This window comes from Perna viridis, chromosome 11 (genome assembly GCF_037379345.1).
Source record: "Perna viridis isolate PV_CMFRI_1.1 ecotype Kerala chromosome 11, ASM3737934v1, whole genome shotgun sequence".
Taxonomy (NCBI): domain Eukaryota; kingdom Metazoa; phylum Mollusca; class Bivalvia; order Mytilida; family Mytilidae; genus Perna; species Perna viridis.
In genome coordinates, this window is record NC_142455.1 from 27,047,134 (window position 1) to 27,313,935 (window position 266,802).

Genomic DNA, 266,802 nt, shown 5'->3' on the forward strand with positions numbered 1-266,802 from the left:
CTCAGTTTCCGCTATATAGATAATGTATTATCTTCAAACAATCCTAATTTTGGGGATTTGATACATCGCATCTACCCAAAAGAACTTGAGATAAAGGATACTACAGACACTGTGAAGTCAGCCTCGTATCTTGACCTACACTTAGAAATCGATGGTAAAGGAAAACTATTGACCAAACTTTACGACAAACGTGATGACTTTTCATTCAGAGTTGTCAACTTTCCATTCGTCTATGGCAACATCCCTTCAGCACCTGCATATGGAGTGTTCATATCACAACTCATTCATTATGCCAGAGCTTGCCGAAACTACGCAAACTTTTTGTATCGCGCTAGAACTCTAACAAATAGGCTTCTGGAACAGGGTTATGTTGTTACAAGATTGAAGTCATCACTACAGACGTTTTATGGTCGTCATCGTGAACTCATGGATCATTATGGTGTATCCATCTGCACCATGAAAACTGATTTATTCAATGGTTCATAGTTTTCCTTTCCTCGTTTGCCTACCCCGGACTTGACTTTTATGCAACTCAGCAGGTGTTTCTAGAAAAGCAGAGGACGCTTACCCTATCGGTGCACTTGGTCCTTGCTCCCAGTTTTTAGTGGAGTCCGAGTTGCTCATTTGCTTTTGTTACTTTGTATGTATGATTTTAGTTACTTTATGTTCTTTGTTGTGTATGTCTGTTTTCCATGTCTGGTCTTTGTCCTTGAATTGCTTTCTTTTGATTACCGCTATAACCTTGGTTCCCTTGATTACTCTTTCACCACTTTACATCAATCTTATGTAAGCATCAAAGTAACTCGGACTGATTTCATTCTGTTTCAAAGGAAAGCTTAAAAGTCTACGGTGAAATTGAATGTAATACAAACATATCACTGATTTAAAGAGCTATTTCCATTACCCTAGGTCTACCTCCTTAATTTGATTTTCGTATATGTAGTGGAGCAACTACTGCGATGCCATGGTCGACTACTAGCTCTTGATATTATACAACGAAGAGCAGATTAAGTACAGGTAAACACAATTCTCAATTTAATATCAATTCAACATTTGGTTCTGTGTTGTTTATGATTTTGTGAACCATATCTTTATAATTTTCAAAAATAAATGTTTGCAGTGTTGTAAGTCAATAAATAAATTAACTAAGAAAAAGAAGGTCTTTAAAATTAAAAATTATATTGATATACTGCCTTGAATGGGTGTCACGTTTTAAATTAATGTAATTCATTTCTCTTCTTAATTGACTTAAAAATATCAAATGGCATTAACATGAAAATGAATTTCTTTTCTTTTTCAAAGCTGTATTTGTATGTTCCTTGAGACCGTTTTACTGATAAAAAAAGAAAACCTGTGTTTATACTGTTTCATTACAAAATCAATCTTCTTTCCATTAAAACCGTCCAGTATTAATGTCTTTATTGTAGACGTGTTGTAAAAAAAAGTTGATTAAACTATAAGCAAGTGAGCTGTGCTTAATTTCGATAGTAACAGTGCTTTTCGGTTTTTTTTCTACCTGACATTTATTGCCAATATCGTCAATAACTTCCTATGTAAAACCATTTGGATTAATAATGGTTTGAGTATGTACATCGTTGATGTCAATTGAAAAATCGCTGTAAGATTTTATTAGGTAGCGCATGTCAATCAAAAGATAGGGATTTCACAATAAACAATATTTCTCCTCTTAAAACAGGCATGGCAGGGTAGGTTAAAAGTGGCAGTCTTTTTTTAAAAATCCTACAAATGATTCATGCATGTCAAAAACCCACTGGATTTGTTAATGTCTAATTCACAAGCATTTACAGACCACATAACCAGTTTTAGTTCGTCATTAGGCTGTTGATCTTTCGAGGTAAAACCATGTAGGTGGTGTGTGAAATTGCCATTGTGTAAAATATATTATTCATGAGTTGGTTTGATTGAGTTGATTTTGGTACGAGATAAATGTAGTTTTTTTCCCGAAATTCAGATATGAATACAGAAAGAACTGTCGTTATTTATACTTAAAATATAGCTTATGTAGACCGAAAAGCATCGTTTGTTATGTGGCTTTTTTACACCATACATGACTTCTGAAATAGACAATGGCCGAAATATTTTTATCGATTGGTACTGTTTACCGTGTGTAAAGAAATATTGTTAAAGCGCATGAAAGGAAATGCCCCAGTACTTAACGTATACCGATTTTTTTATGAATAATGAAGATAAAGTAATTATTACGAGAGTTTTACTTTTGCAGCTTACACATCATCAACCGTGGACTTCGATAAAGACTGTGATTCAGCAACATTTACTAAACACAGTATGTTGGTGATGGCAGTTTCACTGATGACGGCTTCATTGTTATTAGAGTAAATAAAATCCATCATAATGAATTGTGTATATCGTCTGAACATTTTCTTGAAAACAAACGATTTAATTATGTTAATCCTATCTCTTGTAGCTTGCTAATATATACTGAAGAAGTGTTTATTATGGATCGGTTTTAGCTTCAAAGATAAAGGCATGCCTAGCTTAAAATACATATGCCCAACTTCAATTAGGACAATGGATAGCCTTAATTTAATTTAACTATACACAGCCATAATTATTTCAGGCCAGGCATCATTTTAGTTGAGGCTTCGCATAACTTAGTACGCTAATTAATACCGCACCTTGGGTAATCCATTATCTTATTACAAGCATTGCTTTTAAGGCTATTTCAATTATTCTCGTAAAATATTTCTGTACGTTATGTCTTTTATCAATAAAAATCATATTGATTTGATCTGATTATTAGAAATGTATAATAAAAAGTGATAGAGAAGACCCTTATATGTAGCACCAAGAACATTTTTTGTTTTCTAACAGGAAGTAACAATATTGACAATATAAACGAGGTGTAACACATGAACAAAGCCATGCATGCAAGACCGAAGGAAAATGAATGAAGAACAAATCGCACAACAAAGAACATTTAAATACACAGAGAAACTAACAGCACAAACCCACTTAAATATTTAAGATTCACTGTATAACAGAACTTGGTGTGAAACATTGTTCTCATAAATTCAAAATGAAAAAATACACAAATAAATCGTTTTTTTTTTCTATAATTTTGTACTTGAGGTATAACTGAACATCGGTATGAGCACAAATTATAGAATAATAGATTGATCAAGAATAACGTGTTTGATTTTTTCCCGTATTTTTACCTTGTTTAACTCGCTTCCAAAAATATTCAAAAATATCAGTCAACAAATTGGAAGTGATTGTGACATCATCTTAGAATGAGAATGATGCCATGCATCAACAGTGTTTAGTTGCACTTTTACATGACAAGGTACTTTTTATTTTTTATTTTGATATTAAAGAGTAATCAAGGGAACCACTTTTATAGGGTAGTCAAAAGAATGTAATCCAGGGACAAAGACCAGACATGGAAAACAGACATACACAACAAAGAACATAAAGTAACTACAATCATACATATAAAGTAACAAAAGCAAATAAGAAACTCGGACTCCACTAAAACTGGGAGCATGGACCAGAGGTGCACCGGTAGAATAAGCGTCCTCTGCTTTTCTAGGAACGCCTGCCGAGTTGCCCATAAAAAGTCAAGTCCAGGGTAGACAAACGAGGAAAGGAAAACTATGACCCGTTGAATAAATCAGTTTCATGGTGCAGATGGATACACCATAACGATCCACAAAAATATCATTGGCACATCTCAAATTGTGCTCACACACTCGTTGAGATATTCCACATATTTTCAGTATCAAAATCAAATCTATATTTATCATGTAAAATAGAAATTTAAAGACATGATTGTGACATACTCTGTTGACTTCTACCTGAAAATTAGATACCAAGGCTAAAGAATCAATAGATTTTATTATCATGAATAAATTGAAACAAATCTGAATAAATGAAAAAAACAATAACACATATCAACAATTATAAGGAAAGAAATCAGTGAAAAAATAAATAACACAAAGAAGAAGAAACATTTCTTTTAATTTTTGATATATTTAAATATTTTCTTCACCTCTCACCTACTTAAAAAAATCTTCAAAGTTGCATGATTTTAATGACTTTTCTGTATGATTAAAATCACACAGATTAATTTATAATTCCTTACCACTACCTTTTAATTACCTCAAATAACTTGTATCAAAAATCTTTAAATTCAAAGAAATCATTAATTTATAATTCCTTACCACTACCTTTTAATTACCTCAAATAACTTGTATCAAAAATCTTTAAATTCAAAGAAATCATTTTGTTTACATGTATCTTTGGAATCATTTACAATTAAAATAATAAACTTCTTGGAAAGCTTCCTTTGTAAAACAAGTAAATAACATGCCATAGCTCAATTTTTGGGGGAGTTCATGGGGGGAGGAGGGTATTTATCCAATTTTAATAGTGCTTAACTAATTTTAAGCTTGCATTTAACAGTTTTTAACATCTTTCTTTTACAGATATTGCTTCCAAAGGTGGCCCTCATAACCCTCAATACCTCCCACAGACTATGGGTCTGAAATAAAAATTTACCATCAAAGTACATTAACATAAGCAAAACTAATTCCATTCATTACCAATTTAGCACTAAAAATGCATTCAACACAAACTTTTTTATAATACTGTAAATTAAGACTATTATGTGCATTTGTGACAAGAATTCTACAACTCATTGAGGTTATCAAGAAATATCACAACTACATTTGTCCATCAAAATAGAAGTTCCAAGAGAATTGTCATAGAAAAAAAACAACTGCTACAAAACAAAACAACATAAGCAATGAAACAAATCAGTTTGAAGAAAAATCAAAATAGTCTATTTCTGGTTTAGAAGTCTTCTTGTTGGTGTCTGGAAGATTCCATCTTGATGGTGGCTTGGCATCTGCCAAAACTGCTGTGCTCTGTTTAGCTGCTTTGGCTTTTTGGCTACAATATAAGAAGGTAAGTGTAAAAAGATTTTGAATATTCATTACTCGGGTATGATTTTCGTGACACCAACAAGTAATTCATGTAATTGGCAGTTGGTTATTCCAGAAGTAAATAAAATCCAATAAAAATTGGGAGTAACTCACAGTTCCATTCAGCATTTAGAATGTATCAACAATATGGCACTTTTTGATCTAGCACCTTTTCAGAATTCTCCATTGTCTACTTCCAATTAATCATTCAAAACTATGAAAGTTTTGATTTGGTTGACTGTCTAGGACAGAAATTAGAATTGAGTGTTCATCAGTAAATTAATAAAACTAGAAAAACTGAGCAAAGCTCGCATATTGATAACACCTGCTCCCCTCCCCAGAAACCATATAGAAAACCCAAATGGCCATTCAGATGAAAAATCAAAATAGGAGGTGCACAATCACATCATATGATAAAAAAATAGGTTAAAAAAATCATTAAATTCCATTCAACAGTTTTAAAAAATTGCAGATTAGGAGATGGACAATCTTCCCTGGTCAACAAATGGCAAAGTCCATTTCTATTGCAGCAGGAAACCTCAAAAAGCATTTAAATTGAAAAAAAATGGCATCATCTGACGAAAAATTAGTGAAAATTTTAACAATTTTCCTTTCAGCAGTTTTAGAGGGGTTGTAGATTCCACCAGGGGACTGACGGATGAAAGGATAAAACATGATTATTTACATAAGGTTTTATTGGGGAATAATAATAAATAGGTATAACCTAAATAAACACAGAGGAATTCTTACTGTGAAATAAACATTTAGTACAACACAAAGGAATTCTTACTGTGAAATAAACATACAGTACAAACAGAGGAATTCTTACTGTGAAATACTGATAGAAAATTTGTTTCCTTAATTTGGAAAAGAAATAACTAATGTTATTCTTTCTATTGACAATGTCACAATAGATGTTAGGTAACATCGTCATCTGAAATTGCTGATTTATTTTAGTATCTTTGCAGTAGCCTGAGATAAGGATTTTTCTGGCAGTAGGAATAAAGGAAAATTTATGAAGTTACCTATAATGAAGTCATTGCTTCTGTGTCTTATTTCAAAGCATAAATACCATACCTTAAAGTAGCCTCAGAGTGTACATGAGGAATAGGGACAGGGGGTTTAGGATGAAGTTCTCTTTGAACATAAGATGTGAGGCTCACTGATGGCAGCCAGCATTTATCCCTGCAAAACATTAAAAAAGACATTAGAAATAAAAAAAAAAATTCAAATAAAAAAATAACCTGATACATACAGAATAATCGTAGTATTGATGGTCAAGACATCGAAGATGAACTGTATGACAGAAATCCTAATAGAAGAAATGTGAAAATATGTGATAATTTCAGACCAGGCATCTGTATCTCAAAACTCAATTACCAGCAAGTATTTTAACACACGAGTTATCCAAAAACAATGTAAAAATGATGTTAGCATCCTTCCATGGAAAAAATCAATATTTATTTATCTTGGTATGAAAACTATCAATTTTAACATTTTTTTTTAGATTATTGCAATACATATCAGTACTAAGATTATAACCTAAACCTGAACATTTAAGACACAGAAAAAATAATTTAATTTGATTTTGTAGCAAGCTTTCCATGTTCCTAGCATGGAACATGTACTAAGATATCATTAATGCCGATTGGTCCACTCCACGATTTAAATAATCCCAAACAAAATAAAGGTTGGAATATGAATCAATTTTCAATATTTGGACTATCACCTGTTAAAAATTAAATTATAAAGAATATTTCTAATTTTTAACAGGTTATACACATTATAATATACCATATTAGTATTTTTTTTTAAATCTCAAGCATATGTTTAACGCTTGGTGATATAAACAACTTTTAGGAAAATACTTTAATATCTCTTTTTTAAGCCCTCTAACCTTACTGACTTTTTTATGAAAAAATGGCCTGAGATCCATGATATTAACTTTAGATGGCCTAAATGGGTTTAGTTTATAGAGATTTTTAACTAACCTATAAGCAGTTGCAACAACATTCTTTTTAGGTTCAAAGTCGTAACTTTGTGTTTCACAGCCATAAAACTCAGCAAGTTCATGTATAGCCCTACGTTGGTCACGATTTCCTGGGGAGAACGGGTATGATCTGTGCTGATGTTTAGACTGAAAAAAAAAATATGACAATGATACTCCATATCAATATAAACCAGTAGTCCAGAGCCATTTCCAGACTTAGTCTTTTTGACTGGAAATGATAGAAAATCGTAACTTTTATATAGACTTGTTGATTCATTCCATGACTCAACATAAAATGAATAGAGCAAATCCTCCTTTTCCAAGGAAGAAGTCCTAAAAATTTGTTATGGAATTAAGAATGATCAATGGTATTGGTTACATACCTGCTTAGCATTCTTTACAAGATCACTGAGTGCTTTCTCGACAGTGGATATAAAATGTGCATTCTGCCTGAAATATATTTGACACATTTTTAAATCAGTCATACCTCAAACCAGTCAAAAAAGACCCCTTGATTTAAACTGACTTTTTAAAGCAAGACATTTTATCAAGACCTTTCATATCAGTTTTAATGTATTCTATGTCTAAACCAAAAACCTCCTGAAACAGAGAAATTCTTTCGTTCACTTTGGTTTGGACAGGTTTCACAGTAGTTTGGGAATTACACACAATGACATTTCTAATAATAGATAAAAAAGATATTGGAAAGAAATTGAAAATTCAATCAAAACAGATTTTTTAATTTAATGACAAAATATCTGTTTAGGTGGAACTGATACAAGAAAAGCTAAAGAATTCTTTTAAATTTCTAATAATTTAAACATGTACAAACTGTAAGTATCATTAAATAACTTGACATTCAATTTGAAAAACAATTAGCACTAAAATAAGTAACTAATAGTGAGATAAGCAAATTAGTGTAAGTCAAATTTACTAACACAATCATTTTCAAATAACTGAATATGACAATGTCCGATAAGATTAGAATATATATCAACAAATCAATATAAATTATAGCTTTAATACAAAATAATACTTATATACTTACTTAGCATAATCTTTAAGGAAATCAGTGTATGTAGGATTTCCCAGCTTAGCACTCAGGTCAGGATTCCTGATCTCTAGAGCTAATGCCATTCTCCTGTTCCTCTCTTTAACAGCACACTCTGCATCACAGTCTAACCTACAAGATTAACCAGATCACTGTCAAGAAACCCACTGCATGTAAAAAACCTACCATATGCAATATGTTAAAACCATTATTTGTATAGTATCCATTTCAAAGCATTGTACACTCAACAGTTGGAGCAATTATGGACACATTATTCTGGCTACATTTTTTTTGCAGTCATATAAAAATACACTGCTATTTCATTTTTACTGTGCTTATTTCATTCTCCAAATTTCTTTGTCAATTTTACTTTCCACATTTGATTATTTTGTTGCTAAATGAATGTACATTTCAGGTTCCTGTTTATGATTTTTTCATATTATTATTCAAACATAAACACCAAAACAATGTATTTTTTCATCATACAGTAGATTCCGCTTAATTGCATAGCCTATTTGCCAGTAAAAATTATGCAAATAACCGGGCTATTCTTATAACCGAAATTACGATTTTACCGGAAGTGTGAGTTCAGGTAAGACGACGATACTGTGGATCAACCAGGGATATCACTGTTCAACATTTCTGATCTGGTATTTAATTGTTATAGACCTTCACATTGTATTGTTCTATTATCAATAAATAATAATATATATTGTGTTTATCTTGTCTGTTGACCTTCTTTACGTCGTGTGTATTTATTAGTAAAACCACATGTTTCTCATCTATAAATAGTCAAGTAATTTCCTGACCTTTCTATGAAAGAAAATCCCAAATTTCATATTTCAGACAGGATTCAGTATAATATTCATCAATGTTTGCAGTTTCTGGGCTTTTGAAATGGTGTGTGCGTTTTTATTCCTCTGTTCAATCACCATTGTACACTGATAGTTGTGTATTATACAAGTCATTGACCTCAATATATTCCTATGAAGTGTGGATACTATGGGGCACCTTAAGGTAGTTGAATTTCATTAGACATTGTACTGAAAACTGTTCAGCTTATTAAAGAAAATTAAATTTACATCGATAATCATTTGTAGTCGGAAGAATTTAAATAGGGACAAAAAATATCCCAAGCCGAACCCCAAGCCGCATCATAAGGTGATGTTTGGCATGTCGTCAGAAGTCATTGTTGACCTAGGTGCTTGTTTATTTTAATGCAATTAGAAATCATTTAAATTGTCTTTTATGTCCATTATGTTTTTAATCCATTATTAACACCTCCTGATTGATGATAACCTAGTTTTTACGACAATAAATATGATTGACATATTTATGACCCGAAGGCTTAAAATAGAATTTGGGAAACCCTGTCTTTACCTCGATGAGGCAAAATTCTCTATGCAATAAACCGAAATGCACCTGCAAGACCTATGCAAATAAGCGATTTTTTCCCTAATAGAATAATAGGAAATGGTTTTGAGCAGGAGAAAATTATGCTAATAACCGAAATATGCAATAAAGCGATATGCGATTAAGTGGAGTCGACTGTATTACTTTTTGTTGAAAGTTAATCTAAACACTATTGTATGTATAATACATACTGTCTTTTCTTCTTTTTGCCAAGCTGGGCCATATCAACAGATTGGCCAGACTGTAATGAGCCTGCTAAAGTCTGCATAGTCAATCTATAGAATAAAGAACATTGTTAAATAAATTGAGTACCAATCCATACAAAATTTACACTGCCAATAGAAGAGATAATTCAAGGTACAGAAAAACCTGCCAAACAAACAATTTATTTTTCAGTCTACACACAACATACCTACATGTAACAACAATCCTTTCCATATACAGATCTGTATTTTAGAAAGAGTAATCAAGGGAACCAAGGTTATAGCGGTAACCAAAAGAATGCAATCCAGGGACAAAGACCAGACATGGAAAACAGACATACACAACAAAGAACATAAAGTAACTAAAATCATACATACAAAGTAACAAAAGCAAATGAATAACTCGGACTCCACTAAAAACTGGGAGCATGGACCGGGTGCACCGGTAGGATAAGCGTCCTCTGCTTTTCTAGAAACACCCGCCGAGTTGCTCATAAAAAGTCAAGTCCAGGGTAGACGAACAAGGAAAGGAAAACTATGACCCATTGAATAAATCAGTTTTCATGGTGCAGATGGATACACCATAACGATCCATAAGTTCATGATGACGACCATAAAACATCTATTGATGACTTCAATCTTGTAGCAATATAACCATACATGCACATTCAGCTTCCACTTAAATCAACCAAACAAGAACAATAACTCTTGCAAAATGTCATTTTATCTTAAAAATACAACAACTAAATGACAAACTAACGTTTGTTATGTGGTCTGCAGTAGTTTCTGAATTAAAAAAGAGAATTTTGTAGGTTTAAGACATGAATGAACCACCTCATCTGAATTCTATAAAAACTGCTACATAAAAGAAAAAAAAATGAAAAAGTGTGACTGTCTCCACTTGTTAAAAATGTAAAAACATGTAACATAACATCCAATAGGAAATTTGGCTTAGCAGATTGAAATACAGAAATGCCCAGAAATACATTACAGTACTTTTGTATAAGGTTAGTAATAGTAACACATTTCCATGAAATATAGGAATATAAAAAAATCACCTTTGGTATTCAGCACTATCCTGAGGTATACCTGACAGACATTGTACTTTGGCCTCCTTACTGCCACATTTACACATCAATAATATCTAAAAAAACAATGTTCTAAATTAAACCTTGCTTTGTTTTGGTGGTATTTTTTTTTCAAGTTCTTATAGCTGCAGTGGTTTAAAAAAAAAACAACAACAAATTAGTGCTTTTCAACTAAAAGTAACTGTTCTGAAACCAAAAAAGCATGAATATCATTATAAAAATTCTATAGCTAGATTTAAGTGAAATTTGATATTTTATAGATAAATACTACATTTAACAATATCAATTATCATAAAAATATTTTATTTCCGAAGTATATCTCTCTACCTTTTTCTTTATGCACAGGCACATGCAAATACGTTATGGATACATGATTCTAATATCTAATGAAAAACTGTGAAGGTTAAAACATTTTCTAAGACAATGGATTATGGTTCTTTATACAAAGAAATTGTGTACCAAATAATATCATGTAATACTTTGGTCCTGATTATACAAGTATTAAACCCACTTTTTCAATGCCTTTTCATACATGACAATTAAATTAACTAACCTAAGAAATCTTCTAAAATTTAGGTTAAATTCATTTGGTAGATTAAGTAATTTTTTTTTAAGACAACACTATCAATACTTGCAACACCACAACATTTTCTAAATAAGCTAGTAAATTTTTAAAATATTTCATGAATATTCAGCTTACCATCAAAATAGCATTTCTCAACATAAACTCAAGCAACCTTTCCTATACTGTCATCCAGATAACTAACCAATTTAACTCCTAGCACTGATTGTAGTAAAATACCACATATAAAATTTGAAGAAATCTGCAAATAATTTTATTCCTGTAACATTGAATATTACCTCTGCCTTACATGGACTCTGAGGGCATGGCATTCCCGAATGACAAGGGGCTCCACATAGGTGATTGCAATCTTTCCTCTTAACTCTACATGGCTGTGTACACTTCTCCCCTTCCTTCTGGCAGTCACCCTGTCATAAAGTTAAATAGCATGAATGAAATAAAATTTTCCAGATCAAAAATGTTGCCATCTTTAAAGTATGTTTAACTTCAAAATCATATTAAAAAAGGGTGTGTTTCTTTTAACTATGCAAAATACCATAAGTTTGTGTAAGGTTTTGTTATAATCTAACAAATAATATTGGAGATACAGCACACTAAAACTGTGTTACAGACAGACAGACAGATAGACAAGAATATCACCTGGAAAAAGAATATAAATTGTAAAATTGATAAAAACAGATTTTCAGGACTAAAGAATTCAAACAGTAACAAGATTAAAATAAGGAGAAAATGCAAAAAAAAGCAAAGAAAAAATATCACTGTTTTTATAGAAATATTCTTTATTAGCAAAATATGCATAAGGCCAAACTAAATTAATTGTGCATTTCTATTTCATCTTCAAAAGATTGAGGCAGGTCGGTAGGTAAAACATTTTATGATTTTTATTGTATCAAAACAAAGAAATTGTCCCCCATATAAGATGTTTAAGGTATGCGTTGGAAACAGCGGTAGGGCCAGGAAACCAGAGACACACAATTAATTTATTTTGGCCTTAACACATTTTCATCCACTTAATCTGCTTTGATATCTAAAAGTACAATAAAAACCATTATGTATGACATTTCTTAATTAATATCAATACTTACTGCATGACAAGTTTTAGTACACTTGTGTTGTTGGCATGGTAATATCTTATTGCATGGCAACCCACATGAAACATTGGTTTGATGGCAGGGTATGTTCTTCCTTATCTGAAAACAAAACCCAACTTTATCAAAATGATTTTTAGCAGAGTTGATTACTGTTAGTTTTAATACTGAGAAAGACTACTATTTGAGGAACAAATACTGGGAAAGTACTTTAATTCAAGGATTCTTGAATTCCTCGTTTTGAGATTGTTGAGAGCAAAAATTTTAGTGGTTTGGCATACCTATAAAAACCACAAAAATTGGTACCCCATGAACAATAGTACTTTCACAGTAATATATCGAATGGTTATGGGGCACCAATGTTCACGGTTTTTGATGTCTTCAAAGTTAATTTTTTGGTTCTCAAGCCAACCAATGAGAATGGTAGGCATTACTTTTACATTTTTATTGCCCCAAAAAGAGATACAATTTAAAATTGTTCATTGCCAGACAAAATGATAAGGGAGGTGTGTGTCAATTCTATACTTCATAGATATATTAATAAAATAGGAAAAATGAAAAAAACAGTAAGACTGAAAATCAAAACATTATCTTACATTGGCCTAATATTTTATCAACAACTCGGTAACTTCTGCTTAATAGGGTAGACCTATGGTAAGGGACATAACTCTTGAAATCAGTGATATGTTTGTATCATATTAAAATTCACCAAAGCTTATCAAGCTTTCATTGGTAATAGAATGAAAGTTACTTTGATGCTTACATGAGATAGATGTCAAATGCTGAATACAAACGTTACAATGATTTGTGAGAGTTGTTGTCCCTGACCCTAGGTCTACCTCCTTAAATGGCTGACTAAGTTTACCTCATGCTTTCCCATACACTGTTTCTCTGTGAGTACTGCACAGGGTGGACAATCTTCTTCACTGTGACAATTGTGATACACTGAAAATAAAAACACAACAAATGTAAACATAAAGTTTGAATATTGTATACCCACTAAAATAATATAATTCTTGTTTTCATTGCAGACTTTTAATTTTTTTATGTTGAATGGTGTTACAGGTGTATAGAAGGACAGACAGTGGTGATAATTCATTCATACATGTAATTTGGTTGGTGAGCAGAAAATAGTGGACATATATATATCTGTTTTACTAACTTTTGGCTGTTTAAAAGCTGAATAGTCGCATAAAAAATGGCAACATACATGTATGTTTTAAATCAATTAAAACATATAGTAACTTACACATATGTTTGGGATCAATTCGGAAATATCTGAATTTAATCATGCATATTTGAAACTCCATTATACACATGTAGTACTTTTTTTTTCGATGTGAAATAATTATGCTTTGCATTAAAGAAAGCATACTGAAAACATAATTACACAAAATAATATTTTTCTTATGAGTTAATTCCTCAGTCCTAAACATGATCTTCATAATTTTATACAGTTAGTTCTAAACACATGAAAAACATATGCAATATAGTTGCTGAAAATAGAACATTTGTATAGTTTTATTATCCTGTAAACACCTTCAATATTTTACCCACACGATTTTCTTTACTATGTTTTCTTAGACTCACCTGGGTGATCACACTCGTGTCTCCTAACGCAAGTCTTTGAGCACAAAGGAGGTTTTGTACCACATGGTATAGGAGGTAACATGACCTCTGACTCACAATGACAGGTCAATTCATCATAACCTAAAACAATAAAAAAATCCATTGTACCAAGTATATAAAATGTTTGATTTAGAAATTCGTCAACAATCTATATATTGGCATCATATCCAACAGCCAAAATAGAGTATAGATTGTTCTAGAAAATGGGTCATCAAAAGCTATTATATAGGAGAAAACCTTGGTACTTTAGAGGTTGTTCAAGAAATAAAAAGAAATCATGCCATCAGAGTTCTTGCAGGTTAAGCTGGATTATAATTGTTTTCACTCACCAGTCATTAAACATGGCGGACAGTTGCCTCGGTGACAAGGTTCATCACATTTATGAAGACCACAACTCAGTTTCCTTCCACAAATCTGATTGCAAACGTGTTCTTCATTCTGCAAAACAAAAATATCAATTTTTTTATTGCTATACTGCACACTGGTATTTTTTCATGCAGTCTATTTTTCACACTTCCCAAAGCAATATACTTTAACAAATTTAATGCCATGATCATTCATTAAATTGTAGATATTCATGGCATCCTATTTTCATCTTACAGGATGTACAACTAAAATAGCGAAATAAAACTAGACATTGTTCCTAACAGGGGCAAAGTCTAGTCACAAATTTTCATCAATGCGCATGTCCTTTCACACAGAAAATAAATTGCCAAAAAAGTATGATAAGGTTGAATAAGACAGATTTAAAGCACAAGCTACAACAAAGAAATTAACAATCAACAATGGTAAATCTGTCTGTATTTGTCTAACTCAATTATCCCAAGATCAAGTTCTCTTCAGGCTTGATCATAGGTTCACAGATCTGGAGAAGTTAAAATCACTGGCAGATGTAGTCAGTTTGTTGATACCATTAAACAAGTTCTTTATAATTTTACCACAAGAACTTAAACAGTTACATGTTGTTTTTGTCCAAATCTTTGTCAATAAAAAATCTTTTTGGAGTTTTTGGGAGTCGATCCATCACCCATTCAAAAAAGTTAAACAAATTGGACCGCTTTTCTGTGTCTGATAAATGCTGAGATCATTAAGACGTATAAATTTACGATTGTCTTACTCCCTCTTCGATCAAATCGATCTTTGTCAACTTTGAAATCAACTCCTGATACTTTCTAAATTTTATTCAATGGAAAGTTATCCAATTTTATTCATATAAATAAAACAGAAGAAATCATTCAGCTTATTTGAGTCTTATTGATTTTGTGGACAGTGACAATTGCCAATTTGACAAATTCGAAATTTGTTTACACACGTTTCACTCTCCGACAAATTAACCTCCAGGAATTTACCAATCAAAACATTGTATTACAGTTAGAATAAACACATACACCAATCATATTGATCTATGACAAGTATAAGAGTAATTGGGAAATACAAAGCTGATTTTTAACATGGGTATTATGGAGAGATTCACAATTCCTAGAGCATAGTTTGAAACTACCACTAAACTGTAATGGTTAACACCTCTGTGGAACCTGTCAAATCTAGATGACAAAACTGATGATACCACACAGCTACTTGGAATAGATATTAATAATGATAATTTGAATCTTAAGACCAATAAAAAGTATCAGATAATTCAGATTTCACTGTACAGCATAAAGTTTTATCTCTCTTATACATACCACACAACAAAGTTGACCACATTTATGTCGACCACACGTTCTCTTCTTGTTACATCTTCTATCACAGGTAAAGGGATTTTCCTCTGAATACTGATGTACCTCCACACAAGGTACATCTCTATCTATTGCACCACAACGACAAGTAAGGGAAGTAACTCCATCACATGGACCACAAGCACCTTCATGACATTTCAGCTTACATTTGTGTACATTAATATCTAAAAAAAAAACAAAGTTTTGTTTTCATTATTGCTAAAACATGATGCAAGAAGTAGGAACTTCTGAAGCACCTGACATCATCCCTGTTTTTGTTTTTGGTGGGTGTGTGCTGCTCATAGCTGTGTGTATTTCAATTTTTAATGTTTGTATTTCTTGATTTTTATCCTTATCACTGGGTACATTATTAAACATGCTTTCCCCAATTGATTTACCCTCTCTGAGATCCCGAATTTTAATTCTCACTTCAGTATTTTCGATTTACCTTTCTTGCTTATGGTAATTCATTGTCAAATGTAAATAACACCTCACATTCTGATTTTTTTTGCTATTCTCACATTTCTTTTTTAAAATAAACCTAAACAACTCAAACATATTTCTATCACAGAAGTTACATCGAACAATTAGGACAAGTTACAAGGTACAAAGAAAGACAGACTGACAAGCAGTCTTAACAGTAAACTTTTTGATCAACAGGCCCAAATCATACAATATTTTGGCTAACTTTTATATACATATTTATAACTTGATTTTAAGTGGAATTTTTACAGTGCCACCAGCCTTTTTACCAGCCCTAGGCTTTGGACTACTGGCTTATCATAAAGACTGGATACGGTGATTTAATAAAAAGGTGTTGAATAACATGACTGATAAGTGGAACATTTTCTAAGAATATAAGCATCATATTTTTGTGTACCTTGAGGGCCACATCCTAAGGATTTGTTACAAATTTCATCACAGGTTGGAATGGGTTCAGTACAGCTCTTCCTCGTCACTGTAGACAGGTCAGAAAGTGGCATGGCACCACAGGGACAGTGTGTAACAACCTCAGGTAATGTTTCACAAGTCTTACAATCATCAGCATGACAGACTTTATCACATTGGTGATTACCACATTCCAAAGTTCTGGCAGAAAAAATAGAAAACACTTGATATTCTAGATACAAAATAGAATTATCCATACCAAATATAATCAGTAGTTTCTGAGAATAATGTCACTAAAGTTCTGGTTATGGACAGAATGATATAGGACGGAATGACGGACAGGGCTTAAACAGTATACCCCTCTTCTACAAAACGGGGGTATAAAAATACCCTCTGCTTTGCCTGGGCTTTACTTATGTCAGATTATCTACCCTTGCATGACACCAAGAATTATTTTCTGACAAAAAACTGATTTTGACACAAAGAGGCTCAAATACTTTTCAAAGTAATAATATACAAGTTTCAAGTAACAAAAAGTTTTGTTTTGTTTAACTTATTACACGCACACATGAAAACTAAATTTTCTGCATCCTTTCAAAAAATATCTTAGGCAGTTCTTCGCTTTATTTACAATGACTTTGATGTACAATACTTTTAACATCTTACTTTTTACATAAATCTCCACAGCAGTATGACTTAGTGAAGGATTCAGCACAGCCACATACAACTTCCTTCTTTTTGTGGGAACCATAACATTCTGAAATTAAAATAGGACCATGCAAAAAATAAACCGACTACAGAGGCACTACTGCATCTGCTTACTACACAAAAGTTTTTTACGTTTGATGAAAAGTTTTAAAGTTTCAAGGGACTGAGATTCATATGCTAACTATAACATAGAAGTTTCAAGTGACTGACAGTCTTCTAAACTGACACCTGCTGGCCAGCAATGGCTGGTAAAAATGCAAGTAAGCTCGCAGAATTTGGCTGACATGCCATTGATTGCTATTTAAGTTCATAATTTTTTTTAGCTTGGGCTTGTTGTTAGAAATTTGAAGACTGAACTGAGTATAAGTGTTTACTATGTACATGTACAAGAAAGTTTTGAGAGAATGAGATTCATATACATAATAAAATAAGAAAATTTCAATGGGCTAACTGCTTACTATATACAAAAAGGTTTTGAGGGACTGAGAATTATGTGTTAAAAAAAATGAAAAAGCTTCAAAGGGACTGACTTTTCTATGCTAAAAATAATCAAGACGTTTCCAGGGACTGAGATTGAAGCATTTTTGATAAACAGGGATTTCAGCACCTACTTAAACATACCTTTAACAATAATTTCTTCACAAGGTTGACATGACCCAGTGTGACATGTAGCTTTACAGAAGTGTTTCCCACAGTTTAAAGCTTTTCCACACACTCTCTCACATTTAACAATATCAGTGATACTACATTTCATCGATTTACTGAAAAAAAATATTAACATTTAAATACACAGTATGTGTAGATACAAATATCTTTTTTATGCCAAGCCACAGATGTTATATACATGTACTTTATGTACAGTGACAACTACTTCATATAGATACTTATATATTACATACTTATATCAGGTGTAGGTGAAACTTCTTGTATCATATCAAGAAACACTACAAGATCCCGATAATGGTGCATTAAATTGTCAAGACATGATACATGAAGCTGTTCCTACATTGAACTGTATCTAATAAGTTTATCTAAAATTTATCATTCAAGAAATTGCAAAACGATTACAAGTTCTATTGATTTATATCGAAACATACATAATTTTTTGACAAGAAATAGTCATGCGTCATTAGTGGGATGTCAAGTTTTATACACTGGAGTTGAATTTTCTGTATGATTCACTCTTAAGTTATGCAAAAGTAGTTCCAACTTAAGTACATCTTGAATAACATACAGTAAATAGGTGATTAGTTATTTTGTATTATGTTGGTTGTATCAAACAAGAAACAAGATAAATAATTAATCAAACCTATAAACAATATTTTTGTTTTATGCAGATTTTTACTAAATACCTGCATAGGATAAATTCTAAATAATTGGTATAAACAGATTGATGAAGGAAAAACTAGAAATTCTGCAATTGAGTGCATATAATAGATACCCCTTCAGTGTCTGACAATATGCAAACACAATATGATGTTGTCAAAAGGCAAAATTACACGGTTGTCAATAAAAAATACTTTGTCTTTAAATTCTTCAGGAGAGTGCAAGTTCTCTAGAAAAATACCTTTTGTATGAGACATATTTCTACTGGAAAGAAAATTCTCTAGGGGATTAAATTCTGAAGAAAAGTTAATTCTTGAGGGAAGTCAATTTTCTAAGAGAGTATATTTTTGAGGGAAGTTAACATTCTAGCTGAGTATATTTTTGAGGGAAGTCAATTTTCTAGGAGAGTATATTTTTGAGGGAAGCAAATTTACTAGGAAAGTAAATTCTCAAGGAGAGTTAATCATTTGAACAAAATAACAAACCTTTCCTTTCCACAAGCACATGTCCTGTTTACTACAGCATTACATGGTGGACAGGGTCCTGGGTGACACAATCTAAAATGGAAAATTTAAAACTTTCATAAAATAAAATCGACATTAACAAAGAACTTCTGAAGGTAATTATTACTTTATGGCATACTTTGAAAAACAAAATATCACTTAAAATGTTTCTTTCTTTCCAATAGTCAGAGTCTGTGGCCTGTAACTTTTGGACAGGACTCGCTAAAATTTGTTAAAATTTGAATATCTAAAGAGCTAAATTAAGTAAAATTTAAGTTCATGTATGGTTATCTTCTCTAATAAAATTGTTATGATTGCCGTCATCTTCTGAAATGAAATAATAAATCCAACAAAAAATAACAGATCCTCAAAGAATAGACTTGTTTAGAATATCAGAACTGTCTTGACCTTTTGAAACTCATTAACAACATGAACTACAAAATTGACCTAAGCTCTCTAAAGGATTGTCCTTGCTCACTATTCTGTAAGCCTGAACAAAACATTTTTAAATATCCTCAAAGAAGGAGATAACACCACTTCAGTCTGACACTGAATCCCACTATATAGCATAGTACATTAAGCTTCTGTCGAAATATTAATTGGTTGTGATCAGAAGTTGCAGAGAAAAATGTAATGAAAAGATGGTATGGATGGACAGACATCATTACCACTATATACAGATGGATGGAGACATCATTACCACTATAAACGGATGAATGGACAGCCATCATTACCACTATATACAGATGGATGGACAGACATCATTACCACTATATATGGATGGATGGAGACATCATTACCACTATATACAGATGGATGGACAGACATCATTACCACTATATACAGATGGATGGACAGACATCATTACCACTATATACAGATGGATGGACAGACATCATTACCACTATATACAGATGGATGGACAGACATCATTACCACTATATATGGATGGATGGAGACATCATTACCACTATATACAGATGGATGGACAGACATCATTACCACTATATACAGATGGATGGACAGACATCATTACCACTATATACAGATGGATGGACAGACATCATTACCACTATATACGGATGGATGGACAGACATCATTACCACTATATACGGATGGATGGACAGACATCATTACCACTATATACGGATGGATGGACAGACATCATTACCACTATATACGGATGGATGGACAGACATCATTACCACTATATACGGATGGATGGACAGACATCATTACCACTATATACAGATGGATGGAGACATCATTACCACTATATACAGATGGATGGACAGACATCATTACCACTATATACGGATGGATGGACAGACATCATTACCACTATATACGGATGGATGGACAGACATCATTACCACTATATACAGATGGATGGACAGACATCATTACCACTATATACAGATGGATGGACAGACATCATTACCACTATATATGGATGGATGGAGACATCATTACCACTATATACAGATGGATGGACAGACATCATTACCACTATATACAGATGGATGGACAGACATCATTACCACTATATACGGATGGATGGACAGACATCATTACCACTATATACGGATGGATGGACAGACATCATTACCACTATATACGGATGGATGGAGACATCATTACCACTATATACGGATGGATGGAGACATCATTACCACTATATACAGATGGATGGACAGACATCATTACCACTATATACGGATGGTCTGGATGGACAGACATCATTACCACTATATACAGATGGATGGACAGACATCATTACCACTATATATGGATGGATGGAGACATCATTACCACTATATACGGATGGATGGAGACATCATTACCACTATATACGGATGGATGGAGACATCATTACCACTATATACGGATGGATGGACAGACATCATTACCACTATATATGGATGGATGGAGACATCATTACCACTATATACAGATGGATGGACAGACATCATTACCACTATATACAGATGGATGGACAGACATCATTACCACTATATACAGATAGATGGAGACATCATTACCACTATATACGGATGGATGGAGACATCATTACCACTATATACAGATGGATGGACAGAATCATTACCACTATATACAGATGGATGGAGACATCATTACCACTATATACGGATGGATGGAGACATCATTACCACTATATATGGATGGATGGACAGACATCATTACCACTATACACAGATGGATGGACAGACATCATTACCACTATATATGGATGGATGGAGACATCATTACCACTATATACGGATGGATGGACAGACATCATTACCACTATATATGGATGGATGGAGACATCATTACCACTATATATAGATGGATGGACAGACATCATTACCACTATATACAGATGGATGGAGACATCATTACCACTATATACAGATGGATGGAGACATCATTACCACTATATACAGATGGATGGACAGACATCATTACCACTATATACGGATGGATGGACAGACATCATTACCACTATATACAGATGGATGGACAGACATCATTACCACTATATATACGGATGGATGGAGACATCATTACCACTATATACAGATGGATGGACAGACATCATTACCACTATATACAGATGGATGGACAGACATCATTACCACTATATACAGATGGATGGACAGACATCATTACCACTATATACAGATGGATGGACAGACATCATTACCACTATATACAGATGGATGGACAGACATCATTACCACTATATACGGATGGATGGAGACATCATTACCACTATATATGGATGGATGGAGACATCATTACCACTATATACGGATGGATGGACAGACATCATTACCACTATATACAGATGGATGGAGACATCATTACCACTATATACAGATGGATGGAGACATCATTACCACTATATATGGATGGATGGACAGACATCATTACCACTATACACAGATGGATGGACAGACATCATTACCACTATATATGGATGGATGGAGACATCATTACCACTATATACGGATGGATGGACAGACATCATTACCACTATATATGGATGGATGGAGACATCATTACCACTATATACAGATGGATGGACAGACATCATTACCACTATATACAGATGGATGGACAGACATCATTACCACTATATACAGATGGATGGACAGCCATCATTACCACTATATACAGATGGATGGACAGAATCATTACCACTATATACAGATGGATGGAGACATCATTACCACTATATACAGATGGATGGAGACATCATTACCACTATATACAGATGGATGGAGACATCATTACCACTATATACGGATGGATGGACAGACATCATTACCACTATATACAGATGGATGGACAGACATCATTACCACTATATACGGATGGATGGAGACATCATTACCACTATATACAGATGGATGGACAGCCATCATTACCACTATATACAGATGGATGGACAGACATCATTACCACTATATACGGATGGATGGACAGACATCATTACCACTATATACGGATGGATGGACAGACATCATTACCACTATATACAGATGGATGGACAGACATCATTACCACTATATATGGATGGATGGAGACATCATTACCACTATATACGGATGGATGGACAGACATCATTACCACTATATACAGATGGATGGACAGACATCATTACCACTATATATACGGATGGATGGAGACATCATTACCACTATATACAGATGGATGGAGACATCATTACCACTATATACAGATGGATGGACAGACATCATTACCACTATATATACGGATGGATGGAGACATCATTACCACTATGTACAGATGGATGGACAGACATCATTACCACTATATATGGGTGGATGGACAGACATCATTACCACTATATACAGATGGATGGACAGACATCATTACCACTATATATGGATGGATGGACAGACATCATTACCACTATATACAGATGGATGGACAGACATCATTACCACTACATACAGCCCCTTTCAAAGCAGGGGTATAATAAACAACATCAAAAGATCTAGAGTACAATAAAACTTACATATTACATGGATGGGTACAGTTGTCCCCCCTGTTTTTACTGCACACCTGCCCACAGCTATGAGGTGTTTCCATTCGATCATATTCTGGGTCTCGTACTTTATCTATGGATTAAAATAAATGCATAAATGTAAAAGTGGAAATTTCCCCTAAACTGATGTTTGGAAATTTCCACAAAAAAATACCACCACCTCCCCTATTTAAATAGTCTCAGAGAGCTGTGACTGTGAAATTTACCCCACCTCTCAGAAATGTCAGTCCCAGCTAATCCTGAATATAACATCCAGCAAACTTTGTTGATTTTCAATGCAATTAAACCTAGGGTAAAAGGGTTTTTATTCATGAACAATTGTGTATGGTACAATTGCCTTCAAAGTATATGTACATGACAAATCTACATGTATGCACTTCAATTAGAAAACTGTATAATGTTTCTACAAGCTACTCAGGTTTGAAAAAAAAGATTCAATGTTGAAAAAAATTATGGAATGTTTGGGGGTCTAAAAATTAAGAAAAACCACTATGGAAGTTCATTTTTTCTCTTTTTTTATTTGAACAGGATGATCACATACTGGTAATACTGATTAATATAAAAATATGAACTAAATGTACATGTACTTACTGCAAAAGCATAAATACTGATTGGGATATTTCTCAGTAACTTTCTGGCAGGCAGGGCACCTCCATCCAGTCCCCTCCCCTTCTACTACAGCTGCAGGGGATCTGGCCCACTTCTTAATACAGATCAGATGAAAAGCATGGAAACACCCAGGACAATTCCATACAGCATGGTGGCACTTAACTGTCTCACAGCATACCATGCACTCGTAAGTTCCTCGAGTGAACTGTTCAATTAACACACCTGTAAATATAAAGATGGAAAAACAGTGTTCTATGTCCCCTGACTGAAATTACATAACAAGTATACATGAGGAAATGAATTCCAAGGGAGAAAACTCTCACAATATTTTATTATCATTAATTTTTATACTTGGATTTTAATTTTAGGCACATATTTGATCAAAATTTGTTCAGAAACACCAGTGTGAAAATCCATACCTATATAGTATTTTTAAGTTCCTGTCATTTTGTGGCAGGGGGCGTCACTATAAAGCAAGTTCTGATAGGTTACTAAACAGAAAATTTTCAACTAACACATCCATTAAAACATAAAAGAAGTGTGTTACTTCAGTTCATTCATTAATAGCACCTGGTTTCTGTTTTAAAAAATCTTAAATTTGAGAAATTTTTCATATCCCACTTTGACACAAAACTGGACCTGAATCTAATGAGTTGAAATCAAACTCATTTTCAAAAATGTCAAAATCAGGGATTTGAAGAAGAATCTCAAATCTAAATAAATTAAAACAGACGAAAGGTCGTTGTTTAAAACTGATTGTAATTCTTTGTTGCTTAGACTGAAAAAAAAAATATAATGTATTTCATTGTAAATGCAACTATTTACTTAACACAAAAACATCATTACATTTACATGTTCTAATATTAATTTAAGGAAGAGTTTTAAGTTGTATTACAAATAATAGTAAAACAAATGAGAATATGATCAAAACCTGTAAAAAGATTATTGTAAAAATTACAATACTATCAAGAATTTCATAGCAGTAGTCAAACAGAATTCATTCTATAATACTACATGTATGGTAGTTACAAATACATCAGATATCAAAGTAAACAAGAAGATTACTTTCCTGAAGGCAGTGGTTGAAGATCAAACGAAATTTTCAAAATTGTTCCAACCATTTAATGCACCATATTAAATTTGCATATTAACATTTTGACCAAAAAAATTTAATTAATGCTAAATATTTAATTCTAATGCTGAACGATCCCTCATCAAATAGTAATAAGGAGGTTTTTTTTTATTTTTGCTAAGCCCAAGGTAATGAAAAAAATTTGTCTTAGTAGATCTTCTTAAAGGCCCTTTCCTGTTTCGACAAAACCAAATTTTGTGACAAAGCAGAGAAGAAAAACATTAAGATTATTATAAGACAATCTTGGAACTTTTACAAGTGTTCTCCATAGACCACTTTGGGAGGGTGCAGATGCCTTACCCTTTTGGTTGGTTTTACATGTATAAGCACCATGCCCTTTAAAAGCCTTTCCATAAATTTTCTTTTAATAAGGTGAAAGTAATATAAATGTGAAAGCTTGTATGATATCGTGCCTTCACAATTTGCCTCTAATGTACTACTAGAGTGTCCCTTTTTTACCTGAATTACACTGCAGGGAACACTATTGTATAAAAGATAACCTGATTATCTAAAACTATTAACGGAAAGGCATTTTACTTCTATTGATTTTCTAACTGATTCTTTCAATCTGTACAATTAATTTATGATCTGAAACCAACTGTTGTTATAATCTGTCTTAGAAGTGTTTAGTTTAATCATGCATACTTTATATGTAGATTTAAATCAAAATGAAAAAAAAAAAAAAAAAAACACTGAAAAGAGAAAATGGAATAAAAGTCTCAAACTTGAAGAAACAGAAAGTAAAACTCATTTCCAAAAAATCTACTTTCACTTTCATTACATGGGGCCAAATATATATTGTTAGTCCTCCCATTCAATACCTAGAAAAACTTGTAACGTTCCTACAAAATCAGTGTCCTAGAAAGCCCAATATAGCGGAGTGCAGTGTCCTCCTTCCTTTAGATGTTCCCCTTTGAACTTCAGAAGAACATAAAAAATATATAAACCAGGACTGATAATTTGTTTCCTAATAATGTACCACTGTTGATAGATCAATTTAACATGGAATCCCTACTTGAACCAAGAAAGTCAAATTATATTAACATCTAACCAATCCATATCTTATCAGTAATATATCAGTCAGTGCGTTCTTATGATTTTTGTTCAGCACACTGAAGTGCTCACTTTTACAAGAGTTTGCCCCTCTATTCTATTTTTGAATCATTGAAAGTCTTAATTCTTGACTTTTTCATTCAAGGTTCTTCTGTTTAAATGATAGTTTAAAGGATATTTTTAAGTACTGATTTCATGTTGTAACATGTCAAATATCAGAGAAAAGATTCTGAATTTGTGTTTCAGATTGTACTGTCTTTAAAGTGATTAGGGTAGGATTACAAAACCAACTCTTATCTCAAAAGTTAGCCTAGTTGATTTACAGAATGAATTACCAACATGCAAAATGGGTTCAAATTAGCAGTAATTAAATTAGAAGTCATTAGACTGGTTTACAAATTTTAAAGTTTCATTGATCTTGACAGGTTTAAAGAGAAGAGTACTTTCTAACCAAAATTGTCAGACTTAAGTCATTATATATGAACAACAAAGCTCTAAAAGTGAACTGAATAAATTAGGCTGAACAAAAAAACATGATGAGTGAAAAATCTTGTTTTCATAAATGCTTCAACTGAAGATAGACTGGTGCTTGTAGATATCTATATAAAAATATTTATAAACTTTCTTTCTCTGTTACTTATATAAGGCCAAAAAAAATATATGTGTATTTACTGTACCCTGATGAAAACAATAGGGTCAGTCTGGCTACCATAAACACACATATATTCTTTTTTTGCCTTATGACAGTCAAACAGTTCAAAAGCAGAAAATGCAAAAGAATACACAATGTTTTACCTCTCTGAGTTTCATCGACTTTCCCAGCCAAAACTCTTTCAATCTGCTTCTTACTAGCAAATTTTTTATCGTGAGGAAACTTGTATTTCTTGTCCGTTGCTGATGAATTTTTTTCTTTGTCTTTTGAAATTTCATTTTCATCAGTCCTATTCCGCTGTGGGTTGTTACGCTTCTCAAAACTTGCTCTACTTTCATTTTCTAAATGTCTAGGTGAGTTTGTTCTACCACTGCCACCAGTATTTCTTTTGTTATCCTGTCTTCTAATATCACGTTTAGAGTTTTCTCTGTAATTTTCATTAGCGTTTGAACTTGTTTTAGATCCATCATTTCTGTCATTAAAATTATCCAAGCTTCTGTGACTATCTCTAGGATTATCATACCCATGCTGTCTTGCCTGATATCTGCCACCACTAAAATTTTGATTCCTAGAATACTCTTGGTTTCCTTGACTTCTACCAGAAAACACTTGACCTCTAGCATTCCTTGAACTGAGCTCATTACTTTCTTCACTTTCATACCTTGAATTTCTTTCCATATTTCTGTTATCTCTTTCATTCCTGGAATTACTTTTTCCAGAATGAAATCCTGGTCTGTTTCTGTCAGAATTGTTTCTATTGTAAAATTCTCTTCCCTGATAATTCTGATAAGAATAACCTCTAGCCCTCCCCCTATTTCTATTTTCTGAATATTTCCTACTAGTAGGGTCTCTTTTGCTTTCTGGAACATCTTCTTTGCTGTCTATGGATTCTGCGTCATTTTGATCCTCTTTCATTTGGTTTCTGTAGCTTTGGTTACCTCTACCTCTTGACCCTTGACCTGGCTTTCCTCTGGATTGACCTCTACCTCTGTTACTTTGAGGTTGGTCTTCCCTGTAACCCTCATTTCGATTATAATTCTGTGGATCTACCACTGGACCTGGATAGTAGTATTCCTGAGGGTATCCACCCTGTTCAGGGTAATAACCAAATGAGTTGACTCCTCCTTGATAATAAAAATTTGGATCACCTTGATAAAAGTTTTGAGGGCCAGGATAAACTTGAGAATAGTGTTGGTAATAATATGGTGGATATTGTGAGAATTCAGCTTGATTTTCTTCTGTCATTCTGATTCTGAAATAGAAAATTCTGTCTAAGACATGAACATATTTCAATATCAAAACTTGTCTATTGCCTTCCTGTAAATCTGCACACTTCCAAGATCTCAAAAATGGTTTATTGAAGTGCAAAATTTGCAATTTATTGCTTTCTTAACTCTATATAATGAATAAATCATGTCATTTTTATTGGCATCTATGTCATTTTCATTGGCAATTTACACATCAAGATGTTATGCTTCTAATTCTGAACTCAACGCTCTGTTGAGAAAATTTCCATACACACAGTACAAGTAGATTGGGACCCATTATATATCCACCGAGTCAGGTGACAAGACCGTATTGGAAGAGAATAAATTCATTGTAAGTGATAGTGCAGGGAATTTGTGGTAGCGGTACTTTTTTTAAGGTACATGTTAAAAAATTGACTTTAAAGATTGAAAATTTACTTCTGAACTTCTGATTGACACTAAATTTGCCATAATTAATCTAAAGGGCTTGCTAACTATACCTATCAAAATATGCGTTTCTTCCTAGTGCAAGGAGCAATGACGAAATTATCTTAATATGCTTAATCTTCAGTACAGAATGTATTGCTCAAGACATGATCTAAGCCTGAGGATGTTTAAACATGAATGAAAATGTAGTACCTTTGAAGCGCACCTGCCACCAAGATAATTCTGATCTAAAAATAGAATAAAACTCATCTTTGCGTTTGTAACGTACTGCGTACACAAATCATTTTAAAAGCAACGAGATGACACTGATTTGTTTACCCTGGACACGTGAAATCCAGCAAAATCTAGATTTGGGGGACAGGATCTATCGACCTTTCATTTCTGGGGACTTATTTGTGTTATTTATTCACCGATGTCAAAAAGCACTGTCACAGTTCGCCTTATTCGTTCATTTGAGCACAGAAACATCAAGCATGTAGTTTTTCATGATGTAGATTTATCAGTCTCAGCACATGCTTTCAAAGAGCTTATTCAAAAAGGTGAGGACACTTCTATGAAAACATTTATATTACTTGCACATGTTTGTTATTTGTATTTGTTTCCTTCATCGATTTGGAATAAAATAATTAAGAGGGTTGTAGGGTCAGAGCCGGTAATTTGAACTTGTACATGTATAATAAGTATAGCTAAAAGCCAGAAAATAGAGAGAATTAAAGTGTATTTAGGTTACAGACCACCAATTCAACCAATGAGCATTTGGAACGTACGCAAAAATAGTCTTACGCAGAAACTACCCCTGTTCCTCATAGTGCTGTGAAAAAAGTTCTCATCTCATTTAAAAAATTTAAACAGTTTCTGAAAGAAAAAACATTTCTGTACATTTTATAGGTGCATTTTGCTTCGTGTGATGTGAAGCCTAATCTCCATAATGATTTCTAAATAAACCCCTATCTTGTGAAAACACTGGGATTTCCCATGCTATTTATAGACACTTCACTTCCGGTGACCAGTACTGCACTGCAAGTCTGCTAACCCCACATGCCATTCTGAGGATTGTGAGCTGACATATGTAGAATCATGCTGATATATAGTCCTCTGCAGGTTAAAGTTAAGGTAAAGTCCAGAGAAGCCATTGAATACTGTGAAATTAGCATAGAAGCCTATGGGAAGTGGAATTAGTGGTTTTTAGCCTTTATACTGGGACACAGTTCAGTTTTAAAGTTCCTTCATAATGCATTTATTACTACTTTCTCATAGGGTTAGTTACATAAATCTGTTATCTTAAATTCAAAGAGATCTTTTTTTTGTACTTTCACATGTTTTTACCAAAAAATGTCTAAGATATTAATATTTGTGTATATTGCCTATTTTAAAAATTCAAAGTGCCTTATCCTATGACATTCTAACCCATTGTAAATTTTTTTATTATTCCAATTTTCATGAATCATTGAATGACTTATTCATCCTTTACACCAATCGTTTTAACTTACATTAATTCGTTATTCAAAATTCCAAGAAATCCTCATTTTTTTTGTTGCATATTCCATGATTTCACCAACAAATGTCATTAACATTGACTTTTGTGTACATGCATGTTTCACAAATGTAAAAGTGCATTATGTAATGACTCATTCATCTTTTATTTCAATCAATCTAAAGTTTATGTATTCCTTATTCAAATTCCTGGATATCCCTTTTTTTGCTGTATTTTCCATGTTATTCTAAAGAATTGTCTATAAAACATTAATTTTTGTGTATATTGATTTCATTTTTTATGCATTTTTTTGCTGTATTTTCCATGTTATTCTAAAGAATTGTCTATAAAACATTAATTTTTGTGTATATTGATTTCATTTTTTATGCATTCTGGACATATTTCCTATCATTTTTATGTAAAATGCATTATGTAACCAGGAGTTTTTATTAAAAATTCCCAAAAATCTTCATTTTTGTTGTATTTTTCATAATTTTTACCAAAAAATAGCTAAAATAAATATATTTAATTTTATTTCTACTCTAAAAATTATTAAGTACAGCATTATGCAATATATCCATCATTTCAACCATACCTATTATGTTCTATTAATTGTTATTTCAAAATTTCCCAGAAATCACCAGTTTTCTGGGTTTTTTTTCATGGATCTCATAATGCTCTTTTCAGTATTTTGTTTTTGCTCAAAGTATGACTAACATTATTTCCTAACATTTCATTAATTATTATGTTCATACAATGAAAACTGAATTATTTATAAAAAAAAATTCAGAAATCCTTGATTTATATCTACAAATACGTCTTTTTTCTCTCTACATTTTTGTACTGATCCCTTTCTATTTCCAGTGTATATGCACTCAAAAGAAATATACTGATAATAGATCTTTCTATTTTAGATTTACATAAATCAATATATGGGGGTCTTTTAGACAGGATAAATATTTTATGGAAAAATGACAGTTTTTCACTCATAGCTAGTGAGCCTACTAAATTTTGCTTAAATTGATCGTGTAGTCTTTGTTTGATTCTTTTAATATAAAATTGAAGGTTATTAAGTTGTAAGTTGAGATGACAGAATTCTAATTTATGTAGTATATTTTTTTACATGGGACATCCACAAGTTGTTGTTTTTAACTTCTCTGAACATTTCGTAGACTAGTGTATCAGGGGAAATAAGGGTATGGTTTAAGAATTTAATCATATTCAATTGAACTTTCAGATGTAGAGATGTTCTGTTCAGTTCTGCTAAGCATGCAATGTTTGTAGTTTTACTATTTACTCCAAGGATTTCTTTCATGAATTTCAAATGTAAGTGTTCATATGGGTCAGAGTCACTGAAAGTTTTTCCAGTTTTTAATAAGAGGATAACAAAAGATTATTAAAAACAATTGTCACTCGCCTTTTAATCCTCTTGATGAACTGTTTCTAGATTTCAAAACTTCAATAATAAATGAGCTTGACATATTCAAAATATCTTTTTTTTATTAACTGTGATCTGTGTTGATGCTTAGAAAACTTAGGAACTGCTAAAGATACTTTATTCAAAAGATTCTTCTTCTATCTTCCTCGCCATGGAGTGGAAGCTGTGTGGTTTACAGGGAGGAAAAGACATACATTTGTAAGAGAGTTTGCATCTTATGTGCATTTCCATTAAAAATCTTTGAATCATGAAACCACGAAAATTTGTCCCCACGAAAACAGTTTCAAAGACAAAACCTTGAAATTTTATCCCTACGAAAATAAGCAGTACCTAACTTTATATAATTTTCCTTTATCCTCTTCTCAATCCCTTAAAAAATCCTAATACATGTTAAGAAAGAAGTACAGAAAATGCTGAAAAAATATTTTACGTAAATGAATTGAAAAACAACTTTTTATAAATATCTTGATGTTGATTAGACATACAATTTGTACGTATCAAGTATTGACGGCAATTTGTACGTATCAAGTATTGACGGCAATTTGTACGTATCAAGTATTGACGGCAATTTGTACGTATCAAGTATTGACGGCCATTTGTACGTATCAAGCATATTGACGGCATTTTGTACGTATCAAACATATTGACGGCAATTTCAATTGAATTGATGCAACATCAAGTTCATGATGCTGAAATGTAACATAAAACATTTTTTATAACTTGTCTTATACAGTAATGTCTGTTTAAAGCCCCAGTGACTACTTACATGTATCTGAACTTCTCTGTAGTGATCACATTTACATGACTGCAGTATTTTACACACATTTGTCAGAGGTCTGTGCAGCGTGAATTAAAAAAAAAAAAACAAAAAAAAACAATCATATGCACTAACATTCATCAACTTATGCAGAAAAACTATAAAAGACTTTATACAACTGACTTCAAACTGAAAAAAAGTGATATTTAAGTACATGTATGCAAAATTATGAAATAATGCAAAAGCTGCATGAGTGTTAGATAACCTATATATCCACTATATTTTATCATTTCTGTTGCTATGCTTTCGGATCATACAATAGTGACTAGTCTGAAGGACCATTAGATTGTATTCAGCACTGTCACCCCTGTGCTATCAGAAAATAATTTTAGTTTTAATGCATTATGGGCAGTGTGCTATAAAATTTTTGCTGTGCTATGCCAGTGTTAAAGAACTGCTTTTTTAAATTGATGGGGAAAACACTAGTCGTGTAGGTGAACCTTCATAAATTTGGTTAACTAGTGTAGAATCCAGGAAGTTATTTTTAATTTTATTACAGCTATGTGTATCATATTTTGTAATTTTTTGTTAAGACAAAACTTTTATGAAGTTGATACAGGAATTTGAAATATTCTTTTGATTTTTTAAAGAAATTTATGATATTTTTTTTTAATTAAGGATAAATCCACTTCATCATAGGGAATCTCTGAATGGTTACCAGTTATCAAAATCCAAGTGTGATGTCACATTTGAAAGAAAAATTGGTAACAAAAAAAAGCCATTACTGTATTAATTTTAATGATTAATTTAACATATTGTATAACAGAAAATATTGTTTGTGTAAAAAAACTAAAAATGTACACAAATTGTACATGTATATAGGCTTCATTTCCAACTAGGTGTTGTTGAGAATATTGTTTGTCTACCTTTATTTCATAAATTTTTGGTTATTTATAGTATACAGCATGTTAGATGATTAACTTTATTAATTTTAGGCTTAATAAATAATATCCCTGTTCCTTACTACAATACACAAAAACATATCAGATAAATAGGTTTGAAATTGATTTAAGTTTATTTTTGTCATTCTCGTTCAGGGCTTTGAATTAGTGGTGGTCCTAGGTCCATGACCTTCAATTTCTGACCTTGTACCTTTAAAATTTTATTTACATTGGTCCTTGACCTTCAACCATTATAATTGATAGGTTAATGTTGAATTTTGCTTCTCTTGAATCTTCTAGATTTTTTATTTGAAACTTGCAAAAGTCCAGGACCCTCCACACTTTAAAGTAGATCTGAATGATTAGAATATCCCTGCTAGTTTTTTTCTTTTTCTTCTTCAAACTCTAGTTTAATGCAAGACAGACATTTTCATGGTCTATTTAATTTTAATATTCTGAATATTAAAGAAAAACAAGACATCAACTGGTTCATACATGCATCTTATGCGAAGTTACAAATGTGTATAATTCATTCAAGCAAATTAACTTGATTTGAAACTTAATTGCTTTATTGTTGTTTATCTATCACTTTCAGACCTCACAACAAGATCTGGAATCCCACTTCCATTCAAGAAATATAGCTTTGGTAAGTAAGTACCATGAAAAATAGCAAATAGATATGTGCTGTGCTCCCTCTCTTTATGATGCTTTAGTAGTACATCATGTATATGCATATGTTCTGTAAGGAAAAATATTTAAGCTATATTTGCATTTTGACATGCTTTTTATATCAGCAGCCAAAATGTCACTCCATGACCATGGTTTAAAATTAGCATGGGCCCACTTGCCAATGGCAACTTAAATTTGGTGTGGGCTACTAAAATTTCAACTGTGATTGTAAAGAACTATACATATTGCTTACCTAAATTTAAGCTGTGGACTACCAAGCCAAACTTTAAGGTTAAAACCTTGCATGACTATGCATTTTCATTTACTTTATTCAGTTACAATCCTCTCAGGAACAGCAAATCTAGGGATCACTGAAAATCTTAATCATCTAAGTGTGTAGGGATAATGAGGGCACATAGAAAAAGAAACAGCATACATTTTTTGTTCTTCTAAATTCAGTCACTGACCTGCTTTTTATTACACAGGGATAGGCACAATCTCTGGTCATGCATCCTCTTAATTTAATAAGGATTAATACAAGTTGCTTGGGCCACACTTAGAATATTGTTTGTTACCCCTTACCCAATCATACCTCTTGACTTTGGGTACCAAAGGTAGGGAAATTATATTTTGCCCCCAAAAGTACATATGGTTCTGTAAAAACCATGATCAAAGGACTGAAAGGAGTGAAAAATGTTACTTTGAAAATGTTAAAAAATTCTTGTCAGAGAATGGCAATATGTAATTTGGGTTAAGGGTCAATTATTTTTGGTAGGTACGGTAAGGGGGAACAACTCTATATTGATTTAGGCCATGTTACAACTAGTAATAAAAAGAACAATTTCAAATAAAATAAGAATAAATTCGAAGAGAACAAAATGGAGGAAAAATAGTACAGAATTTTATGAAACTTTTTAGGAAAGATATGGATCATGTATAGAGATACATAAATGGCAGATAATTATAAAGGGATCCATGTAAGGGGATATTATTCAATTTAAGAGTTTTATTTATTTTTGTTTCGCCTTCTAAATTGTTGGCAAATTTCAATAAAACTAGGAAGGTCAAGCATTATAATTATTTTGAAAATATTTATAGTCTGATCCCTAGCAGGGGAGATCATCCAATTTATTTTATGCGTGCACATCTTATAAGCCAAAACTCAAACTTGTTAATCGATTTGAAATAATGGCATTTTTAAGACGATTTGGTATTCTTCAAGAATATGCATAAAAAAGAGAACTGGGATGCTGGTAAGGGGAGATAATCCAATGTGAGGATGCTGCATGTACTTGCTTTTTCTCTTTGGTGACTGTCCTTACAGCATTTCTAATTAGAATGGAATTGTGACGAACTATGCAATATGGCTAATCCTTTTGGATACATTTAGTCTACTGTAACTGTCAAATTCAATAGAAATAAGTTCAGGGAGGCTCAAATTCATCTTTCTTTTACCATAATCTAGCCATTTGAAAGGGTTTCTTCAGAACTGAGGACTAGGGACTCCTGAATTATATATATATACATGTATTCATCCTTAGGTTGCATTAGCTGTTTATCTGCGATTTGGTTGTTTTATCTACTCCTATAACTGCTAGATATTTTGCGATATCACATTGTGGTACAATGTGATATGATCTAGTGATATGAAAAATTTCTGTTTTCATTGGTTGTTGTGTGATAATGTGACACCTAGTCGATAAAATCTGATTGGTCCAAATTAACATTGTGATGTTTCTTATGTTATTAGTTCTCATAACAACTGGTGACGTCATAAATGGACAATCACTAAAATTTCTGCCATGACAGATGACGAATGTCAGTTAAATGGCCAAATATTCCAGAGGAATCAAAGAGAAAAGTTTTATAACTTGTGAAATTTTAATATTGCAAAATATCAACATGTGTTATTCAATTTCAACATCAGTATCATCATACTGATGTTGAAATAAGATAAATTGAGTTGACATTTTGTGATATTCAGCTTTCTCTCATTATGAAAGCTATAATTAGGCATAGGTAATGAATTATTTATCATAAACCTCATTAGATTAGATGACAATGAAATTTGAATTTTACTATAATTTTTTGAAATTTTAGAAGTTTTTTTTTTTTCATTTGAAAATCAAGTTAATATGTACATACTACTTTTTGCTCAAGTTATCACTCTTGCATGACAAAAATACTGTTACATATCACTTTTTATTGAATCCACTAATTGACCAAACCTTCAGCTATTTGAAACTTTCATTTGTTAAAATGATGTATAAAAACTGAAATTGATGAATTGGGTACATTTTTTGAGATATTGCCCCTTAATGAAGAAAACATCACTTTTATATTCTCAGTGTGTCATACAGATATGAACCATTTCACATTAAACTTTATTGTGAATGTATATATGTATATTTGTTTGTAATGATGATGATACATTTTGTACATATTTGTAGATACTTTGAAGATAAGCCATACAGCCCATGGAGCAAAGGTACAGTGGAAAAAATAAGATTACTCAATTATTAAGAGAGTGTCTGTGTCAGACCCAGGCAGAAGGTGACACAAGCAAATTTTGTTTTAAAAAAAATCATCCATTAATTTCTAAATAATGAGTGTTGGTTTGAAATTTACTGAAATAGAAAGAATGAAATAAAATACACAGAAAGCACTAGAATCTTTAAAATATTGGGAAATAATTTTTGTTCTGTTCATAATTTACAGGAAAATTATTGGGAATAATTCTTTGTTCTGTTTAGTACATTTGTTAGGAAACTTTGAACATATATTCTCAGTCATCCACTTGACTGTTCTTTCTGACTTCATAATGTCAAGTTAAACATTACGTTGGAACAAAAAATATATTGGGATTTAATTAACTGTGCGTTGCCTTTATAATAGGGTTTACATGGACAGTCTCTTGATAATTGTTTCAGTTTTTATTCTTTTTAAGTACATGTACAAGTCCTTCTTAGAATCATGCAGATGGTGATTATACTTTTTTTTTTTGTGTGTGTGTGTAAACTTTCTTCACATACATAGAGTCAGTGCATTCAGTATATCTCATTTGTGATTTGAGAACCAAAGAATAATGAACGAAGTTGGAAAAGTATAGAAAAATATGGATTGGTTAAATGTAATTACATGGAGTCAAAAATAAATTCGTTTGACATTTTTTTAGTAGAACCTAACTAAATTTTTAACTAATTTCATTCCATTGGAAACTGAAGATACACTTTTATTGGTCTTTTTATCATTTTTTTTCTGAGAGATTTTAGGTTGTTAAAGATGTCGACAAATTATTCTGACAACTTATCACCTTTTTTCTTAATTGGCTTGATTTTTAGGGAAAGCTTGGATAAAAACGTGGAAAAAAATCTTGAAGCGAGAAAAATTCATGATAATTTAATTCTACCCTTCCTTTCTCTTTAAACCCATGTAAAATGGATTTATTCCCAAATATTTTGCATCTGTAATGGAGACTTGTTTATGAAATCTAGAACGAGGGCCCTGCAAGTCCATGTTGAAATACTAGTATCAAAGAGCCCCAAATTATGCAGGTTCCTGGAAACTAGACACATGCTTGATTTAAACAACCTAAAAGTGCTGTCAGACAGACATTGTGCTTTTGCTCACTAGGGGCAGATCCAATATTTTAGGTTGGGGATGTAAACATATTAATTGGTTACTAACAGAGCCTTGAATGAAAATATTTTTGGGTAAAGTTTGTAGAAGATAAATAAATATTCCTTTTTCAAAGAGGGCACAAATATCTCATCCACTCTTCTGAATCTACCAATGGTTCCCCATTATGAAATCTATGTTTTATGCTTCCATGTACTATATGTTTAGTTTTTATTGTCTGTATACACAACTTTGTGTTGTTTTGACATAAATTAAAATTGTCAGAACAATTTTGGTTGTTGAATATGTCGAAAATTGGAAATGAAAGGTTTGATAAGAAATAAATTAGAACAGTGATAACTGAATTTTTGACTTATTTCAGTGATTTAAATCAACCCATAGCAGTGATAAGGCTACCATGCACCCTTTATTACATTGTAGATGAAATTGCCCCTTGTCAAATTAAAATGAATAAAATAAAATACCAAAGAATGTTAAGGAATGACTCAGTTTTGATTGCATTTGAAAATGGCCCAATCTCAGTCACTGCTATATAGCCTAGCTTTTTTAATTTTTGATACTCTATTTTTTCTGATTTTTCGACAATTGGCAGTTTCTTATTTTTGCAAGTGCAAAGTGAAATTTGTTTTTCTTTCATTGTTTCAGAGCAATGATCCAGTTATTGATATTGAAAATGACCACCTGATTCTAGAACATGACCAGACTTTACAAGAGGCTGGAGTCAGTAAGTAATTTTTCAGTATTTCTTAAAACTAAGCAGAGACTGTCAAAAAATTGTTACCTTTAACAAAATTTTCTGCTTGCCTTTCTTGTAAAATTGACTTTTGTTACCGGGTAAATAACATTGTGTAAATCTTCTGATGAAAAGATCTCCTGCCTCCACCCTATTGATTGCTGTACTATGAAGAAGTTAATTTAAATGACCAAACAGACCAAGTTTCGTTATTACATGTACATGTATAACTTGAAAAATAAATTCACTAAATAAAAACTGGTAGACACCTTCAGTAAGGTCTGGAGATTAATTATTCTGAATGTAAAGATATTAACAAAGTGTTTGTGCTGAAATGTAGATGTGATTGTGCATAACAAATTAAAGTTAGAGGCTTGCAAAAGAATTGGAAAGTATCATTCTTGGCTCTTGTTCAGTGGACAATTTCAGTATTTAACCAAGCCACACTGTGTATGTACCTTCCCATGCAAAACTTGTAGATCTCATTTGGCTGGTTTGATTTTAGGTATGTTCATTGTTGTATTTTTAGAACAAGTAAAAGAAAGATTGGTATCAAATTAATGGTGTAAAAATGTCACTGTTTTTAGAGTCATGCCCTTTAAAAAAAGTAAATCATGCAAAAATAAGACTTAAAAAGTTTACTATCATTTATTACAGAGTGTAAACTTAATGAAATTCAATGGTCATTTTCCTTTTGTGCCAGTTTACTTTTCAATTTTCATAGTTAAATTGTGTCAATTAATTAATAATCGTTTTGCACCAGAATACAGGTCAATTTATATTTGATATTGTTTTAGTGCTACATTAGAAGTGTGCTGGGGTTATCGTATCTTATTCACCATTTTATTTTTTTAATCTCTTTATAATTGGTTGGTCATCTCTTTGGAAAAGTATAATTATAAAGATTATAAGAAATATAAGACTTTATTTTAGTTCAATAATGTAAATACAGACCCTTCTCCTCTAGGTGTTCAAGTGAGTGAACATTTGCCGATTTCGAAGGAAGCACACAAAATACAAGTGGGATATAATGTCCATTCTTATATCCATGTATTTTTCCTCCATTTTCATTATTACTGAAGAAATAATTTTAGATGGCTTCTCTAAAATTTGATCTGTTGCTTTACTTTAACATGCAGATCTGAGTATTCGTCTTTCAAGTTTTTGAGCATTCATTTCATGTATGTGATCCAGTGTTCCATGCATTACACTTGAATATGTAGCATCTGTTAAAACATTCACAGTTCAGGATTTCACAGTAAAATGCCATCATGTTTCTCCTGCAAAATAGGATAGCATATATTTATGTCAATCATAACTCAGTTATATTTTAAGTCAATCTAAATGACTGCATTACAAAGTTACATCAGTAAACCAATGAATATGGCCTTCTTTTTTCAAACAGCTAAGAGACATGTTAGCGACACACGGATGAGCAATACTTTATCCATTGTAAAATAAAAGAACTACTGGTATTCATCCATTTACACATACGTGATTTCTCCTTTCTTTTATGTTAATTTTAAAACTTAAAGTTGAAAATTGAAATACAAATGATTACACGTTTTTTTTTAACAAAAGCCTTTTCTGAATTTAAGTCCATTGACAAGTACCACTAGTTTCCCTCTATTTGACTCAATCTTCCTAATATTGACATCTATTTCTCCCTATTGGATCAATTGGTCACTATATAGATAAATTTTTTATATATACATCGTTGGGAATTTTTAAGACCCTTCTGTAAGTTTACGTTATCTTCCCTGTATTAATTTGATCCAATGGAGCAGTGTAGCAAATAGAGTCGTCACATTCTGAGACGTTTGTATAAATTTGATTTGTTGTGACATGCATCATTAATTTGATCCTCTCTCCTACATAATAACATCTAAAATGAACTGTCCCGTACTACCATACATCGTGTACTAAGTTACAGCCCTAGATTAAACCTACACGGAGGAATGACCCGGCCAGCGAAAGCTATATTTTTTATAGCCTAGCTGGCCAAGTGGTCTAGGGCGCTGGACTTTGTGCAGGCGGTGTTGCCATAGATGTCACAAATTTGCATCGCAAATTTGAGAGTTCTAACATCGTTGGGGATTTTTCAGACCTTCCTATATATATATGTATGTATTTTTTATGTTTCTTATCTTTGATTTATTCATTTCTAACTCAGTTTCTTTATTTTATGATTGTTTTACTTTAGATTTTTATCTAATTGATTTTTAATTTTTCTTATTTGTATTTGGCGCTAAAGGTAGTCTTTATCTGACAAAAAAAACTGTGGAAAATTTTTGGGGGGCACAATTTAACTACTATTTTTTATCCAATTGGTGCAAACAGACGTTGTCCAATTCAACAAGTAGTTGGTATAATGAAATCACCTTGTCTGTCCATCCATCGTGTGTTTATCATGCTGTCAGTCTGAAGTTTGTCACCCAATAGATGGATTGAATTTAAAGGAGTTTGTTCAGAAAATATTATAAGCAGCCCCAAAAACTGTAGTGCTTCAAATAAACTTGAAAATTGCATAATTCACTTGTTGAATATGTGCCTTCGTTACAAACAAATTTTCATTGCTGTAAATGCTTGTTTATACCCTCCTGGTGACCAAATTATAACACAACAGCTTGTATATTCTGTATATTAGTATTCAGAGTATTTTAGCTTAAAATTTGTAAATAGAAAATTTCAAATAGTAAGTTGAAACTTCAGCAAAGTAGTAGGCCTGAAACTAGCATTAGTAAATTAACCCCTTTGGTGCGTGGCTTCATATAGATGGGGTATATATTGTAAGTATACATTTTGGTTGCTGCGCAATTTGTGGAACTTTGCCATTGTTCACTTATGATATAGAATGACAGATAAAAATCTTAGCAGTCATTAGATAGATTGATATCAAATGTGGCTTGTGACTTAATATAGACAGTGCAAGAGATGTAGGCAGTTCTGCTTGCTGTCAGATATCAATTTCCTATTTCCCAGAACTTTCCCATTTTTCACTGTATGGAATGAGTGGAGTTATTCCTATCAGGACAATAAGTGCAACTTAATGTTTTTATTTATTTTGACGCACTTATACAGACAGACCAGATTAAATTTAAATATGACACCTTGATAGTTTGAGAGTTATGTTATTTGATAAAGTAAAATATGCTTAAAATTTGAGATTGTTGTACAAGTTATATTTTGTACTTTAAACAATGTGCATGCGTCACTTATGTTTGTTTGTGTATTACGTTAACTTTACTATTTCAATTTTTATTGTCAAGTGACAATCCTTTTCTTTAGATTTTGATTTTTAGAAATTTAAAATTATGGTGACTGTCTTATTACAATCCATTCTGGCTACCATTGGATCAATTTTTATACCCCAGCCTACAAAGTTGCAATGAGTATTATATTTTTACCATGTCAATTTCTTGAATGTTTGTAAAACATTTTTACTAATAAATAAAATTTCATGAAAATTTGTACTAAGTAAGGACATACTGGATAGTGTACAAATTGATAGAAAATTATGATAAAATATTTTTTTAAATTAGAAATGATGTCTACTTCAGCTAGCATTTTGGCTAAAAATAATGTGCTACTAATAAATGAGTCAACACAGCATCTCAGAAATTACTCGACAGAATTTAATTAAACTTCACTGTAAATCACAGTATAACCTGTAGATGTCTATTTTGTCAGAAACAGTAAAAAGTTACAGTGAAAATGGTCTATACCAACCCTCAGAGCAACAGCTATAATGCAGTCACCCTGTCCGTCTTGTGGTTTTCCTGTTTTTGTGCTCAGGCAAAGGGCATATCATGTTCTCAAGGCACAGCTCTTTAAAAATGCGTAATGATTGCAGATATTTATTTGATAGTTGATGAATAACTACAGATCATGTTGGAATTATGTACCGGTTCGGTTAAATTTTACTAAGTGACGACTTAAAAAGATTTCTTGACTTTTGTTGGATGGAATGCTTAGATACTTTTGTTGTTTATTTCTATTGCATGTGGACTTGTACGATTGTACCATGTCTCCTTTTCCCCCTTTCCAGGTTCCTGGCTTATCTTCTTCCTGTTTACTGTACCAATTAAATCAGTGGGGGTATTCTGAGCACCACACAGCATGCAACATTCACTGATTTGATAACAATAAGTGAATTTTTATCTAACACATGAACAACTAGATAGTACCACATATCATTTTCTTCATTTGGGTCACTTAGTTCATATATGACATCAAATGATTGATTTTAAAGAGCCTGTCAGTTTTTAAATTGTTTAAAGTTTCTGTATTGGATATCAAAGTGTGAATAAGTTATCTGATTTACCTTTAATAAGCTTAGTAAATATGTTCACATAAGCAACTATTTTGCTGTATCTGTGTATAATGTTGTTTTGGGGCCAGCTACAGCATGCCCTGTGGTGTGAGGGTTTCCTTATTGTTCATTGAAGATCTATGGGTGGCCTTGAGTTGACATAGTTCATCCTGGTTTAGTTGTTGTCGCTTTGACATATTCGCCATATCCAGTTATCTTTTTGACGTATTCACCATATCCATTCTCCTTATAATGCAATGAAGTTAATTAAATAATTATTATGGTACTGTTACATCAACAATATCTGTTAGATTAGTACTGTCAACATGATCAATTAATGTGACAGTGATAGAAGGAACTTTCATAAGGTCAATAGCCATTTGATGAAGGCCATGTGTTGACAAAGAATTTGACCATCCAGCACATGAAATGGATTTTATATGCTGTAAGCAAATTAATTTTCATGGTTTACTATATTTTTGCTATTTTCATGATGGAAACAGTGTTTTAGGATTTTTCAGAAATTGAGGAAAAATCCATATAAAATCAACTTTCCCACAGTCAATGACTGCTTTCCTTACAAAACAAATCCTTACAGTATATGAAGTTTTCAACTTGCCAAGGGAAAGTGTAACTAAGTACCTAACTTTCCCTGACCCAAATTTCACTTCTCCCAGGTAATAGGAAATAGGCATCCTAGAACACTGGGAAAGAACATCGCAAGAAGTAATACCCTTGATACTGATTTTGGATGCTACATAACACTTATCATTTGTTGAAACAGTGATAATAGATAACCACAAAAGTTTAAATTAGCAAGTGTGAAAACTAATATGTTGACAGTAATAAATGTTAAATTACCCATCAATAACTTATCATCATTTATAGAGAGGGCATTTAACTTTTTTCCCAAATTATATTATACCGTGAGGTCTGACTGTTTGGTGGACTGCTAACAAATCATAATAAAAAAAAAGACTATTTTGTGGTTTGGGAATATTTTTAAAACAGTTAGTTTCAATAATGTAGATAAGGCAAAAAAAAAATATGTCTGTTTCCTGCTACCCTACCTACCCTATTTTTTGTGCCTACCCTCAACATTTAATAACCATTTTGGCTGAAGCAACATTAAAGTCTAGATTGTTTCCCACATTAAGTCAATGTAAAATGTTTTTGAAACATAAATAATTTTCCTTCCTACCTACTTTATTTTTTTTCTTGCAGGTAGCAGGGAACAAGACTATTATTTTTTTTGCCTAAGGAATATTTGTTATTGTGTGATTACAATGCTTCATCTTCCCATCCATAGAAATAAATGCATTTGTCTTTGGTAAATCATAAATAGCTTTAAATTATACCATGTCTCTTCTTTCCAGTTTTTCTCGCCTGAATATAGCTGAAATGCTGTGTTACCCGGCGTTAAACTCCAACAATCTATCAATCTTTCCAGTTTTTACAGTGTGTCATCTTTCCAAATATTTCCTAACTAAGATTTTTTTTCATTTTTCCTGATGATAAGGTCACCATACTTATGACAATGTTTCCTGATTATGAGGTCACCATACTTATGACACCATACTTATGACAATGTTTCCTGATTATGAGGTCACTATACTTATGACACCATACTTATGACAATGTTTCCTGATTATAAGGTCACCATACTTATGACAACGTTGTTGAACTTCTAGTAGCAAGTCTTGTTGTTCGTGTCAGGCTTACTAGTTTTGATAAGAAAATGTAGCAGTTTAATTGATGGTGCATTGTAAAATTCTGTTGCAGGTCCAAGGTGGAAACCCCCCTATTGTTGTTAATTTTGTTCAAAATGAGAAAATACAATGTAATAACATTGAATTCCTGAAACCTCCTTTTTCTAATCTCCTGAATTCTCCCCTGAAATTAATCTTTCATCATTTACTTTATCCTATTTTTATTGCAGAGGATGAAACAGAATTGTCATTTTTCAAGATGGAAGATTATAGAAAGTACCAAGCAAACCCCCATCTTGTCTGGTGAAGCCTTCACATCTGAATGATTAAGATGCCAGGAAAACACTTGATTTTTATTGATAGATTTCCATGAACAAGGGCTCATTGAAAGAGACAACCATTTGATACTTACTGATGGAGAATTTAGATAGAAATGTTGATTGAGGTTTATTGTTTACCACAATTTTTTTCACAATAGCCTGTATTGTCATGATTCTACTTTGGATGTATTCACTGGTATTCTTATTCATGTAATCTTTATTCATGTAATCTTTATTTATGTAATCTTTATTCATGTAATCTTTATTTATGTAATCTTATTTTAATCAATTCAGTTGTTCAGTAAAATCTGCCATAGCCACATCTTGTATTAAGCAATGATTTATCTTAAAAGATTATTTATTTCTTTATTGTGTAGTGAATTTTATGTAATATCTACCTGTATATAAATGTGACTATAATTTTCTCTTTCTAGGTCACTTGAGATAGGTTTGATTTGAAGCCCTCTCCTCATAAAACCAATTGCAAATCTTCGATTTCAAAAACATTAGAAATATCCAATTGACTTGAAGTAAAATAAAACTTCAGTATTGTGTGGGTGTTTGTTAGGCCTTGTATATCAACTCAGTTCAAATGGTGCCATCTGGTTTTTATATTTGATGCCATAATGGAAGATAATGCTGTAAAAAATATTTTTTTTGTCTGTTTATGCATTTAAGATAGTTACAATGCATCTGGAATTCAAGTATTTATTTTCACAAGCAAAAGAACAAAATTGCTGACATTGTTTATCTTTGGAATGAGGGACAATGCTGTATAAGGGGTTTGAATCCAGAGATTTTCTTTAAAGAGAGGTTCAGGCTATTTTTTGCTCATTTTTGTCCAAATTTTGCACAAAATCCAAAAAAAATTAAAACAAGAACGGGGATATTCAAACTTCTGGAGCCCTCCCCTGGATCTGCCACTGTGTGTTATAAGAAGTTTTTTGTGTTATTTTTATGCATTAAGACATTACAGCATTGTTAACTTGCCTTTTCTATGGTCAGTTTGATATTAAAATGTTACAGAAATTTTATTGGTTGTTATCAAACCGTACTCCATAGAATGTATCTGTACTGTACCCTTTGTTTAAAATGTTACAGAAATTTTATTGGTTGTTATCAAACCATACTCCATAGAATGTATCTGTACTGTACCCTTTGTAAACCAGACCCTTGAAAAATCTGCAAACCTTACAAAACCAGACATCTTCTATAGTTGCACCATACTGGTAAAATACAATGTTAACCTGTATAAACAAAATGCCTGCATATACAAAACTGTCCATGGAGGAGTTTGGAAGAGATAGCAATATTGAAAGTATAAATGAATGGAAATATGTCGACAAATCAAGTCAGGAACACAAAAAGGTCTACAGATGAAAAACAAAATCTACGAGAACTAAAATGTACTGGCAGAGAAACTACAGCATCTGTCAGATTGGTCAGTATTGACTCATACTGACAGAGAAACTACAGCAACTGTAAGATTGGTCAGGATTAACTAATACTGGCAGAGAAACTACAGCATCTGTCAGATTGGTCAGTATTAACTCATACTGGCTAAGAAACTACAGCATCTGTAAGATTGGTCAGTATTAACTCATATACAGCATCTGTCAGATTGGTCGGTATTTACTCATACTGGCAGAGAAACTACAGCATCTGTCAGATTGGCTAGTATTAACTCATACTGGCAGAGAAACTACAGCATCTGTCAGATTGGTCAGTATTAACTCATACTGGCAGAGAAACTACAGTATCTGTAAGACTGGTCAGTATTAACTCATACTTACATTCATTAACAATCTATTTATTTTAGAGTAATCAAGGAAACCAAGATTCTAGTGGAAATCAAAAGAAAGTTATCCAAAGACTATGTAAAACAAATACACACAACAAAGAACATATAAAATAACCAAAATAATACATACAAAGTAACAAATGTAAATTAGCAACTTGGACTCCACTAAAAACAGCCAATGTTAGTGGTATACAACAGGCTAGGTAACTCAACATAAGGTATTACTATTTTACAAACATTGAAACTTATCAATAACAGTAACACTGAGAGAGAGAGATTATCTTACAAACTGCTAAAAAACTTTAAAATCTTTACAAAAATATCAGTATTCAATATATATACATTTAACCAATATTAAGACTCATTGTTTTCTTTGAAGGGATTATCATGTCTTATAAATTAAGATTAAAAGTTGTTTGGATCCAGCATATTAGTTCTTGTCTTAAACATTTCACTTTTCAGGACTGTTCCTGTGAATGGATTTCAATATAGAATATATATTAATAAGGGTTTTGTTCCAAAATTTAATTTAATCTAAATGATGTTGTGCATATTTCTTTCTGTATATTTCCAATTCGATTTTGTTTCGTTAGAGCTTTTTTGTTCAAAATTTTGATTTTCTGAGTGTGATTTTTTATATGGGTAAATATTTTAAAGTGCTTTGAGTAATCACATCTTATAATGTGCTATACATACTGTAAACAATGAACAGAAATGATAAATTATAGTCAGAGACGTTTACAAAATCTTTAGTCACAAACTGATAATTCAGCATTACATTTCCAAGTAGTGGCAGATCCAGGGGTTTTGGCGACTTAAACCCCCTTTTGTTGAAAGTTCAAAGTTTGACCATAATAAGCAAATAATAGACTGGCACCCCCTTCCCTTTTTCTGGACCCCTTTTCAAAATCTCTGGATCCGCCCCAGCTAAGGGTGCATTTGTACATTCGGTTCCGCTCTCGTATAAAATGTAATTGCTTTTACGTTTAAATAAAAAGAAACGTCATTCGTTTATTTGCTTTTTAACTGATAAAAATTAGTACTTAATCATTTTGCATCGGTTCAGCAAAAAACTTAGCACTTTTAACCTCCGGAGTACTATATGGGATTCCCTATGTACTTTATCGTTTAGTTCGGGTGAATGAGAGCATAGTTTAAGTTTTAGAAATGTTATCAAATAAGTCATGTTGGCATTAATCTAAATACTGTCAATTTGAACAAAGAAACATATCGCGGTTCTTTCATCACACTCCGATTACCCGGTTTTAGATTAACGTACATGACCTGCAGATTTTATATTTGGGATTGGCTGGGATTTTTATGTAAAATAAAAATCTTATTCTGTGTGGTGAAATTTTATAACTGACATTGGTTGGGCTTTTTATGTAAAATAAAAATCTTACTTAATGTGGTGAAATTTTATAACTGACATTGGCTGGGCTTTCTGTGTAAAATGAAAACCTTACCTAGTGTGGATTAGTCGGTTTGGCTTTAGATGTAAAATCGAAACCTTTCACTCCGTTATGAAACTTTAATTGGCACTACAGTTCACCGTATGATACCTCAAAGTATATTTGTTTGACTGTTTAATTCGTCAGGTTTGGGTTTCATAAGAAAATCTCAAAATATTTCCGTAAATGAAATTTCAACCAATCAGATTGCTTGAAATTGGATATTTGAGGGAAAACTCAAGGATTCGAGGAAAATCAACTTGAATTTTTTTTTATAAAACCGGGCCCTGCGCTGTTAGGTTGTTACTTTTTTTGCGGTTGCACATTAAGTTATAATTATACAACTTTTTGCTACAATGAGCTGTCTTCTTTGTGCGAGATCTAGCTGTCCCAAAACTGAAATAAAGAAAAACTATTGGCGAAGCTTTCTGAAGGATACCCTCTCAGCCCACAAACCATACGTGGTCAAAATAACTCTTTTAAATCGGATTTTAATCAAACATGAAGTTGACATTCATCGAGTCTGAAATCAGATTCCACAATACTGTTAAATAGCACTATATCAGTTAAGTTGAAAAAGATAGCACTTTCCGTATATCCGTTACACGCTTCATTTCGTTCATTACAAAACTAAGACAACGTAGCTTCAAGGAAATAATTTGACTGTCTGTGTGGATATAAACTACACAAATCCCCCCCCCAAGAAAAAATGTTAACCAATCAAACGCACGATATGGGTGACGCTGACGATCAGCTGACAGTTCCCTTATTTGGTGTAATTGTCGTTTTCGTACTAAGGATATATACTCAATACTTTGTATTTGTAATATATGATCCTGACCAACTAAGGAATCTCTTAACGTCCTTAGCTATTATTTGTTCATGAAAATCATTTATGTACTTTAGTAAGCGAAACATTTTTATGTAATTATCACAGTAGCAACTTTTCTTTATTTACACATATAAATATCTGTCAAAATATTAAGTGGTTGTAGTTAGCAGGTACAGAGAAAACTATTACGAAAACTTTGTATTACAAACCATATGGAAAAACAATATTTTAAAAAACTCATGCGTCGTACCTTATCTGATGAAGACAGGAAACAAATACGATCCACGATACACACGAAGGCAAAAGAATAAAATACAATTGAATATGAAAACTGAAGATAAGGAAACAAATACAAAGTTCAAAGCATTTCTTTATACAAATCAGGGGAAAACACAAACCATGCGCAGCATTTGTAATATTAAGTAAAATTTGGTGCTTCGGTAGGGTAAAGATTTCCTGCTCAACCAAAATCAGTACCAGCTTAATTTACGCAAATATCACGAATCACAGAACAGGGCTGAATTTATTACTTCCCCTGTATATAGAGTATCGTGATGTGTGTGCAACTGTTAAAAGTAAAGTTACTTGCTAGGATCCCTTATCAATTTTGTACGCTCATCGCAGAATTTTGTTACCTAGATTAGAACATAAAACATACTAGAGTAGATGATAAGTCAACCCTCTGTGTCAACTCGCAGTTTAAAAAGTACTTTTTAAACATACACAGTGTGTTATAAAATAATTACTTGTTTGTGAATGGAAATTTAATGGTGTCAGTTACAATACTAACCTTCGTGTAAACCATGATAATTCCCACCACCATTTGAAACAATTAACAAATATATGTACATCTAACAATTATAAAGATATGCAATGAATGGCGGAGGGTACCACACGCATATGTGAAAATGATCTTGCATCTTATACTTAAAACTTTCAATGAAACAAAATTTGAGTAATGTTGCAAAAAACATTTTTCGGTCATTTCTCATCTCATCATCTAGAAACCACAGTACTACCAAAGTATCAAACACTATAACTGGAGAATTTACTCAAAATGGAATTGTTCTCAAAATCAAACTTTCGCATAACAGTACTATATATTTCTAAACTAATGTGCTTAGTTTGAAATCAACGTCCTTCAATTTATTCCACAGTTATCACATGAGGGCAGACGGACGGGCACACTATTGTCAATGAAAACGACGGATGTGACACTTAAACTCGCCACTACGCGTAATAGGGTTTAAAAAATGAATGATAAAAAGAAACTCCTCAAATCAAACCACCAAAACATTTACAAAGGGTGGTACATGCGTATATCACTTATACCAAAGAAAAACAATAAACCCAAAGAACATTGATGTTACATATAGAAAAGAAACAGATATGATGAAACGCAACAATTGCACCATCGTATAGCCTTTATGAAAATAGTAAATACTAACATAGGTCACCAAAAGGTCTTCAATAAATGTAAACACACCTTTAAGTTATAATCGCAAATCCTCCAACAACAAAGGTAATAAAATCCACGGTAACAGAACAATGACACTCTTCGAAATAAACTTAAAAGTCAAGTAATGACACCGAGACACATTAATGGCAAACATACCCTGACTGTGGACAGGGCCTGCGCGCGTATCTGTAATGGTACAAGGTCTCAATCATTCCCTTTTAATGTAAGGTCAAAAAATGACCTGAAGCAAAAAAAATTAATGAACACGCCATAAAATTCACTCAGTAATGTGTCCAATTAAAGAACGCTCCCAGTTGCTGAAATCTAGCGCATGGATAAGTTGGTTCTCGACTGACTACTACATTACACTTCATTTTCGTAGAATACAAGCGAGAACCAGTAAAGCACATGGAAATGTGTGGAAGCTTATTAAGGAAATACGAAGTTTATTTTTTTTCGAAAGTTTTCCTCCGTAATCACAATTTCGATATTTTAAAAAAGTAGAATTTCCGACTTTAAAAAATACTTTTGTGCCCCTGATATGCTTTCGTGTGAATGTTAGTATTAGTTGAACAGGATTAAATAAAATCGAAATATTGTTATGAATTGGAGTCTTTTTAGACGAAGGCTTCGATATAATTTTTGAAATTGAAACAACCAGCTAGTGCATGTCTGTATAATCCTCACAAAACAATTCTTATGTTATGGTATCCAGTGCTTTTTGCAAACTTTAAATTATGTTATTAAAATTAATTAAAAAGGAACAAAATATTTTAAAAAAAAATTAATATACTTTATAATATGTGCAAACGGAAACAAAAACGCAAAATTTTAAGTGTGTCGTTACGAGTTTCTTCGTGACTATGAATGTGAAAGCATTATCGGCATTTTTACGTAATTCCGAAAAAAGAGAAGATTATGCCCCAATTAAAAATCATTTTAATATATCAATAAGGAAACAGTTTGATTTTTGGAAAATCTTTAAGATAAGTTTAAATTCAATTCGTGCAATACGAAACACATCAATGTAAACAAATAAGTCGCATGCAGTAAATCAAAATCTCTGCTTTCATTACCATTTAATTTACGTGCGCCATTTATCTTCGCACCGAAAATACTAATTTCAAAAGCGCTTGTCAAACTGTTTCCAAATATGAGATATCGGAACAAAGTACCACAAAAGCTCTATAGTTCCGTTATCTAGAATTTTAACCGAGACACCCCATTACGTGCCAAGCTAGTTTTAACCCTTAGGAAAACATTGGTCTGCGCATAGGTCCAACGAATGGTATATAAAAGACCTGAATACGAACGAATCCCAAAAGGAGCGTGAAACTTACTCCCAGACGCACGAGATTAAAAGAAACTTACACTGGGAGCTACATTATTTCGTTTTCGATATTGATGTTTTAAAGAATGCACAAATTTCTGTTTGTTGTTAGTGTTGTAGTCTTTAGTTCACTCACAGCAGAATCACGGTAAGTTGAATAAAGCGATATTCTATGATTGAAGTATTTTATGCTTGTTTGTGTGCTTTTTTTTCTATCCTTTATCATTTATGTCTTGTTCTAATGCACTTATCCTAATCTTCATTTCGTATTTGTAATTTTATTTTACATGTTTACTTTGTGTAAGTAGTTCGTATGTGTTTCTTGTTTTCGTGTAAAAGCCATGTTCTTGGATTTTGATGTCTCTAAATTGTCTTATTTTTTACGCAATTGTATTTTTTGCAGATATCTACATGTGTTTTTTTTCTCTCAACTTGTTAGATTTTATTGACATCGCTTAAACTTTATTCTAAGTTATGTATTTTTTATGAGGAGCTGTAGTATTTGATTTGGTGTCTATTTGCACGTTGTCTGCGCATGTCTTTTTGTAATCTGAAGTCAAAACTGGATTGTGTTTATATTATTGTAAAACGGAATCACATAAGTTTTTATGCTTTTTTTTTCCTTTCAATTCGATACATTATAACAATGTTTTGACCCGCCATAAGCATTATTACAATTACCAGATTGAATCTCTTCGTGAACTAATAGCTCCATATCAATCTCTTATCTCTGCATTCAGATCATTAGAAATAAAATAATCTAACACAGAACGTTTTGCTCTTCAATAAAATAATAAGACATGAAAATTTAAGATAATGTTCCAAAGTATCTGAGAAACACCATTCTCCAAAATAAAAAAATCACAGCCTTTTGTCATAAGTCTCAGATACATCTGTTGTAAAACACAAAATAAAACACGTACAATAAAAACAAAGTGATTTGTGCATTATAAATAGAGATGTTTGTTGCGATTTTTTGTTAAATCCGAGAAAATGACTTCAAGACATTTTTTCTTCATGTTTCAGATCACGACGACAGAAAAGACAACGTAAGTATAAATGGAGGACGACAATCATTTCATTTTGTATTGCCATAACCATTCATGAATAGCCATGTCTGTTGAATTCAAACATTTTATCCGTACTAACTATGGAGTTTCGGAGGTTATTTTAAATAGGTCGTCGGTAAATTTCAGCGTGCACACGAAATGTAGCGAAAATATCGAAAGGCAATTATCGCTGAAATTTGTTAATTACAAGTTTCCTCAAGAATATCTGTGGCAAGGATATAAAATGTAAATATTTTTTTCATTGAAAATCCACGCTTCATCATGACTGATCAGTTCTCTCTTGTATTTTTAGTATCATTATCATCAAACATGTAGACGTTGTTTTATGAAGGAATAACATCTTGTTTGTTTTATGGACAGTGTTTTTTTACATTTCTTTTATTTAATTGTTCTGTGCATTTGCATTTGTCAGTTACACTTTGTAATGTAAGTGGAAACACTAAAATATTCATTTACTTAGACGTACAAAAACAGTTCAAAATTCTCGTGATTATTCTTAGCAGTGACTACGTCATAAAAAATGCACGTCCATATCATATCGGTATTATATTTCAGTTGACCCCTTCGGGGGCGGGGGAGGTGGTGACCCGTTTGGAGGTGGAGGAGGTGGTGATCCGTTTGGAGGTGGTGGTAACCCGGATCCCTACGCACAACAAGGTGAGAAATGCAACAACTGAATGTACAGTAGAATTTTCACCCCCACACAATCCAACAAGGCGACGCTGTAGCAACATTTTGATAATTTGAACTTTTTTATTTATAATAATTTTGTCATGCGTCCAGAGTAACTCTTACGTAAGCAAAAAAGTAATATTAAACATATTTTAGGTATGACGCACCCGGGAAATCTGAATGACCTTTTAAAATGTTATCTATTTCGATTTAAAATCATTTTTTAATTTTTTTTTTCAAGGTATACAAATTTTCCCGATATTTTCGATACTTTATCTAATTTTAACACGAAGTCAAATGACGAATAATTCAAATTGAATTCTTTAAAGGTTATTGGAGGATACGGGGGCAGGCCATCCCCCCCCTCGATTAGGTCGAAAAAAAAATATTTATATAGGAAATCACTGAGGCATGACAGAACCGGGGGCCCCTCTTAGTTCTGTCAAGAGGCCCCTCTTTTGAGAATCTTTGGGTCCCCGTCTGAATGTTTCCGAGTATGTCAATCAAATTGAGAATGGTCTTTGTAATTCTGTGTCATATTTTTATTTCCATTATCGCATTGCTATCCACTCTCTTTGTGTAAATGTACTTACAGCCTGTATGCTTTGGAACAGTTAATCACTTTCTTCATAGAGGTGGCAATGTCGAGTTCTCTCTTTGCCGATTCCGTCCACAGGAGATTAATCCAGAAAATAGTCAATAATTCTATTAAACTGACATTGTCCATGGATAGTTGAAATAGCATTTTGGTAGAATTGACAATTTTATGGATCAACCCCATGAACTCGTGTCCCTGTTATTCCGTCCAGCTGAACTTATTTTGACTGAATTGTGAAGTGCAGTTCACGATAATTCTTTGCTCGACTTTATCTACAAGTATCGCCTTTTTCGAGCGCTGTACCGCATTACATGAACATTGCTATAACGCGAATCAGGCACTTTTTTCTAAGAAGCATTTATGGCAATGTTATTTAATGGTTTTCAGCTCATTGCATTAAAGTTGTACTTAGCAACTAAGGTTTTTTTTTCAACGCATAATGATGTGGTACTTACTTCGGCGTATTTGAAAGTCTATATTACTTGATTAGTGTTGACCATTTGTAAAAAGGTCTTTTGTTTGCCCTGTACGAATATATACAGATAGTACTCTTAGCATGAAAGTCGGACAGAGTCATTCTGTAGTCATTCTGACATATGCAAAATTGCAAACACGTTGCATGTGTGTACTGACATCGTGATAGTTGAAAAAATCGAACATATTTCAGGAAGTCTTATGTTCATACGTCGTACGTGAACTAAGTGCAGTTATGACACCTGTCGTTTTGTTTAGCTAGGTTTTTACAACGAATCGGCGTGTGACATTGGTTTTACCACTTCTTTGTTGTATTAAAGATTAATGTTAAGAATCGGACCAATTTGGAACGACTTTTCTCGGAGTAAGAATATATTGGAAGACAATTTGTCTGTTTTGTGTATTTAACGTCAATGAGATAATTTGTTAGCAGTTTCAATTTTAAAATATGCCTTATATAAATTTATTTAATGTAGGTTTATTTAGGATTTATTACCATACTTCTTAGTTACGTAATGGGACTGCGATCTTCTCGGAATGTCTTCTTTTTTATCATGAGTGAAATTTGTCAACAATAAAGATCAATATAAAAGCGAATGAATAAAAATTAATCACATATTTGAAACGATGAACTTTTTTTTATCTTTTTTATCTTTGGTTCCTCGTTTGTTTGATAAAAAAAAATTAAACTCGACATACCTTGTGGGGAAAGATATAGCAGCTAGCAACTATAGTCGAATTCCAGAAACGACGCACGATTTTGATCATTCACTTCATTGCGTTTGATTAAAATGATATATACCAATCGAATAAACAAAGAAGTAAAGTTTCCATAGAGGAGAAATAAAAAGAAACCAGACATCTCAGTTAGATTTTTTTAAAAGAAAGCAAGTATCAAAGAGTTTTGAGGAAAATTGGGAAAGAGGCAATCGACTGGTGGACTGGCATGAAACTGTATGTTACTCGGTTTTCGTTAAAATTCTCAGAAAGATAGCGGTATGTGCTAGTGTGACTTCCGAAAATTTATATTTTCTCATTTTTTAAAGGTTTAATAGCAATATACTTGTATGTAAGTTCATACATTTATCAGTACGGTAATAAGTATCCAGTGTATGTTCTCTTTGTGCGATGTACCGATTTCAAATAAAGTTTTGCTATCGTATTCGTATTATATCATAGAGAACAAACATTTAATTTTAAGGGTTAAATTTGAAATGATAAGTCATTACCAGAGTTTACGGTAAAATATAGGATGAATGATTCGACAAATTAAGATGGCGGGTTGAGTGCTTGACATATTTGGTATTGGATGACTACACTGACGAATCCACAGAATCATCTAAAAGCGGAGACCAGGGGTCCAAATAAACACATTTATTGCCCGCAATTACACACAAAAATACGCTATTTTCATTTTTGCAAATTGATAGGGGGCCCGGACCCCTCTCCCCACCCCCGGACCCGCCCATGGACGATAATAACTAAATCGAGGACATGATAAATTAATGTGAAAAATAGGAAGTATAATATAGAAAATACAGTAAAATTGCAAATAGAAAATCTATGACAAAATTTCTAACCCTAATCCTCGTAAAATCAAATAGTTTCTTTTTAGACTATTTTCTCAAGCTGTGGAATCACCATGCAAACAAATAGAGGTCTTTTGATCTTACAATGTTTGCAGCATGCAGTTTTCAAAACTGTTTTCCATATAATTACGTAAAGTTGAATTTACTGCAAATGCTTTCACTCATTTTATATATAAGTCACTTTCAACTAACATTTATTAACATTATAGGTTAAATTTATTGGCGTCTTGATTAGATTGTATTCATAGCTTACAACAACTTAAAAGTAACTAACTTCAATTAAAAGTTGAAATATGGTGACATTAGATTAGCGTAAAACAACGTCCAAATAGATGTCAAAGTTGATGGGAACAAAATAAAACTGGAAAAACATGTGCCAAGATTTTCCGTATTGGTATTTTACGTTGTTTATGTACTACGAGCATATCTTTGATTAATTTATGAGGATAAATAAATACTTTCGTTTAAATTCGATAACTAAACAATGTAAAATTTACGTTGCTAAGAATATAGTATACACTTTTAGATAGCGAATGGAAACTGGGTTTATCATCAAAGTGAAAAACGTGAAGGTTTTAATCCAACATAGTACTTAGTGTAAATCCAAGATTTTTTGTCTCGTCTTAAAGAATGTGTATTTATCCGAAAATAGACTTTACATAGACTTAGATATGTGCTGGAGCCTGTTATTCTCAGAAGAAGGGATCATATATCACTGTCGACAGGTCCAAATTACGTGAAAAATGGAATTTTATTTGACGGAATAATTAAATTGTATATAAGTTTAATTTCAGGAACATCGAAATGTCATCCCCTCCAAGCACCAGCAAATGCTAAAGTAGAATGTCACCCTTTTAGCGACAGTAGTCCATTCTAGTAAGTATCTACAGTGTGACCGAATTAACCCTTGAAAACCACAAGGGTAATTTCAGAATTTTCTCACTTCATAATATTTAAAAATTGTAATTCATTGAAGAATTTCCTATACACCCCTGTAGTAAATACACTTTTATGATATCTTTTTCGTTTTTTCGAAAACTCTGTCAGTATGCTATGTCGAAACCAAATACTTTGTTTTTACATACATATATTAGTTCATGATGTAATGTACAAACGGAGTTGTCTAGTGGGATATACTTAATTGGATATCATGATGTGATATAGTATGATGCAAATTGAATGAATGAATATGCATATAGCTCAGTTTATTCGAAATATCTTCACTTTTTATTTTTTTGACAAAGACGTCGACTTGAACCGAGGTTCCTCGCGAACGTCGTCTCTGCAAGACTACAAGACATTGTCCCGGTTTTGCTGAGTTTTTGTCGCACGAATTAACACTTTTTTAACGCTACACTACATGCTCAAGTTTTGCAAATTACTATAAAACAAATCATAATTAAAACTGATTCGACTTCCTATGAATAATATATATACGGTACATTTACATTTTTATCGATTTCACCAGAGACAATATTTAATTCAGTTACAAGTCTATGATTTAAGTTTGAATTTTGAAACATACAATATATGATAATTCAAATCTTCCACAAAGACACTGTTATGTCAAAAATTTTACTTCTATTACAAACCTGAAAAATTACCCCCTTTTCAGTCACTGTATAGCAACTGCTGACGCCGGGTACCAGTTCCGAGATGGTGATAGGTCAAAACAGAAAGACTGTGATAGTCAAACTGGCAATTTTTTCGGTGGCAATCAGTTTGAACCAGTTTTTCGTAAGTTGCTAATGAAAACATAATGGCTCTACTAGGATGAAGGGACGAAGGAGAAAAAGGACAAATTGCATATATAAAATCCGGAAAAGCCTGAACTTGAGTTTGGATTTTAAAATTTGGCGGATTTTTCAAAACAAAATTTTAGGAAGACAATATTGTCTGAGTCGTTATATATTTAAATTTATATACCCATTAAACCACGAAACTAAGCTATGATGTAAGTTTCAAGTCCAAACGCAGGCAGGGGCATTATTAGTCATACTATAGGTTTATCATACTGCCTATTTTGATTCCTGTACTCAATTTATTGATAAAATATCATCCGCATGTGACTGAAAAAGTAAAAAAAAAATGGGTGGATCATCTGCCTGACTTTTGATTGCAGGTGATATGAGCATGTAAATTTTGTAATAATGTAATATTTAATTTTACGTACGTTTTTTTATCACAGCTATTTGTGATCCGCCATGTCAACATCATGGTGCATGTGTATTACCAGACACTTGTGCATGTACGGCCGGATGGAAAGGTGCAAAATGTGAAATAGGTATGAACTGTTTGGTTTCTAATAGTAATAATTCCTTAAAAAAGGTTTCAACACTGGGGGATATTTTTTGTTTTAACTGTCATCAAAGATATCTCCTGCACCTTCGATATACATGTAATACCTAAAGCAGTATTCTAATGGTACACTGTAGATTGATGTACTACACAAGATTTACGATACATATGATCTTGGATCAATCCTTTGAACCCTGGTTTGGTAATTAGGGCAAATTTAATTTTAGTCTACCAACTGAGCTACATGTAAAGTATTACTAAACTAGTCAAGCCTTATACATCTCTTTATTTCCACATGTTAACCTGTTTATGTGTCAGAAAAAAAACAATTGTTACATTTGTTATGTTTAAATATTCAAAGGATTTAAAAAAGCTATATTTACATGTACATGAACAATGTATATGTAACTTAGTGAATGTGATAACCAGTTACCTGTATTACAATTGCTAATTTAGAAGTACATTTTGTATTTCATAATATTTTTCATTTTGCTTCCATTAGAATAATGCTTGGAAATTTCAGACATAAATATACAGGAGATTTGCAACTAACATATTAACATGCAGCAGGGAACAAGATCTCATACTTACTTAATCAACAATAACAACTTGACTTTAATGGTCTTAACTATTAAAGTATGTGAATATTGAAATTTTAGTTTCCCATTCTGCGATATCTTATCTTCATGCTCATGCCACATTTTTCTTTCTACCAAAACAAACAAAAAAGAAGTATTAAAAAACAAGTTATCTACCTCTGATTTATTATGAAAATTAAATAATTCAAAATTAAATTCATAATTTTCACTATCACAACTTTTTTTTTCATTTGATAATTAAATAAAATATTCAGTTTCACATTTTTACATCTTCTGGGTGTCTGCTACACTTATTTCATATTATTTCATTCAAAGGGGAAAAAGTACATGTAATTCAATAAACAAGTGGAAAGGTCAGGGAATCTCATTCTCTGCTGCATGATAATTTTATCGTTAAACTGGTTAATTAATAAGTTTCTTATCTCTGTGTATTATATGTCACTGGAAATTCCAAGTTTTGAAGGAAAGGTCTTGTCTATTTTTTATTTTGAAACTGAATCCTAAATCTTATTTCCCCAAACAGCGGCAGCATTATGTGAAGACCCTGTGTCTCCACAAGGTGGCAGCATACAGTGCCACCAGGGAGCATCTGTAAAAGAATGTACAGTCACATGTCAGCCAGGGTTCAGATTTGAATACCAACCATCTGATAAATATACATGTGCAGCCGATGGAACATGGTCCCCCGCTAGGTCCACTATACCAAACTGTATTCCAGGTAAGGTGATCACGTAATTTTGTCCCTTTACATTTAAGTTGACAAGTTAATTCCTGACTTATGTCCATTACAATAGTGTTATTTTTGCTTCACACTGCAATTATTTTTGGCAAAATTCAAGATGACCAACAAAATATGTGTACTCATAGTCTTAGACTCTTATGTACATACAGTGTTTGTGTATGTACATGTACATTTATTAAATCGTTGTAATTCAGTTTTGTATTTTGTTTTATGAAGTGGGAGTTTAATTTACTAAATGGCATGTCTTGTGCACATTATTCTTTTTATTACAAAGGGGTGTATAAACTTGTTAATAGCAGTTTCTGGCCCTGTTATTTGATGATAATTTTAGCTGAAAAGACTTATTGGTATATTTTTGTGTTTAAAAGGTGTCTAACCGGAGACCAAAGAGATTTATAACTGTTACAACATTTAATTATCAAAATGGTGTCACAAAGTATCATTTCTATGTAACTGTCATTATTGTCTTATGAAAGGATCTTTGCAGGTGTTTTTTTTCTTCATCTGGACGTATGGGTTGCAATAGGCTTTCATGGTTTGAATATTTTGAATTATTGACGCATTTTGCCAAAATCTGCTGCAAGAAAATGAAATGAAATCAAGCTTTTTTTTTCTGGAATTTGGCAGAATTTACACATTTTGGCCATATTGTGCACTAAGGTTTCCACGCTATGTGTCATTAAACTGGGAAAGAGGTTTGTGACAAAGTAAGCACGCAAAATTATGCAATATGCAATATCTATACTGATTTGTCTACATGGTCTAAGTATATTTTCAGGGCCACATTTGATATGAACCTAACATACCTCTTTGTACTATACATTTGAATGGTAACATCTAATGACAGTTGTAACTTATAACAATTTTATTTCAGTTGGATCAATTTTGATACCAGGAAAAAATTCAAGTAATGATACTGATGTTTTGTTCTCTGCTTCAAGAAACAGCCTTACTTTAATCTGCTCTTATACTTTGCCTAAGCTTTTTATACTTTCAAGTTAAAAAAGATAAATAGTGACGGCAACTTATCTGTTCATTAGTCCACCTGTCTGTCACATTTTTGTTTTGTTTTGAGATGATATCTAGAGAACTGTGAGAATTTATTTTTATCAAACTTAAGTACAATGTTTTTGGATCATTATATACATGTACATATACCAGTATAGTTCAAGATTGATTATGGTGTATATATCGTTTACCATTCTTGGCCACCAATTTGATCTTCTCTAGATAAAGGTGGATTTTAGAACTAGCCTTATAACTTCAGTTTCTGAATTTTTTACTAATGCAAATGCAGTTTTGGGTGGCATAACTTTCTCGGCTTTTTTCATACACAACTTACTTTTTATTTTATTGCTTTTTTTACTTGCAAGACACCTTTTACCTCATATTTTTTCCTTCTCTTCAGTGTGTTTATTAAGAAATCTTCTTTTCTGTACCTTTCATCTTCTGGCTTTTACCAGGATCTGTGAAAGTTTCACTAGCTTTGCTTTAAATATATCTAAACTAAAAACAAATTATAATTCTATCACAATACATTGTATATGTAATGGCTATCCTGAAGTATATCTTGGGGATACATGATTGTTTCTTTTTGAAATATTTTTGTATTCAAATTTTATAGTAACGAAAGCATCAGAGAAGTAGTTTTATATACAGACAAATTTTGGAGTGTGTGGTCACTCTGCCTGTTTTGATTCAGAGGTTTTATATTCTGTTAACTTAATGCTTGCATGATGTGCATTCAAAATTTGCCTCTAACATGCTAGTGTCCATTTTTTACATGGATTTACCTACCCGTTTCCAAATCTGCATGAAACACTAGAAATAATTACTTGATTTTTTTATAAAGTTTATTGAGGCAACAAAGACACAACCTTAAAACTTCATAATTTAAGTAGTGTGTTTAGCTATTAAATCGAGCCCTAAATAGATAAGAACTTTTGAAGTACATTTTATGCACAGTATATAGCATTCTTCCTTGTTCTATTTATAGATCAGCCAACTAGGACCAGAGATGCTATGTGTGCCGCCTGGGGTCAGGATCATTACAGGACATTTGATGGAACTGTCTACTCATTCCAAGGGCAATGTGAATACCTCTTAGCTAAAGATGCAAAAAGTGGAACATTCCATGTTCATCTTATCAATGACAAAAAATGTGATCCTCACTCAGAATGTAAGCGTGAAATTGACGTCTACATTGGGCAAGATATTGTCAATTTCCGTGTTGTAGGTACCGGACCTGTGATTTATTATAATAAATTCCCACTCACAATTCCAACATCACGTGATGGCAACACTTTCACAAGACTTGGACGTTACTATGTTATGAAAAGCCCTCTAGGTTTCATGATTCGATGGGATGGCCGCCAATCAGTGTTCATGTCCGTGACAGGTGACCATAAAGGAGGGATCAAGGGTTTGTGTGGTACTTACAATGGGAACAAAGGAGATGATTTTACAACAGACACTGGTAAAGTTGTCACATCAGCCTCAAGTTTTGCATCTACTTGGAAGAAATCTGCCATCAATGCAGGTATTAATTTATGTACAATGTATTGAAGTGGATGAATATCCGTAATGACAGTGGTGTCAGAGTCACTGTAATCTTAAAATGTTCAATTAGTTGCTAGCAATTAAATCTACATTGTATATAAATATTTCCTCTAAAGAAGACAAAGAGGGAAATGAGCTTTGTATCATTATAAAAGAGAAGAAGATTATAAAATCAACCAAAGAAAGTTAATACTGAAAGAGCTATTGTTTTTGGGGTACCAATATTTGTGTGTGTTTTTATGACCCAGTATAGCTCAATATTGAGGAATCAAAATGAACTGCAATAATAATACATGTATATGAAAAGCCTGAGAACCAACTTTGAAATTGGCCATAAATTCAACATCCCAAGCTTGTCAAGCCAATGTTGTGCATGTATATTTTTGTCAAAATTGATGGTTACATGTAAAAATAAGAAATGCATTTAGAAAGATATTAAAAATATTGATGTTGAACATATACTTTAAAAGTCATTTCTTTAAAGACTTCATTTTCATGTATCTATTTCAGCTGTATGCCCTGACTCTCCACAGAAGACCTGCACTGGTGCTCAGGAAACAGATGCTAACAATGTGTGCAATAAAATTATGGACCCAACATTTAAACCTTGTCATGGTGTAAGTTAGCTTATTATAGGTTATTTACTTTGTATTGTTTTTATCGTTTTTATTGTACATTTATGTTTTTATCATTAGTGATTAGATATGGTAACCTTTTTCTATGTTTCATAAATGTTTTCTGGAAAATATAATTTACACTACGTAAAACATATCCAGTAGTATATCTGTATGCCTATTATAAGCTTATGGAACATCGAAAATAAATGTACCACCAGTAGATCTACCTTTGAAGGTACATTTAGTTTCCAAGACCATGGGTAACTTAAGCATCTGTTATTTAGTGCTTGGGGTAGTACAAAAGAAGTAGATATTTGTAATGTAAAACTTATTGGGAGAAGTTCATAACTCACAATGCCAAAAGGGCTTCTTGTAAAAGTTAGGAGTAAGTTTGTGAGATCATACACTTGTAAGCTCCTCAAAAACAGCTTTTCTTCCTTATAATTTCTAACTTGTAAAAATACTTGCAATTTTGAAGAGATTCAAATAAGAGGACTATATTATTACATCATAAAAATACATACAAAATAACTGTTAATCAAAGAATAAATTAAAACATTCAGCCACTCAAATTCAACGTAACAACCAATACTGAAATTATTCTGTTATACAGGTCTTGTTCAATAATTTCATCAAGAAAATATATTTGAAGTAATATTTTTTACCTCTAATATTTAGACCATTGATCCAACTCCATACAAGGAGGCATGCAAGTCTGATTGTTGTGGTGGAGATCTAGCCAAGTGTTCCTGTAGTGGACTTGAAGCCTATGGACGTGCTTGCTTAGATGCTGGCATTGTACTCAACTGGAGATCAAATCAACTTTGTCGTAAGTTTTCAAAAGTGTGATTTTCTTCTAAAACTTTTAAATGAGCATTTACCATTTAATTACTTTTGATTTAGCTTATATTTCAGCTGAGATCAAATTTGCTTGAACCCTAGTATGAATGCTGGATGACAAAATTTGTTACAAATAACTACAGTGAAATATAATTTCATGGAACCTCCTTTGGACTTTTTAATTGGTGTGGTTTAGACTGGTGTTTGGTTTACATCAAGGTTCAAAATACTTTGTAAACTGATTACATGTACTGTGAGAATACTTTAATTCATGGATACCAATTTTCATAGGTTACAGAAGAAACACAAGTTCATGGATTCTTAAATTCCTGGTTTTGAGGTTTTCAGGATACAAATCAATGGGAATCATCTTTTGGTTGGGAACCAAATTTTGTGGTTTGGTGTACCTACAAAAACCACAAAAATTTGTTCCCCACAAATAATACCCGGTAGTACTTTCGCAGTAAAAAGGACTTCAAACAGTGTCTGGTTTAGACAAGTTTTGTTATATTTTATTTGGCCATGCAGAGGTTTTATTCCTTTAATCAGTATGACAACTTTGATGTCTAAAAATAACAATGATATAGGTGAATATTCTGTTGTTGAAATTTACATATAATGAATATTTATTTAGTAAATTGTAGAACTCAAGTAAAAATTACCCCTTTTTTAGCTGTCAGCTGTCCAAACAACCTTGTCCATATGGAGTGTGGAAGTTCCTGTCAAAAGACCTGTACATCTGTTGGAACCACCTGCCAAGACACAAGCTGTGTTGATGGATGCTTCTGTCCACATGGTATGGTTCTCAATGCCGGTAAATGTATCATGGCTGACCAGTGTCCATGCACAAAACCAGATGGGACTGAATACCATGCTGGCCAGGTTATTCCTAAAGATTGTAACTCTTGGTAGGTTGAGAAAGCCAACAAACTATCTCTGGACAATTGAGACAAATAAAAAAAAATCTGTTTACAAAATTTCATTCCTTAGTATACCAATATCCTTCTATCCACACTTAGTATACAATGGTAACCTAAGAAAATATGGATGAATTTAAACAAATATTTTGTTTTCATGGAAGTAGGCTCCATTTCCATGTGTAATACTTAATAGGGCAGAGCACTAGCCTATAAATCCCAGGAAAAAGTTTTTAGTCATGGAAAATTGTATGCTCCACCATTAAAGAAATCTGGCATTTATTTGGGTCTTAAATTAGCTAAGAATGGTAAACAATCTCCTTTTATTAATGAATTTTTGTTTTCATGATTTCAAATTATTACAGTAAATGCACCTCTGGAGGTATTTGGCAATGTACACAGAAGAAATGTGAGGCGACCTGTTCAGCTACAGGAGACCCCCACTACATGACTTTCGACGGAAAACGCTACAATTTCATGGGTATTTGTACATATTATCTGATGAAGGATAGCAATTTCAACATTGCTGTAGAGAACATTAAATGTGGCCATGGACAGGCTTCATGTACTAAGTCTGTATCAGTCAGTCTTCCTGGTCATGTGATCAAACTTGACCACAATCACCAATTGTTCATCGACAATGTTGAAATTCACAAACTCCCATACCAGGGCAATGGCATCAAGATTTACATGGTTTCTTCACTTTTCATGAAGGTAAATTCAATTTATGTACTGTAGCAAATTATGTTGGTATTGAATTGCAAATTCTATAAAAATATGTAATGGAAGTAATGCTTTTTTCTTATATTTTTAAATGGTGTTCTGGTCAGTTACACCACAAATTAAATTTCTAATATTTTTTTTTTCAAACTCTGCTTCCATTGATCATGTTGATGTTCTACTAATTGTTAGGTCCTGAAATCTTTCTGATATTCAGTGCCATATGTTTGTCAGAGTTCATGGTGAGAGAAACGTTGACTTTTTGTAGGCTGAGCTGTCTAATGGTATAACTATTCTGTGGGATGGACGAACCAGGGCTTACATCACGGCACCTTCAGCATTCTTCAACAAGACACAAGGACTTTGTGGTACCTATGATAGCAACCAGAAGAATGATTTTAAGACATTAGAGGGTGACATTGAAACTGATGTCAACTCTTTTGGAAATAGAATGAAGGTGAATCCACAGTGTGCCGACATGAAACCCGGGGAGATAACTGATGCCTGTGAGGCTAATGCTCAGAGGAAACCACAGGCTCAACAGTATTGTGGTTACTTGCAGAAAGACTTCTTCAAAGGTATATAAAATTGAGTGGAAACATCAAACCAAATTATGTATCTGAGTAAGGCGACATCCCTTAGTGTGGGCCTTCTTTATTGCAAAGCAGAGACTGATCAATATTAAGTCAGTTTTTATCATCCTTTGGTCTGTTTTACAGATAATTTTATCACCCTTTCTTTTATCAGTTCTTAATATTGGTCATTAATGTGACTTTGTGTTGTTACATTACCTTTTATTTTCATTTTTAAGAATGGTCATCATTCTGTTACCATGGATTTTATTACTTTTGTAGTTGGTGCCCTTCAGAGCTTATACACTTGTTAAAGACCTTTTGATGTTCTCTGAAAGTAATAATTTTTTTTTTACAAAAGTTATACCCTAGTGCATTTGTTACATTTCACCTTATCTGGATTTTAGGTTATAAGCTGGTTTTGTTGTTGCGATCCATCATATCCCTTCTTTTTCCCTTCTGTCTATCTGTACTTTTACAGAAAAGAAAACATCAGGTCCTTCAATGGGTCCAAGGTACAAAAGGTCTTAATGATCCTTAGGTTTCCTATCATTCTGTACACGAAGCAGTTGTAGGCATTACATCAATAATGTTCCTTAGTAAAACTTACCACTGAAGTATTTTAAATTTCTGTGGATTTGACGTTTCTACAGTGATTCATAAAAAAAATGTATTTCCCCACTGCAGTTTTGGTATATAGATATTGTTGACACACCTATCTCATACTGTAATAACTCACAGGAACTTCATTTACTACTGAATTTGATAAAGAAAATGTCTGTTGATAGACTTTCAAATTCAAATGCTTTTTTTGAAGAGTTATTTCCCTTTGTTTATAAAGTTGGGGAACATTGGAATGCAGTTCAGCTCTCTTATGTGCTGTTAACATTTGAAATTATGTTACTCATCTATTTAAATGAAAACAAAAACTCGTGCTTAAATAATCCTGAAATTTTTTGTTTATTTTATTCTAGCTTGTCATAGTGTCGTAGATGTTTCGAATTTCCAAAAAGATTGTGAGTATGACATGTGTGCCTGCACAGAAAATCTTAGAGATTGTTTGTGTCCAATGATTGGAGAGTATGCAAAACAGTGTGCTGCTAATGGTATCAATGTCCTATGGCGTAACCACATCCCAGAATGCCGTAAGTGAATTACTGAATAAAGAGAGAGATGAAATTAAGGCATTTATAGTCTTACTGTAAAATATTGTAAAACCTGTCTAAACTGGCAGGAGTCTGTCTAGTTTGGTATTGAAAGTGATATCATTACTTCATATTGGTGAAAGATTTGTTCACACATCGAGGGATCTGTATCAATGGGGATATCTACTTTATGAGATGCTTTAGGAGATGAAACCCTTGTTATGTATTTTAACAATTTTATATTCTTTATTTTATAAGTATACTCCCACTCAATGAGTGGTTGGATGGGAAAAACTTTGTCTGTCCTTACATCATGCTATCCGTCTATCTGTTTAAATTTTACTGCAATTATCTCAGCTTCCAATGGATGGATTGATTTCCAATTTGGTATGTGGGTTTATATAGATGGGTTACCGGTATACATTGTAAGCAAATTCGGGTGATCTCCAAAATCAACTTTATGTTATGTTGGTATTACTCATTTTTCACTATATGGAATGATAGAAAAAAACTTTTGTCACTAAAATAATCAGGTCCTTTATGGATGGATTTAGTATATTGCTTTATATAGATAGGACATACATTGTTAGTGATTTATATAGATAGGACATACATTGTTGGTGATTTTGGGTGCTGTCCGATATCACAAGAAACTAGGCTTTATTTAAAGAAATTTCAACAGTTGCCAAGTTGAACAAGTACCAAATGTGCTGAAAAGTCTGTGAATTTTTTTCAGTCTGGCAATAGACTGATAGTTTTAATTTCAATTTTGCACAAAACGTGGTGATAATTAATGTATTAGTGAAACATCTAAATTTCTTTACATTATCATTGTTTTCTTGAATAGAAATTCCATGTAATGGTGGACAGGTATACCAGGTATGCCCTAATGAGTGTGTGCGCACCTGTAGTAACATTGCTCTTGACCCTGACTGTGTACAATCTAAGGAATGTGCTGAAGGATGTGGCTGCCCTGCTAACCAAACCCTCAATGATGAAGGGGAGTGTATCCCCATTAAGGAATGCCCATGTACTTTTGGAGGTAATGAGTACCCTGCTGGCTTCCTTACCAAGATGGAAGACAAAATCTGGTATGCTTTTATTTTCAATGACTGAAATCAAATTAAGTATTGTGATTTAATTTTAGTTATATTTTTTTAAGTCATAAAGAATAATAGGATGATTTATTGGAAAGTGTGAATAACCAAAATATGATCACAAGTGGCGAAGATTTAACAAGTGTGCTGAACTTGATAAGGGCAATAAAAATACCTGAAAAGTAAAACGACCGTACAACCAAGAAATTATTTTAATTTTGCCTTACAATCTCTATTTAACCATAAAAAAAGTTTTAGCTAAATAAAATTTCTGTTTTGTTTTAATAGCACTTGTAGAAATGCTCGTTGGGAGTGTACAGTCATTCCAACCATCAAGGCAGTAACAGTCGAGGTCAGTGGCAAGGGTAATACCACAGTCACTCCACCTCGTACCACAAAAAACCCATATTTGGACAACATCAAAGATATCTGTGATGAAAAGCTTTTCCAAGAGTACACTCCGTGCATGTCTGACTGTCCATTAACCTGCCAAAACATGCATGGTCCTGCTCCAAGTTGTCCAGCACCAACTGAATGCACAAAAGGATGTAAATGCAAAGACGGATATGTTTTAGAGGGTAAACAGTGTGTTCTGCAGTCAAAATGTCCTTGTTACCATGGCGGCCAAGCATATTTCGAAGGAGATAAAATTGACATGGACTGCAATCAATGGTAACCATTTATTTAAGGACATTTTTTATGTTCCTCCAAATATAAGTGTGGGGCATATTTTAAATCTTCGAATTTTCCATTTGAAAACACAGCAACTTGCATAATGTGTTTGAATTTAACGATTGTGTCTAGCTGGAGTGGAGGCATCACTTTGTCTTGTTCAAAGATAATCAGAAATTAAGTAGTTCAAATTTTACCTGTTTTTCTATCAAAATTAAATTTGGCTTCCAGTGAATTAAACTGATTTTCTCAGTAATGTTAAAAATAAAACAAAATTTTGCGTTGATTGTGCAAGGTGTCTGTGTAAAAACTTATTATTCCTTTACACATATTGAATCTTTCTCTGTAAGCAATTGATAATCATATTTGAATAATTCGAACAGTTTAATATTTAAATTTTAAGACTCTGATATTAAAGAGATTTCAATGTTGTACATATGTGATAGTTTGCTGTTCACTTTTCAAAATATCTCCTATTGTAAAATTGTTCCTGTGCACCAAAAACCTTAAGTTCATAAAACTTCCTTCCATTTAAATCACAGTGAACAGTGAACAACATCAAACAGTGCATTTTCTCAACAACTTCTGTTTTCTTTACTGGACAATGTTCTTTTGAAACATAAACTAAACTTGCAAATAAAGTGTTTATCTAGTAAGGGTATTATTACAAGTTATAAAATTATAAAGATTTGCAAGTATAATGTATTTTTACCCATTGAAAGGTTGGATATGTCTATCACAATCTATATAAGTTTTCCTGTGGATAAATATTTATTAAAGAAATAAAGCTTTAAAACACCAGCACAACAACATTTATCACATAAAACTTCATTTTTTAGCACATGTAAAGGCCAGAGATGGGACTGCACCAACAAGGAATGTCCTGCCATCTGTAGCGCTGTTGGAGACTCTCACTACCACACTTTCGATGGTAGAGAATACAAATTCCAGGGAAATTGTGATTATGTTCTTGCAAAATCTACTGATTCCAATTCAAAGAAGTTCCTTATCACAGAAAACAATGTACCATGTGGAACCAGTGGGGTGACTTGTACCAAGTCAATCAGCTTCAGCATTGGGGAACCAGGTCTGTTTTCATTAATGAGCATGGAAATGTACTGGTATAAAAAATTGACTGGCAGATTGGTTAAGAAATTGAAAAAAAAAAAAAACATATTTTTTAGATACACTAAATCTCTAATTAAAAGTTTGAATAGTAAGAAAGAAGGTACATATGTGATAAGTCATATATTTAGTTCATATTTTAAAAGAACAAGTCAAATTTGTCCCGTAATTAATACTTTAGGCCTGATAATTTTCTTGATTGTTTATTTTTGGAATCTCTTTTAAGTGAACGTTTTTGGGGTATAAATTTTCGTGGTTTTAAAATAGTGTTAATGTTGTATAGTGTAAAAAATCTTTTTCACAGGTACAATTTTTCATGGTTTTCTGTCTAACTTGAAAATATTGAAAAAAATACTCAACAAAAATTTATATGTTTACAGTATACAGTATTCATACTGTTTTCAGATTTAATGTCCAATGTCTCAGTATAACAAATTTATGGTCAAGCTTGTGAATAAGTTTAAAATGAAGTTAAGAATCTACTTGTATTGAGAAAAAAATATTCATGTTTTGGATTTTTCCCTTTAAAAAGTTCAATGAAATTTAAAAACTTTTTTTATCAAAACTTGCAGGAACAAAGGGATTTTACAGAATCCAACTGGTAAGAGGAAAACCAATTTCTATAGAGTCTGGTTCACCATTCAACGTTTCGGAAGTTGGTGAATCCATCATGGTGACCACACCAAGCGGAGTTACACTGGTTTGGGACAAAGGAACTAGAGTTTACATCAAACTGAGGACAGAGCACAAAGGAAAGGTATGGCTTTCCTTCTCCTTTATAATGTACATTGGTCTTATGATGGACATAGTATAGAATACTACTCTCTGTCTGTCTGTCTGTACATCCAGATATCGCACAATAACTCAACAATGCTCTGAGGGATATTGATAATTTTTTGGTAGAAGTCGGCATGCTATGGTTCATGTTCTCCTGTGACACAGTTGCTGTGATAGTTATCTCTCTTGTAAGAAAATGTCTTCAAATACCAAGATACTTTATGAAAAATAACTTTTAATCAAAAGATCTTAATTAATTCACAAAGGATCTCCCTTCCTAAAAAAAATCTTGCCTGTATACTGACAGTAGCATTAAGAAAACCAAATATTGTAGTGGGAAAGAATATACATGTAGTTTTTACAATATTGAAAGTGAATGTCGTATTATGAAATTCACATCATGGATCAATATTATCATATTATTTTAAAAGGTTGAAGGTTTGTGTGGAAACTTTGATGGTGACCAAAACAATGACTTCACCACTCCACAAGGAGGCCCACCTGCAATCAAGGCCGAGAAATTTGGTGACAGTTGGAAACTTCATGATTATTGTGGCCCACCAAACAATGTAACTGATACGTGTGAAAAGGCACCCCATAGGAAACCATGGGCACAAAGAAAATGTGGAATAATTTCATCAGACCTGTTTAAACCTTGCCATCGCCATGTGCCATACCAGAAATATTTGGAGCAGTGTGTTTTTGACGCCTGTGCTTGTGATCTTGGTGGTGATTGTGAGTGTTTGTGCACAGCTGTTGCTGCCTATGCCCATGAGTGTGCCCTTGCTGGAGTACCCATTCTATGGAGAACTGATGAGTTCTGTGGTATGTTAATACTGTACTACAGTCTTAAACTGTTTTGAACTTCAAACTTTTCATGTTTTCTAGGACTAACTTTTTGAGATTTTTTGAAAGTATTTAGACAGAAAAATATAACTAATCTTGGGTTTATTTATAGTATAATTAGTACAAGTTCATCTGAGAATCAAATAAAAGAAAAAAAACAAAGTGATGAATTTTTGTCAACTTTTTCTACTACATGTAAAATCTTGCCTATGAGAGTTGTATATTAGGTTCGAAAAGTAATGAAATAAATTAAAACACTTTAGCTGAATTATATTTGAAAGTAATTCCTGCCAGTTTTGTTTTCTGGACTCATTACACTATAAAGAAAATAACAAAAATATGAACTTCCAAACTTCTCCATGATACTTTGATAGGTAAATTGGTACTGATGAACAACTTTTAATAATCATTCTTAGATTCAGGCAAAAATAGGCATTACTATTCTTATCAGATTACAATGAAAATTTTTTTGCTGATTTTCATTTTTTTTTCAGCCATCCAATGTGAAACCTGTCAGAAGTACAATCCATGTATTTCTGTGTGTCCAAAGAAAACATGTGATAATAGACTTGTCTATGAACAAACCATCAAAGACTGCAAAGAAGAAATGTGCTTTGAAGGTAATGCAGTCAAACTAAGGTAGCTTGAACTCAAAGGGATAATGTGAAATGTGGTTGAATTATCTGGATTTCAAGAAATTGAAGTTAGAAAATTTCTAGATTTATTTCGTTGCCTGTCTTAGTTTGTCTTGATCATTAGAAATTGAACTTACTACCTACAGAGTTTTTTAGTTCTAGAATATTTTTCATTCTCTTTCAAAAGATAATGTTGATTTGTAAACCATAGAAATACTGTGTTTGTTTTTAAAAAAAAACTTCCAGAGTTCCAGTTTGTGGGTCAGTAATTTGCTTACATCTTCTTTGATGCTTCCATCATGAGGACTTAGGAACATTCTCAAACTTCAGTCAGTACTATTTATTAAAATCAAACTACCTAGTTAGTGATATACTATTTTATTCTTATATAAAATTTCAGGATGTGATCTCAAACCTTGCCCAGAAGGAATGGTCTATGATGGAACAATTCAGCCAATCAAATGTATACCAGAAGCTTTCTGTAACAACACCGCTTGTGTTATTAATGGAAGGAACTATCGTCAAAATGAGCCTATTCTTGATGAGACCATTTGTGATAAGACATGTGAAATCTGGTAAGTTTTTTTTATAGAGGACAAACATAATGGTAATCTATACAAATTTAACCTTTGACCTTAGAATCACTGAGAGTCTGATTTCAGAAGTGATTAGTTGCTATTTATATGGTGCTGATACATAGGTTTGACATATGGGACAACTCGACCCACAGACAAGTATATGTCAATAAACTTATGATGTGTGACATATCTTTCAAAGAGACCTCTCTCGCTTATAAGTTCATGATTACACCTGTCTCTTATTACTAAGCAGAATTTATGGTGCAATAGCAAGAATTACAAAAAGTAAAATAGCAAAAATGACAATAGTTTTATATAGGAACAATTACAACCTCATAGCAAAAATAACAATAACAAAATACCAACTAAAATATTGCAGATCTACTACAACAAAACAACTATAAAACCATATAAAAATAATGTTAATATATATTCCAATGTAATATTGCCTTAGGAACACGTCATCAACTACAAACCAACATAAAATCAAGACTTTTAATCAGATTTGATTTCCTTCCACTTTAAAGCTGAGTTCTGCTGTTTCAAATCTAGATTTTACTGTATGTTCACTTCTGATTTTGTGAGTTTCGGCTTTTTGGTTTGGTTTGTAAAATCATGTATGTTATATTTGTATCATGTCCAGACTGAGTAAGTAGAGTGTTGCTACAGGTATCCCTTGTATATTAGTCCTTGAAACACTTCACAGTTAAATTACCAATTTATCATGCTTAGAACTATTTCAACACTGCCTAAACATGTCACCAAAAACAATTATCATGTTTTCTTGTAAATAAGCAATTGAATTGAAATGAAAAGTTAGTTCTGGAATTGTAAATGAGAAGAAATAACTTCAGCAACATGACTTTTATATAAAGGCATTATGGTAAAAAATTGAATAAAGTTTGCCCAAAGCTGAACAATACTAATTATGATTTCATTTGCAGTTACTGTGACAATGGAAAAATTATGAGAAATGGTTACTGTAGTACAACACCACCTGTCAGCACATTGAGTCCAAAAGTCATAATGACATTTTCACCATCTCATAGTCAAGCTGGATCTACCATGTCTCCAAGCATTGGAATAACCCAGGAACCATTTAAAGGAAGTACCATGACTTTTACTGGTATTGGATCCACTTCTTCACCAGGCCAAGTCACAACAAAAGCACCAGGCAAACAGAATGGGGATAGCTCAACTCCTAGCCCTAGTCTTGGTACTACTCAGGCCCCAATTCGTACAAATACTACTAGTTTTACTGGTATTGGATCCACCTCTTCACCAGGCCAAGTCACAACAAAAGCACCTAGCAAACAGAATGGGGATAGCTCAACTCCTAGCCCTAGTCTTGGTACTACTCAGGCCCCAATTCGTACAAATACTACTAGTTTTACTGGTATTGGATCCACCTCTTCACCAGGCCAAGTCACAACAAAAGCACCTAGCAAACAGAATGGGGATAACTCAACTCCTAATCCTAGTTTGGGGCCAACTCAAGCACCTGTTCTAGGTAGTACTGGAAGTATTACTGGTGTAGCTTCTACTGATGTACCTGACTTAGGTACAACACAGTTCCCTCCGAAAGAAACTCAGGGTGGCTCAACTCAAGGTCCTAGTCTTGGCTCAACACAGGCTCCAGTTAAAGGCAGCACTGCAAGTATTACTGGTACTGGATCTACTGCTGTACCAGGCAAAGTCACAACAAAAACACCTCCTAAACAAAATGGAGAAGGCCCTACTACTACAAATGCACCTGATCTTCGTTCAACTTTAACCCCAGGTCATGTGACAGGAAGTATTACTGGTACTGGTTCAACTAATAGTCCAGGTGTGGTCACCACACAGGTTCCCCCTAAACACACACCACAAAATGGTGACGGACATACAGGTCCTCCAACATTCCCTCCTAAATGCTTGACAAATGGATGGACAGGCTGGATGAGTGCCTCCCATCCATCTCTAACCAACAGCGGTGACATTGAAACGATTTCTGAACTTCGAAAGAAATATGTATTTTGTGACAGTCATATGTTGACTGCAATTCAGTGTCGTGTTGTTGGCACATCAATTATGTCAGCTGACTCGGGTCAAAAAGTGACATGTGACTTGAAGGAGGGATTAAGTTGTTTCAAGACTCAACAAGAAAATGAACAAGATTGTTATGACTATGAAGTGCGATATGATTGCGATTGTGGTAAGTATATCTTTCTGTACCTGAAGCAGTTTGTCAAGCAACTCCTGGGTTTACTATTTTTCTTGATTTTTCCTGATGATGAACAGTTCCTTCTTTTTTTTTTTTTAATTTTTAATTTCCAGAGAAATGTTTGGTTAGTCCTCATTTGTCATTTTGAACTTTTTCACCCACAAAAAAAATCAGTGTTTTAATCATTTCAATGTATAATAAGTGTACCTTTTTATTTGCCTCTAATTTACAAAGTTGCTCACTGATAAAGTACCAGTTTGTTTAAATTGTTAAGAACCTTGAAAAAGTGTTGATAATGAACAAATCTGATCACGTTTTCCATTTGTAATTATAAGTATATAAGAAAATATTAATTTTATTACCGTACTTCAATTTTTTTTCAGGTCTTACAACACTTACTACAGAAATGACTCCAACACCTAGCCCAACAACTTCACCAACTCAGCATCCAGTGAAAACCCTTGGACAAATAACTGGTACTGGAACCCAGAAACCTCCCATTGGAAGGACCGAGAGTCCAACTCCAGGAACTGGAACCCAAAAACCTCCCGTTGGAAGTACTGAGAGTCCAACTCCAGGAACTGGTACCCAGAAACCTCCCATTGGAAGTACCGAGACTCCAACTCAAGGAACTGGAACCCAAAAGCCTCCAGTTGGAAGTACCAAGAGTCTTACTACAGGAACTGGAACCCAGAAACCTCCCATAGGAAGTACCGAGAGTCCAACTCCAGGAACTGGAACCCAAAAGCCTCCAGTTGGAAGTACTGAGAGTCCAACTCCAGGAACTTCTAAGGAACAGACAACACAAGGACCATACCTCACACACTCTGGAAGCCCACCACCCTATGTATGTGTAGATGGATGGAGCAAATGGATGAACATAGATAAACCAACTGTCAAGAATCCTTGGGAGATCATCAAAACAGGAGACATGGAATTGATGAGTGAATTAAGGTACCACCATAGTTTCTGTGCCAAACCAACAGCTATTAAATGTCGCACAGTAGATGATCATAAACCATACACTGAATCGTCTGATGATAAAGTGTCATGTGACCTGATTGATGGTCTTGTATGTTCCAATGCCAACCAGGGTGGAAGGACATGTTCTGATTACGAAGTCAGCGTCTACTGTGACTGCGGAGGTAAGTGGTCACTGTTTATTTTTTTAGATTCAGATTTCAGATATCATTGGGGGGATGCTCTTTTTTGACATTTTAGTTACTGAAACTGTTTCAGTGAAACACTAACATGTAATTGAATTTTATCATTGCAGAATCCACCCCTAAAGTACCCCCAGTGGGTTCTACACTAGCTCCAGAACCCTCAACAACCCCAATCCCTGGTGTTCCATATCAACCCACACCATCATGTATGTGGACCCAATGGATGAACAGCCACACCAAACTTATTGGCTCAAAGGGTGAATATGAAACCATTAGTAATCTTCGCATGAAATATGCATTCTGTGAGCATCCGGTTAAGATTGAATGTCGTGACATAGCAAGTAAAATGAGCTATGACAAAGTCAATCAACAAGGTGTGACATGTGACATCAACCGAGGTTTGACATGTGATGATATCAACCAAAATAGCGGAGCATGTTTAGACTATGAAGTAAGGGTTTATTGTGTAGATAATTGTCCCTCTGTTAGTCCAACACCAGGACCATTCATAACACCAACTGCAAGTCCAGGAACAGGTGAACATGTATCACCAACTGCCAGTCCAGTAAGCGGTGGTGCAAGCATACCAACTGCCAGTCCAGGAGCAAGTAAACAGGTATCACCAACTGCTTCTCCTCCAGCAGAATTGTGTGTTGAGGGATGGACAGATTGGATAAATGCACACAGTCCACTGGGCACAACTGGAGATGTAGAGCAACCAACTGATATACCTGGATATCCAGAGACATGTAACGAAGTAATTGCTGCTCAATGTATTGAGGCTAGCTCTGGTGATGATTATAAGAAGACAGGACAGAATGTAAACTGCAATGTAAAGGGCCTGACATGTATAAATGACAAGACACAGAACTGTATGGATTATAAAGCAAGATTCTATTGTTTGTGTAAGTTTACTTAAGTTTTAAGAGCCTCTGTTTGATTTCTATTTAGGCCTGGAGTAATTTTACAGTAAAATTTGAAGACTGGAATTCATGTATCATTTATGTGAAAATCATGTGTATAACTTTGCCTGTGTAAATGATTCACTGGTCAAATGCTATTATTCTTATTTATGTATATTATCAATACGTGGATCTTATATATCTATATGATTTTTTTATTAGGTAAGAAGCCAACAGCCAGACCTCCTACAGGTATTTATATAAAACCAACTGCCCATCCAACATCTGACCATCAGGGTATTCCATCATTACATGTCACACCATCTAGTGGCACCATTGTATGTGATCATGGTTGGACACAAGAAATGAACACTGACAATCCTAATGATGGGGGCAATGGTGATTATGAAACTATTCCTAACTTGAGGAAGAAATATGCATTCTGTGCAGAAGAAAACATTATCACTGCCAGATGCTACAAAGCAGGTACAAATATTACCCATGACCACACTGGAGAGACTGTTTCCTGTGATAGAACTGGATTGAAGTGCAATAATTGGGAACAGTTGAACCAGTCATCTGGGAAATGCTCTGACTATTCCATTAGATTCTACTGTAATTGTAAATTCAGTGAGTATGATTTAGTAAATGTTGATATACATAAAGCACACAGGCTTTTCCTGTTTATAGCTAATTTATTTAAATTGATTGTTTTATGTTTTTATATTATTGAATTCAATATGTGTCATTCACAATGCAGTTACATTCAAGGTTTTTGAAAAAGTCTTATTGTAAACAAACTTATGTTTGCTGATTTTGCCACCATAATATAACCATGAAAATAAAATGCTGTGAATAAGTGTCTTTATAATAATAAAACATCTTTATATAGTATTAGATGCGAAATTATATAGCTGCAAAATTGTATTGACATACTAAATTGTGAAGATAAGAATCTATAAAAAACAGATTGGTTTACAGTATTTTAATCATTTCTTCTATTTTCCTGCACCCAGATTAGTTGTATAAACTACATTCCTTATTTATACTTTTAAAATAATCTAGCTACATCAGCCCTTACTTCTCATCCTGTACCAACTAAACCAAGTAAGGATTTCAGTGGCCCAACCAAACCATCAACTGACTTCAGTGGCCCAACTAAACCAACAACCAACTTCAGGGTACCAACCAAAACAACTACACCAGTTGGTATGCATTTGAAGGCCACAACAGGAGAAATATCTGGGACAGGAAAGCCTATAACTGCTATTCCATTGGACTGTAAGTAGTCTTTGTACAGTAGGTGTATTAATTTTTAGGCATGTGCTGGTATTTGGCTATTTTCCTGATTGGCAATTAAATAAAAAAAATAGATATTATCCAAGAAATTTATTTTTATCATTATGAAATAGATATTATTTTCAAAACCTCAATAACAAATAGCAGTACCCACAAATCTGTGCATATAACAGAATCAGGGAAAATCAGCATCTTTACTGTAAAATGTCCATTTGTTCATGTTAGCAGAGCTGTAATCAGCATTATTACATTCTTGAGGGAAGGCATCACCAACTCTATACAGTTGGAGTACTAATATTCTAAGATAGAAAATATCAGGCAGTTAGAACAATAAAAAACCCACTAAAGTTGCCAATTAAAAAAATATAGTAGATCTTCGTATCATCATAACTCTAGCTATTCATTTCAAAAACTTGCTGTCTGGAGTGATCTAATTATCTTGCTGTCTGGAGTGATCTAATTATCTTACTATCTGAAGTGATCTAATTATCTTGCTGTCTGGAGTGATCTAATTATCTTGCTGTCTGCAGTGATCTGATTATCTTGCTGTCTGGAGTGATCTAATTATCTTGCTGTCTGCAGTGATCTAATTATCTTGCTGTCTGCAGTGATCTAATTATCTTGCTGTCTGCAGTGATCTAATTATCTTGCTGTGTGGAGTGATCTAATTATCTTGCTGTCTGGAGTGATCTAATTATCTTACTGTCTGAAGTGATCTAATTATCTTGCTGTCTGGAGTGATCTAATTATTTTGGTGTCTGGAGTGATCTAATTATCTTGACAATTGTAATTGTTTACTGTGTGAAAATTAATTATGGAGTGAAAGGAAGTTTTAGAAACTAAGAAAAAGGTCAAGTATTTTTGTTATTTCTTCAGGAAAATTGTGTCAGAAAACTTCTATTTGTAATCTTTTTTTTTAAAAATGCTTATTACAGACTGTAAGACAATGCTTGGAGTACAGGATGGATCCATTTTCAGTTATGATATGTTCTCTGCTAGCTCTTCTAAAGGATCTGACTCTGATGCTTTCAGGGCTCGCTTGAATGGACCAAGAGCTTGGGAGGCTAGGTAAGGACTAATGGATGATTTGATCCAAAAATTATTGACATAAATAGCAAAGAAGTACAGTTTCTGAGAACACATTTGGGTATGATTTATATATAAATAGAATGAGAATGGATATGCTAAATATATCAGAGATAATACTGGATGAAAAATGTCAGCTCAAGACCACCCATGGATCTTCCAAAAATGACAAGGAAACCCTCACGCCACCGAACAGGCTGCAGCTGGCCCCCAAAACAACATTATACTGTAATACACTGGTGTATAAATGTATGCATTTCAACAGCTTTTTGTTTGGCGACTTTTAGTTTAGGAGATTAATCATTGAAAAATTGTCAGGTTTTCTAGGCATTTGGCTCCCCATTTATGTTAAATTAGCTGACCTCCAAAATGTAGTGGCAAATAATCATGTGTTACTCTGATTAGAATCTTTGGTATATCTTCTGCTTTGATATAGTGATGATGGTGTCTGTCCAATCAAGGGTCCCATATTGTGGTATCCCATTTTAAGCCTATCAAACAACTACTTCCTGTTTAACGAAATCCTCCGTTTCTATCTTTGTCTCAGGTTTTCTTTTGTGTTGTACTGTCTGGTTTCACAGGGATAAAATTTTATGATGCTACGATTTTTTTGTTTGTTTTTGTTTTGTTGTTGATAGCTAAGGACAGATTTTAATCTTCTTAGAAAAGATTGTTTGAATTTGATACTTTTTTATTCAGATACACTGACAGTTCTTCTGAGTACATCCAGATTGACCTTGGTGAGCCGTTGTATACTGCTGGAATCCGTCTTCAGGGTAACCCAAATAAAGACATGTGGGTTACTAAGTACAAGGTTGCTACAAGCTTGGATGGTCAATCCTGGTCTGTCATCCAGGATAAGAATCTTGGTATCGATGCAGTCTTTGCTGGCAGCAGTGACAGGAATACAGCAGTAGACTCAATGTTTGATGGGTACAAAGGCGATAATGAAATCAGGGTCCATTTTATCAGAATAATACCTGTGGAATTCCATGGCGGAATTTCTTTGCGATTTGAAGTTCTATCCTGCAAATCACCTTCAAGTATGCATTTGAATTATACAAAGAAATATTTAAACTGTTTATCAAATAGAAATAATAATGCCTTGATCAGACAAACTTATAATCCTTATTTAGATTTTTTAACTGATTAATATTCATGTTATATGGCTATAGTTCACATAAAAACTTGATATGTAACATGGTGGGAAAAAATCCATTCAGCTGTCACAATATCCATTGCTTATCGGAATTTCCACAAAGCAGATAACCATAGCAAGGCTAGTGAGCTCACCGTATTTATAGAATAGTCAAAACTTAAGGTTAAGTTCATCATAACCTTCGAACCCTGTGTTCAAAAGACCACACACATATTTAGTAGCAATAAAGAAAGAACACATTGTTAAAATGAAAGGAAGCATTAGGACTATTTAGTTTTCCAACCATCCAAATGCTATTTTTTATGCTGATTCTTGACATTTTTAGAGTTGCAAATTACTACAACCACCACCCTTAGTCCTGAGCTCACCCCAGGTACTGGTATTCAGATGATACCAACAGCCCAGCCATTGTGCTATGAACCAATGGGAATCGAGAACAGCTTGCTGATCAAGGATTCACAACTGACAGGGTCTTCACACAGGGACAAAATGACCGGTGCACAATATGGACGTCTGCAGAATGAGTTTGGGTCATGGATTCCAAGGTTAGTAGTTAAGCTGTATGCTAATCATCAAGGGAGATAATCCTCTCTTTAGCAGAAGTAGATAATACTGTATATTATTGATTGTTATGGTGTGTTTTATATCTTGGATATATTTTGTTTTATTTTGATTCATTTTATATTTAATTGCATTTTTCCAAATATAAAAAAAAATATCTCAATAATCAATTATTTTGAAACACCATTCTGTGTGAGAATTTGGCAATGTGTGGCACATCATTTTTCTCAATTTTGTCTTTTTTTCCTCAAATATATTCAGTATATCTAAAAAACAACATAAAAGCTATTTGAATTTATTCTAAAGCATCTGTGACATAGATATTTTCAACTACTTATATTGAGAAAAAGAGTGGGAGATTTTTCCAGTAATTTTTCCATAGCACATTTCAACTAAGTTTGACCTACCAATATCTTAAAAAGGCAAACCTTACAAACACTTAATGCTTAATTTTGGAGGTTATGATCTATAATTACTTGGATAATGCAAAATAATCTCTGTGTTTATTTTTCTTCATGTGCCACATCTTATACACATTTTGCCTGATTAATCTTAGTTCTTAAAAAAAATTGCTTATTCATCTAAAATGACAATTTTTTGAAACTTATACTAGTTTTCCTATTTGTTGATGACTTTCTTTTAATGACATTAATATCAACATTGTAGCACCACTATTTCATAGTACTTCAACCATTGACTAAAGATTTATAGAAAAAGTATCCTTAAAAAAAATGTTATTGTCAGCAAGCTATAAGAAGGAGAATACAAAAGTATTAGAACAGTATCTTGCAAAAATTATTTCATTTATCAGAATCATTGAAAAAGTTTGTACTAAAGAGAAATGTTCTATAAATAAATAAAATCTTTTCAGCCCAACTGATATGAAACCCTGGATCATTGTTGACATGCTCCAGCCCAAACTTATATCTGGTATCCTAACTCAGGGAAGTGCAAAGGAAGAAAAGTGGATCACTAAGTTTCACCTTATGTACAGCATTGATGGACTTAACTACCAACCTTACAGTCCATTTGGACAACTGAAAGAATTTTCTGGAAATAACGATAAGAATTCAGTTGCTAAGCATATTCTTCCAAGGCCCCTAACAACACGGTTCTTGAAAATAGTACCAACTGAAGGTGGACCAAATGGCATGGGCCTTAGGTTCAACCTTTTGGGATGTTTCTACTTCATTCCACCATTGCATCATCACACAACCTCAATTGTTGGAACTAAAACTGTTTCCACGGTTTCACCTGGTACTGGTGTATTTGGAACACCAACAGCAGCACCAACTCCATTCCCAACAAAGGAACCTTGTAAGTGATAAGTTTTGTAAGCAATTTATTCCCTCTAATTTCCCAAGCAAAAAAAATGAAAAATTTATTTGTTACTAATTAATCTACTGTGAAAGTGGGTACCAATTTTTGTGGTTTAGGGGAAAATCTCTTGAATTCATGGATTTGACAACTCATACAAAGAATGGAAAATGCATTTTTGTTGGGAACCAATTCCGTGGTTAACCAGACCCACGAAATCCACGAAAATTGGTACCCCACGAACAATATTACTTTCACAGTAGTATAATTTAGTTTTTACATGAAGAATTTCCTTTTACCTACAAACCTTCCACATGAGACTGTGTCAAGGAGAGAAAATCTCCCACATGGGACTGTAAATGAGAGAAAATCTCCCACATGAGGCTGTATCAATGAGAGAAAATCTCCCACATTTGACTGTCAATGAGAGAAAATCTCCTACATGAACTGTTTCAAAGGTTAATAATTAATTGCCTAAATTGACCAAATTCTTCAGTTGGGAAGGGTTAAGTTATAGATAAGTTTCACTAATATGAGTTTAGGCTTTGCTTAAGAGGGATTGAATTATTTGTATTTAAACATTTGACTTAGTTGAAAATCCACCATTATTTTGTTATACACGTGCGTATTGCTAATGTCTTGACTAACAGGAATATACAAGACTTTCTATAACACATGCTGTGCTTCTGCATTTAAAGTTTAACAATCACTTCCTGACTGCATATGCCATTTCTGAATTTCGTCATTTCCTACAGAATGATTTAGGTCAAATCATATTCAGAGCATGTACATTAATAGGATGTTCAGAGGCGGGTCCATGTGTGGGTGTAATGGGCATATGCCCCGACTTTTCAAACAAAAAAAACAAAAATCTATTGTAATCTGCTAAATATTGTATTGAATATTGCAGTTTATCATATTTATTCATTAAACATATCATAATCTGGTTTCGTGTTATACTGATTCTCGTAAATAAACTTCCCCTTCATAAAATCTTGGATCCACTCCAGATGATGCTGTTGCTACATCTTTATTAGTCAGTTTCAAATACAATGCAATACAGATTCTGGACTATTGTAGAATAGGGTGAAGGAAAATCCGTTCTTTTCATAAAATCTGTTGAAAACTTGGAAAATGTAAAATGCCCTACATCTGTTCTAGCCTAAATTTTTAATGATTACAGTGTGTGTGATGAAAATGGGTATCGAAAGTTATATGGTTGTTGGCAAACCTCAGCTGACAGTCTCTTCATCCAAAGATAGCTTTACTGGAGCCAACCATGGAAGATTGAATCCTGAAGAAAAGAAACCAACTGCATGGATTCCATCGTAAGTATTCTGTAATTTTAAAAATTATTGCAAAATGTGACTGAAACTGTGCATTAAAAAATTAGGAACTTCAATAAGATACTGTTCTCTGGCTCATAATCTAAGAAAATTCTTGACCTCAGAATGAACAGTCACAAAAAAATTGAAACTTTTAATGATCAGAAAGTTTGGAATCCTTTTCTCATATTACTATTATGAGAAAAACCCTCTAGGAATTGTTGCCAAGGGCCACATTTGGTATTGATTGTAGTTTAACTATATAATGAAAATTGTCACAAATTCTGAAATTCCTAAACTTACCTCACACTTGATGATAACTATTTTAATGTGTTTTTTTTTTTTGTGTGTTTCCTGTGTCTTCTGAAAAAAAATCATGTGCTTTTCATTGTTTTTGTGGGTTTTTTTTGTTTGTAAAATTAGTAATTACACATTCAAAATATCACAAGGTAGTGAATACATGTAGATGTTAGATTCTATACATTGTACTCAATATTTTTAACATTTACAGCCCACAGGACAAGACACCTTATATTCAGGTCAACTTCTTGGAGCCCAAGACCATCACAGGTGTAATTGTCACAGGACATGGACAACTACCACAGTGGACAAAGACATTTACTGTCCTCACAAGTACAGATGGAAAGAACTTCAAACCCTACAATGACAAGGAAAATAGCACTGATGCTAAAATATTCCCTGGAAATAAGAACAATACTCAACCAGAAACATATCTGTTCAATCGTAAAATTGTGGCACAGTATGTTAGAATTTATCCAGGGGAATACACTGGTGCTCCAGCTATAAGGTTCAATCTTCTTGGCTGTAACCCACCCTTGCCAAGATCAACTCTTCCACCAACTTTGCCACCAGGTGTCACCACTGTCTCACCATCTGCTCCAAATTACATTAACCCAACTGCAAAACCTAAGCCAGGAGAATACATAGAACCACCAAAGGGTAAGAAATACTGTAAAATAGATCAATATTTGTGGTTATTTGTTTTCACGGATTCTGTCAGGTGACCATATTTGCAGGTAACAGTTACTGGGATTGTTTATTTTTGTGGTTTCTGTCAATTGACCATATTTGTGGGTTTCAATTTATGCAGTTGTGTATTATGACGTTTTATATTGTTAAAAACACTCATTTCCTGCATTTATTTGTTCATTGACAAAATTGTGAGAGTAAATACATTGCAAAAAAATTATATGTTAAAAGCAATGTGTATTAGAAAATCTTGAGGGTGTTATTTTTTGTCATTTTGTTCAAACAATTCACGTGAAATTGAATCTCATGAGGTCTCCAAAATCAGTAATCAGAAAAAAACAAATTCTTTGCAGGAAGGAAACTTTAGTTGTGAATGTAGAGAAAATAATCTGCAAGTAAACAAATTGTAGCTCAATTTAATAAAAATGGAATAATTAATGAACTAAAGAATGCATAACAATGTTCATTGATTGATTGAAAAAATAAAAATTGATTTCAAAGATTAAAAAGAGAAAAATTTATGAAGACTTTAACAATGTATTATATGAGGAATAGTTAGAAACAGTTGAAACTTATCATTTAAAATAACTGTATTTCACACTGTAATATTTGCAGAGTTGTTATGTTTTATCTATATTGCCAATTATGGTAATTGGGATCCTGTCTCATTATTTGCACTACTAAAAAAATGTTATAATTTCCAAACTTACAGTAATAGAAATAAATATCTTTCTTAAAAAGTTTTCAAAAAAAATAAAATTCAATTTATTGTTCATAATAAAAGAATATGGATAATGCAAAAAATTGCTCACACATGTACATCCTATAATTTGCAGTATCACATTGTACAGTTGTACCCAACTCTACCATTAAAGGAGTAAAATGTGTTTATTACAGTTTGTTTGTTGACGATGGGAGTAGAGAGTTCACTGATTGTTGATAATAGCCAGATTACTGCTTCTTCTCATGAATCCACATCAACACCACAAGCTGGTCGACTGTATGGAGAGGGTGCTTGGGTCCCTAAGTAAGTCACCGTTTGATGATATTGTTTTTGATGTTCAAGAAACTTGCTTATTGAACACGGAAAACTATCTTATCTAGACATACTCTGAAATCTCATTTAATTATTTCATGGCTTGTTTGGAAGCTTTGTACACCACACTCTTGTATTGACAGAACAGACTAAAATGGGTTCATTGTAATATTGGAAATTATAGCAGGAACTTTCATCAGTAATATTATTTTATTTTATGTTTTGCCTCTGTTTCCGACCTCCATTATGGTATTGTTAGATTTGCATTACAAATTGACAAGATAATGTGATATCAAAAATATGGTTCGTATTAGATATCTATCTGTGTTGCATATAAGTTGTATACTTTTTTTCACAGGAAAACTGATACCAAGCCTTGGATTCAAATTGATTTCCTTCAACCCAAACTGTTGTCTGGAGTCATTACCCAAGGTCATGGTCAGTCTCAAAACTGGGTTAAATCTTACCAAATCTTCACCAGCATTGATGGTAAAACCTTCATCCCATACAACAGACAACCTGGTGACACGACACCCAAGACTTTTAGTGGAAACACTGATAGTGGAACTCCTATTAGACATCTGTTCAACCGAAATATCACTGCTCAAGTCATCCGTCTTTACCCAGTCGAGTCAAACTTAGGCACTCCTGCATTGAGATGGAATGTGATTGGTTGTACTCCAGATATACCAAAGCCTCCAGAACAAAAGCAGGGCATACCAACAGCTCATCCAAGTGAAAAACAAGGCTCACCAGGACATGTGACTGGGTCTGCCACCAATGGACAGACTTCTGGCACAGGGCCACAAATAAGATCAACTGGTGTTCCTTCTACAGATGAAAATATAATACCAACACCACAACCATGTTAGTATTATCACAGGGTTCAAATTCTTAAAGTTTTACAAGTTTCTAACCCTGTAATGACATAAAAGAGATTGAGTGTGCACTAATTATAAATGTTACAAAATACCAATTTTTGGTTGCGTACATAGTTCGCCAAAAGCATTAAATGTCCATTAAAACTTTCATGCTATAAGGAAAGCCAAAAAACTACTAACAAAATAACTTTTTTTCAAAATGCGATTTTGTCACTGTCTACAGTACAACAGTGGAATCAGTATGTGAACACCTTCAACAGTGGAGTGACTGTGTTCACACCTTAAACAGTGGAGTCACTGTGTTCACACCTTCAGTGGAGGAGTCACTGTGTCAACACCTCCAGTGGAGGATTTAATGTGTTGAAACCTTTAGCAGTGGAACCACCATTCAAAAATGTGTCATTTGTTTTATCTTCTTAAATTACTTACTGAAGTCCAGTTTCATAAAAATCCTACTTTGAGGAATTTCTCAAATTGTTTTTACTAAGATTGCTTGAAATTGAAGATTTGAGAAAAATCCCAAGGATTTGAGTAAAAATCTCAGTGTGAGATTTTTTATGGAACTGAATAGTGAATGCATCTTAAAAAATTTAAAAGTATTTCAGTCGTATGGTGAAAAGGGCTTCATGTCACATTGATCTGATCTCATATGTTCTTGCAGTCTGTGAGATTCCAATGGGACTTTCAAACAAGTTTGTGGTAACAGACTCCCAGCTGACAGCCTCTAGTAAACTAAACCAGTTCTCTGGAGCTGAGAGAGGTCGTATCTTCATGGACAAGGATGGTAGTTTTACTGGAGGATGGATTCCAAGGTAATTTAATGTCTTTTTTCTAAAAACAATTCTAATCCAACCATTAATTTAAGAAAAAAAAGCAAACAAAAAAAAAAAAAAAACGTAAACACTGACCTGTATACCATGTCATACTTGACTGGGAAAAAAATGATTTACTTTAATCTGTGTTTTTAGCCAATGAATTAATGTTTATTTGAAAGAATATGTCCTTTGACCTTTGTAGCATTGAGAGTATCACTGTTACAGTATTATTGCGTAAGGTTTTCCATTTTGGCATAGTTATTGGTGCAAGGCTAGCCATATTGGATTAAGGCGAAGTCCAATATTTTTAACAGAGGACCAATAACTCAACCAACATGGAAAACCCAACACAATTACTTTTATTGACTAACTAGTCCAATACGCTAGGCCAATATGGATTTTAACCAGTCCAATATGATATATTGGACGGTAAAAGCCGTATTGGACAGCTAAATCCTGTATTGGACGGCTATATCCCATATTGGAACACTTTTGTATTTTGTATTGTATTAGCAGTTTTGATCATATTTAGGCCAATATTCGAACGTTAGTCAATAATTTATCTCAATCTGATGATATTTGTTAAATAAAGTTTTCATTTTTACATGCCAGTCATTTTGTCAGACATATTATGGTGGTATTCAGCTGTCAATTAGTCCATCTGTTTACACATCATGCTAAGACTCAAACTCTTTGAAGGATTTTGACAAAATGCAATTTTTTTCTTAATGTGAGTAACAGCAAGCTCCCTTTGATTTGTCTGTTTTTATATCAACCATGACAGAGTTATGGGACTTTAAACACAGTGAAAAGGTGACTGCTTTACTACAGGTCTTACTTCAGCTGTATAATTTTGCCAATAATGAAACAAATACTTTTTACACTACAGTGTTAACAACAAAAAACAGTGGATACAAGTTGATTTGATAACACCCCATGCTGTTACTGGTATCGTCACTCAAGGACAGACTGAGAAACCATTGTGGGTAACCAAGTATGCTGTTTACTACAGCACTGATGGTGAGAATTTCTTCCCTGTACCAAAATCACCTTTGGATAAAACAGCCAAGGAGTTCACAGGCAACACAAACCAGTTTACTCCAGTGAAGCACTTATTCCCACAAGTGAAGGGACGATATTTCAGGTATGATGGTATGGGGCAAATCATAATAAATTCCATAATAAATTATTTGTATTTAACCTGATTTTACAAAGAAAAATGGTGGTGCATGGCAGATGGGGAGCTGTTAAAATTGATCTATGCTGCAACCTGAAAAAAGCCTGTGATGGAATTTTCCAATTCAGATATGTTGAAGATTGGTACAGTTTGTTTTTGCTATAATTATTTTTTAGTCGTAGATTTATTAAGGAAAAAATGGAACTTGCAGGTGAATCTTGTTTGCCATCAATTTGACAGCCTCTTGTATTTTTTATATGCCTGTCAAAGAAGGGACATGTTATGGTATACTGTCCGTCCGTCGTCCACACTTCGGACAATAACTCAAAAATGCTTTCACCAACTTTAATGAAACTTTGGTGAATTGTTCATGTCTTCTAACATAAGCTTCCATTTGATTTTTATAAATTTCAGATTTTTCATTTCCGTTTTATGAATTTTTTTACTTAAAAAAAGGGGGATTTTCAAGTTTTCAGACAATAACTCAAAAACACTTTCACCAACTTTTATGAAACCTTGGTGAATTTTCATATCTATTGACATAAGTTCCCGTTCGATTTTTATAAATTTCAAATTTTTCGTTTCAGTGTTATTAATTTTTATACTTAAAAAAGGAAGATTTTCAAGTTTTCACACAATTATTGAAAAAACACTTTAACTAACTTTTATGAAACTTTGGTGAATTATTCATATCTATTGAAGTAAGCTCCCTTCCGATTTGTATAAATGTCAAATTTAACATTTCCGTGTTATGAAGATTCACTCCTTAAAAAAAGCCAGAAACGGCTAAGGAAAATTTATTTGTTGAAAAACTGTTTAAAACAGACCATTTGTTGTGATGATCGACTAATAAATATAAAAGGTACTTGTAACCTTGTCGGAAAAGTATGTTTTAAACAAGATAGAAATGTATGGGTGAAAAATCAAGACAACAAACTTAGTTAAACTTGAGGTAGCCTTGATAGTGCCAAATTTTTTGTGTGCAATTTTATTTACTTTTCTTTATTTTTTGGGGGGGAGGGTATTTGACAGGGTTCACAGTGTTTTAGTTGATCTTATAAATTCATTAAAAGCATAAAGACAAGATAAAAGGGCAACAGCCGTATCATGCGCTTTAAGCACAGCTCTTTATTCTGAATGTACCATAATGTCTTTGGATAGGTATATGGCAAACTTCTTAGTACATTTATTCTCCTCAAAAAGACATTTCTTTTGCTGAAATAGGAGAAATTATAATTCCAATTTTACTCAATATGGGTAAACGTAAGGTTATGTTTTCTGAGTAAGTAAGGATTGGCAAAAAAAAAAAAAAACGAACTGTGACCTTGATTTTTAAAACAAAAGAGACTTTTGTGGTATAGTTGAAACTGGTATTATACATGGTTTTATGTAAATGTATATTTTTTACAAAGAGACTAATTATTTTTAAAATAAGCTTATCTTAATTGTAAAAAAGTTTGAGGGCTGTTCCATTAAGATATGTGGATATGTGGTACCCAGGTTTCACGAGGGTAGCCATCCATAGAAGTTCTATTGATGTTATGTATTAAACTCTATATTTTGTCAAGAGACCTGAACACCCACCCATATACAAAGAATGCCTTTTCTGTCTCTCATGTGTTTTACTGGAACAGCCATTATGAGAAATGAGGGTATATCTTTAAATAAAATTTTACAGTTTGATAAGCAAGTATACTCCTTTAACTTGTTTTAATATACATACTGCATAAGCTGTCACCTATGTCAGAACAATTTTAAACTTACATTACACAACATGTAAAAGTATGATAAATATTACAGAATGCACTTGATAAATCATTTCCGTTCTACCACTTGAGATTAACTATCCTATATTCACCCTCTTTGATTAGTTATCCTATAATTATATGTTGACATCATTTTTTTTAACAGAATCTATCCACTAGAATGGCATACAGGCATTGGAATGAGATTCAATCTCCTTGGCTGTCAATCACCTATACCCCCACACCTCACAACTACACCAAAAATATATGTAACTGGTTCCAGGTCATCTGGTCCATCTTCTTGTATGTACTGGACACCATGGGTCAGTACGGCCACACCTGACAAGATAGGAGAATATGAAACAATCTACAATTTGAATCAACTGGTCCACTCCTGTCAGAAGGAAAATATGAAGAAAATTGAATGCAGAGACATGGACTCCCATGTATCACATGACCAAACTGGAGAAACTGGTGTTAAATGTGATCTTACTACTGTTGGTGGGCTCCTTTGTAAGAATGCTGACCAGCCAGACAACAGGTGCAAAGACTACGAGATCAGAGTATTCTGTGATGAATGTCCAACTACAGGTATAAACTTACACATGGTGTTTCAGTGATTAGGATTAGACTTTTGAGAAAGGGCCATATTAAATGAACTTCAAAATTTCAATTGGCCATTCTTTAACATTCTTTGTAAAAACATTTGAATTTAATGGGACCTTTTTAGCTGTAATGGGATAAATGGTTCATAACCTCTCTCGATCTTATCCCAATCACTGGTGTTTGGTAATGCTTTAAATGATGTTTACAAAGAATAAGCAAGGGAACCAAGGTTTTAGTGGTAATCAAAAGAATGTAATCCAGGGACAAAGACCAGACATGGAGACCCGACATACACAACAAAGAACATAAAGTAACTAAAAGCATACATACAAAGTAACAAAAGCAAATGAGCAACTTGGACTCCACTAGAAACTGGGAGCATGGACCAGGTGCACCGGTAGGGTAAGTGTCTGCTTTTCTAGAAACACCCGCCAAGATATATTATTTTGCCAATTTTCTGATGAAAATAGAAAAACAAATTTAAGGTATATATTTTTACAAAATACTGCATTGTATAGATTGAGTAACAGATCTAGAAATAATAAGAAATCATGTACTTCCTAATTTTAGTTTCTCCAACACCTGAAGTAACGAAGACAACACCTTCTCCAAAAGTAGGAACAACAGAATCACCAAGACCATGCCAAAACAAGACTTACTGGTCTCCATGGGTTGATAAACACAAACCAGACACAAGTGGCGGAGAATCTGAGTTCATGTCAGCCCATGAAATCACAGCTTTCTGTCCCTATGGTAAAATCAGCAATGTTGACTGTACCACACTTGATGGAACTGATTACACAGCCAACATGGAAATTGCTACATGTACAATTGATGAGGGATTTGTTTGTGATGGTGCAGCAAATGGTCCTTTCCCATGCAGTGATTACCGTATACGATATGAATGTGAAGAAGTCTGCCTAAGTAAGATATATTTATAGAATAACTGTTTAAAATTTGTTTTCTTGCCTTGAAGGGACCATTTGGAGTCTTTTGAACTAAAGTTATTCTTTTTAAAAAATGCTCATTGTAAGCATTTGGAATATAAATGTGTGGCATGGCTTTACTTTATTTTTGTTCAATGCAATGAAAATAATAAAATTACAAACTTAACTTTTCCACAGAACTATTTGTCTAGTAATTCAAGTAATGGAATGTGCTCATTACCATCTAAATGTTCTTTAATAATTGTTGTAGATACACTTGTCAACATCTTAACAATGAAAATGCAGACATAATCTGCATGGCATTTTGAATTAGAACTCTAAATACTTTTCATGTTATTTATGTATTAATAACACATTATCAAAGTCTGTATATTTTAGATTTAGAAATAATTATTGCAATAACATAAACTTTTAGTTTTGAAGTACATGTATGAGCATTACTGATGCAGAATTTTTCTCAATGTAGCAAAAATTTGAATAACATTTTTATCTAAAATTATAAAATTGCAAAGATTAATGCACAAAACAATTTCTTAATTTATGTAACAAATAACTAAACAAAGCAACAACAAAAAGCAACCAAAATTATATAATGAAATATAAGTGATAAAAAATTAGTAAACTATTTACCACTCTAACAAATCTTTAAGTTTTTGTTTAACATGTCAATAATAAAAAAAACTATTGTTGAAAGTAAACTGATAGTTCTATCTGTTTGATTCAGATGTGATGAGAAGTTAGTATGTGTATTTATTAGTGTTAACAGCACTGTGATGATTTTTTTTATTTGTTTCTTTTGCAGTAACTACACTTCCACCAACTACTACACCTTCACCTACTCCTAAAGTCACAGGTAAGGTCAAACATCATTACCTTCTATTAAGATCACAGGTAAGGTCAAACATCATCGCCTTCTCACAAGTTAACATGAAAAGTCAGACATTTACACGATTTTAAGTAAGGTCAGATACCATCACCTACTTACAAGGTCACAGATAAGCTCAGATACCATCACCTACTCACATTGTCATAGATAAGGCCTGATACCATCACCTACTCACAAGGTCACAGATAAGGTCAGATACCATCACCTATTCTCAAGGTCACATGTAAGGTCAGATACCATCACCTACTCACAAGGTCACAGAAAAGGTCATATAATATCACCCATTCATAAGGTTACAGATAAGGTAAGACACCATCGATATTCATGGTGTGGGTCACCATAGGTAAGTTCATAAAGGTTCACCCAAGTTTTGTTGGCTAACTGAAATCTGGTTTCTTCTGTTACTATTGTTTGATATTTCCATATGGTTTGTTGACGTTGTGTGTATATGAATGTATATTTATGAAGGTATTGAATTCAGAACTTACGAGCATGTTATACGTTTTCAGCTTGATGTGACTTTTAAAAGAAATGTCACTTTTCAAAATTTATACCGGATCTTTTCACCTTTCAGAGAGTCCTACACCAAAAACTTCTGTTCCTTCAAGCACTGAAGCACCAACACCTGGCACCACAGAAGCTCCACTTAAGGTGTGTACCACTAGTGGATGGGGACCTTGGATTAACAGGGACAAGCCTGGTTTTGGTGGAGGAGACCATGAGTTTCTTACACCAGAAGAACTTCAGCGATTCTGTTATGGCGGTAAAGTGACAACGATTGGATGTGCTGTCGACAGTGAAAATTACATTCCATATGAAAGTAGTGGGGAAATTGTTGGTTATTGTGACAAGGACCGTGGATTCATCTGTCGCAATGCAGATAACTTTCCAATTACATGCTCAGACTACAAGATCAGATATTTCTGTAATTGCTCCAACCCTACAGGTAATTATTAATTATGATAAATCCAGGTGGTCAACTAGGACAATCTTTACACTGATATAGGAATGTAAACTACATCAGATCACAAGATTTGAAAGGGACAAAGTCACATTGTGGTTTGTAAAACTATTCTTTGTTCAGTGGGAGATCTTGGGGATGGGGAGGTTGTGTGTTTAGACCCCTTTTTTGGTTTGAAGTTTGTTTTTTAATTTCAAATTTCATGCATTGTTCAGGGTATTTATTGAACAATAATAGCTTTTTTCTGTAACCTGATAAATGGATCTACTTATGTTGTTCAACAATATGTATCATTTAACTGATAGCTTTCTTTGTAGTCCTGTTCTGGGTTAAATAAAATCTAAAATTGAGAAATTATCATTTTCAATTGATCTGATACGTTGAAATTTTAATAAGGAAATTATGAATTACATGCTTCTAGGACATTAAATCTTTCAAGGATTGTTCCAAGAAAGGATAATTAGATTTCTATTATTATTCAAAGTTGAGGGATTTATACAGTATGCTTATCCCTTTTTTTTTGCCTTGGTTCCAGTTCCAACAACACCTGAAGTTCCTGTCACTGTAACAACTCAGAAGCCATCTCCTGGGAAGTTGACCTACCCTCGTTGTGCTTGGTCTGATTGGCTCAGCAGCACTGCACCAACTGCAGCTCCCACTAGTGGTGACATGGAAACAATTGAGAATTTGAAAAAGAGGTTTGGACTTTGTCCAAATATTGTGGATATCGAGTGCAGAGTTATAGACAATGGTTCAGGAACATCTGCAGCACAAGATTCAGTGACATGTGACATTCAGAATGGTTTAAGATGCTACAACAGGGACCAGCTTAGCTTCCAATGTCATGACTACGAAGTCAGGGTTAAATGCTGGGACAGCTCATGTAAATTTTTGACTTTAACGCAAACCTTATTCTTAGCTGAATTTCACTATTCCTTCTCTAACATTCTGTCTGACTCTTGTTTTCTGTTTAATTATAACCACCAAGATATCGGACACACTGTCATTATAGGGTATATAGGAATCAACCCTGCCTGTCTGTCCGTCCTTCCGTCCACATTTCATGTCAGGGCAGATACTCCTAAGTCGCTCAAGGGATTTTGATGAAATTTCATAGGAAGGTTAGGCATCATATGTAGATGTGCATGAAGGATTGTAATTACTGTGTGAGGACTCCCAAAGGGAGATAATCCTACTTAAGGTTTTATATATAAAGACCTTTGTCAATTTTTTAGGAGTAATTTTGATAAAATGTTATTTGCTAGATTACAAAAAATGTTTTAAAAAGTCCCTTTCATAGGGTAGACTATTTGTGGGATGGCTGTATAGAAATAAATAGGGAACTGTTGGGAAAAAATTTTTAATGACTTGTTTTAGTAAGAATATGAAAGCATGTCAGATATGTCTTGTTTTCGTTTACTTTTTTTTTTTTAAATTAAGGATCAATATTTTGTTGATCTAGAAATCTGGATTTTTACTTCATAATATGACCAACAATTAGACTTAATTATATTAAAATTAAGTTTTGTAAAAACTTTAAAGTATGTCCATCTAACAACCTTTCTGAAAAAAAATGAGAAAATTTGTATGGCAGACAAATTAAGTTGAACATTTATTGTATTTTTCAGGTAACCCAGGTACTGTGACAACAGGAGCTCCTGTAAAATCTGCATCAGGTAGTATGTGTATGATATGATTTTCATAATTTCATCCAGTAAACTATAAATAATTTCAATCCTGTTAACCCTCCAACATTAAGGGGAAGACTCCCACAAAATGAATAATTTATAATCTACCTCATAACAATATACAATTTATGGGAGGTTTTTGATTAAATTACTATTTTTTTTTCTGTGAAAGAGTAATCAAGGGAACCAAGGTTATAGCGGTAATCAAAATAATGTAATCCAGGGACAAAGACCAGATATGGAAAACAGACATACACAACAACGAACATAAAGTAACTAAAAATCATACATACAAAGTAACAAAAGCAAATGAGCAACTCGGCCTCCACTAAAAACTGGGAGCGCGGACCAGGTGCACCGGTATGATAAGCGTCATAAATACTAAACAATTAAATGTTTACATAAAAGGGTTTGCTTTTACGGAAAAATCTCCCACATGAGACAGTGAGAAAGAATCTGCCACGGATTGATAGGTATGACTTATAAGAGTGTATAAAATTCATTTTTTTCTGTCTCTGAAGAAATCACTTCAGTCACATGGTGCGATGCAAATTATTTTCTGGTATGCACCAAAGGCATTGAGGTTATTTCAAATAAGAAGAAAAATGATTACAGTCATTTCTTAAAATTTAATTTTGGTATAATAAAAAAAGTTTGATGTTACCTTTGAAATAAAATAATTTATTATGAGTGCTGTATGGCTCAATGATTTAATAAATACACAGCATCTGCTAAATTGAATGCAGATTATTTTTTTCATTACCTTATTTCGATCATGGATTCTGGATTCAGTATTTCTTATTAGTCAAAAAGTCATCGAATGTAAAAAAATGCAATGTTTAGATGTAAGTAGAACAGTGTTCCTCTGTTTGTCTGTCAGTCTGTCCACATTGCCCACTACAACAAATGCTTGCACTTACATGTTAAGCCCTCTTGGTGTTTGTCTGCTCATCTAATTAAATTGTAAATATAATATTTTTTTAATAGTTTTTTGGTAGACTGTTTATTTTGACTCAAGGTTTTTCTTTTTATTAATCGTTTTTTCCCCCCTCTTTTAGTCAAAAAGGATCATACTTATGTGTTTTATTGTACTAAATACATGTATGTACTTAAGTGCAGCCTTTTTTTTTACATATAAAAGGTCGTGACATTTCTAACATTTAAGAGGTGTTGTCATTTTTTTTTTGATTAAAGGGAACCCACACTTTTTAGTATTTAAAAGGTCTTTTCATTTGCTCACATTGAAGAGTTTGTGCTACTTTAGAGGTCCTTCTGATTTTATTAACATTTAAGAGTTCCTGTTGTTTTAATATTTCAAAGAAAAAGGTGTTAAGTAGAATTCATACTTCAGTTATACAATGTTATAGTATAGATAGTGAAATTGAGACAGTTGGCTTTAGTGTACAATGATTTATATACATGACTCATCGAAAAATTTTCCTTTTTTTTTAGGTACCCCTACCTCAACTGTGTCCCTGTTCTCAAAAACCACAACGTGTAAGTATAATTCGGTAAAAGCATTTGTTTTTGTGGGATTAAAATTTCAGATTTTGCTCTTAAAAACTGACTTGGTGTTTTGTCATTGTAAAAAGATTTTTCCTATTTTATTAATGTTTTGTTCGGGTTTTGATTTCACTGAAAATTTCCAATGAATATCTGTGAGGTACTGAATCAGGTAGGGTTAACTGAAGTTTCTTATTGTGTTCTTGGAAATAAATATGCATGAAAGTCTGATTTTACCCCAAAATTAACTGTAATTTAGATAATAAATAATATCTTTACCCCCAAATTTCGAGATTACACTCTGGCTTGTTTTTGAAGTTCTGTATTTTATTCACAAATTTAATTTGAATTTATTATACTATCATGGTTATGTGAGCTTTCACCATACAAACCATAATTAGGTTTGAATTATCAATTCGGTCAGGAGATAATATTTTACAGTATCTAAGGTTTAAAAGTATAACACTTTTTATTCAGTTGAATAACAGAACAATCTTCTTTTCACAGCCATCTGTGCCCCAGGAGAAATTCTGGAATCTTGTGCCTACAAATGTGGTGATCTTTGTGATAATATGGTACAGTTAGTAGACGCTTGCAAGGACAATTCAGAAACATGTGTTCCTCTCTGTCGACCACCTGTACAAAAGTGTGCTATTGGTGAGAAACTCAAGGATAAGATCACATGCGTTCAGCAGTCTATGTGCCCATGCAAGAAACAAGATGGCACTACAGCCCAGGTATGATAAAACAAACGTAGAAAGAAAAAAAGAAAAATGGGCTTTCACTCCAAAAAAGTAAGAAATTACTTATGTTTGATGGTATTCTTTTACATTTATATATATGGTCAGATTTAAATATAGTATTATCTGGCAAGTCTCATAACCCACACAATAAAGATGTGGGGTATATTGTTTTTGACCCAGTCCATCTGTCCATCTTTTTATAGGATATAGCCTTCATTTGTTGACCATTTGTTGAAAGATTTTCATCAAACTTTGGGGTTAGTAGCAATAGAATCTTCTTGGATGAGATTCATTTTCATAGAAATCAGTCAAGTGGGACTACTTTTATGGATAGTTCTTATCTTGCATGGACCAAGGGCTACTCCCTTACCCTACTGGTGCACCTGGTCCATGCTCCCGGTTTTGAGTGGAATCCAAGTTCATTGCTTTTGTTACTTTGTATGTATGATTTTAGTTACTTCATGTTCTTTGTTGTGTATATGTTTTCTGTGTCTGGTCTTTGTCCCTGGATTACATTCTTTTGATTACCACTATAACCTTGGTTCCCTTGATTACTCTCTCCCACCACTTGGCATATTTCATCGTGGGTGTGGTTCTTGTTATTTTGTTGTCCTGAGTTTGATGATCTTCTAAAATTGCTGCATGAAACATCACACAATTCATCTTTAGGTGGTTGTGGAATAACATTTGTAGTTTTACAATCATGACAACCAGATAGTTACCATAGTTAAATTATGTAGCACAGTGTCACACAAATTACTTAAATTTTGAAGCAGACATAAAAAAATTAACTCAAATATATTTGACCAAAATGAACCAATTTTTCAGCTCACTAATATAAACAATTCTCAATATTGCATAAACTCAACGAGTGGGTGATCAATTGGAATCATTTTTTTTGTCCATCTGTTTGAATTTGGTGTGTAGCTTAATATACATGTAGATATGTTGTAAGTGATTTTGGATGCTCTTTGATATCAACTTCCTGTTCCAGTGGTGGTATACAACTTCATGTTTAAAATTGCATGTTTGCTTATAGTGTCAAAAATGGTAGCAACAATTGTTACTCTCAATAATTTCTGAATTTATGGCATGTATAACAGATATCCTGTCTTATTTTACCTTATTTTATTGTTACCAAAAGAACATTAAAATTAAGATAGTAAGGTAATAAGAATCATGGGATCTATGACAAGTTTCATGGTGACTGCTATAGACCAGAAAATAATAAAGTACATTTTTCACTCAATTTCACCAAAACTTTGTTCCACAGAAATTAATTTGCTATGTGGTTTGTTTATTTCAGCCAAATGAAAAATGGACCAATCCTAAAGATGAGTGTTCAGTGTGTCAATGTTTTAACAATACTGTGACATGTATTAAAGATGAGACTTGCTCCACAATAGCACCAACACCATATACACGTAAGGGCCAGACTTTATAGAAAATTCTATTAATTTTTACATTGCTTTTCCTACCAGATAGTTTTTACTTCAGGCTATTATGAAGTACTAAAATTTCATAATGTTTAGTGGCAATTTTTTGGTCCAGTTACCTGTGAAGTTGTGTAGGTATTGACCTATCCTGATTTGCCATTATTTGTACAGATTTTCTCAAGAAATTATGCATAACAGATTGGAATAAAACACTCTATATGTTAAAGCATTGAAAAAAAAAAAGTTATAAATGTTTCTAGGCGGAGATAACCTATCATGTTATGGAATGTTAGAAATTCAATTTTAATTTTCCAATAAAATGTTGCACTTCCTTTGAAAATTTTAGTGCTTTTATAAAACGAAAGAATTGATCATTCTGTGAACAAAGAAATTTTTGAAAACCCTGGAAGTTGATAATGAAGAAATAAAACACTATTACTTTACACAAATTTTGAACATTTTGCCATCCCTCTTCTTTACCATTACATGGCAAGATATCACTTAATTTTCCATTAATGCCCTGTTTTTTGTCATTTCTGTTTAGCTGTTACTATAACTCATCCATGTAACTGGACCTATTGGATCAATGTTGACACACCACTCACAGGGGAAGGTGACATTGAAACCATTTCTAAAATCCGTACTACAAACATATTCTGCAACAATCCTGTCCAAATTGAGTGTAGAGATGTCAAGTCACAAGGTGACTACAAGGCAAGAGGTCAAGCTGTCACCTGTGACCTTAACACAGGATTGAAGTGTCTGAATTTCGAAAATGGTGGAAAGTGTGAGGATTATGAAGTCAGGTTCTTCTGTCCTTGTGCATGTAAGTAAAAGACTGTTGGGCTAGATAAATGTAATTCCTCTGTTTTAAGGTTTGGCTTTATCTTTTTGATGACCTATTTTTATCGCCATAATGAAATGAAAAAGCACCTTTCTCATTTGTTATATCTCCATACTTTACAAATGTGAGATATAATGTTATGACCATGTTTTTCCCTATTATAGTTAAATTCAATTCATATTGGTATGGCATGCTTAAAAGGGGGGTGTGGATTAGTATGCATCGCTGTGTAGAAACCTTGTTTATCTTAAAAAATTTAGTGTAAATATTTGGTACGGTACCTAAGAAAATTATTGGTATGATAGCAGCTATACCTGCTATAACCATGCCTCTAAACCATCATGATTTTTCATTTTTAATAATATGCATGTTCATCAGGAAGATTGATTATTTACATAGTTAACACTACTTTTTTGTTTGTTTGTACTTTTTATTTATAAAGTATTTCTTTAAAGTTTTTTTTTTTTTTTTTTACATTTTTTTTTCTATTTTTAGCCGCACCAACCACAACTACTACAACCACATTAGCTCCTCCCACAGATTTATATATCAATCCTACAGCTGCTCCATTCTGTGGATGGACTAAATGGTTAAATACAGACAATCCATTCATCATGAAGGAGGGTAAAATGTTTGAAGGGGATATTGAATCCATTTCCAATATTAGAAAGATGCACCCGTTGTGTGAGTACTACATGATGACCAATGTTGAGTGCCGTGATTCTGAGACCAAAGTTGTTGCATCAAAAACAGGGGAGGTTGTCACCTGTGATCGTATTAGAGGACTTAGATGCAAAAATGATCAGCAGAAAGATGGTAAATGCCTGGATTATGAAATACGTGTCTTCTGTGACTGTTATGGAATTCCACAGCTGCATCATCACACAACACCATCACCAACTCCAACACAGCTTGTTACAAAGCCTATCATTAATGCTTGTGGATGGACAACATGGCTGAATGGACATACTCCTGATGTTCATGGGGAAATGGAACGATTTACAGATCTAAGGAAATATTATAGATTCTGCGATGTTGAAGCAATAACAGGAATTGAATGTCGACAGGCTGGAACCAAGAAAACCATTCAACAGGCTGGTCAAATGGGAGTTGTATGTGATTTAGGGAAAGGTGGCTTACTATGTAGTAATACCAATCAGGCTTCAACTGGTGGAAAATGTTTTGATTATGAGATTAGAATTTTCTGTGAACCGAAGGAATTGGATTGCCATGCAACAACATTGGCACCACCTACTGACAAGTATGCAACTCCAACTCCTGCTCCTACAACAGACATTTTTGGAAATCCTATTCCCCACACTAAGGCACCAACACCAGGTGAATCCGGCACACCAACTGCCCAACCAACCACAGGTGAATCTGGTAAACCAACCGCTGAACCAACTAAGGGTGTATCTGGCAATCCAACTGCCCAACCAACCCCAGGTGAATCTGGTAAACCAACTGCTGAACCAACTAAGGGTGTATCTGGCAATCCAACTGCCCAACCAACCCCAGGTGAATCTGGTAAACCTACAGCCCAACCAACCCCAGGTGAATCTGGTAAACCAACTGCCCAACCAACCCCAGGTGAATCTGGTAAACCAACTGCTGAACCAACTAAGGGTGTATCTGGCAATCCAACAGCCCAGCCAACCCCAGGTGAATCTGGTAAACCAACTGCCCAACCAACCCCAGGTGAATCTGGTAAACCAACTGCTGAACCAACTAAGGGTGTATCTGGCAATCCAACTGCCCAACCAACCCCAGGTGAATCTGGTAAACCAACTGCTGAACCAACTAAGGGTGTATCTGGCAATCCAACTGCCCAACCAACCCCAGGTGAATCTGGTAAACCAACTGCCCAACCAACCCCAGGTGAATCTGGTAAACCAACTGCTGAACCAACTAAGGGTGTATCTGGCAATCCAACTGCCCAACCAACTCCAGGTGAATCTGGTAAACCAACTGCCCAACCAACCCCAGGTGAATCTGGTAAACCAACTGCCCAGCCAACCCCAGGTGAATCAGGTAAACCAACTGCTGAACCAACTAAGGGTGTATCTGGCAATCCAACTGCCCAACCAACCCCAGGTGAATCTGGTAAACCAACTGCTGAACCAACTAAGGGTGTATCTGGCAATCCAACTGCCCAACCAACCCCAGGTGAATCTGGTAAACCAACTGCTGAACCAACTAAGGGTGTATCTGGCAATCCAACTGCCCAACCAACTCCAGGTGAATCTGGTAAACCAACTGCCCAACCAACCCCAGGTGAATCTGGTAAACCAACTGCCCAGCCAACCCCAGGTGAATCAGGTAAACCAACTGCTGAACCAACTAAGGGTGTATCTGGCAATCCAACTGCCCAACCAACCCCAGGTGAATCTGGTAAACCAACTGCTGAACCAACTAAGGGTGTATCTGGCAATCCAACTGCCCAACCAACCCCAGGTGAATCTGGTAAACCTACAGCCCAACCAACCCCAGGTGAATCTGGTAAACCAACTGCTGAACCAACTAAGGGTGTATTTGGCAATCCAACTACTCAGCCTCCTTATGGTAAATATATGTCATACAAGAATAAAGAGTCATTAAACATTTCTTATTATATGGATAACTGAATGATTAAGCTCATGTAGAAGAAAGTCTTATATGCAAAAAGAACAGTTGCAACTGAATTTTACTTTGCTATTTGAAGTTCTATGAGTATATACATATGCACTAACAAATTTAGATTTATCTTCTCTTAATTGATACTCCAAATTCTTTACTATGAAAGAAAATTCACTTGAAAGTATTAATACTATCCCTAAGCTTATAATCTTTGTTTTTTTTTTAAAGAATGTACTGAGGGTATGACCATTGGAACACCGTTGCCAATGAAAAATGAGCAGATGACTGTTTCTTCAAGTTTAACCCCTACATCAGGCCCTGATCGATCCCATCTGACCCAAATGAGCCACAACAAGGAGACAGGAGGTTGGGTTGCTGGATCAAACAGTCCAAATGAATTCATTATGATCAACTTCAAGAAACAGATGCTGATTGATGGAATAACAACCAAAGGTCAAGCTGGTCAGCCATCTTGGATTACATCATTCAAAGTTTTCTCCTCAACGGATGGGAAAACATTTGAACCTTACAAGGAGAATGGAAAACAAAAGGTTTGATTCAAATCCATTAAATAAATTTTTTTTTCACCATTTTTGAATGGAAAACTTCTTAACTGACTTGTCAAGGATTTCTTCTAGGAATTTTACAGTTATTTTTATGCCCCATATTTTTAACGACTTAATTGTACCTTGCTTGGCATTTTGTGGATGACTACCTAATTGGCAATCATACCACATCTCCTATGATTATATTTTAAGTGCAGTAGATTGGTTTCAGTTGAGTTATCTGGTTGCACAAGAAATGGATTGTAATTATATTTGGTAGAGTATTTGTCTGTCAAAGTCGCTTCTTTTTCCTCCTTGTTTTCCTCTTTTGTTTCAATATCTCAGGGTTATTGAACTTAGAATACGAAGATGGAAAAAGGGGAGGGGAGAGGGATGGTGGAGCTTATCAATTGCTTTAGCTAAATTGCTTTATAACCTTAATGAAATAATTTTGTTTTAATGGAAACCTGGTCATGTGTCCTAAAATAAAACAATTCATTCTTAGGTATGGCATTATTAAATCCAAGTTATTTGAATTTCAGGTATTATCTGCCAATTTCGATAGTGAAACACCAGTTCACCAACAATTCCATAAGCCTATTTATGGACAGTATGTTAAGCTTGTACCTGTCACATGGAATGGTGCCATTGCTCTCAGATGGCAGTTGTATGGATGCACTGGTAAGATCATTTGGGAATTTATTTTGCGACAAAACTTTAAGACTCTTACTCAATGCAAACTAAAGATACCTCAAATTTCAAAAATTCTTTTAAAAACACATCTGTTCAATTGGATTTTTTTTTGTGTGTATGTGAAATAAGCTTTATTTGCAATCATGGCATTTCATATCAGTATAAATTTTGTTAATCATTCAATGCTTACCATATAAATATTTTTTTTAAGTGACATGTTAAAGATAAAAAAATAATTCGGATAGGTATTTTTCAAGTCATCATTTATGACATACACATTTTTTTTTTTCGTTTTTTTTCCCCTAGTACCAATTTGGTCCCATTGCTGCAATAAAATATTTCACTAATGTTCAAATTCTGTGAAACAATATGACACTCACAAAAGCACAAAAAAATGAGAAGGAAATGTAACACAGGGACAAGACCTCTTCAAATTAATGACAAAAGAAGAAAGTTCTTTTTACATATTATTGACAGAACTTTTTTGAATTTTCTGGTTGAAATAATAAATCCATGAAAACTACACTAATATCAAAAGTACAAACATTTTGGGAAGCCTTGACAGCACTTTCCACAAAATCACTGTTCTACGATACTCACAAAGTGGGAAAATCTCCAACTACAGTGATGAATCTAGGAGGAGGGTTTCAGTTGTTGGAACCCCCCTTTTCGTATGACAATTTGTTGATTTTTGCTAATAATTAAGGCAGACTGATTGCATGAACTCCCTTTTTTTTCCCGACTGAAATATTTCTTGATATGCTTCTGAAATATATCATCTTAGTCAATGTATGGCATGTTTATTCCCTGCTCAAGGCTTTCATGCTCCTGTGAAAGGATGACGTCTGCTTCTGTAAGTTGAGAGAATTAAACAATCATTCTGGCAGATAAAGACATCATGGACTTAGCCAGATTCTTATTTATCATTCTGGTTGTGACATCATGGAGATAATGTATTACTTAATGATAAATGATTCAGATTGTTACTTAATTTTAAAACAGATATTGACCATTAAGAATGAAATATTGTTGTTAATCTGCTGCACTGGAATGACCCTTTGACCTTAACTCCTTCATTGTTCAGATCTGGTAGGATCACTGTTCTGTGCTAAATAAATAACTACACAATACCACTTGTTTAATGACTTATGTTTGACCACTCTCTCATTATAGGATACAAAAAAAAAATGTCTTGATGGCTTTTATATTTGGTACTTTCTTATTTTTTATGGAAGGGAATTTTCAATTGCTTTTTTTTACAATTATTTTCTCGGAATCTTGGAATTTTTTCACTTATGAACTATGGGATAAGCATATAATGTACTGCTTTACAGTTGTTTATTATTTTCTCCAGCTTAGGAGGAGATTCAGTTTAGGGAAATAAGAAATTTATAGCTTTGTGCAAAACACATTTCTGATGTGTGTTTACATGTATTTCATTAAAGGAATACAGATTGTGCAAGAAACAACAGTATCACCAATCCCAGGTAAAACTGGTGTGCCAACTGCTTCACCTACTGGTGAAATTAACAAATCACCAACTCCCTCACCTACTGGTGAAATTAATATATCACCAACTGCCTCACCAACTGAAGGCATAAACAAATCACCAACTGCCTCACCAACTGGTGAAATTAATATATCACCAACTGCCTCACCAACTGAAGGAATTAACAAATCACCAACTGCCTCACCAACTACTGGAGTTGATGTAACACCAACTGCTTCACCAACAAGTGATGTCAATGGCAGTCCAACACCTTCAGCAACTGGTTTTGCAAGCCGCAAGACTACCTCTGGCACTTCACATGTGACTTGCACTGATGGCTGGTCGGACTGGATAAACAAAGACACTCCAGACACTGGTGATGGTGATCATGAAGTGATGACAGCTGTGGAGAAAATGGCTTTCTGCAAAGATGGTAAAATAATGGATGTAGAATGTGCCACCAAAGATGGAACCCCATATGACTCCACTGGTGAAATTGCCACATGTTACACTGACACTGGTTTCATTTGTAACAATATGGATAATGATTTCACAGGTGGATCATGCTCAGATTACAAGATCAGATACAAGTGCAAGTGTGCTGGTAAGACATTATTATTGATTTGTAGTACAGTCGAACCTTGATGTGTTGAACTCGGATTAGTTGAAATCTCGGATAACTCGAACTAATTACAAAGTCCCAGCAAAACTCCCCTTACTCCAATACAATTTTACCTTGGATGAATTGAAACCTCGGATAACTCCAGGTAATCAATCAGTCCCCTCGATAGGACTTCGAGGTTAATTAACCCTGATGTCTTAAAGTCAACTAATTAGTCGGAAAACTGATTGTTTTATTAGAAACCATGATCGATGTGAGTTTTAACAACAGTTAGCGTGGCTATTAAAATTAATTTGTTGACACTCTTTATGGTTTGCTTTGTTTATTTAATTAATTTAAAACTGCGCTCATTGTTAAAAGAAACGAATTTTATTGATAACATGTCGGAATTTACACTAACAGTGATATCGGATATTTTGATTTTGAAATTTTTTTTTTAAAATACAGATGAATTGTAATGGTATCTGACTATTTAATGTTACATCAAACAGACGATAGTAAAGAGTATTTCAACGACTACATTCGTTTCACTAGTGAATCTGAAATTTTATCGTAATATTGTAGAGCACATGGTTTGACAATACTCCTGATTGTGAATCAAATAAGGCAGCATGTTATGAACTATAGCATTTTTGATATAGAAAAAATAAAAAGGAAATTTCATTAAAACACCCCCTGCCATTCAATATTTTAAACATGTTATATATACAAAAAAAAATTTCTTCCGATATGAAACGCATGACATTACAAAGTACTGTGTAAAATGAAGCACATGTGAATGTACAAGCATAACAAATGATGTAACTACAGAAACAATCATGGACCAAACTACTTGTATTTCCGGTTTACTCTCGACCTTAGATTACTTGAACCTCGGATAACTCGAACATTTTTGCATGGTCCCGTCGACTTCGACTTATGGAGGTTTGACTGTATTTTAGGATGAGTATTTTTCTGATGCTGACTGGTAGGGTAATGTTTTTCAAAATCTAGACATTTAGTAGTGGTGGCTTTTATTTTCAAAGAATTTATCTGTGAAAATTGTAAAAAAAAAATGCTTGCAAGCTTTTATTATTACACTTTTTCTTGAATGTTGTGAGAATAGCAAATATTAATATCACAGCCCATAGAAATTTCCCTCCAATGGAAGAGTACATGAAAAATTGTAAATATTTAACATTATACAAAATTTATTCCCTGATACTTCTCCCAACATACTTACATACATATTGTTTTGTATTTTATACCTACAGCTTTGAGTGTGGAAGATGATAATGATCATCATGATCATGGTATTCATCTGTTCATCAGTTATTTTTTTCACACCTTTTTTGTTACTGTTTAAACTGAAACTACTTATTACAGTCTTGATATTTTGACAGAAGCTTTATATAGGCATGTCATATTGTTAGACTAACTTTCAGACTGAACTGACATCACATTCTTTTTCGACAACTTTTTTATAGTTTGACTTTGTTGTTTGTTTTTATGATTTCTATTGAAAGTTTTGTTTGTTTATTTCCATTCAGAACCAGCAACTACAGTTTCACCAATTCCTGGTGAGCACAAGTCTCCTACTGCATCTCCTACTGGTATCACACAGAGCACACCTACACCGGCACCAACTAGCTTTGGCCAGAGTTCACCAACTCCAGCACCAACAAAATGTGTCACCAGATGGTCAACCTGGATCAACCGTGACAGGCCTACCACCAACAATGGTGATTATGAGAATTTAACTCCAGATGAAATTAAGAAATTCTGTCCAGGTGGAACAATTAAAAAAGTTGAATGTCAAACTTCAAGTGGAATTCCATTCGAAAGTACTGGAGCCATTCAGCACTGTTCTGTTGAAAGAGGATTGATTTGTAACAATGCTGATAATTTCCCTGTAGGTTGTGATGATTATTCAATTAAATACTTCTGTGTTTGTAGTGGTAAGTACACTTAATAGTTCATGAATATCTTTGTTTTTCCATCATGGATAACAATAGTTCTATTTTATGGTAACATTGTTTTTTTTTTGTTTTTTTTTTAATATCAGTTTTCTTTTGGATTTACATCACTTCAATAAACCTATTTCTTATGTTAGAATTACAAGTAGCTATGAATCTGAAAACCAAACTTACAAACAATATATTAAAATTGTACTTTAATTGTTTTGTAGAAAGTCCAACAACTGCTGGGCACATTTCTCCAACCCTTTCTCCAACACTTGTCCCAGTTACACCAACCAATAACATACCAGGTAAACTAAAACTTTTCTATACTTGGGTTTTATCAGTCCTTGTCATATAAACTGCACAAAAGCTTATTTTTATGTTAACAATTTGTGCAGTCTACTTTTCAGTTTGTTTGGAGAAACAAGCTGTGATTTAATATGCAAAGTGTGTGAAAGAATGAAATATAACTCAGTTTATCTGCGACTTTAATGTTTTTCATTGTTCTTACTGCCTGATATTTTCTATATCAGGCTGCTACCGTGGTCCTTATAAATATTAGCAATATCCAATGACAGTTTTACATCAAATTGACTGTAATGTTACCTATAAACAGAAAATGTCAGTTTTGCACTTCTCCATAGAACATTACATTTCGTCTTATTTGGCTTACTGTGATATTTTCTGCCTAAATTTAAAAATTGCCATTATTCAATATAAAACTTACTGAACTGAATCCCTTTAATGTTTATGGTCTTCGAATTACCATTATAGGACTTAAGTTATATGTTATCAGGGTTTTATATAGTTGGGTATCTCTGTAAAATTATTGTATACTTACAGTGGACTGTAAGACGGCCCTAGGTATGGAAAATGAGGGCATAAGAGCTGAGATGATCTCAGCCTCCTCGTCAAGAAGCCCAAGTACAAGACCAGAGAACGCCCGTCTTAATGGACCAACAGCATGGGTTGCTGGTGTTGAAAACAAAAACCAGTATGTACAAGTAAACTTCCTGCAGCCAACATATGTGACTGGTGTTACAACACAAGGAAGACCAACTGTGCCATCTTATGTGACTTCATACTTTGTTATGTTCTCAAGCGATGGTGTCAACTGGAATACTTATATGGAGAATGGACAAAAGAAGGTAAATATAGTTATTATACCTACTGTCTTGTGAGAGTGATTTGTCTATCTGATGGTCCTTCCTTTAATCTATTTATCAGGCCACTACTTTTTTGTTTTTTGTTTTGCCAATACTTATCTTAGATTCTTTGTATTTGGACAGAAGATTTATATGCCATGTCATGCCATTCAGTCTGAATTATGTAGAGCAATTTACCAAGTATTTATAATTGCAAGTTTCTTCATATAAACTGAGAGTACCTAACACCAATTTTTTTTTTATTTCAGCAGTTTAATTGAAAATGAAAACTGATATTCCTTTATACATGTACCAACGTATTATCTAATTTCAGCAATTCAATGGAAACTTTGATTCCCTTACCGCAGTAACACATTACTTTACCTCCCCCATCAGAGCCCAATACATCAGAATCAACCCACAGACATTCTATACCAAGATGGCTATGAGGTTTGAAATCCAGGGATGTTTCGTACCATATCCAAGTAAGTTATGACAAAATATTGGGACAGAAATTGTGTTTTTTTACTTGTTTGTCTGTCTGAATGTGACATAAATTTTCAAAAAATATTTCTATGATACTTCTTAGATAAGAATTAAACATTGCAGTAGTAAAAAACAATTTTTAAGTTGGGTGGGAATGTCCAATACAGAAATATGTAAATGGACATTATCTTTTTAAATTTTAAACCAAAAAACTTACTTCCTTCAATTTTGGGATTAAGCTTCTGTGAAAGTTAACTGCATCATAATTGAGAAAAATCATTTCTCCAAATGTCAGATTTTGAAAATGCTTGTCTTAGAGTACTATTTATCTTTATAAAAAAACAGCTGCCAAGCCAACACCTTCACCAACTACTCCTCCAACACAGACCACGACGGTTTCCTTTGGCGTACCAACCAAGCCTCCTACTCCTCCCAAACATACCATTAATAGTAAGTATAAAAAACTTTTATTGAAGTGGGGCATAATCAATTTATCATGATAAGTTGCCCCATATCTGCTCCTTTAAAGAAACTTGTTGGTTGAAACCCAAAATTGAGCTATGTTAAGTAGAGAAATCTTGTAATCCTCTCGAGACTGAAGGAGAATCTATATTTATCACTATTTTGTTTAAAATCCATTTGATCTTGCTATACGATAATTTTCAATCTCACGCCAGTCGAGTGAGAATGGAAATTATCGCCAGTTTCTATGTCCTCGCATGACATACAAGCAACAGCATAGGAATATTTGACGACCCAAACAACCGTCTCTTTGTTAACTGCATATGAAATAATGGCTAATTTGTGGCAATATTGTCTAGTCTACAATGGAAAATGATTAAATACAGTAACTTACCCAATTAGAATGAATAAATCTCAAAATTATTCCACAAATATTAAACTCGACCATCATGTAGTTAACCGATTTTTTTTTCAAATAATGTGTTTCACAGCTGCATAACATATGTGACGTCATGTAGTATGTGCCAAAAAATAGTCCCGAAAGGAAATTTTGCAGCACTTATAAACTTACATATTAAACCTTACAATTCAGCAAAACAGCAATAAACAGATTATTTAATATTTTTTCAACTCACGGGAGTTTCTCATTCTCATCTCGTTGAAAAAGTATTAAATAATCTAATATTCTCTATGTGAGATGGTAAAGTTTAGATCGAGATTAAGGGGAGGTTTAGCAAGCTGTTAATTTTGAAGTTATTGTATGCATTTTTTCAATTTTTAACATACTTCACAGTATTTAGAAGAGTCGATAAACTGAAGTACTAAAGAGGAAAATATGTGAGAAATACCAAAAAAGTCAACCAATAAAGAATAAGTACATGTAACACAACACAAAGGAACTAAAAAGTACAAGTGAAAACTAACGCTTACCAGAAAATAACACATGTGCACCCACCAGATTAGTTGTAAGTTCAGAGATGCATGTTAATGCAGCTCATGCAAGTTTGGGGGATGGGGGATCACATTGAAAGTCCGTCTGTTTGTTCATATTTTTTCTAAACTAATGTAATGTCTTAAATGTCTTGTTAAATGTGTATTTACAGTCGAGGAATGTACACAGTGGGATCAATGGGTCAACTTGCATTCACCAGCACCAGGTGGTAATGGTGACAGAGAGCCAATTGATGAAGTCAAGAAACACTCCCCAATCTGTCAAAACCCAATGAAGATTGAATGTTTGACTGCAACCGGAGCTAAACCTGATGACTTAGGTCAAATAGTGACCTGTGACCTTTGGCATGGCTTAGAATGTGACAACATGAACCAGTTTAGCCCGAGTGGATGTGATGATTACAAAGTCAGACTGGCTTGTTTGAAACATACACCAGAGTGCAGTAAGTTTTTTTACTGTATTAGTTACTGTGGTGTTTGCCTGTATTGTTTCTCCATAATTTGTTCTGATTATTACTGCAAATTACTTGATACTGATTCTGACTCTGAATAGAAAAGTCTGTGTATAAGGATCAATGAATCATGCAGATAATCATGAGCAGATAATATGCATTATGGTTAAAATTGCAGAATGTTAAAGAATTTGGTGAAAATTCTGAAGCTGAAGAATTTAGCAATTTTTTATTAACTTATTATGGAATGGATGGTAACTTGACATAGGCATAGGTTTTATTTTTAGGTTTGCCATACGGTCAGTTTTGACCTCCAGCAAGACATCCAACAAGACATCCAACAACCTCCTGTTTGAGGACTCAACTTACATTTCTGACCATATTTTGACTATGTTATCATTGTTTTACTTTTACTACAAACTGGTCTTTATTATTTTACTGCATTCTTTGCTTTGAGTAAAATAAAGCAGCATGAATAGCTAGCCTGTGGTAAAACAATGATAAAAAGGAGTTTCTGGGAATTATTTCCTTATGTCTCTTTTTTGATTCAACTGTAGGGTCATTGACCCATGGGATCATCAGGATTCCAACATTATTCCTTTATTTTAATGAAAAGTGGGTATCAGATGACATCTTATTTTTTTTTTTTTTTTTTTGCAGTACCTCCAACACCTGTTATATCTACTCAAGGAGCTCACCATACAACTCGTAAGATCCCAGTGACACCAATAAAGAACATTGCCAAATGTTATGAGGAAATGAATACAGACAACTGCCCACCATCTTGTCCAACTGGTTTGTACTGTGATGGGCAAAAATGTGTACAGAAGTCTGAATGTACTTGTATGATTCATGGCCAGATTGTCATGGTAGGTATTTTAAGTACAGTGGTTGTATGACCATAATGCTTTTTACTCCTTTGAAAAACAGCTCTTCACTGGTATGCAAAACAAATTTTTTGTCGTGCCCTCTCTGGGACTTGAACTTGTACCGCTGTGACATCTACGGCAACACCGCCTGCATTTATATATATAAGGTGATATCTCTCTCTTTACCTAACCCTTTTGTACCTTCAAGATTTGTTTAATGATAATGAATTAGTTTTCTATAGGGTTGAAGGATGGGGGAACATGGGTGACTAATGGCTGCCAAGACTGTAGATTGAAGTTTATAACATTTATGAATAGTGTCCTTGATGTTATATTATAGTTGCCTCGTTCAGAGTAATGTATCTTTCTTTTTTTTGTAGCCCAATCATATTGTACCAGGACCACAGTGTTCAACCTGTCAATGTGTCAATGGAGAGAGTAAATGTATACCCAAATCTTGTCCACCATGTCAAAAGGTCAGTAATGTTAATCACATGACTTATCATGAATATCAGTTTTTTTATACATTACCATCGAATTGCAGTAAGAATATAACACTGCTGAGACTGTTAGAAATCATAGGTGTTCTAGAGCTTAAACATTAATCTGCCAGGTTACGAGAATACAATGTATTAAGTACTATTCTGGGTAAAAATCAGGCAATGGGTAGAATATCATAATTCTCAATTTGGTCTTTTTTGCCTCAGATATGTTCAATACATCTAGAAAGCAACTGAAAAGCTATTTAAATTTATCCTAAAGCATCTGTTTCATATAGATATTTTATGACTGCTTATATAAAGAAAAAGTGCTGGAAATTTTTTCTGCAATATTCCCATAATGCTTTTCAACAAATTTTTTTACCTATCAATATCTTAAATGCAAATTTTACAAACACTTTGATTATTTCTGGAGGTTATCAGGAATAAATACTTGTTTTATGCAATAAAATATCTACGTTTTTTTGGTTCATGTGCCACACCTTGAATTTTCTTGTGGTGTTTCTGATAATTATTTTTTCAAGTCAGGTAACAAAATAAATTTACACTAAGAGAACTACCTTAAGTGGAGTTCCAATTTTTCCAAACATATTAACTGATAAACAAAAACATAAATATACAAAACACAGATACAACCGAGAAACCCAACAAAGGGTGAGCTCAAGTGCTCTGGAAGGGTAGCTGTTCCTGCTTGTTGCAAGATGCCCACCATGATAATTTCTTTGAAAAGTGATACTAAAAAATAAGTACCTTCATTGTAACTGATTTTTATAACCCCACTCAACAAGATGGTGGTATATTGGAATCACCTTGTCCTTCATTCCATCCGTTGGAAATTTCATCAAAATTATCTTGACTCCAAATGGATGGATTGTTTCAAATTTGGTTTGTTGCTTAATATAGATGGAGCATATGTTGTAAGTGATTTATGTTGCTGGCTGATATCAACTTCCTGTACGAGTGGGGTATACATAACATGACAATGCGTGCAACTTAGTGTTCTTCATTATGAAAGTTATACATAAAACATTTCTTGATTGATTCTTACAATTAAAAATAATCTATAATTTTTTAGGATGAGTCCAAATATGTCAATGTTACTACCTGTGAATGTACATGTAAGACATGTGCAGACAACGAATTCCGTTGTGGCAATAATATGTGTATACCAAAACCACAGAGGTGTGATGGGGTCATTGACTGTAACACAGATGAAATTAATTGTCGTAAGTAAATTCTGCTCTATGTTTAAGTGATATGTTTGTATCATATTCAATTTCACCAAAGCTTTCGTTTGAAGCAGAATAAAATGAATCCAAGTTAATTAGATGCTTACATAAGATTAATTTTTAAGAGTTGTGTCCCTTACCCTAGGTCTACCTCCTTAAGTTGATAATTTTCCAGAGGAAGAATATTCTGCAGCATGTTTACTCCCCATTGTAATATTCTACAGGAAGTAATGTTTGTTTTTTGTTTCTCTGAAAAGGTAATAAAAATATATCATTACATTTTCAAGAATTGATATGACCAAATGTTTACCAATGAGGGAAGAAGCTATGTGTAATCCAATAAAATATGACGTTGTTGATTATGCATCACTATGTTGTTACATCACTGATGTTTTGATCAACAGGAATTTGCAGGACTTCCCATGACACACACTGTGCGTCTGCATTAAAAAAAAAGCAACCAGGTCCTAACTGCTTACACCATTTCCACAATATATCACTTCAAAAATATTTTTTGGTCAGTTTTGTTTCATAGCATGTTTTGCTATCACTCCATCCCCATAAATTGATTAATTGCAGAAATTTCATGAAATCTCTCTCATTGAGCTTTACATGAAACTGACATGAGTTAAACCATAATTTATGTGATATTCCCATGAATGCTTGGTTTATGTGAATTTTTATGTGAAATTTGACAAAGCTTTGCTCAATGCAGATACAAATAATATGAAACTACAGTGTTTTTGATGAATGATAACTCATGCAGGTTGACTGTAATTTTGTTGCAGTTCCAAGATGACTTCATTTACAATATAGTTACTATAAATTTCTTTGCAGCAACACGGCTACCTTTCACTCCACCAAACAAAGTAACTCCTTCTCCAACACCATCACCTACGACATTACCTCCAACCTATCGTAAGTGTAACCACCTACAACATTACCTCCAAGCTGTCGTAAGTCTAACCACCTGCAACATTGCCTCCAAGCTGTTGTAAGTCTAAATGTCTACAATGTTACCTCCAAGCTGTTGTAAGTCTAATTGCCTACAACGCTACCTCCAATCTGTCGTAAGTATAATGCCTACAACATAACCTCCAAGCTGTCATAAGTCTAACCACCTACAACGCTACCTCCAAACTGTCGTAAGTGTAAGCACCTACAACGTTACCTCCAAGCTATCGTAAGTATATAATTTAGTTTGATTTATAATATGTTTTCTGGTTTGTTGCCCTGAGATCCAAGGAATTAACTTTGAAAGACATCATTCTAGTTTCACCCTCAATTCAATAAAATCAGTGCGAAATATAGTTAGAATTTAAAGTACACAATATTTTTTTACAAAAGATTTTGCTAGAATGATGTAATCCTTTTGACTGCAATTATTTTGATAATTACATTTTATTTATATAGTTTTTAAAACATTTTTATATATGTAAAAGTTAAAGAATTTATTTCAGCCAAATTTTTCACATTTGCAACTAGTAGGCTCATTTTTTTTTCATTGCATGTATTAAGATTTAATTTTAAGGTTTGGAAAGTACATGTAATTTAATCAGTTAAAATATTTGAATTAAATGCTTTAGAAAATATTCCTTGCCAATATTGTTTGGACCACTCTTTAATTTTTTTCTCTGCTTTCTCATCCTTCTTTTTGGCATTGAGTGGTCGCATTAATAAAAGCTAACTGTGGATTGCATTTGTGCTAACCTCCTTTTAATTGTGGTGTTACACTTTACTTCTATTGGATAATTGATTGAATTCAAAATAACCTGAAGTTATTTGGAAATAGATATGCAGAGGTGGATAAATCTTCATTTTTCACATGTAATTACATTGTATTTTTAAATTTACAACTGAATATTTTAAATTTCCATGTTTTTCCTTTAAAAGATCATTTAGAAGATTCTGAAATACAAAAAAATGACTGCAAAATATTTTGATTCAACTTTATATGCTTATTAACTGACGGCATTTATGAAGTATCACTTTGCTACACCTTCTATAGATGTTTGGAAAATAAAATCAAGAATCTTGTCCAAAATAATTGACTTAAGAAGCTGTATAAACCTAGGAAATTTATGAGTATAAGATGAATGAAATTTTCTTTCAAAAGAAACTAAGATGTTTGTTTTTTATTTTCAAAAGGTTTTTTTTTATTTTGTTATGATACCATAAACATTCCAGCAAACATGACGATGTTTCAAAACTCGTTAGACCACGTCCATGTTTAAAAAAGTGATGAGAATATGACCAGCATTTTGTGCAACAGATAGGCTGCGTCTATTTAATAATATGAAGAAACTATTATTGTTTTACTATGGGCTGGCCATTTATGTGAAGTTTCTGTGATTTATTTCTTAATTCAAAATATCATCTAAACATAATAAGAATGAATTCTTTTTTGTAGGTCCTTGTGTTAATGGTTGGTCTCAGTGGGTCGACGAAAACAACCCTTCAACATATGCCCTTGGTGATAGAGAAAAATCTAGTTCTGAATACCAAAAGGCCACTGGTTTCTGTTACAAAGGCACAATAAAAAAGGTTGAATGTTGGGATACTGATATTGACGCCGCTCATTTTTCATCTGGGGCAACACTGAGGTGTAATCCAAGAGATGGCTTGATTTGTAGCAATGCTGACAACTTCCCTATACCATGTGATAACTACAAGATCAGATACCAGTGTGAATGTGGTATGTCCTTATTTTCTATTCACAAGTAGGGGAGCATTTATTTTCAGCTTATTAAACTGATTTTTTTAAGACTAGGTTGACAAGCTATTTCTTGTAACTCAGAACAATATTGGTAGACCAAGGGAGCAAGGAGAAATTTGTTCTTATATGTTATAAAATTAGACATTTAACAATACTTTTAGAAAAACTGCAATAAAATTTAGGGGCCAACTACCTTTTAAGAAAAGAAAAAAAACAATGGGCATTCAAATTAGGAAAATAAGTGATATAATTTATTTCTGTAAGTAATATATAGATTCTTTACTATTGAATTTAAAATAATTGATGGATTTAAAAGTCACCTCTGTTGATATTTAATGCTCCTGCATATGAAGTGTTTTTGTTGCAGAAATTTTCACTGCTTTTAAAGATATACCAGTCACATACATAACCATTTGCTAAAATTTGTGAACCCTTCATGAGACTGATACAAAATTAGAAATTTAGCACAGAAGGTTATAACTATTTTATAACTTGCATCTTTAATATATATTGAGTTTCAGTTTCTTAGTTTTTAACAAGATTTTTTTTAAGAAAAAACATATATTAGTTAGGGAATGTGTGGTGGGCAGCTGCCAAATATTGTCCATGCAATAACAGTGAAGTTTTAGGCAGGTTCTTTGGATATATTGTTTTATGAACAAAATGGAAGTCAAGTACTATTTTTACAAATATTGTTATCGTTGTTTCTGACTGACTGTTTTTCAAGTTTTAAATGCCCTATTAGATATAATATACTTTTGTGTTATAGGTCCAAAGACTCCACAATATGATAATACTACAACAACAACACCAGCACCTGTCTCCAATGTTACAGGTCACAGTGTTCCTGACAACTATACACGTTTCAGTAAGTAGCCCCTACACTACAGCCGCAATAAACTGTGCCATTCTTTTTGTCTTTTTCACAGTTTATAGTGTGGAGACAAATATCACCTCCAGTGTTAGGCAAATTCTGGCATTACTTCATTAGTTTACATCACTGTCCATATAATATTTTATATTATCAATAATATTACTGATGTGGGCAACCCCTTGATAAATAAAATGTCGAAATGCTTGATGAATTATCTTAATATGAAATATTTTTTAAGTAGCACCCCACCTGAGAATCATGCAAAATATAATTCATGGTTGGAAAGCCTACATATTATTTTTGATATTTTGTTTGACATGCCATAGTAAACAGAAATTGATATATGGTTTTTCATGTAACTTGTGCTCTTAGAAGATAAAAATTATATAGAATGTACTGTAGAATTCGTAATTAAGGAAGATAACTCTGTAAAAGACACTAAAATACAATAGAAACTGTTGGGTTTTCAATGTGGATTATCTCTTAAGAGCAGACAGATTGGAATAAATGATTATATATTTTATCATATAGACCTATAAAGCAACATAATAATAAAAATAAAAATATGTAGCCTTTTTTGGGGTGTATCACATCATACAGAATTTGTCTGTTTAAAGAACATAGTACTAAATGTTATAGTCCTGCATTTTTGAAGATAAATGTATTTAGTTTCAATTTGGATATTATTGTGATGTTGACATCATTACGTAAAATGCAACACTGCAAAAATCACCACAATCAGTTAAACTCACATTCTTGAATTTTTCAATAGAGAATGCATTTATATTTTTTTCACAATAGTTCAAAAATTGAAATCAAACTTTGGTGAAAATGACAAATTTGCAATTATTAATAATTAAAAATTAACAAATCTAATTAATAAGGCCTATAATCAGGTTTATTTCAAAACTCAGCCCCATTTCCATCATGTTGAGGGGAAAATACAAATTCATGCCAACTTGTTAGTATTAAGACATTTTAGCTTAGCACTATGATTGCTATGAATTATGATAAGATATGAAGTAGTTAAATAAAATTTTAAAACTTTGAAAGTAAGAAAATCAACAGCTTAAGAATAAAATTCTATTTTATGTTTGTATCTTCTTGGTTTTAATTTTATCAGACTTGCAAAGTGACATTTTCAAGTTTTTATCTCTGTTTTAATTTCAGCCCATAATCCTACACGTAAGTAACTGTTTACCATTAATGTAAATTTAGGCTTTGCTTGTAAGAAACAAAGCTTTATTGTTTTATACTTGTGCTAAAATAATAACTTAATTGACGGAGCACCACCATTTGTTATGGTTGACCAGATGGAATATGCACAACTTCCTAGGACTCCTGTTCCGTGCCTGTGTGTTTAAAGTTCAAATAGTCACGTCTGAAATATGTTCCTTTTCATTTATAGGACATTCCTGATGTTCCATTCATAGTAAGCACACTAACATTTTAATATTTTTAAGTAAAACAAATTAAATTCTTAAGGAGGTAGACCTATGTAAGGGACACAACTCTTTGGTGCAATTGAATATGATACAAACATATCACTGATTTCAAGAGTTATGTCCCTTACCCTATGTCTATGTCCTTAAATCAAACTGTATATTGGTGATGAAAATCAAACTACCTTACATGTACTCTATCTGGTTCAATTTTTATCTTATATAGCGTGTGTTGCTGGTTGGTCACCATATATCAATGAGAACCATCCAGATGCCCACAACCTAGGTGACAGGGAGAAGACAATTAGACAGTATAAAATGTCAAACCACTCGTTCTGTCGTCATGGAAAAGTCACCAAAGCTGAATGCTGGGATGTTGAAATTGATGCACCCCACTACTCATCAGGAGCTCAAATGACATGTACACCTGAGAACGGACTTGTCTGTAACAACGCTGACAACTTCCCCATACAATGTGACGACTATAAGATAAGATTCTATTGTGAATGTGGTAAGAAGACTTAACATATTAATGTGTGTATTCAGTAATAATTGCGTGCATCTTTTTTTGCAATTTTCATTGTTATTTAACTACTTTCAAGAGAATCCTTTGGGTATAAAGTGATTTGTTAGCCACACTGAAATGAAGAAATCCCCAGTTATGTATTCACACTTTTATGTGCTCCATACAATTTATGTTAAGTAAACAGATAAGAAGTTTTAAGAGATTTTGGCCCTTACATGAGAAAATAATATGCAGAAATGAATCCAGAAATTTTCAGGGAGTCCAACCAACCATGTCATAAAAATGGGGATAATAGGTCGAGACTATCATATTTGCTTATTTTTTGTCTAAATTATGCAAAATTTAACATAATTGTCAAACAAAACATCCCCATACCCCCATTCATATCTGCCAACTTATACAACTTTATCGTGTTTTCACCAACTATTCCTTAACCATTCAATGCATTTAGATAAAACTTAATATAAAATGTTGAATCTCATAAATGAATGTGCATAGAGGAAGGTTATTTGAAGAAATTTTCAAAGGGAGATAATCCAAAATTATTCTTTTCGTGAGAAGGAGAAGATTTCTTTCACTGATCAGTCATGGTTCTAAGTCAATAGGTTTTACAGAAAGGGCTGACAGACTTTAATCTTAACTTTATTTGAATTCATTTATATTGTAGAATCCTCAACAAAAGTTACAATAAAACCAACCCAGGGTACGGTAGAGAAAACTGCTACTGTGACTACAGCAGGTGAGATCAGTACACTTCTTCTATCTATAGATCAATACATTCTAGATGCTTGAACTGTATTTATATCATTGTTTTGGATGGAAAGAGGAAGCTTCAGATGTTTGGGATGGGGAGAGGGGTTTCAGATGTTTGGGATGGAGAGAAAGCTTCAGATGTTTAGGATGGGGAGAGGGAGCTTCAGGTGTTTGGGATGGGGAGAGATGGGAGATAGTTTTGCTGCTGTCTCTATTTACTGTGGGTACTCACATAAAAACTAAGTATTTTTAGCCAAAACTGTGGTTCTCTTTATGGGAATGATCAGAAATTTGATATGATTCTTCTGACAGCACCATGATTTGTTTAAGGGGAAAAGCTTTGTTCCTGTCAGGCTTTGGATTCTTACTTTTTTTTTTTTTTAATTTCTAGAGATTTTTGGGACATTCCTGTCTTACGCACTCAATTCTTATTAAAACTTGAGTTCTCAAAAGATTTTGAGGATTTTAAAAATAAGATTGATAGCAATATCCAAATGTTAAATTTTTAAGTTTTATAATTTGCATATTTACGTATAATAGAGAAAAAATATTCTGTTTACCAGTACATGTAATTAACTATCCTTTAACAATTATTTTGTGATTTAATTTGGGATATAATGTCTTTTCTGATTGGTTGACTATTTTCATTTATCATCTCTTAGACTAAACTTAACCATGTGATTGTGATGTCATATATAGTTGTTTGGTTATTTACTTGTTAATACTTGAATTAAAAGTTAAATTATAAGGAATCATAGTAAAATATTTCACAGTTACAAAAGTTATCACACAGAAATGATATACCACCACTCAAGAAGTCAAGGTTGTACTACAATTACCTAGGCTGTTCATCAATTCAAATATTCTTACAATAATTCAGCTCCCCATACAAGAACTACAGCCAGTCCAGGAACACATGTCTCTGGCCACACAACTGAGGCACCAGGTACAAAGATAACAAGAGGACCTTCGCCTGGATCTTTTGCAGCTCATACAACTAAAGCACCAAGTAAGTGCTATAGATTTAGTCATTTTCTTTTTAAACCTTTTTTAAAATTTTCAAATTTGCAATCTCAAATACAGTCGACTCCACTTAATCGCATATCACTTTATTGCATATTTCGGTTATTAGCATAATTTTCTCCTGCACAAAACCATTTCCTATTATTCTATTAGGGAAAAAATCGCTTATTTGCATAGGCCTTGGAGGTGCATTTTGGTTTATTGCATAGAGAATTTTGCCTCGTCCAGGTAAAGACAGGTTTTCCCAAATTCTATTTTAAGCCTTCGGGTCATAAATATGTCAATCATATTTATTGTTGTAAAAACTAGACATCAGTGAGGAGGTGTTAATAATGGATTAAAAAAATCATGGACATAAAAGACAATGTAAATGATTTCTAATTACATTAAAATAAACAAGCACCTAGGTGAACAATGACTTCTGACGACATGCCGAACATCACCTTATGATGCGGCTTGAGGTTCGGCTTGGGGTATTTTTTGTCCCTATTTATATTCTTCCGACTACAAATGATTATCAATGTAAATTTAATTTTCTTTAATGAGCTGAACAGTTTTGAGTGAGCTTGGGTTACTAGGCATAAATATTATACGAAAATTAAAAGTCATTCATTCAGTACAATGTCTAATGAAATTCAACTACCTTAAGGTGCCCCATACTATCCACACTTCATAGGAATATATCGAGGTCAATGACGCGTATAATACACAACTATCAGTGTACAATGAACAGAGGAATAAAAACACACAGACCATTTCAAAAGCCCACAAACTGCAAACATTGATGAATATTACACTGAATCCTGGCTGAAATATGAAATATGGGATTTGCTTTTGTAGAAAAGTCAGGAAATTACTTGACTATTTATAGATGAGAAACACGTGGTTTTACTTATAAATACACACAACGTAAAGAAGGTCAATAAACAAGACAAACACAATATATATTATTATTTATTGATAAAAGAACAATACAATGAGAAGGTCTATAACAATTAAATACCAGATCAGAAATGTTGAACAGTGATATCCCTGGTTGATCCACAGTATCGTCGTCTTACCTGAACTCACACTTCCGGTAAAATCGTAATTTCGGTTATAAGAATAGCCCGGTTATTTGCATAATTTTTACTGGCAAATGGGCTATGCAATTAAGTGGAATCCACTGTACTAATACATGTAATATGTATACACTGAATGTTTTTCTCCATTTGAAGGGAAACGTTTGGTCTGTTTTACACCATACTGAGTATTGCCAATAATACCTTTATTCTACCATAGCTCAGCAACCCTTTCAAAACTCTTTTTTTAATTTCAACAGAATGCGTCCAAGAATGGTCACCTTACATAAATGAGAACCATCCAGATGGTCATAATCTTGGAGATAAGGAGATAAATGCTGTAGAATACAAAATACGAAACCCCTCTTTCTGTCCTTATGGTATTATTACCAAAGCTGAATGCTGGGATATTGAAATTGATGCCCCACACTACTCATCAGGAGCTCAAATGGCATGCTCAGCAGAAAGAGGACTAATCTGTAACAATGCAGACAACTTCCCTATACAGTGTGATGACTACAAGATCAGATTCTTTTGCAGATGTGGTATGTACTCATTATGATTTGTCTGTCAGTCTGTTTGTCTTTCCATATTTCTTATAAGCTTAACTCCTTTCAAACTGCTGAAAAAAATTTATGAAATTTTATATGAAGGTTGGGCATAACCCCACAAAGGCAACTTCTCCTTAACCACTCATGGGATTTTAATGAGATTTATTGGTAAGATTTTGCATGAAGGGATATAATTACTTTGGAGGACTCCAAAGAAAGACAATTGAAGGTTGTTACATTTTACATTTAACTCCTTTTGAACTGGCACATTCCCTTTGCGAGTTTGTATTATATCAGATAAACAAAATGGCGATCCTATGACTTTAGATATGACATTCTGAGTTAGATAACATTCATATATGTTTTACAGCCCCAACAGGATTTACTATGAGTCCAACACCAGGAACAGGTACAAGACCAACAACAACTCTAGGTATGTAATATGTGTAATATGTATTACCATACTGATGATTGGGGGTTTTATGTTCTGGACTATCCTAGTGACCTCAAACACCCCACTTTTAGAGGATTATGTTTCCAGTAATGATATAAAACCAACAATTGTATGTTGCAGAACCCAGTCTTTAAGGATACTCGACCTTAAATTTTATCAGAGTATGTCCTAGTAGCAGCTGGACTCTGCCCTGCTCCAAGAACTCATGTCTATCTTGGAGTATTTCCCAACTCTGACTGTATTAGAGGGTGCTTTACTGTTCAGTGGAGAATTGTTACAGTCTGTAACTTAAAGTCAAACACTTATGTGTTCTCCTTAACACTCTATGGCATATATTAATTTGAGTAATTTAGTGACTACCTTCAATGTAGGTGAAAAACTCCAAAAATGAAGTTGAACTATAATTTAGCGAATAGATTATGACTATGAAAAGAACTGTACCAATCAGTCTCTTTTTCTTAACAGTGACATTAAAGGAGGGTTAAAATATAATTAAAATCTGTCCATTAAATTCTCTTCTTAATTTAATTCTTATATGACAGTGGAACTTAACAACAATTACCAATCAGAAGTATAAATCATTGAGACTGGTCAGTTGATTTTGTAGGAATTTTTGATCATATGTCCTTGACTATTTAGCAATCTTGTTTCATTTTGAATTTTCATATGGAGGAATAAGAGCACATTCTGTCAGTAGGAACTAGGTTTCAGTTTTATCTAATCACATGTATTTTACTCTTTTTAGCACCTAATACTAGGACAACAGCAAGTCCAACACCAGGAACCCAGTCAGTTGCTTCAACACCAGGTAATTATATATTACTGTTCTCAAGAAACATTATGGTGATTCCCAATTTCCTTTTAGAATATGAAAGTATGTCAGATAAGTGTTCTTTGTACAATTTTTTGAAATATTCTATACACCAGTTTTTAATAGTTTGCAAAAAGTTTAAATTCCCAATGAAATCTATATCAATGTTGCCTAGATTAAGGATAAATAATCTCTATATTAATGTTGCCTAGATTAAGGATAAATAATCTCTATATCAATGTTGCCTAGATTAAGGATAAATAATCTCTATATCAATGTTGCCTAGATTAAGGATAAATAATCTCAATATTAAGTTTGGTGACCTATATGCTTTTATATTAAAATTTTAAAGTATGACATCATTTAAGGTCATGCATCTTTGAGGAAAGTAAGGAAAAGCTTTAAAAAATATTAGGTATCATTTACATTAACTTACCAATATGATTTTAGCTCCATGTGATTTGTCCAAATGCCAGCCATTGGTCAAACCTCTTCTGAAAGAAGGTGAAGAATTGATGGTTGTCAAGACAACTGATGGCTGCTGTAATAAATACACTGTCATTTGTAAACCTGAGAAATGTATAACACAACCACCAACTTGTACATCACCTAAGGTCATCCAGCAGACAAACACTGGTGAATGTTGCCCACAATATAAGTGTGGTAAGTATATACATTTGTGTTTCAGTATGTCGATCTGTTGTTCTAGACCAGCAGGTATTCCTCAGATCTTCAAGTTCAAGTAGTCTTAGTGGTCAAAATTTGAGTTAATGAAGGATTCAATGAACATTTCAATTTATATAATCAGATCTTATTTAAAATTTTTCAGACAGTTTATGAATTAGATGTTGCTTCATTTTCATGAAACTAAGAATACATATTAATCTTTGTAGAGTAAAAGCTGATTCAGCATAATTTCGCTTTTAGTTTGTACATCAAAAAGTATATTATTTATTCTTTTTTTTTTCAGAGTGCCCAATACCTTGCCCCACAATGGCAACACCTGTCTGTAAGCCTGTAAGTATTAAAGATGTAAATTGGCTAAAGAGCTCCTGAGAGCTCATGCTACTTTGTTTATTTATGTATAGTATAACAATAATAGGAAAATCTAACTATACCCCTGTGGAGGGCTGTACTGTTTAACCAGGGTTCGTCATTCTGTTATTCCATCACTATTTATAAGTTTGTCACAATAATGAAAAATCAATTATTCAATCAAAATGAACAAATACAGTATCAGCCATTATTATTGATATTTCCTGGACATTTCAGGACTCTCACTACACAGTTATAGAAACAGAATGTAACTGCCAGGCATATGCTTGTGGTAAGTAACAACCAATTTTATATTATGGGAAAAAAACAGATGGAGAAACGCCACAAATGCACCATCATATACTTTTAATTATAATAGTAAATACTTACATAGATGTATTTTTAGTTCTCCTAGTGGTCTTTACGTCCAACCCAATTCATTGAGTTTGAAATATAGTACTAGTTTTTCACAGGATTTAATTTGAATATATATCTGATTTGGTTGTAAATTAAATTAAATTTATTCACTGTTTCATATTCTAAGAGATCTTCTATATAAATAACAGTTAGTGTTTTATTGAGACAACTTATTCAATAGAGTACCTTTTGACTAAGGGCTATTTCAGTAAATATCCATGGATGGGGTGGAACATTAATTAAATATTTCAATTTTGGTTGAGGATATTTTTGATATTTTACCAAATTTAATACATTGCAGAAAAAATGAACACTAAATCACTGCCATTTAGAGATTTATTAGAAATTGAACACATTTTTTTAAATCATTTCAGTGAGGAACATAATTAATGGTACTGTACCACCACCCATTATCATCAACCAAGTCTGTAAATACAACAAGAATGGACAGGAAATGGTGAAACAGGTACGTCTGTATGTCTGTCAATATTCATGTTTCTCCTGAAGGGAGAACATGATTACCGGTATACTGTCACCACTGATGTTCAGTGGTTCTATTTCCAACTATTGTTTAATGGATATTAATGAAACTTTAAAGGGAAGATAGGGATCATATTGTGATGTGTAGGGATATTTTCAAAGGAAGATAATCCATTTTGAGATTATTGGGGTATCACTGATAGCTGTCATAACCTTCCTTTCAGGTATCACATAAACAGATTTTACAAGAGTTGTGGTATTCTGTGCCTTGCTTTTAACCAGCAATAGTGAATATAGCATTTTTGGGGGATTTTAAAGTTTCCTGTATATGTAATTTCATTACATACAAATTATTAGTCCAGATAACCATGACATTCACAATATGAAGTCAATCAAGTAAAATAAAGCCTCTAAAGACAGCATAATTATGTACACCAACAACTTATTTGTAATCACTTAGATAACTCTATCCTTTGTATCATGTAATATAGCCTGGTGACATCTGGCAGGATGGACCATGTAAAGCTTGCCAGTGCTTGAAGGGTACAGATGGAAATGCAGTTACTTCATGCCAGACACAGACTTGTCCATCATGTAAATTGGTAGGTGCTTGTATACAAGAATGAAAAAAAGGAATGCAATTTTATTAAACTAAGTAGATTGGTAGATTTACTGAAAGAAAAAGGGGATACAAGCAATATTAAACATTATAGACAAAGAGGTCTATTTTATACTGTAAAACCTGAGGAAGACCTAGGGGAAGGGACATAACCTTGAAATCAATGATATGTTAGTATCATATTCAACTTCACCATAGCCTTTCAAGCTTTCCTTTGAAACAGAATGAAATCAGCCCAAGTTACTTTGATGCATACATGATATTGATATAAAATGGTTAATACAAATGTTCCAATGATTTTTAAGAGTTATGTACCTTACCCTAGGTCTACCTCCATTAACTTAACCCTTTTGGACTGGAATGCATTTAGTTTAGATAATTATATGGTTATTCCAGGTTCAAAACTGATATAAAGGGACTTTTGAAAGTTTTTGGTTTTAACACGATTTTAATTTATTCAGGGTCTGATTAAGGCTTTACTGAAATTTAAGGGACTTGTATACCACAAAGGAAACATAGAATGTGGAATACAAGGAACATCAAGTTGATTTGTATAAATATTTAATGATACGAGATATTTTTTCTGAGATTATGCCAAAGTTTTTGTTTAGTGAATCCGATTTGTTTTGGAATATGCATTAAAAAATAAAACTGAGAAATTTATATGAATGAATGACCACATACTTTTTAATATTGGATTTTTGCACTGGGGTACATGTACAGGGTTTTATACTTTAACAGAGTTGCCATAAAATAGCAATATTAAGACATGTATATCATTAAATTTGTAATATTTTTAGGGAGAAGTACTCCAAGATTTACCAGGAGAATGCTGTGGTAGATGTATGCCAAGTGGATGTGTTGTCAATGCAACTGTTTACAAGGTTTGTGCTTTGCCCTGTTTTATTTTTTGTGTTGTTTTTCTTTCTCCAATAAGTATAGAATGAATTTAAATTTAATAGGAAATAATAATTACCAAGATTGTATTTTTTTCTCTAACTAGCTCTTATTTTTTGCAGTTTCCAATAATGAAATGTTTCATTTTATGGACTTGACATTGGTAGATTTGTAATTTATTCTATAATATGGTGCAATCATTGCCTTTATGCTCTACTGGAAATTGAACAGTATTAAAGGAGTACAGAGAGAGGGATAGTTGATGTGGCTCTGACTAATGCTTCAAAATTTCTGATTTTGTTTAGCATAGATAGACTATTTTACATAATCAATTTTTCAAGATATTCTAACATATATTTATGTGTCCTAGATTTTAACTTACTTGGAAGTAAAAGTAAGGAAACCACAGATAAGAATGAGGAACAGGGTATCCATAATCACTACCCTACTCAAATATTTTACCATGTTTTATAAGAATGTTCCTAACTCTATTATAGGAAGGACAATCTATTCCAAGCAGTAAGAAGTGTTACTCTAGATCCTGTGGTTACATGTCAGAATCTCAAACATACTATATAATGGAGACCAGTACTATATGTATGCCTGACTTCAAACTGCCAACCTGTCCAGGCGTAAGTTTATGTTTTAAACATTTTTAGATAGGGACAAAATAGCCACATTCTAAAAAGTCAAGATGTTCATAGTTGACATCATTCTGATAATCACTGACATCACATTTTACATATTAATGTTGTCAGTGTACCTTGCTGATAATCGTTGACATGGCAGTGGATTTTACATATTAATGTTTGTCAATGTGCATTGCTTGTTTTGTATTATTAAAGACACATTTAGATTTAAAAAAAAAATTTTTAATTATACATGTAAACCTTTGACAGTCTCTCTGAGGGAGATCTGCTGCAGTCCACTTGATCAGAGGGATAACTACACAGGCAAAATAATGTCATGTGATTCTCACCTGAATTGAACAAATAAAATTAATGAGTGTTCATGTGAAATTCATATGAACTTTTCACACTAAGTTCATATTATGAGCATTTCATATGAAAATCTTATTAATGTCATGTGGGTTTGATGTGAATTTCATGTAAAGCTCAATATTTGCCAGAATTCAGGTGTTTTTTTTATAGGTTTCCCTCAATTAAAAAAAGGTAGACATAGCTTTGTACAAAATGTGTTTTGTGATTTTATTATTACGACCCCCCCACTTATTTACCTCCCCCCTCTTATTAGTACAGGGTTGCACTGCAACCACCTTGTCTGTCAATCAGTCTGTAACATATTTCTCAACTTCTGTTGGAGGGAATGCTTAGATAGTTGGTATATTCTTTTAAATGCAAAAAATTGAAAGAAATGGTTGACTGGGGTAGTCTTGGCACAATGTTGTGTGAAACATTTTGCTAGAACTTGTTTTAACCTTAATGCATTGTTATTTTATAGAATATAACTTTGATGGACTTGACAGGATGTTGTCCAAAATGTGTAGTCAAACCAACAGGTAAACAATTATTGTAATCACCTCTACATAGTAGTGATTGAGGAGGGTTTGAAATCTTACCTCAACTCTCAGCTTGTTTAGAAATATTTAGGTCAAAAGATTCCTCAACATGAAAAATATAATGATGGAATATTTAATTATTGTGGACACTTATTTTCACAATTAAGAATGTCAATCCAATTGCTGGCTATTTACTTTTCGGGACTAACACCTTCTCAATATTTATTCCATTATAAAGAGATTTACTTGCAGCTTATGATTTTATTTCTGAAAAAATTAGTGAAAATAAAGTGATCGAAATAAATTGGTTTACATAATGTATGAAAGATATAGAGTTGGCTTTTTTGGTGTAGCAATTTTTACATGACTGTCTTTTGGCAGATGTTTAATGGGACAGTGCTATCCAATTTCAGCCTTCCGTTATTTTATGGGACACTGCTATCCAATTTCAGCCATCTGTTGTTTTATGGGACACTGCTGTCCAATTTCAGCCATCTGTTGTTTTATGGGACACTGCTGTCCAATTTCAGCCTTCCTTACTTTCAAAGATGACTTGAAAACAATTTGAGGGATTTTCATAATGGTTTGACACAATATTTGCCTTCACTGAAGTCAACTCCATATTGTTTTCATTGTCTTTATATTCGAGTTGGAAGGTATTGGATGTCAAAACTATATACCGTAAACCTCAAATTGAGATTTTTCTCAAATTCTTGTTTTTTTTTCCATATCAATTTCAAGTGATTTGATTGGTGAAAATTTTAGTTTAGGAAGGATTTGAGGAAAATCATAAATTGAGATTCTTTATGAAACTGAGTGCAGATACTTTAAGGATAAAATAAAACTGAACTTTTAGGGCATTGATATTTTACATTTATAACTACACCAATAAATGGTACAATAAGATGAAAGTTAACTTCACTGTTTATATTACAGCACCATCCCAAGTATGTTCAACATGCCAACCTAGACTCATGTTCAGAAATAGTACTCGCAGTGTTGGATTCTTTAAAGTAACAACTGCTACTGGACTGTTATGTCAAAATAAGGAACCAGTTGATGATCTTATGGAATGTTCTGGCTCATGTTCATCCACTTCACGTTACACAGCGGTCATGCAAGGATTTGACAATAACTGCAATTGTTGCCAGCCGCAATCTACAGAGACAAAGAGAATCAGTCTTTCTTGTGAAGATGGCACAGTGATAAACAAGACATATACCATGCCAAAGTCGTGTGGTTGTAGTGCATGTGGTGCTTCTCAAGGAAGATGAACTGAAATAATGGCGGACTTTACTGGATAACTACTCTTGCTCTCGTTTAACGGACTTTGTTATATTTATTTATTTGTTTATATAGAGATTGTAAATCTTAATGTTTTAGCAATTAATAAACTCTGCATCCCAAATAGTTTTTCTCATTATTCCTTTTTAATCAAATTTGTGGATTTACAGAATCCCCTGTCTGTTTGTCTAAATATTTTGTAAACACAACTTCTTAACTCTTAACTGTTTTTTTTTCTTCTTTCAATGAAATATGTAGTATTTCATGCATTAATGTTGGTAGCTGAGGATAATTCCACTAAAGTATGGACAGAAAAGTTTAAATTTTCAGGCATTTCACAGGCAATAAGCATTTTCAAGCACTTAAATTGACCAGAACATTAAAAAAATACATTGTATAAAGAGTTTAGAATAATCATATACTATTATCTTGTGACACTTATACAACACACACTTTTGTCTTAAGTTACCTTGATATTTTGGGGTAATATGATATCTAACTAACTCTACCTTTTTACCAGACACAGGAGAGAAAATTAGGGACAAAGATGGTAAAATCAAGGGACACAAGCAAGAACATTTATAGACTAAGTCTTATAAAAAATTGTCAATGATTCAGTGGTTAGGTCATGAAAACAAAAACCATGGTTTAGCAATCAATAATAATAATACCCTGAAAATTATGAGTCAATAGGGAGAAATATTGTGGGAATAAGGTATGAAAAACTAGATGACAAATATGACACATAGGAGATGAAAAATAGGGACTACCAGTCACACAATATCAATTGTGTGAAAACAGACACTTTGGATAACATCAGAAAATAAGAAAATGATCAGTATTTCACTAAAAAATCATTGTGTGGCTTTAAACAGGCTTATACTTAAAAAAGTACTAAGAATTCAACAGCATTGTCAAGAATAAAAACCAAACCTGTTCATATTAAAAAGGATTCCAAAACCATCAAATCTGAAGAGCTCTTTCTCCTGTGATTATAGTGTTAGTTGCAGAAGGGTTAGTTTTCTTTCTCTCTCTCCTGAAAGCAGGTTATTTCCCAAATTAATAATGTAAGACATTTTTTTTCCCTGACGAGAAAAACAAAAAGAGCAGAATAAGCAAGCCACTAAAATAGAATAAAATATAGTGAGCCAACTCAATAAATTTTCGATCAATTTTTATGCATATATTTAAGTAATCCAGAAATAACGAAAAAAAATGACAGCTGCACAATGAGAGCTTGTCCTCACTTGGAACAATCATAATAAAATGTTGAAAGTTCGAAGCATTTTAACTATGAAACACCACATATGAACCTCCTCCCCCTTTTAAAAAGAAAAGTATAATAATACGGATATCCACTAAAAGATATGGGAACGTTGACATCATCATAACTAACAATATTTAAAAGTTTGAAGCAGTAAAAATGGAGCGTTCTCAAGATGTGATGCAACATATAAAAATTATACATTCATTCAAAACTTTATGATATGCAAAACTTGTTCGGGTATAATTAAAAAAAAATCTAAATTTCATGCAATTGTTTTTTCCTTATGAATCCGCACATGATAATCAAAGGCAGTTGGACCAGGATTTTTTTACCACAAAAATTATCATTAAATCATTTTGTTTCCATATTTGAGTTATTATGTTTGTTTAAACTGGGCATAGTATAAACAACATTAAATAGCAAGCAGACATGTCTGAGAACAAACACAATAACTCAAATATGCAAACAAAATGATTTAATGGTATTTTTGTGATAAAAACAAATCCTGGTCAAAGGGCCTGTAATGATAACATCAAATTAATTTATTTTCCGATGATGCATAACTCCTTCTCCTATGTAAAGAAATAAACGACCGTTTGGTTTTAAATGATATAATATTGTATCTGTTTTGAGAATTGTTAATGCTTTCAGTGTCTTCATTCAGTCAAATTTGAAAATGATAAAAAATATAATATATCTATAGAAAGCGTGTATATATATATGTGTGTGTGACATTCAGCATGACGAATTTGATCACCCAATGACTGATGTAGACCAGGAAACTCTATTTTAGCTACAGGTTATATTTGTACATTCCTATCAAATTCGAATCAGACCAGCTGATAATATTTACATATTATTGATGAACACGTGTTGCCGTGAACATTTTGTTTACATATGCAGAATGTCAATATCTGAACCCGTCACCGGGGCTTGTGAACCAGATGCCGATATTTTGGATCTAGAACCAGAAATTAAGGTAGGAAATTTTGGATCGGAGGAAATATCATGTAATAAGCATAGAAATTCCGCTTTTAATGAATTTTATCGTTTTAATTTAACCTACAAGTTGTAAAATCAATAAAATCAAGTGAAACTGTAACAGTTTGTACTTTATATAATAGAAATATAACACATGACTAGTTTTCTCATTATTATTTGCAAAGTTCCACATGTGTTACATTATTGATAAGACGTGAAAATTTGTTACTCGTGTTCGATCTTTGTTTTTACATGAAATAAATTTCAATGTCTGATAACAAAGATCAAACTATTTATTTATTGATAAAACAATACATAAGGAAGTTTTTTTGGTATACTTAAATCTGAAAAAATTTTCCATTTATTCAACCGAATGATACGCCCCCTTTTGAAACCAATTTAGTTGACTTCCGGTTGTACACCGTTCAATTGATAGTCATCTCGATAATTTGATATATATGTACATGTAATCTTCTTGTTAGCCTGGTACTTTTAACATTAAGAACTGTCAGTGTAAGATTTAAATTTTCTTCTTAAAAGGAACGAGGCATTGGAAACAAAATGCTACCTACTACATGTATTTAAATGGTAAAAACTAAGAGGCCCTGACAAAGGAGGACCATATTTGCCCCCCCCCCTATTTTACGGAAAAAAGTTTTGAAGTGAATGACATAAATGTAATATGCATTGTTAAGTTGATAGTTAATTTTTTAGATGGTTTTAAATTTTCACCATTTCACCAGTTTTCAGTTTTCTGATAGCAAAAATGTGCTAAAACAATGAAATTGGGAAAAGTGACGATTTTGTATGTATCAAACCGGAATTGACCAACTTCTACAACTTTTAAACTTTAAATCTCCGTATATTGAGTATAGCATAGTAAGAACTTCCTGGAAAAGCAATGGACGACATTTGTTTCATTTTAAGCACGCGAAGGTCGGCGTAAGTGAACCTAGAGACAAAACAAACTATACAGGGAATATATACAAAGAAACAGAACAGGAATTTAGAAAACGTAAAAGTTAGGCTGAAAATAAATGGAACAAGGAAAAATGTGAGGATTTTCGACAAACAGCGGAAGAAGAGAGAATTCTATAGAACAGTTCGAAAAAAAGAAAAAAAAATAGCCGTTCTAAGTGCAATAAACTTATTTTTGTTGGACATAAAAGTTTGACTCCTGGTGAAGTTTGTAATTTATTGAGACAATACTTCAGCCAGTTGTATACGGAACAAGCAAGTGAATATAGTGATGCAAAACACTTGTCAAGTACTGCTAAGACCTAACAGCTAATGCGACAGACTATTCTCTCTTGTCAGCCAATCGTTTTTTTTAATAATCTTTTCAAGGAGCGGATCCTGAGATTTAGAAAAAGGGTGTGAAGACTAATATTTGCTCGTTCTTACTCGAAATCAATAAAAATTTTCCATTCCCGGAACAACCCTCTCCTTTTGACCGTGATCAGTAATGATAAGTCTAGATATCGTACCTTCTTATTAAAATTTTCAAAATGACATAAGAAACCTAAAACTCTGTTCTAAGGGCTCGACATGTTGATAGGGCAAGCAGAGTTGAGATAAAAACAATTTGTAAGAAACATGTCTGTCACGTTGAATTAGGACAACTGGACTTAAGACAGCAGATTTTAAAACCGATGTCAGTTTGTTTAATTTTACAGCAACACTTTTTTTTTAAGTTAATATTTTATATCTTTTTCAGGATGAATTAGACCACCTGAACCAGTGTAGTTCTGAAATCAACAGGCTGGAAAATGAACTTGATGTAAGTTATATATAAGGTGCGCACTGGTTTCAACCCCCCCCTTGAGTTTAATTTTTTTAAATTAATTTTAGGAGGTAGACCTAGGGTAAGGGACACAACTCTTACAAATCATTGGAACGTTTGTATTAGCATTTTACATCAATCTCATGTTAACATCAAAGTAACTTGGACTGATTTCATTCTGTTCAAATGAAAGCTTGATAGGCTTTGGTGAAATTAAATGTGGTACAAACATATCACTGATTTCAAGAGTTATGCCCCTTATCCTAGGTCTTCCTCTTTTAGGCAAAATTTGGGCAAAAAGAGCAAATGCTTAACATCCTGGCAGTCTAATTTAAATTAGACCTTGTGTTATTTATTTTTTTTTTGTATTCGAACACAAATACAAATACAAAATTTTCTGCATTCAGATTTGCGCTTTTTAGAAAATCATACATTTTTCTCCCACTAAAAGCAACCAAATGAAGCCAAATCAAGAACAATAACTCTTGCAAAGTGCAAATTTCATGCTACAAACTATATAATTTTTATCTCAAAAGTGCAACAGCCAAATGAAAAACTAAGACTACCTACATGATCAGTTACTGTGTCTGAACAAGAAATAAAACTGAATTTGGTGGGTTTTTGACATGCATGAATCACCCTCTGTCTGATTTTTAGAAAGACTGCTACTTAATTATTTAAAGCTCTGGGCCTGCATATTTATTTTTCGAGATGAAAGTATTTAAGTGTTATTTTCTGTATGGACAGGGTAGTAGGTGAATCAAAAAAAAACAAAACATCCATGAAATTTTATTAAAATGTTATCTGAAATGCAGAAAAAAACGCATTCATATCTTCAGTAATTCGAGGTATTAATGAATTGCAATTTCACACTGAAATGAAGATAACTCACTTCTTGGACAAACGAATTGTCAATTCGTCTTTAACAGACCATAAAATATATGCCCACGTGCACATTGTCCAATTCATGTGCTTTTTTATGAGCATGATTTATTATTTTTCAATTTTGCCTGATTCTTACAGATTCTAGCACTTATAACGTATGTGTATTACATGAACAGTTATAACGTGTGTGTATTACACGAGTTTTTTTACTTTGAGTAGTTCGATTTTCCTTTTGACAGGGTGGACTTAAGGCTGATATTTTATTATTTGTGACGCTATAGGGTATATATAATTCTGTACTTCAGGCAGAACAGATAAGCCCAACTATTTATTAAACATTCAATAACTACACAATTTGATTACAAATAATACTTTTACACTAACACATACATATGATTGTTCTATACCGTTTTGATCACTTTTTATCTTTTAAATTATAGGAAGCAAGAGCTAAATATAGGCAGACGTTTCACGAGGCGTCTTCAAAAATGTCACAGGTTGCACAGAAACGACGGAAAAGCATTACCAAGGCGCGGGAATACTTTGAGTTGAAGACAGAACAGAAAATGGTAGGTAGTATTATCCTACTATAACAAGTGGTCTTGGGATAAAGCATTCGTGGTCCAGAAGAAACTCCGTTATTTGAGGCGAGCTGCAGCGAGGGTTTCCTCGTCATTCATTGAAGACCCATGGGTTGCCTTGAGCTGATATTTTTCATTCCAGTGGGGTTGTTGTTTCTTTGATGTATTCACCATTCTTACTGCTTTTTAAAATTTCAAAATTCACAATATGTTGTGAAATTTTTTTTTTCTCGATGATTCAAATTTCTAGACGAAGTCCCCTTTGTCCAATGTCATAATATCAGTAAGTTCCCAATAATTGAATTAGGTATATTAAGTACCAAGGAGAACCAAATTTTCAATAGATAATTTATTGCAAATAGTGTTTGTGGTATAAGAGAGATACGGTAACCCTTATGTAATTAATTTTCTCCCATTCTTATCCGGTGATTAGAAATGCACGTGACCACCGGTCGATGATAATTTTACCGCAATTTTACATTTGCAAGTTTTCTACAAATTTCATTGGAGAAACAGATTCTCCTCAAATGCTCTCGGGGATTACAAGATTTCTCCACTGTCGATAGTTACATTTTAGATTTAACCCACTCGCTGAAGTTGTGGGTTGAAATCTAAAATGAACTATCTCTAGTGGAGAAATCTTGTAATCCGTTCAAGATTGAAGGAGAATCTGTATGTGTAACTTACTTGATATATGATGAAACAAATATTGATAAACATAAATATGTATCAAGTTAAATACTTCCATAGGTACAAGGAGAAAGTCTGAAAGCGGCCAGACAATACCAATCAGCTATAGGAATATACAAAGCTGCCAAGGAAACCGTTGCTCTAGCAGAAGATCGCCTTGTAAATGGTGGAGAAACACAACTGTCATCTGCCTGGCAAGAGATGCTCAATCATGCAACCTCACGGGTATGAATGGTTAAAAAAGGCTTGCAGTTATAAGATAGTGTCGTTTCGTTCTGTGTGCCAAAAGACACAAATCTTTACACAGGAAACATTGAAACATATGTTTAGGAACACCATGTAAAACATGTGTAAACATATGTTTCTGACTAACAAATCAGTTCATGAAAAAAAAACAATTAAAGAAAATTGATATTAATTTGTTTCCAATAGGATTTCATATATGAAAATGATATGGTTTCAATATGCTTTACTTCATATCATATGATTTAATATATTTTTAAAAGCAAAAATATATATTTCTAAACATATGTTTCCGTATATTTTAAAACATATGAAAATATATGTTGCAATTTTCCCTGTATACATAAAGACACTTGACTGTTTTGGAAAATTTGAATGAAAATGTTTGCATTTCAAAATTTCAAAATGCTTTTATCACGGATTGAAACATTAAATATTTGTACTTAAAATGCTTTTGCAAAATTAAGACTAGATTCAAGCATTTGTTTCGTAAATGTTTAACGAATCCAAAGTATTTACGATTGTTTGTTTGACTTTTGGTGTATTTTTTTCTGTCAAAAAACGTGTGTTGTTACAAATGTACAAAGTGTGCTATAACGTTAAAAGAACAGAGCATGGATAGTTGTTAAGTTGAGGAAAATATAAAAAAATACTTGCATGGGAACACAATTTACTGTTTTTCTGTTAATTTCATTTTGACTAAGGGCTATACATGTTTGTTTATGTATTTTATATTAAACTCAATCTATTATCCCCGAAGCATTAATATTCATATTTTCGACTCCTATTAACAATATTTTTTTTTTACTTTTGGTGATCACAGCTAACACATTAATGGTACTATTAATTGTGATTAGTTAATTTTCGTTGTTGGTCAAAATTTCAATAGTTCGAAATCAAGGACTTTTTAAAGGAAATTAAAGTCTTTGTTTGTCCGATCATTAAGACATACACAAAAATCTCATGTGCAATAGTCTTACACAGCACATCAATTTTACAACCAAAGGAAGAGAAGATTTTTTTCCAGGGATAATCGCCATTATCTTGAAAGGTGTCTGTTTATTTGAATATGTGAAAAACATTGATCGGTCATTGCACAGTAAGTTTAAAATGAGTCATATCGCAAATACATATACTATAGCAAGTTGTACTCATTGTCCTTTTAAAACAAGAAACCCATACGTACCCTCATAAGTTTTTATAGAAGGAAGGAGCGGAAAGGATGAAATTTGAAATAAAAATGCAGGATTGAAATTTTCAAGAAATAAAAAGGCAAGAGAGGCTATAAATAAATTTTAAATGGCAGGATCTATCAATATCCTAATATTTATGTTTATATTCAGCAAAAAGGCAGGACCAATGTTTTCTCAAAAGATAGAAAATTTCATCCTAGCCCTCCCCTCCCCTCCCCCTTATCAAAAACAATCAGTGGCGTTGTAAGTACCCAGTTTCAAAATAAAATTTAAAACGATTTTCCAGGTAATGGACGCGGAGGTAGAAAAACGTAGGAGTGAAGAACAACACATGAAGATGACCAAGAGATGTGCACAGCTAGAACAAAGCCTTCATACACTAGAGAGGACGAAAAAGAGGGCTATCAACAATGCTAGGTAAGGTTCGGAGTGATGGTCCTTCTTAACTTATAATTTTGTAATAATTGAATTTGTTTAATGACCTAACTCATGGGTATACTGACAAAGTTTTAGCACTTGCCCTTTATTAGTTCCAATATTACTTTTTATTTTCTGTTCTTTTCAGACCATACTTTGAACTGAAGCATCAATTTGATTTGAGACTGCAGGTTTGTCATTTTCTTAATCTACTAGTCTACCGAAGGGCTTTGGGAATTCTTTAGTAGTTGACATTGTTTCTAAAACAAAAAGAAAAGAAAATGAAAACGGCAAACACTTCAAAAAGACAACAGTCCTAGAAACTACGAAGCCAAACAAAAACAGTCTATGGCCATTCAAGGAACAACAAGAAAGCACCCACATACAGAGTAAGTCTTCGACTGGTCACTTTAACGATAAAATACAATTTCAGGGAGTTGGGCATCATCATACTCATCATTTAATATATACAAAATCTCCCAAAAAGATTAACACATGCTATATGCTTCTGTATTCGGACGAGTGCAAAACATGTGGCGGAGTTGAAGTAGTTGAGGGACTGAGGGACTGAGGGACTGAGGCCAGTGAGGGACCCAAGTTCCCATCTTCCTTTACAGCAAATACATACAATACATTGCACACCTAAAATCTGTTCCAATTAGTGTAATGTAAAACTAGGGAACATAACAAACCAAACATAAAACAGTGAAAAAAACCCAAAGAAAACAGGACTACTACAAGTTACTGAAATGCAAGCCCCATACTTCAATTTAATTGTTTGAAAAAATTATGTCTTACTGTAAAGAAGATGACTATTAAATGTTTTACATACATTAGGAGGTACAAATGAAGTGGCATGAAAATAAAACTGACAAATAAGGGATCTCTAATAAAACGTATTGGTGTGCACCAGTACTGTATAATCAAAATGTATTTCCTCAAAACTATACTTGCTGTACATGGCTTTTTATCAAGTAAACCAGATACCATTAGGTATCACAAACATGCTTATCATTTTACTTATATAATTCTAGAATCCAAAATAACTCGTTAACCTGATTTGATATGTGTTAATTTTAAATTTATATTTGTGTTCAATTATGCCTACGTTCTCTATAGTTACCTATTGTTCATCAACTTCCTAATCTGTGTTCCAGGTCAGTATCATAAGCAACCATCGGATTGCTATAATTTATTTGGGAGAATTTTGTGGAATGAAAATGTTATCCGGGCTACCAGATTAATAGACTTCCGAGATTTAGAATACTTCTCTAACTGTATACCTCTATTTGTTTTTAAAAGCAACAGAAACAGAATGTGACAGATCTTCAGAGTGCAATTAGACAGGCTAAAGTAAAATATTCAAAATCATTACATAAATTGGAAGAGATATCCTTGGCAATTCATGAATCAAGACGTCAAAAACTCATGTTAATGTATCCAAGACAACCAGGTGTCGGGGCAGAATATGACAGCCTAAGTTTAAGTGTATCTGAATTAACACTAGGTTAGTAAAATAGAAAAATAAGGTAGTTAGGTTGGTAGGGTAGGTAAATGATATGGTTAGGAAAGATAAATTTTCATCAAAAATCCAGAAATGATATAATGTTTTAACTGCATCTAACGATAATACAAATTTTCGATTTTTAATTAACAAATAATTCCTAAATGCGGGGCTTTATACTTATTTCAACATGCGTAGGCGCTATATTTGTCATTAGCGTCGGCGAGGTGTAAAATCTTGACAAATATAGTGCCTACCCATGTTAAAATAAACATAAAGCCCGACATCCACGAATTATTTATTTTCTGACATTACAAAAAAGTCAGTCATTTTTATCAGTGAGGTCTTCTTAGGAAAACGAAATATTTGGCTCATCTATATCATTTTTTACAATAAAGTACAATTATTTCAACAATAATGTTTTACGTGTTTACATTTATAATTAAGAAATAACATTACTAATTAGAAAACGAAAATTGAATCGCATTTATAAATAAGCAAACCAACGGAATTGTGTAATGACGTCACATCATGTGACTTAGATATAGATCATTCTATAACTCTCGAAATACCGCTAGGTCTCTAAGGGTAGTCTAACAAAATATAAATCACGGTCGTCTATGGCAAGCCAAAGTGGACAAAAATGAGTATTTTCTAACATTAAAAAATGATTTTTTGATAGTACAAATTCATTTTCTCATATTACAAATTAGATTTCTAATATCACAAAACACTTTTTAGCTCACCTGGCCGTATGTGAGCTATTGCCATCACTTGGCGTCGTCGTCGTCGTAAACAATTTCTTCAAACATCTTCTCCTCTGAAACTACTGAATAGATTTGCATGAAACTTATCATGACTGTTCCTTAGAGTATCCTGCACAAAATGATTATTTGGATTTTTGATCGGTTAAAAAACATGACCGATGTTACTAAAATAGAACATAGGGGTCAGACAGCAGATTTTTGCATATATCTCCAAAGCCGTTAGGTTTAGCCAAATTTTGACTAGGTTAAAGTATTCAGCATGATGAGATCTATCTGTGGTCAAATTTTGGTGGAAGTCTGTAGACCGATGTTGGAGTTATTGCCCTTTTTGGACGATATTTGCTCTTTTTGATCTTATTACTTTCAAAGATCTTCTTCTCCAAAATTACTGTACAGAATTCAGTGAAACTTGGTATTTTTTGGGTATCCTTAACAAATGACCGTTTGGATTTTTGATCGGTTAAAAAAACATGGCTGCCATTACTAGAAATAGAACACAGTGGTCGTACAGCAGTTTTTTTGCATATATCTCCATAACCGTTAGGTTTGGCCAATATTTTTCAATTGCAGAAATATCCTTATTATGAGGCCTACAAAGTCTCCATGGGATTAAAGTTGTCAAACGACTCCATATAAGGGTTATTGGCCTTGAAAGGCAAAAAATTACGTTTTATGCAGTTTTCAGTCAATATCTTCAAAACTATAATAGATAGAATAAAACTTTCGATTGATGAAATGATCCTCATGATAAGTCCTACCAAAGGCTTCATTGAGTCAAAATTGTCTGAGAACTTCTTGTTAGAGTTATTGCCCTTGAAAGACAAAAATTTAACCAGGTGAGCGATTCAGACTCCTGGGAGCCGCTTGTTTAATATTAAAAAAATGATTGAATTTCTAATATTAAAAAACTACTTTTTAATATTAGAAATTGATTTTCTAACATTAGAAAATGGATTTGTAGTATTAAATTACGATTTTTTAATATTAGAAAATCATTTTGTAATATTAAAACACGTGACTGATTTTTCTATATAGCAAAGTGATTTTTTAATATTACAAATTCATTTTCTAATATTACATATTCAATTTGTAATATTACAAAATGTGCGATGTTTTATAATATTACTAAATCAGGGATTTGTAATATTAGAAAATGAATTTTTAATATTACAAAATGAATTTCTAATATTAAAGAATCTTTTCTAATATTAAAGAATCTTTTCTAATATTAAAAAAAAATCTTTTCTAATATTAAAAAATGATTTTGTAATATTAAAAATTCATTTTCTGATATTACAAAATACTGAATTTTGTCCACTTTGGCTTGCCATAGTCCTCTGATACACTTTTCATTCTTTGTGAATAACGTCTATGTTGATTTGCGAGCGTGTTCATGTCCTTCGATGCTTTGCTGAAATCAATGTGGCCGAAAACAGCCATTTTTCATTCGTCATACGACCAAATGGTATTTGTTGATATTTCTGTGTTTTCTTATGAAGTACGCTAAGAACGTAATAGAATAATGGAGTTTCTTAACAAGTATTATTGAATTTGTTCTTTTTGTAATAGACATATTTACGCTTATGGACGCAATTGACGAAATGACATTTTTTCCCGTAGTTTTCTAAATTCTCCTTTAACTTAAAGACCAATGACGTCTCAATTAAAAATTATATTGTTTCGTATTGACGTCAAAAGGTTTTTCGGAAAAAATCTGGGGTCATTCGGAGAGCAAAATGACTAGTGAGTAAACGATGAAAAGTGATCCGCACATAAGAATAATTGCGCAAGTGCGAGCAGGGTTTACCTATTCGGAGAGTTCCCTTGTTTACAAAGCAAAAGTGTCACACTATGTTGAATGTAAATATATAATAGCGAGCATTAAGTGAGATCAACGGCAAAAAACGTGTTTGTGAAAAAAGCAATCGGAATACGTAAGTGTTCGGTAATCTGCAGAAACAGCCTTAAAATTGAAAATCCGCAGCAATAAAATAAGAAGTTTATACTCATCAGGATTAATAGACAAAAATTTACCAGCGTTAATCTTTGTTTTTGAAAATAAACAGTCGTTTTCAATGTACTCCTTTATTTTTTTCTATTCCATGCAATATTCATGGAATAGTTCGGGAAAGGTTGCATGCAGTGACAAAAGTACTTAAAAATCTCTCTTCTCTGTTCCATTTGTTGTTCAATAACCTAACCGCCCTGGATAAATATAGCCCCGACTATATTATATAAATCGAAGCATAAATTTCCCAAGATAAGAAAAGCAATCATATTTGGAATTTCTGTAACAGTTGCGTCACTTCTTTACTTCGCAGGTTATGGCTAAAATACTCCCCCCATCCGAAAACTGTTATACTGCCGGATTTTATACACATTCTAAATTAGACTCGCTAGATTTTAAAAGGATATAGTTAAACTTGTCGTTAAGTAAAATTGGTTCATGAATGTTGCATCTCCCAGTGCTCGTTTCTATTGGCAATGTACATGCCTACACCATATTAGGTTTCAAGTTTGTGGCCGGAATCAATGTAAAAAGTAAACGGTTTCAGATGTAAAAATGAAACGGTTTCATATGTTTATTTGATAACAACTTAAACAATGCAAATTTAAATAGGCAGATTATTTTCAGATTCTGTTGGTAAGGACCCTGGAGAATGCAATGACGGTTCTTCAGACGAAGATGAAACTTTCGATGATGCAAAAGATGTATTAGATGATACACCTAGTGATAATTTTTGTTCGAACATTGAATGCAAAAATGACGGTGTAGATAAATTGACTGAATTGAATGACAGTTCAGAATTAAACAATGATGGATCAAAGGACAACTCAATTCCATGCAGTGACTCCGTTAACGAAGCGTGTTATTACAATGTATGCCCAGATGTTAAAAGTGCAGGGGAACACAACAGTAGCACGAATATATGTCAAGTCCAGAAAAATGATAAAAATGACTTGCATGCCGACGATTAAAATTGTAGGAATATATTTCTTTGTTTTTGTTTTTGTTTTTTTTTCTGCTAATTTGAGTACGACTACGGGCTATACAACATTTTATGTATTTTGTAGAAAACTCAATTTCATTCATCTTATTTTCCGTATAAACCTCAATTTTGTTTGCCGCCACAGCACATACATACAAATGTAAATGGCATTCAAGCAGCAAATACGATTTTCTTGTTGAATTTCAATACAAGATAAAAGTATGCGTTAATCACCATCGATCAAGTATTGTTAAAACACTTAACAAGCAACCCACTGTATTATTTACTTCATATTTCTCCCTTTTATTGATGAAGATGCCAGTGGTGAACCATCACCATGAAGTAGCTAAATTGTGGCTGTGAGAGAGTGTCACGTAGATACCTTAATTAGTATTCAATAATTGTCTATAAACTCCCTTGTAGAATATACAACACCCGGTTTTCACTGCTATGGATTATTTATTCCTTTCTGACAGATTTTCACCCCTATGGATTATTTATTCCTTTCTGACCTTTTTTCTGATTAAAGGTTTTTTTTCTCAATTACTAGGTAATAATAACATTTTTTTTTTCATAAAAAGGGAAATTTTCGGATTTCATATTTTCTTTCATTTTACCTATAATGGGCAAACTTTTTTAAATACCAAACTTTAGACAGGATTTTGTATATATTTTATTACATAGCATCTAAGCTTTCTAATGAGTCAAAGTGATGCATAATTAAACTTATTTAGGCGAAAGAATGACGGACTGAATTCTTGGCTCTCATTGATCAAAAAGGAAAACTTGAAAAGCTGGGAGTTATTTCTAGCCTGTCCTTTGTGGAAGAATAACTCAGAATTTTAACTTAACTCTTCCATTTTTTCCGTTTATCATACAGACTGCAGGGTCATATTATATGTATGCACATATTAACTACTGGAAATGTCAAGTGGGCAATTATATTAGATGTAAACAACCATATAGATTGAAAAAAGGTTTATAGAACACAGAATTAACCACAACCAAGTTTTTATATGAGATTAATACGGTCTCCAACCCTTTTTGGATTTTTTTGTTAGAAAAAATGAAACATCTGAAAGAGTAATCAGAAAAAAACTAAGATTCTAGCAGAAATGAAAAGAAGGTAATCCAAGGACAAAGACCAGACATGGAAAAAAGACACACACAACAAAGAACATAAAAAATAATACATACAAAGTAACAAAAGTAAATGAGCAACTAAAAGTATACTTTGAAACCGAATGGTTTAATATCGAATGTTTAATGAATAGTTAAGGACTTGTGTGTTCTTCCTGAGGTACAGAACTATATGTATTCTATAAATAACAAAATATCAGCCTCAAAAGAAAAATCGAACTACTCAAGTACAAACTCATGTAATACAAACTTGGACTCCACTGAACCTGAAAGCATGAGCCAGTATAACAGTATGAAAATCTGTTACTGCTACCTTCCGTGGCAGTGATCAATAAGCAGACATACGACTGGTACTTTTATTATTCAGCAATCACAATACAACTGCAACGTACAAACAATAAGAAGAGAGAAAGAGTCAGAAGACTCCCTTCTTGAGGGCGAACCCTCTTGAACTTAAATCTCTAAAGTTCTCTCTTTAATATGTTCCTTCTTAGTCCTTTTTCCTAATTTCCATATCTCCCTATATATATTGTCTATTATGTAAAACAACTATGTATTGGTCAAACCCCCTGTTCATGTCTATGTTATGATAGATTCATTATGTTTAGTTCCTCCCTTTTAATTTGTCATTTATTTATTTATTGATATTACCCTCTTAATTGTAAATGATCCTGTACAACTACCATTTTCCTCATGCACCTTTGTCATCTAAATGGTTGTTTATGTATATGGGTATGTCATGTGTACATGTAACACCTTTTTGATTTGTACAAGTATGTGGTTATAATTTGTTTCATTATCTGTTGTCCACATTGCAATTTCATTATGTATTGGGAGTTATTTTGTACCTGTTCTCATGTTTTGTATAGTTGTTTTACCCCTGATACATATTAATTTAATCAAAAGTTCACATGATAAAATATCAGTTATAAAGTCTCAAAATGTCCATACACTCTCTTCCCTTTCTCAAAGACTAACATTATTTAATCTAGAATGTCTAACCATTGTCCTATCACACCAGGTGTATCGGTAGGGTAAGCGTCCTCTGCTTTCTAGAAACACCCGTCGAGTTGCTCATGAAAAGCCAGGTCTTGGAAGACGAACGAGGAAAGGAAAACTATGACACGTTGAACAAATCAGTTTTCATGGCGCAGAAGGATACACCGTAACAATCTACGTGTTATGGTGAAGACCAAAAAACTTCCATAGTGTTGACTTTAATTTCGAAGCAACATAACACTGTTTTTTATAGCGTAATTGTAAGTCTTGCGCGATACAAAAAGTCTGCGGCAAGCTCTGGTATTAACGTATCAGTTGTGATGCGAGAGTCCATACGCAGATGCTGAAAGGATGATGCCATAGATGGAAGGAAAGTTTACAATGCAAAACGAAGAGTAATCGCGTTTGTCGTATAATCTGGTAATAATTTTCTTTTACCATCGATCTATAAGTGTAGGTCAAGATACGAGGCTGACTCCACAGTGTCGGTAGTATCCTTTATCTTAAGTTCTTTTGGGTAGATGCGATGTATCAAATCCCCGAAACTAGGATTGTTTAACGATAATACGTCATCTATAGAACAGAAACTAAGATTAAAGGATCTAGCTAAACGATGTTTCTAATTTTAGATCAGATCAGCCATAAAGTCTGCCTCATAGGAGTGAAGGAATATGTCAACAAGTAGAGGAACACAATTTGCTCCCATCGGAATGCCGACCGTTTGTTGAAAAACGCGACCATCACACTGGACAAATATGTTGTCGATAAATCTTGAAAACATCTTCGGTATATTTGGAAGATGATATGGATTTTTTTACAAAGGAATCTCTACCAAGAACTAAGTGTACCGTCTTTTTCGGAGTAACAAAGATGTGTCGTGTTTTCTATTCGGGATTTTAGCTCTGAGTATTGGGAATAAAAGTATAAAGAGTTGAAAAATCATAGCTTTTAATGCTGTTGTATTCTGATAATAATATTGAATTGAGGGTTTCCAGAAGATCTTTTTTCAGGATCGAGATTATATTAATACCACTACAGGAGTAACAAGTGTTGTGGTAGGACTGAACGGCTTTTAGTATAGAAGTTAAAAGCTTTGAAAGAGGTTCGGTAGTACAGTTTGCAGATACAGCTACTAGTATGTAGAGTTGTTTGTATGGACTCTAACTCGGAATCCTGAATCATGGTTGCAAAGGTAACCCACAGAACAATGTTTTACTATGGATCAAACATTACATTTATTGTACGAAATATTTTGATTCAGGGCTAAAAAAATTGAAGTAAATGTATAATTTTTAGAAAATGATTGATGTAAATGTATAATTTTTAGAAAATGATTGATGTAAATGTATAATTTTTAGAAAATGTGTAAAAAATATAAACAACTTTGGCATAGTTTTGATTGTTTATCTTGATAGATCCTTCGTCAGGTGCAGATATGTTAAATTGCATAAATTTCTTAGTTACTTTGTTTCATGCAAAATTTTTATTCAAAATTCAGTATTTACATCATTCCATCTCGTTTAACAATGTTTCACTTCTACCTACAACACTTTTACAACAAAAACCAACATTATTGGTGACATGTTTTATTTTGTATTTCGTATTTATGCTAAATTAGTTTTGTTATACATGTAACGCAACGTAGAAATGCGGGAAACTAGCGGCAGAGGTTAAAGCGAAAATAAGTAAAATGTTCTATTGAATATAATAAATTGCAAAGGTTCCAAAACATACTACAATGCAGTATCCACAAAATGTCATTATCGGTAGTCCGAATTTCAGTAAAATAGCATACAATATTTTAATTCAAGTTCACAAATACATATGGCTTTCCATACAAAACCAACGGAAATATTCCAATTTGAGTCTGGCAAGTAAAATACAGTACCTTAACTATTGATTTTCCGAACTGTCCCTTATTACAATTTGTAAACCAAACTCTGTTTTGACAGATATGTAACCATGCCAACTTAAAGGATTATAAAATACAGTGAATGACATATATGTTCAAATATTAACAAACATGGATAGGAAAAGTGGATTAACTGCCCTAAAATTTCACAACAACCCTGATTGACACAAATGGGTATTATGTAAGAATTACTTAGTTCATTTTTATATACACAAAATGGAATATGTTAAAATGAAATCTACTTGTATAAACAAAATATAAGCCGCCGAAAAAGTTAATTTTGTCCTTTAAATACTGTGCGACACATGTTGGATTTAAAAAAAAAAGTAAGTAAATGAAAACAAAAGTTATATTTCATACTTCCTCCAGACCAGACGCTAAAATCTGCGCTTTCTGGTCACATTGATTATAAAATTATCAAAAAGGGAATTTTTTTGGATTTAAATGCTTCAGCCATTTTGACATGTGATTTGTGATTTGTTTTCTAATATTATTGTTTAAATTTGATTGTTTGTGCTAACAACTGTAATAGTAGTTTCTTAGGATCTAGCTATCTTAGACGATGAATGATTTACATAACGTTACATAGGCGGAAAAATACTACGGCCACCCCACTATGATTTGTCATGGAAAAATATATTTTATTTTATTCAGACTTACGAAAGAGAAAATGTTGAGGGAATAATTCTTAAAATGGTTAAGATCTTCATATTGTTTAAAACGTCAATGGAAATGCATTTTGCAAAACTCCAAGTTTTAAGTGGAGTCCGAGTTACTCGTTTGCTTTTGTTACTTTGTATGTATTATTTTAATTACTTTATGTGCTTTGTTTGTATGTCTGTTTTCAATGTCTGGTCTTTGTCCCTGGATTACATTCTTTTGATTACCGCTAGAACCTTGGTTTCCTTGATTACTCTCGAACTTCTAAGATTTGGTTATAAGATAGAATGATGGAAAAACAATTAAGGAACTCTTAAATTCCAACAAAAACACAAATAAAAATGCTATTAGATAATTTCAGGCTATTTTGAGGCAGATTTTAGCGGGGAAGGGGCACCATTGTTTCGTCTAAATATCCTTGCATTATCCATTATTTTGGCTCCATAGAAACTGAGTTGCTATGTAAATGTTTTAATATATAAAAGACCGTTTTTTATAGCGATAATTTTATTTACTAATTTGAATGACGAAGACGAAAAAATGCACCGAATGTTTTGGGTGAATTGCATGCGTAAATGGGAAAATACCATATCCCACATGTATAAATTTAATTAAATAACGTCCTTGGTATAGGAAATGAATTGAAACAAATCAAATCCACCAATGAATATGTCAAAGAGACAACAACTCCACCGGGATAAACAAAAATGTCAGCTTAAGGTCACCCATGCAATGAACGACGAGGAAACCCTCACACCACTGGGCAGGTTGCTGCTGACCCCAAAACAATATTGTACACAGGTATAGTGAAGTATTTGTCTCTATTAATTCCAGCAACATAAAGTAAACTGAAAGTGGAAACGAAACAAGACATACAGAAGTCAGAAATTCCTGACTTGGGATAGGCACAAAAAAAAATGCGGCGGGTTAATAAGGGCAACAAAATTACCGAAGACTTATCCGATCTTGTGTAAAATTGTGTTTATTATCCCATAAACCAAATTTGGTAATGTGACTGTGACGTCACCAACCTGTTTTGCTGTTTTATTCCTTAAATGTTGATACTAAAATTAAATTATAAGGAACGACTGTAGTATTTTTACGGTCTATTTAAAACAACCTCAATGCCCGAAATGTACACTTGAAAATGTTATTTAGTGTGCACCACGTGATTTAGGTTATTTCCTCATGGACCGATAAAAATATAACAGTCATTCCTCAAATATTGTTTTTAATTTGTAACAAATTATACGAAAATACATTTTTAAAGTGTAAATAGGTTTATTTCGTAAAACCTATTTAATTAATTAATTTCATTTCAGGCTACGTACGGTCCTATAGATTTTGTTGACGCCACGGTTCCAAAACCAGATTATTCAAAATAATCTTTTTCATTTTATTCCTCATTCATGGTGTTTGTAAATTTGATTTCACAGGGGCATGTCTTCTTACTGTCGTTTGAAGATTTGATGCTACAGCTGATTTGATTGAGACACATGCAAAATAAATACAAGATATTTTTTGACAGAAATAAAGACTTTCCTTACAAACTCAACAGTTTTTAAGGAAATATGATATGGCTTGAATTTTGTAATTCCATTTTAAATGTAAGTTAGTTTTGCATGATATTTGGTTCCAAAAGGAAAGGAATTTCCTATTCGTTTGTATGGAAACCACGAAAATTTGTATCAATGAATAAAAGTACTTTTCCAATACATGTATATAGCATCGCATAAAATCATTTACTTTTCCCCGACTGCATAACTTTGCATTTACTATAAAGGCTGATGGTAGTGTCTAGAGTGTGCTCGAAAGTCAAATGATATTCGGAGCATTTTGCCGTGTATATAGATTAATCCTACGAGGAGGAATGACCCGGCCAGCGAAAGCTATATTTTGATATAGCTTAGCTGGCCGTGTGGTCTAGGGCGCTGGACTTTGTGCAGGCGGTGTTGCCATAGATGCCGCAGCGGCACAAGTCTGCGGAGGGATGACAAAAACTTTGCTTTGCAAATTTGAAAGCCCTAACATCGTTGGGAATTTTTTATATCCTTTTATACTTACATTTTCTTCCCTGTACCAATATGATCCGATGCAGCAGTGTAGCGAATATAGTCGTTCTGGGGACATATGTATAATATTGATATGTTGTGGGCATGTATCGTTAATTTCATCCTCTATCCTACATAACAACACCTAGATGAGCAAAACAAACACATCCCACGTAAATACATTTATATATTTATATTAGTATAGATAATGAAACATATTGCAGAATCAACAACAACTGCTACCACTGTTTCTTCTGTCTCAAAGAAAGTAACCAGTACAACTGCTCCACCAAGTACATCAAGTACAGGTTAGTTCAGAAATATTTGATACTGTTTTTGCAACTGTCATGTATAAAAGTTCTATTGGAAGAGATGATACACTTGTCTAAAAATTCAATTGTTTTTCGTCAAATTAAAATGGTTCGAGCATGAACCAATTATGTTTTCTTTGCATGTAATGACCATAGTGACCTGATTGTTTTACAGGAACAGGTAGTCAACTCCTCTTTTGATGGTATTGAGTCGCCTACATTTATTCCAACTTGGTATGTGACTTTTATATAATGGAATATTAACTATTTTATTTGTTAAGAACAGTCGAAATCAAAGAAACAATACCTTAGCATCATTTTCGGTACACATCAGTTTGTGCATTGTAGTTCGGTGACAATATGTCGCATAATTAAGAAAGACTAAATATTAGATCATTGGCATTTTGGGTTTCCCATACTCTATCTAAAACAAAGGAAAAAAAAACAATCATTTATATTGTGGCGATTTTCAATACAACAAAACCATGAAAAAAAGTATCAAAAATAATTATAGCTTACAACATTATGTTAAAACTGTGATATTAAAAAAAAAGCAAAAGCAAAAAAAAACCAGAAAACAACAAACAAAAAACAACAAACAAACAAACAAACAAACAAAAAACAAACAAAAACAAACAAAAAAAAAACAAAAAAAAAAAACTGGTAAATGAGAAAAGAAAATGAGTTATAATCTGTAATTCTGGAAATTTCCCTTTTTCAAATATTAAGTCATCTTTTGGAACAGAAAAATTAAGCATCTATGCTTCACAATATGATTTAATATATAAAAATCTTCATTATATATGACACAAAGACAATGTTTACAGTTAGTTTATACTTTAATCGATCACTTCCTTTCTCACTGGGGCAGATTCTAGTGGTGTGACGGGTATATATCTTTCGCCAATATGACATTGAATAAGTTAAATTATACATGACTTTGGCTCAACAGAAATATAAGATGTTATACAAATGTATTGAAATATACAAAAATGTGTTTGAAGTACGATATTTGAAAAAAAAAATCCAGAACAAAATACAAAAAAAACCGAATTTTCGCCATTTATGATAAGGTCACTATTGTCACCTTGAAACCGAGAAAGAGTAATATTCTACACAGGCAAATGTGCCACACATGAGAATCATATGGTTTGCATCATATGATTATCGCATGATTATCATATGATAATCATATGTTTTTCACAAACATATGATTGTCATATGTTTTTAAGCCAAAATTACCATATGAGAAGCATATAATAATCATATGACTATCATATGCTCAATATCATATGATTGGCATATGCTTACCATATAATTATCATATGAATCGAGCACCATATGATTATCATATGTGGCACGATAACAGACACAACAGAGAACATAAAATAACCAAAACAATACATACAAAGTAAACAAATGTAATTGAGCCTCAACTAAAAACTGGGAGCATGGACCAGGTGCCCAGGTAGGCTTAGCGTCCTCTGCTTTCCTTAAAACACTAATTGAGTTGCTCATTAAAAGTAAAATCCATGGTAGACGAAAGAGGGAAGGAAAGCTATGACACATTGAATGGTGCAAATGGATATAACGTAACAATAAAAAAACTCCTACAGTGATGACTTCATTCTTGTAGCAACGTAACCCTGTTCTAGAAATGATGGCATGAAACGAGGATATATATAATATTATAACGTATGATATAGAAGAAAATATTAAATTCTGAAAATTCCCCTATTTACGATTTTATAATAATCATGACCTAAAAATGATATTCAAAGCATCCGAATAAATCAGCTATGTTAGATTAATCATCATCTCAACCATGAATACCTGAAATATCCGTTTTACCCTGTCGGTATGCCGTGAATGAGAATTTTGTTTGATACCGAGACCAATTTTATAGGAAGAGGGGTAAAAATTTTAATGGATTTTTTTGGGTAAAATTCTTTCGGAAAATCGAATATTTAAGTTTTGAATTTTTGGAAAATTCAGTCTATAAAATTGCCAAAGGTAATCCAATGAACACCAGAAGTGTTGATTGCACGAGGTTATCTAAGCCCACGTATTATATTCAATGATTCATTCATCTCAGACAAGTGTCAAATGTTGACACACTTTCTCTATATGTTTGTGAAGGAAATAAAAATTATTAGAAAAGTAGCAAAATTGTCACGAAATAGCAGCATCACATGTTCCCAGATATAATTTATAGTACATTTTCAAAAATGGCTCGAATAAAATTATATTACATTTGATATTTAACTTTAATGCCCTAAACTAACATCAAAACCATGGACGAATAAGATTAAATTTCAATGATCGCGAGTGAACGTTTTTTTCAGTTTAATTATCTATGTTTTTCAAAGGATAAAAATCCATACATCAGTTCCATGCATAATACCATAAGGAACATTCATATCAAGTTTGGTTCCAAATGGGGCAGATTTTTTCAGAGAAGAAGAATTTTGAAATAATTGTTAATGACGACGGACAAGGGACGATAACGACGACGGACGCCAAGTGATGGCAATAGGTTACATGGCCATTTAGGCCAGGTGAGCTAGAAATATCAAGTTAAAAAAAATAATGAATAAAAGTAGAAAAAAAATGTTTATCCTTTCCCATCCTTGGAATACGAAAACACTTTTAATGAACAACAAAATAACGGAATTTTAATGTAAGTTAGAAACCCCTAGACATACTATGTTGTCGATTAAAAATTCAAGCATTTCGTAAATATCTTCTTCTGTATTTCTTACAAAGTATGAGGAATCTCTACCAAGAACTATAAATTTGTATATAGGTGTACCATCTCTTTTGGAAAAGCAACGATGTATAATGTTTTTAAGTCGGGATTTTCAATGAGTATGTGGAATAGAAGTATACAGTGTCGAAAAATCATAGGTTTTAATGCTATTATATTCTGATAATAGTCTTGAACTGATTGTCTCCAAAAGATCTCTCGAATTTTTCAGGATCTGCATTGAATTAATACCACTACGGGAGTAACAAGGTTTGTGGTAGGACTGCAAACCCTCTTTGACAGCTGTGAGTATAGAAGTTAAATGGTTTGTATTAGCTATGTAACGTTGTTTGTATGCATTCTTGTGGAGTTAAGGAATCCAGTACATAAACGATAACTCACAGCCATCGTCCTTGGTAAAGAGACCAAAAGAGGATAGCACAGATTTATGGTTTTCCACAATTTATTCTTTGAAAACAGGTAAATAAAAATCACATGGTAATTATATAGGCTTTTATGAATGAAGACAGTATATATTTTTGCAAAATATGTTTTGTTTTGTGTTTGAATTGGCACAAAAAACATGTATTAACATGTAGTCCATATTTGTCCTAAAAATATGCTTCTAAACGTTTAAAACATATGGAAACATGAGTTTCCAATTTTACTGTGTAATTAATATGTTTCTCACCTCTTCGATTATTGCCTGAGTTAAGTAAATTAATGGCGAAAATTTTGTTTATTAACTGCAATGCCGAACAGGAAAATGTACCGAATTTTTCGGACGCACTACTGGCATATATGTAAAACTGCAACTTCCCACACGCATTGCTTCAATTAAATAAACCTTAGTACTGAAAGGGGAAAGAAAAGTACATTAATGCTGACATCAGCGTAAAATATATGACTAAAAATTTATATTTCTATTTAGTTTAAGTAACATGGACGTATTCAACAAACGTGTTTGTAAAAACGATTCCTACTTTCTAAACAAGTTCATTGTGTTAAATAATTAAAAAAGAACTTAGCACAGTAGGGGAATGTTAAGCTCTGTTGAAGTTTGAGGATAAATGAAATATTAAATCATTCACTTTTAACGTGAAAATTAATGATTTAGATTAAACGCCCTGATGTTAATATGTCAAGTATTTGAAGGCAAGAATATTTGATCCTGTTTTGTACTAGCCCAACACACTGAGCTGGGTCTTTCTTGATCTACCCCATTGAAGCAATAGTCTGTAGTCAGTCATGTCACCACACTCAACTTAACTATTCCTTTTCCGACCCAACCAGTCGTTATATCATCTCCTATATACCACGTGCATGTTTACATATTTATCGTGACTCAAGCCGGAACTTATCGCACTCGGAGTGAACACGTTTACGTCAAGAACACCGAACCGATCGTATACCTTAAAAACTAAAAAAAAAGATGTCAGATTTTCTTTGTAATTCCCGACCATTATCATCATACAAACAATTTATATTTAACATTAGATCTATATTGTATATTTACGGACTTTCTGGACGAGAATAAACTTAATTTAAATAATCTGCGCTGTCTACGACTAAATATAGCGATATTATATGTATTCTAAAAAATGCGATATTATCTGTATACTTATAATGGAGCGATATGACTGAAAAATATGTAATTGTTATCACTTGACGTTCAAGATGCAAATCATGAAACAAATAACCGATATCCATGCTCATCAACCAATTAATATTATACTATTCAAAAGTGATTTAGCAACAAATATTCTCATGAAGTAACATCAAAAAGCCGTGGTGTGAATATGACTTTTTAATGAAGACCATATGTGCAATAAAAATATAAGATTTGTCAAAAATATAGACTCAGCTAAAGACAAAGCATGGTATGGCTTATATCCTTTACATTAAATTTCAAAGTTAAGGTGATTTTAAATTCACCTTGACACAACTAGTCCTAAAACAACACATTGATACATAATTAAAACTGAAATTGAATTATTGGTTTGGGTTGGTCGAATTTCATTCATTATGTAGAAGCCGTTGTAAACACATACGAAAACAAAAGACAGATCAGCAAAGAGTTTTTTTTTCATATCGATATTCCAATGTTTATTTTGCCAATACATGTACTTAAAATTCGACATAGTGTCAACCAGAAATTACGCGCAGAGTAATTTTAACAAAATAAGTTTTTTGTCTACCTAATAATAGCTAAGAATATGTTCTTCTCTGTTCGATATAGAAACATTGGTAAATGTAAACATGCAGACCGATTTTCACTTGTCATGTAGAAGTGTGGTGCATCCAAACAATGGAAAAACTAAATGACATTAGAGCAGATACATGATTAGTAATTATGATACGATTATTATTTAATTTAATGAATTTAAATTATTTAATTATTGTAATTATGATTCCGTAGTCCAGTGAAAACGATGGGCTTACATGTTAATTGTCAAGACCCATTTGATTCATAAGACATTCATTTTAGTTTTTTTTGCAAACAAATATGATGTTGTTAGGGACTTTCATATATAAAAAGACAAGGTTGATAATTTTAAAAGGATTTAGTTGTATATGTCTTTTTGTCACCTAAATGGTCTCAGGGTAGCAAGCTCGCTCGAACGTGGAAATTCGTGGGTTCGATTCTGATCGATGCTTTAAAATCGAAGTCACTGCTACTCCACCAAGCACGCGATATTTAAGGGGATGGTTAGGATTCAGAATGTGTCCGATTGGGGTGGCATGCCTACCTACAGCTGTTTCATCTGTGAGCTATTACGATAGCTCTGCGTGTTGCATATAAATCAGGATCGGTCCGATATCTCAAAATTTCTAATAATGAAATGTATTAAATATCTACTAGAGGACGTTAAACCAAAATCGATCAATCAGTTTTTGTCATTTGTAAAATATAGTTAGTCCAATGTCTTGTTGAAGCTCAGGACTGGAATTTTGTTTAAGACATTTATGATGTCCTTCGAACTAAAATGGATCGCTATAACATACTCCGATTTATTATTTATTCAGCAAAACATATGTACATATATAGATTTTTTTTCACTGTTATTGTTCTAGGTAATATTGAAGATCCTGATCTACTTGACAAAGATTAAGTTCATTGAAGGTTTTGATTAACCCTTTCACCGCCTCTCGATGACTTTGTCCTGTGACGGATATTAATGAAATAGGTTTTTCGCTCTGACTTTCTAGTGTGTCCTCGGAAGTCTCATAAAGGTTCAAATACTTGATTTTACCGTTGTCGATATATTCCTTCATTAGACATTTTGTTCTTTCGTCCAACAGTTGTCGCCCATGAAATGAAGGATAACACAATATACCAGCCACGTAACATTTTGGGTTTCGTAAACGAAACATTGGACAAATACCAACACTAATCAGCATGCAGCATTTGAGAATATCCACATCGTAAGATGTCATGATCCATTCTCGTAAAACGGTTCCCCCCATTCGAGGATTTATCTCGATTAGTTTTGGTCCAGATAAAGTCATTTTCATGTCTAAATTAAACACACCATTTTCTAGACCAATTTTTATGCAGCATTGAAAGGCAGCTTCAATTAGTTGATCAATTTGACTTCCGTTGAGGATGGAGGGCATCAATTTTGTACTCAGTTTAAAGTTTTCCTTATCTGGTGCCCCTTTATCGTGTATGAAAGCAGCAATAAGATGACCTTCAAAAATGACAATATCTATGCCATGTTCCGTTCCATCTAAGTACTCCATTAAAAACAATCTTTTGTCGTTTTCAAATCCATGAAATGAAAGGATGAAATCTTCTTTGTTAACTTCATTATAAAATGTCTTGGCTGTTGGTTCGTCTTCGACAAGTTTTGTGCATAGCGATAAAACTCCTCTTTCTAATTTCATGACTGCTGGTACTCCGACATGATTGAATGCTACAGGTATGTCGTCCAGGGTTTCTATTTGATATACTTTTCCAGCGTATTTAAGTTTCCTGTCTGAAAGATAAATGTGTGTCTGTGACTTATCGGTGGCTCGAAGTACTGCTTGTACGCTTGGCCCAGGGAGATCTAAAACGCAGCAAATTAATGATGCGAGGGGTACAAAAGAATCTATAAACGATACACATCCATCAATTTTCAACTTTTTTATCCGTAATAGTTGTACGATGTTGTTGGCATGCAGTTCCTGTTCTTTAAAGTTTCTGAAATCATATTGTATATAATTCGTCTTCCTTGCTGCAAAACAATTTTCATCAGGGTCTACTACGACAACCTGAAAAATTCACCAGAGTAGAGAATCAAGATACCAAAAAAAAGCTATGTCATTCTCATACTTTACGATATGAAATAATTTACAAAAATTAATTTAATTAATATATGTTTTTTTAGTATATGCTGGACCGATAATTGAAGTAAAAGCAGAAAGGGTTCAGCTTTAAGAAAAGAAAACTTTCGATTTATAAACATAAATTTTAAACAAAATCATACTTGATGGCTAGGAGTTACAATCAAAAATATATCTGAATTCCTCACTCAAAAAAAGAACCAAAACAAAACAAAAAACCAAAACCAAAACAAAACAGAAAACAATAATAAAAAAAGAAAATTTAGATAGAAATAAAACAAAATAAAACAACAACAAAAAACAAAAAACAAACAAACAAACAAACAAAAACCAAAACAATCAAATACAATAAAATAAATAGCAGAAAAAACATCATACAACCCTTGATTCAACAAGGCATGAATCTTGGTTTGAGGATCGTCGTACATACGTACATTTAACTTGAAATCAATCAAAGAATCAATAACAAAGTCCCTAGGGTAGCCTCCACTCGACAAAATCAGTACAGTTTTATTCTTTAATAAGGAATCCACATTAGTTGTCATTCTTCACCAGTCACAAATATCGGTTTATTCGGCAACCAAAAGACTCTGATGCCTCTTTAGCAATAGTAATTATGGCAGATTGGTACGAATTAAATACAACGCAGATCACAATTAGTTAATACTGAAAAAAAAAAAAAACATTGAAAAAAGTCATAAAAATAAATAAAAATCCTTGTTTATCTCTGATAGATTTGAAATTGAATGGTAAAAAAGATATCAAAAGTCTATGATGTTCATCTGAAATAATGTATCTCAATTTTGATTAAGAGTGAAACAATTCAAATACAATAAAAATAATATAACTTCAATATTGTAAATATTTTTGAGTATTTCTATGGCATTTTATAAGCTTATTTAGTATAGGAATAGTAGTGAATATTGAGTTGAGAGATAGTAAAATTCAATGGAATTTTAGACAATCGACCAGTGAAAAATGGAAATTTTCGGAAGAGATCAATTGGAGAACGGACGGTTAATATAAGGAAAATTGTGATGTAAAGCCTAGAGAAGGCTGCTAAAAATTCATATGACAAAGTATATAAACTGTCTTCTGCATGTATACATGATTTTGAACGAATAATATTTAAACTTTATATAACAGGTACATTTAATGCATATTATCAATTAAACAACACGTTCAAAACGTAGGAACCCACATATAGCTATATGTGAACATAAAGAGGTTTCCGATTGCATTTTAGAATTTTCAATGTTCAAATGCATATTAATTGACAGAAACAGTGAAATAAAAGGACAAAAATCATTACACATATATAAATGTTTGTTAAATATATTAATAGTTACGTAGTTTTTACAAGTAACTTGATTTAAATAATTATCTGTGTTCACTGACCTTTTAACAGTTGTTTCATTATCAAACTTGTGTTTGGATGAGTAGGAAAGTATGCGTTTTTTTCAAATATTTGTAAGGGCTTCCCCAGTCAACAACTATTGGAAAGTTAAAATAACAATTTATGTAAGATAATGTGACAAAGATATTTGCGTCAAATGTTTATAAAAGTAAGATTGAGTTTGTTTCAAGAAACATTTGCTAAGTCGATGTTGGCTCTGAAACTCCTTACCGAATTAGAGTTAAGTCGATGTTGGCGATGTTAGGCAAAATAAACAACTATGCATATCTTTCTTATTCAAAGCGTAATCAAGGGAACCAAGGTTATAGCGGTAATCAAAAGTATGTAATCCAGGGACAAAAACCAGACATGGAAAACAGACATACGCAACAAAGAACATAAAGTAACTAAAATCATACATACAAAGCAACAAAAGCAAATGAGCAACTCGGACTCCACCAAAAACTGGGAGCATGGATCAGGTGCACCGGTAGGGTAAGCGTCCTCTGCTTTTCTTGAAAAACCCACCGAGTTGCTCATAAAAATCAAGTCCTGGGTAGACAAACCAAACTAGGAAAGGAAAACTATGACCCGTTGAATAAATCAGTTTTCATGGTGCAGATGGATACACCATAAGGATCCACGATTTCATAATGACGACCATAAAACTTCTGTAGTGATGACTTCAATCTTGTAGCAACATAACCCAGTTCCAGAAACTTACTTGTTAGAGTTCTAGCGCGATACAAAAAGTCTGCGTAGTTTCGGCAAGCTCTGGCATAACGTATAAGTTGTGATATGAACACTCCATACGCAGGAGCCGAAGGGATGTTGCTACAGATGAAAGGAAAGTTGACAATTCTGAATAAAAAGTCATCACGTTTGTCGTAAAGTTTGGTCAATAGTTTTCCTTTACCATCGATTTCTAAGTGTAGGTCAAGATATGAGGCTGACTTCACAGTGTCTGTAGTATCCTTTACCTCAAGTTCTTTTGGGTAGATGCGATGTATCAAATCCCCGAAATTAGGATTGTTTAAAGATAACACGTCATCTATATAGCGGAAACTGAGATTGAAGGATTTAGCTAAACAATTTTCTTTCTTTCTGATCAGATCAGCTATAAAGTCAGCCTCATAAGAGTGAAGGAATAGGTCAGCATGTAAAGGGGCACAATTTGTTCCCATTGGAATGCCGACCGTTTGTTGAAAAACACGTCCACCACACTGAACAAACATGTTGTCGATTACAATTCCAGCATTTTGTAAACATCTTCCTCTGTATTTTTGGAAGATGATTTGGAATTATTTCTTACCAAGTATGAGGAATCTCTACCAAGAACTATATATTTGTATCTAGGTGTACCATCTTTTTTGGAAAAAACAACGATGTATAATGTTTTTAAGTCGGGATTTTAACTGAGTATGGGGAATAGAAGTATACAGTGTTGAAAAATCATAGGTTTTAATGCTATTATATTCAGATAATAGTCTTGAACTGATTGTCTCCAAAAGATCTTTCGAATTATTCAGGATCCACATTGAATTAATACCACTACGGGAGTAACAAGTGTTGTGGTAGGACTGTAGGCCCTCTTTGACAGTTGTGAGTATAGAAGTTAAAAGTTTTGAAAGAGGATTGGTGGTACACTTTGCAGATCCAGCTATGAAATGTTGTTTGTATGGATTCCTGTGAAGTTTAGGAATCCAGTACATAGACGGTAAATCACAATCATCGTCCCTGGTAGAGAGACCAAAAGAGGATAGAACAGATTTATGGTTTTCCAAAATCTCTTCTTTGGAAAGAGTGGTAGATGGAAAGAGGAAACATGGAAAAACATGGAAGAGCTGATAAAATTTTGGCGTTGATTAAAAGATGCTTTTCGTTAGATGAGTTTGATTTTCAAAATGAACTGAAACAAAACTTACAAAGATAGTCTCATTTACTTTACAAATTAAAAAAAAATGCCTTCATTAAACCATGAAATGCCTGAGCAGCATCCCAGGAGAAGGAAAGATAAAATGCATAATTGAAATTACATCTATAATTAATAATTATATATCCCTCTCATCTACGTTCATATTCAAGTCGGGTTCATGCTGTTTGGCGTTTTCTCATGAATGGTGAAATTGTCCTTATGTATAAGATCTATATCTATCTTCAAAGCACAACACAGAAAATTGCGTATTTCTTGTCGCCGATTTAGTCAAATATTCCTTTTTCGCAGGTTTTTTAAAATTAGTAACTAACTTTATCATATCGTTAAAAAATAATTTTGCGGTTGTAATTTTTGCACTCGCATGTTCATTGCAAAAAGCCCGAACAGTTCTCGAACAATTTATTTGTCTTTCAGACCTTCTGCACTCTGTCTGAATTTTCTGTTTAAATACCATTACAAATCAGATTTTTGGCAGTAACTCTAACAATTTTGAAAATGCTGAATGGACACGTACTATTATTGTGACGGTGTATTATGCCAGTTTCGGGCTGTAAATAAAAAGTCATAAAAACTATTTAAACCATATATTTATATCAAAATATAGATTTTATCAATATCCATATTTTAGTGTCTCATATTTCATTTTCCATAAGATATGAATATCATAAGAAAACTGTTTTAGACAACGTATGATACATATTTTTGAATAAAAACCCTGTCCAAAAGCTTGCCTTTTGGGCAACTTTGGATAAGAAGTCAAAATAGTGCTCCACCAAAATGAATTAGTTTAGTTTAATCATATTTGAAATATATAAGTAAGCACAAGCAAATACAATAAGCACATTGTACATACACAAAGAAAGTTCAGTGTTTTTTTAATGAGTTTGCAGTTTGATATTACCAAACAATTAGTTTTATTTGGATCATTCCTTTGAAATAAAGATAGAGAATTCAATTTTCATTTATTAAAATAGTCATCATTTGCGTTTACAAAATACTGCTTTAATAATCATAAATTTCTTTGTTTACATAATGTGCATACTTCGCCGCATTGTCCCAAGTCGGCAATTTCTGGCCTCTGTGTGTCTTTGTTGGGCGTTTTGGATTACATTTTTGCTTGTTGAGTCTCTAGTAAATATATTGCAGTACCAGTGTATTGTATTGTTTTGGGGTCATTTATCTGTTCAGTGGTATGAAGGTTTCCTCGTCGTTCATTAAGACCAATTGGTTTAACTGACAATTTTTATCCCGGTTTGGTTGTTGTCTTTTTGACATACTCACCATATACATTCTCTTCATATTCTATAGGATTTGTGTTTAACAAAAGAAGAACATATACAGATAAGAAAATGACAAAACAAGAAGAAATGTATGAGGACTAATGATGGACTTGGGTTGACATTTTCATTCCGGTGGGGTTGATGACTATTTGACATATACACTATACCTATCACTGATAATCGATGTATGAAAATTATTGTTAAGGAGGAATATAAGCGGTTGTCACTTTGAAACATTAGCATTCACTTCGGAAAATAGAAGCGGCTCAAGGTGCTTTAGATGGTCGAGGAATTTGGGCTTTTTAGACAAACGTTGCAATGTTCGTTAAAGGTCAAGTCTCAGTGAAACAGGAAGAATACGTTTACATGCCATGTTTAAGTCCATTGGGATGGGTCATATTGATCATTATGACTAATGTAGAACTGTTATAATGACAACGTTAATCAATAGGTAACATCCTTATAACGGAGTTAGTCATTATAAACAAATCACACTGATAACAAACATAAAAAACAAACAAACGAAAACGTAACTAAAACGGACCAAAATAAGTAACCCCCCCCCCAAAAAAAAAAAAAAAAAAAAAAAAAAAAAAAAAACGACAAGCATACAGTCGTATAAAGAACAAAAAAAAAAAAAAGATTTAAAAAAATATGAGAAAAAAGTGAAACAAAACAAAACACAAAAGAAAGGTACATGTAGAAATACGGATGTGATATTCGTTGTGGGTCTTAAGTTATGTCTGACCAATTAAGTACTTCCCCGTCTAAGAATTGGGCATAATGTACATACGATGTAGCACATGAAGAAAAAACACAGAGATTTTATTGCATCAACCAATTAATTATACCTGATAACCAATAGAAATAACAATCAAAATGTTTGTAAAGTTTGCTTTTTTAATATATTGATAGGTCAACTTTAGTTGAAATGCACTACGGAAAATTGGCGGAAAAATTTTCCCTCACTCTTTCCCTATATAAGCAGTCAAAAAATATCTACGTCATAGATGCTTCAGTATAAACTTAAATAGCTTTTTAGTTGTTTCTAGATCTACTTAATATATTTAAGGCAAAAATGAATAAATTGGAGAAAATGATGTGCCACCCATTGCCTAATTCTTACACTAAACGGTAGTTAATTGATAAAGGAATAAATAACGTCTTAATTAACTTAAGACAATAGTTCCAAACCTAGAATGCATTACAAAATAAAAAAAATATAAAACCAGTTATCAGACCAAGAGAAAAGACAATAAATATAACGTAATCAACATGAATTGTGAAAAATAAGTATTAGAATAAACTTTAAAAGATAAGTATATTTGTGCCAATTATATGACCCATCTCTATTATAAATATACATATAAAACGTAAAAGATATTATGTTAATACTTTTACGACTGCTTTTTAGTCTTGGTAAATTAAAAAAAAAAACCCTACCTGTATCGAACTCATCTGCGAAAGTCCCCCGCAAGTGAATTAAAAAATCACATCTTAACCTATTCGTTTTATCTTTTTTTTTATATGGCTTGATGGTCCAATGATTACTGAACACCAACATTATTAAAAATGATTCTGGTCCATTTACTTTACGTATGAAATGAACTGTTAAATGAAGTTGGCGGCAAACAAAACTGTTATGAATTTTCCATTAATTATTTAATGTTTATAAAAATTGTTCCACTAAGACAAGACCTGATATTAACAAATACCATAACAATACTGATCTTTTATTCGTATTTACTTATAATTGTGAAATTTCACATTTTTTCCTGAAATTGCTCCTCTTAGTATGACTAGCACAATTTATCTATTATGAACTGTTACAAATATGTTTACCCTATCTAGAGGTCGTTTAGTAAAAAGAATGACGGTATGCTTAAGTTTGTTCAATCACATCCCTGATCAGGATCGTAAAGCACAAATTTCTAGTTTTTTTCTAGAAATTTTATACCATTCTATTTTAGTTCTACAATGACTGGTTACCAGTTTGCAATTTCTTAATAATTGATGAATCAGAATTATATTACAAATTTCTCTTCATCCAAATGTTCCTTTATGCTATAAAATATGAAAGGAGTTTTTACAGGACGCATGCTCAGAGGTGGTAGGACATTTTTTTCTCTCTCCGAAAACGTTATGTAAAATTCATTAATACCCTTTTACTTGGAGCACAACAGAGCGAACACAGTTCTTAAAATGCAGGTTTGCTGAAGACTTATCAAATAATGTGATTTTCAATATACTACAATAAACTATAATGTGTAGTGTAGCAGTTTGTGACGATTGTCCTATATTATGAACTTGTGCATGTACATGTACTTTGATAATTGTACATGTAGACCTGTTGCTCTTATATTGCTGTAATAAATATCAACCCCAGGACAGAACTCTAAACGCAAAGAGAGAACAAGTCAACCCACCCCTTCTTTGAAACACGATATTAAGCGTTCAAAAACTGATATGGCAAATAGCCCAGTCGAGTCCCCCGAGCACTTTACATATGGTAATGCTTTCGCATCAGCAACAGTAACCCTACTGGATTCTGATGTTGAAAAAATAGCTTCAGAGTTGAATTTCACCTTTTAACTAACCTCAACGGCATTATATCCGACATGATTGACTCAAAACTTCAACACATAAACAAAATTAAATTCATAGACTGCCAGTTGAAAAATCTAGACTCAGGGATAGAATTGACGAACTGGAGCAAATACGGACGTCGGAGTCTCATAAGAGTCTCAGGTATACCTAAAACACCTAATGAAAATACTGATGAGTTGATATGTAAACTCTTTAGTGAAATAGACTTTAACTTTAACGTCAATGAATTAGAACGTTCTCACAGAGATGATGTCCCGCCCCTATGCAAAAAGCACAAAAGACGTCTGACACACGGGAAAAGGCTAAATCAGCAGACACATGTAACAATCCTAGAACAGACACTCAAATAATAGAACCCGATACATCGGCAAGTCCTACTGTTGATGCTCAAGTTGGCTTTCAAAGTGAATCTGACCGACCAACCAGTCCACCTGTAAAACCGAGACAGATCATGGTGAGGGTTCGTAATCCAAATATCAAAATGAGACTCTTAAAATGCAGGGAAAACCTCAAAGACTCACTTGATTTCCCTAACGATTACATCAATGAAGACCTTACGTGTATGCGTAATCAAATGCATTGGTATGTTAGACAACTAGCAAAGGATAGCAAAGTCAAGGGTCACTGGATACAAATGGGAAAATTTCATCTAGAATTTTATGAATAAACTACAAAGTCTAATACATGAACGACAATATCTCGTTCAAACAATTCAAAATCATGTTTTGATAAAATGAAGACCCATGTTTTGAATTCCTGCTTTTTGGATCTTTTTCTTACACGTGCAACAAAACTAAGTTGACCCATATTTTTGGTAACTTTAGTTATTTAAACAGTCGCCTATTGAACACTTGTTTGAACATTACATATTATGTCTTGTAACTTTTTCCCTGTTGATGCATCATGTAACTTCCAAATATTATTTAATTTATGCATTAGTTGTGTTCGTACTGCTTCAACAATTCACATATTTCTCCTTGTAATAAGTTTTGTTCGCTATCTTTATCACATCTGCACTGTACTTTTGAACTACTCTCTAAAACATGCTCACATGCATATCCTTCTCAATTACATCACTTTACTCACCCGAAGAGGTATACTTATCACTGTTTTTTTTATTTTTTTACCGACCTCTCTTGACAATCTTAATTTCTAAACCAAACTTCTCTTAAATGGTCATGATGACGGATGATATAGCTACGCATAGAGAGAGAATCGGACTGTTTTACTCATTATCGCGTAAAAGGAAATCTAAGAAATGTCTCTCCTTCTCCGATATCAAATTCATTTGTATATTTATCACTTATGGATTAGCCACTGTCCTGCTGATACTTCTTTTAAGCATAGTCCTTTTTTATCATGCGCTAAATCGGGAACTAAATACAAAAGCAATTACTGAGATAACGAGGAAAAATATATCAAGTTACACTCAGTCGGTTCCAGACTTCCCCATAAAAACTGAAATTTTCTACTACATGATTGCTTGCATTTTATTGATAATTGCTGGCGTTGAACCTAATCTTGGGCCCTCGTTTACATCCAGTTGCAGCACACAACCATTAAAAACAAGCTCCGGTGCTTCCTCCTGTTTAAATCAAAGTTATTCGCAAATCCTGAAGAATTCTGTATCTTTTCTTCACTTGAACATGCAAAGCATTAAACCAAAACTTAAGCAAATATCAATTGAATATCACGACTTCGATATCCTCTCATTTACGGAAAGCTGGTTAAAACAGAATGTACTGATAATGATATCGATAACAGGATACCAACTATTCCGCAAAGATAAACTACTTCGTTTGGGTGGGGTGTTGTTGTGTATGTAAGATCCTAAGGGATCAATACTTGGTCCTTTATTGTTCCTTATCTTTATAAATGATATTGTTACCGAAATCAAGTCTACCATTAAATTATTTGCTGATAATACTAGTCTATAACTTATTGTTGACAACCATGAATCAGCTGCTCTTACTCTTAACGATGACTTAAACAAAATCCATTTGTGGTCTGAGCGATGGCTTGTCACATTCAATTCCGTAAAAGCATGACAGTCTCTGGAAAGACCAACAAACCTTATCACCCAGAATTGTACCTTAATAATGACATCATAGCCAAAGTTAAGCAGCATAAACAGTTAGGTCTCATCTCTATAAATATTTGATGATGGTGCTAGGAATAGTCATATTGATATGATTAAAACCAAAGCATACACTCGTTTATATATATTACGAATTTAAAACAATTTTGATTAGACAGACCCTAGAAAAACTTTACATAACTTTTATTAGACCGATTCTTGGATATGCCAATGTAGTATGGGATACAGACACTGCTATTCTAAAACACTAAGTTGAAAAGATTCAAATTGATGCAGCAAGAATAATTACAGAGGTACTAGATGAACATCAATTAACAATTTATATATAGAAACCGGATGGCAGGAATTATGTGTTCGGCGAGAAAATCACAAATGAACACTAATGTACAAGATTTTGAACAACATGACATCGCCTTATCTTCAAACTCTGATTTTTAGGTACCTTTATACCTCTCCTTACCGAATCAATTTGTCGCCAAAGAATATTCTCGGATTCTTTTTTCAGTATATGCCTTTATTTGTATCCCACTGGGTCAAAAAGCTAAGATTTTGTTGACTAAATTGTTTGAGCGTCTAAGCCTTCCTGAGATAGCATGTGACAACAAACTAAACAAATTAGAACATCGTATAGCTCAATGTCTCAGTTTTACAATGGTACCAAGAAAGTTGCGGTAACCCTTAGGGTTTGGTGGGAAAATGAATAAAATGTACCCCTACCCCGCCGAAAATTGCTTAAATTGACATATTTTTCTATGTCAAAATTCTTAGAGTATTAATGCTTCTGTAAAAAATAGCTTATATGGTATTTTCTGTTTATTACGTTCACAATTCATACTTCTGGCGTTCTTTTGGTGATTTGTGGCGATTTCGTAGTCAGAATTTATAAAAAAATGCAAAAATGGGATTTTCGATTTTTCGGTCAAAAGTCATATAAATTCGACTCCACTAGTTATTACTCAACTAATACGTCTCAAATTTGGTATCATTCGATAAATAATGTAATTTTATACATAAATGAACCACAAAAACTACTTTTCCAGAAAGGATTTTCAAAAACTATTACCCCCATCCCTAGAAAACTGGTCTCAGTATCAAACAGAATTCTCATTCACAGCATACTGACATTGTAGAATTCATATTTTAGGCATTCATACTTAAGATAATGATGTCCCTAACATATGTAATCAATTAAGGCGCTTAGATTTTCGTGTTTGGGTGACGATTACTATAATGTTGATCCATACATATGTCAGTTTACTTCGGTCTCTAGAAAGAAGAAGTTAGTGGAATAAAAAAACTTAAAAAAATGATTTTTTGTCTCAACGAGGTATAAAAAGTAGCCAAACAACACAAAAAATGCTTCAGTTTATTTTTTTTGCGACAAAAAGATTCGTAAAAGGGAGGTATAAGGGTACCTGAAAATCATATTTTGGTTGATGAGTGGGGGCGCACGGGGGATTATCTCAGCCCACGTAATAGCTTTCCTATATGGTGACTTCGGATCATCCCCACACTAGATAATATTATCAGATATGGATCCTTCAATATTACACACGAGGAATTTGCCAGGTTTGAGAAGTGATGTTGTTTTTGTCTGCAAAACGTTTTATATCCAATGTTTATTATCAGAGGTAGACGTAGAAAATAATAGCAGTGATACGACCTATACTGCTACCACTCTCTCCAAAGAAGAGATTGTGGAAAACCATAAATCTGTGCTGTCCTCTTTTGGTCTCTCTACCAAGGACGATGATTGTGATTTACCGTATATTTACTGGATTCCTAAACTTCACAAGAATCCATACAAACAACGTTTCATAGCTGGATCTGCAAAATGTACCACCAAACCTCTTTCAAAACTTTTAACTTCTATACTCACAATTGTCAAAGAGGGTGTAGTGGTATTAATTCAATGTGGATCCTGAACAATTCGAAAGATCTTTTGGAGACAATCAGTTCAAGACTATTATCTGAATATAGTAGCATTAAAACCTATGATTTTTCAACACTGTATACTTCTATTCCCCATACTCAGTTAAAATCCCGACTTAAAACATTATACATCGTTGTTTTTCCAAAAAAGATGGTACACCTAGATACAAATATATAGTTCTTGGTAGAGATTCATCATACTTTGTAAGAAATAATTCCAAATCATCTTCCAAATATACAGAGGAAGATGTTTACAAATTTGCTGGAATTTTTAATCGACAACATATTTGTCCAGTGTGGTGGACGTGTTTTTCAACAAACGGTCGGCATTCCAATGGGAACAAATTGTGCTCCTTTACTTGCTGACCTATTTCTTCACTCTGATGAGGCTGATGTTATAGCTGATCTGATCAGAAAGAAAGAATATCGTTTGGCTAGATCCTTCAAACTCAGTTTCCGCTATATAGATGACGTATTATCTTTAAACAATCCTAATTTCGGGGATTTGATACATTGCATCTACCCAAAAGAACTTGAGATAAAGGATACTACAGACACTGTGAAGTCAACCCCATATCTTGATCTACAATTAGAAATCGATGGTAAGGGAAAACTATTGACCAAACTTTACGACAAACGTGATGACCTTTCATTCAGAATTGTCAACTTTCCTTTCATCTGTGGCAACATCCCTTCGGCTCCTGCGTATGGAGTGTTCATATCACAACTCATACGTTATGCCAGAGCTTGCCGAAACTACGCAGTCTTTTTGTGTCGCGCTAGAACTCTAACAAACAGGTTTCTGGAACAGGGTTATGTTGCTACAAGATTGAAGTCATCACTACAGAAGTTTTATGGTCGTCATCATGAACTCGTGGACCGTTATGATGTATCCATCAGCACCATGAAAACTGATTTATTCAACGGGTCATAGTTCACCTTTCCTCGTTTGTCTACCCCGGACTTGACTTTTTATGAGCAACTCGGCGGGTGTTTCTAGAAATGAAGAGAACGCTAACCCTACCGGTGCACCAGGTCCATGCTCCCAGTTTTTAGTGGAGCCCGAGTTGCTCATTTACTTTTGTTACTTTGTATGTATGATTTTAGTTACTTTATGTTCTTTGTTGTGTATGTCTGTTTTCCATGCCTGGTCTTTGTCCCTGGATTACATTCTTTTGATTACCGCTATAACCTGGTTCCCTTGATTACTCTTTCTTCGTCCTGTATCATTTTCATGTTATAATACACCCATCTTCAAGTTTATGCGCTAAAATATGTGAAGTGAGGTTGATATTGAAAGTATCACACATCATAAATCAATTAAAACATCCATGATTCAATAACACAATTCAGGTTTTTACTGTAATACAAAAAATATTTGATTTGGTTTGTCAATTAGGCCTACTGTTTCAAACATATTCAAAGTCTATGAATTTATATGATACAAAATGTGTGATAAAATTAACAAAACAATTCGCATTTAAAAAGTGATTGAGGTAACTATGAACACACATCAAAAAAAGTAAATCTAAAGTCTTACAGATTTATCCTATGATTACATGCACTAGCATTTCTTCGTTTCTCCTCTTGATACTTTACTATAGTATAGAACAATGTCGTTTAAACTCCATACGGAAATTCAGTAAATGTATCAGTATATGTAGATATGATTCAATACATTTCTGTTTTTTAAGTATTCGTAGGATTTTTGAATAAATCTAGACAAAATACAGAACAGAAATTTTACATTTAAAAGCAGTGTAAAGTTGGAATAACGGACTCTGCTTCAATATACAGTGGAGGTCAAACGAAGTGAACTATCTGTATACCTGGTATGTTGGATACGTATTTCTCGCTAAAAAACTTGTATCCATTCGTCAATTCCTTGTTACCCTGACTCTGGCTTCCTGCTTTATAAAATCTTACACAAAACTAAACGATACCGTAGGCAACGTACACTGATATTTACTGGAACAAAATGGGATGGTCATTTTTCAAAATATTACCTCCCTAAGGCTGGCTTCGAAAGAAATTTGAAAACTCATTAAGTAAGGTGTATCAAGAAAAGACACACTTATTCCTCAAAACTACAATATTGTATGCGCTATAAAAATAAGTATGAATGTTCTGCAGTCGTTATTTGTTGTAAGAATACAAAAGCCCTGCCGTTTAAAACAATTATTCAATCGTTTACATTTCAACAGCAAACACAAATCTAGAATAATGAATTCGGTATTTTTTATTTAATTCTTTTTTATTCAGTTTTTCATCATGTTGTATGGTAATATTATCTTACCCAAGTCATTTGATCACAACCCTAAGAATCATGCAAAATCTGAAAAATGTGATACACCCCCAAACAAGCTACATATTTTGTATTGTAATTAAGATGTTTTATGGGTCTATGGGTCTGTTTGCCTTTACAAGATAATCAACACTGAAAATCCAATAGATTCTATTGTATTTGAGTGCCATTTTCAGAGTAATCTTCCTTAATTTGAAATCTACAGTGCATTCTATATATTTTTATCTCCTACGAAAACGGGTTATATGAAGAACCGAATGTTAATTTCTGTTTACTATGACAATTCAAAAACAAAATATCATAAATAAAATTATGTAGGCTTTTACCAATGATTCTCATTTTATACGCTTTTTAACTGGAGTGCTACTTGACTATCTACGACAATTCTACATATAATTTAGTGCTTTTGTATAATTTGTTATCAACTAAAAATATATCAATAACTTAACCTTTTTAAATTTCAACGCCATAGGTCGAAAAGAGTTTGTTTCATATCATTGACAATTTTACTTAAATCCAGAAGAATAAATTATTTTTCTTCGTCATAAATAGTCGCGTGTTATTCATTTATGTGCATAGAAATGCCAGGGCATGATAATGTCCCGATCATTACCACAAGATAATGACCTCTTTAGGTTCTTCAATGAAAAAACACTGTAGGTGTCTATGTATAGAAGTTATTATCGATAAATTGACACCTTCGGTAGTACAAATCGTAATGGACATTGATATTGCGTCTTCATTTCAGGGCATTAACAATGTTTCATGCAATTTCATCTGTTGACGGACAATTTATCATGATAGTCCACTCCATATAAGCAAGTATTTTATAATTATTTACTTTAATTACTCATTCTGTATAGATATGCATAGCATTCAACAGTTTTCGATCGTAAACATCTTATGCTTCATAGTTGGCATTATTCGTCGTTTAAACAAGCTTACTCATAGGTTGATTCTATATGAGGACCACTTCGACGTCAATGTCAATAGGTCTGCACTCAGCAATTTAAATAATTCCAAACATAATAATATTTGATAACAAGCCAAATTATAACAAATCCCTATGAAGTGCATTGGTACAATCACACGAGATACGAAAATGTAAATGTTCTAAATTAGTTTTCAGTACAAATCGCATAACCATAAATCATGGACCAATAAAATAACATCTTTAATAATCGTCGAGTGAACTTACAGAAAATGAAAGTAACCCAATTTAAAAGCAAAGTGTTTATCCAAATATAACCAGTAAAGCATAAGCACAATTAATGTTTTTTGAAGCCTTTAAAATTATCATATTGAAAAGAAAGAAAAACACAATTAAGGGGTATTAAATGTTTATATAATGCTAACAGACAGTAAAAAATATTAAAACACCTATACGCATGGTTTGTGCACGCTTTGTTCAAAATTATATTAAAATTCAAAGTCATTGAAGAAGACCCAGTATTCAAAGTGTTTTCGTACAATGTTTTGAATAATGTTTACAGTCAAATCTATATGATAGACCATCTTTTTCTGCAATAACCTGTCTTAAAGACTATGACTTTGAAATCTCTTTGTAGCACCTTCTATGTAAAATTAATTTGGATATAAAAACCAACAGTTTAATGATTACACCCTCTCTTGGGAGGCTTTTAAAGACAAGTTTGCCTGTAGATGTAATTACTTTAATAAAAAAAAACTTCTTTGATAGTAGATTGTCATACGTTTTCCCACATTTTTAACATGGACAACAGTGTGTCCAGTACACATTTTGCGGATCGATTTAAAAATGTACATATCTTATTTAAGTCCCTCTATTTTGGTTTCCAGAACTTTGCTGACTTCATCAGAGCTAAGAGCCTTAACAACCTTAAAAACGAGTAATTACGAGTAAATCCGTTGATAAAATATTTATACAGGTGAGTTAGTGTCGACGTGGAAAAAACAATTACGTCAATAAAGAGTAATTATTTCAAATAGCATCGGATAAAACAGAAATTTAAGTTGATCAAGAAAAAGAATAGCTTAGCTTTAAATTGTTGGTTCGTAACGTATTTTTATGCACTTAAGTACCTGTTCATAAAATATTCAGACACTGCCTATGATATGGATCAAACGATGCCTCTTTGTGAACATATGCTATTTGTTTTTTGGGTGACACTCTAGTCCTTCCTGTATTTAGATCTGTACTTTTGAGAAAACTTTAGTTTATGACTTTTCATTCAGAATGGTCAACGTTCCATTCATCTGTGGCAACATCCCTTCGGCTCCTGCGTATGGAGTGTTCATATCACAACTCATACGTTATGCCAGAGCTTGCTGAAACTACGCAGTCTTTTTGTGTCGCGCTAGAACTCTAACAAACAGGTTTCTGGAACTGGGTTATGTTGCTACAAGATTGAAGTCATCACTACAGAAGTTTTATGGTCGTCATCATGAACTCGTGGACCGTTATGATGTATCCATCAGCACCATGAAAACTGATTTATTCAACGGGTCATAGTTCACCTTTCCTCGTTTGTCTACCCCGGACTTGACTTTTTATGAGCAACTCGGCGGGTGTTTCTAGAAATGAAGAGAACGCTAACCCTACCGGTGCACCTGGTCCATGCTCCCAGTTTTTAGTGGAGTCCGAGTTGCTCATTTACTTTTGTTACTTTGTATGTATGATTTTAGTTACTTTATGTTCTTTGTTGTGTATGTCTGTTTTCCATGCCTGGTCTTTGTCCCTGGATTACATTCTTTTGATTACCGTTATAACCTGGTTCCCTTGATTACTCTTTCTTCGTCCTGTATTATTTTCATGTTATAATACACCCATCTTCAAGTTTATGCGCTAAAATATGTGAAGTGAGGTTGATATTGAAAGTATCACACATCATAAATCAATTAAAACATCCATGATTCAATAACACAATTCAGGTTTTTACTGTAATACAAAAAATATTTGATTTGGTTTGTCAATTAGGCCTACTGTTTCAAACATATTCAAAGTCTATGAATTTATATGATACAAAATGTGTGATAAAATTAACAAAACAATTCGCATTTAAAAAGTGATTGAGGTAACTATGAACACACATCAAAAAAAAGTAAATCTAAAGTCTTACAGATTTATTCTATGATTACATGCACTGGCATTTCTTCGTTTCTCCTCTTGATACTTTACTATAGTATAGAACAATGTCGTTTAAACTCCATACGGAAATTCAGTAAATGTATCAGTATATGTAGATATGATTCAATACATTTTTGTTTTTTAAGTATTCGTAGGATTTTTGAATAAATCTAGACAAAATACAGAACAGAAATTTTACATTTAAAAGCAGTGTAAAGTTGGAATAACGGACTCTGCTTCAATATACAGTGGAGGTCAAACGAAGTGAACTATCTGTATACCTGGTATGTTGGATACGTATTTCTCGCTAAAAAACTTGTATCCATTCGTCAATTCCTTGTTACCCTGACTCTGGCTTCCTGCTTTATAAAATCTTACACAAAACTAAACGATACCGTAGGCAACGTACACTGATATTTACTGGAACAAAATGGGATGGTCATTTTTCAAAATATTACCTCCCTAAGGCTGGCTTCGAAAGAAATTTGAAAATTCATTAAGTAAGGTGTATCAAGAAAAGACACACTTATTCCTCAAAACTACACTATTGTATGCGCTATAAAAATAAGTATGAATGTTCTGCAGTCGTTATTTGTTGTAAGAATACAAAAGCCCTGCCGTTTAAAACAATTATTCAATCGTTTACATTTCAACAGCAAACACAAATCTAGAATAATGAATTCGGTATTTTTTATTTAATTCTTTTTTATTCAGTTTTTCATCATGTTGTATGGTAATATTATCTTACCCAAGTCATTTGATCACAACCCTAAGAATCATGCAAAATCTGAAAAATGTGATACACCCCCAAACAAGCTACATATTTTGTATTGTAATTAAGATGTTTTATGGGTCTATGGGTCTGTTTGCCTTTACAAGATAATCAACACTGAAAATCCAATAGATTCTATTGTATTTGAGTGCCATTTTCAGAGTAATCTTCCTTAATTTGAAATCTACAGTGCATTCTATATATTTTTATCTCCTACGAAAACGGGTTATATGAAGAACCGAATGTTAATTTCTGTTTACTATGACAATTCAAAAACAAAATATCATAAATAAAATTATGTAGGCTTTTACCAATGATTCTCATTTTATACGCTTTTTAACTGGAGTGCTACTTGACTATCTACGACAATTCTACATATAATTTAGTGCTTTTGTATAATTTGTTATCAACTAAAAATATATCAATAACTTAACCTTTTTAAATTTCAACGCCATAGGTCGAAAAGAGTTTGTTTCATATCATTGACAATTTTACTTAAATCCAGAAGAATAAATTATTTTTCTTCGTCATAAATAGTCGCGTGTTATTCATTTATGTGCATAGAAATGCCAGGGCATGATAATGTCCCGATCATTACCACAAGATAATGACCTCTTTAGGTTCTTCAATGAAAAAACACTGTAGGTGTCTATGTATAGAAGTTATTATCGATAAATTGACACCTTCGGTAGTACAAATCGTAATGGACATTGATATTGCGTCTTCATTTCAGGGCATTAACAATGTTTCATGCAATTTCATCTGTTGACGGACAATTTATCATGATAGTCCACTCCATATAAGCAAGTATTTTATAATTATTTACTTTAATTACTCATTCTGTATAGATATGCATAGCATTCAACAGTTTTCGATCGTAAACATCTTATGCTTCATAGTTGGCATTATTCGTCGTTTAAACAAGCTTACTCATAGGTTGATTCTATATGAGGACCACTTCGACGTCAATGTCAATAGGTCTGCACTCAGCAATTTAAATAATTCCAAACATAATAATATTTGATAACAAGCCAAATTATAACAAATCCCTATGAAGTGCATTGGTACAATCACACGAGATACGAAAATGTAAATGTTCTAAATTAGTTTTCAGTACAAATCGCATAACCATAAATCATGGACCAATAAAATAACATCTTTAATAATCGTCGAGTGAACTTACAGAAAATGAAAGTAACCCAATTTAAAAGCAAAGTGTTTATCCAAATATAACCAGTAAAGCATAAGCACAATTAATGTTATTTGAAGCCTTTAAAATTATCATATTGAAAAGAAAGAAAAACACAATTAAGGGGTATTAAATGTTTATATAATGCTAACAGACAGTAAAAAATATTAAAACACCTATACACATGGTTTGTGCACGCTTTGTTCAAAATTATATTAAAATTCAAAGTCATTGAAGAAGACCCAGTATTCAAAGTGTTTTCGTACAATGTTTTGAATAATGTTTACAGTCAAATCTATATGATAGACCATCTTTTTCTGCAATAACCTGTCTTAAAGACTATGACTTTGAAATCTCTTTGTAGCACCTTCTATTTAAAATTAATTTGGATATAAAAACAGTTTAATGATTACACCCTCTCTTGGGAGGCTTTTAAAGACAAGTTTGCCTGTAGATGTAATTACTTTAATAAAAAAAAAACTTCTTTGATAGTAGATTGTCATACGTTTTCCCACATTTTTAACATGGACAACAGTGTGTCCAGTACACATTTTGCAGATCGATTTAAAAATGTACATATCTTATTTAAGTCCCTCTATTTTGGTTTCCAGAACTTTGCTGACTTCATCAGAGCTAAGAGCCTTAACAACCTTAAAAACGAGTAATTACGAGTAAATCCGTTGATGAAATATTTATACAGGTGAGTTAGTGTCGACGTGGAAAAAACAATTACGTCAATAAAGAGTAATTATTTCAAATGGCATCGGATAAAACAGAAATTTAAGTTGATCAAGAAAAAGAATAGCTTAGCTTTAAATTGTTGGTTCGTAACGTATTTTTATGCACTTTAGTACCTGTTCATAAAAAATTCAGACACTGCCTATGATATGGATCAAACGATGCCTCTTTGTGAACATATGCTATTTGTTTTTTGGGTGACACTCTAGTCCTTCCTGTATTTAGATCTGTACTTTTGAGAAAACTTTAGTTTATGACTTTTCATTCAGAATGGTCAACGTTCCATTCATCTGTTGCAACATCCCTTCAGCATATGCGTATGGAGTGTTCATATCAAGACTCATACGTTATGCCAGACTTTTTGCATCGCGCTTGACTTCTTACAGTTAGGCTGGAACATAGTTATGCTGCTTCAAGATTAAAGTCATCATGAACTCGTGGATCGTTACGGTGTATCCATCTCCACCATGAAAACTGATTTTTTCAACATGTCATAATTTTCCTTTCCTCGTTTGTATGCCCCGGACTTGACTTTTTATGAGCAACTCGACGGCTGTTTCTAGAAAAGTAGAAAAGCAGAGAACGCTTACCATACAGATGCACCTGGTTCATGCTCCCAGTGTTTAGTGGAGTCCGAGTTGCTCATTTACTTTTGTTACTTTGTATGTATTATTTCAGTTATTTTATGTTCTTCGTTGTGTTTGTCTGTTATCAATGTCTGGTTTTTGTCCCTGAATTTCAATCTTTTGGTTTCCGATAGAATATTGGTTCCCTTGATTACTCTTTAACTTACCACTAAAATCAACAAAATAAAAACATTCTAAATATCTTTTTTAATTTACAGCTTCATAAAAAGTTTATGTCTGTAAACAAGACAAAAGCATCTAAATTCTCCGATAAATATTCCGAATCGGATACGGTAAAATTATGAATACTATTTTTGCGTCCTGTCACCGAGATTGCAGTGACTTAATAGAGGTTATATTGAATGGTTGGGCTACTGCAACAGGTACACAATTTGCTATATCAACAAAAGGAATTAAACCAAGGATTTTCACAAATGAAAAATGAAGAAATTCCTTCAGTGAATGTCTCGAATAAATTTAAATTACATTAATTTTGTAACTTGTTCCTAACTTGACTTCACACGAGTTATATATCAATGTTCTAAAATGGCAATAGGTCATATATCAAAAGATAACATTTGAAATAATCGGTGAATGAACTTAAGGAAAGTGAAAAATAACCAAATCTGTTTATTAAATCTGTTTAGTACCTACATGAATGAAGTTTAATGTCCTTGAAGAAAACCCAGTGCTCTAAGTCTTATATTCATCATTGACCTAATATCCTTCTGATTTATAACAGAAATGATCGATGACATCCACTAATTAATAAAATCGAGAGGGAACATCAAACTTACCGGAATAAAGCAATCCCTGTAACCTACCGACCACCCCAACAATAAAAATTTAAAAAATCAAATGATAATAATTAAAAAAGGTAACAAGCAACGAAACGAATAATTGAATCATTTTGTTATGTTAAATGTTTCGAAAACACAATCAAACCTGTCTACTTGACCACTATTTTCAGCGACGTCTTGTCTTACAGGCCACAGAAATATCTATGTAATATTCATGTTTATTAAAACCGTCTGCTTTATGATTTTGCTCTTTATCGGATGGGTTTTAAAGGGAAGTAAGACTGTATATATAATTTAGCAAACTAAAAAAACTAATTTTTCGTATTTTTTCTACAGTTTCAACGTGGAAAACTCTGTGTCAAATACACATTGAGGTTTCACTTATTTATTTAAGTCCATCTGTTTTTGTTTTCAGATTTTTGTTTGTATTCGGCATTGCTGCTCTGCAATTGTTTTCATTATGTAGAATTTTCTAGACTTCATTAGAACTAAGGATCTTAACAACCTTAAACATTGCATTTTTTTAAAAATCCATTGATAGATTAATTTAGACAGGTAAGTTATTATCGACGTGAACAATACCAATAACGTCAATTAAGAGTTATTTTCCCAAGTGCACATTATTAGACATATTTTTTGCATTCCCAACAGGCACTGAAAAACATAATAATTACATTGAACAAGAACAAGTTTAAAGATCTTAGTTTTAAATGTTTGGTTTCTGAAAATAGAATAAGAATAAACTAGTCAACAACGGAAACAATTTGTCAAATTAAGCTGCTTAAACAGTTTATGTCTGTAGACAAGACTGTACATCCTCTGCAATGTTTTCCCCCTTAAATATTAAGAAACGGATACAGTGAACATAATGAAGCTACTTTCCCGTTCGCAGGTAATCAATAAAGAGGTTGAATGTTTGCTTTTACAATTCGGTCTACTGCAATGGGTAAACAATTTGTCTGATCAAAAAGTGTAAAATAAACCTAGGATGTCCACAAAATGAGCAAATTCTTGGAGCTAATGACTAGAATGTTTCAATCACATTTATTATGTAATTATTATTTGACTTTCTTTTTGGTACGATCACAGAAATTAAAGATATATCAATGTACTAAAATGGCATTCGGTACAAACCATAGGTCATGGACCAACAAAAAAAAATAATAATCGGTGAGTGAACTTTAGAAAATAAAAATAACCACATTTAAAGAAATTAAAGATGATCAGTAAAGCATAAGGAAAACACAAACCACAGTTACCGTCACTTTTAAAGCATTTAAACCTCCTATTGAAAAAGAAAGAAACAAATCGTCGGGGAATAAAATCTATACATAAAATGTCAAAAGTCAATTAAACTGTCTATGTGAACTAGCACCTACGCACATGATGTTGGTACCAAAGGGGCATGCTTCAATCAAAATTTTACTAAAGTTTAATGTCCTTGAAGAATACCCAGTGAATACCTTGTCTAGTAATTTAAACAAAACTTACTTATGCATTAATATTAAAACAGGCACACACCACAAAATTAAAGAAATACCTGTCATTATTAAAGTGCTCATTCTTATTCAATTACTTCCATATACTTAAAAGCAAGAACAAACTATTGTAATATAACGGTTTCTACTGACTGGTACTTTTATCCAACTGAATTCTTAATCATACTGTTCATTATTTCATAATTGTATTGCTTAATCAAGTCATTACATAAGGATCCAAATTGCCCTGACTGTAACCTTTAGTCTCTTTTTGTGCTATTGTAAGCCACTAACAAAACTATCATAACAGGTCACGAACGAAACGTGTGGAAAGGCAATACAGTCTTACTATTATCTATTGTCTATTTATACTTTGGGTCCATTCGTCTCATCCTTTCAAGTTTAAATGAGGAAATATTTATTTTAGACTTGTCTAATGGACCAACTATTCCAGCAATAACCTGTCTTTTAGGCTATGACTATGAAATTCCAATGTAGTGCCTCTTGGTACGATCACATGATATACTGATATATAAATGACATTCAGAACAAACCATAGGTCATTGACCAATAAAATAACATTTTAAACAATCGATTAGTGAACTTTAGGAATATTAAAAAAGATCATTTTAAAAAAAAATGGTTTTAAAGATGATCAGTAAAGCATAAGGTAAACACAAAACAACAAATAATGTTATTTGATGCATTTAAACTTCTCATATTTAAAAAAAAATAAAACAAAACAAAATGAACGGATGTTGAGTCTGTTTATAAAATATTAACAGTCTGTTTAAATTATCGATGTATATTAACACCTACACGCATGATTTTGGAATGACAGGTGTACGCTTCATTCAAAGTTTTTTCTAAATTTTAGTGTCATTAGAAGACCCAGTGTTCCAAGTCTAATATTCATTTTCCATATAACTTCTTGAGTAATACAAAAAAGTGATGACTGATGATGTTAACTAAACAAAATTTACTGATTAATTAAATTGAAAAGAAACATTAAAATGATCAGAAGAAACAACTTCTCCAAATCCGGCCCTAGAAATCTAAAAATAATCATACATAAAGAATAAGGATGTGAATATTAAATGAACAGTTAGGACTATGATTTATATCACGAGAGTGCTATGGACTATTAATCCATGTGTACAACTCGTGCAATTGACAACAAAACACAACTTTATTTTGAAAGCATTTTAAACTGACAAATAGTATATATTATTTGTTTTTCGTTCAATGTTCAACCTCTCTGATTTGATGCATTTAAACTTCTCATATTGAAAAGAAAAAGAAAAAACAAAAACAAAAACAAAAACAAAAACAAAAAACCAAAACAAAACAAAATGAAGGGATATTGAGTCTGTTTATAAAATATCATCAGTCTGTTAAAACTATCAATTTATATTTTCAGAAATAGTCTGCCTTATAAGTTATGAAAATGAAATCTCCTATTATCAAAGGTAGACAAGGAAAATAATAGCAGTGATAAGACCTATACTCCTACAACTCTCTCCAAAGAAGAGATTGTGGAAAACCATAAATCTGTGCTATCCTCTTTTGGTCTCTCTACCAAGGACGATGATTGTGATTTACCGTCTATGTACTGGATTCCTAAACTCCACAAGAATCCATACAAACAACGTTTCATAGCTGGATCTGCAAAATGTACCACCAAACCTCTTTCAAATATTTTAACTTCTATACTAACAACTGTCAAAGAGGGTCTGCATTTTACCACAACACTTGTTACTCCCGTAGTGGTATTAATTCAATGTGGATCCTGAACAATTCGAAAGATCTTTTGGAGACAATCAGTTCAAGACTATTATCTGAATATAATAGCATTAAAAACTATGATTTTTCAACACTATATACTTCTATTCCCCATACTCAGTTAAAATCCCGACTTAAAAACATTATACATCGTTGTTTTTACAACAGATGGTACACCTAGATACAAATATATAGTTTTTGGTAGAGATTCATCATACTTTGTAAGAAATAATTCCAAATCATCTTCCAAATATACAGAGAAAGATGTTTACAAAATGCTGGAATTTTTAATCGACAACATATTTGTTCAGTGTGGTGGACGTGTTTTTCAACAAACGGTCGGCATTCCAATGGGAACAAATTGTGCTCCTTTACTAGCTGACCTATTCCTTTACTCTTATGAGGCTGACTTTATAGCTGATCTGATCCGAAAGAAAGAATATCGTTTAGCTAGATTCTTCACTCTCAGTTTCCGCTATATAGATGACGTATTATCTTTAAACAATCCTAATTTCGGGGATTTGATACATCGCATCTACCCAAAAGAACTTGAGATAAAGGATACTGCAGACACTGTGAAGTCAGCCTCATATCTTGACCTACACTTAGAAATCGATGGTAAAGGAAAACTATTGACCAAACTTTACGACAAACGTGATGACTTTTCATTCAGAATTGTCAACTTTCCTTTCATCTGTGGCAACATCCCTTCGGCACCTGCGTATTGAGTGTTCATATCACAACTCATACGTTATGCCAGACCTTGCCGAAACTACGCAGTCTTTTTGTGTCGCGCTAGAACTCTAACAAACAGGCTTCTGGAACAGGGTTATGTTGCTACAAGATTGAAGTCATCACTACAGAAGTTTTATGGTCGTCATCATGAACTCGTGAATCGTTATGGCGTATCTATCTGCACCATGAAAACTGATTTATTCAACGGGTCATAGTTTTCCTTTCTTAGTTTGGTTTGTCTACCCCGGACTTGACTTTTATGAGCAACTCGGTGGTGCTTCTAGAAAACCAGAGGATGCTTACCCTACCGGTTCACCTGGTCCATGCTCCCAGTTTTTAGTGGAGTCCGAGTTGCTCATTTGCTTTTGTTACTTTGTATGTATGATTTTAGTTACTTTATTTTCTGGTCTGGTCTTTGTCCCTGGATTACATTCTTTTGATTACCGCTATAACCTTGGTTCCCTTGATTAGTCTTTCTTATATATACGATTAGTATTTTTTCGTATTTAAAACCTCTTGGTCAATGCCACTGCTGGAGGACTTAAGGTCTCCCAGAATATTCAACAACCTAGTAGTAAGACTTGTCTGGCCCCGATTAATATCTGATTTTGTTCATAATATTTATCAAATTGGCAGTTTCAAAATACTTAAAATACTTAAAATACTGAGGCGTCACTCCTTGAATTGCATAAAGTAGAAATTTGGCTTCCAATTTCGATAATTATGGTTTTGATTGCGTCTTGTAAACAATGATTTTTGGATTGAGATTTCCAGTATATTTGATATTATTGCGGCTGATGAGAGTTTATTCCTTGAGACATGTGTACAATAAATCGAAATTTGTAATATATATTGTAATGCCCCAAAGAATCTCGGAAGTTGACTATAATTTTTTTTTGGCCCCTGGAGTAGGAAATGATAGTACAGATTCATGATATATATTTTAAATAAATAGCAGTTTTATATTCTGCATACATAGGTTCCAACAAAATGATATAATGATGCAGTGGATCTTAATCATAGAAATATTTAGTACACATATTTGGTGCAAACTGCACTTGATACAAATTGATGTAGCATTACAAATATTTTACAAAATGGACAAGTTTATAAATAGAAATTCAAATATTCTTTAATTACAAACAAGAATTTAAAGGACAATTTGGGCACAAAGTAACTCGCTTGGTGCCGCACAAATTACTTTTAATTGCTGTGGCTAAAAGTTTACTTAGAGAAATTTCCTCGAGACAAACACGATAACTTTTCATTCCGTATCGACAACTTTCCAATGTGATACTGAATACAATTTCTGCTCAAGAAACAAGTGCGAAAATCTATACCAAGAATGCCCTTGGTTTGAATATCACCGATCAGTACATTATGTTTTACTAAATTTTCTCCCAAACTGATGAGCCGGGGTGGATTTTACTAATTGTCTTTGTTTTTTTTCTTATATCTTCATTATAATGTTTGTGTTTGTTTCTTCTTTATAATTGTGGATAGTTTGCTGCATTCAATCAGTTAGAGTTATATGTCTTTAAAGGTATTTATTATTAATATATAATATTATACTTTTTTTCAGAATAGATTCATATGGTTTGTATTTGAAATTATTGTATTGTTTCTAATTTGAATTCGCATTTCAGATAATTTCATGTATTGGAGTTTGATGTATTGATTGACTAATGGTTGTCCAATTATTTGCAGGTGTCAATCTAGGGTGATTACTTTTTACAGGTCATTTGACATGTGTATGGCATGTCACTGTCATTGCGATATTTGGTTATTTGCATTATCAATTTTCATTTGCATATCTTTCAGTTATTCTTGGGTATTCTGTCTCATTTCTTTTTATTTGGATATGGTCAGTTTTTTGTTATTTTTAAGTTTATTGGAATTCTTGTAAAACTAGATTCCATGGTTAAGTATATAAAGAGTATTATTTTCGTAACTTGTCATATTGCAATTTTTGTATTAAAAGTGTTTAAATGGACATTTATATTATCTGAACGGTAAATACAATTTGTGTTTTTCATTATAAATAAATTTGCAAACAGTCAATTATTGAATTTTTGTTGTACATAGTTTCTATTTTGTTTGTATTTTCTATTTCGACCTTAATTGTTTGGTTAAATGCGTGTTTGACTTATTTCAATGTTTGTTTATGTTATATTGTGTTCCATTGTATTTTAATTCATTTGATGTAAGGTATGAACGCTGGTTTCGGCATCAATATATCAAATTTATTAGTAATTTGTGAGAGTTAATTTTGTTTCTAATTAATATTGTAATACCTAAGTATTTCATGCGAGACTGTTTAAAGACAGTTACAAGCACATGTTTTGCTTTTTGCTGTTTTGACAACTGTCTATAATTGTTAAATATGTTTTAAGAGGCAGTTTTTGTTGAATCTTACTATTACTATATGATTAAATATATAACATCTCCATGGCATATATCAATACAGCCAAAATCCGGTTACAAAATTGCGCACACGTAGGGACTAGGTGTTTCCAGCATATCTATTATTTATTCATTTTACCCATTTATTATGGAATTGTAGTTTTTCTACATATCTTGTATTACGTATTATTTAGTGTTCTAAATCATAAAGGTACCAGATTATTTTTAGTGGTATTTACTTTTGTGGTACAAATTTCATGCCACAATATACGTAACGGAGTTACTCAGGAAGAGGTTGATAAGAATGTAAAATCTTTAAAACGACTTGGTGTTAAACCTAAAGTTGATTCGTCTGCGGATTCGAAAGAGTGGATGTCAGGTCTTGCGGCTTCTGGTCAGTTAGGTGATGTAAAGGTACCAGTTGATGCTAAACAGTCAAATGTTTATAGACTACCACCTCGTATATCTTCATTTTCAGATTCTTTGAAAGATAGAGTTTGCTTTATGGAAATATGAATTTGAATGTTTAATTTCAGAGAAGACGTATAGTCCTTATGAGATGCTGTTAGCAATTAGGCAGTTTGTGAGGGACAATCAGCTTGCGAATTGATGTGCATGGGTAAGGATGTTACTGTTCATAGTATACTTATTAAATTTTATAGTGTATTTGGTTCTGTTGATAGGGGCCAATTACTACTGTCTGCATTTTATAGCGCCAAGCAGGAGACAATTGAGGATGTCAATACATGTACATTTGTCAGTAGACTTCAAGACTTACTCAGCAAAGCAGATGATGCAGGTAATGTACAATATACTGAAACTAATGTATGCTTTGTTCTGCTTTGCACACTGAACTAAATTCTCAACTAAAGTCTATTTCAGGATACAAGTTTTATCAGTATACAACCTTTGATGGTCATTTTTCGGGACGTGGTCGTTCTTTTCAACGAGGGAGCTACAGATTTGAAGGTAGGAATAGTAATTCAAACTCTAGATACAAATCAACACAAACCAAACAACACGAGTAAAAGCATTTGGACGACAAAGACAAATGCTATAAGTGTGGCCAGGAAGGTCACGTGAGATCAGGATGCCAAAACAAGTTTGATAAAGATGGTCAAATTCCGAAAAGTCTATGAAAGAGGGTCGTTCGTAGACAAAGTCAAAGTAAAAGACCTTACATGCAAAAATCAAACTTTGATAGGAGAAAGCAATGAAGTCAAGGTTCAAAACAATGATATCGATACACATGCCTTGTTAGACCAAGGATCAATTGTCACAACTGTAAGTAGGCATTTTTATGATTAAAATTTGTCATATGTTGAAATATAACCACTTTCAGAAATTTTGAATATTGAATGTGCTGATGGCCAACAATTACTGTATGATGGTTGCATTGAAATTAAAATATCAGTTGAAGGTTTACAAAATGTTTTAAAACAAGTTTGGTTAGTACTAGTAGGACCACATAGTACGTATAGTACAAAGAACTATTGTTCGTTGGAACTAATGTATAATGTTCATATTTAAACTCCTATTCAAAAACTTATGGAAAGAGAATGTTACAAACATCTGACATGAACACACCGTGGAATATTTATTATCGTGCATTGCAATGTAGGGAAAAATAGCTTAAAAGACGAAATAATGTATATTACGTAATCAAATTTGCGAAAGTAGCTAAAAACAAAAATATAACTATTTTACCGAATACCACAAAACTAATACTGGTTATAGAGGCAAAATATTTAATTATTATGCAATGTGTGCTATTTTACTACTAACTTCTGATTCTGTTATCACAGATGATTTAGATTTGTTCCCGTCTGTGGTAACATATCCAGGGAAAGGAAAAGGATTTGTACTTGATACAAATTCAAACTGTTCAACCCCTACCGTTTCCATTCAACCCCAAAACGCATTGTGTGTGAAGTTCAACTTATTGAAATCGAAGACGAATCGTCAAAAGCACTGATATTGAACAATCAAATACAATATTGAAAGACGTTCCTATTCCAACAAACATAGCATGCAGGTTAAGATCTGATTTAAAGGATTTGATTATTAAACAAACAGATGTATTTTTAGAAGGAGAAACAGTTATTGACCACAACAAAGGGATAACACACAAGATAGGGGTTACTGATGAAATACATTCAGACAGCCATTCAGAAGAATACCACCGTCCATGTATAGAAAGGTACGATAACATTTAAAGTTTTTAGTGGCTTGTGGAGTTATAAACCGTCTCACCCTCCATATTCTTCACCAGTTTTACTCGCACGTCGAAAAGACGGAAGACTTAGAATGATTGATTATAGACATTTGATTAAAAAAAACATTGCAGATGCTTATACATTATCTAGAATCGACGGTTCTCTAGTAGGAGAAAAAAATGTTTCAGTGTCATAGATATGGAATCGGGTTACTATTTAGTTGAAATTAACGATGTGTATAAAGAACGTAACGCCTTTTTTTTGGGGGGGGGTGTAATGCAATTACTCTTTGGCTTAAGAAACACATCGGCGACTTTCCAAAATATTATGGAAGATTGCTTTAATGAACTCCATTTAATAATCTGTTTACAATTTTTGGACGACTTGGTTATATTTTCTGACACTTTGGAACAACATCTTGAACGTTAAGAAATACTATTTCTCTGGTTGAGAGAATGCGGATTGAACGAAATTGGCTGGCAAAAAATGTTCATTTGCGCAAGAGAAAGTAAAATATATTTGTCAAAAAGTATCTGCAGATGGCATTGAAACTCAACCTGAAAAGATGAAAAAATAAAAAAAATTAATCAATGCCAGCTAAACCTGAAGAGGTTAGGCAATTCTTAAAATTTTGTAGTTATTATAGGAAATTCAGTAAAAACAATTTTCACAAATTGCAAAGCGTTTGACTGAATTGATGCTAAAAATTGAAAAGAATGATGATAGTACTAATCACAGACCTTATAGGAATTATATGGGAACGCAAAAGATATTGCAATGCACCGAACATAAACTAAAATTTCAGAGATGTATAACATACAGAAGAATAGTACTAACAGATGAAAAAAAATGTTACAGTTAGACTTTCCATCTTGTTTTATTCAGCAGGTTATGACTAGTTTAAATGATGATGACCGTTTTCCGGGTAGAGATCGAATCGAACTTGATCTCTGATGACAAATAGGTTTTATTTGCCGTGCATGTCAAATGATGTAGAAGAATGGATTAAGAACTGTGAAAGATGCGCGAGGTTAAAGACTACTTGAACTATAAAAGCTCAACTTGTCAACATACAAACTTCAGAACCATCAGAATTGGTATATCTAAATTTCCTTACTTTAGATATGGTAAAAGCAGGAACGCAATGCGTTATGATTATCACTGATCATTTCACTCGTTATGCTCAAGCATTTCCTATACGTAGTATGTCAGTTAAAACTGCAGCAGATGCTTTCAGCAATCATTTTGTCAAACATTATAGGTTACCAAAACGTATCAAGGGGCAAATTTTCGGACAAATTATTAATCAAGGAGGTACTAGCAGTCACACACATCTCGAAATCTAGAACCTCATTATATCACCGAGTGGTATATAAATAAGACCACCGGTATGGATGACTTCAAATGAGTATGTATTTACACAAACAGTTCAGTATGTCAGATACTGAAATCCACCTGGCGTAATAATATGATTGATATTGTTTGGTATGTTATAACCACTGGATCAATGACACTGCTGGTGGACTTAAGAACCCTTAAGACAGGTGCCAAATACGCAGAAAAGAAAAAGAAAAACGTCCAAAATTTTCTAATTTTCAGTAGTTGTTCATAATAATTAAACTATATTTGTCACTGGAAGTAAATTGAACATCTTTATCTAAGAGTAAGAAGCTGCAGGGTGTCTAAGAGCAATAGGTACATGGTGAAAAGGACAAAAACTTGTTATCTGTACTTAAACAAGTAATGCATATAATTTCAAAATTATAGATAAATAACTCTAATGTCTTTATTTGTTTAAGATGTTGTATGTTATCATGTTTTCCTTATGTTTTTTTCTGGTTGTTGTTTGTGTCTCATTTTTACCTTGTACAGTCTTTCACTTTGCATTTTCTACATATGATATAAAATAATTTAAATTTTGAAAGGTGAATGCGGTATTGTTTTTTCCAAAATGTATGCAAGATACTTTTATAATCAAAAACAAAAGAGGACCACAGAATCATGACATATGAGTGATAAAAATTGAAAACCAAAGTGTCTGATTACTACTAAGGACAGCATTAATGCGCAGGTTACAAAATGGAATGTGTCTGTAAGTACATCAGTGTCAATGCATTGTACACATCATTACTTTTTCATATTTACAACTTTACCTAAAATGCTTAGTTCGACGTACTACCATACAATCTATTATTATCGTGCAAGTCAACAAAACGTACCACGTGTTCTGTGTCATTAGATAGTAAAAAAAAAGTTTTAAGTATTATTGAGTCATATAATGTTCCTGGCAACGTATCTTCATCTGAATAGTGTTTACTATTCTTATGGTAGATATCAGAAAAAAACATAACAGTGTTATAATACTTACAATTAGCTTCTGGACTTTTCTTTATATATTATCTTAAATCAGGCAATATTAACTGAGACTTCCTTAACAAGATCACATTGTGTAACAATTGCACACCTTGCAGTTGCTGAAATCGTAAGGAGGTTAAAATTGTAAGAAGGCAGTACGCAAATTTCACGATTATTTTTCACACAATATCGCTCTTTTTATACTTTCATAAGCATATTTAGCATACTTAGTATATCAATTTATCCTAAATGGATGTCTGACAAAGGCCGATGATTAAGACAAACTAATTTTTTGAAACTAATTAACTAGAAAAAAAAATGTATTATCGCATCTACCCCAAAGAACTTGAGATAAAGGATACTACAGACACTGTGAAGTCAGCCTTATATATTGACATTCTCTTAGAGATCGATAGTAAAGGGAAACTATGGACCAAAATATACGACAAACAAAATAACTTTTCATTCCGTATTGTCAACTTTACTTTTATCTGTGGCAACATCCCTTCAGCACCTGCGTATGGAGTTTTCTAGACTTCTTCCAATTTGGCTTTTGGAACAGGGTTAAGTTGCTACAAAATTGAAGTCATCACCACCGAAGTTTTATGGTCATCATCATAAACTCGTTATGAGTCGTTATAGTGTATCCATCTGCACTTTGAGAACAGTTTTTTTTTTTTTCAAAGTGTCATAGTTTTCCTTATCTCTTTTTCTACCAACGACATGTATTTTTATCAGAAACTCTGTGGGTGATTCTAGAAAGACAGAGTACGCTTGACGTGTCGTTGCATCTGGTCCAAGCTTCCAGTTTACAGCGGATTTGGAGTTGTTTATATACTGTATTGCTTTGTGCGTAATCTTTGGGTTTTTTTTTTTTTTTTTTTTTTTTTTTTTTTTTTGCCTGTTTTTTCATGTTTGGTCCCTGTATTACATTCTTTTGAAAACTGAAATATTCAACAGGTCATAGTTTTCTTTTCCTCATTTGTCTACGCCGGACTTGACTTTTTATGAGCAACTCGGCGAATGTTTCTAGAAAAGCAGAGGACGCTTACCCTACCACTGCACCTGGTCCATGCTCTAAGTTTTTAGTGAAGTCCGAGTTACTCATTTGCTGTTGTTACTTTGTATGTATGATTTTAGTTATTTTATGTTCTTTGTTGCGTATGTATGTTTTCTATGTCTGGTCTTTGTCCCCGGATTACATTCGTTTGATGACCGCTATAACCTTGGTTCTCTTGATCACCCTTTGATTTCCGATAGATTACTCTTTGACAATGCAAGATGCTGATATCTCAAACACTACAATATTGTATATACGTTACAATATACATCACAATATGAAATGATGTTCTCACAAAAACGATAAGGAAAGTTTGTACAATTAATATTTCGTTTTGTGGTTATTCAACACCACAAAAATCTAGAAAATAGAAAAAAAGTTATTAATATCATGTTTCCCAGCTTCTAATAAAATAAATAAAAGACCGGTCGTTCTTATGATTTTTTTGTACTCATGACATTTTTTCGAAAATTAATAGGTTTTGGACTCTTCTAAAATTAAGTTTCTAGGTATACACAATGATATTTCTTAAATCTTTTTATTTGTTTTTGTAGGTTTGTTCTTTTTTTGTTTTATTTTGTTTTATGTTTTGAAATTTACGCCCATATTATTAACCACAAAATAATTTGTCTTTCATGATGATGGAATAGTGGCATGTTTATTCGTATTTTTAGATCTCGATCTCCACACGGATATGATGTAATAATCAACAAAAATAATACCTCCAAAAATGTAAATTTTTAACCTTGGACTAGAAAAGTCATAATATTAACCAATACTGAATACAGTTTATTACAGACTATTGTACGAATCATTCCCTGCTATATATTACGGTGTACAAAAAGCACATTTTTTAAAAAATAAATAGTTGCCTTATTATGGGACAGCTTTGACATATTGTATAATTAATTCATACTGGAAAATTATATAAACAATAAATATGAAAAAGGCCAAGAATATAAATATTCTAAGTACACACGTATGTACTAAATAAGATATATGGTATTAGGTCATTTAAGAAGATAGCGTGAGAATTTGACAACTGCACATAAACTATTTAAAGAACAGTTCATTGCTGAAATACTGTCAACAAGTGTACATAAAACAATTTAAACCGCTAGAAAATAAAGTGTAAGAGATTTTAAATAATTGTATAATAAAGGAATGTTTTAATGCCTATTTAATATTTCAAATAGTTCTCAACATAAAAGCGATTAGAATTTTTGCAACAAATGGTATTTCACAGTTTTATTTGGACATACTTGATTCTTAAAAAAAATCCCGAGCTCTGTAAGAAGTCACGATTGTGAAATGGTATCATTGACGAACCATATATGTATATCTGTTTTAGTATTGGGTTTATTTTGCACGAATACATATTCAAACTGTCTATATAAATTTTATTAGGCCACAGTAAACTTTGTTTTTTTTTTGTTGTATTCGAATATAATTCAAATTTTGATAGTCGGTACCTTCATCATTTTCTGATATTTTATCTCAAAACGTATTTTGTTTTATTTTGCCACTAATTGGTAGAAAATAGGTCAACATTACCATGATCTTTTTTTATCAATATTTTGATTTCGTCATGTGGAAGTGGGTGAATATATCTAACACCGTTTAAATGTCATGTTTGTCACATTTTAGGGTCATATGCATCACTTAAAAGAATATAGTAAATATTTTTGAAATGGATATATAAAACTTTTTGTATTTTTGGCGGAGGGTAAATTTACAGTATGTTCGAATGATTATATTGAAGAAATAAACTTGAAAATTAATGTTTGTCTCGTGCCTGTGGATAATTGTTAATTATAATAAGTATATGTCTGCATATCAATTCTTAATTAGCAGATTTTTTTACACGCTTACTTGCAATACATGTACTGTTTAATTCTATTTTATATTCAAAAAAGTTTGTTTAGATACTGAAAGTCATATAGCAGTACCATGCTTTCTTCTTGTATTTGTCGATACATGTATAATACTGAAAGTGATTTTTCAAACGCGCATTCTTGGGTGAGTCAGCATTAGATAGATACAGTGTGCTTTTCTTTGAACAGCATGGGTATATTTCTACGAATGAAATAGTTTACAGCGTTTCAATCAGACAGGTTTAAACATTAAAATAGATGTACCGAGTACAAACATTTTCGTTCCAGATAGATTTTAATTTATAGTATTCCATGATTTTTAGATGTTACGATCAGAAGAAACAACACCAGTTTAGGATATAAATTTGTTGAATATATAACTCAAGAAATTACATTGTGAGTATAGTTGTCTAATTACTTGTTTGTTAAGCATTAGATTATATAAAAACGCTGACTAGTTTTTACAAGAATACTGGAATACAAGTTTATTAACCAATTATTGGCCCTACAGGGTATCGACAATACCAACATGTGATTATGAGCAAGACTATTAGTATTCAGTATTAAAATCATATGAAGTGTAATGATAATATTATGTTTTAAACTCTATAAGTACATCAAACTCTAGAGGTAAAAGCTAAGTTTGTTACGAACAACATAGTTATCATGATTACATTCCAATAACATTTATCACTAACAGAGAGTGACGAAAAATTTGTATTTAAATAAATGATGAAATACAAAAAACTCTCCTATGGATGCCGTATTTTTAGGATAATTATACAAGAGGTCCATCTTCAACATGACCAGCACTGTAGATTTAACATTTTTGTTACATAAAGGGGTTATTTGTATTGTATACCGGTCAGTTTCTATTTTTACATTATGGGAACTAATCCTTAATTTTGTGATTTGCTCTCTTTTGTGAGAAGTCTTTGAGAAGTTTTCACTATCCTTATTCAAGAACCTGATTCTGTCAGAGTAACAAATATCTATATATAAGGTACTCAAATCATTATTCAGTTTAGTTTTTAAACAACCTTCTTTCAAATTGATAAATGACTCTTCTGCTGGAGTCTTGATAAATCTACAAATCAGACAAAGTAGAATATCAAGCGTGTATGTTTTCATTATGGAATTTTTTTTATATATTTATAACTATCCTTTAGAAGATCAGAGGCTGATGTTTCAAGTTTAACCAAATATTTCATAGCTGATTTTAAACAATCAATAATAACTGCAATTCTACCATCCTATGAATAACCTCAAATATTTGGTAAATGCCACGGATATTCTTTGTGAAGCGAATATCTTTTTAGTGAATGGAGAACATAAGCTTGATTTAGATAAGTTACAAAAAATCTCAGTATTAAATTACCTTGGAAAGTAACAGCCCATGGAGTAGAGTAATCAAGGGAACCAAGGTTAAAGCAGTAAACAAAAGAATGTAATCTAGGGATAAAGACCAGACATGGAAATCAGAAATACACAACAAAGAACATAAAGTAACTAACATCATATATACAAAGTAACAAAAGCAAATGAGCAACTCGGACTCCACTAAAAACTGGGAGCATGGACAAGGTGATACTATGACACGTTGAACAAATCAGTTATCATGGCGCAGATGGGTACAACGTAACAATCCTTGAGTTCATGATGACGACCATAAAACTTCCGTGGTGATGACTTCAATCCTGTAGCAACATAATCCTAATCCAGAAGTCTATTTGTTAGAATTTCAGCGGGATACAAAAAGTCTGCGTAGTTTCGGCGAGCTCTGGCATAACGTATGAGTTGTGATATGAACCTTCAATATGCAGGTGCTGACGGGATGTTGCCACAGATGAAAGGAAAGTTGACAATTCTGAATGAAAAGTCATCACGTTTGTCGTAAAGTTTGGTCAATAGGTTTCCTTTACCGTCGATTTCTTAGTGTAGATCAAGATATGAAACTGACTTCACAAGTGTCTGTAATATCCTCTATCTCAAGTTCTTTGGGGTAGATGCGATGTATGAAATCCCCAAAACTAGGATTGTTTAAAGATAATACGTCATCTACATAGCGGAAACTGAGATTAAAAGATCTAGCTAAACGATATTCTTCGTTTCGGATCAGATCAGCTATAAAGTCAGCCTCATAAGAGTGAAGGAATAGGTTATCAAGTAAAGGAGCACAATTTGTTCCCATTGGAATGCCGACCGTTTGTTGACAAACGCGTCCACCACACTGGATAAATACATTGTAGATTAAAAATTCCAGCATTTTGTAAACAACTTCTGCTGTATATTTGGAAGATGATATGGAATTATTTCTTACAAAGTATGAGGAATCTCTACCAAGAACTATATTTTTGTATCTAAGTGTACCATCTTTTTTGGAAAAACAACGATGTTTCATGTTTTTAAGTCGGGATTTTAACTGAGTATGGGGAATAAAAGTATACAGTGTTGAAAATCATAGGTTTTAATGTTATTATATTCTGATAATAGTCTTGATTTTCTCCAAAAGATCTTTCGACTTTTTTAGGATCCACATTGACTAAGGGAGTAACAAGTGTTCGGACCACAGACCCCATTTGACAGCTGCGAGTATAGAAGTTAAAAGTTTTGAAAGAGGTTTGATGGCAATGTAACGTTGTTTTTATGGATTCTTGTGGAGTTAAGGAATCCAGTACATAGACTGTAAATCACAATCATCGTCCTTGGTAGAGAGACCTTAAGGGGATAGCACAGATTTATGGTTTTCCACAATTCTTTATAAAGTGTGGTAGCAGTATAGGTCTTATCACTGCTATTATTTTCTACGTCTACCTCTGATAATAAACATTGGACGTACAATGTTTTGGAGACAAAATCAACATTGTTTTTGGATTTGTCTGCATGTATGACAACATACTTGTCATGTATAATAGACAATGCTTTTGCTACATCGGGGTCTTTGAAACAAACTGATGTAGCATTGACACTCATTGACCTACTTAAAACTTTCATTCGTTTCAATGTCTTCTTCTCGTTTTATCCATTTTCTTGCGTAGTCTTCCACGGCATCCATAAAAAAATTAAAGTTATAATTCCAATTTATGGTGCGTGGTTCACGCTACTTTAGACCTTTAGAAAGGATATTATGCAGATATTCGTTATTGATGTGGACAATTCTCTCGTAACGACATGACGGGAAGGACCATATTTGAATGGAGAGTTTTTTGAAGAACAGTCAGGTTGTTTAGTCTTGATCCCGAAGTTCTGCAATAGCCTTTGATAATTGAAAATTTTGGATGCAATGAGTGAAGTGTAAGAATATGAAATAATTGGTATGGATTTTTCTTTTAAAATATGTGATATTTTGTTGGTAACGTTATTGTGATGGAGGATGTTAGCCAAATTAATTGCATCTATACCTTTGTGGAAGAAATGATCGTTTTTCTTCATCTTGACTTTTCACACAAACTGGTTTAAAGAGTCTGTGGAAATCAATATCCAAAATGATGGCAACAAGTCTGTATAATAATGAGGTGGGGTCAGAAACAGGAGTGTCAGGACTTTTTTGTAAAGGGAGTATAGTAGAGTAAGAAGTATAGAATAGAGTTTGGTTCTAATGTGATGAAGTCCAAGAGGATTTTGTATGAAAGGAATAAGACCATCTATGGAGACATCATGTAACTTAGGTAACGTATAGTGGCGATGGCCATGACTCCTTTCCCGTCTTGGAATTTTGTCAAATAAATTCCTCACATTTATGCTATTGTTATATTGGCTTGAAAGAGTTCCTATACTTTTGATGTTGTCATTGCATTCGTAAGGTATTGCAGTTCCTAGTCTGCATATCCAGTACTCCTCTCTTTATCTAGCCCCGTTCAGGTCCGGGTATCAAAAGAATAGGATCGCAGTAGCGCTAAGCTTATCGTAAAAGGCGACTAAATAGTGCTCAGAACCCTAGCCGGGGGCTAGGGCATTGTGCCCACAGAGCAACTGGATTGTGTATCCCATGTGGTGGAATGGGGTACCCCTGGCGTGTTACATGCTGGGGTTGTCATGCTATGATACGGAAAACCTGACTGCAAACCACAGTGGTTTTCAGTGCTGGAAAAGATGCCACGTTTCTTGCACGTTAAAGAATTCTGCTGTGGTATTCGATAGGAGTAGCAACCTTTGCGCTCCGCCACAGGAGGCTAAATTTCCCGACGTTACCCATCCCCCCTTTTTCTAGTGGCAATCAAAATTTATTTACCCTATTATCCTTGTGTCCCATCACTACACGTTAAACTTACCTTAAGTAGACAACATTTGCACCTGTTGCTTTTTAGTGCAAAATAATTGTGAAAATCGCTTTTTATTTTATTTTGAAAAGTTCTTAATGATTGATAAGAAATTATTAGTAAATCGATTACAAATAATATTATAACATTTATAACGAATGAGCCTTTATCAGTCCATTTAGTTTGATTTGATTGACCTCAATCTGTAATAGTTTTCTCCTCAATACTTTATGCCCCTGATGAAGGCCGTGGGGCCGAACTTATGGGTTCATCATAATATTTTATTCATATTCCATTTGTATTTAGTTCCTTTTTACCTTATAAACGTGTCTATTGGTCAATGATTTATTATTCTTATTTACGTTTAATTTAAGTCACTTCACAACATATATCTTTTTTTTTATTTTATTATTTTTTTAATAGTTTTCCTCCTCTTGTTCCAATTATGATATTTATCGCGAACAAGAGGCAGGAACGAATAGCCATTTCATATCGCACGAGTTCTCTTCTGATCTAGTGAAATTAGTGCTGCTCTATACTTTGTGTTGTGTAAATTGCTTTGTTTGTTGTGTTGCCGATTTTTGTTCTGTTGTCTGTTTAGTTCAAGGACTTTACTTGTTTGGCACGATTGCATTTTAACATTATTCTTTATTCTAACTACACCACTGTACAATGTATTAACAATAACAAGTCGCACCTCCCTCCTTTATATAATGTTTGACAATGTAGGTTTTACTACTGTCATCTAGAATATACAAATTCAATGCACATGTAGGCTTACTTGATAAAACAGGAGATGCAAGCGTTATAATGAGATACATTAACATCTTCACAAAAATTAATAAATTAGGCTAAAAACAAATTTTGTGACGTACTAAAAAGTCTTCTTTTCGGGCTAAGGTGAATATGTATAATCCGTTAAGAAAGAAAAAAAACAAAAACGCTTGATGTAGATGGAGTTATTTGCGTCTAAAAATAAAATGTTTACCAAGGGACTTTTCTTTTATTCAACAATAAAAACAAATAAGAAAATACAAATTTTAAACAATTTAAACAACCTGTATTCGTTCAAGTCCTTGGTGAAAAAATGGATACAATCAATTTTATGTTATGAACACTCTTTACCACTTTCGGTAGCAAATCAAAATGCTATTTAACACTTTAGCAAAAGTGTTAAAAAGAATCGAAAAGTGCCAAACAACAGAGTTGTATATCAACATATCCAATTACATTCAACAGTGTCGTACGTATGTCCTTTAAAGGTCCACACAACGTTTAACTGCAACGTGATATAAGTTTTAAAATAAACGAAAATGCTCAACTTTCTTTTTTTCTAATCATAGGATCATACTGTCATGCATTACGAGGTTATTATACAATTTAATGTTCAATTCAAAGGCAAAGAGTTTCCTGTTCGATATACACAATACTTTCGATACTATACTCTACACTACATTACAACATATTCAGGCCCATAAAGGTCCGGGTGTCAAAAGAGTAGGCCTGCAGCAGCGCTAAGCTTGTCGTAAAAGGCGACTTAATTGCTCAGGAACCTAGACGGGGGCTAGGCGCTCTATCCACAGAGCAACTGGAATGTGTGCCCCAGGTGGTGGAATGGGGTACCCTGGCGTGTTACATGCTGGGGTTGTCAGGCTATTATTCGGAAAACCTAATCGCAAACCTTATTGGTGCACCGTGTTGGAAAGATGTCACGTTCCTCGCACGTTAAAGAACACTGCTGTGGTATTCGATAGAAGTAGGAACCTTTGCGCTCCGCCACAGGAGGCTAAATTGCCTGACCTTACCCATCCCCCCTTTTTCTAGTGGCAATCAAAATGTGTTGACCCTATTATCCTTGTGTCCCATCTTTTTTTTTTTCATTTCATGTTCATTTTATCATCCATTTAATGTTCATTGTCTGAATACAGCTGAAATATTGCTGCTCGGACGTTAAACCCCAACAAACAAACAAATACAATTTATTCATGAAATGTCCTAGTAAGTTAACGGCACATTAGAAAAGAATAGTTAGATTTCCTATTATTCCATTAGTATTTTAATGAATCTATGTTTGATAAAACTTTGTAATCAACTGTTTGATTGTCAAATTAACTACCATAGATAGTTATATATGTATATGTTATTATATCAATAGAAAATGAATATATATATAGTGAAACGTGACAAATGCATCATCGTATAACCTTCATAAAATAGTAAATACGTACAGAGATCACCAAAAAGTCTTCAATAAGTGCAAACACACCAACCAGTAGGCTCTGAAAGACCCCGACTCTTAGACACATTAATGAACAACAGTATCAATACTATTGACATTAGGGTAAAATAATCAATTTCTAACAAATTATCATGCTACAAGCATAGCAGAAAACTTTGAAATAGTGGACAAACATCCTAAATCGATAAAATGAGATTAAGAAAACAAAAAAATCACCATAAAACATGCGTTTTTTATCAATAATTTCTTGAAAATTATTTTAAAAAAGTAAGACCGATTCCACATTGGAGTGAAGTGTGTGTTCTTCGCTTTAATGGAACGGTCATTGTGTATCTTAAATATGCAAAAAGAAAATGAAAAAGTTACATGAAAATAATTTGTGATCAAATGTAAACACTGGCTGATGGGACCAGTCAATTCAGTTTTTGAAGTAGTGTTCTACGTATATTTGACCTTTTGTGCATTTGTACATTCTTGTAACGCATAAAGAAAGCGCGTTTGGCATATTTATACAGTACTTGCTGTTTATAACGTAAAACAAAACAATTATGTATTCGCTGCTACCGATATGAATGTAAATACCGTCAAAGATATCTTTGGTGATATGAATTCTACGAATAAATAAAATATAAAAAAAATAACCATAGATTAATCCTACGAGGAGTAATGACCCGGCCGGCAAAAAGCTATACTTTTATATAGCCTATCTGGCCGAGTGGTCTAGGGAGCTGGACTTTGTGCAGGCTGTGTTGCCATAGATTTCGAGTACCGCGGAGGGAACGACCAAAAATATATATAAACCTTTGGAGTGTATCACTTACATTTACATGACTTCCAAAGACTGCTTCTTAATACGTCTTTTATTTTTAAATGCTGACTCACGCTTGTTTTTTTTTCTCTCTCTCTCTCAATTTCTAAAAATAATAGATATTGTTTACCAAAGGTTACCATATTTTAAAAGATGTCTAGAATAAATCAAGAGAAAAAAGGTGCTCTGATATAACAGTCCTTTGAAAGCCCTGAAAGCAAGCCAAATGTTCCAGTATGCAACTGAAAAAAAAAATAGCAAGACCCGGTTTTAATATTAGAACTTGGTATTTCCTTACCACAATTGAACAAGTAAAAAACAAGTCTTAACTTCATACATGAAAATAAAATCATATTAAAAGCAATGTAAAATATATACAATATATTACCTTAATAATAAAAAAGTTTATTATAACAGCTTTTAACATAGAGTTGTATATATGTTTAATAATCAAATAAATTACACTATTTTAGAATTTTAAATACAATATGGTACAATTCATATAAAATACTATATTTAAAATGTTGTCTGTTCGTATTCAGTATTCACATGAGTGGTATCTTTAGTATCTTTTGGCTTTCCATCAGCTGAAATTGCATGAACGCTGATTCGCATTTCTAATATTGGAAGTCTCTTTCTATAACGCTTAACCTCTCTAGATAGCAAAGAACCCGTGATAAAAAGCAAAAGTGTAATGATACTCTCAATAAAAATTACATAATAAAACCATTTATATGAATTATTCATTAAATGTCCAATTAGAATCGGATTGATTATCGCCCCTGAATATTCTGACATAAGTATCATTGATGTTATTGGGGCTGTTACATGAAAGAACTCTTCCTCTGTCCATACGTAAAACATTGGAAAGAAAACTGACTCGAAAAGTCCTAATAAAAACACAGCAATCCATATTCCTTCCGACACAGAAAGTTCAGATGTTACCAAAAGTATTGTATATGAAACTACTATCATAAAACTGTAAGCTGTTAGAAATTTGGATAGGTTGATTAAATTTGAAGCGAATATTCCAATAACATTTCCAAAGGCAAACATTGCCCAATATAAAGATATGGTATAGGATGCTAGAGATTTTTCCCATTCATAAAATTTTACAACAAAAGTAGCAAGAAACCCAGTGACTGAAAATTGTATAGCTCCAAAGAAAAACGAAGCAGAGGCAATAACAATCAAAATGGCAACCTTCAGTTTTTTTGGCAAAGTGTTGGTTTTGAGTTTTTTCTTCGGACCATTGTCTGACCTTTTGGTCTCTATTAAACTTTTATCAAATATGAAATACATTACAAAAAATGGAATACCTACAATAAAAGCAAAAGCTGACGATATAATATACGCTTTAAAAATCTCTGTTGTTTGCTGTTTCGATTCATCAAATAATGTTTTTCCCGCTACACCAATGGAGCCATTAGACGCGTTTACGTAAAAAGTTCCCAATTCTGCTATATTGGTTGGAAGATTATACGACGAAACATTCACATTCTTTTCGATGGCCAGAAATGGAGCTGACGCAATCGGTGACAGAATTCCTCCAACAGTAAATGCTATGTTAATGCTTTGTATGTAGATTCTACAATCCTTCTTCAATAGGTGGATTAGAAGAGCTGGAAGAACTAGAACATACACGAAATATACATGTCGAAAAATAAACCAATACAATTTATGAAAAGTATAATAATAAATATATCTACTACGCCAATCGCTCTCCCATGAAACAATTCAACCACGCAATCAAATCAAAAACAATCTAAACAAATAAATCAGACAAAATAAATCACCATAAAACACATAATCATTACTTTCTTCGACAAAATTATTTTCAAGATACATTCAGTTTTTTTTAATCCGTATTATAATATTTCTTTTTACTTTAAATTAAGTGGACACTGATATCATAAAAAGGAGGGGAAAGGTTTCAAATTTAATTTAGGCAACGCATGCGATTGGAATGCCTGTAGGCTGGGAAGACACTTCTGTTTATTTTATCAATAATTAAAAAAAGCTTAAAAGTTAGCATTGACTTATATTATCTAGAAATGTTTTTATCAATCAATTATTAATCATTTGTAAAAAAGTTTAATTTAATTAGTTATAGTTTAAAAAATTACTGCGTGCATGAAGTATTATAATGTTGTAATTTTTATCGAATGTGCGAAAATAAATACATGCCAATTATGTTCAAAATTTCGCAATGCAAGATTAATTATTAGAAGTTAAATTCAGTCACATTGCAGCATTTATTATTATTATAATATTAAAAATATAGCAATGATTTCTGAAGTTTTAGTCCCAATAATAATCAAGTCTTATGCACTAATTTCCCATAAAATGGCTATTCATGTCACTAGTGCAAGACGTTGAATTCGGCCTTAAGGTATATTTGAACATTGTTCTCATTACTTCAGTGATTTTTGCTTTTAAATAATTTCATAATTAACACGCTTTCTAATTGGGAAAAATGTGTCCATTATCCGATAGACCAAACACTGTAATGTGTCTATGACGTCATCATTTTTTCAATAATTAACTCGTTGAATTTTGATACTAAAGTAAAACTATATGGAATGAGTGTTATATTTTCCCTTTTAATTGAAATATATTTAATGCTTGTATTGCACATTTGAAAATAAATTGCTACGCAGATTATTTAGTGAACACCACATGATGGAGGTTGTTTCTTCATAACCCCCCCCCCCAAAAAAAAAAAAAAAAAAAAAGAAAGAAAAAAAGTCATTCCTTAAATTTATTCTATAAAAGAAAAAATTAAAATTAGTAAATCTATTTACCTGTATTAGATATGCCGCTTGTGAATCCTTTCAGAGAATGTATAACCAACATAAGTTCATACATTCTGCACCATGGGGTTATCGCCATTAGTAGAGCAAGTCCAAAATTTCCAAACACGATATGCAAAAATTTGTCAAACTTATCGAATGTTACGCCAACCAACAAACAGCTTATTGCAGATCCTAATGATTGCGCAGTAATGACTAAAGAAATTTCATCCAATGAAGTTCCAGTGATTATTTGCAGGTCCATTAGAGCTGTGCCGGTTTGGGATAAGTTCCAACCCTGTAAAATATTTTATAAAATATGTATAAAGGCACATGTGTATTAGACATAAAATTTTACGTTTTTTCGTGCGTATCAAAACTCTGTTTTATGCAATTATTACATTTTTGGGAACTAGGTGAATTTGTGAAGTTGCTGCCAAAATAAATAGGTTTCTTTTATACCTAGTTATCAAATTCAAAACCAATTCCAAGAGCATGACCTAATTTTCTATTCGTTTTTCTGACCACGTATTTAAATAGGTAAATATTATAGAAAATGTTATACATTTGTATTTTAAATGCGGTATATTATTTTCAATATTTTTAAGACAAAGAAATGAATTCATATTTGTTATGCTTAACCAATGATACCCGGAAATTTATGGTAATACGAAAACACTGGATATCAGCATGAATACACATCAGGAACCATCTACGTACGTTTACGAAAACATCAATACAATACTTACAACTACGGCATAGTTGAAAGAGGAGAACACAAATATTATGAAAGTTTTCCGAAAAGTATCATCCGTGGAAAACTTCAAATAAAATGTTTTCAAAGAGACCTCGTCCAATGATCGACGTCTATTTTCCATTGCTTGAAACAAATGGACTTCCTTATGAAGTCCTTTTAAATAACTTTTAAATAGCAAACATTTAGCGTCTGCAAAGGTATTTATATGCATTCTGTTTTTGAAAAAAAGGCATTCTACGTAATGCTACATACATGTACGGCGGTCTTGGCAGTTCATTATTTACAGCTAATGAAAATAATGCGCAGTCACAGTACATGCCAAGTTCATTTGCATACATAATTTACAAGTTTATAACAAGGAGAGGAAGAAATATAGAGTTCTTTATAGCAAAGTAGTTACTGGTAACAGTTTACTGTTATTGTAGGCAGTTAAAATTCGTCTAGCGCAAGGACATTGGCATCGGAGAGGCCCTTAAGGGATTACTTTTTTCAGGAAGGAATAGACACAGCAATATATGGTTATATTTTGAATAATATAAATGCTCAACCCTTTAACTTCCTTTAAATCATTTAGATTCTTATAAGAAAATACATTTACTCTTTGTACACCAGATTTAGCAGCATTTGAAAATAACGAAGACAAACTTTTTTACCTTACCTTCAGTTTTTTATATGTAATCTATTTCTTTAGGTTTGCTGCATTGTTTATGTTGATTGTCATTGTTTCCAGTTTTCTGGTTTTGACCATGTACTTTGACTCTAACGTGTTTACGTCCCATTGTTGAAAAGCAATTTTGCATTGGAAAGCAAATTTTTATGGTGTGTTGAAACATCTGAAAAAAATTTCACGACGACGAATGACAGACTGTATCTGGAGTTTATCTCGGATATGTACACGAAATTATATCCTTATGAATTAAGACATTTCTATGTATATGTTTATAATTGAAAAACCTGAATAAGTACTCTGTAACAGCCGTATCACAAGATCGTCCTTGTTTTTTTATGTAGGCTATCTAGACAATTTTTCGTTAAATAAAAATAAGTAAATTACGTGTGTTTGTAATACAAAAAAAAATTGGAGATAATTATATAAAATGTGAAGGTTTAGAGGCGTCAATCGTGAATTTTATCGTCACAAATCAAGATTTTGACGACATGTCAATAGTGAGGAAACGGTTTTGACGTCATCAGTTAAGTCGAGATTGCGATTACAGTTCAAAAACCATTAATTTATGTCCATGTCTATATAACTTTCGAATATATCTGCGAAAATTACAATTTCAAATTGAAACATTGTACTTCTTTACATACCTTAAAAACTTGAAGGAACTTACAAAGGATGCAATACATCTAACATTAACTGTCTCTACTAATAAAAAACATTGAATTATTATGAATTTCAAATAGTGGGTGCATTACCCATAACTTACTTTGATATAACTATATAGCAATTTGGAACCTTATACGTCATCATTTTTTAATACAGTGTTTACCTATAAAATGAATATTTGTTTTTGTTCTTGTTTTTTTAGGCTTCATTCGAATTGATCATAATCACACAATTGTATTACATAGAGACTGAATGAAAGCGGCAATATTAAAAGCACTAGCATGATATCGCAACAATAATGAAAATCCTGAAAGCGACGTAATGATATGTAAACGGATATAACTTAATTGACACTAAAACTTGTAAAAGAACCATCAAATGATACACAGTACCACAACATCAGCTCAAACAATTTATAAATTATTTTTACAATGTGAAATAAAAGTGATTTATCTTTTCATTGCCGGATTTTCCCGTCGAAACTTAGGGATATACTTTAATTAAATCTTTGCGGTAATTAGAGACATTATAGGAGGGCGGCATCATGCGTTGCTTGGCACGTAAAGAAATGGTTAGATTCCTGACGTAAGCAATCTTCAGAATAGATCTAGGTTCTTAAAAACTGTCTTGTTAAAAATTACTGACTATACTATTTACAACTTTACAATGTTTTTATGCTTACTTTCTCGGAAATGTTATAGCATTTTCAGCAAGGAAATATGAGATTAAAAATGTCTTATTTGGCATTTCAAAAATATCCTTAGTGTTTTCGCCAATTTGCGATACAAAGTAAAAAGATTTAAAAAAAAAAAAAAAAAAAAAAGAGAGAAAGAAAGAAAAAATAACGCAAATAAAAAAATCGGTCTTAGAATACTGTTTATGAGTATACGAACATAATAATCATATCTTCCTTTAGTTAAACAAAATAGCATATTAGGTCCATGTACTAGTTTACAGTATGGTCGTGTATATATGTACAGAGGTCACAAATAATAAAATGAATAAAATGTAACTATAAATTACACAATGAAATGACAAAATATACAGTACACATAATTAATTATACATCTAAAAATATCAACAGTAACATGTATAGAATCTAATTAGTTGTTTAATAATATTAGAGTAAGTATTTTAACTTCGTTTCGAAATACAAACAATTTTTGAGATTATTGTGTTACATTGGAAGGTTTAAAGGTGTCAATCGAGGATTTTACCGCCAAATAAAGTTTCTGACTTAGATTCCGAAGCCTTTTTCTAAACTTTTCATCATTTTATACACCTTTTCCCTCTTATGATATATTTACACTTTGATAATAATAAAATGCTGCTTATGTTTGAGCGAGAGTTGTTGGATAAACCATTAATTCGGGTCAACAGATTTTGAAAAAATGTTATTCTTTACGCTTAAGATGATGTAAAAGAAAGTATAAATTCTGATAAGCTTTGTAACTTATGTTACTGTGGTGTTGCCAGGTTTTTTTAAGTTACCAGAAAGATTAAGGATAAAATTTAAAACACTATGTGTATGTCAATAGCAATGCTTATAGACTATTCGTAATGTTATACCGCAGGCCATGGACATACGGCTTGTCAAAACAGTGAAATATTGTTGCTTTATGTGAAATATGTAAGTTAACTCATATGTACATACCCACTTTTCCTCTTCAAAATAAAATTAAAAAAAACAACTCCAGGTAAAATTTTGCACATATATATATAAAAGATATAAACTAAACCATGGCTGATGTAGAAACTCCAATTTTGGGGTATCGGGTGTATGCGATCTAAGCCTAGTAACTTGTTTGCCCTGAGGCCATTCACCCTGAGGTTTTATAGCGACACAATGACACACTTACGTTTTTATTTTTCCAATAATAATGAAAATCATTTAATACTCTTTTTGGTCTCATTCACAGCTGTAGAAGGACTTTATCAAATGCCGTAAAATGATATTTAGAAAACGAACATTTAGACCAAAATATATGGTGTGGTTTACGAACGCCCATTCTGTCATTAATAATGCGTCTACAACATGTTCTACCTGGCCTTACTACCCGACAGGCAAAGTCTAAGATATCTTACATAGATTGAAGATCATAAAGTAAAACTTTCTCTTTAGCATGAACGAAATTTGCGTGCTTTTTAGACTTTTAGACATTTAGACTTTACCGCTCACTCTTTAAATGTTAAAATTTCTAAAATAACGTGATACTTGTAGATGCACCTATCTGCAGACTTTTATCAGAATAGTATTCACGTTCTATACAAAAAAAAAACAAGAAATCAAAGTCTTCAGGGACAACAAGCAAAAGGCAGAAAGCGTGGTTTAATATCACATATTCCCAATTCAGCATTTCTCCCTAAACCACGAATCGTTTCGACAGCTTTATCGACAAACTTAAATAGTGTACCGTGCAATAGTTTTCGTCAATAAAATTGTTCACTGAAAAATCTGCTGAGTATGACAAATAGTATATTAATCGGAAATCAGAATTTTTCTTTCAGAAAGGTCCGGCGACTCTGCCATCATTAATTTCTTAATCAATTTTTTTCTATCAAAATATTAGCCTCTGCACTTTTCAAATTTTTAGCATTGGTACATAAAAATGCGAGGTAAAACCTTTCGGAAAAACTTTAAAGAATTTATTTGTCGATTTTTTTGTCAGGATAAGAGGATAAGGATTCAAGAAGTACAATTAAATGTATTGGACTTTCCCCAGGCAAATACAGATTGTTGCATTCATTCCCAGCAGTTGAAAGCTGGGTGATTACCTTGACATGTGATGCAGCTGTGACTGACTTTGCAGCGCTCATTTTAGGGACATTTCCCTTTATTGAAGCCCCAACATGAGTAAAAAAATGATTTGTTCCTGTGTAGATACATTTATATTAAACGAACGATAGACTAACGTTATATTTGAATACATATCCTTGTATTCTAGAACAAGTACATCTGTGGTATTTTGCTCCCTATATGATCCAACATGTGTTGAAGCACTCACTTTGTGCTCTGAGTGTGACGGTTTTCTCTGTTCTGAATGCATTAAGCATGTCCTACAAAGGTCACTATCTTTTATCATTATTTAAATATAACCAACTGCCGATGTTAATTCGAGAATTGAAACTAGTTTGTGAGGAATACGATGAAAATTTTGATGTATGTTGCTTATGTCACTATTGCCACAACGTCATATAAAATATGCGAGAGTGTCTTGCCGTTCAAAAAACCTATAATATAATTCTAAAAGTTCACAATCCATGAACGATAATACCGCTTCTTTTGAGACTTGAATTGGTACTGAAAAAAAAACACAAAGACGAATTAACCGCTCCCATATAAATTACGAAAAAAACTAAGAAATAAAAAAAATTGGTAGTAGAAATAAGAAGGTCTCTACACCAATTATTTTGATAACCTAGAGAAAAAAGGTTTTGATAGAGTTTGATATCAAAGCTATTTACATTAAAGGTAAACTGAATATCTAATGACGGATATCAATGAGACAGACCGAACACAAATTTCTGCAGAAGTTACTTTGGCATGGAATCGTGCCTCTGAAAAACAAATACCTTTTAACAGATCTATTCAGCAGGGCAAGATAATGAAAACTGAAAAACAAATAGACAATAAGGGTTTAATAAAGGTAAACTCGAAAAAAGAAAACACACTAAAAAGCAAACGTTTGTTAAGATTTAAGCAAAGATCGCTCATATTACAGAGGAAGAGTACGATCGGAATATTGCTTTATCTTCGAATGCTAGCAAGACTGTTTTCAAGAGAGTAAAAGAAAAGCAAGCACAAATACTAGATGTCTTACCAAGTCAAACCGAGTTAAGTTTATCAACTTCAGTAAATTTCTCAATAGCTAAATCGAAAAGAAAATGTACCGACATCAGTGTTGCCACATGTTCAGTCATCAACGATGGAACAATTATACTTACCAAACATCACAACCATTATTTCTGTGACTCTTACTTTAAATAACTTTGAATCATTTTATTAGTTGAAGAAAAATTGCTTGTTTTTCATCTTTTGTCGTAGCCACAGATACTTTTATTATTTTGATTGATGAAGTAATTACAAAACACGCCTAAATCAACAGAATGAAATATATGGTACCTTCTTATTCTATACAAACTTTCTAGACTATAAAGACTTTCACTAAGAAATTGATGAAGAGGGGCCAATCTATATGACAAACGTCATGCCGTATTGTTATCTTTCCCTTTATCTGTGACAATATCATTTCAGCGCCTGCATGTTGAAATTACATATCACTGCTCATATGTTATGCGAGACCTTCAAAAACTACGGGAGCTTTTTGTACTGTGCTTGACTTCTTACGATAAGGCTTCTGGAACAGTGTTATGTTGCTAATAGATTAAGGTGAGCAGTACAAAAATTTGATTGTCATCTGCATGAACTCGTAGATCGTTATGGTATACTTCATCTGCACCATGATATAATATATTTTCATATTCTCCTTTCTCCTTTCCGTCTACCCCGGACGTGATATTTTTAAGAAAGATGGGCAGAGGACGCCTACCCTGCAGGGTACTTAATCCCAGTTTACAGTGGTTGAATAGAATAGAAGAACAATTACTACCTCGGTAATTAATCCACTATAAAGTCGAAATGGTCGTTAAATGCTAACTAGAAATATAAGGTGAAAAATGAAAAAAAAAACAAAACAAAAACAAAACAAAAACAAAAACAAAAACAAAAAAAAAAGGAAAAAAAATACAATAAAATAAAACAACAAAAGAGGCGTCAGAAGAAGTATATCATTCTCTAAAGATGGTACCAAGTACTAAACTAAAATATGCTAAAACATCTCTTATACAATTCTTTGTAGAACTAAGTAGAAAAGAGCGATGTAAATATTCGTTTATCATTGAAGCCATTTCAAGAAAAACTTGTCAACACATACAAGAATTCACTCCACATATTAAGACAGATTGAGCAAATAGTAATTAAAAGGCCCTGGCCTAAACTATCAAATTATAAATTCGAATCTTCCAATTCTTCCGAAAATATAGTTACTAAAACTAGGAAATTTAGCATTTGCAAAATAACGAATTATAATTCAATGGGCCCATGATTTTTACCAATGTCTCTAAGTTAAATTGATCTATAAATGTTTGAAATAATCTTCGAAATACTAAAACGGTTCCCATACTCATCGAATATTTCTCTATTATCAATATATAGAGACGATGCATTGTTTTCTATTCAAAGGCAGCAAGCAACATCTGTTGGAATTATATAATATCGCAAATAATGTGACCCCCCCCCCCCATGAAACTTACACATGAGATATCCGATCAAAAATACAATTTCTAGATATTCTGGTTAACAAAGGAGAATGGTTTAAGACTAACAAAATTCTGGATGTCAAATTATATCATAAACCTACAGACAACTTCTAATACTCAGAAACATTATCCGCCAACCCCTGTTCTGTCTTCAAAAGATTCATAATTGTTACAAAAATACGGTTCATTAGAACATGTAGCAAGAGGGATGACCACAAAAGGTTTATCTTCGTCCTCACGAACTCGTGGATCGTAATGGTGTACCCATCTGCATCTTGAGAACCGATTTGTTTACCGTGTCATAGATTTTCTTTCCTCTTACGTTTACCCTGGAGTTGATTTTTTTAGCAACTCGGTGGGTGTTTCATGAAAAGAAGAAGACGCTTACCCTACCGATGCATCTGGTCCATGATCCCAAGTTAGTTAAGCCCAAGTTGCTCATTTACTTTTGTTTCTTTAAACTTGTACGTGTTATTTTGGTTATTCTATGTTCTTTGTTGTGTGTGTCTGTTTTCCTTGTCTGATTTGTAGCCCTGTACTGCATTCTTTTGTTTCTGCTGTAATCTTGGTTCCCTTGAATACTCTTTTTAAGAGTCCTTTAAATTATAAAAATGGCATATTATATGTTTTTGACACTATAGATTTGGTTTGCAGAATTAAGACGTAGGAAAAAAAGATGCAAATCAGTATAGGGTGCAAGGCAGTACATTATTGAATGTTTATTACTATTTCCGCAACAGATGGCCATTGATAGTGTCGCTACGTTAATAGATAGGTAATTCAAGGGAAGGACCGCAAACGGAGCAAAAGTGTTATAGTAATATGTCAAAATGCAATCCATATTTTGATCCATATCAGCCATGGGAAGCGAAGGCAGATGCATCATATTATCGTATCTGTTGGCATTCATAATGTCCTGTAAAATTTTGTTTGTCTTTTTTTATTCATTTTTCGTGAAAGTCTTATCAGGCGAATAGTGCAACATTTCAATAAAAATAACCAAAGTGCTTATAAATAAATAGACTTACTTTTATTTTTTATTATAAACATTCAAACAATTATCGGTGAAACAACGAACCTCGTCAAAAAGATGGTGGCGAAGGCAACAATTTATACATAGAATAGAAGTTATGCAGTTTACTTATTACCGTTGTAACTTGGGACACAGATCTTTTTGAACTGATTTGTTGGTTGGTTTAATTGTGTTATATTTTTCCACAGTGGCAAGACTTTGAATGAGGGTCTGAACACGCCAAAGTACTTAAACCCCGCCGCCAGTCCCAACTCAGGAATTTCTGGCCCCTGTTATGTCTTGTTTCGTCGTCACCTTTGTTTTTTATGTTAATTGAGTACAGTATATAGTGGCAAATCTTTCGCTGTACCTGTGTATAATGATGTAATGGGGCCACCGCAGACTACCCTGTGGTATGAGGATTTCCTCGTCGTTCATTGGAGATCGAATGGGTGGCCTTTGGCTGATATTTTCATCCCGGAAGGGTTGTTGTCTTTTTGACATATACAAAATACCTTTTCTCGTTATATTATTACAATGAATTTTATAAACAGGTACTTGCATTGCATCGACGTAATTGACGGTCATTGGAAGGACATATCTTCCGACATCATTAATTGCATTACAAAAGCAAATCATTTAGATATAATACAGCAAAATTCTATTATTATTTTTAACTCTCTGAATTTCTGAGATCCATATTTTCACAATCAAATACCAAAACATAAAATCAACCATTTATCCTACCAAGAACCTGCTTGGTAGATCTACATACACATTTTGATAAGATCATTCAAGTGGTGCCGTACAGAATGATTAAAGTCACAATTTTGTGTAATCCTCATATAATGCCTCTTGGGTTGAACTTTAAATTTTGACAATTTCCCAATGGGATGATTCTACAACAGGCCTAAATCGATACCCCTTTACAATACGTTTTCAAAGGAGATCAAACCGATCAGTGTGGATTTTCGGTCGTTGAACAGGCGTCCTTCGGGGAATATTTCTTCTAGCATTACGCATCATAGAAATTTATCCTGATTAGTTTTGTTGAGTTTCGTTTCCCCTTTTTTTACACCTTAAAATAAATGATCGTTATCAAGTTATTATCTATGGTGTCATTTTAACTCTGAATTTGTTTATATTTCGAATTTATTTGTATGTGTTAGACTATAGTGTACGTACTTAGATACGTAGATAAGTAGTGTTAATTTTATTTTGTATGAAGCATGTAATTTATAAGTTAGCACACTGGAATCAAGTAAATACCTTTATTTATCATTTATTCTTTTTTTCAAATTCTAACTTTTATTTAAGACAAAGAAAGATAACTCCAATTTCCAACTTTTCCGTATTTGATACATTATTAAGACTAACAACTTTTCAGATATTTTTTTATATATTCTAATTAGAATTGAAGAAAAAACCTCAAACATTGAAATTTAGAAAACGATTACCAATTTATATGTTGTAAATGCAATAAACTGTGCATCTTTCGGCTCTAAAGGCTGGTTGTTAAATACACATAAATATTATATTGAGTGTAAGGATTGTGTATGAATATGATGTTATGTTAAGATATACCGAGCTGCACTTAAAAATAAATATATCTATCTATCGATTTATCTATCTACAAAAAAAAACACATAAGTATATCAAGTCCAATTGAAGTATTTGTTTAACACTCTGGTATTACATGTGACTAAAATTCATGTTCTATACATAAATGATATATTATGTGTAAAGGATCAAAGTAGATCTGCAGTTCAAATATCATATTTTGTATATAATTTTTGTTTCTAACTTCTTGTGCATTTTTCGAAGCAACTTTTTTTTTAGATATTTCTTTTGTGTTTAAAACTTGAGAAACGTATGAATTGTAAAACACAGAGTTTGTTTATTGTACAACTTAAATTTCATCGGACGAGCATATGGGTGGGATTCGTGGTCAAAACAAAATGTTTGTACAAAATGCAATTTTGATCATACAACATTCATGTTACGAAGTCAATTTCAACAACAACAACAACAAAAAAGAAAATAATATCGTAAAATGTAGGATAAAATTACGGAGAAAAACGGAGATCATGTTAATATATGTGTAGATAAGGCACCTAATCTGTCATTCCTATTGATGTATGCACTGGACTTGAAGAAATGGGAAGACAGGTTTAACTTTAGGAATACTATTACCAATATGTACATATATTTCATGGCAGTTTGTTTGTTACGATCAATTAAGCGTCAAAAAAATAACTACAAATGTTAGAGTAAAATACGACTTTAACAGACAGTACAAAGAAACAAAGCAAAAATTAAAACAAAACAAAAAAAAAAAAAAAAAAAAAAAACAACTACAATTTGGATTTTGGACGAATGGAACCGTTCATGGGTTACATACCGTACATATATTAGTTACAGATAAATATAGAACTGTCGTGTATTTATCATTACAGATTCTCGATTAACCATTTACAAGTAATTTTAGTGTGAAAAAAATCAAATCTAGATGAACAATTGCCAAACAAATCAAGATGATGGCAGAAATAGATTAATGGACTGTGAAATTTTAACACCGCCACCACTTAAATCAAACAAAAAGTAGAGGGCAGTACAAAAAACCTGAATGGATGGCGTCTTTTTATCTTAAGAATAACGCTATAGCCACGTTTTCAGGGAAATTATTTATAGCTCTTAATATACGATACGATCGAAACGTTTCCTAACGTAACTTATTCTATTTAGGTCCGGTGCTCATGTTTGATTTACAAACATGAGGCCTATAGCCTATTGATTCCATCCACTGTCCATGGTTCCTGTCCTCAACCGAATATCCGAATATCAGATTTAGAGACTGTTTTTGTTTTGTTGGTTGGTTGGATTTTTTGTTTTTTTCGTTTTTGTTCGTTTGTTGTTTTTGTTTTCGCATTTAATTTTTTTTTGCAAAAGTAAATGGAGATTTTGATCATTACAAACTGTACATTTCTCTGTGTATTATATCATTTCTTTAATTTGCGGCGTGTATGCTTTCCTTTACGTTTTTATAGTATTTCATAAGAATGCCGCCATAATAAAATTTGTACCGAGTGCGTACTATACTACCATATACTTAACTCGTCCACTTAATCTTCATGGTCATACAATCCAAACTCCTACTGAATGTCAGGTTGATTCAGCATTGCAAGTAATTATTTTGGATTAACGATTTTTTAAAATCTTTTTATCAATATTTGTTCCAAATAGTTGTTCCCATGAACAACTTTAAGTAAAATTTTTGTATGCGATTCTATTACGATATTCCTGCTGCTTGTGATATGACAACGCTTGCGACTCGTTTGATTCTGTTTTTTACAGATTTCGTTAGTGTTCGCTTAATTTCTTTTTTTTTTTTTTTTTTAGTTTACTACATTTTTCGTTTGTTTTCTTATTTAACATATTTTGTTTTCCTTTCAATTCGTTTTGCTTTTCAATTACCAGCACCCGGCTTTATTGTTTTCTTTTGCCAGTAAACCACGCCCCTTTTCCGTCAATCAAAAGCGGCGATTCATTGTATATTTTACTCTAACAAATAGACTTCTGGAACAGGGTTATTGTGCTACAAGATTGAAGTCATCACTACAGAAGTTTTATGGTCGCCATCATGAACTCGTGGATCGTTATGGTGTATCAATCAGCACCATGAAAACTGAATTATTCAACGGGTCATGGTTTTCCTTTCCTCGTTTGTCTACCCCAGACTTGACTTTTTATGAGCAACTCGGCGGGTGTTTCCAGAAAAGCAGAGGACGCTTACCCTACCGGTGCACCTGGTCCATGCTCCCAGTTTTCAGTGGAGTCCGAGTTGCTCATTTACTTTTGTTGCTTTGTATGTATGATTTTGGTTACTTTATGTTCTGTGTTGTGCATGTCTGTTTTCCATGTCTGGCCGTTGTCCCTGGATTACATTCTTTTGATTACCGCTATAACCTTGGTTCCCTTGATTACTCTTACAATTAAGCAATGTTAATTGAGAAATGTATAACAACAATTCACTGCTGAGTCAGATCGTATACCGAATGGAAACTAAATTCTGGACAGTTTCATAATGATAAGGTTAGTGGTATATCAGAATTCAAACCTCAATCTACTGAGAAGCAGGTCAAATCATTTATTGGGATGATTGGATTCTACAGGAAGTAAATAACCAATTTCCTATCACTGATTAACAAAAAGAGATTTTCAAATAAGGTATATTGGATAAATGATCATCAGGTATGTTTGACATGATGTAGTCATGCATAGCATCAGAACCAGATAATTTTGAATTTGAAGGTATGTTCACGGTAAGGACGGTGGCCAGCAAAACAAGAGTAGGATGTGTCCTGAAACAGGAGTTTGAAGTATCCAATCCTGTACATAAGAAAGAAAGTCTCCAATAGTGTAATATAAGTACTTGGTTATAGAGAAGGAGTGCTATGCAGTTGTCTGAAATCATTCTAGGTTTATTTTCATGTTAAGGAATTTGTTATAAAAACAGATCATTTACCACTACAGTAGCTTCAAAAAAGCTGATGAGCAACCAAAGACTGCTATGATGACATTTTGGACTTCAACAGTTGAAATTTAGAGATGAGTATGTTCCTGATAAGTTATACATAGTGGCTGATGAATTGTTTAGATTAGAAAAATGGACTTTCTTGACTACTCAAGATTAGTACACAGCCAGCAGTATCAGGTGTGAAGTGTACATACAAATTACTCGGTTTTCTGTGAGCTGCTGTAAAGGTGAAGACATATTGAGTTATCTATCCTGGGCAGTCCCTATATAGGAAGGTCAGATTGTGAACTGTGATTATATGTAAAAGAAGTTTTCCTGAATGGAATCATGATGTGGGCGGTCATCCGATGCCAAAGTCAGATTGTGAACTGTAATTATAAGTAAGAGAAGTTTTCCTGAATGGAACCATTAGCAGCAATATTTCAGCTATATTCAGGCGATGAACATGAAATGTGATGATAAAATGAACATGAAATGGTGATGGTGAAATGAAAATTGGGATGGGACACAAGGACAATAGGGTCGACAAATTTTGATTGTCACAAGAAAAAGGGAGGGATGGTAGGGTTGGGCAATTTAGCCTCCTGTGGCAGAGCGCAAAGGTTGCTACTCCTATCGAATACCACAGCATGGTACTTTAATATGCGAGGAACGTGGCATCTTTCCCAACACGGTGCACCACTATGGTTTACGGTCAGGTTTTCCGTATTATAGCCTGACAACCCCAGCATGTAACACGTCAAGGGTACCCCATTTCACCACCTGGGACACACAACACAGATGCTCAATGGACAGAGCGCCTAGCCCCCGGCTAGGTTACTGGGCACTATTTATTCGCCTTTTACGACATGCTTAGCGCTGCTGCAGGCCTATTCTACTGACAACCGGACCTGCACGGGCAGCGGTGGCCTCTCAAGAAGTCCGAATAGTCACTACTAGCGTTGACATACCATCACAACTGAGAAATATAAACACCATATAAAGGGGATTTTACTGTTCAAGAAAGGGAAAGTTATAATATATGTAATGTATGACTAAAATCGTCTCGCTTGTCATTTAATTTTGTACTGAGATGACAGGTTTTGTGTATGATATATCGATTCCCGATAGTATGCGTTAGTTATATTTTTATGGGGAGAGGTTTATATTGTTTTTCTTCTTTTTTTTGCGTTTTGTTTTTGGTTTCTCTTTCAATTTCTTCCAAGTAGCGCACTTTATCTTTTTTTTTATTCCCAGAAACAAAGTTTCAAATAATTTGAAAAGGTGTTTCTGAGTTGATTGACGCTCTATCAATACACGATCAACTAATAAACCTAAATCGTCATTGATGAAAGAATCATGCATTCGTCGGTAGTTCGTTTGCAATGGTGGTATCTGGGTGCTCTTAAGATATTTGTATTTCCATTAATTATGGATGTGTTTGTATGATTTTGAGCTACTCCTTTGGAAAACAGATGGTATTTCTTGAATCTTTTCATACGTCATTGAACAACAGTCTCAGAAAAACCGACACACTGCTTGACAGTTTCACCAAAACATTCCAAAATTCAACATCAATCGGTACCCCTGTTCCGTCATACTCATATAAAGCAACAACAAAAATGATGAAGATAAATATTATAACAACTATCCCAAACATATACCATCCCAAAAATTCTATTGACACTGTAAAAGAAATTATTTCGTTTTAATTATATTTGTATCATTGATTGATTATTCGCCAATCAGAGATATCAGTATCCTATAAAAAGTAATAATCAATGAAAATTAGATCTCTGGGATAAGAAACTGATGAATCCTTGCAAACATTACAGCGGAAACATCCCCATCAATTCTGGATATACACAATCAACAAATTGCTCTTTAATATGAACCGTACCTTGCTGTGATGTCTCATGCTCAATTGTTAATTCTTGGCAAGTTGAAATTATTTTTTAAAAAGTAGACATATGTGTTTTAAACAATTCTGGCAAAATTAAGGAACCATCTAATGAGAGGGACATTTCAGAGACATTAGTATAGGACCATAGTAAATAGACCTCAGTGTCTTGAGACATTTTGAGACGTCTTGAGATATAATACACATGTCTTGAGACATGGTTTTGATTCTCTTGATGAAGACACATGTCTTGAAGATATCACTGGAATCAAAACTGTCTTTGAGACACGTGAAAAAATACTTTTCGGGCCTTGAAGACATGATGAAAAAAATGATCAGGATCCTCAAATATGGGTTTTAAACTTATTTCGGTGAATTGGACTATGCCATGTCTTGAAGACGTGTCTCGAAGACATGTCTTTAGGACGCGTCTTTAGATACATCTCAAGACATCTCAAGATGTCTCAAGACACTGAAGTCTATTTGCTGTGACAAAATGATAAAACAGAATACATCGACGATCTGCATTCATCATGTAGGCAACCATTACTATATTGATCTACAAATACATTTTATTTACTTAACAGTCTTTTTAAGGTAGATCATAATTTTAGTCAATAGATTTTCCTTAATTTCTAACAGATAATGACAGATGACAAACTTTGTTACTTGAATTTAAAAAAAGTGGTCATCAAACCTGATTGCGAAATGAATGAGCCGAATTATTAGCGATATTTTACAAGATTTTAAAAAGATTCTTTAAGTTTTTTTCTCATTACGAGCACATTAAAAAAAGAACAGTCTATATGATTTCTTTAAAAATTGCCAAAGACCAGACATGGAAAACAGACATACACAACAAAGAACATTTATTATCTGCAAGCATATAGAAAACAATAATGTGTTTGTTAATCTGAAGCATATCAAGCCTTGCTAAACGACTGACATTGCAAAACTCTTAAGAGTTAAATATTTATTCAGTTGTCTAAGGTGAGGATTGTGCATTTAAAAGGTGGAACATTGTAATACAATGATGCTGCCTATAATTACATATCTATTTGCATTGACGTTACTACACCGTAACGATAAGACTTGTTCTTAAGTCGTTTTGATGCCCCATAGTGGTAAATGTTTTTTTATGCGATTGGTATTTTTGTATTTGATAGGGACCGGATATTTTTTGCACATGAACAATATATGATGTTTCTGTCATCTTAAGTGACTACCGCAGGGAAAAGAGGAATACTGGATATGTAGACTAGGTACTGCAATACCTTACGGGTGCAATGAAAATATCAAAAGTATAGGAGACCTTTCAAGCCATTATAACAATAACATAAATGTGATGTATTCATTTGACAAAAACCAAGACAGATAAGTTGTCATCGCCATCGCCATTATATACCACCTAAGATGCATGATGTCCCTTCGTCCTTTTATACAAAAAACCTCTTGACTTCATCACATTCGAACTAAGCTCTATTCTATACCTTCCACTCTACTACACTCCCTTTACAAAACAAGTCTTGACACTCCTGTTTCTGAACCTACCTCATTTATATACAGACTTGTGTCTATCATTTTCGGTATTGGTTTCCACAGACTCTACCGATGACGTTATTACGGAAGATTTAAATATTATCGAACACGAAGGTCCTTTCTAAACGTCCCAAGTAACGTGAACTACGCTCCATAAATTATAATTTGAACTTTAAAGTTCTAATGGATGCCGTGGAGGACTACGCAAGAAAATGGATAAAACGAGAACAAGAAGACATTGATCTGCAGAGTGGGTGAAATCTGTGAGGTTTTTAATTTTGAAACGTTTGAAAGTTTTAAATGGGTCAATTAGTGTCACTGCTACAGCAGTTTTCAATACCTCGTTGAGGCAAAAATATTTTCCACTATACATAACAAATATGTTGTCGTACCAGCAGACAAAGCCCAAAACAACATTGTATTTGTCTACATAACGTAGTACATCCAATGTTTATTATCAGAAGAAGGCGTAGAAAAAAAATAGTTGCATTAAGATCTTTACTGCTACCACACTCTCCAAAGTTTATTATCAATGGAAGACGTAGAAAATAATAGCAGTATTATAAAGAAGATATAGTGAAAAACCATAAATCTGTGCTAACCTCTTTCGGTCTCTCTACCAAAGACGATGATTGTGATCACCGTCTATGTATTGGATTGCTAAACTCCACAGAATTCGAACAAGGAAGGCTACGTAACTGGATCTTGTACCTTGACTTTACTGTCAAAGAGGTTTTCCAGTCCTACCACGAAACACATTACTCCCGTAGTGGTATTAATTCAATGTGGATCCTCAATTCAAGATTATCATTAAATACAATAGCATTAAAACCTATGATTTTCAACTCTTAATACTTCTAATCCCCCTTAATCAGATTAAATCCCGACGCAAAAACAATATGCACCGTTGTTACTCCAAAAAAGACGGTACACCTAGATACTACTCTGTAGTTCTGGGTAGAGATATCTCGTTCCTTTTAAAAATAATTTCAAATTATCTTCCAAATATACCAAAGAAGATGTTTTCAAAATGCTGGAACTTTTTTATCGACAAACTATATGTCCAGTGTGCGGACGCGTTTTTCAACAAACGGTCGGCATTCTAATGAGAACAAATTGTGCTCCTCTACTTGCCGACCTATTCCTTTCCTCTTATGAGGCTGACTTAACCATTCAAAATTGTAACAGTAAGGATAAAAATGCCTAAATAACAATATAAATCTCAGAACAGTATTATTACACTGCATTGTTCACTTAATTGTTATTAATTCTATTATCGTAATTAAAAAAAGATGATTTCGTGTGCTTAGATTCCTTATACACTCTTCAATTCCAAAACAGTACATGTGATGAATGAATAACCATAAAGTTTATCAACTAGATTTGTTTTAAACTCCAACCCCAAAATTAGTAATTATTCAGTCAATCAGAATGAATGAAATACTCATTTTGAAATACTCAAATACTCTCATACTTTCATATCACAACTACGTTATGTCAGAGCTTGCCGTAACTACGCAGACTTTTTGTATCGCGCTAGACTTCTTAAAGTTAGGCTTCTGGAATAGTGATGTTGCTACAAGATTGAAGTCATTTCTACAGAATGTCATGATCTTCATCATGAACTAGTGGATCGTTACGATGTATCCATCTACACAATAAAAACCGATTTTTCAACGTGTCATGGTTTTCTTTTCCTCTTTCTTGACTTTTTATGAGCAACTCGGTGATTGCTTTTTTAGAAAAAAAAAAAAAGAGGACGTTTGCCTGTGCACCTGGTCTAAGCTCCCAGTTTTTAGTGGAGTCCTTATTGCTCATTTACTTTGTTACTTTGTATTACTGTTTTTGTTACTTCATGTTCTTTGTTGTGTTTGTTTGGTTTTTTTTGCCATGTCTGATCTATGGCCCTGGGTTGTATTCTTTTTATTTTCGCTAAAACCTTGGTTCCCTTGATTACTCCTTATTCAGTTAAACGTATTAGTAGTGTAACGAAACACGAAAATATGATGATATATACCCATATTCAGAAGTTCAAAGGTTCATTCTATTTGAAATTATTGAATTTGCAAGGCGTACTATGTACTACGTTCAAATTGCTCTCCACTGATAATACACTGATATATGCCTCTTCAAACTTTAATATCCAATAATAAAGCTCTGTCTAATGTCCATTATTTGGAGCTATTAGATATATTACGCTTTTATTGAAACTACTTCTTGTGCTGGGTGGGGTGCAAAAGGAAGAAACTGAACACTTTTCCGCAGCATCTGAGTTCACTTTTTGTCAAGGAAGGCTATTTATAGCCTGAACTTGACTTAGAGATCGTCGGGAAGTGGAATTCAACCGGAAGTGGATATTGCCACATGGAACTCCCTAAATATTCCGCGATCTGTTCTCTTTACCCGCCCCCTTTTCCACCTTGCAAATTTACGTTAGTATATCGCTACGCCGCCGATCAATATGTGATGCTTTATTTTTCGTAAGAGATGGAAGTATTATGACATCCAAGCTTTTGTAATATTTGTTGAATTGCAATATTTCTATGATTATGTGCTTATCTTAAACTGTTTGAATTTTGTCTTAGCGAGCAGGATTATTTTTTCAAATTGACCCGACGCAGGTCAAACACGGTACCTCCAACCGAAAACAATATGGCGTCAGACGGACCAGTGACTAATTTCAAAGTACTGACGACAGTGAGCAATAATTCCATCCAAAAACGTGTTTTATTGAGGTTTTCGGATTTTCGATCTGGTTTTCGGTTAACATCGAGGTTTCTGGTTATTCGAGCAACCCGGTCAAACATTCACCAGAAGATGTCGGAAGTTTTTAATGACGGATTTTTTTACCTGCAATGTACAATCTTTGAGTTGTTAGTATATTGTTAATGTCTACCATTACAAGATGGGTCCTGTAGGTTTGAAAGTGTTAATTATTTGTCAATCTTACCAAGGAGTTAAATATAGACTACTATCATGACTGTAAAAATATATTGCGAATGTCGGGCGCTTCTAATAACGGATTTTCGGAGCTGCAATGTACGTTTTTCTGTGATGTACAAAAGACGTAAGTATAGTTTTAATGTTTATGATTACAGTGAGGGTGTGTGTGTGTGTGTGTGGAGGGGGGTGGCACCCTCCTTTTTATGGGAACATTATAACTTGCATGTGTAAAATTGACAAAATGGCAAATAATGTCCTAGCATCCCCTTTTTCTGTGGAACCCAAGCTGCCACCCCTCATTTTCAAAGTGTGTGGATCCGCCTCTGCCAGATGGGCCCTGAAGGTTTAAGAAAGTGTTCTAGTGTTTGTAAATTACAGGTATTTTTGTGAACAATTTGATAAAAAATATTTTTACATATGCTCAGAGTTCTCAAGTTGTTCTATATATTATAGACATTGTACTGTTAAATACATGTAAATCCTATATACAAATGTGTATCATGTGTGTTTGATTTGATCCCAGGAGTTTAAAATGCAAGCAATGTGTACATGTACTTGAATAAACATACAAATGTACATGTAGTAAACAATATGAAGCATTTAACTAGAAAATAAACATTTGAATCATGTGATTGTTAAATTAATATTATTTCGAAAGCAGAACCATAAACAATGTCTGTTTCAATGGCAAGGTTGAAAGGCAATGTATATGTAATTAAAATTAGATCTTAATTGCTCCCCCTTTTTTCTACATGAAGTCATGCGACAAAGGAAGACGGGGGAGCAATTAAAATCTAATCTGAATTAGATTGGGATGAAATTAAGCCATGTGGCATAATTATCGCATTCAGTAGTTGATCTTGATCTATCAAAAAGAGGGATATCTAGTAAAAATTAGGTATTTATATGTAGCCAAACAAACTTTTAGAGCATAAAGAGTCCCCGCTTAAGACGTTACTGCTGAAAATTTTCCTAAATACATTAAAAACGATTTGATTACATTTTTATTGTATTAGAAATTGCCCCATTCTCAAATTTTCAATCATTATCATTGTGGCTGACCTGTGATTTAAATACCCTATATCACACCCCTAGACTTATATCGCGTACCCTAAATCACAAGGTTAGACCTATTTTACGTACCCCTAGACCTATATTGCATACTGTACAAATGTATATCACCCCCTAGACCTATATGGCATACTGTGTAACACACCCTTAGACCTACATGTATATCGCATACACTATATCACACCGCTGGTCTATATCGCACCCTTAGTCATACATAATATGCACATCATATACTGCATATCTCTCCCCTAGACCTACACATATATGGCATACCCTATACACACGCCTAGACCTATATGGCATAGTAGATATACCACACCCTCAGACCTACCGGGTATATGACATACCATATATCACACCCCTAGACCTATATTACATACCCTATATCACATCTTTAGACCTACATTGCATACCCTGTATCACACCCCTAGACCTACATTGCATACCCTATATCACACCCTACACAGAACACACTCGAAGTATAATTAAAATATATGTTTTGATGAACACGACATGCCAAAATCTGCATCTGATAGGGTATCAATCCACGACCTATATCACCATATATACATGTAGAATGCAGATCTTAAAGTTAGATACAGGATTTTCTTGGCACATAAAGGACACAGTCAATTAGGTTAGAAATGCCATGTCCATGAAAGTGGATTGAAAATATGATGGATATCAAGGCACCCAAAACTAGACCTTTCCTAAGAGCTGATTTTCAAGGACATTCAAATATGTACAATGTATTAGGTAAGTGAAGATATACACAAGTTTGGTCATATACTTCCAATGTACACAATGATTTAAAATTTTCAGAACTGGTGATAGGTCTACTGTAAACATTGCTAGTGTAGAACAGTTGTCATATGTCTTAGCAAAATTTGCAGTTCATATTTGTATGTCTGTGAACAGGAAATTTATACTGAAAACTTCAAAAATACACGTACATGTACTGAAACTATGGTTACTGGCATATGCAGTGCAGTATTAATTAAAGATTTCATACATGAAATTATGATATTTGTAATATGATAATACATGTATCAAATTTGTTATTTATTTTACTGTGTGACATTAATTGCTCATAAATAAATCAACATACAGGGATGGTTCCAGATATTTTGAAATGGGGGTTCAGACATCATTATAAATCATCAGGTAACTACTAGAAACCATACATGGGAGAAGCCCCTAAAACAATATCATTAGTAAACTTTCCAGTTTCTGCATTTAGAAGTTTTGTCTAGCACATGAAATGGCTTAAATTTATTGTTTTAAACTCACCACTTCAAACCACTTTAATGATCTTCCTGGTTATGAGGGGATGTTGTTTAAACAATGACCACCTATCAGTCAGGTGAAAAGTAACCTATTCTACTCTTACTTATGTTACCTGTTATTAACAGTTAATGAAACAAAAATGTGCTCATGAAGTACACTGTACTACATTTTTGTAAAGTTTGTTATGTTTTTTTAAAGATAAATTTGAATGATTTTAGAGAAAGAAATGTTTATTTTTTTCTTAATTAAGACAGCTGATAGAGGTATTTTAAAAATAACATTTCAGAACATTAAAATATAATATACATTTATTGTATTAACTTTTTATAATGTAGGACAGAAATTATAATGCTACAGTAATACTGTTTGCAAAATTTCAATCAACCAGTACTGACTAGGTGGCTTAAAAAGCAGTAAAAACCTGGGACATTGATAACCACCCAATCTCTATTTTTGCCTGATTTTGCACACAATTATATGTACATGTAAGAATATTTCTCATCAAAAGAAGGTTTCTGTACTTCCATATTATGTGGCTAAAATACATGTATATTTTCATGCATTTACATATTTAACATTTTGCAATTATCAAAGGCACTGTTATCATATTTTCCTTGATTTCTTTTCAGTGGTAATCCCTTTTAAAGTTTCACTAGATGTAGCGAGAAGAAGGCAAAAGCAAAATGAACTATTTTTGTGCTGATACATGTCAACATCTCTTAATAAAAAAACTACAAATATGAAGTCTGTTCTGAATGACTTTTTTCAGCTAGGGACCATATTGACTCATTGATGTCATTTTTTGTTTTAGCTTGCAATTTGGTCACATGAATATTTATGAGGTCTTCCTTGACTCAGTGCCTCAGCACTTTGATTTTAGGAGTAACTCGTGACTGCTTATAATTTGATTCATTTGTATTTTGTGATTCGTTCTTCGTCATCAGCCCATGTATGTTGTTCGTTTTGTTTTCATTGTGAAATCCTTTTGTTTAGTATGTACAAATTATTTTTTTTTAATATTTATGTATGTTTGAAATATCTCCCGCTTTTAAATGCATAATTATATTCTAATAGTGGTTGCTGTGTGTACAAATTAAAAGAAAACATGAATCAGAATGGGGCATTTGTCAAAATAGTTGACTGGGGATCTTCTTATTTCTTATCTTTATTACATTTTTTCATATGTTTAAAGAAAAAACGACGATGTAGAAATGATATAGCACATTGCACGCCAGTAACTGAATTATCAGAAATGAGGTATAAATTATTTTGCATTATGTATGGTTAATAATGTTCCATTGGAGTTGTGGGAGTTTTCTTTGTATGGTCAATAATGTTCCATTGGAGCTGTGGGAGTTTTCGTTGTATGGTCAATAATGTTCCATTGGAGCTGTAGGAGTTTTCTTTGTATCTCCTACAACGGAATCATAACTCGGTGGTGGAGCATCTATGTAGTTCTTCGCAGCACCTGCAATTAACATTACTCTTGAAATGTTGGGGTTGTTATTTTTGTTAACTATCGAAAATAAAAACAAACATGAACGAAAAGTAAAATATTTCATGGTTGAGTATATCGCCTGTTGAAGAATTAGCGACATTTAAATAATTTGTATCATTTCTAGGTACTTCTCCGTCTAATAATCGGAGAAAATAAGCAGAGATTTTGTTGCATTAACCACATATTTATACCCGATAACCTCCAGAAATCAAAGTGTTTGTAAAAGTTACTTTCCTAACAAATACTGATAGGTCAAATTTGGTTGAAATGGAAAAATGGAGGAGTAATTTACCCTCACTTTGTCCTTATATAAACAGTAAAAAAATATCTACGTCAGAAATGCTTCAGGATAATTTTTTTTTTAATTTCAGTTGGATTCTAGAAGTATTGATTTTATTTGAGGCAAAAAAGACCAACATGAGAATCATTATGTGCCGCCTGACTCTTACACAGAATTGTACTTTCATTAGCATAACGGAAGTAGTATATAACAATAAGATACGCTTTATTCGGAACTGAGAAAAAAAGTAATTGATCGGTGTGAACTGTATAATTACTCTAATTGTGTTTTAAGTTAAACTTATTGTGTGTATTGGTTACCTTTATTGTTTACATCATTTGTACAATATTCAATGTTCACTTCTATTCTGCTTTTTAAACAGTAGATTAGATGTAAACCATATAGGAACCGTGAAAAATTATGACTGTCATTCCTCATTTAGATGCAATGTAGTATTCAATAAGTTTTCAGACTTTTTATTTGATGTTTTGATATCTGATATTTGTTTTATTTACTTAACTCAGATTTGTTTGGTTTTCTTTTTCGTCATGCGTTTCTCGTCAAGTGAAACTTATATCATAATTATTCAATTAACAGAAAAAAATAAAGAATTTCTCAGTTCATCTCATCCTATACTTATCTATACATGAACAACTATTGTACCTGAATTTTCATTGTTGAATGAATCATACGTCGGTAGTTCGTTTGCTGAAGGTATGCCAGAATGATCTAAAGATCTCTGCCTTTCCATTGAATGTGAATTTCGTCTTTCAGACGTTGAATTGCTTCTTTGAAGAACAGATGGTATTTCTTGAATCTTTTCACACGTCATAGAACAGCAGTCTCGGAAAAAACGACACACTACTTGACAGAATTCACCGAGACATTCTAAAATCGTACATCGATTGGTACCTCTGTTTCTTGTTCGACATACACACACAAAGCAACCACAAAAAATGATCATGACAATGATTACAAAAACTATCCCAAATATATACCATCCCGCGAAGTCTATTGATGCTGTAAAAGAAAAAGACATCTCATTTTAAAGATATTAGTTTTATTGATTGATTGGTTATCGCTTAATAGTAATTAGATAATTAGAGATAATCAGGATTTATTTTGAAAAAAAAACCGATATATATATATATATATCTGTTGAAAAGAATTCTTTTTTAAAATCTTACCAATATAGGATAATAACATAATTACCAAAACTGATAAACAGATTAACTCTAATCAATAGTCAAAAGAAGTAGTATAAAAGCTAACACTTGACTTTTTATGGTCGTCATCATGAACTCGTGGATCGTTATGGTGGTGTATCCATCTGCGCCATGAAAACTGATTTATTCAACGGGTCATAGTTTTCCTTTCCTCGTTTGTCTACCCCGGACTTGACTTTTTATGAGCAACTCGGCGGGTATTTCTAGAAAAGTAGAGGACGCTTACCCTACCGGTGCACCTGGTCCATTTCCCAGTTTTTAGTGGAGTCCGAGTTGCTCATTTGCTTTTGTTAATTGGTATGTATGATTCTAGTTACTTCATGTTCTTTGTTGTGTATGTCTGTTTTCCATGTATAGTCTTTGTCCCTGGATTACATTCTTTTGATTACCGCTGTAACCTTGGTTCCCTTGATTCCATATAACAAACGACAGCTTCAAGGCTAAACTGGAAAGTTGGAAGCAATTGTGTTAGTCCTAATTTGATACAGGCATTTTCGATGGAAATCATGGGTTAAACCAGGTTTTATAGCACGCTAAACCTCCCACTTCCGGTTCATTGCTTCAATTACAGCTAATAAAAAAAATTTGTAAATTCTCAATCGTGACGAGCAAATGATTTCTCTCCATTAATTACTTATATCATGTATATCTTAAATGTTCATTCGTTAAATGCCGGTTATTACTGAAGTAGGAATATTCCAAATAGAATTATAAGAATTGCTCTTATTACGAGCGCACTTTATAATCAGGTTTATATAACTACTTTAAAGTGTGTCAGATATTCTTCCATCTTCCAACATTCTCTCTCATTATTTATAAAACTAAAATTCCATTTCATTTGTATTGAAAATGATCCCGCAAATTGTTTCCCCTTCCTTTAAAATGGTCTTTTCAGAATAAATGTCTGTATTTCAACAATATGCAATTTTATGTAATATTCTTTAAAGTAATCTCAAGAAAACCTTATTTCAGTTAAGTACAATAGGCTTGCTGAAAGTACAAACATCGAAATGAATTCACGAGATACCCGAAAAATATGTTAAGGTATGACATAATTCAATGGGATTTTTATAACAATAATAATTATGGTTAGCATAATTTATTATTATTGAATTATTATGAATAATTATTAAATTTTCAGGTTTTTTATTTTTTTTATTTTATTTTTATTGTTTATTTTATTTATTTTATTTTTTTGTTAAATACATACCAACTGTTGTCGTAATCTGGAGAATAACGTATATATCAGTGACAGGTGGTTGATAATCTCTAGGCACCGTAATTGATACATTTAACTTATAAGCTTTGTTAACACAGGTATATGGTATACTATCATCATATCTGTCATAATTCTATAATACAAAATGTGATATAATATTACATTGGTTTGTTGAAAAAAAATAGTAGTTCAATTATAGAGTAAATGCTCGAAACAAAATTTACAAGCTTTGCCTTCAAAATGTCTACATTTATACTATTGGAAAAACTTTTTTTATAAACTATGATGTCTTGATCACTGCAAAACAATATTGATATTTTAACATGTATTCTGCAAACGTAGACATATTTGAAGTGTACTAATACCTGCTATTTTCGTGAATGACAATTTAAAAATTGCGAAAAAAAATTGTTTTTCATTCTTATTCTTATTCAAAAATCGTTTGGTCTTTGGTGTGTTTCTCGTAAAAAAGGGTACTAAATACAAACCCATTTTTTCCTAGTGTAATTTGTTATCTTCAGTTGAACATTATCCATTCTGTCAAGATTAAATATAGTAGATTGGAAGCATACTGCCATTTCTCCATTCTGTGCATTAAAGCTAAAGCTACAAAGTTTTGGTAAAATCTGTCCATTCCATGTCAGATTGTATGACTTCCCATCTAATAATCTCCTAGGTTCTTCGTCACAATTATGGGAAGTAAACATTACTGTAAAGAATATCATAACTCAATCAATATACTCAGTCATTTCATCCTCTCTAAATACGAAAACTTAGATAGTAAACAAAATTTAATTATTTGCCGAAAATGTAGCATTTTACAACAGACCTAACAAGACGGCGCTAAAAGATTTCACATGAAATAAAGAGCAGCAATCTTCTGCAAGTATTTTGGCGCGAAAAAGGTGAAGGCGTACAAATTATACTAATTCAGCTATAGTGATAGAATCTGTTCAGATAAATTCTGGACATCTTCTTCCGCTTAGGGCATACAAAGTTTTTTGTTTGTGAACAGAGAAAGGTTAAGTTGCTCTGATTGGGATGTGATTCTTTAACCGGTACATGAGGCATGTTATATATATATGTGAGGTATTATTTTCACACACACAAAAAAAAAGAGACGGGGTACGCAATGTCTAAAAGAAGTATGGATGTACTACGTACTGTTTTACAAAAAAAAAAAAAAAAAAAAAAAAAAAAAAAAAAGACATTTTAACGATTTATTTACCAGTACTAAATTTCAAAACAGGATTGATTGACACAGATATTCAATATATCACTCCAAAAGTGCTATGGGTGCAATATTTCAGAAGAACAATAATATAATATATTAGTCTTTGTCGTTTGACACATTGTATTCTTTGATTTTTTATCTCGTCAAGCTATACAACATTACATGTACTCTGAATGTTTACATGATACAATTGTCCTTCACCGATAGTTTGTTATCTATGTATTTTAAGATTTTGAGTGATTTACAATGAAGGGTGTGTGTTGTTTCTTTTTTTGTTTTTTGTTTGTTTGTTTGTTTGTTTGTTTTGGTTTTTTTTTTTATTATTTTTTGTTTGTTTTGTTTTGTTTTTTCTTGTCTTGTTTTTGTTTTTTGTTTTTGTTTTTGTTTTGTTTCTTTATTTGTTTGTTTTACAAGGGATCTTTTTTGGAGAAATGGTTAAATAGTAAAAATGACAAGCACAGTACTGAACTATGACTAGACGAAGAGTAAATCACATAACACATAAGAACTTAAAAGTACAAAGCGAAATAAAAGCATTAACTGGGGGAATCAAAGGATCTGAAATTGTGATAACTTCCTACTACTAGTATGACTGTAGATCAAGTCCGGGTAAAATATAGGTATAAGCCATTTAGATTGAAACAGATCAAAAGTGACAGTTACTAGAGCTTATTATTCTGTGATAATACTTTTAATTATACTTACAATCTATTGATAAACAACTCCCAAAACAAAATAACAAAAGTAGATATCGAGAAGAAAGCATTATGCAAAACATGCTAATTGTCGTCGAAATTATTGAATTAACTTCGTACATGATATACCTCAAACCTGTTTCACTATTAACGAGATAAAACCTAAACGAATTTAGTTGGAAACGACTTTAAAAATATAAACAAATCACAGAGAACTGATATGTCAAAAACGTTCAGTTAATTCAACTATTGTTCCCACATTCTGACCCTTTAAAATGTATATATATTTAAAGAATGCTATTGACACACTACAATTCTACTTCGTTGAATAATCTATAATCTATGGGATTTAAAGATCTACAAATATCACTTCAACTTAAAGTGAACATTTGAGTATGTTAACGTTACGAGAGCAGTAATTGGTACAAATTGTGCCTTTTTAATTTAGACCTTATGGAATAGTCTGTTAGAGTAGTCATTTCATTGAATAGTTATAAAAAAAAACAATCCATTGACTACAGATGTTCATCTGTACATATTGATGAATAATTATATAATCATTTACGTTAAGTATATTATTTGTTTGATGTTTAAATGAAACCTAATACGTGTGTAGATATTCAACATTTGAATTTAATTATCGAAACTAGCAAACATTTTCCGAGACTGGTTTGGCTCTCAATCATACATATACAAGTATACGCAAATGAAGCTGCCATTATGCTGTTTTTCAGCTCCTGAAAATGCAGGTACAAACCGGATATTGATGCTTTTTCTTGCCATAAGTATACAGAACCAAGTTGATAGTACAACCATAAACGCTCCCTTCGGAATCCCTATATATACAGATCATATAATTATACTATGTAGCTTTTACCCTGACGCTCCTCATGATAAGCGCTGGATTGATATTCGCCAATGATAATACTAAAAACTATCTGAAATTATATTCAAGTCCAGTACTACTAAAATTTCCAATATAAGCGTAGTAAAGTGTTAATTGTAAAAGAATACTTAACTAGAGAAACCAGAAAACCAGAAATATGAACGCCACGACTTGACTTCTGGTACGAACTAACTTATGTCAAGGCGTCCTTTTTTAAAAAAAAGTTAACGTCACAATTTATTTATTTTCGTTTAAGAGTGAACATTAGATAATTCCCTGCTTTCTATGCAACTATTTTTAAATCATTATATTATAAAAACACTTTCATTTTCGTTTCAATGTTTTTTTTTTACTTTCTTCACGTGTTTAATTGATGTCTTTGATGAAGGATTTATAAACCATGACCACTTAGCTATTTATAAATTTTGTGTCAATTAAATTTAATAGTATCAATTAATCAGACAAACACATAAATGTTCGGAAACATGCAAATATTCAATATATATGTATCACGGTTCTGACTTGTTTCAGAAATAATCCAATCCATTTCAAGAACAAAAATCATAGAGATATATATGCATATTTCCTTTCATTTGCCATTACTTTATCATGAGGCTTCATTGATTCTGGCAGCACCTGATATATACATTTTGTTTACCTACCTATATTGAATTCCGAGTAAATTTAACCTACGTAATTTACATCAATGATACGTCGATTTCTTCTGCTTTTTCTTCAGAATCTTTTATTTGCGCTGGTGTCCTGGAATTGAAATTGTTTACACGGCATGATTGTTTAATATTAATTATGAATTAAAGGCACACCTAAGCATTAAGTGTGAAAAAAGCATAAATGGTTTGACAAAGGATGCATACCTCTAGGCAAGATATTGTGTGTGATATTTTTTTCTTTGCTTTAAGAATTGGGTAATTCCATCCTCCGTAGTTTTATTGTCATTTTACTATTAGAAGGGTGACAATTAAAAACATTAATGGTACAAAAAATGCAATTACAACAGAAAATCTCACAGACCATTAGATACTGTAAAAGTATGAATTTATTTTTTGCTGTGTACTAATTTTCGGTATTTTAGCACTGGACAGAAAACCTCGAAAAATAGTTCCCGCGAAATTGATATTTTTAACACTACATACCGTTTATCATTTTTTGAAACCGGGAAAATTGGTACCCGCGAATATATTCACTTGACTGAATCCGTGAAAATGTATACGTTTACAGAATCAATAAATGAGAAGGAAGACTAAAACGTTCTAGTATCATGTTTTGTTATTGTTGCTATGCCTCTTTTATTCCTTGAAGATTTTCTTCATCAGGAACTATGTACCCATTAAAACAGTGTGTTTCATGAAAAGTTTATTTTCATGATAGCTAAACCGAGGAGTTTTATTTATAGTATTTCTATTTACTATGAATCCGAGTGATAGCGAAAACGCATACACTGCATTTATGAATTAAGATATTTTCGTGGTTGCTCAATTTTAATTCACTTAATAATGTATTACAATTAAAGCAAACCCAGTCTGACTTCGACTTTATAATCTCCAATGTTACACCCTCTAATTTGTTTAAGTTGAAAAATCAAGATTTGAAGCAAACTGCCGAACAACCAATCCCCAGATTAAAACTGAGGCTACAAATGCTAGACTTAATTTATTTTTCTTATTAATGTTTATCGTTTATTTTTCCTTGTATACACAGATACATGTAATGGAAACACTGACAAAAATACACGAGCAAATTCATGAACCAAACTGGAAGCACAATTGAACCACTTTATAAAACCAACTATTACAAAGAGTAATCAAGGAAACCAAGGTTATATTGGTAATCAAGAGAATGTAATCCAGGGACAAAGACCACACATGGAAAACAGACATTCACAACAAAGAACATAAAGTACATAAAATCATGCATACAAAGCAACAAAAGTATATGAGCAACTCGGACTCCACTAAAAACTGGGAGCATGGACCAGGTGCACCGGTAGGGTAAGCGTCCTCTGCTTTTCTAGAAACACCCGCCGATTTGCTCATAAAAAGTCAAGTCAGGGGTAGACAAACGAGGAAAGGAAAGCTATGACCGGTTGAATAATTCAGTTTTCGTGGTGCAGATGGATGCACCATAACGATCCACGAGTTCATGATGACGACCATAAAACTTCTGTAGTGATGACTTCTTCAATCTTGTAACAACATAACCCTGTTCGAGATGCCTGTTTGATAGAGTTCTAGAGCGATACGAAATGTCTATGTAGTTTCGGCAAGCTCTGGTATAACGTACGAGTTGTGATATGAACACTCCATACGCAGGTGCTTAAAGGGATGTTGCTACAGATGAAAGGAAAGTTGACAATTCTGAATGAAAAGTCATCACGTTTGTCGTAAAGTTTGGTCAATAGTTTTCCTTTACCATCGATTACTAAGTGTAGGTCAAGATATGAGTTTGACTTCACAGTGTTTGTAATATCCTTTATCTCAAGTTCTTTGGGGTAGATGCGATGTATCAAATCCCCGAAATTGGGATTATTTAAAGATAATACGTCATCTATATAGCGGAAACTAAAATTAAAGGATCTAGTCAAACAATATTCTTTCTTTCGGATCATTTCAGCTGTAAAGTTAACCTCATAAGAGTAAAGGAATAGGTCAGCAAGTAAAGGGGCACAATTTGTTCCCATTGGAATGCCAACCGTTCGTTGGAAAACACGTCCACTACACTGGACAAATATGTTGTCGATAAAAAATCCAGCATTTCGTAATCATCTTCCTCTGTATATTTGGAAAATGATTTGGAATTATTTCTTACAAAATATGAGAAATCTCTACCAAGAACTATATATTTGTATCTATATGTACCATCTCATTTGGAAAAACAACGATGTATAATCTTTTTTAATCGAGATTTTAACTGAGTACGGGGAAAAAGTATACAGAGTTGAAAAATCATAGGTTTTAATGTATTATATTCAGATAATAGTCTTGAACTGATTGTCGCCAAAAGATCTTTCGAATTTTTCAGGATTCACATTGAATTAATACCACTACGAGAGTAACTAATGTTGTGGTAGGACTGCAAACCCTTTTTGACAGTTGTGAGTATAGAAATTTAAAGTTTTGAAAGAGGTGTGGTGGTACATTTTGCAGTTCCAGCTATGAAACGTTGTTTGTATGGATTCTTGTGGAGTTTAGGAAATAAACGGTAAATCACAATCATCGTCCTTGGTAGAGAGACCAAAAGAGGATAGCACAGATATATGGTTTTCCACAATCTCTTTCTTGAAGAGTGTGGTAGCAGTATAGGTCTTATCACTGCTATTATTTTCTACGTCTACCTCTGATAACAAACATTGGATGTAAAACGTTTTGCAGACAAAAACAATGTTGTTTTGGGCTTTGTCTTATGGTACGAAAACATATTTGTCATGTATAGTAGACAATGTTTTTTCTACATCGGGGTTGTTGAAAGCTGATGTAGCCTTGGCACTCATTGACCTACTTTAAATTTTCATTCGTTTCAAAATTATAGACCTCACGGCCTTTAACCACTCTGACAGAGAATCGATGTCTTCTTGTTCTCGTTTTATCCATTTTCTTCCATAGTCCTCCACGGCATCCATAAAACTTTAAAGTTATATTTCCAATTTATAGAGCGTGGTTCACGGTACTTAGGACCTTTAGAAAGGATATTACGCAAAGCTTCGTTTTCGATTATGGTTAAATCTCCCGTAACGACGTGACCAGAAGGACCATGTTTACATGGAGAGTTTTTGCAAGAACAGTCAGGTGGTTTAGCCTTGAAGTCCTCAATTTTGAGGTTCTGCAATAGCCTTTTATACTTGAAAATTTTGAATGCAATGTGTGAAGTATAGAAATACGAAATAATTGGTATGGATTTGTCTTTGAAATACGAGGGAATTTTGTTGGTAACGTTTTTGTGATGGAGGATGCATATATTTTATGCTTTTACATTTTTTATATATTGTGGATACCTGTTTCCATTATCAATTATAGATAGTCAGGGTGTGTAAGCTTTGCAGTCAAACTGGTAGCAAAATAAAATATCCCCTATATTAGATTAAGTTATTGAGGCTGTGTATATCCAAGTGCATTGATAAAATATCAAGATGGTAGTAATCACTCTCTATCCAATCTGATTAAAATCAGCTGTTATGATACGCTACACTGCCTTACGCACCCTAACATCTAAAGCATCTAAAGCATCTCGAAAAAAAAGGACCCCGTGCAGGTCCGGGTGTTAAAAGAGAAGGCCTGCAGCAGCGCTAAGCTTGTCGTAAAAGGCGACTAAATAGTGCTCAGAAACCTACCCAGGGGGTACGGCGCTCTGCTCACAGAGCAACTGGGATGTGTGCCCCAAGTGGTGGAATGGGGTACCCCTGGCGTGTTAAATGCTGGGGTTGTCGGGCTATAATACGGAAAACCTGACCGCAAACCGTAGTGGAGCACCGTGTTTGGAAAGATGCCACATTCTTTGCACGTTAAAGAACCCTGTGGTATTCCATAGGAGTAGGAACCTTTGCGCTCTGCCACAGGAGGCTAAATTGCCCGACCCTACCCATCCCTCCCTTTTGTCTTGTGGCAATCAAAATTTGTTGACCATATCATCCTAGTGTCTATCCCATTTTTCATTTCATGTTCATTTTATCATCCATTTCATGTTCATCGTCTGAATACATTGCTGTTCGGACGTTAAACCCCAACAAACAAACAAAACAAAACGAGAAAAAGGTCATGTCTGGGTGAATTTAGGTATCTGAATAGTCATATTTGGGTCGACCAATCAAAATCGATCTTTCAAAATCGTTTTCGGAAAGTGAAAATCGCGATTAGGAAATTTCTAAAGCCGTTTGGTGTTGAAAAACTGAATAAAGAGCAAAGGCATATACTGGCTTTGTTATTTAACAGAGAAGATTGTATGGAAGTATTGCCTGCTGAAAGCCGCTTACCTATCAGATGTTGGTGCCTTTGAAGAGTTGCCATGGAACACGAGTGTAATGTTATTGTTTGTCCACCACTGACTACTCTGACCATAGTGATAACCTGATACAGTACATTGAGGCAATTTTTCAAATTTTGATTTAAGTCGTCTATATTCATCATTATATTATGATTAATCGGGCTCAAGAGTTGGGCGACCATATGACTCAGGCTTTGGCAGACAGTTTGTAGATAAAATAATATAATTTACAATTGCCCTGAACAAGAACAAAACCACGAATCTAGAGAACAAAGGGAATGATACCCGCAGACGACATCTTGCGAGTGAAGATTTGGGCGAAACATGTTTCGTGGACATCATAACCATTTCCCTTGTACATGTATGACGGTTGCTCTGTGAAACAAGAAAAGTTCTGATAATTTGGATAATTTGTTAATCCAGTGATCACACAATAAACAACCATCCCTTACCTGTAATTTACATGTAGTTAATGATGTGTAACCTAGTTTTGGTGTGATAACCAATTCTTGCAGACCATCAAAATGAACAAAACAGTCAAACTCGTCAATTGAATTTTTTTTTATATACATACTAAACTTTGACCTTTGATGGACCTCATTAGGGATCCATACAAGTTGACCTTGTTAAGAATGTCATCATTTCTCATAGAAATATATCCCTTGTGTTTCCTCAACGGAGTCCCTACTCTTTATTTAAACAGATATTATGATAATACTTCTTCAACATGTAGCAATCATCATGTACTATTAATAGATAACCCTGTTAAGGATTTCAACATCTACTTTATAATGTATATCCCTTTTAAATATTTTCTTTCGATTCCCCATATCTTGAAAAGCATTATGGATAGCATCGATGTGAAGAAAGTTACTTGTACGAGAAAACATGCAATTGTAAGTGTACACAACAGAAGTTATACTCCTCGAAAAATTTCAAGAACTGTAATAGTAAACACGAGACCTTCACCAGTAATCGTTAGTTTATACCTTTCATTTGCAGAAAAGGTTTATCACTGCAAAATATGTGCCTTGATATAGAAAAATTATTAGAGATAAAAGCATACACGCAGCATTTAAAACACACTCTCGCTATTTGTTCTATATTTTAGCCCAAGTTTATAACTGTCCGACCGTCTGTTCAAAATATATTACATTCTAATTGTTGTCTAGAGTTGTGTTTGTGACCTTGACGTAATTGTATAACCTTGATATTGTATCATATCCCAAGGTCTTAATAATTCTATGGGGGTGGGTTCACCTTCCATGAGGGTTGAATTCCTATGTCTTTATGACTTCCGGTATTTGAGTTTTGTATTGCAATATATTTCAATTCATTGAGCTATAAAAACACAATTTGCAAATAATCAAACAGTTTGAAGATATGAGATATCGCGATTTGTTTTGGATCTATTCAACTTTTAGTTTTTATTAGTGAAGGGTATATATTTCAAAATGCACCACAAATAAATAGATATTTTTACTTAGAATTAAATATCTACTAATGCACATTCATTTGACAAAATACCTTGGACCAATATATAATAAAACAATGAAATTACAACAGCTTGAAACTTTCATATTTAACAATAGTTTTGTATATTTTACAGAATATATAAAATGGTAACATGAGCATATCTCGTGCGTATGGTAGTTTGATTTAGTGATTGTGATTAATTTTGATTTTGTCGGCATGATTATGGTGTACAAAATTGTTTGAAAGTGTTTATTTGTAGGTTTTTGGTAGAAATTTACTACATCTGGTACAACAGATTAATTGGTTTTAAAGTAGCGATTAATCGACAAATAATATCGCATATTCCGTATTTGATATCGCATATTCGTTAATAAAAACCGATTGACCTTTGTCATCGAATATGTGGTAAAAGAAACTCTATATATAGGAGGCAGGTACATGTTTCAACCAAAGTGAATGTCATGTTGTCTGCGATGTAAAATTTACTGCTTTTTGATTAATATATAAGTTGTTAAATATAATGACTTTCGCTAGTTTGAAGTGTGTATTAAAGAACAATAAATACATGTGTATATGTACTACTTAGTTTTATCCTGTTTTTAAATATCCCCGTCAATTTTATCGGGACGTATTATGATTTTCCACCCGTCTGTCGTCCACCTGTCGTAAAATAACTCGAACATGATTAAATTCGTTTGTATAAAACTTTAGTATATTGTCCAAATTGATGGAAGACAACTTTCTTTACATAAATTTAAAAAAAAATATTTTTGAGTGATAGGACTTTTTACTTTTAGAATTTTTTTTCGCGCTCTGAAAAATGCTTTTAGCCAAGGCCATGAAACTTTAAGACATTCTGTTCTCTTAAGATTTCGATTTCACATTTTATTTTTTGTCACTTTTTTCATAAAGAACAGGTTGATTTTTTTCGCGCTCTTCCTGAATATCGGCTTAAGCAAATGCCATTCAAAATCCACGTCTCTCTATACATCATTGCCTTTCCTCATCCCTGGTTTACCATACAAGTACTGTACATAAATCACATAACCCGTTTTCAATTAGGGTACTTCGTTTGTAAGCGCAACACCTCAATCAAGTTAGTATGTACATATAGGATATGTGGTTTTTACATTTTTTAGCAATTTACGATCAACTGCATTTTATTGGAGTTGTACCTTTTCCAACTTTGAAATAGGGGAGATTAGTTTAGTGCAGTTCAGAATGCAGAGAGCTGTGCTATAAATATATGTTTGAATTAATTATTTTGGATTAAAAAAAATCTTTGCACTTCCTTGATAGAGTATGGACACGTTTGTCTTTGCTTTTGTGTTGCTTTTTTATGGTTTGTTTTTGTTTTAATTACTTGCAATGGACTCACGATGAAAAATAATAATTATGATGAAGACTAATCGATGCAATAAATAATTGATGTCTGTGCACATAATATCAGTTTGTGTTGAACAATTTTATGTTTCGTATTTGATGAAAAGTATTGTAAGAGTTTTTTTCACGTCTTGATTATCATCCTTTATTGCCGCTTGAATTATATCTGAAAATCGCGTGTCCGAAAAGGTATTTGAGTTTTCATGTATTCATTCAGGACAGACGATATAAAGCACTTAAGGTGTAAATCAGTCCTATGCACATGTAATTATACAAGAAATCCTATTCCTACTTTTTACGAAAGAGTTAACATGGTCCCTAGCTGTACAAAGTCATTCAGAAAATAGTTTCCTCTTGTAGTTGATAGCAAGTACCGTGTGCAGACTCAATAACCTATAACCAGTCAAATGTATTGGACAATCAGTCTAATAAGAAAAATTACAATATATAGAAAACAAAAAGAAAAAAAGCACATAACTGGATGGGCCCTTATCAGACAAAGGTGTTTTTACTGATGTTAGACAGTATGTGATATATATGTACATGTATTTTAGGGAAGAGAAACCTCTATTAGTTAGCAAATTCTGTGAAATTTTTATTACAAATTATCAAGGGCTCTCATTAGTGTGGGAGGCAAACATTTTGCCCAAATGATTTTTGTGTGAAAAGTAAAGCTTATCATCCTTCAAAGATGAAAAAGACATCTTGTAAAGCCAATACAAAGAGCAGAGTGGAATTTTCCATGAAATCTACAGAAAATGAAGAAATGAGTTGGATTGTTTCTGAACTAGACTAGTATACTACACTGTAAATTCTGTAACTGTTAACTGTAAATTTGTGTGAGTTGATTTGTAAGAAAAATGAAATCAAAATGTAAACAAAGTTTTAAAAATTGATATGTGTGTATTTATCCAAACTTGCAACCCCAACTCTTAAAATGGAAATGTAGAATGTATATTTAGATAATACACCCACAGCAGGCAGTGTTATGGACATTGTACGTCCTTTTCCGTAATTTTCTCACCACCCACTACCCTTTGAAAAGCATGAGTATACATGTATATTGTTCATGCAGTGTGTTGGTCCTTACAATACTCCTCAGAAGACTACTCAATAGAGTACAAGAAGTTTCCACAAATTCTTCGTATTATTTGAATGTTTCATTTTGCATTTCCTCCAATAAGTGAGGTTTTCACAGAGTATTACTAGTCTGTAGTATAGCCTGTAATACATGCAATAGGAATGATTTTAAATGAACTAAAAAAAAACTTTTATAATGAGTCTTTTTTAACTGTAAATGGTAAAAACATTATTCCAAGATTGAAAACTTTTTTTTATTGAGGCAGACCATATACATTGTATAATGCAGGTACAACATGTACGTGTATGGGATTATTTAAGAAAAAAAAACAATAAACATATATATGTTCCTTGAATTTAAATACACAATGTGAATGTACTTACAATTGCTGCTTTCAATCATGCATGGTGTTTGTATACCGATATGTCTTGAAGATGTGGGCTACATGTACTATTGACTTGACTAATATTACGTATTGAAAGTAGTCATTTTTCAGCGGTATATACTATCTTTAGTACATATTTTATGTAATTTGTAACCCACATACTGATTTGGTTTTAGTTTGCTTAGTGTTTATATAATATGGGTGCGTATAAATTGAGCGATATTGTCTTTTCAGCGACTATCTTTTGAGCGACGCTTTTTGAGTAATTGCGTATATCATTTGAGCGACATCAAATCAATACAAAATATAAAAACGGCATATAAATTCAGCGACATATTTTTTAATTGATTAAATACAGATAAACATAAAATTCACATAAACGGTCCACCAGTTCGCACTGGTCAAAACTAGCCCTTTCTCGAATGTATTAGTTCAACTTCAGTGAATCGACCAGTACTTTTTCCCTTCTGAATATCACTCAAAAGATTAAACGACAATAAATAAAGACAAAAATATATTAGTGAAATACATTGAAAATGGAGATTGAGAAGTACACAACGAATCGAGGGAAAGAAGGTATAGTTGTTGATGGATTTAAGTATAGGCTTGACAAATCATATAGTGCCACACATCTTTGGATATGTATAAAAGCCAAATGCAAAGCCCGATGCAAGACAGATTTAAAGGATTTGATGATATTGGATGGACGTAATGAGCATAACCATGAAAAGGAAGAAGAAAGAAAGATACAGAGACACAACATCAGACAAGCTTGCAAGAGAAAAGCTGAAGACAGCATAACAGAACGGCCACACAAGCTAATAATACATGAAGTTGGGAAAACAGAGAACGCTAGTTTAGTCCCAGAAGATGTTGGCCTGATAAGACAAGCTGTTGATAGAGTAAGGTATGTTCAATAAAAGTATTATAATATGATCATGATTACTAAAAATGAAGAAAACAACAAAAGTGTTGTTCCATTGCTTATCTTATTATTAAACATATATAATGATTTTGTGTCATGTAAATTTATTCCATATCCTTAAATTTTTATTATGAATAAATAGGGCATGAAACATATTGTCCTATGAGTTCCTAATATTATTTATTTGTTTATATTTTCAGGAGAAAGACAACGCCAAAGCTACCAAAATCAAGAGAGGAAACCCACGAAAATCTTAAGGACTACGATTTGATGTCTACAAATTTAGAGAAAATGATGTACGTCAATGATGCTGAGACGGGTATTATTATGCTGACTACAAAAAGCAATATGGAATATTTTTGTGAGCCCATTGTGGAAATTTTTGGTGACGGGACATTCAAATATTGTCCAAAGTTTTTCTACCAACTTCACACATTACTTGGATATAAACACGGACGCTACATACCATGTGCTTTCTTCCTGCTTCCTTCAAAATCAAAGGAGTGTTATATCAACATGTTTCGTCATCTTATTACAGTAGTAACAGATTTAGGATTGAACTTTACACTTACCTCTATCCACTTGGATTTTGAAGATGCTGTTTTTGAAGCTGCCAGAGAGTTTTGGCCAGAAGTTTTAATTAGAGGTAATTTGTTAAGCATAGTTTTTATTGTAAGATAAGACAGATACATGTAATTTAAAATATTAACGACAAATATATACTGATGTTATGTACGTATCAAATTTAAAACATGTACATCTAATTTCAGGTTGTCATTTCCATTTGTCCCAAGCTTGGTGGCGTAAAATACAAAGTCTTGGTCTTGCTCAGGAATACAAATGTTCAGAGTCCGTTATAGGGAGATGGTTGAAAGTATTTTTCGGTCTCAGTTTTCTTTCACATGTTGAAATTGAGGAGTGCATGGCCTTTGATATTTGCTCAAATACACCTGAAGACCCACGTGCTACAAAATTTGCAGATTATATTGTGCATAACTATACAGAGGCAACCTCACGTTATCCTCCGATCATTTGGTCAGAACCAAGACTTGATGTTAAACGGACAACAAACGGATGCGAGTCTTTTCACAAGCAGTTTAGTGAAATGTTTTATAGCCATCATCCGAATATTTATGATTTTTTGGAGAAGGTCAAACTTATCCAGACATACAACAGTCTTAAGATAAGAGCTTCTATGCGACCAATGCTTTTGACTATTAACGAAAAGTCAAATGTGCAGCAGATGCGTGAATTCCAGGAACAGTACAGAGCAGGCGATATCTCAAGACTTGAGTTCGTTAAACTTATGGCATACAAGTCTCAGCCGGTCATCAATTTATAACGATTGTGTACATAGAAGTTTTTAATAGTACATTATTTTTAACAATTGTAAAGTATTTTATATAAACTATGTGGTTTCAGTGAACAATAAACAAACACTATATCCTGCTCAAAATCCTACTTCCACCTCCCCGTGGTGAGCAGGGGACACTGACTAACGGAAGAGGTAATAAGTATTTTTCTCAGGTAAATGTCGCTGAATTTAAAAAATAAAAAGTCGCTCAATTTATATGTGTTTTGTCGCTGAAAAGATTATGTCGCTCAATTCATCATCTCCCTATAATATATTTATGTGGAGAAAAATAAATGACAGTTATGAATCTCCAGACGTGGCATGCGTCTTGTTTGTATATGCAGTATTTCATATGATAAATACATTGTGTGTAAGGCCTCAGTGGCATTCTATTAAGTTATTATATCTACTGTGTGTTGTGTTTTAGGCTGAAAAATTTTCTAATTTCTTGTGAAGTAGTCTATAGTAAGATACACAAGACAACTTATGTTTACAGTATATTTAATTCAAATTTTCTTTCTTTTGAAATAGAGAGTAGAAAAAAATTCATTGAAGTTTAAAGGAGCTGTCAACAAAGCAGATATGAAATCTAGGATATTATTTTCACAAGATGCTATTTTTTTCATCTATATTTTCTTGTTATGCATTAAGTACAAATTAAAATTTACCCATGTAAATGCGAGTACATGTAACAATACTTCCCTTTTTTCATTTTATTTTAACATTTTAAGTAAGCTGACTTATTTGGATTGAGGTATTGATTGAAACCAAATGAAAATTTGTGTAAATTAGCAGTAATATGAAAAAAAACTGCATTTTATTTCAGGTTTCTTATGGGAGGTAACTCTTTGTTTAGTAATTTTATATATATATATTTTTTTTAAATATGCAATTTTGATATTTACGAAAAAGTACTTAGTTCTCAGAACCCGAATAAAACCCTAATATGATGTAAAAAGTAAATCTAAATCTTTAATTGAAAACCATTGAGAATAAAAACGAGGCCCCCATTCTGTTTTTGTGTTGTTGAAAATTTGGTAGTTTTTCCAGTTTATAAATTCATCCTCCGTCAAGAGACATCTTCCTCAATGTGTAACTAATAATTAGTTATAAGTTTGTTCAAATACAAAAAAAAATTGATACGTTCATATAGTTATTTACCTTTAATTGCCTTGCCTTTCATTAGGAGTTTTTCAATGTGGCGTCAGAATTGGGTGATTTTTAGGAATTTTTGGGGTCCATAAAAGGAGGCCCTGAGATGGTCCTAATTTTAGTCCCTCATTGTTGGGGAAATATAAATGTTACCCTAACTTTGCTTTATGTAGGTGATATTTGGTACAAATTTGGTGAAATTCTGTATACCTTGCTGTATAGACTTCTGTCTTGGTCTATGGTAGATATGCAATTAAAACATTGCTAGAAGAATTACCACTCCCCCGGGAAGTAATAGCGATTTGTGCAAATGAAGGGAAATTTTAATTACTGGAAAAGATTCGGATACCTTGGGTCTACTATCTTAATGACAGAGAGACTCCATCCATGTTAAGCCTGCCTCATAACATGTTTCTTTAAATTGTTACTAAATGAAAAGCGACATATATATAAAGGGTACAAATCATAAAAACGTATGAGCAACTTTGTACCACATATTGATATTCGAACTTTTTTTCTGATAGCTTTGTGTGTCAAGTCACGTTTTATATTGTCCTTTTTAATTTTAAATTGATAAGTACATTCCTATACAAATTAATTGTTTAATTTATTAAGGAGAACACGCGTTTACAAAACATCGGATCAGCAAATATCTGAATTGATATTCAACATTAAATGTCCCATCAAATGTGGTATCAATAGCAGTTGATGAACTATTTTTTCCCTCATTTACGACTTTGATAAACAGTACCATAATCCCTGTGTCCAAGTTGGATATCCACGAATTCAGTATAACAGGTCTCTTATTTATTTCGATTCTATGCACAAATTATTTATAATATTTTTTTAATATATACCTTTTAAGAACAAGTAAAGTTCAAATAGAAAATCAACGGAAAGATATTGTAATTCATCACCTTGGAAAACTATGTTCAACCTTAGCTCATGGTGCATTAAAGTATCTTGAATACTAATCTACATGAAAATCTAACATGATTGTAGAAATTTTAGATACATCCCTTCAGATCTTTTTCACATATAATGCATTTGTAACTTTTGTCATCGATTTTCGGGTGTAATTGGATACTAGTGTAGGTCCTTTAGGTTCATTAACACATGTTTCTTTTATTTTTTTTTTATAATTTAGTTTCTTTTTATTAACTTCCCTCAAGAGTACATGTTCTCTTGTGCTTGAAACCAAATTCCTAAACAACAGCATACAATAAAGATGTTAGTGTGAAACATAGTACCTAAAGTCAATTTTACAAATAAAACAGAACTATATCATCCATCTAACAAAATTTTGATGTTGAGGTAATTTCGTCTTTTAAATACAATAACAAATTCAGACTCCGTGAATGATACACGTCATTTAAAGTCCAAAAATATTTCAGAATTAACGATGCTTTTGGTCTTCAAATACTAAATATATACTAAGTATGGTCGGTTTTTTAAACAGATCTGTATTTCCACAAAACCATACCTTCATCTTTACTCAAATGAATCCACCAAACCAAGAATGATAACGCTTCGAAAGTGTTTATTTCATATGCAATCATTTTTATCTTAAAAGTGCAACATAGAACGATATATTAAGACTGGTTATATGTGGTCTATAAATGTTTTTGAATTAAGAAAAAAATATATTTTGTGAGTATTTTTTTACAAACATGACGATTATAAACACTACTAAAAATTGTAAGACCTACTCCACTGCACCAAATTATCAAGTAATACAATGTTCTTGTATAAATGTATTGATAATTACAAGAGTGGACAGATTTAGTTTGATCTATTGTAGGAATATATCAACCCAGCACTTTGGCCAATTTGTTTTTCAAAAAGAATTTAATGATAATGTAATAGGACTGACTAAAGTTGAACTTGTGACTATAGAATACAAGTTTGACTGCAATTTAGTCAAACCGTCGCACCGTTCTCCCAGACTAATTTTAATAGAAAAGACACTTCAAATACGGTATAAAACAGCCAAAACTACACTATCAGTAGTTAAATGGCTTCCAATAGACTAATAGCACAATTAAATCTTTTATGTAATTTGCTTCGTTTAAGACAGTGAATTATAAACCTGACGATGCTATACGTTAGTCGTACTGTCGCATGGCAGATTATAAACCTGACGATGCTATACGTTAGCCGTACTGTCGCATGGCAGATTATAAACCTGACGATGCTATACGTTAGCCGTACTGTCGCATGGCAGATTATAAACCTGACGATGCTATACGTTAGCCGTACTGTCGCATGGCAGATTATAAACCTGACGATGCTTTACGTTAATCGTACTGTCGCATGGCAGATTATAAACCTGACGATGCTATACGTTAATCGTACTGTCGCATGGCAGATTATAAACCTGACGATGCTTTACGTTAATCGTACTGTCGCATGGCAGATTATAAACCTGACGATGCTATACGTTAATCGTACTGTCGCATGGCAGACAAACACTTTCATATTTCAATATGAATACTTTATCTTAACAAGTTTTGCATACAATACGATGCGTCATTTCACAAAGTACTTTAATTCGTAGATATCAATTTTCATTGATAAGGGAAGACACACAAGTTAGTGGATGTCTAATCTCGAGGTTATACAATTTGCAGTATGCATATCGATAGGAATCTCATTTTTGTTGGAAACCATAACAAAATAATAGTCCTTTTACAATGTAATAAAAAATATGATAGGAATCTCCTTTTCGTTGGAACCAAATTTCGTGGTTTTGCCTTCCAACGAAGAGCACAAAATTGGTCCCCACAACAAAACAATAGTCCTTTTACAATGAAATAAAAGCTGTAATCATACACTAGTAATCGGTAAATCAGCGGTCACATCAGCAAAAAGAACAATTATTTACAAAAACAGTCATTTTAGAATAAATTGAGTATCTATAGTTATGAAAAATTCGTTACCAATGTATATAAGGGAAGCGTAAAATTTTAAGTAAAATATCTTTATATCTCATTTCTTCTAGAATACAATTGCAAAGAACTATAATACAGACCTTATTTTCAATGCGTCATTCTCATAATGGAGTTAATGTTTATTTTAAAATAAAAGGTAAAGATATAAAGACGTTATAAAGACCCCGTCTCTAACCTAACACTTTTTATAAACCAAGGCAAAACTGAACAACAGAACAAAACAAGCATTATGAAATTTTAAAAATCCCTAGGAAGTCTACTTTTATTTTCTCTTTGTAATTTTTTTTTTCAACTTCTATGACTTTGGTTGTTATAGATCAAGCAGTATTCTGTTTCGACATCAGAATACACGTTGGACACAATACTCGTATGTGTAAACATGTATGCACGTAGAAATGTGAAGCTAAAAACCAATGACTGTGAAGATGGTTTGTCTTACATCGCATGTAAAGTAAATATTACTTGATCCGATTTCAAAACTCATATATACTGCGTGGTATGTATCAATTTATCTTTGTTAATATATTTGTTCATGAAATTAGATCGACCCATAAGTGTTTCTGTCCTGTATAAGTACAAATAGATCACTAGAAAGACATTGAAAAAATAGGCCAGTAAGACAAGTCAGCAGAAGCCAAATGAAAATAGGCCAGTAAGACAAGTCAGCAGAAGCCAAATGTATTGCCTACGGAAAACAATGCGAGATTGATCAAAACATTTATGAATTGATACCTAGATATATCTACCTGATGATTTCAAGAATACATGTGTCTCACCTAAACATTTATCAATGAAATACTTCTTGATTTCAGCAATAATAAATGGTTTTGTCATTGAGGTGATGGTAACGTCATGATTCATTCGGTGTGTGATAAAACCTCTCCTTGATAGAATTAAGTCATAGAAACGTAATATGTTTGAATTAGGTAAGAGTGAGGCAAATAATCTATCTATGATATAATCATTCACTGTCATGAACAGCTGTCCTTATAGATTCAGTCTGAGCGCCGTTAACACCTTTTTAGGACATAATAATTTAATGTAGTAAAATTCTGTCTGCGATCAAATCAGTCAGAATGTGGTAAAAACTGGTCCATGTTAGAATAAATCATTAAAATATAAACTCTGTCAATGAAGTAGTGAAATCCTCTCGACAATTCAACTATCTATTTGCTGATAGAACTATATCCATGATTCAATCATCCAATGGTTGTTTAACCATGTCCGGATAAAATCAATTATTGTGTAAATAGTGGGATCCAAGGGGAACAGGGACCCTAGCTACCTATTTTGGTCGAGAAGATCTTGTTTATTATATAGAGAAAAACTGGGAATCACCTGGGTATTCCTTTAGGTACGTAATCGACATAGCCTCACTTTTGGAATTTTTAGAACCGCTACTGGTGCTAGAAAGTAACTGCGCTATTGTAATCAGTGAGGTGAAGATAAAAGTCAAAGCATATACGAATGAATGAAATGCTAGTAAAATTACACTACATAATGATATATTGAGTTAGATGGTGGTAACACTCTATCCATAAATTAATAAATGTTAAGAGTAGATATTTTTTCTGCAGATTTTCTCAAGTCAACATATTTGGAGTACTAATTTTCGCTCCTGTCTGTCCACTGAGAGAATAGCGAAAATTAATACGTTTTTATACTGTACAATGGGAAATCCGAAATATATTCCTTCTGTTGGTCTCTAAACAGACACTTTCGATTACTCTAAACGTATTGATTTTCTCAGCAGCTAATATTCGCAGTTTTTGAAAAGTCAACATGTTCGCGGGTATTAAATCTTGCAGTTTCCCAAGTTTAAGAAATACAGTTTTTCATAAAGAATATCGTTTAGCTAGAACCTTCAATCTCAGCTTCCGCTATATAGACGACGTATTATCTTTAAACAATCCTAATTTCGGGGATTTGAAACATCGAATCTACCCCAAGAACTTGAGATAAAGAATACTACAGACACTGTGAAGTCAGCCTCATATCTTGACCTACACTTAGAAATCAGTGGTAAGGGAAAACTAACTTTACGACAAACGTGATAACTTTTCATTTAGAACTTACATTTCATCTGTGGCAACATCCCTTCAGCACCTGCGTATGAAGTGTTCATATCACATACGTTATGTCAGAGCTTGCCGAAACTACGCAGACTTTTTGTATCGCGCTGGACTTCTAACAAGTAGGCTTCTGTGTTATGTTGCTACAATATTAAAGCCATCACTACAGAAGTTTTATGCCCGTCATCATGAACTTGTGGATCCATCTGCGCCATGAAAACTGATTTGTTCAACGTGTCATAGTTTTCCTTTCCTCTTTTGTCTACCCCGGACATGACTTTTTATGAGCAACTAGCACCTAGTCCATGCTCCCAGTTTTTAGTGGAGTCCGAGTTGCTCATTTGCTTTTGTTACTGTGTATGTATGATTTTAGTTACTTTATGTTCTTTGCTGTGTATGTCTGTTTTCCATGTCTGGTCTTTGTCCTTGGATTACATTCTTTTGTTTACTGCTGTAACCTTGGTTTCCTTGATTGCGTTTTTGTAACCTAGACCTTAATTGTTGACCAGCTTATTGAAGGAATTATACAGGTAAACTTAGGTAAATGTATGCCAAGTGTACATCGGCAAGCCTTCAATGTCCCGATTCATTTAATTATTTTCTATAAGTATTACTATTCTGCCGCAGTGCAGATAGCATCACCAACATCGTCTCATAGAACATCTTTATTCAACAATGATAGCGTAGAGACATGTGTATCGACAAATATTCGACAATAAATAACGTAGAACGTAGAAAAAATTACCAAGGTGACACTTTTGGCTTTCCGTACATTTTCTAAACGAAAAAGGCGAGGAGATGTGTAAAACCAAAAATTTCAAAATAAATCTCGGTTAAAGGGTAATTAAGGTTGCAGAAATCATATAATTAGGTTTGGGTAAGTGAAATATGGAATGATAACGCAAAATATATAATTCATAATCAAAAACCATAAATAGTACCACCGGGCGCTCCATACATTTTACATAAACACATCTCTAAAATTGACCTTCTGGGGCGTATCCTATATAAAAAAAATTGGCTTATAACAATGCTTTATACATAAATATTGTAAACTAATAATAAAATTTAACTTACATCGTGAGCTATCATAGATTTAAACGAATTGTTGATTGTTTATGACCACGTGGTTAGTTAAAATGAGGAAACTTATTATCGGGGAATGAAACATCTATAATAGAAATCGAACAGACCTCAAATAATTATTGGTAAAAATAGAAAATGTTTAGAATTGAAAAATAAATTGTTACCCGGTAACAGAACAATTACAGCTAGAAAAAATCCCAAATTTGTTTATTTCACCCCATATAGTTTTTACAACATCTTGAATATACAAACATGGTGAAAACTTTCGTTATTGATACGTTTTAATGAAAATAGATACCATTGCATGGGAATGTTTCGAATACTATGTATTTATTTTTTTCCGACCGCATTTTCATAAAGTATGCCGCATCCAAGTTTAAAACAAATATTCTATGAACTTAATTGTGAAATAAGTTTGATTTTGAAAGTTAACTTAACAGGCCAAAATAAATCTAGGTTTTCATAGATTTCAGGTGGTTGATAGGTTCATTGAACAATGACTTGTTTTGAAAGATATATTAAAGTAGCCAAGCTGTCCGAGTGGTCTAGGGCACAGGATCTAGTGCAAACGGTGCTCCTATAAATGTCACAGCGGTACAAGTTCGAGGTCCGCGAAATGAAAGGCCAAAAATTTGCTTCGCAAATTTGACAGTTCTAACATCGTTGGGAATTTTTCAGACCGACCTGTGCTCACATTATATTCACAATATCAATTTGATCCGACGGTGTAGTGTAGCGAATAGAGTCGTCACATTCTGAGATGTTTGTTATTTATATGTGGGGGAATCAGTACAACCATTTCACAGACGGCTGCTTGCTCACAAGAGCGACATGAGAAAGAAACCCCTACTCCTTATTTACCAGCACTACAAGCTCCATGACCGCAATCTCGAGGATTTTAATACTACAACGATCTTCTTAATTAAACATTAGAGTTATTCAGTGACTACAAAAATCGTTAAACTCATGGAATAAATTCATGGAATAGACAAACCCACGGAACAAAGGAAGCTACATATTGTACATTGCGACCAACAGTCCTTTTTGTATTAAGATATGTGTTTTTGAATAAACCATACATTTATTCACAAAAATCAATTTTAGCACAATTTGAATATTTTCTATCTCTAAAGCACAACATTCAAATGAAAAAAACTTGTTTTGTGTCAGTAACTGATTCGAAACAAGATAAAAAGGTACATTAGATGAGTTTTTCAGAAGCACTAATCACTTCCTGTCTGATTTGAATAAAGACTGCTACTTATTTTATAATAGACATCATGAAATACTATAAATATTTTATTGCACAAGACTGTGTTACATATATCAAACTCAAAATAAATGTATATTTTCCAGATTAACAGTTAGAAAGAATGTGCATTAGATCTGTATATTGTCTTGTTTTTCAAAAGTTTGTACTCATTTATTTCTCTTGCGGACCAACCATGTACCAATTCTGACCCTTGCCATACTCTTCCTATGCTGGTAACAATCGATCTGGCCGAGACTGAGTACTAAAAGGACAAAAAGCACCATCTTTTATGCGATTGAAATCTGCATGGTTGATGTTGATTGCTAAATAAATGAAAATAAAACGTTATTGGCTATATTAGAATTCATTTTTATGATATAAAATTGGTTTAAATATGTCGTAGTCACATGTATTAAACAATGAAACAAATATAAATCATTTTATGTTCGATTACGATCTCATAAATCCTTCACTGCACTTAAAAGGGAGAGGAGACCATAGAACAAGAATAAAAAGTAAATAAATGATACAAAGTTGAAGGTATTTGAAAATTGACTATTTTTGGGGAAACACATTTAACGTTTAACAGTAATTTAATTTAAAAAAATCGCTTGTGTAGAATAACCTTCCGGAGTATGTTATGGACTTGTTTGATTCCCAAATTTAAAAGAAAAATCACTATTTGTATATAAAATAAAACCGCCCAAAAATGATCACCAGTAGAAACATAAAATCAGGTTTCAGTTGAAATAGTCTTGCTTGTACGGCTATGGTTGATTTCAAAATTTCTATTAAAATAATACTTGCTTATAAATTGAAATTGAATTAACCGAATCTTAATGTTCTCAATATATATTTTAAAAGTTATTGACTACAAATGTTACCTTATGTTGGAATACCTTCCCGATTAATACAAAATCACGTGGTTGATACAATGAAATGACAAATATTAATTTTGTAGCAAATTATTTTCCGAAATTTATATATGAAGTTGTACTACCCACGTGATGTGAATAAATAAAGCGTGACAGCCAATATCCTACTGGCTTATCGATGGGAACGGTATAAAAAATATTTCACCTAATGACTAGTTGAGATTATTCAGGATACATCAAGAAGATACTAAGAATTTTTTTTTAATTTTGTTGATCAAGATGAAGCCCTTATACCCGCATTTTACAGGTTTTGGTTTTCACAAAAAAATAGACATTCGTTACGCATCTATACGTACATAAATATATGAGAAAATGCGGTCTTTATTTTGTCATGGACACACTTTAATGTAATATTTGGGAATTGTTCAAAGCATACATGTACCCAATAATTTGGGTAAAAAAAAAGACGTTCAATAGCCAAAACTTATAAGCTAATCTCTTTAACTTCATAACAAAGAAATTTCATCGCCCTTTCTTTCTTGTGTACTAACGGTTTACTCAATGTATAAATCAATAATAATATGTGAAATATATATCTACCTAACTTTATTTTATCATTTGCATAATGTTATAATTTGAATGCCTTATCTATTTTCAGCAGTGTTTGAAAATAGTTTATGAATTTAGATACGAACTGTATCTCACTTCCTTTAGTAAGATATTTAGCACACAAATGCAATTTAGTAGAAATTTGATGTTTGATGTGTTATTTTTGCAACATTGATTTTGTTCAAATTGATTTTTGAAAATTATTAGTATAAATAACAGTTATAACAACACCGTTTACGTTTAGATTTAGATCAAAAGAACCTTTGTCTATTGATTTTTTTCAAGAAAAGACAATATGATGAATAAATAGAATACCAGAATAACAGAACGTTACCAAAGAAATAAAGGTACAAATGTCAGCAATACACTTTTTTCTTTTGTTTAGTGTTTTTTACAACTTTCTGTAAAATATAATTTATAAAGAAAATACAGCTTTCCAAAATCAGTCAGAAAACGTGTATGACACATTTCGTTTCTATGTGTTAACATATTGTATGCATGTAGAAAGAAACGCGAGACTGAAAACCAACAACGTTCTTGCTCCTGCGTATGGAGTGTTCATATCACAACTCATACGTTATGCCAGAGCTTGCCGAAACTACGCAGACTTTTTGTATCGCTCTAAAACTCTAACAAATAGGCTTCTGGAACAGGGTTAAGTTGCTACAAGATTGAAGTCATCACTACATAAGTTTTATGGTCGTCATCATGAACTCGTGGATTGCTATGGTGTATGCATCAGCACCATGAAAACTGATTTATTCAACGGGTCATAGTTTTCCTTTCCTCGTTTGTCTACCCCTGACTTGACTTTTTATGAGCAACTCGGCGGGTGTTTCTAAAAAAGCAGAGGACGCTTACCCTACCGGTGCACCTGGTCCTTGCTCCCAGTTTTTAGTGGAGTTCGAGTTGCTCATTTACTTTTGTTACTTTGTATGTATAATTTTAGTTACTTTATGTTCTTTATTGTGTATGTCTTTTTTCCATGTCTGGTCTTTGTCCCTGGATTACATTCTTTTGATTACCGCACAAGTAAGCCTATAAATATACATACATACCAAAATACCACCTTACCACAGTTATTTCTATCAATCTGGTCACACAAAAAGATATTTTGCATTAAATATTGAACCCAGTTATATGTTATTAACGAATGTCCGTACATTGAATGGTAGACGAGGATCCATTCTAGTGATACCACGTAGTCACGTGACAAGACTTAGATATCCTATTAACATAACAGGTTAAATTGCAGGTTATGGATCAGACATAATTTTGGTAAACAGCGTAAATATGTTCTCATTTTCAGTTTATATTTGAAAATCGATGTTTCTATTCTAGATACACTTTCATCTAAACGTTTGTCTTAAATCTGCTTTGTCCATCATTGGCATTGTATTGAAATGCCGTTGCACCTGCCTTAAAGTCTTTTCATTCGGAAACCCGGATATATCGTAAAATTGCGTTTTTTTCATATCAACAGTGATTTGTGATTTCATGTTTACTGCACACACATAAGTATGCAGAAATGTATACAATACGAGCAAAGGGAACATTTAACACATGTCATTGGTACTTCTTGTAGTTAAAAACAAAATCCGCAAGAATATTACTTAGAAAAATCAAAGTCCTGGTTAAAAGGCACAGGCGATTTAATAGTGGAAGAACTGTCAGTAATTTAACTATAGAAAAGGCTCGGCAACTTATATTATTGGGAATTAAATGCATAAAATTTTAAGGTATATCGTTCTTGTTTGAAAATTGGATAAAAAGCAACATGATTTTCAATAATATCATAAATGAAAATGGACAAATATCCCAAAACTTCATTCTTTCAAAATTTATTTTTCATAATAATTGGTCTGCTGAATACTACAACTTGATACACGTATTCAAAACCTTGGTTAGACACTTTAAAATCTAGTTTAAGGAGATATGCCTAGGGTAAGGCACTTATTTTTTGAAATCAGTGACATATTTGTATCCTATTCAATTTCTCCGAATCCTATCAAGCTTTCATATGAATCAGGAAAAAATCAATTCCAATTCAAGTTGCTTTAATGCTTACTTAAGATTGTTGAAAAATTTTGAATACAAGCGTTCCAATGATTTGTAAGAGTTGTGTCTCTTACCCTAGGTCTACACCCGTAAATGAATATGAAAACAGACTGAACTTCGACAACTGAACACAACATAAATAAGAGGACACTTTCAGATTTGTCACAAAAGAAGATGCATATTTTTTTAAACATAAGAATAAAGAACAATTTCTTCGAAAATTAAATGGAAATAAAAGTTTCAACATGAAACACTGTTACATAGTTTACATGCAAAAAATCCAGCTTTTAATTTCGTACGATACCAATTAAGAAATAACAAAATCAAGAAAATCAGATGAAAACTTGTTCGCTCCATTTAAAGAATTACTAAAACATTCAAGCAATTGCTTGTGCAATGTTGGTGAATTAAAATGAAGACAATGAACATTATGTTACTTTATATATATATATATATATATATATGATGTTCGAATAATATATACACCTTTACCCAAAACTTTATAATATATATATATCTATATTATAAAGTTTGGGGTAAAGGTGTATATATTATTCGAACATCATCTTAAGAAATCTAGTTTTGGGATACAAAATAACTGATTACAGATTTAAAGAAATTAACTTTTGTCGATGTCGATTCTCAAATACAGTATTTTTAAAAGTTACCACCCAACAAACAATATGGAAAACAAAATAGATGCCTGTAGTCTCCTAAAATTAATTATAAGAAAAAGTTGAAGTTATGGTTCATTATAATGAGAAAATATTTGTATTTTACAAAAATGTACTTGACAAAATTTCAGTTATTTCAAAATTTCAGTTATTTAATTACACTTTAGTTTTTATATACTGGTGCGTTCGGTTATGCTTCATAGAATTGTTTTTTATGCATGTGGTTTTGGTTTTATTTTTTCCCGTATCGTTACTTTCCGATGTTCATTTATGCTTGCATATGTCATGAATTTATATTGTAGCCATGTATGGAAATGATATGATCTACCATTATCCAATCATGGTAGTAAGAACAAAGCTACCAAACACTAATCCTATTCATAATCAAGGCAAGTCCAAAATAAATCTGGCAAAAATAAATAACACCATCTGAGAGATACAAGATATAACCCTTTCTGGACAATTACACTATTCCAAAACAAAATCAAACTATTCCATCTAGTTGAAGAAAAAAAGTGTTTTGTAAAACACAACGGACACTATGTCCGGCACCATAGCAATTTCAATTCAATTTGATGTCTTGTTTAATTTATAATATGCTTCTATTGTCGAATTAGTTATTTTTTGCCCCCCAAAAAACTCGCTTATCTGGGCAGCATTATTTGCAGGATTTTGTAAAAGTAATATCTAAACTCCGCAACGGACACTATTTCCGGCACCATACCAAATTCAATTCAATTTGATGTCTTGTTTTATTTATAAATATGCTTCTATTGTCGAATTAATTATTTTTTTGTCCCCCCTCCCAAAAAAAAAAAAAAAAAAAAACTTGCTTATCTGAGCAGTATTATTTGCAGGGTGTCTCTGTTTACGAGGTTATTCTGATGAGCGACTTTAGTTCAATCAACGTAATCTTTCTTCCTAAAAAAAAAGAAACGCAACATTTTAAGATAAGTATACTCTGTTTGGGTCATAGCAGATAGCATCACCAAAGTCAGTAAAAAAGTCAATTATTTCTTGTAACAAAATTAATGGTTCATGGTCACTATCCAGTTGCATAGTACATGCATGATGCAAAGATGTTACATATAAATGACTGCTGATAGTGTGACTACATGCAGTAAAAAGATATAATGAAAAACAAAAACGGAAAAAGTACCAAATGAAAAAACCTAAACAAAAGATACAAAACATATGTAAACTGTCAATAGAAAGACCACAATGAACTTTAAAATTAGCCATAGAATTAACAAATGCAGTTCAAATGATGGGGGATTAAATGAAGTAAATGAAGTGTAAATGGACAAATATAATTCTGGCAGATTTTTGCGTTTCGACGATTTTAAGCTGATGAAGTATCATTAAACGTTTTAAGACTTTATCAATGTATCCGCTTTTTCTTTTTTCTTGTATGCAAACATTCATGAACGACTGTAAATAGATGTTTAATCCTATAAATACTTAAATATTAACGATTCAAGAAATGTTTTCATGCATTCTTCCATTCAGTAGTACCAGATGTCATATTCGTTTTTTTTTAATTAATTTTTTTTTATTTTGTTTGAGGGATTTTATTTTGTGTTTTTTTTTATTATTTTATTTTTTTATTTTATTTTATTTTGTGTTTGCACTTTTGTATTCATATTCTGTTTTCACATTTAATTTTATTATATTGACAACAGTTTCTATATAGTCTGTTTCCAAGTTTTGATCATGTCCTTTGTATATGTCGTCTCTTAGCCCTCTACTTCACTTCTTGACTATTTCTTGCCATTATTATATAATACTCCATATAAGAATCATGCAAAATGTGATTAATGGTTGGAAAGCCTACACATTTCTTTTTTTTATATCTTGTGTAAAATGTGATAGTAAGCAGAAATTACCATGTGGCTTTTTATATTACTTTTGTTCTTATGTAATAAAAAATACATAAAATAAACTATATAATTCTGAATCAAGGGAGGTAACCCTGTAGAGACACTAGCATACAGTAGAAACTTTGTATTTTCAATGTAGATTTTCTCCCAAGAGCCGACAAATTAGAATTAAAAATTATACATTTCATCATATAGACCTAGAAAGTGAATTAACAAAAATAGAAATGTGTAGCTTTTTTCAAGAACTACTATTTACAGGATTTGCATGATTATACAAAGACTACTACTTAAACATTCGTTTTCGAGCGATGGTGCAATAAAATGTAATTTCCATCACTGTTTAGGAGTATATCGACTGCAACGTTCCAATGCGTAATATAGTAATCAAGAGAACCAATGCGTAATATAGTAATCAAGAGAACCAATATTTAAGCGGAAACCAAAAAAATGTAATCCATGGAAAAAGACCACAACAATGTAAATGAGTAAAACTCGGACTCCACTTACAACTTGGCGCAAGGACCAGGTTCATCGGTAGGGTAAGCGTTCTCTGCTTTTCTAGAAACATTCACTGACTTGCTTATAAAAGTTAAGTCCGGGGTAGACGAAAGAGGAAAGGAAAACTATGATACGTTGAACAAATAACTTTTATGGTGCAGATGTATATATACATCATAACGATCGACGTGTTCATGATGACGACCATAAAACTTTTGTAGTAATGACTTCTATCTTGTAGCAACATAAGCAGAAGCCTTATTGCAAGAAGTGTAGCGCGATACAAAAAGTCTGCGTAGTTACAGCAAGCTCTGGCATAAGGTATGAGTTGTGATATGAAAACTCCATACGAAAGTGATTAAGGGATGTTGTCACAGAAAGAAAGGAAAGTTGATAATTCGGAATGAAAAATAGCAAATGTTATGTCCGAACCAATTAATAGATAAAACATGTTTTCGATATTATTTGGTGAATATCTAAAAAAAGCTTTAGTCGTTGTTTTATTTTTCTTTTTTTTTTACATTTTAAAGAATATATTTTTTGTTCAAACATGTAATTTGTATTCATTATAAGGACGTATGAATGCATTTGAATCCTGATATTTTAAAATTACTTTATAACTCTACTATTAACTATATCTGTGTATTCCATGTAAATGGACATAAACTATGCATTGACTTGACTTAGATCGATATACGAAAGATGCTTAGAATCGGATGAAAATGCAAGGGTTTCAAGAGAATTTTCCAGAGTCGTGCCGTATTTGTTTATCGAATTTTATGTCAAGTCAATGCACTGTAATTCTATTTATATTGCAATCTTTGATAACAATTAGCATATACTATGCTGTTCACGTAAACTTGATAGGTAGGTAACCCCTTAAGTACCCAATTTCATTTGATATTACGCTGCAGTTCATCCATCTTTTTCAGGATATCATTGCAACTGTAGAGTGTACTATGAACAACAGCAAATAAACAAATATTTCGCAACAGACAATTTGTTTTAAACAATGAGAAAACCAACCAAACTACATAACACACAAAAAAGTATCTAATGATTGAAGCAAATAAAAAATGTGTATTTTTCATGTTCATTCGATACAATGCAATGGCTGTCGCACATGCAAACATGGAGAGAGTTGACATAAGGATTTGCAATGTAAAACGTGAAGGAAGAGTTGGTTTTGGTGCGAATTGTTACATTTTTCAGGTTACCTTTCGTTCGCAGTAGATAATTGTGCCTTTATTCTTGATGGAAGCGGAACAAGTGCGCGCGAATCGTTGCTGTGACCGGAGAGAACTCGAAATATTTGTATGTGTTTTTTCTCGCTGATATCAATGTAATTTCTTACTGACTGAACGCTTTTTAATCCAGATATTTGCAGTATTTTCCACATTAGTATCTTTAATTCATTAGGCCAAATACTTGCAGGTCCCTACTCTTTATTATACGTATGTCTGCATGCTTGTGTTTATTCATTGGGTCATCTTTTGTTGTACTGTTTCCAGTTGATACTATCTTTACAAGTTTTTAAGATATGAGCGATTGGGAAAAATGTTTTAAATTGACATAAACCGTAAAGAAGATGAATTCCGAAGCAGCCTCATATGCATTTAGTAGAAAAGGATTTGCAGATGTTGACAACGTAAGATCAGAACATCTAAACAAAAAAAGAGGAGGGACCATGCCAAAAATTCGTCCGTAAAATGGAGATTACTTTTATAAGAGATAATTCAATCCTAAAACGATTCACCCTGTAAACGTTCCGTGGGAGGCATGTCGATAATTCAAATTCGATAATGAAATCTTGAAAAACTGAAAAGTGAAGATAGTGTAAAACAAATGCTGGAATAAAAAAAAGAAAAATAATCATACCACAATGAAGAAAATGATATCCCCAGTAGAGTCGTCAGTGTATAGTACATGATGATGTCTACGAGTTGACAAAAAATACATTATGATATCCTTAAAAGTGAAGAGAGGACCAATTTTAAAAATGCGTTTTCAGAGTAATGTACTTGTTCCTCTTTCGTCAAACCTTGACTTGACATTTTATGAGCAACTCGGTGGGTGTTTCTAGAAAAGCAGAACACGCTTACACTACCAGGGCACCTGGTCCATGCTCACATTTTTAGTGAAGTGTTGATTTACTTTTGTTACTTTATGTGTATTATTTTGGTCATTTCATGTTCTTTGTTGTGTGTGTCTGTTTTTCATGTCTGGTCTGTGTCCCTTACATAAGAATGATATTTAAAGGGTTATAACCACCATAAGGTTTGATGATATTGTACATTTATTTATTAGGTTATCTATTTGTATTCTTGTTATCGTTTCCAATTCTAAAATATAGAAGTTTGAAAGAGACATAACTCCTAAAGCATATGATGACATCATTAGCAGCCTTATTTGATAAAAGTGCATGATAAACTCTAAATATTGACAACATGAAGGATCAGAATATCTTGTACAACGCAGAGGCGCGACTAGGTTGAAAAATCTTCAATAAAAAAGAGACAACTTCTATAAGAGATAATGAAATCCTTTAGAGATCCATCATGAAAACCTTATGAGGTTTATAGATGGTTCATATTTGGTAATAGTGTCTTAAAAATTAAAATTGGGGAGGTTATGTAAACACAAGTGCTATGAAAAAAAGAAACAAAACTGAACATACAAAAACCAATAAGATCTTTCTTATGTGGGAAGGACCTTAATAATTCCTTCATATAAGGGCCGTATATATTCTTCAAAGTGTCTTCTTGTTAAAGAGGTAGACCTAGGGTAAAGGACACAAATCATAAAAATCATTGGAACATTTGTATTCGGCATTTTACAACATACAAAAATCTTATGTAAGCGCCTAAACTTGGATTCGTTTTATTCTGCTTCAAACGCAAACTTGAGAGGCTTTGGTGAAATTGAGTATGATGCAAACATTGATTTCATGAATTATGTCCCTTACCCTAGGTCTACCTCCTTAAAGTCCTTGTTGCGGTTTATTGATGGTCTTATTTGGTAATGATATATAGAAAAAGCAGCGATGTACAGTAATGTTGAAAGAAAAATGCATAATATTACATAATAAGGTCTGTCTTATGTGAAAAAAGACCATAAATAGCCAGATGTAAACAATAACGTCTTTTCCATTTAAAATTTAACGAAAATAAACATGGAAGTTTCCATATATTTTAATTGGTCCGAAACTTTTAGAATTCGCAGAACGCTTTCAATTTAAATGTGTAAAACGTTGACGTGATAATAGCAATATTGCTTGAAACTTCTTTTAAAAACGTGCATATTTTGGAATAAAGTTGACAGAAAATGCACACTAGACACAAACATAAAAACAAATCGCATGGAATTTATGTTCTATAGATTTGAAATACACAAAAGAAAAACAAAACAAAACAGACAACGTGGACTAATACAAACACTAGATAATTCTATCTAATGAATCAAAATGCAGAATATCTTATTCAAATATATATCTTGGCCATCTTCATATGACATGTGATACTTCATCTTAATATTAATGAATGCATGGTTCGATCGCAAAATTCAATTTTATAGCACCTTATTGTTCTATCAATATATTACCACTACATAGATGACGTATTATCTTTAAACAATCCTAATTTCGGGGATTTGATACATCGCATCTACCCAAAAGAACTTGAGATAAAGCATACTACAGACACTGTGAAGTCAGCCTCATATCTTGACCTACACTTAGAAATCGATGGTAAAGGAAAACTATTGACCAAACTTTACGACAAACGTGATGACTTTTCATTCAGAATTGTCAACTTCCCTTTCATCTGTGGCAACATCCCTTCAGCTCCTGCGTATGGAGTGTTCATATCACAACTCATGCATTATGCCAGAGCTTGCCGAAACTACGCAGACTTTTTGTATCGCGTTAGAACTCTAACAAATAGGCTTCTGGGACAGAGTTATGTTGCTACAAGATTGAAGTCATCACAGAAGTTTTATGGCCGTTATCATGAACTCGTGGGTCGTTATGGTGTATCCATCAGCGCCATGAAAACTGATTTATTCAACGGGTCATAGTTTTCCTTCCCTCGTTTGTCTTCCCCGGACTTGACTTTTTATGAGCAACTCGGCGGGTGTTTCTAGAAAAGCAGAGGACGCTTACCCTACCGGTGCACCTGGTTCATGCTCCCAGGTTTTAGTGGAGTCCGAGTTGCTCATTTACTTTTGTTACTTTGTATGTATGATTTTAGTTACTTTATATTCTTTGTTGTGTATGTCTGTCTTCCATATCTGGTCTTTGTCCCTGGATTACATTCTTTTGATTACCAATATAACCTTGGTTCCCTTGATTACTCTATTACCAATTCGGTGATATTTATCCGTGAGTATATTCAAATATCAGCGTAGTTATGTGTGCTTCACCTGGTTTACAACGTCAAAACCCCTATAGAATTTATACTTCAGTTATAGATGGCTTGGGGCAATTTTCATACTCAGAATTGAACAAAAATGTGCAAAGCATTGTTTTTTTCATTTTCTCACAAAAGAGTCGCATAAATTCGACTATACAAGATTTTGTTCTTCCAAAACGTGTAATACATAATTTTTGGTACGCTTGGAAAGCTAAGACTTTTTTATTAATTGAAGATAAATATATAGGTCATTTTACTTCGTTTTGTAAAAAGAAGAAATTAGAAGAATAAAAATAAACATAAATAGACAAAAAACTGGATTTTTGCTTCAACGAGGTACAAAAAGTGACAAAAAAAAAATACAAAAATGCTTCAGTTTTTTAACTGGGAGGTATAAGGTACCTGAAAATCATATTTTGGTCGAAGAGTTTAGGATGAATGCCAGGGGATTATCTCGGCCATGTTAGTATAATAGATGACTTTACAAGATAACAAAAAAGTATGCTTAGTCAAACACAGAGGATCCATCTCACCGATGTCCACTTACTCCTATTTTTGTTCTTTGATCAGGCAAGCAAAGTAATTACATGAACAAATTGTAAATCATTGATTGAACATGTATTTTATTAAAACATTTAGATTTAGACATTTGGATTTGACTAAAACATGGAACTAACATTTAAACTGGAATTGCAGTTGAAGATTAATTGTAGCAATTTTTTACAAAAATGAACGAAATAGAAAAATGACAATAGATATAATTACCTATGATGATATTGAACTAAGCGATTAATTGTCAATATATTCCATTCGCATTAAACACATAAGAGAAATACAAATACTGTAAGGCAAGATGTTGACGGCAAGAACAACAACAACAGCAACAAACTCACGTAAAACTTAAACAGCTATGATTGATTTCTTTGATAGCCATTATTTTTTGGACTTTTCTAACAAGTTCAGCTTTCTAATTGTTGCAGAACTTGCAAGACTCAGCATGCCAATGTATTCCAAATAAAAAATCCTTTCTCGGATTTGGACATTAGACTTTTTAAAATGTTGAAAGATTGGGTTTTTTTTGAAAGGGCATATGCTGAAAAGATTAGAATTATAAATTATAGATATAAAACCATTGATAACTATCAACTGAACATCATAATAAATAGCAAAAAATTACTAATCAAAAGGAATAAGATATAGATCTAATAATCCATTCTGTTTTTCCATTCCTTATCTTCAATATTACATGACCCGTATATAAAAGGTCATTCCGTTTAAGATTTCGTGAAGGTAAGTTTAAAGTTTAATTAAGACGAACAGAAAGAACATTGATAAGATAAATTTTTCTAAGGCGTATTTAATTTTGTTAAATTTCTTATCATTATAATCATTATCATTATTTTAATGTTTTATTTCAAATTTCACATCATGTTAGTTCTCGTTTCATAAGAAAAAAATTGGACAAAGTATCATTGTAATTTATATATTTTTTTCTATTTGTCGGAGAATACATGTAATTTTTTTTTTAAAAAAGGTGTTAATTTTGTTTCATATTGATAGGTGTTGGCTGTTTTGTAAGATTATTATGAGCACAATCCAATAAAATTACCATTTTTTTTCTATTCTAAAAAAATATTTTTGGCATAAAATAATCTGTCACGTTTAATAACAATTTTCAAAATGGATTATGAAATACCATATATAATGGCCGGCATGCATGAGCTTGAAACACCTACCGATTTTTGTTTGAGTTTTCGACCTACCTTGTACTTAGTTTTGACGAAGGATACCATCCCGCACTCCCACTCATCTAAAATACTTTATACTGTTCACTTATAGGTATATACTAACTGCAGTATTTTAAAATTCTTATATATACAAGTTGCACTGTGACATTCAACTTAATTTGCTCCATCTGTTCAAGATCCATAATACAAATTAACGATACTTGTATTGGGAAAAGTGTTTACTTTATTGTATATGGGGATGGGTAAAGTGATGGGGAAGGGTGGTGTATGGAGAATTTGATTGGGGTGAATGGGGAAATAAAATAATTGAACAAAGTATTAAATGCTATTAAAATTGTGCTAAATCTATTCAAATATCGAGAAAATAAAAGAAAACAAAACAAAACAAGAAACAAAATTTCATTATAATGTAAATATTTGCCAAAGACAAAAAAAAAAAGAAAATACTTTATATTTAATGGTGGATGGGAATTTTTCAATTGGAATAGGGATTTGTCAATTGAGATAGGGATGCAGTACTTGAACCGATCCGCGCAACGATTTGACGAATCGATGACCATTGACTGATCACAGTTTTGTAAAATGACGTAATATATGTTATAAGTGAAAGAAATGTAAAATAAAAGTATGAATTGATGTTAAATATAATGCGTTATGTAAATATGTGAAAAATTGACGAAGAAAACAAGAAAAACCGTAAAATACATTGACCGCTCTGTGGTCAAGTGATGCGATTACCAGTTTAATGGATCTGTTTGACGAATTGGTGACTGATAGGCTTCTAGAACAGGGTTATGTTGCTACAAGATTGAAGTCATCACTAAAGAAGTTTTATGGTCGTCATCATGAACTCGTGGATCGTTATGGTATATCCATCTGCACCATAAAAACTTATTTATTCAACGGGTCATAGTTTTCCTTTCCTCGTTTGTCTACCCCGGACTTGATTTTATGAGCAACTCGATGGGTGTTTCTAGAAAAGCAGAGGACGCTTCCCCCACCGGTGTACCTGGTCCTTGCTCCCAGTTTTTACTGGAGTCCGAGTTGCTCATTTGCTTTTGTTACTTTGTATGTATGATTTTAGTTACTTTATGTTCTTTGTTGGGTATGTCTGTTTTCCATTTCTGGTCTTTGTCCCTGGATTACATTCTTTTGATTACCGCTATAACCTTGGTTCCCTTGATTACTCTTTGATTACCGCTATAACCTTGGTTCCCTTGATTACTATTTGATATTGTATCAAGGGAACACTGATAAAAGAAACAATTCTTAAGTATTTCTTTTCAATCAACAATAGAAAGCTACAATTCTATTCAATGTAGGAAACCTTAAATGCTGTTTATATTCTTCATAATTAATAGTAAATATGGACAAAAACATCAAGTATCAGGCAGACAATGGAGACATCGAAATCCAATTACTAGCTAAAACGTATAAACAGAAAACAGAGATAATCTACATACATAATATAGGCAATAGACAAACGATACATCTTATATCAACTGAAGATAAAGACAATAAGACAGTACACACCGAAAATAAGTTAATTGGATCATGAACTCCCCCTCTAAAAAAACAAATACAAAAAACAAAAACAAACCGGAAGAGACACCAAGTGCTCAGGAAGGATAAGCATGACCTGCTCCCCCAGCGGCACTTGTCACTTTGCGTGTAAGTAAAGTCCGGTAAGTGTCACGATCGGCGAGACGTGCAACAAACTCGCATATATGTACGTGGGATTGAAAAAAAGAATTTGACAATCAAATTGTGATGACCGTTCTTTTTACAACCTTTGGAAAATTGTTTGCAATCTCTTCTGTTTAGCATTTGGTGAATTTATAGATACAGTTATTATTATTTGACTGCAGTAAAATTTCTTCTGAAAAATTAAGTTTTTTTATGCTCCAGTGAGGAAAAATATCACACTCCATCAATTGTTGAAATTATGTTTATATTTATAGTTATTATTTTTTATCTTGAACTTCCTAAGTAATTGGTTCCGATGCGATTAGTGAGAGGTTGAAATGTGTGTACAGTATACGAAATTAAGTATACAAATTTGATAGGTATATTTGTATTTTTCCAAGCTCCTGCACACAGTACAGCAAGGTGTCATATTCGTTAAATATGCTATACTTAAAATCAATACAGATACAACAGGTAGCACAGCAATACAATAGTAGACTTAGCGACAGAATCATTCTGAAAATGGGATTATCATACAGCAAAAAAAAATGTCACTCATATTTTTTTTTCGAGAGGGCGGGGGTTTAAGATGATAACCTAGATTCCCATGGTTAGTGTCTCAATTGTTTACTGCCACCCGCCTTCACGGGTTGCTCTTCATTCATTTCAAAAGGTGCAGTCATTACCCTAACATTTGTTTTTAACAATATAAACACAATGTTATTTTCACAAACCAGGAATGTGGCGCCTAGTGATGTCACAAGTGTCAGGATAACTTTTTGTATATCCTGGTCCCAGATACCTTCAAAAATCATGTAAAGAGAAAACGTATGACAATGAAGAAAAATATTTCATTATTTGCATCAACTTGATTAATAGCTTCCCTAAAATAACTATCAAACGAATGCAGCCTTAAGGAGGTAGACCTAGGGTAAGGGACACAACTTAAATCAAACTTGGAACGTTTGTATGCAGCATTTTACATCAATGTCATTTAAGCATTCAAGTAACTTAGATTAATTTCATTCTATGTCAAATGAAAGCTTGATAGCCTTTGGTGAAATTGAATATGATACAAACATATCAATGAGTTCATGAGTTATGTCCCTTACCCTAGGTCTACCTCCTTTAAATAACCAGCAATAGTGTATCGTTCGTGTAGAATAAGAAAGATGTATAAACATGTAC

General features: G+C 32.9%; 8 protein-coding genes and 1 long non-coding RNA gene across 18 annotated transcripts; 4 read left to right on the forward strand and 5 right to left on the reverse strand.

Moving 5' to 3' along the window:
- Positions 1–3,857: 3,857 nt before the first annotated feature.
- On the reverse strand, positions 3,858–28,548 carry LOC148603552 (transcriptional repressor NF-X1-like). The gene is made up of 21 exons (XM_088551663.1): positions 28,425–28,548; positions 26,821–27,929; positions 23,823–24,062; positions 23,202–23,304; positions 19,135–19,206; positions 17,945–18,084; positions 17,282–17,372; positions 16,608–16,816; positions 15,695–15,912; positions 14,339–14,447; positions 13,971–14,090; positions 13,246–13,325; positions 12,378–12,482; positions 11,571–11,699; positions 10,680–10,765; positions 9,610–9,693; positions 8,003–8,137; positions 7,338–7,404; positions 6,956–7,101; positions 6,042–6,149; positions 3,858–4,932 (listed from the first exon to the last, which is right to left on the reverse strand). The coding sequence occupies exons 2-21, from the start codon at positions 27,920–27,922 to the stop codon at positions 4,797–4,799; spliced, it is 3,480 nt and encodes a 1,159-aa protein (XP_088407789.1). The 5' UTR covers positions 27,923–27,929; positions 28,425–28,548; the 3' UTR covers positions 3,858–4,796.
- Positions 28,549–28,654: 106 nt separating this feature from the next.
- On the forward strand, positions 28,655–45,397 carry LOC148603553 (UPF0538 protein C2orf76 homolog). Its single transcript, XM_088551664.1, has 5 exons — positions 28,655–28,910; positions 33,577–33,627; positions 36,101–36,138; positions 37,935–38,013; positions 44,274–45,397. Exons 1-5 carry the CDS (start codon positions 28,784–28,786, stop codon positions 44,348–44,350), a joined length of 372 nt encoding a protein of 123 aa, XP_088407790.1. The 5' UTR covers positions 28,655–28,783; the 3' UTR covers positions 44,351–45,397.
- A 5,825-nt stretch (positions 45,398–51,222) lies between these two features.
- LOC148603554 (uncharacterized) lies at positions 51,223–130,239 on the forward strand. 9 transcript variants are annotated; one of them, XM_088553896.1, is made up of 80 exons: positions 51,223–51,384; positions 52,263–52,285; positions 52,862–52,963; positions 56,434–56,515; positions 57,255–57,376; positions 57,828–57,923; positions 59,060–59,254; positions 60,153–60,185; positions 61,275–61,817; positions 62,348–62,454; positions 63,133–63,283; positions 63,968–64,202; positions 64,577–64,925; positions 65,200–65,509; positions 66,478–66,648; positions 67,496–67,739; positions 68,034–68,417; positions 69,257–69,504; positions 70,115–70,299; positions 70,751–71,144; positions 71,660–71,785; positions 72,201–72,375; positions 73,323–74,572; positions 74,965–75,726; positions 75,858–76,652; positions 76,872–77,279; positions 77,715–77,930; positions 78,884–79,016; positions 79,734–80,077; positions 80,519–80,738; positions 81,626–82,071; positions 83,255–83,399; positions 83,908–84,356; positions 85,284–85,413; positions 85,781–86,289; positions 86,965–87,115; positions 88,008–88,262; positions 90,207–90,631; positions 91,217–91,570; positions 92,396–92,446; positions 93,054–93,425; positions 93,976–94,323; positions 95,069–95,119; positions 96,581–96,625; positions 97,139–97,368; positions 98,681–98,798; positions 99,355–99,636; positions 100,150–102,108; positions 102,145–102,216; positions 102,499–102,821; positions 103,358–103,496; positions 104,954–105,601; positions 107,149–107,556; positions 107,787–107,867; positions 108,403–108,707; positions 109,039–109,189; positions 109,536–109,640; positions 110,756–111,046; positions 111,716–111,924; positions 112,305–112,400; positions 113,500–113,650; positions 114,491–114,571; positions 116,064–116,348; positions 117,139–117,237; positions 118,414–118,428; positions 118,912–119,196; positions 119,879–119,950; positions 120,845–120,973; positions 122,309–122,593; positions 122,970–123,032; positions 123,799–123,861; positions 124,315–124,527; positions 124,835–124,881; positions 125,137–125,191; positions 125,691–125,782; positions 126,288–126,398; positions 127,216–127,299; positions 127,810–127,944; positions 128,774–128,831; positions 129,768–130,239. In XM_088553896.1, exons 1-80 carry the CDS (start codon positions 51,323–51,325, stop codon positions 130,103–130,105), a joined length of 20,274 nt encoding a protein of 6,757 aa, XP_088410022.1. In that variant the 5' UTR covers positions 51,223–51,322; the 3' UTR covers positions 130,106–130,239. The 9 variants fall into 9 exon arrangements, with proteins under 9 accessions (XP_088410022.1, XP_088410023.1, XP_088410020.1 ...); XM_088553897.1 differs by having other exon boundaries at positions 100,150–101,937; positions 101,974–102,216; XM_088553894.1 differs by having other exon boundaries at positions 100,150–101,649; positions 101,686–102,216.
- Positions 130,240–132,096: 1,857 nt separating this feature from the next.
- On the forward strand, positions 132,097–143,420 carry LOC148603555 (SH3 domain-binding protein 5-like). The gene is made up of 8 exons (XM_088553075.1): positions 132,097–132,361; positions 134,081–134,143; positions 135,472–135,600; positions 136,363–136,527; positions 138,025–138,155; positions 138,304–138,346; positions 139,458–139,662; positions 143,062–143,420. The coding sequence occupies exons 1-8, from the start codon at positions 132,245–132,247 to the stop codon at positions 143,403–143,405; spliced, it is 1,197 nt and encodes a 398-aa protein (XP_088409201.1). The 5' UTR covers positions 132,097–132,244; the 3' UTR covers positions 143,406–143,420.
- Positions 143,421–156,298: 12,878 nt separating this feature from the next.
- LOC148603556 (carnosine synthase 1-like) lies at positions 156,299–158,109 on the reverse strand. The gene is made up of 2 exons (XM_088551451.1): positions 157,999–158,109; positions 156,299–157,492 (listed from the first exon to the last, which is right to left on the reverse strand). The coding sequence occupies exons 1-2, from the start codon at positions 158,107–158,109 to the stop codon at positions 156,299–156,301; spliced, it is 1,305 nt and encodes a 434-aa protein (XP_088407577.1).
- A 41,965-nt stretch (positions 158,110–200,074) lies between these two features.
- On the reverse strand, positions 200,075–207,523 carry LOC148603557 (solute carrier family 60 member 1-like). Its single transcript, XM_088551452.1, has 3 exons — positions 207,446–207,523; positions 202,363–202,648; positions 200,075–201,189 (listed from the first exon to the last, which is right to left on the reverse strand). The coding sequence occupies exons 1-3, from the start codon at positions 207,521–207,523 to the stop codon at positions 200,075–200,077; spliced, it is 1,479 nt and encodes a 492-aa protein (XP_088407578.1).
- A 17,251-nt stretch (positions 207,524–224,774) lies between these two features.
- Positions 224,775–230,460, reverse strand: LOC148603558 (uncharacterized). 2 transcript variants are annotated; one of them, XM_088553158.1, is made up of 5 exons: positions 230,190–230,460; positions 228,739–228,959; positions 228,242–228,383; positions 226,469–226,825; positions 224,775–225,495 (listed from the first exon to the last, which is right to left on the reverse strand). In XM_088553158.1, the coding sequence occupies exons 1-5, from the start codon at positions 230,299–230,301 to the stop codon at positions 225,398–225,400; spliced, it is 930 nt and encodes a 309-aa protein (XP_088409284.1). In that variant the 5' UTR covers positions 230,302–230,460; the 3' UTR covers positions 224,775–225,397. The 2 variants fall into 2 exon arrangements, with proteins under 2 accessions (XP_088409284.1, XP_088409285.1); XM_088553159.1 differs by having other exon boundaries at positions 230,309–230,458.
- An 11,306-nt stretch (positions 230,461–241,766) lies between these two features.
- LOC148603559 (uncharacterized) lies at positions 241,767–242,888 on the forward strand. The gene is made up of 2 exons (XM_088552634.1): positions 241,767–241,956; positions 242,081–242,888. The coding sequence occupies exons 1-2, from the start codon at positions 241,827–241,829 to the stop codon at positions 242,650–242,652; spliced, it is 702 nt and encodes a 233-aa protein (XP_088408760.1). The 5' UTR covers positions 241,767–241,826; the 3' UTR covers positions 242,653–242,888.
- An 8,323-nt stretch (positions 242,889–251,211) lies between these two features.
- On the reverse strand, positions 251,212–253,853 carry LOC148603560 (uncharacterized). The gene is made up of 2 exons (XR_015916881.1): positions 253,736–253,853; positions 251,212–251,500 (listed from the first exon to the last, which is right to left on the reverse strand). It is a non-coding gene; the product is annotated as an uncharacterized LOC148603560 (long non-coding RNA).
- Positions 253,854–266,802: the final 12,949 nt, after the last annotated feature.

Coding starts and splice junctions, on each gene's coding strand:
- LOC148603557 (XM_088551452.1), bottom strand. CDS start 207,523: ATGATAAAAGATAGTGACCTTTGTAGGACATGCTTAATGCATTCAGAA. Junction 202,649..207,445: donor CGTCACACTCAGAGCACAAA/GTGAGTGCTTCA, acceptor AATATTTTACAG/GGTTGGAACTTATCCCAAAC. Junction 201,190..202,362: donor AAGCGGCATATCTAATACAG/GTAAATAGATTT, acceptor TGTATGTTCTAG/TTCTTCCAGCTCTTCTAATC.
- LOC148603556 (XM_088551451.1), bottom strand. CDS start 158,109: ATGACAACTAATGTGGATTCCTTATTAAAGAATAAAACTGTACTGATT. Junction 157,493..157,998: donor TGATTGATTTCAAGTTAAAT/GTACGTATGTAC, acceptor TGAATTTTTCAG/GTTGTCGTAGTAGACCCTGA.
- LOC148603554 (XM_088553891.1), top strand. CDS start 51,323: ATGCACAAATTTCTGTTTGTTGTTAGTGTTGTAGTCTTTAGTTCACTC. Junction 56,516..57,254: donor AGCGACAGTAGTCCATTCTA/GTAAGTATCTAC, acceptor CCCCCTTTTCAG/TCACTGTATAGCAACTGCTG. Junction 57,924..59,059: donor AGGTGCAAAATGTGAAATAG/GTATGAACTGTT, acceptor TTCCCCAAACAG/CGGCAGCATTATGTGAAGAC.
- LOC148603552 (XM_088551663.1), bottom strand. CDS start 27,922: ATGACAGAAGAAAATCAAGCTGAATTCTCACAATATCCACCATATTAT. Junction 10,766..11,570: donor AGAGTCCATGTAAGGCAGAG/GTAATATTCAAT, acceptor TTGTTTTTTTAG/ATATTATTGATGTGTAAATG. Junction 4,933..6,041: donor CACTCTGAGGCTACTTTAAG/GTATGGTATTTA, acceptor CTTATATTGTAG/CCAAAAAGCCAAAGCAGCTA.
- LOC148603555 (XM_088553075.1), top strand. CDS start 132,245: ATGAACACGTGTTGCCGTGAACATTTTGTTTACATATGCAGAATGTCA. Junction 134,144..135,471: donor GGCTGGAAAATGAACTTGAT/GTAAGTTATATA, acceptor TTTAAATTATAG/GAAGCAAGAGCTAAATATAG. Junction 138,156..138,303: donor AGGGCTATCAACAATGCTAG/GTAAGGTTCGGA, acceptor TGTTCTTTTCAG/ACCATACTTTGAACTGAAGC.
- LOC148603553 (XM_088551664.1), top strand. CDS start 28,784: ATGTCAAAAAGCACTGTCACAGTTCGCCTTATTCGTTCATTTGAGCAC. Junction 28,911..33,576: donor CAAAGAGCTTATTCAAAAAG/GTGAGGACACTT, acceptor TATCACTTTCAG/ACCTCACAACAAGATCTGGA. Junction 38,014..44,273: donor TTTACAAGAGGCTGGAGTCA/GTAAGTAATTTT, acceptor TTTTTATTGCAG/AGGATGAAACAGAATTGTCA.
- LOC148603559 (XM_088552634.1), top strand. CDS start 241,827: ATGTTTCGTCATCTTATTACAGTAGTAACAGATTTAGGATTGAACTTT. Junction 241,957..242,080: donor GCCAGAAGTTTTAATTAGAG/GTAATTTGTTAA, acceptor ATCTAATTTCAG/GTTGTCATTTCCATTTGTCC.
- LOC148603558 (XM_088553158.1), bottom strand. CDS start 230,301: ATGTACGAAGTTAATTCAATAATTTCGACGACAATTAGCATGTTTTGC. Junction 228,960..230,189: donor GAGTTGTTTATCAATAGATT/GTAAGTATAATT, acceptor TATTCTTTACAG/TAATGTTTACTTCCCATAAT. Junction 225,496..226,468: donor ATTCAACAATGAAAATTCAG/GTACAATAGTTG, acceptor TGTTAATTGCAG/GTGCTGCGAAGAACTACATA.